The following is a 288,358-nucleotide window of genomic DNA, read 5'->3' on the forward strand; positions in this document are numbered from 1 at the left end:
TGTGCAGAAGTGATGCATTTATTGCAAAACAGCTTCTGGAGTGGAGACTCAAGAGACACAATATTCAGTATGTGGGATCTGAGGTCTGTTTGTCAGACAGTTTCAGTTAAGACTCGCCAGTCTTAACATCCTCCCAAGCCCACACACCTGATTCACAGATGACATCAAGTAAAGGGGGCAAAGAAGTGATTGCACTTTTGTTTTGCTCTTTGGGACAACTACCCCTTTCCTAAGAATCAGATTTGCTTTCTCAGCCTTCCACCTAGAGGCCTAAGCAAGGCTTTACAGTTTAGACTAAATGTTCTGATTGATTGTCCCAGCTTTATGAAACAAGCATTTGGGATGAGAAGGATGATGCGATGCAGAGAGCAGGTGAATGAGAGGCCAAGGCTGGTTAATGCCGTTCCCAGTCCTGCTGATAAATGCATGTTCTTTGCTGGGCTTGTCTGTCTAATCTGATGTGCAGAAATGGAAACTTGTCCTTTGGTTTATAATCTTAAATTCTCTCTACAGTAACTACCAGCAAATTCCAATTGGTCAGAGCAGGAGGTGGATTTGATGTGCCTCACCCCTGTCCCTGTTGGTGATCCTGCCTCTCTGCAAACCTGGAAGAGCAGCACATCCTTCTTTTCCTCCCTGCTCCATGCAGTGTTTCTGTGAAGGTGGAAAGTTGCCCATTTACCAGCAATAATTGCATTTTGGTAGAAAACATGTTTTCATGAAAACAGGAGGCTGGCTTTTGGTTCCCATTTAGGTTTGCTTTAACAGACACTCATTAATGTGCTGATGAAATTAAGGGAAAAACCTGTGCATGCAACAGCTACTTAAGAACCATGAACAGCAGTGAGCCAGCAGCTTGTTCTGACTCCTCAGAAGTGTGCTGTGCCTTGCCAGCAGCCTCAGTTTCTGGGGTTTGCTGTTGTCACATGCTTTAGGTTGCTTCCGCACATCTGCAATCTCTGTGGTCCTGCAGGAGGGTCTGCAGAGCTGCAGAACTGCCCAGAGCTTCCTGGAGAGGAACGCTGTGGGGATTGGGGGTCTGAAATTTCCAAAGAAATGTCTTTGACTATTCCTGAAGGGAAAAGTTGAGCACCTCCCATTGCAGTGCTGCTGGGCTGGCTCAGTACTCTGAGCATCACCAGGTGACAGTGTGATGAAAGACTCCTGAGCAGTAAATACTGATCCATTTAACATGACTATAAAAAAATCCATGCCAATAACCTGTTGCAGCTTAAGGCATTTAAAAAATTCTCTATCTTTTTGTAATTCTCTGTAATAATAATTAAATGACCTTTAAAATGGCAGTGGGTGGAAAAATTGTGCAAAGCTGAATAGCAATTCAGCAACTGCTGAAGAACATTGAAAATCAAGTAGAAAAAACTCACTTTGATGTTAAGGAAGGTGAAGCAATCAAGTCTGAAGCTGGAAGTTTGTTCTTCATTTGTGCTGATTTACAGATCCCATTGGGCAGAATAAATATGGGATCACTGGGCACCCAAGGGATCAGTGAACACCTCCCCATGCACAGGAACTACCACTGGCCTCAGCTCCCTTTGTGCTCAGTGGTCACATCTGCTCCAGAGCAAGGGACAGCAGAGTGATGGCAACAAGTTTGCTTTGCCATGACCAGCAGCTCTTGGAGAGTGGTTGAAGCTACTTTGGTCCTTCTGAGGGTCCCTCCTGAAGAGCTGGATAAATCCCCTGTGTGCGCTCACACACCAGGTCTGAAAGACGGGGCTGGAGAGGAAGGAGCTGGTCCTCTTCCCCATACCCACCTGCCAGGCAGCAAACGGCCCCTCTGCCCTTGTTGTTTTGAGCACTGATGGTTTTGCCGTGCCAGCCATCAGCAGGTCTGGGTCACGCAGGGCTGGGGATGCACACAGCTGGAGGGCTCCTGCGCTTCACTGCAGATACCCAGAGGCAAGCAGTGGTGGGTGACAGAGGGGACAGAAGCACTGGCGGGTGACAGAGGCCAGGCCAGGCAGAGCCTGCAGCGTCCTGGGAGAGGAGCTATTGCTGCGCTGCGCCGGCACAGCCTCCTTGCTGGTATCGCCACTTCGCAGCCTTGTGCTGGATTTGATCCCTACAATACATGGGATTTATCTCTCTCACTTTCATGTGCCTTTAAGGAAACACCACTTTTTATCTCATTTCTGCTTTTTATCATCACAAAGAGTTTTTAATGAAATGAGAAAGTGTCTGTTTCTGCAGGCCGGCGTGGCGTGGGTAATTTCAATATAAAACAAACAAGGCAGCTTTCAAAATTAAAATTTTATGTGTGGCATTTTCTCATTTAACGGAATGCACAAAGACAGGCAAAACCAATTAACGGGAGGTTGAGACTCAGCAATTGGCAAAATTAAGCAACAGGACTCTGCAAATGGAATGATTTGTTCAAAGAAAGTTTGAGAAGGGGATGGAGAGGAGGGAGGAAGCAAGGCTGTGACCAAAAATCCACCATCTCTGAAAAATAAATGCAGACAACCTGCTTCTTAACTCATGTTCTTTAGACGGGCTCCAGAGCCCCACAGGCCAGGTGGAATGACATAGCCTGCAAACACCAGCTTTGGGGGAGAGCTGGGGATGTCCCAAGTCAGAGCCTGGATGCTGTGAGTGGCAGGAGAGGTTGGCTCCCAAAATGTACCTGGCCCAGAGCAGCAGCTTGTGTCAGGTGCAGGGCTCCTCTAATGACCCTTCAGGAGAGGGCTGCTTCCATTCCCAGATTTTCCTCTGCTTCCAAATGCCCTCCCCTCCCACCAAGGAAAAAATCATTTCCAGCAGGAGTTAAGCTGGAGACAAGAAGGAAACCAAGAAGGGGAGACTGGAGGTGGCTGAGCAGGAGCAGAGGCAGCCTCTGCCACCCGCACATGGCCCTGCTCCTGTGCAGGGCCATGATCAGAGGAACACTGTGGGGGCTCCAGATGAACCATCTTAAAAGAGAGGAAGAGTGGAATTAAGGCTAATCACTTGCTATCAACCATCAGCCGGGGCTGTGCCTGCAGAGTTCAGGATTTACAGTCCCTGGGAGCCAACCTGAGCTGGGCTCTGATTGCCACAATCACTGCAAAATGGGGCTGGGGCTTATTTGCTTGTTTAGCTCATGATTTGTGGTGTGAAGTGCTGAATTCTTTAAGGTCAGAAAGTGTCTGGACCTTATTTGACTGGGAATTTAGGCCTGCTGGACTAGAGCAAGGCTGAGTCCTGCCTCATCACACAAGTGAGTCAAGATTTCTTTTTGGTGTGCTGCCTTTTGCTGGAGCCACAGAGATCACAGTGGGAGAGTCCGTTTGCCTGGCAAATGAAATGTGGAGCAGCATTATTCCCTGTGCTTCCAGCTCTGGTTTCCACAGAGCGACTGATGGAGAAGGCAAAAGTCACTTGCCAATGAGGGGCAGTAGCCATCCAGCCCTTGCACGTGGCTCCTTGCATGTGGCTGCTCAGCTGCATGTCTTAAAAGAAGATGCAATTCTTGGGGGGGAAGAAGTTGGGAAGGGATGTGCTGAGCACCCGTAGCAGCCTGGGCAGAAAGATATTGTGCGCTTTGCACTCACTTGTGTAAGAGATAGAGCTAATGCGATACTATTTCAGCCCAACACTATTTGTGGCTGACAGTCTGGAGGTGCCAGATGAAAGGAGGGAGCCCTAGGCCTTGGTCTGGAGGGCGACACCAGCTTCCAACCAGCGGGAATCACCCAGTGCCTCTGGCAGCCACTGGTTCAACCTGGCCATGGGAGCACCTGGAGAGCGGCATAGGGCTCCCTGGGGCATGGCCATGGAGCAGGAAGCTTCTGGGTCTGGGAAATGAAACTTCACTGAAAGGAGAAAAGCATGGCTGTGGAAAGAGAGGAGCAAGCTGCCAAACCAGGTAATCCATCTCCGGAGCGTCTGCGTCAAGATGATTCATGTCTTCCAATTTACTCCCAGCTCAAATCTAAAGTAAATCAGCCCAGACGGTTCCCGCCCCGTGCCAGGACATGGTGTCAGTGTGGAGAACATCCTATCCCGCCCATCCATCTCACTGGGCTCACAGCTCCCAACTTTAAAGTGTGTCCTTCGCAATTAGAGCCAAACTGTTTGTTTGTTGATAGGTGATGGGAGGAGAGGAGGCACCCTGGGAAGCAAGATGGGATGTGAAAAGGGATGATGAGAATGGATTTTTTTTAATATGCTGCTCAGTTGCTTTCCTGCAGCAAATCCTTCCACAGGAGAATAGCTCAGGAAGATCGTTATATATATTAGTTCTCACCTGTAATAAGAAAGTTGCCTAAAGTCTTAATTACCTTTTAAAACTATTTACAATCCTCCTGCCTCCATCTGTGGCCTTTCTGCCAGTCCTGATACCACACTGCCTCTGCCAGCAGCCTGGAGCCAGCCCTGGTGCCACAGAGGGATGTGACCCGTGGGGAGAAGGGAACATGGGAGCAGGTCAGTGCACCCCTCTGCAAAGCCACTGGTGGGGAGTGGGATGGCCCCTGTGCCCCAGCACAGCCCCCCAGGACAGCCTAGGCTGCAGGAGGAGCTGCAGGGACACAGATTCTGGCTGTTCCCTTACACTGGCATCCCACACCATATTACAGCTCATTTCTGCCACAGGAGTGCTGAGGGAAGGCAAGCTGGGAGGTGCCTCAGTTCCGCCATCAGTGTCCCCCCAAGCTGCTCCTGCTACCCATGGATCCTCTGCTGGAGAGATTGGACAAAGCAGGTTGTGGCTCTGCTGCCTCCCTGCTGTGTCCTGCAGCCTGCGGGGCTCGGCCATGGGGTCTGGGGGGATGTGGGTAATGAACAGCTCTGGCTGCAGACCTGGGAGCAGTGACACAGCTCTGAGTCTGCTAATGAGCCAGACATTTTAGGCACTAATTCACTTTATGATGAGAGCACTGCTCCTACTCAGATTAAGTATTTATCTACTTGTTTAATGCGAATCAATAACTGAATAGCTATTTGATGGGGTGGTGGCATTTGTGGAACTCCACAGTCATTTGTAAGTCATGTTTTAACGCCTTTCTAATGAGCAATACTAGCTCCTCACCACTCAGGCCATGCACTGAGAGCAATGAACCCAAACACACCATCCTCAGGAGCTTTCCTTGGTGTTCAATCCACTCCTGCCTTCCAGTCCGCTCCTTTCCCTGTGTCGGAGCAGTTGAGGGGCTGCAAAGAGCTGGCAGCAAAGCCAAGCCCTAGTGGGGTCTCAGCCCAGTACTGACATGGGCTGGGAACTGCTTTGACTTGTCCTCTACCAGGTCTGCTCTTTGCAGGAGCTGCAAAAGTTATCCCTTAGAATCTAATTTTCATTTTGCTTCAATTATTTTGTGCCAATGAGTTTGGAAATTCTTGGACAATGGGGCTTGCCTGTCTGGGTAAGCTCTGCAGAGTTCAATTGTGTGTTGTAGGCAAGGCCAGCATCTGGGTAGGAAAAGAGTCTGGGAGTTTCAAATCCAGGCAAGGGAAGGACTTCAGGGTGCCATCTCACCCCTCTCCCTGCTCCAGGCCCTGCCCAGTCGGCTCTGATGGACATTTTTTGGGTAGTTCCCAAAAGGATTGGTGAAGGAGACGTTTTAGCAGCTCTCAGGCAGTGCATCCTGCAGGCATGGTTCTGGAGTTGTGCCTCCAAAGTGCCCTAGAAAGGGTCCCCAGAAGAACTAATTTCCAGCTGGGTAGGACTTTATGTACTCCAGCCATGTTTAATTTGCTGAATATTTCATGTTGTTGTTTTTGGTAGCTCTTCAAACTCCTCAAAAGTGAGAAGACAAACTTTTCCATCTATTATCTTGGGCCATTTTGCATCTGTTACCCCATGGCTGCAGTCCCAGTGCTGGAGGCACCATATGGCTTGCATTGTGATTAGACATAACGCACACAAGGAGCAGCAAGACTGAAAAAATGGTCTGGAATTAAAATTCACCTTGTTGCTAACTGCAGAGTAAATTACTAAGCCAGAGGGACCAGGTATCACTGCAGTGGGCAGAGGGTGTTTGTTTCTCTGCTGAAGGAGCCCTGAAGTATTTTGATATTGTGTCTGATTTAAAAACACAGGAGTTGCTCCACTTGTGCTGCAGCACAGCGCTGCCTCATACAGCTAATGAGAGTGGCACAAATACCAGAGTGGTGAAGCAGGCCCTAAATACTACTTATATTTTCCATGATATGGGAAATAAGAGTGTTCCTGAAGGAACTCCTTCTGGGAAGTACTGACACAGTGAAAATAATCCGCTCATGCAGCAAACCTGCAATTAGAGAGGTACCTGGGTGAGTTGCCTGTCATCCCCAGCAGGACATGCCAGATTGAGCTGCTCCTCATCCTCAGCAGAACATGCCTCAGCCTGGGGTAATGGAACTGAAACAGGGGCCTCCCATGTTCCACCTCTGATTCCATTAGCAGCTGCTCTGCACTGGGGATGGATGGGTGTTTCTCCATCTCTGCAGTGAGGAGATGGGCAGTGGGCTGTGACACAGCTTGGCATGTGCTCAGGAACAACCTGCAGCCCAGACCTTTGTGGTCAGAGGTAACTGCATCAGCCCAGCTCAGCCCAGCCTGTCCATGCTCCCCTCTGTGCCCGGGACATGGTTCTCTGTGCTGTGCTTGAACCCTGAGCAGGCTGGGGTTTGACAACCATACGGCAGCAGTTGGAGGATGTGTCCCATTTGTGAGATCTCTGAGGGTTTCTGCCTTCACCCTTCTCTGCTCTCCTCCGTATTTGCAGTAGCAGCAGGGCTGGTACTGCCATCAGCATCTCCTGCTACCAGGCAGCTCCCAGCTGCTTGCAGGGGGAATGTGCTGTGGAACTTGCTCTGGAAGCTGAAATTCAGCATTAAAGGATCTGCCTCCCTCTTTGAAGTTGAAGCTAAGAGCAGGTTAAAAACATGGCAGTCTGGGTGGAAGCACAGGAGAACAAACTCCTGAGGTGTGCTGGCACTCTCTGCACTGGGCCAAATGGATCCCAGGATCATATGGATCCTTTCCTTCTTATGGTACCCAAGTCCCAGCAGTTCCCTGTGGCACTGAGGGACCTCCTCATGTCCTTCTCTGTCAGGTTCTGTCTGGACAGGACAGGGCTTGACTTGGATTTCAGCCGTGGTTTCCTGCACTCCATTTTATCCCTCTGCATGGAGGTTTTTTCGAAGACTTGAAGCCTTCTTTGATCTCAGAATATTGATGTAAATATTGCATGATCCTGCCTCAGCCTCCAGGAAACCCAGATGTTCAACTGATCAGATCTTAACATCGTGTTCAGGAACCCTGAAAAGCACATAAAATAATAAACTTGTTCCAGCATGACATTTCTCTGTTCAGGATCAAATTCAGGGTTTATTCATTATTCCTGACAGCTACTGCAGGAGGTAGAGCAGGTAAATAAAGTAGTTGTGGGCTGGGTCTGCATGAGCTGAATGCAACAGGTCACACACAATTAATATTCAAATCAGTCTGATACAGAGGCGTAAAACCTCCAGCCGGCCGGCTCACTGGGTGGAAAGCTGAGTAAGGCTGAGCCCAAGTTTTCCTAGAGTTCCTCATGCTGTTGTTTAGATAAGTTTAAATGAGCTGTGATTAAGCTAATTTCAAGCTAATTAACTCAGAAAGATATTCTCCACTTTTTAAAATTCTAAGTGGTTGTTCATTAGGAGCGAGCAAACGGGTGGAGGCTTCGTCACTGCAGCACAAGGAGCTAAATGCAGCAGAGCAGAGTCATTACTGAAATATGAATATTTGTCATCTAATTAAATGGCATAATTAACGGACCGTTATGGTACTGCTGCCATGGGGACATGTGCCCTTGTGCAGGCAGGTGTGGGGCATGGGGTATTCGTGTCCTGACCCCCTGCTGCCCTCCCGGCACAGGGTCGGTGCTGCCGGACACACCTGGACTCGGCCCCGCTGTGGTGGGTGCAAGCTCTGGGGACAAGGTGGCACTTGGGGACCAGCCCTTGGTCCCCCCTGCCCCCAGGACAGGGTCCAGGAGACTGTTGGGAAGCATCCCTGCTGGCTTGTTCCCAGGGCTCAGGGTCATGCACTCCCCACATCAGTCTGCTCCAAAACCAAGATGGAAAAGCCCACCCCAGCCCTGCTCCTGGGACACTGCGATGCAGCTGCAGCCCAGCACTGCCAGGGTGATGAAAAATGAATGAAAACAAGATTGGGAGGAGAAGTGATGGGTCGATCTGAGGAGACAGCTCTGTCTGTGGTTTTGAGCATGAGCCTGGTTGTGTTGTTGCTGGATCTAATGGCTTTTGCAGTTCAGTTTCTGGCTCACTGGAGCATCACCTGATTGAAGGCACAGAGGAAGGACTGGGCCATCCCCACGCTGCCACAGCCTTTGGTTCAGGCTGAGTGAGCACTCGGGAGTGAGCGGTGCTGTGGCTGCCTCCCTGTCTGCAGTGGCTGCCAGGCAGGCAGCTTGGAAAAGCCTTCCAGGGAATGTGGTCTGCAGGGACCAGGATCCCTCACCCAGCCCCCTGCACCCTCATGGTCCCCCTCTGCCATTGCCAAATCCCCTTTGGGTTGGCAAAGGTGCTCTGGCTGTGCCTGGCCAGCCCCGCTCCCCTCACATAGAGGCTGAGGCACAGCCATGTGCTGGCAGGAGCATTTTGTGAGTAGCAGAAGATGCTCAAGGAGGTGGTGACCCCTGCTTTAAACCCCCACAAAGCCATAACACAGAGCATCATGAGTGCAGCACAGACATAAGCTGCGTATCATCATAGCTCATGAGTTTTCCTTTCCTGCCCAGGTCATTCTGCATTGAATGAGAGCTCTTTATCCTTACGTCCTTCTCTCCGTAGCTCTTGTTCCGTCAAGTGAAAAACCTGAAAATCCTCGAGCAGGTTATGAAATACAGTTACAATGGAGTGAGAGGCATTAGATTGAAGGATTGATCCCAGCAGCAAAGCCATTTCCCTCTGTTGTGCACATATAAATGAACCTGGATTGTGTGTTGAGCGATGAGCTGCCTCCACAGATGGCTCTTGGCACAGGGAGGGGGCAGGTGCACCCTGTGGCATGTTCCCAGGATTCTGGAGCCAGACCTGTCCTCTGCATTCTCCTCTCTCACTCCTTGAGAAGGGCCAGTGGGACCATGCTGCTCCTGGCAGGACCAGGGTGGCTCAGCTCTCCCTCTTTCCTTACTCTCATGAGTGCAGCCCCCTTGCAGAGAATGTGGTGGCCCAGATTTGGGTTTCCCACTGCCCAAGTCCTTCCAGCACCCCTCAGTGATATTATTGAAATTTCACAGTCATCAGTTTCAGAAATTATTTCTGAAATTTCCACTGCTCTTGGAGCTGTAATAATTTATCCCTACATTTTCCCTCAGGAGCAGGGGAGCAGAGCCACCATCCCTGGCAGCAGGTCCCTCATCTCCTGTCTTCAGACTTCTTTTTTATTAATAGGTACAAATATCACTAACATCCCCCTAGAGCCTGCTGCCCCTTTTCTGTCCCTGCCAGGGAGAGGGGAACTCTAAGTGCAGGATTCCTCCTCCCTCACCTCTGGCTCACACTGCTGCAGGGGCACAGTTACTAGCCCAGGATGTTAGCTCAGCTTAAATGGAACAGCGTAGCAAAAGGTGTCTCCAAAGGGGACGATAAATCAATGCTAAAATCTATTTTGCCTAATAACGCAATGATCTTTTCTAGCAAGAGAGAAGACCCTGTTTGGAACATGCACCAACATGAACTGCTCCTCTCCAGCCTTGCTCTCAAGTCTGCTCTGCCTCACCCGACCAAAGCCGCTGGGTTTGTGCAGCGCAGCTCAGGACAGGGGCTGTGCCATGAGCTCTGCTTGCAGTGCTGTGTAGTTTGATGCTAATTTGAGGTAATGAATTAAACTTAAAAGTCATAATCTCCAGTGCTGCAATCTCTCATCTGTGGCTTCGAAGATTTACAGAAGGTTTAGTGCAAACCAATTCCTTGTGAGAGCTTGTTCTTGTGATTAGTAGTGATGAAGGGAAAGGATGCCACCTGATTATTTCATGACTCTCAGAAATGCAAAGAGATTTTTTTCCCCCATTTGTATCCCTGCCTGCTTTAAAGGGAAGCAGCAGCAAAATTGTGGGGGAAGAGCAGGAAAACCATCCCAGTTTTGGGTCTGGCATTGAGCCCCAGCATCCTCTGCCTAGGCAGACAGTGTTGCCCTACACCACTGCCTTGGGCTGAGGTAATGGCTCTGCTGGCATTACCCAGCCCCCCAGGCCAGGACCCTGGTGCCACTAGGGATGAATGTCTCTGCTGAGCCCTGCCATGGCCCTTGCAAGTCCAAAGCCTCAGTTCAAGGGGGAACAACTTAAAAGCCTAAAATGAAGCAAGTGCTTAGTTGGGCAGAGATGAGATTTATTTATTACTGGCATTGCATGAGGGCCTCTTTGGCATCCTGTGAAGTGCAAAGGTCTGGCACTACAGACCCAGGAGAAACTGCTCTCCATCTGACTGTAATTCATAATAATCATGGCAACATATGGCAAGTGACATTTCAAAGCATCTAAATCTCACCAAGGCACAGGTAGGCTTCCTAATGTAAAATATTCAGCCTGGTGCCAGAGAAAATGTGAGAACGACAGAAAACCCAGCACTGACAATGCTGGGAGTTAGAAGAGAGTCCCTGGAAAATGACTCAGTTGATGATATCAAAGTTCACAAATTTAAGTGTCTGAGAGTGCACTTTCCTGACAGCTGAACATTTCCTCCAAGTCTCATAATCTTGTAACAAATTAAAGGCAAACAGGAATTCATCAAAAGCAACAGTCTCAATTGTTATAGCAAATTGACTTTAGATTATTGCTGGAGATGGAGTGAGGACAGGGCAGCAGCTCCCTGAGCAGGTGTGAGCATGAGCAGGGAGACATTTACCCCGCAGTAGGGATGGCTTCAGATATCAATGGCCAAATCAGAGCCACTGCTGCGACATCTCTGTGTCACTTACCAGCTCCCCTCATCCCCCCTGGGAGAACTGTGGCCCTTCCCTGGTCCCTGAGAGTGGTGGCTCTGAGAGAGCTGTGCCTTGTCCCAGGACACCTGCCTGAGGCAGAGACCAGTGACAGACCCGTGTCAGCAGAGCCCGATTCCTCCTTCCGGGGCCTCCCCACCACGCTCCTCACTGCCGTGTCCCTCAGCACGTCACCTGTGTGGGCAGGATGTGGCCAACATCTCCCAGGGTGGCAGAGCTTCTGTGAGCTCGTGTCTCCTGCTCCAGGCACCCCCTGCAAAGTGTCTGTCTGTGTGTCTGTCTGTGTGCCCATGCAGCTCCAGGGAGTTCTCCTCATCTCCACTCCAGCTTCTGTTTGTTAATGTGGTTCAGCAAATAAATAGTGAGTTGTGGGTTTTTACCATTATAAACCAGCCAAGATATGAGTGGGTGAAAAATGACAGATGAGTGGAAACAAATCCTCCAGAATCATAAAAAGATACCAGAGGGGAAAAAAAGGCTTTTTACTGTGATTGTGCAGAAAATCAATAAAGCCCCACTACAAGGCAGTGCTGCAGATAACAAGCAGATTATATCAGTTTTCATGGAACATATTGTTTGGCAGGCGGAACGCTCTCAGAGGCTGTAATGGTGCCTCATAAAGTTTAAGTTAGTGTTGTTGGTGAGGAGATTTAAATAAAACCTAAATGCTGACATTTTGATGGTTATTATTTATTCAATAGCCTGAGATGTCAAACCTTGTTGTCTTCAGTTTTCCAAGGAAGAGAAGCTCCAGACAGAGCAGGCCTGGAGTGATGGATAGCCATTTCATCCCACACTTCAGCACAATCCCAGGTGGATATTCTCCCAGAAACAGGCTTGAGGGCAGCCACAGAGACACTCCGCCTTTGACAGAGAAAATTCCTATAGCAGAAATATCTACCTTTACCCTCAGACATGCAGCCTACCTGTCCATGTACTCCCCAGGAGCATCCCTAGGGCAGGCAGGGTTCCAGCAGCGGGTGCTCCATGCCTGCACCGAAGTAGCCACGCTCGCCAGCCCAGGCTCCCCTGCAAATCCATCCTGTACCCACCGTGGGAGGCCATGGGCTGAGTGCTGACAGGATGGGTTAATGACTGCAGGGCTCTGAGGGTCACCCTGCAAATCAAGTGATCGATGCCATGCCAGTGACAAGGGAGAAATAAGATGGCCCTGACAGGCCAAGCTTCGCCCCACACCTTGGTCATTGGGAGAATAGGAGAAATATTATTGGGGCTTAAAGTCAAATGGTTTTGCTCTACCCATGGAAACGCTGTTGTTTGGTCTCCGCAGGATGTCCCTGACAGCCTGGTGCCAAGTGCAGCTGGTTGCAGAGCGCTCACTCTTCTGCTAATTGCAAAGCTAATTGTTCTTACTGCAGAACCCATTATAGTGTATCATTATACTGCAGTTAACGAGATGTTTGGATTAAATGGCTCACTAAAAGTCAATAAAAAGAAATTTGCTTGACTATTCCTTTAATTTTTCAGATGCAGTGTTAATTCACTGTTAATTCTCCCCAAAGGCCTGGATTCATTAAACTGCTTAACACAGGACTAATAAATATATATATATATATATATATAGTGCAAAGGCATTAAGGCAGAAGCCCAAAGCAGTGAGCATGGGGAATTAGAACCCCAGAAGAGGGATCAGAACCCCAGAGCAGGGAGCACAGGGGATCAGAACCCTAGAGCAGGGAGCACAAGGCATCAGGGGGATGTTGCACAGTGCAGATGTCAAATGGACACAGAGCTGCCCCCCAGAATGATCCCAATGACAGCATTAGGCAACTCCTGTCCCCTGGCAGGGCAGGGCAGTGTCACACTCTGCACTACAGCTGGGGAAAAGGATGGGCTGCCTGAAAACATCCCTAAATGGTGGGGGAGAGATTGCAGGGAGAGAGGGTACACCAGCCTTGCCAGGACTCACTGTGAAGGGCACCTGGGGACAAGCAGGGCGTCACAGTGCAGTGAGGGCACGGTGCAGTGGGAATCTCCATCCCTGGGCTGATCTGGTTCTCAGCATGTGCCAGCACAGCTTGGAGCCACAGGTCAGACTAGTGACTGCTCACCTGGCCTGGGTCTGTGGTGGGCACTGCCTCACTGCAACCACCATTCATCTGGGTTCACTTGCATTCTTCTGCAATTTCTGCCAGCAGATTGTCAGCCTTTTGGGACACAACAAAGTGCATCAGGAGCAGTATGAATATATCTGTTCCAAAATTAGATGGAAGAGCTCACAGCACCTTTAGAAAGGATCCCAGGCATCTGAATTCTGAGCAGAAAAATATCATTTCAGCTGTAATGATCTATAAAGAAGGAATAAATGCCTTTTATACTGGCTTGTCTTGCAAAAACCATCCTCCTTTGTTTGTCTCATTGTTGTGTGCACTCCATGGGATGCTGCCCTCGGGTTTCCACCTGCTACTGGAACAGAGCTGGAGCCGTTCAGAGAACAGCTAGACATTGGTCCAACCTCGAGGAGGTTCAGGCCAGGTGGACAGGGTTGGGTTAGAGTTTTCTGCACATTTTCAAGGGCAAAGGCAAAACAATCTGATGAATACTGAGAAAATTTTACATTGAGTGAGTGTGTAAAGGAAATCCTTTAGTTTCACTTCCCACTTTGCCTGGCACAGGCTCCTGACATGCTGCCAAGCAAGATATGACAGAGAATTACGCCTTTAACTATGAACAGAGGAAGCAGAAGCTGAAAAGCAGAATAAAGGAGCAGCCACTCCTATTGCCTGACACTGGGTTGTTCCCAATGGCTCAATCAGCTACCCTGACCACAGAGAGAGATGGGAGGGCTTCTGGTGTCACTGATTCTGTTTCCAGAAAGGTGTCATTGCTGTTTTTAAGCCCACTTGCCAGGCACCAGCCTTCCCACAGCTCAGTCACCAGGGCTGCACCGAATGCCACAGGCTGCGAGTGTCCCCTGTGCTGGCACTGTCACAGTGGGGCTGCACCAGCTCTGAGGCTCTGCTGCTCCCCATCAGCTCCCACCACTGCCCTGGCACTCCTTGGGGTGTTTTGGGCTCCTCTGTTCTGGGACAGAGCTACGATCATTCTGCAAATGTGCTCCTAAGAAATAATGACACAATGGCTCAGTGCCAATGAGGGCCATGTGCAAAGCGGGGGCTACTTCAAAGTGAACAGCAGAATAAAGAAGATGACAGGAATCATGAAAGGGACAACATGAAATGGGATTTAACGGGAGTTCAGAGTCATTACCTAGATCACAGTTAGACAGGACACAGCATCTTCAGCAATCAGCTGTGTGCACAGAGGGTCACTCCTCCTTGCAGCGCTGGGTGCCAGGTGTGGGTGCCCTGCCAGGCACCAGCATCACTTCACTGGCCAGGAATTTCCTTATGGAGAGACGCTGACAGGTGAGGAAGCTCTAAAGCCCCAAAGCCTCCTGCCAGCAGGACTCTGCCATGCCATTCACATTCCCCACAGTCACATCATCCATCCTTATCACACTGCCAAGAAAAAAGTTCCTGTTCCCTAGGACTAATCCTCAGTCTCATTAAGAGCAGGGCTGGAATACTAAATTTTTAACCAGGGGAAGCTCCCTGGTCCATTACTGCCTTCCTCCCACGTTTATTAAAGCAATAACTTTGTTTTTAAAAGGCACATGTTTCCCGTGAGCTCTCTCACACTTTGGTGTCCTAATTAAAAAATATAAATTAGAGATTGAGCAGGTCTCCTGCTTCAAAGGAACGTAAATTGGGTGGCTTGAAGTCCTGGGGAAAGTCTGAACACAAAACACTCCGAGGTGGCTCTGCAGACAATGGCGCCTGAGATGAGAGGAGGAGGAAGATGGAGGTGGAGCAGCACACTGAGGCCCTCATTCACAGCTCTGTGCACTTTGGGGAAGTTCTCATTAAAATTTCATCACCTCTTTCTTCCGCAGAGCAGAGGGGCCCTGCAGGCTGCTCTGTCAGCTGGCACTGTCCCTGCCTTCATAGCCTTGGAGGAGCAGCTGCTCCTGTGTCCCTGGCCCCACATCTTTCCATGCTCTGCTCCGCAGAGTTTTTCTTCCCAAATCTGAGGGACAAGGAGGATTCTGGGGTGCAGATTCTGGGGACAGGGGTTAACAAGGTGACCCTTCTTTGTGCTGTGCTGGCTTTCCTGCTCTGGGTTTTGCCTGAATCAGTCTTACACCTTCCACAAGTCCAGAAAAATGGAATTTAGTGTTGTCTCGGTTTTGAAAGACAGGTGTCTGCTAAGGAAGGCAGAAGCCCCCCCTTGAAGTGGCAGATATAACCCCTTTTCCCTCTAAGTTATTATATTTTGAAATCAAGGGCCTTTAGGCGAAGATGTGGGAAATAGGAATAACAGTTCTTTACTATATATATATATAGATAGATGTATATAACCAGTCAAACAAAACAACAACAACTATGGCAGTAACAGCAATCACAAACCCAGTGCCAGCCTTCTCGGCTGTCGGGCCCTTTCCCCTCGGGTGCAGTTCCGCTCGCAGCCGGCAGGGGCGCTGGCGGCTCCCTGTGAGCAGGGCAGGTGCGATGGTTCCCCCGCGGCTGCAGGGGGCGCTCCGGAGCGAGCTCGGGAAACACGCGGCACTGGTGCCCTGGGATCCCGGGAAGGGATGGGACAAAGGCTTCACAAACCCCTGGGCAGCCGATCCCGGACTCTCAGGAACAGCAGGCTGGAACGGCAGGCTAGAACGGCAGGCTGGAGCGGCAGGGACGAACGCAAATCCCGGGTGGCAGGCGAGATGTATCCAGATGGGAAAACCCCACGGAGGCCCAGGCAGGCAGGGCGAGCAGGGCTACAGCGTAGCGAAAGCTCGAAGCAGCAGCGGGGCAGGACAGCCACAGCTCGGTCTCCAGCAGAGCAGGGAAAGCGGCCTTTTAGGGTCCCGGCGTTGTTTCCAGCAGGAAGAAAGAACGGCCAAAAAGAAAGAAGCAGCAGCTCCTTTCTCTGCAGCTTCTCTCTCCGGACGCTCAGAGCGAACTGACCCCACACCCAGATGTAGACAAAGGAGTAGCCAGGCCTGCCCCACTTCCCTTTTTGTCTTTCTTAAGTACAGCTATTTGTCCCCTAGCAACATGCATATGGGAGAAAATTCCTTTAACAGGAAAAAAACTAAGACTAAACTAAACCCCCAACAAGTGTTTGGCTACAAATGGAGAATTCTGGTGGTTTGATACAAAGCTGTATTTTTTCTTAGGTTCCCAGGTACATTTTTATTTATACACTCATACACATCCACACATACATGTGCACATGAACCCCTCCAGCTCCTGGCCCCTGGCAGTCCCACCCAGACCAGCAACTCATCCATAAGCATCACACACATCCACCTTCAGCTGAGAGATGTGGCTGAACTTTCCTCTGTTATCTTTCCGTTTCCATGGCAATAAAAGTAGCTTCTGATAATGGCTATTTCCTAAGTACTGTGAGGTTTGGTAATTTTAGCAGCATTATAGCACAGACTTCAAATGGTCAGAGTTGCTCAGGGTCACTCTGGCTTGGGCTTTGAATTGCGAGTGGATGTGAACCAGGGGAGGTTTTTCTGGTTATCCTTAGCTTATTCCTTGTACACCTGTTCCCAAGGGATCCACAAGACTCTGTTCAGTCCCAGGCGGGTTTTGGGACCGGCATTGTTCGTGGTGTTGGTGTGACTGCAGGAAGCTGCCAGCTCACCTGTCACCTGAACCCGCCTCACAAACAGCAGCTGACTTAATTATTAGCATAAAAAAGAAATAATGCCCCATATTCCCCAAAGCCTGTGATACAGCTGGGTACAAGTAATGCCCAGGTAATGTACCAGAGGATGAATTCCAGCTCTGCCTGGATCATCCAAATGACTATTGATTCCATGCCCACTCCCTGCTCCTCTGGAGCTGCACATTGTCTCCCCGTAAGCTGCTGACCAGGTGCCTGCTCAGACACCTGACCCATTGTTTTGGCTCTGCTGCTGCAGGAGCCCTTTGCCAGGCCTGGAATTCTCGGGGGGGAAACACGGGACCAGGATCCTCCTCCTTCCCTCAGCTGCGGCTCATCCACCTCCTCCTGAGGCTTCACTTGCATCGACCCCCAGTCCCTAAGGAAACATTGCTGGCAGGAAGAAACATTCCATTTTCCCCACATTTTCAGTGCCTAGCTGTAAGTTTCCATTCATTTCCACTTCCATTCCTGGAGCAGGTGGGTGCTCTGGCACAGCCTCGCTCTTCCCATGCTGTCCCTGGGGACAGCCCGGGGGCCTCACCCAGGGAGCACCTTCCTCTCTGACCCATGTGGCAGTAATTTAATCTCCAGATCTGCCGAGCATCATCCTGACCTGCAGAATCACATTCCTCCTGCTCTCAATAAGCCAACCTTTAATATGAAGTGTGAAACTTCTAATTTAGTGTCGTATCAAATAATAACTGTTGTGTTTAAACTGTTGCTTGTATTAGTCAAACAATCACAGATCAGAGCCAGAGGCTTCTCGTCTCTCTCATTACCACTGACTTGCAATTAATATTTATAAAGCAGGACAGATTTTTCTTTTAAAGGGAATTTTCAGCTGTCCTTCAGATTCTCAGACACAGGCTGCAAAATTTATAGGCTCTCCTTCACCTTCACTCTAAGAGAACAAAGCTTTTCATCTGACATATTTATAATTTTAGTCTGTAGGGACAGAAATGAAGCAAAGCATGGTGAGAGATGGCAGAGAGCTGGGAAGGGGAGGGGGGAAGCCAGTGGGCAGTGACAGGCACCAGCTGTGATAGGCATTGGCAGCAATGGGCAGCTGGTAAACACCAGCAATCATGGGCTCAATTTCACAAAGCACACTGGAAATGCCCCTGGATTTGAGGAGGGGAAGACTAACTTTTGGAGCATTTATTTAAAAAACAACCAAAAATTTCCCCCTTTGGTGAAAATTTTCATAATTTCCCATTGTAAAATCATTCAATTTATTCACAATATTCCTGAATATCTCATTGTGAAACTGAAATTAAAATATCCCAATAGACTCTGGCAGAAACCTTTGCATAAATGTGATAGGATTTTCTCACAGTAATAAATCCCCATGGCAAAATATATTAGAGAAGAAAATGTTTCAAAATAACTGTTCCCAATTAAAACTTCACTAGGGTTTACACTTCCCAAGTTTTCTTTTTCCCAGCATCATAAGCAAAAAAATGACACACGCCCAGTCCAACACCAATTGCTCCCACCATTGACAGAGCAGGAGCCACACATCACACACTGAGCTGAAATGGCCAAACTCCCTCCAGTCATTCCTCACTACATTATTCCCTTGCATTTTAAAATTAATATCAATAAAACATACATTAGAATTGCAGAAATCATGGAAATGTCAAACATCTCTCACTCGCTTTGGTGAGAACTTTGTTAAGTACCAAATGCAAATGTGCAGCTGGTGCCTCTGACATTTTGGTTCCTTTGCTGGCACAGGCTAATCAATTCAGTTTCTAATTTTAATTTTATCAGCAGCAAATCTGCTGGATTTTTCAGGCTCTGATGTAGACCAATTAATTTCTAATCAAATTACCTGGGTTCGGATAGGCTTTGTCCGCACTCTCGGCAGTGCCAGGAATCGCAGTCCCCTGACCTTGCCATGGCAGATGGAGTGCACCAGGTCCTGATTCTACTCCTGGTCCTGCTCCTCTTGGTGAGGATGCAGAAATTAACCCTTTAGGCGTGGAGAGGGGGCAGAGGAGCTCCCTCCTCCCCTCCTGCAAATGCCCAGCCCACAAAATGTGGAGCCCCAGCCTTTACTGTCAACCATGCTGTGACCTCAGTCCTTTCTGAGATATATTCCACTGTCCACCTTGGGGAGAGCCATCCATGCCCCACTGTGAAGGGAAGCACCCTGGGCATGTCCTTTCCCTGGTCCCATCCCCGGTCCCTTGCCAACCCATGACCCACAGCACTGAAAATGAAGCCCCGTTTTCTGCTGAAAAGGAGCCCCTGAGTCACTGAGGGTGTGAGCACAGGAGTGTCAGGCACTTGCTGCTGGGAAAGTTTCTTTATGACATAAAATTACTGAGTTTTCAGACCTGCTTAAATAGAGAACAGAATTGGAAACAAGGTTCCTTTTGGCGTCTTCTCATCTGTAATTCAGCTGCTGGTTTTAAAAACCATCCTGCAATGTCCAGATGGAGTTTGTATCTATTGCCATTTTAATTTGTTAAGATTTTTTTTTTTTGTCTGCCTTTCTCTGACATGGGGTGCAGCATTAGTGCAGCAATTAACCAACCTGGTGACCAAACATGTGTGATGAGAAGTTGCTACATCCCAGCACTGACTGATTTCCAGTTCCAACAGCCACAGCCTTGGCTGGGTGTGCAGAGATTTGTACATGCAGAGACCTCTGTGCCTGATTGGCAAGTGGGGATGAGTCGCAGATAAAGCTCCATTTTGCTTAAAGAGCCCTTTAAAAAGAAACACCCTTAAATATCAATATTAGCACTTAGAAGGAGTATTTCCTAGAAAAAAAATATTGCATTTTCAGAGCAGGGATGGCAGCCAGGACAGACAGAGAGGGTCAGGGCTCTGGCCCCTCTGCCAATATTGTTCCAGCCACAAGGGAAGCAGCCCAGAGCACATCCGTCCACTGCTCCAAGGCTGTAGCTGATCCATTATCTGCAGCCTGTAGTAATCTCCAATCTTTGTACTTTAATCTGTAAAACAGACAAAGAGCTTTTCCAGCCTTTCATATGCTGAATGACAGGCCCCACTCTCTCCCCAGCATTTCCTCTGACTCACTCATTACAAGCTATTTTAGAATGTGCTAATGACAAAAAATACGTTTTGATCTTTACTGTTACGAGTAAATAAAGAAACTCCCCTTCGGGGTTTTTGAAAAGGATTTTGTCTCTTCCCACCCCATGTCCAGGGGGCCCCTATGTTCTGCTCTGCAAAAGGGCTTTAAGTTTTTACACAGAAACAAGAGGGACTCACCCAAGCTGTTAGTGCAATAAAGTTTTCTCTCCAACTAGGGTCAGGGACACAAGCCAAGGAGGAGAACCAAATCACTGATTTAATCACTGTGCAAGGAATTTTTTGCCCCTTTTGTGAGCTGTCTTGTTCAGAGACTTTGCTCTCCTCCCTCCATCTGCAGCCACAGATGAGGTGGAATGAGAGGGAAACCTGTCTCCATTTTCCCAGCTCACAGGATAAGTGGAAGCATGGGAGATGAGATGCTGAAATCCTGCATCCTAATGTGATGTTGCTGCGCAACCAGAGCAGAGCAGGAGCTGCTGCGAGGGGTGGCCCCGGGGAGCAGAATCTGCACAGCACAAGTTTCTCTGTCCAGGCTGGTTCTTCCTCCCCACACTCTTCCCTCCAGGGCAGCAGCTGCTGCTAGAGCGAGCCCAGTGCTTGTTTTGCCTCATCCATCTATCCTGGTGGGCCTCCCATACATTCCTTATTATTCTGCCCAACATCTGTTCACAATTTGTTTCTAATTCCTCGGTCTGCTCCTCCTTGTCTGACTCTGGACGTAGGGTTAAAATCTTACGCAGACCTGGAGCACGATGAACTGGAGAACGCACCCACCCCATCATCCCCTGTGCCCAGTGTGGGTCAAGTGGATTCTTTTGGAAGGTGAGTCCTGCAGCATAGATTCCCTTTGGGAGACCAGGGCAGTTGGATAAGGCCCCTCACCAGCCCAACCCTCAATGCCTACCCCAGGCCACCATGGTGGCAGCTGCTCTGTGGCTGCCCAGGGTTGGCTCCTATCAGTCGGCATTAAATAACCTTAATATCAACTTCTCAAAGGACAAAGTCAGTGCTGAGTTGTTCTGCACAGACACAGGTGCAAGTGAGAGCCAAACACTGCCCCGAGTTTGCAGAATGTGTTGGATCCTCTGGAGCAAAAGGGAGATACAAACTCCTGGGTGGATGCCAGGTGGTAATGGTAAGCAGATGGCAGGAAGACTGCTGAGAGAGGACAGGTTTATTTACTTGCTTATTCATTTATAGACCATATTTTGGGAAAAGAAAATTAACGTGACTTTGTACATCTGCACTCAGAGAGAAGAGGGACAGGCATAGGCCATGGCTACCTGTGCCTCTCCTGCCTCCCTCCCTGCTCTCCTTGTTTATCTGCTGGTGGATGGGGATTGGGTCCTTCATCTCCAGCACAGTTCTGCAAAGCTGGGCTTGATCTGAGTGCAGAGCTGGGATGTGAAAACTAATAATGAGCACATCAAAACTGCAGCAATGCACACTGAGAGGGGCCACTTGCCTGTCTCGGGCAGGAGCAGCTCTATGTCACCAGTCTCAGAGATGTTCATTGCCCCTGTGAGGAATCAGGAATCCCACAGCCTCTCCAGCAGCCTGTTCTCCACTCACTGTCTCTGGCTGACAATCTCTTTCAATACAAGTGCTCAGAGTGAGGACTGGCTATGATCCTGCTCTCTCCCAGCTTTACATCCCTCTCTGCTTGTGCCCTCATGAGAGGCCCTTCTATCTCATTCCACAACAACTCCTCTCTGCCTCAAAAACACCCCCAGTGTCAGGAAATCCTGTCCCACCCCTAAGTGCTTTAAATCTCACCTCCAGTACTGGAGTATTCCTAAAACAGCAGGAAGCCCAGCCACAACAGCTCCTGTACCAAGCCCAGAGCAACCCAGGGGCTCCCAGGGCAGCTGGCCCTGACAGTGACCCCAAAGCAGCTCATGGTGGGCGTCAAAAGGACCTGCCATATGAGACCATAGGGGCCTTGTTGGGGTAAAACATCCACAGCACACAGAGCTGATGCTGGAGAAAACCTCTCCAAGCACGTGCCCTTGCTCCATCTCACTCCCCTAGAGCTGCTGGCTGAGGCGTGAACAATTTTGCCTTTCAACTTGAATTGAATTACAAAATAATTAACTCAACAAAAGCTCAGGAGTTACTTGGCACATGTGCCTGTCTCGTGCACTACTGCCGGTATCCTTTTGTCACTCCACTGGCTTTTGCTGGTCATGCTGAGACATCATGGAGCTCCACATCCGTTCCCCTCTCCTTCCACTGCATGACATTTCTCAGACCACTGGGTGAAACCACCTCAAGCCTGATCTCAGGCTCAGCCATCCTCAGCCTCGGTGACCCGATACCTTTAATCACTGGGTTAACAGAGGGAGATGGCAGAAGGGGTGGATCCAGCACTCCAGGCTTCCCCTGCCCTGTCCTGTCCTTCCCAGTGGAGTCTTCTCCGAGCACTGTGGGGGAAGGAGGTGGCGATGCCCTGCCCAGCCCTGGCACCTCGTATGTCCCCACTTCAGCCGGGAAGGTCTGGGAGTGCCATTGCTCAGCAGCACCAGTCCAGCTGCCTTTGCACCGTTGCCAATGGAGCTTTTCTTCCTCTCTCCTGTTTTTGCTGATAGGAATTAGCATTAATAATCTCTCTCCCCTCCAGGGGAACACAAAACAAAACCTCCCTCCAGCACATGCCACCTCCACCGCGCTCAGCCCCGCTCCGGTCCCACAGAGCCCCGGCAGCCTCCCCGTCCCCCATCCCTGCACTCCCTCCTCCAGCTGCTGTTGGGAACCCACCCCCTCCTGCCTCGCCTCCCTGCAGGTGGGCAGGAAAGCTGGGGCGGCAGAGCCTTTGGGAAGGAGCTCATCCAGAAACCACAGAAAATGATTTTGGGAGCCAGGAGAGGAGGAACTGGGATGGGGAAGAAACATGGAGCCTGGCAAACCCTCGTCACCCACGGCTGGGAATCCAACCCCCCACCACGCCGGGCCAGGTACTGCTGCGGTGGGTGAGCCACCCTCTCATCCCGGAGCCATACCTGGCTCCCACCCTGCTCTCACTATACGCTTTTCCCCTTCTTGATGAAAAGAAAATCTTTTCTGATTGAACTAATTACGCTGATTGAATTTCCTCCCTCTCTGTGTCTCTGAGTGTGAAAGGTTTCCTTAATTTGATGGGGGTAATTGTTATGCACACACTGTCAGATGTTAATGCAATTCTGTGATTGACAGGTAATCAGCACATCAGCTGTACAAAAAGAGTGAATAAGTCTGTAATTTTATTTCCCCTGATTCCACTGTGTGGGATGGCAGGAAAATCTAAATTAGCAATCAGGGAAGGCAACCCTGCTCCAGCGCGAGCTGCTCCAGCCCGGGGAATGGCTGTGGCTGGGATTGCAAGGGCTCCCTTGGCTCTGAGGGACTCAACTGCAAACACCTGGCTCACTGCTGAGCCTCCTGCGGCTGCTTCGCACGGGCTCGTTTTGTTCATTTGGGGTCCAGACCCAGCAGTGCCTGCGCCTACGTTCACAGGGCAGCATTTGCACACAGCGTGCACGGCTGCAGCAGGAGTAGGAACGCGCTTCCTACAGAGAGAGGCAGAATTTCCTCAGAAACCTCAATGTTTAGTACCCCGAAGTTCCTCCGAGAAATCCGCGAGCCGTGTAGAGTCCCTGGGCTTTGCTGGGGGCGAATCTGCACGAGGCTGTGGCTCTGGGACTATCCTGGGGCGAGAGCTCGTACTGCCAAAAGCTGCCCCTAGAAAGAGCGAGGCAAAGGAGGTAATTGGTGTCCAGGTGCTCCCCTGGGCTTCCCTACAGCGGCGGGGAGGGGAGGGAAGGCAAGGCAGCAGCTTGGAGATTTTCACTTCGCAGCTTCCATCGGGCTGGCAGAGCTGAGTGACAGAGGGAGAAGGAGCCCAGCACTCCTGCCAGCACCTGACAGCGGTGCCCGATCCATTTACTGCTCGTCAGCTGCTGACGAGCCCCAGACAGGCAAGAGGGAGGAATGCCACGAAAATCCTCCAGAATATTTTCAGAAGCTTCTTACATTCCTTGTTTTCTTTCTTTAGTAAGACCCTGATGTAATTCTATGCTTATTTCTGAACTTGGATCCCAGGATATCGCTGCACAACAGTTCTGAGCAGCCACGGGTCCACACGGCGATTTGCTCTCGCTGTCGGGGCTGAGGCGTGGGAGTGTCTGCACACACACTCCGGGCACAGCCTCCGGTGTGCCAACGCGGCACCGGGTGCGCGGCGAGCCCGGGCACCCACCACAGCTGGGTAGAGAAACGCAGAGCAAGGAAACCAGCGGCCGTTCCCAAAGGAACTGCTTCCTCCCTGCTCTCCCCTTGAGCTGGAATTGATCCACGGCGGGTCAAACAAAGCCTGTGCACCGGGAGCGGGTGCTGCTGGTGCCTCCTGCCCTGGGCTGGCCGTCACAGCCCCGTTCCCCCCGGAGTTCCCGGAGGCAAAGGCGAGGGGGCTGCCCCTCCCCAATATAAGGCAGTGCTGGGGACTTAAGCACCTCCAGCTCAGGGGCGGGGATGGCTGATGGCAGACAGCAGGAAAAGGGAGAGGCAGCGGGACCGTGAACAGCATCCACGGAGCGCCGGCATTAACATAAAAAAGGGTCAAATCCCTCGTATGAAGAGCTGGGAGTGAATAGCAACATTTACCATTAGTAAGATTTATCTGAAATACTTAAAATCCTTTTTGGAAGGATTTTAGTCTTTAGGAGGCTGGTTCTCTCCCCCAGAGCGTGCATAAACCAGGCTATTCAAGGAAAAAAATCCGTGCTGATTGAGATGCGGAGCGCTGCCCTGCACTTCAATGGGATTGGGCAGGCGATGAGCCAGCGAGGAGCTCTGCCCATCACAGAGATGATACGGGAGACTCAAGGAGCTTAGTGGTTCTTAGGGAAAGAAACAGGGTGTGAGAGGAGAAGATTAGAGCAGGACCTCTCTGTAGTCAATAAATCCCAAGAAAAAGCAGAGACCGCTATGCTGGCAGAGCTCCCCTTGTACTGTAGAACATATAAAGCACCATCTTCAGCTAAAAGGATGTTTGACATCGGAGAAAATTAGGCAGATATTTTTTATCCAGCGTAAGTCACATGCAAAATAAATTGCAAAGGGCGGCAGCAGGAGCAGCTGGTAAAGACAGATTAAAAATCAGATTCAGACAAGCATCGCAGGGCAGAAAAGATATTTAGGATTAGGCTGCTAATTTGTAATCACAGACGGGGATGGGGCTGCGCTGTCAGGCAGTGTACACAGGCTGGAGGAGGAGCACAGGCACTGCGTAGGGAGCCAGGAGCGCCAGGAGGAAAATGTCCGCATCCAGGAGGAAAATTCCCCTGTCCGGGAGACGGGGGTTCTTTTGGGAGGAGCCGAAATACTGCCCAAACTGCTGCCCTCGAGCAGGAGAGTGCGGCGCCCAGGCCGGCGGGCGAGCTGCCGGAGCTCCCTGTGCCAGCAGAACTGCGGGAGCGGGAACTGCAGGTGGCAATCGCATCTTGCGATGGGAGGGAGGCGAAAGCTCCGTCCGCAGGCTCTGCCCGAGGACGGCGAGCTGGGGAAGGGGCTGCGCAGCCGGGGAGCCCCTGGAGCCCCCCATTCACTTGCTCACACCCCGGGAGAGGCTCTCCTATCATTACACGCTCGCTGCGCTCAAACAAAGAGTCCATGTTACTTTCTCAGCAGGGGTAATTTCCAGACAGCGAAACCTTTCCCTCCGGCTGCTGAGCCCTTGCAGATTCCATTTTCCAGCGGCAGCGGCGTCCCGGGCAGGAGTCCCCCTCTGCGTGCCGTGCACACACAAGCCATCAACACTGGGGACATCGAAGAGGTGACAGACTGTTTAGCAGTTCTCTGTCACCAGGCGCTGCTGGAAGCATCTCTCACTGCCACCTGCCAGCAGGTGCCACCTCAGCGCCTGCCTGGACAGGGGCTGGGGACAGCCAGGACACCTCTGCGTGGCACGTGCAGGGCAGGACTGTGCGGGCAGTGCCTGAGCTAGGGCAGTGTCTGACACGGGGTCCAGCACAGCCTTGGTGCCACCAGCTCTGCCCCCGACCTGGTCACACGGGTCCGTGCCGGCCACGTGGCTGCTTCCAGCCTAAGTGCTCCTGCGGCCGTGTCCCACGGCTGGTACACGATGTCCCATCTCGACACGGCGCCCTTACCGTGACAGCTGTGGGAGTGCTGAGGGCTGCCGTGAGAGACGGCAGGCGGGTGACAGGCTTTTAGTGACACTTTTCTCCGACCCTGCATGCCCGGGGGCTGCGATGGCTCTGTGTGCCCCCAGCGCCTCCTCCCCAGGATGATCCCCCCACCGGCAGCCACGCACTCGGCTGGTACAGCAAGGCCAGGACAGCCACTGGTGATGATTTCTGTCTGCTCTCACACCACTGTGCTTTCTCTCCGGAGCTCATCTGGCATCTCTGCTGTTCTGCTCTGGCACAGACATGCGTGTGCTGCTCCTGACAGACACTGTGGGGCAACCTTCAGGGTTTGACACCTTTCCCTCCCCTTCAAGCTCCTGTTCCTACCCCTCATCTCACAGTTCATCAGCTACACCTTTAATTTAAAGAAGGAAACCCCAGATGTTTCTGAGCATGGCTTACACTGAGTCATCTCACCGCTGGAGCGGCACTCACTGCCCTGGGTAGTGATGAAAACCAGACCCAGGAGCTATAAATCACTCCTGTTTGTCAGGCTATCCAAGCATGAAATAGTCTCTCAGCTGCTCCAAGGGCTGCCAGACCCGGCGCTGTGGGATGTGGCTCAGCACCTCCCTCCCACAGCCAGACCTGGCTCTGCTATGGCCAGGCTGGGTTAGCCTCTAGGTAAGCAGCCAAGTGCTTTGGTTCTGATCACGTTCCCATGCCTAATGGGAGAAAGGATTTCCTCTAAAATTATTTGGCGTGAGTGGCTAAAGACCCTGAATTTTTCATCCCCCTTCCCTTTATCCTGAAGAACACCTGACATCAAACCCCAAGGGTAAAGCAAACACTCAAGCCTGTATCTCTGAGCTGAGGAAGCTGTGAAGGAAAATATTGGCTTGAAAAAGTTCCAAGGGAAAATGTTCCATGAGCAGCAGCAGCGCGGTGCTCAGGTGCTCAGGAGAGAAGAGACAGGAACGCTGGAAGGAGCAGAGTGGGAGTGACAGCAACTGCGGGAGCGCCCAGCCGGAGCGACCTCAAACTGCAGAGGCATTTGGGCACTAAAAATCTGTGTCCTGAGGCGGCTTCTTAATTCCCTGGTGAGGACCCGAGGTGCTGAGGCAGCCCCGGGGGTACCTGCAGCCGGTGACAGCTCTTGCCAGGGGCAGCAGCACCGTTCGGGCTGCGGGACACGCACACCCCTCCGTGGGGGCTGTGCCATCGCAGGGAGCTGGTCCGTGCTGGATATGGAGATCCCACCACACAGGCTGCCACAGCTCGACGAGCCCAGCGTAAAGCAGCCAAGGCAGGCGAGAGTGTCAAGTCCTTTCCTGGGATTTTAATAGCATCACAGCACTCCAGCACATGGATAAGAGCCTCGGGTGAGAGTCAAGTGTCATCCAGATGGTTTTCTCTGCCCTGCAGCACCTCGTGTCCTTTCCCTGCCTCGCCCCCAGCCCTCTCCGAGCTGACTGCCTCGGGCTAATGGTTTCACTGCAGGCAGCTGCTCTCTGCTTCCCATTTCCACAGCAGGAATTTCTTTGCATCCCCCAGACCTCTCCTCCCTGCCCAGGAGTGAGGGGCTGGCATGGCTGATGCTGGGTACAGCTCTGAGCATCCTTCCCAGGCAGGGCATTGTCATACCAATAAAAACCAGGAATAGAAGCAGGACTGCAGGCACTCTCCTTTCTCTAATTTCTCACCTGACCTGTCCCTTGCTAAGGAGGGTCCTGGGGCACCAAGGAGCCACCAAGCTCCACTGAAACCGTGAAGGATTTTCTCCCCCATAGCTTCTCTGGGTCCAGGTGTCAGTGCAGGTCGGGGGCACCAGTGCAGCTCCCAGTGGGAAATTCTGGGTCAGAACCCACAGAATATGGAGGTGCTGAAAACAGAAATTCCTGGAAGCTGCCCCTTTCTTCAAAATATTTAGAATTTTTTGTCAAAAAAAGGCTGACAACACCCAAACTGACTCTTTTGGACTGGGTTCTCGTGCTCTGCATTTTCAGCCAACATTTTTCAGTGGGTTTTGGCAGAAAATCTTTGGATTTTGACAGTTGTTCTTTTCTCAACGACAAGCTGACATCTTCCACTACATTTTTTTTGGAATATCTGAGTTTTGGTTGTTTGAATTTGACTCGAGAAGAAAAGAAACTGATTTTCACAAACTTTCCAGTAATAAAAGTGAAATTATCAGTGGTCAAGATGAGCCGATGTGTTGGGAGCTGCTGGGAGAGCTCGGGCAGGGGAAGGGGAATGCGGGACAGAGCATGACCTTCCCATTTCTCACAGCCAGGAGCACCAGATTTGCTCACGGCATTTCAAACACTTGTGTCACCATTGCCTTCTGCCTCCAAGGCTGCAAATTTGTTGACTCCTGCCAAGGCCTGGAAAGAAGGGAGCGGTTCTCTCAGAGTTCTCTGTTTCTGCCCCAGCTTTGGGGTCTCCTCTGGTCCAGACTAAGCATCACTGAGCTTCTCCTCACACTGACCTCCCTCCATAAATCGAGAAGGTATCAGACATCTCCACCTGATCAAAACAGACTTATTCCCCCACAGCACTCCTGGGAAAATGCCCCTTCTCCAGCTCAGCTGGACATGACCGAAGTATCCAGTTTGTCCCTGTCACCTCTCAGGACTCCACATTCCCTGAGCTCCAGCACCTGCCTGACCACCCATCCTCGCCAGTGGGAAGCAGATGAGCCCAGCTCGGAGGGACTTGACTGTCACCCATGCGAATCATCAGCGTTAATGTTGTCCTGACATGGTTCTGTACAATTTACTGCATGTGATGGACTCGGGGAATGTAGCTGTTTTAATTACAGTGAGACGCCAGGCAAGATTGGTTATGCAAGTCAATAAATCACTTGGCTGCACTGATTAAACAGGAGTAATATTTTGAATAAGTGACTGTCTCAGGAACGATCATTACTGTATTACATTATCATTCTCCTCTGCATGTATATTGCAAACAAAATTAAATGGAGATATCAAGTTGCACAGAGACTAGACACTAATTAAGGCAAAAGCTGTGAGGCCTTTTTCCCCTTTCTCCAAAGGTGAGACTCTGGAGCAATGACCACTACGAGCACTGGCCAGTCTGTGGCTTTTCCCACCTGTTCTCTGGATTTAACACTCACCTGTTGATGAGGCCAGCGGCTCCTGGGCAGCACCTGTAAAACAAGTGGACAGATGGAAGGAGGATTAGAGGAAATGTTCATATCAGGCAGAAAAGAGATAGATGTCCTTACACCAGATGAATGTTCTGCCAGGGAACGGGTGTGCTCTCCTTGGCTGGGAGAGGAGCCCAACCCAACCCAACCCAACCCCAGCTGGCTTTAGTCAACCAGAGAATCCTTGCAGACACACTGTGTGTGATGGCCTACATTATAAACAAGGTGAGACACATGATCCAGTGATCCTCCCCAGCCTTAAGCTCTGACATGATGAATTATATCAGACATTCCAGGCGAACATTATTTATTTGATCTGATTTTTACAGATAATTAATTTTTCTGAAAGTACCTACTGGTACCTTTAGGAAGCATTGGCATGTTCATTAGATTTATAGCTCCTTCCTGGGTAATGACTAATACATGAAGAGTCTGAGCCCGCTCCCTGCGAGGAAGGCAGCATCTCGTGGGAGGGATACACCAAGTGAGAGAAAAGCCTGTGTTAAACTGAATTCTCAAAATAACCATAGTGGTGTGTCTTAGCTGGTTGCCAGAACAGAGACAAGAGAATATCATCAAGGTGAAATACTTTCTGATGAGCATCTTTCATGCTGCAGCGCCTCAGCCAGGTGCAGAAAAGCTTCCAGCTGACCTGAGGTGAAATCTCACATCAAACCGTGAGTTTTGTTCCAGAGCTCATCAGCCTGCTCTTGCTCCTCCAAAGTATCTGGAACAAGCTGTGGGGCTGGCCTGACTCCAGCAGCTTGGCAGCTCTGACCTGCCCCCTCGGCAGCCCTGCTGTGCCCCCAGAGCTGAAAGTGCCGCGGCCTCCCGGACCGTGGTGTCCCGGCAGGGCTGAGCCACGAGCGGCGGCCAGAGCTGGCTCCTCCAGCCCCCGCCAGCTGCAGATGCACATCCTGTCAGCACCTGCACGAAATTGATTTTTTAGCACCAGGCAGATGGGTGTTAAAAGTCAGGAGTGCAATTTGGGGGGTTTGCAGCAGCCTGGAACGGTTCCTTTATCTATTTTTTATTACTCCAGCTTTTCGAGTCCCAGCTGACACATACGGTAGTCAGGGCTGTTATCGGTTACTGCTGCCTGTTCCTGGCTGCTGATGTTTCCCGCACTCCAAGCCTTTATGTGGGATTTAGGAGCACATGAGTGGGTCTGCTCTGCCTTGGCTCACCTCCACTATCATCTTCAGTGGCATCAACATCCACATCCACAAATCTCCCGACATCTCCCTCAGCAACACAGGAATCTTGCTCCTGTCCCTATCCTGGCTCCCTCTCATCTCTTCTGCCAGAGCCAGACCCTAGACACTGCACATTCCTCATGCCCATGCTGCAAGAATGGGGTTTGTTTTACATTGAGGGATCCCTGGCCGAGCTGGAGCGGACCACTTCTGCTTAGCATCAAATGGCATTATCAATGAAAAGAGAATTATGACTAATAATTTGTCCAGAAATTGTTCGCTGGAATGACTGATGCCCTATGGACTACCAGCAAGAGATGAGTTGCTCCTGCAGAGCAGGGCAGCAGTGCCAAACTGCAGGTGAAAAACACTTCACTTGCATCACAGTCATTAAAATATGGTGAATTTTTAAGGTAATTCCAGTGTCATTCATGCTGACTTCAGACCATGTCTCATTTTCCTTGCAGCAGTGTTCAGACAGATCGTCCAATGTGCTACATGCTGAGATTTTAACATTCATTTCCATCCATTTCTCTTTCTTTTCTTTTGCCTTGTGGGGCTTAGAAAGAGCCAGGAATGTCTACTCTGTGTCACAGGCTGCACTGCACATCACCACAGCTGCTCCACCAGTTCAAACACTTGGATTCCAGCCCTGGGAAACATGTACATGGGTCAGGCTGGTGCTGCTGCAGCACCGGCGGAGGCAACATCATGACTCTTGCACCATGATCTGTCCCCAGATTTAGTCCCTGCCTGCATGGTACTGCCACAGGGTCACCCCAGTGAGGGACATTCTTAGTGAGGAGCCTGACATGCTCTGCTGACATGGGGGTACATAGGTACAGGCAGGTTAAACATTTGGTGTTGGTCAGATCCATTGGGTGCAGGAGAACACAGGACAACACCACAGGATGGCAGAAGGGAGGGTTAAACCAATCTGACGGTCAGCCCTGGCTCTGCAGAGGCATTTATTCATGGGAGAGGCTCAATTAAGTTTAGCTCGTGTGGGATGCAGCAGCTTTAACAACCTAAGTGGGATATTAAACAATACACGGAGCACCCAGCAGTGCAGTGAGACCCCTCGGAAGGACGACAGGAAATGTGGCCATTCATAAAAGCCCTTACAGCCCTTCACCTGCCAGGCAGGGATCCAGGCAGCAGCCACAGCCAAGGGAATACATGGAGACGTGTCCCCCCATCTCTCGAGCCGGACACGGCTCTGAAGCTGCTGGAGGTCTGCCCTGCCCGGGGCCCTAGGGGCAGAGACCACCCTGCCAGCCCATCCCACCCAGGAAATGCTCTCTCCTTGCCTTTGGTCCTGCCCCTGTCTGACAGGTCTTGGCTTACAGACCCTTGTTCTCACCTTAATTGGCTTTCAGGGCTTGCTCCCGATTATGTTAATCTCCTCAGGAAAAGCTGTTTTCTAGCTTGTTTGTGCGTTTACACCTAAGCAGCATTTGGCAAAGCAAGAGCTGCCGAGTGTCAACGCTGGCGGGGGAGTGTGGTGTGTCCTGGCATATGGCCCCGAGGAGTTTTCTGGCTGAAAAAGGGAAGAGAGAACCTGCAGAGCCAGGCCCTGAGTGGGGAGAGCTGCTGGAGCCCACCGGCACCGCGACAGGGAGCTGGGCTTCAGCCTCTGAAGGGAGGTGGTGGTTCCAGCACTGAGGGCTGGAACAGGCTTTGTGCAGCCTTGGTGCCTGCAGTGAAGCAGGGGGGTCCCAGAGGTGGTGTGACCCCACCCAGGGCCTCAGCTCCCATGGCCACAGAGGAGTGTGATGGCCGGGACTGGGAGTCCCGTGGGTGGTGGGGCAGGGCCGCAGCCTGTGAGGTACAGGATGCCCAGGGACCTCCCCTGCCGGTCCAGGGATGGGGGATAGCTGCATTGAAGCAAAGTCCTTGTGGGGCCAGGAGAAGGGACGAGCTCGTGGCTGTGTCGCAGGTCACCACTGGCACAGGACAAGGTGCACAGCCCCAGTGAGCCAGGTGTGTCTCAAAACATGATGGCATGTTCACTGTGCTGGGAGGGAGCTCAGACCTGTGTACCCCCTTCCTCCTTCCCCTCTTTTCCCTCCGCCTCCAGCCTCAGCTCTGCAAGGGTTAAAATGCAGATATTGCCTTTCTGCTCAGTGAACCAAGTGATAGGATTGCAGTTAATGGTAATTTGAACATGTTTGGTCAACTAGAAATACATAACTAGATTGAAACATGAAAATGCCCTACGAATTTATACAACTGATGCATTTGAATGCACTCAGCTGTTAACTTCATTGCAAGAAGGATGGGAGAAATAATTTGCAACAACCCACACATTTTTTATTGAACCTTTGCAAATAGGAATAATATATCAAACATATCTCTGTGTCTGCCTCACACCTACAGATAGCAGCACTGCTCATGTATGAGTCAGCTGCAGCATTTGGGATCTGATAGCAGAGGTTTTCAGATACAAAAGGTCTCTCATCTGACCTTGTTCCTTTGATAGCCAGAGCTCTCCCCGCAGTTGTGGGCACACAGACACCGTCTGCTTCCCCTCCCTTCTGCCTAAGTCGGGGACCTCACTCTCAAGTTTAACTTTGAGCTGCACAATGACCACCAGGCCACCCTGCTCAGCCATTCTGTTGCTTAGAGAAGACTCTGCTGGTGTCACGACCACCTGAAGAACAAAAGATCTCAAACCTCCTCCCCACTTGTAGTGGCCAGCAATCCCAGCTGGATACAGTCCCTTTTTTCCAAGAAATGCATCAAAGAAATGTAAGCCATGGCTGCCTATTCCCCAGCCTCCAAGGAAGGAGGTGGGAGCAGCTCTAACTGGGATCCCACATGGAAATTCATTCCTGTGCAGAGCTAGAGGCACTGGCTGGGATGCTTCTGCCAGGAACTGTTCCTGGTATGGTTTTTCAGACCTCCTATCCCATCCCATCCCATCCTATCCCATCCCATCCCATCCCATCCCATCCCATCCCATCCCATCCCATCCCATCCCATCCCATCCCATCCCATCCCAATCTCTTGTTCCCTGCTGGGTCTTTTCCCTGCCACTTGTCACATGCCCTGGAAGGGAGATGGAGCTCTTGGATGGTCCATCAGAACAGCCCTCACCAGTGGGTCCAAGAAGGAAAGAGAGAGGATGGAATTGAGGCACGCAGTGAGGCTGGGGCTCAGCATCCCCCTTGCTCATCAGCTTGAGAGGCTGCAACTCAATGAGTTGCCAATAAATGCTCCACCTTTCCTTATTTAGACTTCACCATTTTCTCCTCTCATCTTGTTAGAGGGTGTAATTTATGTTGTGTGTGTCCATTTACCAGCCATTATATCCTAAATGAAAGAAGAGACGAAACATATTCTCTATTTAAAGCTTCCAAAATAGGCCTGATTAATATGTCCAATTGATTGTTCAGCTGTTCTACTTGCTAATCTGCAAAAACTAATTAGACAAGTGGGAAACCAAAATACTGGGTCATTTCCATCGTGTGCTAATGAATGCTCTTCGGTTTAGCAAATGTTTTGTTTCTACCATAGAAAAAGAATAACACTGGAGATGGATCTGGCTGCCACAGTGAGAAAGCTGCACTACCAATCAGATCCATAATTGATAAGTCTGAGTAGACTGGCCTACAAAAAAATAAGTATTGCCTCTCTAAGAACCTTGTGTTAGGGGCCAGACTGCAAACGAGCTTTCTGTGTTAAATCTATTAAAAAAGTGGCACTTCAATCAGATTGCCAAGCTCATAGCCCTTCTTGCCCTCTCACACCCTCATCACAGCTAATAAACCCTTTTTGCCCCAAAGACCCTTTTCTGAAAGAGTCCTAGAGGGACTTCAGATACTCTGGAAAGATCCTCTCCCTTCCTCTAGAATTCGAAATCTGCTGCTGAATAAGTGAATTTGCTCTTGGTGTTGCAATTTGGAGTGTCTGCATATTGCATCCTTAATTGTTCCAATTACTAACGAGGCTGCTGGGAGCCATGCAAGCTCAGGCCCTTGCTACTTTAAAATGGGCACCTAAAAACAGGGACACTGAAAATGGAGAACTCAGGTCAGAATGAGAAGCAGAGAAAGCTGTGCAGGATGTGGGGAGGAATTAGTCTGCAACCCAGCAGCCAGGAGAAGCCAAGAGCTCATCTCCAAGTTTCAGTAAGCCACGGAGAAGTAGTTGAGATGCAAATATATGCACTTTGTAAATAACCCTTTTACTGCAGGTTAAAAGCCAGTTTCTGGAATTACATACAGAGGAGACAATTAGAGCAACTCCCAGTCTGTGACTCGCCTCAGATCAGCACGTGTAGCTCAGCTCGGCAGAGTAAAGAGCCCTGATCAGCTTGATCCTCTCATGTTTGATCTGGAGCTTACACAATGAATGTCTAATGCCTGCGTGCTCAGTACCCAGGACTCCTTAAACTGAATAACTGATTCCATTAAAAGGGCATTAGCTCTATACGCTCATAATTAATCTCCTCGAGAGAACTAATAGTTCAAAAGACTCGCATGGAGCAAGGACATTTTACATCACACAGCTCGTTTTTCCTAATTGATTAATTTAAAGCGATCTCTAGAGCCATGTTCTGTGGCACAGAATCTCTTCACCCCACACACGGAGAAAAATAAATAGCCAGTAGCTATACCACATTCCTCGGGTCCTGGCAAAGCGAATCAGGAGCACAACTGTGTGGAGTCAAGAAAAGACGTTCAGGAGCCTGAGCCTGAAGCACTCAGGGACAGCTCGGAGCAGCAGCCCCCTCCTTTCATCCTGCAGCTTTGCTCCATCCCCTGGCGCTCTCCTGCAGTATTTCAAAGCCTAGAGAGCACTTTAAATACCCTCGCTGCCGACCTCTGCCCTTCCCCAGGCATGTTCTGGAGAGGAAGGAATCTTAGCTTCAGACACTGCATGGCCGAGGCTGTGGCAAGGAGAAGGCAAAGGTGACAGCTCTCGCCTGCGTCAACTCTGCAGCACCTGCCTGCAATGTTTGTTCCTTCATATCCATGACGTTTTCAATGAACATCTTGTTCTTTCCCCACTTGCAAGCCATGGAAGGCCCTGGCACACCTGGCAGCCTACAGCGTCCCTGGGACCCTGTTGGGGTTTTAGGAGCTCTTCTGTTTTGGTTTTTTTTTTTCTGTTAAAGGAAAATGTGTTGCTAGGGGGACAAAGGGCTGGGTACTTAAGAAAACAAAAGGGGTGGCTATGGGGGTGGGGTGCATCTGGCTACTGTTTAGTTTCACCTGGGTGTGCGGGCAGTCAGTCCCCGGTGTTTGGACAGAGAGGAGGCTGCTTTCTTTGGGTGCTTTTCCTTCTGCCAGAGAACCCCCGGGATCCCAAGCCTGCCTTTCCCTGCCCCGCTGGGAGCCGGGCCGTGGCCGCCCTGCCCCGCCGTTGCTTCGAGCCTTCGCTGCGTTGTAGCCGTGCTCGCCCTGCCTGCCCAGACCTCTGGGGGGTTCCCCGTTTGGATACCCCTCATCTGCCACCCGGGATTTGTACTCGTCCCTGCCGTTCCAGCCTGCTGTTCCTGAGAGTCCGGGATCGGCTGCCCAGGGGTTTGTGAAGCCTTTGTTCCATCCTTCCCGGGATCCCGGGGCACCGGTGCCGCGTGCTCCCCGAGCTCGCTCCGGAGCGCCCCCTGCAGCCGCGGGGGAACCATCGCACCTGCCCTGCTCACCGGGAGCCGCCAGCGCCCCTGCCGGCTGCGAGCGGAACTGCACCCGAGGGGAAAGGGCCCGACAGCGGAGAAGGCTGGCACTGGGTTTGTGTTTGCTGTTACTGCCATAGTTATTGCTGTTTTGTTTGACTGGTTATATACATATAGATATATAATAGTAAAGACCTGTTATTCCTATTTTCCACATCTTTGCCTAAAAGCCCCTTGATTTCAAAATTATAATAACTCAGAGGGAAGGGGGGTCGCATCTGCCATTCCAAGGGAGGCTCCTGCCTTCCTTAGCAGACACCTGCCTTTCAAACCAAGACAGAGCCCATCTCCCTGGGGCTGGGTATTGCCAGGACCCTGGACACTGCAGGGATGCTGGATGCTGCCGGGATGCTGCCAGGCTTCAGGCTGCCCAGGCAGTTGCTGCTCTCACTTTCTGCTTTGGTTTGTATCAGGGAACCCAGCACTGTGTCAATCTGGTCATTTGCCAACTGTGTGAGGAGTGAAGCACATCAGTCAGGTAGTTTTCCAGAGTATCCCAGCACTGGGGATGCCAGCAGAGGGATGAGCCACCCCAGGGCAGCAGGGCTGCTGTCCCATGCCTTCCCTGACCATTTGGCAGGACATCTCTTCCTGTGGCCACCCCACTCCTCCACACCCACGGCCTGTGCAGGGCTGACAGAGCTGCTGCCATGCCAAGGCACAGTGGATTTGTGCCCATGGCGCAGGGGCTGGGGGCAGGTGAGGGAAGCAGGTAGAAGGGGCTGCATGCCAATGCCTTAGGATGCTGCCCTGGTTCTGCCATGCCAAGGGCTGGAGCTCAGGGATGTCAGAAATCCAAAGGGCTTTCTTCTTCACAGGAGGGGATGATTTCTTTCATCACTCTAACAGGCTGGAGGGCACTGATGTTACCTGGAGACGCCAGAGGAAAAATCATCCACAGGAGAAGGCAATGGAGAGGGAATTCCTCCCAACACTCCCCTGCTTGGGGCTAAACTTCCGTTCACTGAATGCCATCTCGCTGCACTTCCTGCTCCTCGCTGGAGCGCACTTCTATCACAAACACAGAGCTCTGTGTAGCTGATTATATCAATTACTTCTCAGAACACGGTTTTGATCCTAATCTGCTTCACTGGATCAGTAAACAGAAAGCGCTCCCAGAGAAAAATGCCCTTTTCTTAGAACTGCTAACTGCTACCTGTGGCTGCTGCTGAGAGAAACTGCCCAGCACATGTAGTGCAGCAGACACAACACTTAACTAATCATGAGTATCGTCAGCTGAATTGAAAACCATAATGTTTGCTGCTGGAACCAAATATTCCTGTGGTGTTCAGCCACAGCTGACCCCAGCGGGGCTCACGGCACTGCGTGTTGCCGTCATGCCCAAGTTATTTGATTAACTTCTTATAATCTGAATTAAGCAAGGAGGTGTTTTCCTAAATAGTGAAACCACAGGAAAGATGAAAGCCCAGACCTTGAAACAAGTCTCTGCTGCTCAGGAGATGCTGACCAGGTGTTGTAGCAGGATCTGCTGGATCCTGAGGGGATCCCCTGGTGAGAGCTGGGGCTGGGGATGCTGCTTAACTAGGAAGGACTCAGCTACTGCAAAACAGCCCTAAAATAGGCTGGCTAAAAGCATCAGCTGTCCCGGCACTGGCTCTCGGATCAAGTGTGAATAGTGATGGAGCACCCTTCAGAAGACCCCGCGGACCTGCAGCGTGGCAAACCTTCTACTGCACCTGGCCAATCTTTCACTGCACCTGCCCAACCTCCTGCTGCACCTGCCCAACCTCCTGCTGCACCTGCCCAACCTCCCCTGCACCTGCCCAACCTCCTGCTGCACCTGCCCAACCTCCTACTGCACCTGCCCAGCCTCCTACTGCACCTGCCCAGCCTCCGGCTACACCTGCCCAGCCTCCTACTGCACCTGCCCAACCTCCTACTGCACCTGCCCAGCCTCCGGCTACACCTGCCCAACCTCCGGCTACACCTGCCCAACCTCCTACTGCACCTGCCCAACCTCCTACTGCACCTGCCCAGCCTCCTACTGCACCTGCCCAACCTCCCCTGCACCTGCCCAGCCTCCTACTGCACCTGCCCAGCCTCCGGCTACACCTGCCCAGCCTCCTACTGCACCTGCCCAGCCTCCTACTGCACCTGCCCAGCCTCCGGCTACACCTGCCCAGCCTCCCACTGCACCTGCCCAACCTCCCCTGCACCTGCCCAGCCTCCGGCTACACCTGCCCAACCTCCGGCTACACCTGCCCAGCCTCCTACTGCACCTGCCCAACCTCCTACTGCACCTGCCCAGCCTCCGGCTACACCTGCCCAGCCTCCTACTACACCTGCCCAACCTCCGGCTACACCTGCCCAACCTCCTACTGCACCTGCCCAACCTCCTACTGCACCTGCCCAGCCTCCTACTGCACCTGCCCAACCTCCAGCCACTTCTACCAGGGTTTTACATGTAGGTTTACCAAGGTTTTACACATAGGCCATTTGAAGAAAAGTTTGAGCACAGTGGAAAAGAGGGTTTTGCCATGAGAGCCACAGTGCTGCTTGGCTGTGGTACTGGTGCTATTTATGCCTTGTTGACTGTTGCATCTTTGGCAGAGCTCCATGTTCTGGTCTCAGAACTGGGGCTTAGTTCCAAGCTGAAGATGTTTTCATTGTGCACCCTGCTCTGCCCATGCAGTCTCTAATCGGGCTATTCCTACTCCGAGCGGGGATGAGCACTGGCATTGTTATTGCCCTCAGATTTGTCTGTGTGCCAAGCCCTGTAGGAAAATCCCCATCACACCTGAAATGGTCCCACAGGGACAAGTGCCCTCTGGCACCAACATCACAGAGAGGCAGAGGTACAGGAAACCACCTTTCTCATAAAAGAAAAGTGTTTCAGTTGAAACCAAATTATTCATTTTGCTCAGAACCAGCTAACCATGGTTACACACACCCAAAATTTCCAGTAGTACCTTAAGAAAGACAGTCTCCTATAGCTGCTGCAAATGCTACATAATGATTTCCCGTTATTTAATTCTCTGAGAGGTTTGATAGCTTTCCATAAGTCAAGGTTTATTTGCCTTCCCTTGAATGTCACACATAATTCTTGTGGAAATGTTTATTTGCCTAATGCAACTTTTAGTGTCCAGGTTATTTATTCCTTCCATTTGTCAGCTAAAAGAAAGCCCCCCTTAGCCTCCAGCCTGATTACTTACAGTAATGCGGTGGCTCAGGCTCTTTCATCTTCTCAGTGTGACTGAAATGCATTTACAGCTGAATGGATTATCACCAAAAAAATCTAATTCTAAAAAGTATACTACATTTTAATACACTTTGCATTGCACATAAGTAATTTGGGAGCTAAAACTTAATCAGAAACCTCTATTTTGTTAACTGTGAGGATTAACCAATAAAGGGAACGTATACAGGGAGTTTCAGAATGAGGAAACTACCGGGTTTTCATCTCTGTTATTTATGTGACAAGTCCCCACAAGGTCTTGCTCATCACACCTCACTGCAGACAAACAGGTACACAGACCACTGTGGCCCCAAGTTCATCTGGGAGCTGAAAGCTGCTCCACAGCCCAATATCTTTCCCAAAATCCCAACATCCCGGCCTGGCTGCCGTGCCGAGGGCTGTCCCTGCCACTTCCTCAGGCTTTCCTCCAAATCTGCAAAGGTTCTTTCCAGGTGGGAGCAGCTTGTCCCGCTCTCCTCCTCCTTCCCACAGCCCCTAGACTGGCAGGTCCATCACAGCCCATGTTCTGCAGCATTTTCCCACACACAGAATCCCAGAATCACTGAGGTTGGAAAAGATCTCCAAGACCATTGCGTCCAAACTTTGACCAAACCCCACTTTGCCACCCAGCCCAGAGCACTGAGTGCCACGTCCAGTCATTCCTTGGACACCTGCAGGGATGGGGACTTCACCACCTCCCTGAGAAACCCCTTACAATGCCTGACCACCGTTTCCATGAAGAAATTCCTCCCTATGTCCAACCTGAACCTCCCCTGGAGCAGCTTGAGGCCATTTCCTCACATCCTCTTGCTGTTTGCCTGGGAGGAGACTGACCTCCACCCAGCTACAACCCCTTTTCTAGAGCTGGAGGGTTAAAGCCCCTCTAGGTCCTGCTAAAGCCAAGGCTCACCAGAGGAGCCCGTGGGGGGGACAATGGGGCCCCGCAGGCACTCCTCGCTCCCACGGGCACACAAAGCCCACCCTGCCCAGGAGCCCACTCACTTGTCGGCCTCCAGAACATGGAACTGGTAAAAAAAAGTGAAAAATAATCCTGCTAGAAGAAATTACTGTCTGTCAAAAATAATACTTTGCCCCCGGACTTTCTGCTCCCACTGAAAATGAATCATCTTTCGGCATTAAGCAGCCACAGCTTTGTTATTAACAATCAATACCATTACAATACACCTAAAACTTGACTAAATGCAATTATGGCACATCAAAGAATATTACAGCTTAAGGGGCTTCAAAGACTTCTCAGCAAGGATTCTGAATCCCTGGCCTTGGCTCCCTGCACCCAGATGGAGGGAGAAGTCACCTTCATCAGTGGGACAGTAAGCCGGTGCTTGGTGATGGTCAGTGACAGCATCCAGGGGCACCAGGGGGATGGACGGAGTCACAGGAGCCAAAGAACCATCCCACTGGTGTCTCATGGCCTGGGGAGATTCATTTAGAGTCCAACACTGTGAAATTAACTCAGTGCAAAACAAAAATTAGCATAACAAGGCCTCCTGGGATTCAGTCAAAAGGAGCCTGGTACAAGAGGAAATTATTGAGTGAGGCCTCACAGTGCTGTGACCTCACTGCCTGTCCTGCTACTGGACACAGAGAGGGTGATTTGGGATTGGGAATGATCTGTCTGTGGGATTGTTTTGATGTGGTATTAGTGATGCATTAAAAACTGCAACTTAGTGCTCAGTGTGAGAATGAATTTGACTCCGCATGCAAGCTGTCACCTGTGCTGAGAGGTGTGAAAAAATTATGAGCTGCATTGTATGGAAACTACAAATAGGGCTTACTGCCAGGAATAAACACAGACATTTGATCTGGGAAGTTGAAATTAAGTTGTATACAAAACACAGATTTATTTGGTGGGTTTGCGAGGAATTGGCAGATTGTACAGTTTCACCCGTGGAAATCAAGGCTCCTGCCCATCATTCATAAAAATAATTACATCTATTACCTGCCTCACCTATGGCTCCAGGTATTTGTACATCCAACCCTGTCTGCCCCTTCCTGAGCTGCATTTAAAAGCCCAGAGGGCAGAGCCAGCACAGTGGCCACTGTGCCTTTCATTCATGAGACCTCGGGGCTACTGCCCCAAGATGATGCCCCTGAAACACTCAATGGGCTGGCAGGTGCATCCTGCTGAGCACCCTCAGCATCCTGCTCAGCACCTCAGCCCCTCCAGCCCAGCACAAGGAGCAGCCTAGGCTCCTTCCTCTCCTCCCTTTGCCTGCAGCCGCAAACAGAGCAGTTTATGGCTTGTTTGCTGTCTGTGCTCTTAATGCAACAGCACAGAGGGAGAGATGTTTCCTATTTTTAGCCTTACACTGTATGGAGTGTTTTCTTCTGGATGAACTGTCAGAACACCTACTACTCCCTGTGCCAGGCCTGCTCACACCAGGGACACCTGGACACGTGCAGAGCTCCTGTGGGGAGCCAAGGGGTTCAACTGGGACAACGAAGGGGCCAGCTCACACCAGCTGCAGCTTGTGTTTGTGATGCCATTCCTGCTGCTGGAAAGAGCTATTTCTGCAGGGAAAGAAAAGACAGAAGCAGTGTCTGAAACCTCTGAAGATTGACTGGTCTTTCTGCAAAAGTCCGCAGTTCTTCCTTCCAGCTGCCTGCTTTTCCCCAGAAGGAAGAGGACCATTTTTCCCCTGAACATCGTTTTCACCATGTCCAGGCTCAGCCTCAGGGTGCAGCCCTCTGAGAGTCTGTCACCCTCACCAGAGCTGTGCCTGCACCACCACAACACCTCGGTGCCTTCCCCTGGGTCCTCCTGCACTCATGACATCCTGGCGCTCTGCAGGGGGAGACCAGACTCTTTGATACCACATCCCAGCGTGTCACTGCTCCCTGTCACCCCGAGGCAGGTACAGAACAACCCACAGCAGCCTGAGGAAATGCCGAGGGGGGCATGAGCACCTCCCCTCTCCTCTGCAGCCCCGAGTCCCAGACGGCCTCCTCCAGGCTCTGTTCCAGCAGTGCCGCGTTACCCACTTGCAGAGAGGTGGTCAGCAGGATCCTTGGGTGATGGCCACTGCAGCTTCTGGGAGCCCCCAAGGTTACAGATCTGATCGCTTGGAACTTGACAAAAAATTCAGTTTTTTCCAGTCAGCTTCAGACCTGAGAGCAATTATCTGGTGTGACTCACCAGCACCGGAGGGGGATCTCCTCTCCCCGTTCCCAATGACTGTTGTTATGGCCAGCGAAATGGTCCTTCGGAAGGATCTGCCGCTTCTAACAGACAGTTAATTGCTCTTGCAGCGGGAGGAGGAAGGTCACAGCGCTGAGGGTTTCCAGGATCTGTTCCTTCTAATAATTTGTTACTGTAGGAGGGAGGAATCTCAGTGTGCTCCAGAAAATTCCACTCAGGTCCCTGCACCAGCCGTGGCCCCCAGAGCCGCCCACGCCGGAAGGGGATCTGCTGGTAACTCGCTTCACATCTGCATTCGCTGAAATTCTGGGAGTGAATCCAGCGAGGACGGGACCCTGGAGCTACCGGGGCAGAGCAGCATGAACAGTGGAACATCTCTGCTGTTTCTCACTGAAAGCACAGGGAAGAGAACCCACTTGTAGAAATCTCATTATTTTGATTTAAAATATTCCATTGCAGCTGGTCGGTCGTAAAGGAATGCTTAAGATCATTTTTAAAATCAGAGTTGCTTTTTTCATGCCACAAACATGCGGGGAATACGATGTGAACGTCCTGGGTTTGCTGTAATAGGGAAATTGCTGAAATCAATCAACCAGTGGGAAATACGAGATCCAGGAGGGAACTGAGGGTTGTCTAATGGAAAGCATCAGTATTTTCTAAATAACTGTTAAAAATGCACCGACTTAAGCATTAAAAAGCTTCTACTAGCACACATCGTGCTGGCATGTTTTACCATGGATTGTTTGCCTTGTGAAATCCTCTTGAGCCCGGAGCTCGCGCTGTCGGGGGGTTTGCTGTGCATCGGGATCAGGGAAGAGCCGGGGAGGGAAGTTATTGGGCATCCAGACGATGTGAAAATCACAGGATAGAGCAGAGCTCAGGGAGCCGGCTGCCCAAAGAAGAACCTGGCCAGAAACGTTGTCCCCTGCTGTCCCCAGGTCACCCGGGTGGGACAGCGGCGGTGGCTGGGGACGGACCCCGAGGACGTGCTGGCTGCCCGAGCCAGCTCACCCCCGCCTCAGCTATTTTAAAGCGCCGACCTGCAAACAAGGGGAAGGAGGATTTGCAGAGGGGCTACTGTGTAATTAAACTTTAAACATTCAAAACTAAAATTATATCTTCCTTATTGAAAACAGGCATTTAAGAACTCACAGTCCTGGAAGCATTGCAAGGGTAATGGCAGCCACTCATTAGAGCAGACAAAGGAAGCACGGGCTCTAATTTGTCTTTAGTCAACTGTCTTGGGCTTGAAGGCCGTGGGGCTGGGGAGGAATGCTTCTGAAGTAATGAAAAAATTAAGGGGCTTCTAAAATTAAGCAAAATGATTTTACCTCTGATGCAGGAGGTTGATCTAAATATAAACAGAAAGAAAACTCTGCTACTTTTATGAAGCATTAGAAAAAAATCTTAAGAACGGATCCTTACACCATTTTCAATTTTTATTAAATAAATCTATCAAAATGACCAATTTTATGAAAATTTTCTTTCTCTGCCTTGGTTTTTATTAATTTGCCATAAGCATTTTATTTCAGATCCATATTCTTGACCATTTACTTGTTACCTAAACAGCCCAGTTAAATGGTGTCACTTGAAGGGTGAAGTTTCTTTTAATAATTCAGTCTTCCTAAGAACATTCATGTTGCGGTTTTCGATTGATTCTAAAGGTAAAACAGAAGCTCCCACCCCACCCCACCCCATCCCATCCCACCTCACCCCATCCCATCCCATCCCATCCCATCCCATCCCATCCCATCCCATCCCATCCCATCCCGTCCCAGTTACCATCTCAAAGCATTCACCGTTTAAGACTTAATGTTGGGCCTCAAGAAAGGCATTGAGGTCTGAGGATCATTTCAAAGGATTTTGGATTACTAACACCTAACACGTCCAGAGTCTGCAAAATGCTTTGTGGGAGGAGACCCCATCAGATGCTCCAAGACCAGCTCTGGGGTCCTCTCACTGCCCAGAGGAAGAGCAGATCTTTTAAACAACTTCCGTGTCTGCTTCTGCCATTGCCAGCACTGACTGGCAGTGAGCCTCCTTCTCCCCGGGCCTTCTCCTTCGGCAGCATCCCCTCCCTGAGCATCCCCCTCCCCGCACATCTTCCTCCCGCTGCGGGACCCCCCGTCCGCCCCTCGATACAGGGCGCGCCGTGCCTGTCTGTCACCGGGACACCAGCATTTACTCTGCACCCCTCGGGGAATGAAGCGCTTGCAATCTACAGGGCTGGAATGGCCTTTATGGATTTTCCCTTTCCTTTGGCGGAGATTACCCACTCGGTGTTCAGGAGCTGCACACAAAAGCCTTAACTACGCCTATTGTTGGGGAGAAAAACATCCCCCATCCAGCTCCCATCGGCTTCATCCAAGCCCTTTGAAACTGTGATTGTGCTCCAGTACAATGAGAGAACATGATGATGTGACGACTTCAGGGAGGAATCGAGGTGAGCATTTCATTAGGATGGAAATAGAGGATTATTTGCCTGACAAAGCAGCAAGATGCTCTCGCTCTGCGGGCAGTTTCCAGGGTGCAAGTACCTAGGTCCAGAAGCAATTTCTCCTCCAGCCAGTTCCCTTTCACTAGAGTTAGGGGCTCAGCCAAGATAACCTATACAGGAATGTGTCTGAAATTACCAAACGTTGGTTTTTGGGGCTCTGGGAAACACCTTTGCACCGAACGTCTCTCAATTGCTCTGAAGGATTTCCCTGTTTCAAATGCAGCGATATCCAGCTGTTTCCTTTCACTACAGCCTCTACACCCATCTCTCATTCTTTATTTAGCGACTTACTTCTTACTTCTCTACCCGCAATAATAGCACACTGCATTCCCATTAATGCCGAGTTAATTCCTCGCTGTCGGTATCCAGAGATTTAATGATTGGTTACTGGCTTTAAAATAATTATTTTTATTGTCAATCATGCAAATGGATAACGAGAGACTCAATGACACTGTTTCTGTACCTCACAGGTTGGCTGTGAGATGATCGCCTCTCCAGCAGTTCCCTGTGAACTCAGCAGCTCCCTATGAATTCAGCTGTGCCGAGGCATTGGAGCTGGGCAGGTCCAAGGGGAAACCCGAGCAGTGCCACATCTTCCTCCTCTGCCTCTGTGGTTTCTTTTAAAAATATCCATGGTCTTGGTAAATGACCAGACAACATAAAGCGCCAGCAAAAGCAAACCAGTCTGCAGGTTCATGTGCTCCCAAATACGCACTCCAGTCCCTCGGGTTCCCGTGCTGGGCCCCCAAGGCCGAAGTTTTCTGCAGTCGGAGCACAGCAAGAACAAAGCAGCTGAAGCTGGAGCTTAATGAAGACCCGGGCGCTGCGTTAGGATCATTCACTCACTGTTCAGCTGAAGCTGTGCTCTGGGAAATTAGCCACAAAAGTCATTTTCTCAGGGAATGTCAGTTCAGATCTTGTGCCTGTTTCTGAGAAACAGTTTTATCTCCCACAATGCCACTTAGAAGAAGCAAGAGAACATTATTCCTTGAAAGCAGATGACAGGTCTCTGTGTGGCTCATGTTAACAGCACCCGCTGTAACCACGGCAGAGGCTGCAGTGAACTGCTCGGAGCATCCATCCCAGCCCTGTGGGAGCTGTTAGCAGCTGCTGCCGCGGCCCTGCATGCCCCATCCTGCTTCCCTCACACCTCTCAGCGTGCCCAGGCACCCCACCGGGCCCTTCACCCCTCCGTGCCCCGCAGCACCATCCCGCACATCCCCAGCTCCTCACCGCTAAACTGTTCCAACCTTTTCTAACCCCAACACCCTTCAACCCCCCTCTCTCGTTTAACGAGAGAGATTTCGCCGCAAGGAGCCTGACAGCCCCCTCATCCCAGCCCGAAGGGGTGAGGAATTGCTGACCCTGAGAGTAAAATGCTTAAAATCATTAGTGACTGCTCTGGCGGCAGCTGATTACGCGCAAATTTCTGCTCGGTGATTAATTTAATCACAGTAAATGGTTCTACTCTTTACTTTGGGGGAGCTGATGAAATAAGAAAATTCAGTTCTTTTCTGAGTTACATTCTTGAAAAGCAAATTTTTGGCTCAAAGTGCAAGTTTAATTTAATTACAAGATTAAACTCCCTGGTACTGGAAGACACAGGCCTTCCTTAAAAGTGTCAGGAGAGCAGCCATGGCAGAGAAACAACCTCGTGGCTCCCAGGCTGCCAGTCCCAGAACCCAGCCTGGAACGGCAAGAGCTGAATAAAATGAAAGCCCTGCAGTCTGCTCTGGCTCTTTACTCATCAGCTTAATGTGACTGAACAAAGGAGTAAATTACCCATTCCTTCATAGAAATCCCTGTGGAGGAAAACTTTAATTTTCTGGATAAACTACACCTTACAAATTGCTGATCTTTTAAATACTGGTTTGGATGCTCCTTCAGCATTTTCGAGGATGGAGAGCACACCTCAACACAGAGCCCTGGTAGAAACTGGGTGAGGACACCAGAATCAGCAGGTCATGGGGTCCAGCCTTTGCCTGTGGGTCCCATCACTCCTGTCCTCTGTGGCTGGTTAGAGATTTGATTTTCTTTAAGCCACCCAGGCTCCTCCTTTTCACATTAACCAGCCAGATAATGTGATGGATTTCACTGCTCCACAGGCCGAGAAAGCTGCACTCCTTCCAAAAATGCCTCAGAGCTACATAAAACCATCATCAGAAAAGGTAAAAAAAGTCACAAACAATTATTTATCGACTTGTAGTTTAAGAAAATGTTGTTTCCTCTCACTACCAGAATAAAACGAGATCCAGGCTCTAATGCTTTTGCTCCCACTCTTCAATCAATAACTTCCTCAATAACTCAGCCTCACTCACCCCAGCCCACATTTCCAGCCTCATTTCTCAGTGCTTTTGATGAGCCCTGGAGAAGAAAAGGATGCGGAATTACACTGACCACATTATACACAAGTGATGTGAAATGCCTCAGCCCCTGGCACCCAGCTGCTCGCTCAGTTGATAAATTCAGCAGTGGTTTCCGCTTCTTGCGAGGGCCATATCACACCTGGAAAGCACCACTTCCTTCCTCAGAGCAGGTGTCTGGTGGGAGGTGATGGCTGGAGCACAGGGTGCTGGGCAGTGTCCCTGCCCCACGATGGCTTCAGCCACCCAGCTCCCAGCAGCACCCAGAGCTCCTGGGCTCGGCCTGGGCACAGTTCTGCCACACAGGATCCTCAGCCAGGTGAAACAGCAATTTCTGACTCACCTGGCTTCAAACCAGGGGTGTCAGGAGAGCCTGGCCCCCACGTGGCTGGGCTGGTCATGAGGGTCATCAAATGCCAACCATGCTCCTGATTTCCTTCTCAATTTTGTTTTCAAGCTCTTCACATTACAGCAGGTCCTTGACTCACAGTGACATTTACAGTTCTGCAGTGTCCCATCCCATCCCACCTTCATTTATTTTGGTAGTCTGAGGTGATCAGTGCTGGGATTCACCATTTTCTCTGAGAACCAAGAGGCTGACAGGGAGAAATTCCCCTCCTGCCCCACTGCTCATCTTTGGAGTTCTGTCAGGGAGTTCACCGGGGGAAATGTGGAAGCCAGTAATTAATAAGTCATTCCAATAATTTAGATTTTCTAAAACACTTCAATCTGATTATGGAAGGTCTCAACCGTCTCCCAGGCTGTGTCAGAGTCAGACCTCATTGTAGCCCCTGATCAAAGTCTGTCATCACCTGACCATCACTGCCCTGGATCTGGCTTACCAAAAGCTACATTCTCTCCTCTATTAATGTCATTAATAATTATGGAAGAAAATGCACCTCGGCTTGGGATAAAATAAATATGTGAATAAAAGACAGATCTAATAAACCTGGACAGAATTTATGATTTTCTCAGCCATCGCTTTGCCAGAGATAATGTTGCGCAGTAAAGCTGATTTGCTGGATGAGAACCATATAATTTATCCTGTCAGGGAACATAAGAAATCTTGTCTATGCAGGGGATGACTGATGGGCTCATGGAAACTGGCAGGGAAGCAAATAAAATAATTTTGTCTGTTAAAAATATCTAATTATCATGTCCTTGTTTATGACAACGCACGCAGGTGAGGACTATGTCAATACCTACAACAGAGATCTCTGCTTTATGCTGAAACTTTCTTTTCATTTCAAAGTTTGAGAATTTTTAAAGCTAATAATTACAGCTGTTAGCTCTCTGCTGTGATGTAAGAGCTTTTCCCCAAGAAAAAGCTCTGGTACCTGAGCTGACACTACTTGCCTCTGCCAGGTCTGCTGGGAACTTACTGTGTGAAAAGCACAAGTTCAGGTCAGCTCAAAACCATCAACCTCCCTTGAAACAGCCTGTGGCTATGCAGGGTGCCCGTACAAGTACTGGCATAGACAGACATGGGTGCTTGGCCATTCCCATTCACAGATCTCCACGGCTCCCAAAGCGCTTTGCCATTCTGGCTGCCTTTTTTGGCATATCTGTCTGTCTGTTTGTCCTGCTCCCCTGGCAGGAGCCATGACACTGCCAAGAATCAAAGCTCACTTGGGCAGGTGAGGATGTGACCTCTCCCAAGGACACACTGTCCCTGAGCTTCAGGGTGTCCATTCTCCCTGTCCCTCTACCCACTGCTCTCTCTCCAGCTCACATGGTCCCCAGGCTGGTGCCAGAAGAGCTGTGAACAAGAGGGAGAGGAGAAGCAAACAGAAACAGGGAAGTGGAAAAATGATGACCTGATGAGAAAGCTGTAAAAATCAGTTTTCTGGAATTCTGGGAAGAAAAATAAAAAATACATCTTAAAAGCCTCTGCAGCTGAGAGCTGGAAAGGTCACAGGTTTGCATTTCCTTGTGCTGGAAGCTCTGCTAATCGCTGTTTAACAGGGTTCACTGGTGAGGAATGGTTTCAGTGGCAAGGCTCGTTCCTCACTGCGAAGTGCAGACCTGGGTTAATAACACCTTATTCTGCACAAAATTCCACTTCACTGGAGCATGTGTGAAAGGGACTTTGATTTGAATGAGGATTGATACCAATCCTGCAAAGCAGGGCACCTAACCAGCCACAAACCGAGGCGTTTGTACCCAAACTGTCTCCAGCTGTGTGCTAAACGGCAGCGTCTCACCAGGCTGATTATTCTGCAGTAATCTGAGGGAAAGGGCTGAGCTCCTCTGCCTGGCAGAGATTCACTGCCAGATCATAAAACCTGCCTGAAGCTGGAGCCCCATGTGAGGGCTAATCGGCATAATAATGTCTGATAAACTGCCGACAGCCACTGCTGCTCGGCACGGAGCCGCCTCTGTGGTCCAGGAGGAGAATCCTGAACATTATCCTCCTGGGAGAAGGGGTGGCTGGATGAGTCCCCTGATCTCTCTGAAGCCAGAACTCCCGGCTGGCTCAGCCTGGGGCTGTGGTGGGACACCCTGGACAGCCTCTGGCAAGAGCCACGCACCCCCCAGCCAAGCTCTTTACCTCCACCATTGCACGGTGCGCTGGTGCTGGACTGGAGTGGGACAACCCTGGGGGAAGCGAGGTCTGTCCCAGGCAGGGCTGGGGGGGAGATGCTGCTGGCACAGCCCTGGCCTGGGACCACGGGCACACACAGGTGGCAAGAGGGAGCCCACGCTGGCGCCAACCCAGTGTAAGTGCTCTGCTCTGTGTGGGGCAGAAACACCGGGCAGGGCAGGGCAGGGCAGGGCTGGCAGCTGCCCCCAGAGTCCTCATTGCCAGCGCTGAGAGGAGCTGTGGCACTATTTTTAGAATGTACAGTTATTCTGGCATCTGTTTTCTCTGTATTCCCTCTCGTACTTTCACATCAAAGCAGAGAATGACACGGAGGTGCTGTGCTGTCCTCACCCAGAGGTCCTGATGCAGGATAAAACACTGCAGGTGCTGTGAGGTAAAATGCCAGAAGAGAACCTGAAATTAATAAACAGGTACAACAGTGCAATAAATAAAGGGGATTAAATCCAAGGAAAATCAGGTGGCATTTATGTAGAGCATCTTCTTTGCTCATGTAGAGTACTCATGTAGAAAACGTGTCCACATCAGCACAGATCTCAGTTTAGCTCCAAGATTAGATAATACCCAAGTAAACGACTCTCGTAATTCTGTGTTATGTGCTTCAGAGTGAATCCTGTTGGCTTCCAGAGACACTTCTGCACATAACTGCATGCAAGGACACAGAAATAACTGTGTCCCTGAAGGTGGCCCAGCGGGAGTCTGGGGTGGGCAGGAGCGGAGCAGGCACAGCACAGGTGTGGGCATGGCCCAGAGTCACCTCCCCAGCCCCAGAAGAGCAGGTGACCTCACGCCAGGTTATTTTATTCTGGCAAACACTCATTAGGGTTCAGCTCACGCTAATTACTGAAGCATCATTTTCTAGTTCGGTAATGTCACCTCCCATGGCATCAGCACCCATGCCATCAGTGCTGTCCACTCACATCCTGGGCTCGGAGCCAACCTCCTCAGCTCAAGGTCAGGGCATGAACATTCCCAGGAGACCAGCCTTTCATTACATGGTTGCAGAGTTTAATGAGGCCGAAGCCTCACTGATGTCTTCAAACACCACCATGATGCTGAAAATCTGGACACTCTATGAGCAGTAACATCACCATCATCGCTGCCGGGCTCGCAGCGAAACATTCCAGGATATTGTTCTTGGGAATCTCTTTGGAAAGTGCGCTTTGTGGTGATAAGGGCAATAACTGCTTTATTTCCCCCCTCTCCTTGCTGTTTTTGGCTCACGCCCTGTGTGGTTCTTTGTGTCATTTTTATAGTGACTTCTAACAGCCTTAGTGGAGGGAGTGTGATTTACTGCGAGAGACAGGCTGGCTTTTGTCAGAGCTGAAGTGGAAATGTTCCCATTGTTGAGACTTGATGGCACTTAGCTAAATAAATTCATGTGGAAAATGAGGAAAACACAGATACTCCCTTTGTATTAAATAATTATTTCTTTTTTAGAACACTGTTGCTACTCAGCATTACTCCTGTGGTGGCTGTTGTGTGAGGACCTCGAACGTGGCTGCGTGTTCAGAGCCTCTGCTGAGGACACACTACCCTTGCTAAATGACAGACACGCTCTGGCTGGACATCCCTGTGTGTTTCCACACAAACACTGGTGACCAGCAGCTGCTCCAGCCCTCACCTGCTGCAGGGGTCCCACCCTGCCTGCGGTCCCCTGGAACTCAGCACTGCAGCAGGACCATGGCCAAGCTCCAACCTGCCCTTTGCCTCCGCAGGAGGAGCTGTGTGGGTGCTCGTGTCCCCCTTTTTGCACAGCCTGGGATGCCCCAGCTGGGCCAGACACTCACCCGGGACCCACCAACCCATTCCCTCCGGAACACAGCACTAACATGGCTCAAGTTGGGTACCCAGTGATGCCTTAGGATTTGGCTTTTGTGTTTTCAGGCCCTGTACTGGTTTAGTGTGTAGCTCTAAAACTTCACATAGCCTGTTAGCTACTGTTAGACATAACAAACCCTCTCTGGGCCTGGACTCAAGGACACCTTGTTGTCCCAGGTCCCGAAATACGTAAACTAAGCCTCTGGGGAGGGGGAACAAACTTGGGGTAATTACAACATTACCTGAAATTGCAATTGGAGAATTAACCCTGATATTCAAAAGGACCAAACTTATAAAAGTGTGAAAAACCCGCGACCCAGTGTCCATCTTGGGTGTAGCCCCTCAGAAGCTTTTTGGGTCCCCAGGTGTTGCTATTGAAGGCCCTCCATAAATACCTACTTTTATTCTCTTAATCTTGTCTAGCCTCTGTTTTCAGGTAGCCACTTCAAGGCATCACCAGTGATGCCTTAGGTTTTAACTTTCCTGTTTTCCAAATCCTGCACTGCCCAGTGAGTAACTCTGAAGTTTCTTGGAGCCTGTTCATTTCTGCTCTCTTTGCTGGGCAGACATAACAAAGCCTCTCTGGGCCTGCTCTCCAGGGACACCCAGACCGTCCTAGGCCCAAAATGTGTAAACAAAAAGCTTCTAAAGGGGGGCAAGCTGAGGGGAATTACCTCATTAACTGAAGCTTTAATTGGAGAATTCACCCTGCTGTGCAAATGAACCAAACCTATAAAAGTGTGAAGAACTCGTGCCCTGCCGTCCACCTTGGGGTCCATCTTGGCAGTGGCCTCTGGCTCCCCAGGGGTACCTTTGAAGGCTTTTCAAATAAATACCTGCCTTATTCCCTTACTCCTGTCTAGTCTCTGTTTCTAGGAGGCCTCTTAAGGCATCACCAGGACAAGAAGAAAGAAAATCCAATTAAAAGACCCACTTGCAGATGGACATTGAATCAGAGTTTCATAAATAAAAGCTCAACTTCCTCCTCCTGACCTGGCCACGGGCCTCAGCTTAGCCATGACCCCTGAGGCAGAGGCAAAGGTTCATCTTCCTTTTACCTGTTCTGGGCTGTCAGTCTCCTCCTCATTAAAGCTGGAGCTGTATGTCAAAGGTGGCAGCTCCCTGCTACTAAATTCCACCCCTCGGAGCACATGTTCCCCACTCTGGCACTTCATGTTCGTTAAGGCTCATTTTCAAAGTTGCTGCAGCCCGTGCTCTCAGAGAGAGCAAATGCCAAGCTTTGCGAGAGACGAGGGGAAGGTGGGGAAGATACCACCGTCGTACCCTCTTTAAAAATTGATAAAAATAAGATTAACAGATGCCTCTGGCTGTGAGACTCCATCGCTGGAGCATCGTGCTCGCGCTCAGCACATCTCCATGGCAACTCGTGTATGTGGCCTGAATAGATGTGTCAGGAAATTCGGGGTTCTCCTGGACTTCTAGGGTGTTTTGGTTTACTCAGACCTTGCCCCCACAGCTGTGGCAGTAGGGAGGTGGGCAGGGGAGCTGGCAACATGGCCTCGGGGAGCAGTGGTGGGGCCTGTGGATTTCGAACACCACTATTTCTGCTGGAATTACCCAAGTAAATCAGAGTCATGGGCTTGGAAGCAGGGAGGTGTGTCAGGAAGAAGACTGGCTTCATGGGTGGGATGAAGCAGGGATGAGTGGCATCGTGTCAAATCCCAGACAGAGACTCCAATTCAGGGCTGGATAAATGGGAAGATGGTCCGAAGGAGCCAGGGAGTCCAGTCCCTCCAGGCTCCACTGTAGTGCCAGGAGCTTGCAGGGGTGCGGGTGCACCAAGAGCCCTCCTCCCTCCCACCTTCATCCTCCAACACACCCCACCAGAGCCTGGCTGACTGCTACTCTCCACTGGCACATAGCACAGCATGGATCCACCTGCGTGGAAGTATTCCATTTGATGCTCCACATCCCCTTTTCAATGTTTCATCTCCCTCCCTCCTGCTGCTCTCTGCAACTGGAGCCGTACTCCAGCTCCCCACCTCTACCACCCCTCAACCAGTCCCTTCCCTTGGCCTCGGCCCTGCACAGCCCTTGCTTTGAGCTGCCTTTAACCCGCAGCAGAAACCCACGGCAGCACCACACGTGCAGTGTGCTCCCTGCCGTGAGCCCTCTGTCCCTGCCTCTGTCCACAGCACTGATTTCTTCCCACCTCCTTTTTCTGATGACGTTGTAACTCTGCACCTCCTGCACAAGTGCAACAGCTCCTCTTTGGAGAGATATTTAGGATCCAGCTATTGAAGCAGGAATACTGGAAATCAGAGGAGCCATTTAATCCTCATGAAATTTTAAGTGCAAGACCAAAAAAACTCCAAGCAACAGAGCAAAGCCATGGGAAAGCTTCCAAAATTACCCTCCCAGTTCAAACCAAGATTATTTACTTCATCCCAGCCTTGGCCAGCAGTGTTTCCTTTGTTTAACATTCATGTCCATCCAAACTGCCCTTTCCTCTGGAGGCTTTACCTTCCTTCTGATGATGACTCACGTTCAGTTCAGCATGTGCTAACAAGCTCAGATCCCTCCTTTCCTTCATGAGAGCTCAGACATTGACAGTGACCAAAGACCAGAGCCAGAGCTGAGCAAGTCAAGTTCATTCTGTTACAGAGAACAACATTGATTTGTTGTCGCAAAACATTTGTTACCTGAACAGCGTTTCCAGCTGAAAGGGAAGGATGGAAAAACCCTGCTGAAGTTTAAAGTTCTTGCAAATTAGCCAAACTTCGGTTTACAACTGAGAACATGTTCTCCAGCAGGGAGAGACGAATCTGCTGATGTCAGCGCATATTCCCCCTATAATGATGTGTCTTTTGGTGAGGATGAGCACAGCAAACCCAGCATTCTCACACCTGGTGGTGTTTTCTCTTCCCTCTTTGCAAAGGCCATCACGAGTGGCTGCCTGTCCACCCAGGCTCTGCCCTGATGCCACTGTGATGGCACTGGCCATCCCAGCAGCACTGACCATGCACTGGGAAGGACTCCCTGAATGCCTTTCCCCTTCCCAACAGCGTACATAGGGACTGACAGCAGACCAAACTGCTTCTTTCCAGCTAAGGACTAAGGAGATTGCCCCAGGGCTTGGGGAGGGGTGCAGAGCCCACTACAGGGCATGGACTGTGAGGGCCTCCTCAGGAGAGGGGGAAGTGCTTTCCCCCTCCTGGCCCTGTGGTCCCTTGTGTTCTGCAGAGAAGTTACTTTTGCTTTTAAGTTACACTTATTTGAATGCAAAATCCTCAGCTTAAATTGCAGCAGGTTTTGTGATATTTAATATCCAAAGCTAGGAAAGGTCATGTCTGTCTGAAAATAAAATGAGGTTTAATCTGGAGATTGTGTGTGGCAGGTTTTTTATGAAAATTTGGTTTAGAAATAGATCTTAAATCCATAAGGTCACTGAGAGGAAGGTTTTTCTTTCTCAAACACTTATCATTCCCATATCTCAGAGGAGCAAAGGATAATTCAAAGAGGAAAACAAAATCCTGTGACTTCCCTTCTCTTTATTTCTGCACCTGCACCCAGAACGCTTCCTTCTACATCCATTCGTCATACTCCTCCTCTTCAGTTTATTTGAATATCTGTACTTAGGGTGTACCAAATGTGATACTTTTGTTGCATTCCTCCAGGATTTTAATACTATTTGTCAGTACCTTCACGTTGAGTTCGTGACAGCACATACTACAAAGCAACCTCAAGAGGACCCAAAGAGATTTTTTCTAAAACCCCAAATGCTAAACTTCATTTTTTGTCCTCAGTAGCACCCTCAATCCTCCTACCTCCTGTCCCTCTCCAGAGGATGCATGTCCAGCCATCCCATACTCTGGACATGGCTATGGCGTGGACATACTTCCACAGCTATGCTGCCAGGTCCAGGCTCCTCTGCCTGCACATGAGTTCAATTCTCCTCAAACTCTTCCTGCCTCACAGACTAATAGATGGGTCCTGTATGTAATCACTGATGTTCTCAACAGTAGAACCAGAGGATCACACAGAACACGAGGCTCCATCACAGGGCAGCATGAGGCTCCCTGCATGTGGCCCTTGAGTCACTGTGCGGTGTGGAATCAGAAACCATCCCTGGCCACGTTGGGTGAATTGTTGTCTTGGGGTGACTTTATGATGTGTATCCCATATCGCTGCCCTATGCCCAGAAATTAATTTTTTGTGCCTTTCTATGCCTTTAAACTGAGCCTGAGATGGGGAAGGAAAAACTGAGCAAAACTTCTTCAAAGCAGTTTGCAGCTTGTTCAAGGTCACACACAGATAGCAACTTTTTTTTTCCCAGCTGCGGCAGAGGAGGGAGGAAGCACCCGGCTTGCTGCTCCCAGGACAGTTTTTTGGTCAGTTGTTCAGCTTCTTTTTCTCCGGAGAGAGACTGAGAGTTGAATTTTTCCTTTCCTTGGAATTTCGGATTTTCTCCCTTTTCCACTGGACTGGTTCAATATCAGAACACATCGGGAGGACTTTCCACCGAGCACAGAGGGCCTGGCCCTGGGCCAAGCCCCAGCTCTGAGGAGACCAAAGGAAGGACTCTAACACTTTCCCAGGTTTTTTCCTCCACAGCGAGAGATTTTATTATTTAGCATTATTTTCCTTTCCCGTGTGTTTGCTAAATAAATAGTTTTTATCTCTTTCACTTTCCTTTGAGGAAAATTTATTTTCCCCGAATCTGGTGTGGGGGGGGTCGTGACCTGCCTTCTCTCAGAGGATATATTTCTAAATTTGGCCAAACCGGCACAGTTGTGCTGTGCTCTAACACCATCACTCCGTTATCCCTATGGTTCTGCTGAGCACACTCAAAGTTGTCACGTCCTGACCCACACACAGGCACGCTGAGAGAGGACACGACCGAGGAGAGGCACAGAGAGGAGCATGCGGCTCTTGCTCCTTCAGACTCATCCCACCAGCCCGAGGGGCTGCCCTCTGCCTCCAGGTACCCAGAGCACTGGACAGAGCATGGCTGGATGGTGAGATCACAGCTGGTGCCAGCATCCATCACAGCTCACCAGTCCCAGCCCGGGGGCCCCAAAAGGCAGGCTGTCTCCAGGCCACCCCTGGAGATCACCTCCCTGGGCTCTGCTGAGCCATCGGTTGTACCAGCTCTTCTGTGCACATGTAGTCTCTGACCCATCAAAAGCACTTGGGAAAGAAACCCTGCTCTGACCAAGTTCATGTCTGAGCAGCAGTTCCTGGGGCTGCAGCCTCTCCTTTCCAACAGAGCATCCCCCGAGGTCCCCGAGCCCTTCAGCTGCGAGAGGCAGGTACACGTCTGCTCCCATGGCTGAGCAGTTTACCAAACCCTTTACTGGTATTTCTGTCATTCTGTTTGATCTTGTTAAGAATCAAAGAAAGCAATTACATCCTTAATCTTGTTTTGTAAAACTGTAGCTACAGATAAAAACCACCACAAGTAACACAAACCAGAGCACGAACACAAACAAGAGAGTAAAAATGGCAACTGATCTTTGATGCTTGACTCAAGACACCTAGAAAGGAGCTTCAGAACCCCCAGATCCCTCTAAGACAGCTTGAGTGCAAGCTGCAAACTCACAGGCTTTTTTCTGGCACTTGTGTACCAAGAACAGAAAGTATCAGCAAGGCCTGAAGGTAAGGTTTTCTTCTAATTCTGGATACACTTACTGATACCAGTAGAGATCTGTGAGATTTCAGGGTCCAAAGGGAAAGGAAAACAGAAGAAATGCAAAAACTAGGAAAGGAATTCCAGCTTCATAAGTACAGGGAAGAGATGAAGCTCAAGGAATTATGTGCACAGCTTTTGGTTTGCTGAAAAAGTATTGTTCTCACCTTGGGAGAAATCCAGCACACTGGAAGCACTGTCTGGGATTTAAAAATCTCACTTTAGCATTACAAGGCCTATTCCAATCCCATAGAGGAACTTGTTTGGCATCTATGTTGTTTTTTGGGGCTCGTGTGAAGTCGCTGCTGACACAGCCCCAGTGGGAAGCCAGGTGAGCAGCACCAGTGATATTTACTTTTCACTAAGCACCTGAATCCTTGCAAAAATATCTGCTCTAAAACAAGAATTACTGCAAAATAGGAATTCATTGTTCCAGGTGATTCGGGACACCCAGTGTCCTGGAGCTCTGATGGGAAGGGCAGCACTGCACGGGGAGACACCAAGCCGGCCCCAAGCAGCCCTCTGAGTGGCCTCAGCTGCCATGTCCCTGTCCCTGCTGGGTTGACAGAGTGGGCAGAAAGCCACAGTTTGACTATTACAGTGGAGGGAAGGTGGGGACAGGTGTCCCGTAAAAAACAACAAATGCAGATAGCTTAAACCGATTCCTGTTCCCAAAGAAATCATGCATAATTCAGTGATAACGGAGGCTACACGGTGACATTAAAACCAAATGTGCTCAGCCCTCAAACCTCAGAAATCACCAAGGGGCTGCTCCCTTCCAAGAGCCAGCAGCTGGAAAGCCTTTGCCATGGGGAGCTGAGGCCATTGGCTCTTGAACCAGGTCCAGGAAAACCCTTGGAAACCGGAGAGAATTCAGAACATCCCCTGTCAGCTCCCTGGGACTACGGGGACTCGGGTCTGCCAGCATCATATCCATCCCCGTCTCTGGAGCACCTGTCCAAGCACCCTCTTTCCCACTGTGACCCATGCAGCCCACTGTCACCCCCCAAATCCCCTCTTCTCCCGGCCACTGCTGGATCAGCGGGGCAGAAGAAGGACAGCAGGAGGACCCTGTCACACGGCTGAGCCCAGCAGGCCAGGAGAGCATTAAAATCGGCATTTGGAGAGGAAATGTGACACCTGGTTATTACACGACGTAATGGAATCAGCCAAGTGGTAAATGTAGCTTTTAAATAGGTTTTGTGTTCCCCATTAGCTCATCTGATGCTGATTAGTTCTGACAGGGAAAGGGCTGGTCTGCAGCTTTCCCTGTGAGGCTGGTCCTGTGCCTGGTGCTGGGGAAGCCGTGGGACCACCGAGGAGGTGAGCAGGACTCACCTGCAGCATCCTGCACCCATCTGTAGAGCCCTGGCAGCTTCAGCACCCGCCTGCCCCAGCTGCTGACCATGGGGGGCTGGCTCCAGCACCCCACATTTAGCCAGAGGTTATGGTGCCCTCAGGACAGCAGGCACTAAAAGGGAGCAGCAGCAAACAGCAGACACAATTCAGGGGAAACTTCTGGGATTGTGTCATTTCAGTGAAGGGAAGGCACATGCCAATGCCAGGGAACAGCAAACACTGAGCACCAGCTCTGGAGGCTCCAGCCACCCACTACAAGTGATTAGTCTCAAATCAGGAGTCTGTTTCATTTAAACAACTAAATATTATTTCTTAGTATTTACAAAACATGAACAGGTGGGAAGGAACGCATGGCAGCAAGCGCTGGGCAGCCTCACAGAGCCTGTCAATTCCCACAGCCCTCCTGGGCAGTCCTGCTCCTCACTCCCATCCTGGGAGGACTCAGGCGTGGTGCCTGTCCGGAGCTATGGCTCATGGCAGGAGCTGCTGGGCAAAGCAGCCAGTGCCAGGGCCTGGCGAGGGGCACCAACAGGGGCTCACTCCTCACCATGGCTCCTGGGCTCCAGCCCAGCCATCCCCACAGATGCACAGCCAGGTGAGAAGGGGATGGGTGGGCTCAGTGTCCCCGCCAGCCGCCTCTGCTCTGCTCCCAGTGACTCCCTGCCACACTCCCAGCAGCCCCCGGAACACAGACTGGAGACAAACCCGTCTGCTGGGCACGCCGGGCCCATCTGTTTTCCTTAAAGGCAAACAGAAATGTAAATGATACATTCTGGAAGCGTCATCTGTATCACTGCTTTCTCCTTAAAGATCTGGGTTTGGGAAGGATTTCTCCTCTGTGTGTTTCACACTGATCTGGGGCATTCTCGCCTCCTCCTTGGGGAGGGATCAGCCAGTCCCAAACTCAGAGCTCTGTGATTTAGGGAGATAAAAAGGACACTGAGGTCTTCTGCTGTCGATTCCGCCTTTGGCACACGTGTGAGCCCTGTCACAGGTTTATCTACTGCTGTTACTCTGCTTTTTTTTTTCCCCCCAGCCAAACAGGGTTTGTGAAAGGTTTTATCTTCATTCACAGTTTCTAATAAAACCAGAGCTCAGACTTCCTCATTGCTTCACTTCACCCTCCAAGCTTGCCAGCACTCCTCAGATTTTCAGAGTGACCCAGCAACTGCTTTTATTCTTTTCACTTGCAGTCAGCGCTCTCATGTTTTCCCAGGATAAATCTTATTAAAAATGCATAAAGAATAGAGGCTTATGGAGAAAAAATGCAAAGAAAAATATTCTAGTTAACTGGAATTTGTAAAGTGTTGTACTATCACAGGTTTAAAATCCAAACCAGATTTCCAAACCCAAGCTGGTTCCATTTGCTTTGGCCCAAACCCTGTTTTTAAGAGAAGTGTTTAATGAAAGTGTTACAGGAAACATCAAGTCGGAGTTTCTTAAAATTCTGCAGTAAAGATGTTCAAAATGAAAAAGCCATTTTGATTCAACTTGTCTGACTTCCAGGCTCAATGGTCTCAGGATAAATCTTTACTTTCCATTTCCAGTGCAAGGGCAAGCTTGTTCCTTCCCTGGAAAGGAGAATTCTCAAATGACAGCAACAAGCTTGTTATTTCCTTTACTCCATAAACTGTCCATCATTTCCCAGTAAGACTACACAAAAGCCAGTATTTTAATTGTGCTATAAGATAATTCAAAAGTAATCATAAAAATTCATGGATTTATTTCCTTTTAAAATGAGAACATTTATTCAGAGTAAATAAAAGCCCCCTTTGCCTAGCAGGGGGCTGAGCAGAGAAATTGCTTTTTTAGGAGAGTAACTCCTACTCTTTATGCAAACGCTGATGTATGGCTGAGGCACTGGGTATTTCCACTGTCTGTTTATGAACTTACAAGCCTAAAATCTTCCCGTTCAATCCAGTACAAGGAATTGCCCTACAGGTGGGAACTGGATTCTTAACTGGTTACTAAACCAGCAGCTCAGAGAAGCAATTCCAGCTGTCACTGGGCAGCCAGTGGTACTGCACAGCTCAACCAGCATCAGGCTGTGCCCAGAGAGAGCCCAGCCCTCAGTGCCACATGTGCACACACCCCTCGGTGCCAGCTGAGCACACACCAGGCACCCCAACCAGCAGCCCCAGTTCCCTGGGAAACCTCTGGCCAGAGTGATTTGCCAGTGCGTACACTCGAGAGACTTGAAAAGAATAGAAGAAAATATCAAATTGTCCATTGGTTTTAGTTTCATTGACTCTATAAACCATCTCTAGCAAAGCTCTGCAAGCACTAAAGCCCAAATTTCATAGATGCGTTGCACTTTTTAACCCTTGCTTACACAGAACAGAAAGTAACACATGCTATTTATTACTTCCAAATTTATTCCTGAGCATCAAGACTCACTCTGTGCTGACACAGAACCCTCTTCACATCTACTTTAAATGTCACTTATCTTCTGTGTTGGAGTTTCAAGTGTTCCCTCTAATTCATCGTATTTGTGCACAATAATCGCTATTCCTACCTCACTTAGCAACATCCTTTGAGAATGAAGAAGCACAAGCCAACACGTACTCACCAGAATAAGTTTTCACACAGGCATATTTGAGGTCTCCTGAAGTGCCAGTTGCTAAAACCCAGCCTAAATGTGCCAACACAGCAAACCCTGAGCGGTGCCTATAGAAGCCGGAAATGCAACATTGCTGCAAGGAGCACTGGGTTTAGCTGAACGGCTCCATTCCTTCTAGCTGCTTCTAGAAACACGAATTTTAAAGTGATTATTCCAGCAGCTTGTAGCACTGCACAAAAGAAATCAGAGAGACTATTCCAGGCAGCATGGCAGCCAGGAAACAATGGCATCCCAGGGAACAAACCCAAATCCTCCTTCACAGGCGCGAGCAGAATTGCCTGAAGGGTTCTACAACAATCAATAAAATTTCACTGCAGATAGATCCAAGCTGGAGCCTCCTTTCCTTCACTCTGAGTTCAGGTGATATTTCCTGGCAAGGCTCTCACCAGGGCCTCGTTGCTGGGGATTCCAGCTGCTGCCCAGCCTCCCCTGGTCCAATCATCCTGCCCCTGCTCTGCCTCGGTGCGGTTTTTAAACCGGCTCTTTAAAGTGTCCCTTAAAAATCAAACACTGCCAGGGCAGTGACACTGGAGGCAGAGGTGTATTTGTGATGGTTCTGGGCCATGTCCCGAGGGCATCAGGAAGGACTGTGGAAATCTGTCAACGCTGCTGGCACTGCCCAGCTCAGCACCAGCACCTGCAGCCCAGTGTGATCCTGGCTGTGCAGCAGTGCCGAGCCCCAGCAATCATCACACACGTGGAAAACCACCAGGTGCCAAGCCTGAATTATTAAGCAGGGAGCCCCTTTTATCCTGGTTACATTCTTCCAGTCAAATAACAAATAAAATCCTTCCCGGTGCCACGTGCACTTCAGAAGCCCAGAACCACTGCTCTGCCCTGGGGCCCCAAGTCTGAGCTGCACGGGCAGGTCTCTGTGAACACCCCAGAGGGGTCCATGGGGCTGGGCTGTGGGATGATTCTGCCCCTCTGGAGCGTTCTGCTCCTCCACCGTGTTGCCCCTGGCTCCTCTCCCTCCTTCCAGGACGGAAATAGCAATTTGGGGTCAAACAGCTCTGCCTTTGAACAAAGCCTGTGGCTCCATCAAGCTGCCAAACCCCAGGCTTTCTCCAAGATAAAAAACACCAGCCAAGTCTCTAGTCTGACAAAATCCTCCTTTCCCAACGTGTTTGTGTTAACCACAAATTGCCCAATTTCCTTTAATGTGGCAGCAGTCACACTGACATGGCACATTTGGCTGAGACTTCATGCTCTTAAAATCTGGAATCAAAAAGTTCTGGTTCCCACAGCAACCACAGGTAGCAATTATCCTGGTTCTGGAAATTTCTAGAATAGAAGGAATATTTGCTTTCTGCAGCCCTCTGCTAAGTGCACAGCAAAGGATATATCTCTGTGCATCAAAATGAATTTATTTTTCTTTTGCTGTGTTTGTAGCTCTGTTTACACCTTAGAAATCTTTTCTATATCAACATTTTTGGACAGTTTTTTGTACCTGCTACAGAACACAGAACCTCCTAAAACACATCACGCTTAATTTATTTCCACTTAGCTCTAGTCATTGCAACAAATGCAATTCACTGCACTTTCTGTATCACGTTTTCCCTCTGTACATCACATATAATGAATATCACCACAGTAAAATTCATCGTTTGTGACACTCCTGATTAATACCAGCTTTTCGTGGAGAAGAAAGATTACTGCAGCCATTATGAATTTATACAGATCTTGCCTTTTCTATTAGAAGACACGCAGTAATGCAGGCTGCTTCCTAAAAGGGAAAACCCTTTCCTGCCTGCTGATGGAACAAAGACAGAAACCCAGAGCACAAGGCCACATTTTCCCGTTCCCATGCAGCTGGACAAGTGGCCATTGGTATTTTTAGCAGATGAACACATTTTAAATGCCATGATCTCAACAAAGAAGGAAAGGAAGAGCAGTGTAGTGTTTCTGTTGGGATTTTTAAGGACTTGCACACTTCCCTGAATTCCCCCCAGAATATTACTATGATTAGCGGGCCACTGGCTTGCTAGGGGTTTAGTGGTTTATTTTTTCTTTAATTAGGCAACCCCTCCTAATTAGTCAGTCATTCTTTATCTCCAACACCTGATGTCCTGAATACAGAGCAGGAAGTGCTGAGCAGACACCATGCTGCTCCCTGGCTCCATTTGGGAGATGCTCTTGCACTTGGAGAATTTCAGTGATGCTGAAACTGCCCAGAAAAATCCCTGTCGCCTCCACTTCTCACAGTTACACACTCTGGGCTGCAAATTGCTTTTGGTTCCTCCCTCCCTGGCCTGCAGCACTGTTCAAATTACAAAGAAAATGACAAAGATTGAAGCCTGATTTCTAATCTACTTTTGCTTTATGTTTGCTGCCAGGACTCTGTCACCAGCCCCTGCTACAGCTGCTGTGTCCATCGGGGTCTGGACACGGCACCTGATCCCAAACGGCCCTGGTTCTGCCTTCCCAGCCAGAGAGCTCTGCACAGCTGCTCCTCCCTGAAGCCTGGTGGGAGAGAAGGGATAATTTCTGCCTCCCACACAGCAGGCAGCCTACATCTAGTAATGAGTATCAGTGTTGCAAACTGTCCCGATCGCTTTAGTACGTTCACGATGTACTCGGCCCTGTCAGAGCCAAGATGCAGCACTTGATTTAAATTTTTGCTGTCAGATCTGATTAAAAATTAAGTTGAACACAGTTGTAGGAAAACTAAATTAACATTCTTTTTGAGTAGCACCATGTAATTTAATGCAACAACTCATACAATTGAGTCATGCAACTACTAATATATGTCTAGAGGATCCGAAGGCTGGGAGCAGGCAGGGACACGGGGCTGGTTTTGCTCTCTGAAGGAGCTCAGGCAGAGGTACAGGCACAACCAAAGGAGCATTTCATTACTCCAAACAGAGGAAAATAAACAGAATATTGAAGTTCCACAGGGTGGAGTTTCAAGAAGGCAGTTCTAACTGGGCACTCCCTCCTTGCAAGATGGATGGTAATTTCCATCCTTACTTTCAATTTAGGATTTTTGGAGAACACTGCTGGAATCTACACTGGAATGAGCACTGGACTTCACTGTTTGTGTTTAGCACAGCTCAGACCTGTGGTGCCAGCCAGCCTCCAAGCCCGTGACCCCTGCCAGAGTCAGGAGAACATGCTTCACACACCTCATTTAACAACTCATTTTCTAGGTGGTGCTTGCACCTCAGTTCCCATGTCTAAGAAACAGCCAAGAGGATCCATGATTCAAGTGAAGAGAGGGGAGAAACAGCCCATTTTCTGCCCAGGGCCATCCAGCTGCAGGGGCTGCACTTACCCACCCACGGGCAGGTCCCCACTCTGCACCCAGGACCCCGCCAGGGTCACAGGTGTTACAGGTTACACAGACAGCGCCCAAAGCCACACAGGGTGGTGATGGAGCCAGAGGACAAGCTCAATACCCTTTGTCCCAACATCATAAACATAAAATAATCACAGTTTCACAGAAAGATATAGTTACAGACATCCATTGAGAAACACATCCCCTCTCCAGAGGCTGAGCAGTTCGGGACAGTTTCCATTTCTTTGCAGCTTTCACACTGAATGGAGACAGCTCTGACACTGGGATTTCAATTCAAGGGCCATTTAGGATTGAAAAATAGAGACAGGTTTATATACAAAATGGGAGCATTTCACAAAAACTCTGTCTCCTGCTCACTCTCTGAGAATTATTGTCCCTTATTATCCGGCAACAAAGGGAGGACTCGCTGCCTCGCCAAGGTGAGCACAATCAGTCCTCCTGTCATTCTGCAAAATGGAAAAGGAAAATAACATTGACCTGAAACCTGAACCACAGGGCTGAGGATGCCATGAAACTCCGAAACCCTTTTGTGTGCTGATCCCTGTCCCTCCTTCAGCAGACTTATGCAGGGAGCAGGGAATGCACAGCGCAGTGCCAGGGCCCAGCACCGAACTCAGGGTGTGAGGCTCATGCAGGCAGGACAGGATGAGTCACTCTGTGACAGGGACTCTGCCCAACGTGGCAGCAATTTTTTGCCATTAGCAGCGTTCTGCAAATGTCATTCAAACTGCCCATCACTTCTGCAGGTATTTTTGGCTCTGAGAGTGCTGAGGTTCATTGTATAACCCACTCATCCCCTCAGCTCCACAGCTATTTATACCCACGTCCTCGCAGGCAGGGAGAGGGCTGGCTCTGCAGCCAGCTGAGGGCTCAGCAGCTGCTGGTCAGCAGGATGCCCCTTCTTGCTGCCTTCTACTTCCTTTCACAGACTTGCTATAAAGCAGCTTAACATCTGAAATCCAGAGCCATGGTCTGGGCCAGGCAGCATTGCTTTGATCCAGCTGGATGAGACAGAGATTCAGGAAAGGATTTGGGAGTGATTGATCTTGCTGTCCTGTTCCCCCCCTGCAGTGCAGCTCCAGGGGCAGCCACGCAGGAGCTGTCAGTCCAGCCAGCCTGTCTCCTTTCTCCTGCCAGATGGAGAAGGGAAGGAGATGCTTCCTTTTGGGTAGTTTCAGGTCATGCCCTGCTGCTCCATCCATTTGTGTCCCCCAAGAAGGAGTCAGGTCCTGCCCCAGCAGCCGCAGCCTCGTGGGGCTGTGATAGTGTGTCCGAAACGCTCCTGGGCACGGACACACCTCAGAGCAGGTGAATACAAGAGTTACACCTGCACAGCTGGAGACTCTGCTTCGAGCACTGGGGAGTGTCACCAGCTTCTCTACAGCCATGGAGCTGAAAGAGGATCACTCTGATGGGACTGAGGGTTGTGCACGGCCCCTCTCCCTCCACGTGCACCCTGAGCAGCCGGTGGACAGTGCACAGAGCTCCGGGGAGGAAACCACACCACAAACACCGGGAGCAGCTGTTTGGCCCTCAAGCACCTGTCTCGCACATTGGAGTTGGTGATTTCTGTACGGCTGAGTTATTTCAGGTGTCAGCAATGTCTTCCTGCCTCTCTTGTGAGATCCTATGGCACTAATGCACCAGAGACAAAGCAGAAGCAAACCAGATTTGGAATCATGACCCAAAGCCTCAGCACAACATTCAGCACCGTCTCAGGACCACTTGACAGGAGAACAGGCACAGAGATACTAAAACTGCAGGGCTTTTAGGTCTATTTTCCATCTGACTGGTGGCACCTATATTAACAAATACACCTGGAGCTCGCTAGCAAACACTGCTGTGGGCCACCCCTGCACCACCTGCTCCCAGAGCAGCTCCAGAAGTGCCATGGCCAGAGGGGCAGCTCAGACTCGCAACTGCCCCCAGCTGCTGGGAGCCCTTGGAGGAGCAGACACTCGATGTCCTTCGGTATCACCCCTCAGCGTGCAGGCAGCCAGCGGAGCTGCAAGACTCTCTAAGTGCCTTATTAGGTTTTATTAATTCTTCTCTAGAAAGTGCTGCCAAGATAGGTGTTGGGCAATTATCTGCAGACAGAGCTGCCACCAGGAATCAGCATCTGCAGAGAGCTCTATCGAAGGAGCCCTCTTCCCTCTGGAAACATTCAGTCAGGAGAATTTACAGTGAATGAAGGAAAACTGGTGAGGATTGCAGCACAAAGCAGCCAGGGCTCTGTGCTCACAGCAAGCCGATGTGTTTGAAGCAGGGGGGGATTACATGACCCCCACTCCACCAACACCCCCCAGCCCCAGTGACTGCACCCCTGTGCACTGGAGCAGAGCACAAGGTGGGAATTACAATGCTTCACCCCTAAGCCTGTTAAAGCAAAGAAATTCTGTCTCTTCATACTCTACAACTGGGGTTTCAATAGGCATTTCTGCAAAATGAGGCTGAGGTGGGACACGGACCTGCTGGCTGGTCACCTGCTAAAGAAAACACCTCACTCTGAATGCTTTCTACCTGTCAGGTCCAATTCTGACCCAGCTTCTCCCCTAATCCACAGGCTGCAAGGTTTTAGGATGAGGGGTGGCAGATTCTGTCTCCAGCAGCCTGGAGGATAATTTGGCTGGACTGGCCCCTCAAGACCTGTCTCTGTCTGGTCCCAAAAAGCAGCACCTAAACAGAGCTCCCGCCCTTCGATGCTGCAGTCACAGCCAGAAGTTCTCTCCCAGCATTTCCAATACTGGAAATTGCCTCTGATGGCTCACACACTGCGAGAAGCTGGAATGCTCAGGGGTCGTGAGCTGAGGAACCTTGTGCCAGGGGCTGCAGCCCAGCCCAGCCTCAGCAGCAGCCTCACCTTATCCAGAGAATTCCCTTTGTGCGAACTCAAGGAGCAGAACAGCTCATCCCACTGTAACAGGCATTATTCATTCATTGCTTAGCAGAGATACTCAAATTCTTCATCCCTAAAATTAAAGCCGGGCTCTTTGAATCCTGCTCAAGGTGTCTTACCCTGTCTCCCTTTGCTCCCTGTGGTTCTCAGCTCCAGAATTCACACAAGCTGCACAGTTTTGCCTTAGGTCTTTAATAAGAGGAGTTTTGCCACTGCTTATTATCGCTAAAATTAAATGTCACCTTGGGTGTTCCTCGCTCACTTTAGCGCATTCTGCTGCTGTCTCCTCCATCTATAAAAGGAAACTTTATGGCTCTTTGCTCTCCGCTTCTTAAAAACTGCATGCAAAAAGGAAAATCTCTCTCTTTTTTTTTTTGTTAATATGCAGAAATAGTTTGTGTTGCACATTCACTGCACAGTGACCTTCTGGCAGAACTGCACAACTGTTCATGGCTGATGCGAGCAAGGTTTTACAGTGGCAAGATAAATATTGGGGAAAATGAAGATTCTGCATTGACTTCTCACTCCTCTGCCTTTTTGCTCCACTGCCTCATAAACAAAGGTTGTGTTAACCTATAACACTCTCCATCCTTATCTGCTTTTAATGCTTCAACCCCAAAATTAAAGACACGTTTGTCTGCAGTTGGTGTGGGAGAAGGATCCCAGAGGTATCTGCTGAGCTCTATAAGGATACAGGAATGTTGCCAGAGGAGGAAATTTAAGCCCAAATTCCTTAACAGTTTTTCAGTGAAGAGTCTCATCCCACAAGACTGTTGAATTAATCTGTCTGACATTCCTCTTCTCTATTGGGGCAAGAAAAGCCACTAAGTAACAGCCCTACTCTTCCTTAAATCCAAGGGACACTCCAGGAAGAAAACCAAGCATAAATCCCAAAACAAGGAAGGAATGCAGAGAATCCCAGTCTCCATAACCCAATACAAAATTAATTCTTTTATTCTACTTGTTGTCTACTCTGTCAAACCCCAAGTGACACAGCTTTGAATGATGTAACATGGACTCTCCACAGACTCCCCCAGAATTTCCTTGTCTCTCATCATGAGTGCCATTTTCACAACTTTAACAAAAAAAATAAAAATTGAGGTAATCTGAGTCCTGGCACTCCTGCTAGCAACAACAGCAGAAGTGGATGTATGGAGAGAGACTAAAAGGTGTCATGTGCAGAGTGACATTTCCCACTCTCTGTACTTCCAGCTCTGGTAAAGCGTCAGGAATTTCCTGGTCGGCTGGGTTATCTCCCACTCAAGGACATCCCCCATTCCTTCCCTTCCCATTCATGGTCCTCTACAGCACCCAGTACCAAAGACTTCCATGCTCTGAAAACAAGCACTTCTTTCCCTTTGTTCTACACCAGCTGCCCAGAGATGTCCGTGGGTCCCTCCATGTGAGAGAACACCAAATCCAAGTCTTCTGTACAGAATATTGCTGCTCCCAGTCTCCTTCCCAGAGGCAACTTTCAGGTCTGTGTGACCTCAGGGGCTAGCCCCAGCACTTAAAGGCTCTCCAAAATCTACCCTCAGATTCTCGGGCTGGTTCCAGGCAGGAACCCCAGGCAGCCTTCCCTGCACCTGGGACCAGGCCTGCCTTTAAACTATTCTCCAGTGGATCCTTTCATCCTGAGAGAACACAGTTCCCTTTCCCCGGAGTAACTGGGGTACTTTTGAAGTTGTTTTGCCAGCAACCAGATCAAGCTGGGCTCGGTTTTAATGACATCGTCATGCTCCTCTTACACAGCTACAAAGATTGTTTTGATATTTCAAGAATATTTGACTCACTAGTCAAAATAAAGTACTAGAAATTGAATAAAAACTATCCTTGAATACAGAAATCGCTTATTAACATGAACTTGTTCTGTAGGATACGATCTGGCCTGACTTCCCAATTAGCTCCGACACTGGAGTCTGCTGTTGGAGCCAACTGTGCGAGACACGGGGCTATTAATTAACTGCTGCAGTTTTCTTCAGCTTTTGTCAGCTCCTAAATTGATTTTTCCCTAAGTGACAGGGTGCGTGTCTAGAACAAGGGCACAAGGAGCACTTTCTCACTCCAGAGGCGAACACATCCCCACGGACCAGTGTTATCACAGAACAGGGCTGGGAACCCCCTGCCCAAGGACCTTCCTGTAGCTCTGGGCTCTTGGGAGTTATCTGAATACGAAACCCAAGGAGCTGGGATCAGGCTGACAAATTTTCCAAATAAAAAGAGGCACAGAAGTGCAGCATGCAGAACCTCGATCCTACAGACTTGTGGCTGTTTCCAGCCTGGTGCAGCCACCAACAGGCACCTAAGAGGTGGAGAATAGAGAATACCCCATCCCTACTGCAGCTCCGCACTGCCAAGCCAGCCTGTCTCATGCTATTTTTTATTATTACTATTATTGCTGAGATGCAGATGAATTAGTTCTCTTGGGGCTTTGCACAATTTTTTATTTTGCTAAGCTGCATTTTCTTTTCCAGAAACCTTATTTTGATGTAAATCTTGTAAACAGGGGACTGGTTCGTTCAAATGCTGAGCACAAAAGCTCTTCCAAAGAAGTAGATCAAAAGTCTGCAGTTGGCTTAATGAAAGACAGACTGACAATTAGGCTGTGCAGAACTGCGTGGATGGGGGGGAAAGACAGATTTAAGGAGGGTTTAGTAATTGCCTGGGAACACATGGAAGGAGAGATGCAAAACAGTGAGAAAGGGTGTGAGGGAAGATGAACCTTTCTTCATTTTTGCTGCTCTAAATGCCCTCAGTGTAAAATCTCCATTGTTAAGGCTCATACAAAACGGCTGTGCAGATGCTAAGTGCTGAGGCAGATAGAAAATTGAACAAAATTGAAAATATTGAACCATTTAGAAAAAATGGTTCAATATTTAAAGTGTTTTCTTTCAATCAGGTGTACCCATTTTGCTTTCTTTTCAAGTTATTGCCGTTCCCAAAATGACTACCAGGGGATAATTGCAGTACTTTTCACAAATGAAGTAGAGACAACACAAGAAAAGCAGCCAAGCTGTCAATATCATGGCCAGAACTCACAGACATTGTCATGCCCTGACACCAAAGGCATCGATCCTCCCTCTGCTACCATTAACAACAGGAAAGAGGAGTGGGAGGATGAGGAGGGGCTCTCTCTGGGAGAGGCTGGGCTGCCTGCACAGCTGAGGTACAAGAGAATGCTCCTGGCTGGGGTTTGATTGTTCCTGAAAGTTCTTTTTGCTTTGTTTTGAAGAATTGTACCATACAAATGGGATAAAACAAAATTGGTGGATAAAACCAGAGTGCAAGTAGAGCCCAGTTCAACATCACTGGAGCCCACTCTGGAGAAACTTGGAAATTAATTAGTGCTGTCCAAATGTTCCATCAGGACCTGCACAGTTACTGTGGCCTGGAGGAGGTTCCTGGTGTGGGAACAGACTCACCAGCACCACGAGTGTGTTCCAGGAGCTCATGAAATAAGAAAGATTGCCATGATATTAGAACCAAAAGTAGATAAAGTGTAGGAAAAGAGATGCCAGATCACGTTAGTTTTACAGAAGCATTTACTCCCTTTTGAGCCTGAGTAATTTGCAAAGAATTAAAAGCCTGATGAAACAAAATGGACTTTTAAAGATGCCTGGCACACTGCAAATGAGCTTTGCTGATGTTTGCGTGGAAGGCTCATTTGCACCCAGTGTGAGTAAACAAAAAGTTTCAGATGGAAGCAAGCAGGGAGGATGAAGCTGGATGGCCCTTGGCCAGCAGCCTTGGAATGGGCTGACCCAGGCAGCAGGAATGTGACCACACACACCACTTGCTACAGACATGGTTGGGGCCTGGGACTGGATGATCCTTAAGGTCCCTTCCAACCCAAACCATTCTGTGACTCTGCTGAGGAACCCTCCCAGCCCCCAGCGCTCACACAGGGACAACCATGAGCAGCACAGGCAGGAAAAAACCAAACAACAAAACCCCCCAAAAGTTTTACCTGGAAGCAAGGCCTGGAGCCCAGAGCATCCTGCATGTTAAGCCCTGCAACCTCATCTCTGGATAAAGGTAAGTCAAATAGTTAATGTTGGAAGGGAAAAAAGATCCTGCATTGGCTTTTAGCTGATCTTAGCTGGACACAGCAGATTATGCAGAACACTATGGAAAGCAGCATAAGCATTTCCTTTGGTACTTGAAATTATCCACATTATCTTAAAAATAAATCATGCCTATTGCCCCTTTGAAGTTCTGTCACTATTTTTAATCATGGAGTTGGGGCTTGGCTTTTGAGGTGAATTTGTCAGTAATTTATGCTAATAGATTTCTGCGCTGATGCCGTGTGCATCTCCAGATCTGTGGAGATGCCAGAGCCACGATAACCACAGGAACATCAGCACATCTGCACCAGCCTGAGACGGTGAGCAGAGCATTGCTGCTGCCATGGCCCGAGTCCTGCCTCCCACACAAGCTGCTCCAGTTCACACACGCCCTTCCTAGAGCCAAAAACATTGCACAAATGCATAAAAACCAGAGATTTGTAGTTTCTTCCTGACATGTCTTCTCTTCCTGGGCTCCTGATAAGAGTCTTACATCTTTAATTTTTTATTTGTTAACATCTATAAATGCAGCAGCTCCAGGTATTTTTCAGCTGTCATTGTCACTTGAATGTCACTGGCAGCAAACACGGATTTTCCCCCTCTCATAATGCCCTGGCACAAAGCCGTGGCACATTCAGGGATTGTTTCATCAGAGGCATAACACACTAATCTGCTCAGCTCCAATTATTTAGCCATATGATCTGTGTAAATCTGACCAGCTTGCAGCAGCTTCAGGCCTTGACATGTTTGTGAGTAATTTTGATCCTGCAATTATTTTGGCAGTTTTAAATCTTTACCATTAACAGGAGGATGTGAATAACCAGCCCCTACAAACCAGTGCTCTTGGGGAAGCTGATGCTCCAAGGGCTGAGCTGAAGCACATCTAGTATTCCAGGAAATCAGAAACACACAGATGTTATTCTAGATCTGGAATCTGATACCCACAGCCAGACCCCCCAAGGACATGGCACCAGGTAATGACCATCCTGGCCCAAAGTCTCTGATAACCAGCGCAATGGCAGATGCAAGTGGCTCGCCTCAAGTAGGGCCAGCATCACCCTCCAGGTGACGCCAGGAGAAGAAAACAAATAACATCTGCTTTCACATCACATTGCCATTGGCAGCAGGGAAGTATTTTACAAGGAAAAACATAAACACTTTCAAAGTGACTCTAAGATAACCGGTTGCTTTGGTTTAGTTTACCTCAAACACCAGTGCTGTGCATGGCTCTCCAGCCTCACTGAGCCTTTGCAGGAAGCCAAAAAAGGAGCAGTGCTCACCCACAGGTACCTGGCTCAGCCCACCTGGCCAGACCCCACCTGGCCTCCCCCTCCTCACAGCCAGCACAAAAAATCGACACCAAATCCGCTTAATGTAGAATAATGTGGAATGAATCCCCTCAGAATACCTCACCTGTGAAGGGTGATTACATCTCATTTTCATGTACGAAGGACCTTAAATAACATTAGGTCATACAGGCTTCGGCTGTGGCTCAGAGGGGGAAGGATGGATGTGTAACCTTCATGGACGAGGGGCTGTGTATTTATTATCTTGCAGTGGGGGAAAGGAAGAGCAAATAGATCAGTTTGGAAGAAAGCAGGGGAGCTGAATCCCACACGTGGATGCAGTGATGTATTTTTTTGGCACTGGGGAGGGAATGGCTCTGTCTGCCTCAGGAAGGAGCCCTGGTCTGCTGAGGACTCGCAAACTCCCATGAAACCAACACCTAAGAAACAAAGGTCCTGTCACAGAAAGGGCATTTTCACTTTAAAGCCTAATGATCATTTAGCAACTAGACATCTGAACTCTCTGTTTGCAAATACAGGCCTAATATTTCATAAATAAATGCTTTAATGACAGTATCTTTACAGCAGAGGAAGGACAGGGAGGAGGAACTGGTGATAATCCCAATACATAGAAACACAAGTTAATTTCAGAGCTGGCAGCAGCACACCCTGCCTACCTGCCAGAAACCAGTAGTCTTTGGCCTGTAAGCTTTATGTTGGACTCTGGATTTAATATTTTACCCATCTCCACAGGATTAGTGAAATATTCAGTTTCAATGGACTTTGTGTCCTTTTCCCCAAGTTCTAGTTCAGCTCCCATTCCTCCCAATTTCTCCTACAGCAACAGAGAAGTGAATGAGAAAGGAAAAGCATGAATAAATCCTACATTAGTAACCAATATCAAATTCTACTAGAATTTGCTCAAAAGGAAAGAGAATCAATTGCAGCCTGTTCTCAGTTCTTTAAGGCAGCCTTATATTGTTTCTAACGAAATAAAAATCAATATGAAATTCTTCTTATGCTTCATTTTTTTAAAGCTCAATACCAGCTGGGCAATTTGGCTGACAATTATGAATAATCTGTTGTGTCACCAGTCCGGGCTCTGCAGCCCAGCCTGCAATCATGTGTTATTGCTCGCAGGTACATCTCTCGCTATCGGTTTGCTTTCCACTTTTCTACAATGATCATTCAGAAATAAAGGGAATTTGCTAATCAATCCCATTGACTTGAAAGCAACAGTTATTAATGCCTTCAGTTTGTTGCTGGCTTCTAAACTTTTCGAATCCATTAGTTACGAGCCCCCATTGATTACAAAGACACCCCCCCCCAGCATTGGCTTTCCAAGAAAAAAGCAGAGCTTTTTGAGTTCCTTTCCACAGGAGGCACAGCATGGTGGGAAACCAGCACGAGGTGATCAGGTAATTTCACCACAATAACTTCCTTTGTGAGTAAAAGTGACAAAGCTATTTTTGAAATGCCTCGTTAAAGATGACTTCATTTCATTTCCAAATAGTGCATTGTTCTCTTTCACCTCCTGCCTGCGCCTCCCCAGATCCACGCGCTCGGATCATTACACGGCTCCACAGCTCCTTTCTCTGCAAGGTTTCCAGAACTGCCAGAGGTTCTCCTGCCCCTGTGTCCTGGCAGACCCAGTGAGGTTCCAGTGCTGGCCAAGCCCTGAGCAAGCCAGGCTTGATCAGGCTCTGCCTTGGGCCCCATCCTAGCAGCCTTTGGCTGCACTCCAGCTGCCCCTGACACTGGGAATTAGGGGCTGCACGAGGCAGCACCCATAGGGCTCAGAGCACCCACCACCCTGATGGCAGCCCAGGGAGACTGGGCTCAGAAAAATCCCTTTTCCCCTTACTGGGGAGCCCAGTGTCCCCAGAGCCATCCCAGCCACAGTGGGAGCTCTCCCATGCTGGCATTGCTGCATCCTCTACTGAGACTTGTTCCGAAAATGCAGTGTCACCATTTTCACTTTCAGATACAGACACAGCTTTGCTTAAAAAAAAAAAAAAATTAGAGTTGTTTCCCCCAGTATGAACATCCTCCAAACCCCAACCCCCAATCACCCCAGACAGCCCTGCCAGATCAATTGGGAATTTGGAATACATTAATTTTGGAACAACACGCAATCAAATGATACATGTCACCACTGACATCCTTGGTAAGCGCAGTCCTGATTCAGTCCCTGGTCCAGCAGATCCATTAAAGATCCCTGGTTCATTAAAGATGAGGAGAAAGGGAGAGGAGACATCCTCCTTCTTCAGGGTGGAGCAGGAGTTCGATGCCTGCCACTGTTAAAGATGCTTTTCCTGTGAATTTGCCCCATTTACACAACCCTGATTATTTTTTTTCCCCAACAGGAAAATTACATTCAAGTGGCTGGGTCTGCATTTAGAGAGACACTGTCAGTCAGCACAGAGCTATTGGATAGACTCACCAGTCCCTGATCTGAAGTAGGTCACAGCAACTGTCACAGAATCCCTTCAAACCCGTTTAAAATCCAATAAGTCTAAGGAAAAAGACCCATGGAAATGTATCTAATTTGAAAACCACACTGGCTGGGTTCAAGTCCACAAATCATTTAAACATGTTCTTAACTTGACAGTAATGAATCAGCTCACAGAAGTCAAAGATACTTGACGATCAGATCTGAAGTGCTCAGCATCTTGCACCACGAGAGGCCACGTTCATGGCAGCAGCTCCAACAGACACTGATGGCAGTTACACCAGTTACACCAATTACACCAGCACAGTTACACTGTGCAGGGGTGCCCCACACTCCCCCAGATGTTTCAACCTCAAGCCATCTCAAGGTTTACCAGGGGTTAATTCAAAAATAAAAATATAAGTCTCCAAATGGGAAACTTTGCCATTTTTCAAGTGCAATTTACAAGATGCTGAAAGGGATCGTGTTTCATTTTGTGAGGAACTAAAAAAAATCACTTTATAATTCTCTGGCATTCAGATGCCCTAAATATACCCAACTCTGCCAGGGAAATCTCATGCTTAGAGCAAGTGTAATATTAGCTGCTTCTCCTTCCAACTGAAAAGATTCCTAAAAACATCTGATCGATCCCAAGAGAAGAGGATCATTCATTCTGCCCCAAAGGCTGTGCTGAAGCTCCCTTAAGAGGGGATGGAACGGGATCAGCACCAAGGGAAGGTGAACGTGCATCCGGATCCCAGAGCCCAATCCCCACAGCACCATGTCCAAAGCCAGGAGAATGCATCCCTTCTACTCCCTCTGCAGCACAGCACCCCGAGGGATGTGCCTCCCATGGGCTGGGTTTCCTCAGGGCATAAAATAGAGATGAGGATTTGGAGAACAAGAGGTGGTGGCTTGGACTGCTGCTCGATAGAGGGGAAATGCTGGTGGGACTTTCCTGAAGTGCTTTGTAATTTCCAGTAATTGCCAAAAAGCGTGGGGTGGGGCCTCGCCCTCTGTGCTTTGCCAGGTGGAAAAAATAAATTCTTGATGTGAATAAGGGAGGATGAGCAGAGCCCTCGAGGCTGCCTGCAGGCACCTGTGCACTGAGAGGAACCTCAGCGAGGAGCAGCACAAACAAGGAGATTACTGCAAGTTACAGGAAGCATGAAAGATTCCTCACCAAGGCAGGACACAGAAAACCACGGCCCTAAGGAGAGGAAGAGCAGGGATGCTGTGGGACAAAGCTCCTGCACTGGAACCCAACCAATCCACTTTTCGGGTGTGAGCGACCCTGGCACACTCTGAAGAGCCCGGCTGTCCACTGCCCGTGAGTCTGCAACCAGTCCTGCCCTGTGCCTGCTCGAACAGCAGAGATGATGAACAGTTTAGGAAAGTAAGCCAGCCCTTCTTGGGAGAGGGGAAACGAGAGCATCAGTGCTTTTCCTTATTAATGGCTTGTGATCTGGAGCATGTGATATGTGCATGCAATGGTGAACTGGAGGAGGAATGAGAGAGAGAAATTCCCTGAAGCCATTTCTGCTTATCCTCCTTCCTGCTTTTGGAGCATCCTCAGGGATTGCCCTTCTCACAGAGGAGTAGCTTTGGAGGAGAAAGAGGGTGACACATTCTCAAGGAGCTTATTTACAAGTGCTCTTTTCTAAAGATCAATGTGTTGAGCCTGGTGAAGAATGATTTCAATTTTGCCTTGAAAACTTGGATCAAACACTGCTGACGATGCAAACTTCCCTGCCATCCAGAGATTAAACTTGTTCTGCTGTTTTTAATAGGGGCCTGAGTACTTTGCTTGCCAGCGGCTCTCAGCACCGCGCTCCCTCTTGGAGCAGATTCCGAGAGCACCCTGCAGAAATAATCCAGTTGCAGCTGCATGTTGCTCAGGAGGTGCCTGATGCATCAGCACCGAGCTGGACCCAGGAGCTCCCCACAGGACACAACTGAAAAGCATTCAGAAAACTGGGAGAACTGTGTGCAAAGACAAGACAAAAATACAGCAGTCAAACAAATTTGATTTAATTCTAGATCGCTACGGGCTCTTCTTATGACCTTGAACAACAGACAGTGATTGAGGGTGCGGTGGCAGAGCGAGGACACAAGTGTCCTGTGCAGTGTCTGAGTTCACAAGAGGTCTATATTCAAACATCCAAAGCAATTTATAGACAGGGGTACCCTTGGCACACAGCATCTCCTGGGAACTGACTGTCTGGCTGAGGCTGATCACCCTTGACTTCACCTAGAGCTGCTCTCTCTCTGAGCCAGCAATCAATCCCACAAGCTCCCGGCCCCTTAGGCTTGGCTGTTAGAAGTGTACACCCAGTAAAAGGTTGCTGCTGGAGTAAATGACCTGTCTTACCTCGTGGCACTGCACCTGCCCTGCAAGGTCCATTTCCCACCAGGGTAACGGGTGCTTCCCAAGCCTGTCCCCAGTGCAGACCAGCCTGTTGGGCATTGCACCAGGCTTTCACCTGGGGAGAGGAATGTCCCTTCACCCCTGCTTGAAAGCCCAGCACTAAAAGGCTGCCACACCTTAGACAAGTCCTCAGTCTGCAATAACAAATGTAAGCATTGCCAGTAAAATGCATCTCACTGTCTCACTCCCTCGCGGTGGCTCTGAGCCCTCGGCAGCGCAGGGGCTGCAGGAGCGCTGGCCTGTGACAGTGCCAGGGAGTTACTGCTCGTTACCGCAACACAAATAACGAGTGACCACGAGCCAGCAAAGCTCCAAGCTTTTCCCCTTAATCCCAGATGCCTACTGCATTCCTCTCCTTCACGCACAGGCCCAGCCCAAGCTCGGTGCCCACATGACAGGGTGCTCCTCTCGCTGCTCTCCTTCCAGCTGGAAGGAGCGACGTGGAGGGGGAGCGGGCTCACATTGCCCACCCCCAGCCAAGGCTCCTGTCCCTTCCCGAGTTCCTCTCCATTGCCTTCAGCCAACGGGTGTGCTGCTCCCTCTTTGCTCGCTCTTCATTTAGCCTCTGAAGTGTAAAGCATTATTAAACTTGTCCTCAGTCACTTCAGAGTGGCAGACGACGCTGCCACGCTCCGCCAGCTGCTGATTTATTAGTCAGTTCTGCAAAACTTTAATCTACTTGGAGGGTTTTTTCTTCTCTTTTCCCAATTCATAAATGGGTATCTTTATATTTAATCTCTAGTCAAACTACTCCACACTTGATCTTTAAACTGCTACACGATGGTATGTAATTGCCTCTCTCCAGGCCACATCCGCCTGCTCCTGAGCCCCAGGAGGGCAGAGCTGGGATGTTTTGCTCACCCCCACTTTCAGGCTGTATCTCACTGAAATTCTATGTGAGAACTGTGATGGCTTTCCTGGGAAGAGATATATTCACTTCCAGTCAATGCAGAAAGGCACCTGACTCCCCTGGTGCCTTAGCTGGGATGTAGAATGGATCAATTACATGTGATTTTGCCCTCCTTTTATTAAAATCAGCCACCCAGCCCAGCCCAGCATCAGCCTCCCCCTGTCCTGGACAGAGCAGGCATCACACCCCCAGCCGAGTCTCGGATATAATGAAATGCCTTGGGGATAAAAAATAAAACTAAAATTGTGCAGAACACATGTAATTTTGGCAAGACCTTACTCTCCCTTCCCCCAGGGAATGCTTATAAAACAAAAATAGTTATGCAAAATTATGCATTTTTTTGATTTTATACTGTAAAAAGCCAACACAAAGTGCTTCTCTGTGTACAAACACTTTAAATATCGGATGCTTGCTGGACACAGTTCTGGCTTTTCCTTTACATTTGAAAAAAGCAAATGCCTCCCATGGAAAAATTATGGAAATAAACTAGGAAGAGAGGCTCATTATTTTTCCTAGGGATTTTCACACCAAGTTTCGATATGCAAGTCATGCTCACACCATGGAGGGCTGTGCACAGATACAATCCAGTGAAGATTTTGCGTACACTGTGTAAAATAAAGCCACATCAGCTTCGTTTTGTTTGTGCTAAGAGCTGCTTAAATGTACTATTCTTCTGCCTTATCACCAAACAGAAACAATACAAAGAAAGAGCAGCAAAATTAAATTAAGGTATTTACCTTCCAATTTAGAGCCATGAGAAGAAAATGCACTGTGTGAGGCACCTCCAGAGCCTCTGCTGGGGGATCTTTGAGCCCTGCATCTGCTGCATAGCCATAAGGAACTGTCTGGAAATGGTTTCCAAAAAAAGCCACCCTCAGCTTGGCCTGAGGCACATCATCTTCCAGCCTCTCCTCCACGGGTATGTCAGCAGCTGCCCAAGGTTCCCAGTGGCACCGGCCAGCGCTGGAGGGAAAAATGTCTCCCATCAGCAGCAGCCATCCCTGGCAGCATGTCAATCCCCACCATCACTGGTGTGACTTGGGAGAGCCAGGAAAACCAGAGTGCAGCACATTCTTAAAACCCGGGTTGTTTTCCATCTCTGGAAACGAATTTTCTCTGTTTTCCTACCACTGTTAAAATGCCAAATAAATATCAGATTTAAAAATAAAACACAGCATTTATTTCTTCCTGTCAATAGTAACACACACAGGAAGCTTCCCACACTCCCCCTTCAACCCACAAATCCCCACATGCTGCACAATCTCCTTCCCATGGGAAAAAGCATGAACCTGTTCCTTGCTTGCTAAGCTGAAAAGTGCCAAAATTAACCTGGTGCCCAGACACTGGCAACTGGGAGTAACAGGGATTCAGTGGTCTCGTTCAGGAGGAGTCTCACAGCAGCTTGAAACAAGGCCACTGGAAATCCATGCTCCAGAGGCTCCTCACATCCCGTGATCTGAGCTGGGAGGGAAGAGCTGGTAGCAGTGGCTGATGGAGAGGTTCTCCCTCCATGCAGGGACCCTGCCAGACCAGCCCCATGGTTTCACAGGACACAGTTTGGTCACAAACAAGCCTTGAAAAACCAAACAGGGATATATTTGTGGGTGGTTTTCTGCCCCTACTGCCCATGAGACCTGCGGGCACTGGGCTTGCCACAGCCTGTGGCAGCAGGAAGCAGAGACACAGCCAGGACCAGGCACAGTCTTGTGAATTGCTATTTCATTATCCAGGCAGGACAGAGGGAAAAGTGGGCTTTGCAAATCTTACAGAGACTGGGGTTTTAAGCTGAAATTGTAGGAGATGCTTGGGGGTGATTCCAGGTAACAACACAGAGTTTGGCTGTGCGGGTGCCAGATAAATACAAGGATCATCCCAGCCCCCTGAGTCACCTCAGGGCAGGACACGGCACCCCCTCCTGCTGCCCCCTCCCGCTTTCTCACACCCCTGCCCAAAGGTGGGAGCCCTCCATAGCTCAGGGTCAGGTCATTTTCCTCTGCCAGGCACAGAATTTTTGCCTCCACACACTTAACCCTCCTCAGGCTTCCACAGCATCTGCCTGGCCCAACACCCACTGCCATGGGTGAACTGTCCTCTGGAGACCCCCACTCCCTTCCCAAGGCAGGGATCTCCTTGTCCCTGTACATCAGGTGCCCCCTTGTCCCTGCACATCAGGCCAGATTTTGTTCCCAGTAAGTACAGGCAGATCCACCCACAGCTTCTCACACAACATTTAAACTTCCTCTGAACATGCTGGAACAACCAAGAAATTTGCTGTGAATTGGAAACAGGCCGGAATTTGCAGGGATTGGGCAAAACAACTGGCTGCAGCTGGCCAAATTAATTCCCAGCATAATTCCACTGAAGTGGAATTTAACAGGCATTTGAAATAACGTGATCTTTTCTTGCCCTTTGCATGTGTAGAAGGAAAAAAAAAAAAACTTATTAACAACTCATTCCCAATCTTGCATGGGTAATTAGCCATGTGGGGAGCAAAGAGCCCTGTGCACTCCCGGGCTGGCAGGTGCCCAACCTTCTGCTCCGCCAGGTGGTACCTTTGTGCAGGAGAAAAAGGAGCTGCCCTGGCTGGGTCTGTACAATGGACCACGCGCTGAGGCTGACAGGTCACAAACAAGTCACGTGAGAGTTGAGCAGAACACCACGGAGCATACCAAGTTTCTTTGTAAACTGGTTCCATGCAAAGATAATAGTGAGCAGAGGCTAATTCTGCAGTCTCTAATTTTCTTGTCTGACTAAGCAGGCATAATTTACACCCATCAGTTGCAAATGGCTTCTCCCACCAATCCTAAAGATAGAGGACTTTTTTTTTAAAGAGGAAAAAAAAGAAAAAAATATTATTTCCTACCTCTGCAGAAAGAGGATGAAAAATACATGCAAAGGCTGTCTGGCACAAATATGTATTTTCACTCAGCTAGTTCAAAGAGCTTGTCTTGCAGCTCAGAAACAGGAGACCTTGATGGAACCAACTGGCCAAAACAGTTTCTCCTGTCAGAGATGAGCACAGGGGGTGATAAAGATAATAATTTTAACTGGTCTTACATAGTCATTTGCTCCCTGTTGCCCTTTTCAGCCCAATGACACGCTGCAATTGTACAAATTTGGCTGCTGCTGCATGAGGCTGACAATCTGCCGGGACGCACGTGGCTCCATTCCACAAGCCCTGGGGGACCTGTCACCTATCAGGTGCCAGGACATCCCTGCTCACAGCCACCACATCACATCCAAGAAGGCTGGGCAGGTCTCTGCATCCTCCCCTGTTCCTGTTGCCTGGGGTGACTCTGTCCGTGGGGATGTTGGGAAGCATCTGGTCCAGACTCCGAGAGCACCAGCCCCTCTCCGGGTTCAAACCAAGATCCCTTCAAAGGAAGGGGCTGATCAAAGGGGCACTGCTGGAGGTGCCCAGTGAGGGTCTGGCTGCACGGTGTCCATTCAAGAGCTGGCACAGATGGAGCTGCCCCAGCGCCAGAGCCAGGGTGGCTGAACCACCTCCACAAACTCCCACCTTCCAATGCCACCCAAGGGTCCCACGTTCCCACTGTGCCCTGCCAGGTGGGAGCAGCCAGACCTCCAAGGTCTGACATCCCTGGTGGCAGGGCCTGGGTGCTGCTGCTGGTGCAGAGACCCAGCTGGGTCTGTGCCAGGTGTGTGACACTCTGTGACATCTCTGTGAGCCCGCAGGGCATCCTTGGACAGGGCAAACTGCAGCATAACTGATTAAAAATAATAACAAGATTCCACCTTTTGTCATTGCCTCATTCAAAGAGTCTCCATTAGCCTCAGTTAGGCCAGCTCCGGGCAGGAAAGTCTGGTAAACCTCCCTGGCCATTGTTTGAAGGGTCGTGCACTGGCTCTCCCAGCACAGCCCTTGTCTCGGCCCCACATCTGCCTCTGCTGGAAAGGGGGCAGTGGAAGAAACTGGCGCTGCAAACACCACCGGGGGAAGGAAGAGCCGATTCCCACCTCCTGCCAGCCTGAGGACGTTCGGGACAAAACCTCATACCTGCTTCTACCATCTCTGTTGGCAGCAACCAGCTGACGGTGGGACCCGCCAGGTCCCAGCTCCCACTGCTGCGGGATGGGGTTTGCACGGTGCGGGTGATGCCAACTGCTTCAGAGAGCAGCGCCAGCGCCTTTTGATCTGCTCAGACACACGGGCCCCACGCAGGGCTCTGATCTGAGCTCCCTTTAGCCCCGGGTCCCCGCAGCCAGCCCAGCCAAGGAGGGGAGTGCAGCACTTGCTCCCGACCCCCTTCCCACTCTCCCAGTTTGGGTGGGGCGTCGCCGCTCTCCGTTTGACAGGAGCTCGCGTTCTCCCAGTGCGTTCTCCTGACTTTCACAATAACATATTCAGCAGAACTGGATACGTTTCAAACCAGCTATTACACCACAGTATGTTCCAACACAAATATATGCGGTGAAGTGCAGCAACAATCCTTCTGCGAGCATCACACAGATTGCAGAAACCCCACATTTCCCTGCCCGCCCCACCTGCCCCAGACAGAGCAGCCACACCACGACAGCGGGAATTACTTAGAGAATAAACCTCATAAAAATCTAAGTGGGAAACCTCCCCACTTTCAAATCACCTGCCTAGCGCCACAACACACGAGCAGTTCCCAGCAGTTCCCTCTGCCCTGGCCCCACGGCAGGGACGGCCGAACTGCCGGTGCCTCCATCCCAACCACAGACACCCTGCTCGTGATGCAGGCACAGCATGGGGAAACACAATGCCTCTCCCTTCCAGATGGAATGCCGAGAAGGAAGTGGAATTTTTTCCTCTTCCCTCCACCCCACAACAAGCAAAATGTAACACAAATTGCAGTGAGCTTGCGGGGGCAAATGTGGATACTTGGTGTTTGCTTTTGCAAGAGCGGCTGGAGCGTGGGTGGCAGCGTCGCCTCACCCCGGCTGCTGGCACGGAGTTGATGCCTCTCCCAGGAAGAGGCACCGAGCAGACCCAAACTCCTCGGGCAAAGCCGGCTTCTTCCCTGCGGCACTGCCGTGCCCAACCCAGCGCAGCCCTGAGCGCTCCTCAACGCCATCCCAGTTCCCAGATTATTACAGCGAAATGAATCCTCCTTACAGTATCTAAATTTGCCATTTAAACCAGGAAATCTGCTGTGGCAGAGCTGCAGGAGTCAGAATTAACCAGAGTGTTAGAGAAGAAGCGAGTGCAGGATGAGACCGGGAAGGAAGGAAAGGAGGGATCCTTCCTAATGGATCTGTGAATCGCAGGCTTCAATTCAATTTAGCGACCCATCAATCAAGCTGTGGGTGTCACAGCGAAGGGCCGGAGCCGGGACGGTTTCAGTAGAGGGCACTCAAGTCCCAGAAATCTGCATTTACCAGGTATATTCGCTCTGATGTTTTAGGAGCCGGCTTCAGCACATGAATCTCGGTAATGCGAGCACTGAGCCTCATAACTCAGATTGATTGTGGTTCTATTAGACCTGATGCATATAAATCTAAACAAAACACATGTGGATGGAGCTAATTCAAAAGCACCAGTTTAGATATCATTACAAAAATAAAGAGAAGTCTCTTTTTCTTCATTAGTATTGAAAAATGCCATAGCTACAGAAATGCTTATGTCTCTTTCTGCCAGGTTCATACTTCTGCTGCTGCTTTAAAGCATTATTCTGATTTGAAAATGTCCTTCGTTAATCAGCATTTTCCTCTAGATATTAATAACCTCAACATTATTTTCCATTTTTGCAAGTGGTTGTCTTTCATACTCAAAAATAAGAAGTCTTACATCAGTGACTTAAGAGCACCCATAAACCTATAGCTTTATTTGTAGGTGAGAGGACTGAAATTTTTATGTATATAAAAACCCCATAAGATGTACACAGTTACAAATCTGACCTGTATAATACCCAGAGCTCTAAATACCACACATATTCACTGTAAAAACAGCAGCACGAAAAAATGGCATCCAAGTATCTTCACAACAAACTTAAAATAACTAATCTACTTCTCCTCACTGGTACACCATGTTCACAAGTTATAAATACAGCAGATTTTGCATTAATTGATACACTCTTAAATGATGAATTACTACATTAAAGCTATTTTCACAGCACTTATGAACTGGGCAAATATCTTGTATTTTTAGCATCACTGTAACAAGTTGTCCAATGCCAATGCCCTTCTGCTACCTTTGATCATCCTTCAAGGCACAGCCAAAGATTCCTGAAGAAAGTCCTGACTCAGCTTGGTATAAATCCTGCTCCCAAGGCCCATGCAGCTCAGCCCAGCACCCCACTGGGCAGCACTCACCTGTGCAGCAGCACCGAGCCAGAGCTTTGGTCCCATGAGGAGCTCTGTCAACCTTCCAGCTACTTCCTTCTTTTGTCCAGCCATCCTTTATGTGCTGTAATTATCCATAATGGCCTGGCTCCGGCTCCGGCTGGGAGTCTGGCCTGGAAGCTGAAGGTCACTGCTCACGGGTCTGGGCCCATGCAGCACCTCCATGGGCATCAGGTGAAATCAAATAGTCTTTGTGTGGGGGCAAAAACCCCCTAAGCAGCTGTGGTGCAACATCTAAGAGAAATTTCAAAAATGCCCTCTTTGTAATCCTGCCCCAGAGCAGCCCTGGGATCCCCAGGGTGCTGCCCAGAATGAGGAGCATTGCCAAGTTACACGTGAGGGACAGGCTGGGGGACAGTGTGGGAATCTGGGAATACGAAGGAAGGGAGACACAGCCACAGTGGGCTGTTCTGCTGGATGCCGCCGGGTTGCTTTGGGAAGGAGAAGCCATGCAAAGCCCAGTAAGGAGACGAGCAGCTGTGGAGCACTCCTCTGCCTGTTCCCAGGCTCAACTGCTGTGGCAATTTCTAGTACAGGACTGCTCCTGTCCTACCCTCTCTGATCTACGTGCATGAGACAAGGACTATCCATGACCTCCATACACCCATCCGTCACTAATCAAATAATTTAATACAAAATAAACTAATTGTGCTGGCCCTGCAGTAGGATCCAGTGGCTGAAGCTGAGGCTGGAGCCTTATCAGTGCCTGGTACCATCAGAAAGGCAAGAAGCAGCATCCTGAACTAACAGAATATTTCATCTCAGCTACAGTTGAACTTAAACACTCCACAAAATCCAACCTCTTCTCCATGTGCTGGAGTCTGCAAAGAGCAAAGAACAACCACAGCTGAAACAGCCCTTTTTACCTGCTCCCTCCCAATAGCTTTGTGGGGCTTTTTTATCTCCAGGTGCAAAGAGTCACCAGGTTGTGACATTTAATTTTATAACAAGTTCACAGAAACAGCTGTCCTTCGCTTAAGCAGTATGTAAAGAAATTTTCTTCCATGCCCTTTCGTTAAATCTTATCCGTTTTGGTGTCAGGAGGGATAAAAATATCCTTAACACGAGCCACTCTTTTCTGTAACCATCTTTGGCATAGGCAGAAAGGTTCGGGTTGGGAGCTGGAGCCTTGGCCCTGTCCACAATCAACACCAACGACTACCTCCTCCGAGACTGAGCTCGTGCCCAGTGCTTGGAGGAGGCAGAGCAGTACCTCTGCCCCTCTGACTCGATGCTTAGGTAGGAGTAAGACATCCCCTCCACCATGACACAGTGCTGAGACCCCAAGCCACGCTCAGGGGCACCTTCTCATCACCCCGGCGAGGCACCTGTTACATCACTGGTGCCCAGGGAGGCCCCGCAACATCTCTGGGAGGGGCTGGTCCTGCCCCGGGCATGCAGATCTGCCAGAGACTCTTCCAGCTTTTCCTTACGATTCCGTGTTGATGACGGCTGTCACATTCCCTGGCCAATCCCCCACTGCTCCTGCTGTACAAACAGCCAGAGCCCAGACACCAACTGCAGTGGGCACACAGGGAATCCCCCGCGTGTCCACCTCCCTGCAGCAGTCCCCGTACTCGCTGCCTGCTGGCAGAGGCAACACCCAGGAACTTCTCTTTGAGCTGTAGACCAGTAATGACTTGCAGTGTTCCTTCCCCAATCCGCACACCGGGGCTCCCGGAGGTTGCTCCAGGATGGGTCTCTGGAGCAGAGTGCAGGAAGGCAATCAGCATTTCTCCCAGCACGGAGCACGCCGAGCTTGCTGCTGGGGAAAGCGACGGGCAAAGAAAATTTAAAAGATGAGCCGATACAGAGTAATAGTATGTTTGTAAGAAAATTAAAGATTTGCTCTTCAGCTGTTCCACGCTGGAGTTAGGAGACAGCTGGCAAATGGGAACGATTGGAAATGATGGAATAGATCAAATTATTTAAATGAGAAAAGAAAGAAATTCGCCCTAGCCTGGCCCAGCACGTTGACAAAGCAGCTCCCGGTCCGCGGCACGGGCAGCCCTTTGTCTCTGTCACCGAGGTCATTAAACTCCCGGCTGCGGAGCGCGGGCCGGGCACCCGCCGCGGTACCGCTGCTGCAGCGGCCCCAGCCCCGGCCCCGGCCCCAAAACCCCCACCCTGCCTTGCCCGGCGTCCGCCGGCGGGGACACCGGGAACCCTGGGGTCGTAAAGGACCCCCGAGAGCTTGAGGGACACCGGGCACCCCGCGATCTGCGGGACAGGGGCCCGTCGGGGGCAGAGGGAACAGGAGCACCCGGCGCTGCCGGGACCCCCGGAACCCCCGCGCCACCGCCCCGCGCCCCGCGGTGCCCGCCGAGGGTCCCCTTCGCCTCCCGCCCCGCGCCCGCCGCCGGCGCTGCCCTCGCCCCGGGGGAGCGGGCGGGTGCCGGTGCGTGCCGGGCTGTGTGTCGGGGTGTCAGCGGTGTGTCAGTGTGTCGGGGTGTGTGTCGGGGGTGTGTGTCAGGGGGGTGTGAGTGTGTCGGTGTGTGCACGCTCCACTCCGGGGCTTTGCGCGAGCCGCGCATCAGCGGTAGGAGGGGACAGAGCCGCTTCTGGGGCGCACCGGCAGCCCCGGCTCCGCAGGTGCCGCCCGACCGGCACCGGCACCGCACGGCTCGGCCCGGCTCGGCTCGGCCCGGCGCGGAATAAACGGCCGGAGCTGTGGGCTCGGCGCGGCTGCCGCGGGACGGGCCGGCGCGGCCGCTCTAAGATGTGCCATGAGCCGCCCGGCCCCGGCGCCGAGCGGCCGCTCCGCCTGAGCCCCGGGCAGCAGCCGCCCGCGTCCCCGCTGCCCCTGGGGCCGTAGGGCCGCGCCGGCCCGCGCCCTCCCCAACGATGCCCCATCTCTGGCCGGCGCTTTGCCGCGTCCTCTGGGAATACTGGGCAGCGCTCCTGGTCGGCGGCTTCTGGGGACAGAGCTCGCACGGGATGCCGCATGTCATCCGGATCGGTAAGGGCCGGCGGCGGCGGGAGAACTTCGGGGCCGGGGCGGAGAACGCGCTGCCCCGAGGCCGCGGCGGGGGATGCGGTACCGGGGCTGCGGGATGCGCTGTCCGATGCCGGGGCGGAGGTTCCCCCGGCGAAGGATGCCCTGGCCGGGGCTGGGGACGCTTCGCCTGGTGCCGGGGCGGAAGGTGCCGGCGGCGCGGCGAGGCGGGGGCTGTGTCCCAGAACGGATCGGGCAGCGCTCTCGGTGAGAGCAGCCGCCCCGGGCACGGTGCGATGGGGGTGCTGCGCACCTTGCGACGAGGAGAGGAGAATGCTGTACCTCCGGAGAGTGGGGTGCTGATTCCCCGGAGAAGGGGAATGCTTTGCTCCCGGAGAGGACGAATGCTTTGCCTCTGGAGAGGGAGGATGCTGAACCCCCAAAGACGAGGGATGCCGAGCACCCAGAGAGGGGGGATGTTGATTCCCTGGACAAGGATGATTTTTGGTCACAGAGATGGGGGATGCCGAGCCCCCGGAGCGGGGGGATGCTGAGCTTGTGACGAGGAGGGCTGCGGTACCCGGTGTGAGGAGGGGTGTTGAGCCTGCTGCAATAGGGTGCTGTGCAGAGATGCTTTGACCCAGGGCTGAATGTGCCCGGCACAAGGGACAGACAGCCCGGGGGGGCCCACGGCACGGAGTCCCGCTGCCTGGAGGATGCCAGTGGACTGGCTCCACTGCAGCTGTTGCTTAGAACCAGGCGTGTTTCATTAAATTGCTGAGGTTCTGGGGAAAATTAATTTTTAATAATGTTACATAAAGTAATTGCACAGATAACATCCTGGGAATGAGTCTGCGATCTTTCTTTTTCTAATTAAACGAGATACTTGTTTTAATCATGTCATGTAAAGAACAGCGCTGATTTCTGTTACATCCCATGAACTTTGCCATTGGTACACATTCCTAGGGATTTGCTGTCTGCCCACTAAAAATTATAAGGACGGGTTTACCTGCCTTTTCAGGGATCAAATTTTAACTCAGAGAAACCAGTGAAAACTGAATGGATTTGTGAATATTTTAAACTGGAAAAAATGGGTCTTACTTATCCCAGTGCAACTGCACAGCAGCAATATGAAAGCCAGAAAGAGAAAAATCCTGGTCCTGAGGGACAGGTGCTTTTTGAAGTGAAACACTGTCACCTCCAACACAGCTTGGAGTGGCTGCATGGCCCAGAGTGTCTCATGGACAAGGGCCTGATTCCTGCAGTGTGAGCATCTGGTCTCCCCCAGACTTCTGTGAATGGGGCGCTCCAGGCAGATGCTGTCCCGTGCACATGGTAGTGCCAGAAATATTGGCGGAAAAGGTTAATGGATCTGCCTCCGGGGCCTTGGGCCCTGGCGGCTGATGAACTTTCACTAGAGCCAAGCTTCTTAGTATGCTCAGCCTCCGCCTGGAACAGCTGGAAATGTTTTGTGCCATAGAAACCCACTCCCAGGAAGGCTCCGTTGCTGCTGACAGGGCGTGCTGGGCTTCGCCAGTCCCGCTGCAGGAGCGGAGAGGAGGCGTCCTACTGTGTGAGCCCCCCCTCGTCTGTCACCAGCCTGTTCCCACCAAGAGCACCGCAGTGCTGTGGCGGAGTTTCCCTTTCCGACAGGTCCCAGGGCTCAGATCCCCATCGTGACCGTGAGCGGGGGGGCTGTTGCAGCTGGGCTGCTGGGCTGGCAGCTCCTCCTGCTTTCGGCTTGGCAGCAGCGGGCCTGATTCTTGGTGGGCAGACTCGGCTGCTGGCAGGCTGGCCCTCCGAGGAGGCGGGCGAGGGGCAGCTGCAGCTGTGGCAGATGCTCGCGGGGGAACGGGCTGAGGCCGCTGGGGCTGGCGGGTGCTCAGACTCCCGGGAATACTCGCGTGGCTCATGGGGCGGATATTCAGGCTCAGAAGTGTCCCTGGGGCTCTGTGGAGATGTTTAGTCTCTCAGTGCCTCAGTTGTCCTGAAAATGGATTTTCTAGGCAAGGCTCAAAGCAATTGCACGAAAGGACGTAGTCCTCAAGGCAGAGACTGCTGCCAGCCCTCCACGGGAGCACTTGGGTCTGCTGCAGCTCTGCTCCCCTTCACCGGGCAGGCGGGTGGGCAGGCAGGAAGGCAGGGATGGAGGCAGGCAGGGGGGGTGGAGGCAGGCGGGCAGGAAGGGAGGAAGGGCTGCCCGCTGCAGGAGCACACTGCCAGCACTGCCGTGCCTTCCACAGGAACGGTCTCGCTTTACCTGCTGAGAAATCCCACAACGGTCAGCCCCTCATCGAGCTACCTTCTTGATCATTAAAATAAGAAAAGTAAAATATAAGAAAAGGGCTTTAATCGGGGCTGCAGGGAGATCTATGTTTACCTTCTCTCTCAGCTAAAGCTGGCATCATTTTGTGACCTCTTTTTCAGCCCACTGAAAAACTGCAGCTTCTTGCCCTGCATTAATTTGTGCAAAGCTGCCCTGGCTTTCAAGTAATTATTTTAATTATTAGGTTATGCCAAGAAGTGGAGAAAACTTAAGTAACTATTGGTTTAGCACTGAAAATCAAACCAGAGAGAAAGCAGGTAACTTCTCAAAGCTCTCTTTTTTTCCCCTGTGAAGCTGAGTACTAAAATAAATACAGGGAGAGATAGCTAAGAAAGGGAAGGAAAAGCCAAAAGCGCTTTCTCTCACCAGTAAAATATAAATATTTAATCTACACATCTAAACATAATCTATACATGCACTCGTACAAATAAAATCTGTGCCTTGTTACTGGATGGGTTTTTAAAGCAGGAGTTTGTAGCTGAAGCTTATTCAACAGCTGCTCGGTTATTAAGCAATCTGTTAAATATTTGAAAATGCCGTATCAGAAACACCATCCAGAGCTGCTCCAAGTGCTCAATTCAGCTCCGAGTTACTCCGGAATAGAGACAGATAAGGGCAGTGGTGTGAGGAGTTGCCCCGTGTTTACACCCGGTGACGGAGCCTGCGCTGCCGCCAGTCCTCACTGCGGCTGAGCTCCGGGAGATTACACCTGGCATGACGAGCTGCACGGAGCAGCTGAGTACTTGCAATATCGTGCCCCTCGTATCTAGAAGCAGTGAGAGCGAGGTGATTACGGTACCGTAGAGAGCCCATTTGCCTAACCTTTCACTTGGATTAAAAAGCGGTAGTAGCACCCTTCAACGCGACAGACGAGAGCTTGATGCCATTTTGCAGAGCTGATGGCACCGTCCCTAACAAAGCAGGGCGGGATGACTGGAATCGGTGGCGCAGGTGGAGCAGGACTGGCGGCTCCAGCAGACCCATTCCAGGCACCTCTGCTTTGCTGAAGCATCCTCAGAAATTACTCCGAGTGACTATTTTGATGGATGATGTGTTAGCGAGACACACGTGCGGATCAGATGCCAATGGGCTGAGATCAGTAAATTGTAAAGGACAGACCCCCGACACCAGCCAGGCAGCGGAAGCTGGATGTGGGGATTCCCGGGTGGGTTTGCACTCAGGTGCTGCTGAGAAGGTGACACCGCTGCCATCACTGCCCTTGGCCACCTACTGCTGCCAGGAGTGCAGCTGATGTGGTGCCTGCCCCCGCCGTGGGCAGGAGGACAGGAGGGTCCCAGCCCACCCTGCCCTTGGGTCATCCCAACCCCAGCTGTGTGCTCCCCTTGCCCCTCTGCAGGAGGAGTGTGCTGGGCCAGGGAATGAGTTCATTTTCCTTGCTATATTTTAAAAGGCATCTCCTCCACTTTTGTGCCAGGTTTTTTGCTAAGGTTCTATTCCTGCTGATATTTGTGGCAATAATCCCGCCTCAAGCATGTCTGACAGTCCCACTGCTGTATCTCTGTAGTCGTTGTGAGCAGGATCAGTCTTCAGCAAAGCTTTTAAACAAACAACCCCGCATGAGGAATTTATCGGATTTTATTTCTTGTAGTGTCTTTCTAAGCTGTATTTGTGTAGAGAAGGGGTCAGAGCATTGATTGTTTGTATGATTTGCAAGTAACACAGAAAATACAATCAAATTGGAGTCTGTGAGAGAAAAATATCATTGATTATTTTATATAAATACATAGAAAACAAATTCTGTGGATAATTATCCTGCTCTATGTGATTGACTTTTCTGAAGCTTATTATGCCTGTCAGGAATTTTATTTTGAAACCACCTTCCCACACTCTGCAAATGAAGTTGTATTTTTAAAAATAAAGGCAGAAACAGGCTTTTCCAGGCTGAAAAGGCAGCACCCAGGGGCTGGGAGCTGCACAGCCATGGGGACATGAATGCTGGAGTGGGAATCCTCAGAAAGGCAGCTCAAGGGTTTTTCTGCTCAGCTTGTGCCTGGTGACCAGAGTAGCTAGTGTTCTTTGGGGAGGCTGGCAGGATGGCACAGCGTTGGATGACACCAGGGTGTTTTTAAATCACTCTATTGCCCTTGTAGCTTCTCCTGCATTCCCTTGGGCATTTCTGTGACCATGCACCCACTGCTCAAGCATTTAATGGTTGATAAAGTTATTTCAGGTCATGAGACGTTTTGTGTGTCAGATAACACATTCTGGTAATTTCAGCAGGATAGGAGGGCGGCAGTGTAAATTGTTTGGTGGTAAATTAATTCTGAATACATTTGAATAACAATGTTAACTCTTTATCGCAGAATAGTCCAATTATTTGATCTTGGCATTCTCTTGAGAACTTCATACAGGAAATGAAGATCAAACCACAAACCAGGAGAGAATAGACTCTCATTTATCACAAGGCAGGAGAGACACCAAACCAGACAGCTCAGTGCTGGGCTGCTGCCTCGGGGCACATGGACAGCCCTCGGGCTGGAGGCAGCAGGGTATGTGCACAGCTTGAGGGGTGAAGGAGCCTTGGGTGGGCTTGTTGTGCGCGGAGAGAGGTGGATGCACATACTTGACACCGCGACACACTGACACACCCTGGGCACACTGACACACACCGGGACACACTGACACACCCTGGGACACACTGACACACCCTGGGGCACACACAGACACACACCAGGACACACAGACACACACCGGGGCACACTGACACACCCTGGGCACACTGACACACACCGGGACACACAGACACACACCGGGACACACAGACACACCCTGGGGCACACTGACACACCCTGAGGCACACACAGACACACACCAGGACACACAGACACACACCGGGGCACACTGACACACCCTGGGCACACTGACACACCCTGGGACACACAGACACACACCAGGACACACTGACACACCAGGACACACAGACACACACCGGGACACACAGACACACACCGGGGCACACTGACACACCCTGGGACACACAGACACACACCGGGACACACTGACACACCCTGGGGCACACTGACACACCCTGGGACACACAGACACACACCAGGACACACTGACACACCAGGACACACAGACACACACCGGGACACACAGACACACACCGGGGCACACTGACACACCCTGGGACACACAGACACACACCGGGACACACAGACACACACCGGGCACACTGACACACCCTGGGACACACAGACACACACCGGGACACACTGACACACCAGGACACACAGACACACACCGGGACACACTGACACACCCTGGGGCACACTGACACACACCGGGACACACTGACACACACCAGGACACACAGACACACACCGGGACACACTGACACACCCTGGGGCACACTGACACACACCGGGACACACAGACACACACCGGGACACACAGACACACACTGGGCACACTGACACACACCAGGACACACAGACACACACCGGGGCATACTGACACACCCTGGGCACACTGACACACCCTGGGGCACACTGACACACCAGGACACACAGACACACACCGGGACACACAGACACACACTGGGCACACTGACACACACCGGGACACACAGACACACACCGGGACACACAGACACACACCGGGGCACACTGACACACCCTGGGCACACTGACACACACTGGGGCACACTGACACACCCTGGGGCACACACAGACACACACCAGGACACACAGACACACACCAGGACACACAGACACACACCGGGGCACACTGACACACCCTGGGGCACACACAGACACACACCAGGACACACAGACACACACCAGGACACACAGACACACACCGGGGCACACTGACACACCCTGGGCACACTGACACACCCTGGGACACACAGACACACACCAGGACACACTGACACACCCTGGGGCACACTGACACACCCTGGGCACACTGACACACCAGGACACACAGACACACACCGGGACACACAGACACACACCAGGACACACTGACACACCCTGGGACACACAGACACACACCGGGACACACAGACACACACCGGGACACACTGACACACCCTGGGCACACTGACACACACCAGGACACACTGACACACCCTGGGGCACACTGACACACACTGGGGCACACACAGACACACACCAGGACACACTGACACACCCTGGGGCACACTGACACACCCTGGGCACACTGACACACACCGGGACACACAGACACACACCGGGACACACTGACACACCCTGGGGCACACTGACACACACCGGGACACACAGACACACCCCAGGACACACTGACACACCGGGACACACAGACACACACCGGGGCACACTGACACACACTGGGACACACAGACACACACCAGGACACACTGACACACCCTGGGGCACACTGACACACACCGGGACACACTGACACACCCTGGGGCACACTGACACACCCTGGGGCACACAGACACACACCGGGACACACTGGCACACACTGGGACACACTGACACACCCTGGGGCACACTGACACACCCTGGGGCACACAGACACACACCGGGACACACTGGCACACACTGGGACACACTGACACACCCTGGGCACACTGACACACCCTGGGACACACAGACACACACTGGGACACACTGACACACCCTGGGCACACTGACACACCCTGGGGCACACAGACACACACTGGGACACACTGGCACACACTGGGACACACTGACACACCCTGGGCACACTGACACACCCTGGGACACACAGACACACACTGGGACACACTGACACACCCTGGGCACACTGACACACCCTGGGGCACACAGACACACACCGGGGCACACAGACACACCCCAGGACACACTGACACACCAGGACACACAGACACACACCGGGACACACAGACACACACCGGGGCACACTGACACACACTGGGACACACAGACACACACCAGGACACACTGACACACCCTGGGCACACTGACACACCCTGGGGCACACAGACACACACCGGGACACACTGGCACACACTGGGACACACAGACACACTGGGACACACAGACACACACTGGGACACACAGACACACACCGGGACACACTGGCACACACTGGGACACACTGACACACCCTGGGCACACTGACACACCCTGGGGCACACTGACACACCCCAGGACACACTGACACACACCGGGACACACAGACACACTGGGACACACAGACACACACTGGGACACACAGACACACACCGGGACACACTGGCACACACTGGGACACACTGACACACCCTGGGCACACTGACACACCCTGAGGCACACAGACACACCCCAGGACACACTGACACACACCGGGACACACAGACACACTGGGACACACAGACACATGCGTCTGCGGCATGGGAGCTGCCTCTTGTGCTGCAGTGTCATGTCTGGTTTTATCACCAGCAGGTGCAAATCCACCTCTATGAACTTAATCTCTCCATCTCTGATGTTTTTATTAATGAAACTAAGCAGCGGTTGGTGTAAGGAAAAGGTTCCTGTAAAGCCTGCACGGCGCAGCCACGCACGGAGCGACGCTAAAGCCATTCTGTCTCCAGCAAAGCTGGGTCCGTTTTTTCCCGGAAAACGAAGTGCTCCTTGGGTACAGAGGAGCAATTTCACTGAACTAGCACTCCTAAAGGAAGTTCAGCTTTGCCGCCTGTCGCGATATGCCATTGGCGCCCAGCCGGGCCCCGCATCGGCAGAGGGCACTGCCCCGCCGCGCTCCCGCCGCCCTCCTCCCGGCCCAGCCTCCAGCACGGATCTCCCGGCACTTGCACGGCGCCGCTGTGCCAGAAGAGCTGCGATGCTGGAGTCTCTCGTGGAGACACGGTATCAAACACGCCCGGCGCGCTGTTTGTAGCCGGCATTAAGCCTCCTAATCCAGTGTAATGTGCGTCTCCACCAGTTTCGTCGTCTCCTTCCCCTCCTTTTGGCTGCAGCTTTAACGCGATGCTTTTCCCTTTGCACACCAGAAGACGGGCGTAAAAGTCTCTGGGAAAGGCAGATAGCGAGTTGAAAGCACCAGAACCATGGGCGAGGTGGGATAGAGGCAAATACTGAGAAGAACTGAGGGCTGAAAGAGAGGATAAGAACTGCTCTACGGCGGTGCTGCTGGAGGGAATAGATGTGGAACAGGAGAGCTGTGCCTCTTGGATATTCCAGCTCCGTTTGCCAGGCAGGGATTGCTGCAGTTTGGGCTGATGCAGAGGGGATTCAGATGGGATGGGGGTTCATGCATTGATACATTGATTTGTGTTATTAACAGCGAAAACAGGGATAATGTGCTGCCATTTACCACTTGTAATAAAGACTAAAATAGATGCAGGTCCTTAGCACAATCGAGAGCTCTTAAAGCAGGTGGAGAGCTCAGCTCATTGCTTTGTCTTTGCTCCTCCACCAGCTTTTCTTTGTGGTTGCCTTTGTTAACCCCTTCTGCCTCCTCTCACCCCCTCGCTGTGCTGCCCCCAGGGAACCCACAGCTTCACTGCTCAGGTTTGCACTATGAGACTCTCACCATGTCAGCGTTACCTGGGTCCTTGTGCTTTTAATCTGCAGTGAGACACTGAGCATGAATACACAAATAGGGATGTGACTGCTCTGTTATTTCTGGCAGGGAGGATCATCAGGGAAACGTCGTTCAGCTGCAAACGGCTGAGGAGAGCGTGGGGTACCCCTGCGTCAGAGGCAACCCCAGCGCTGCTCTGAGCTTCCCCCACACTGCTCAGCTCTGCAGCACCGGCAGGAAGAGAGGGAAGCAGACACCAGCCGTTGGTGAGAACGGCCACCACACTGTATCTGTATTATTTAATATTTCAGTCCAGGGACCTCGTTAGACTTTGGCTTTTTTGTTGTGCCCCAGCCAACAAGCAGCACCCCGCTGTGCTCTCAGATTCATAGAATAAAAATCAGAACTGGGAAGTAGTAAGGGAGCAACTGGCACATTCTGTATCAGCTTGTTGTGCCTGGGACATTCAGCACAGCAGCGTGACCTGGAAAGCAGCAGGAAGGACTGGGCTTCCAAAGGCATGGACCATGTGAGTATGTTCAGAGAAGTTTTTAAGCAGACAGATAAACCAGCTAATACCAAAGGCACAAAACAAAGACTTAAAATTACATAAGTGTTCAGATAAGTGCTTGAATTTGGGCCTTGCACTTTGCTCATCATTCTGGAAACGGCACTGGGGATCCCCTCTGAGGGGTACCCAGCTCCCCTGGGACTGGAGCACTCACTGTTAAACAGGCTTTTGAGACAGACTTCAATTTCTTCCTTGGCTCTTGCAAGCAGCAGCTTTAGGAGTAGCAGTGGTGTCCCTGTAGCAGATCGGTGGAAATGGTGGTTCCTACCTCCAGTAAGGACTGGGATGAGGCCGTTGACTGCTCTGACAGAGGCCACTGGGCACTCATCAGCTGGTAATGACACCTGATGGCTACAGCATGTCTTTTGTTCAGACTGGGGACTTGGAGGTGAACAGACCAGATCTCTGAACTCACCAGCTCCCAGGTGAGTAGGAACGTACGTCATTCCCAAAATAACAGAGCTGGTACTGCAGAATCCAAACTCGATTAGAGACGTGGAAGTGTACGGTGAGAGAACCAGCATCGCCGTGGGCGACTTCCCCCCACTCTAATGAATAGACGGCTGTCAGCCCGTACTTTTCTCCCAGGAGGAAGCAGTAAATAAAATCTGGTATAACCCACAAATTTAGCTGAGTTATGGCTGTCTATTGGGACTGAAGTGTTAGACTTGTTGGTTCGTTTTGCAGTGAATTCAAAGCACTCTGAGCGAAGTCACAGCAGTGATTTTAAATTCCACCCCCTGTGAGACACCATGCCTGCCTGGGCACATGGGCTGAGGGGGCTTTTTCCTGGCTGCAGCAGAAGTTTTGTCTTGGGAGCAGGGTGGATTTTGTTCTGAATGGAGCAAACAGCCACAGCACCTGCTCAGTAGAGGATACAAGGCTGGATGTCATAGAATCCCAGAATGGTTTGGGTTGGAAGGGACATCAAAACTCATCTCATTCCACCCCCCTGCCATGGGCAGGGACATTTTCCACTAGACCAGGTTGATCTAAGCTCTGTCCAGCCTGGCCTTGGACACTTCCAGGGATGGGGCTGATGTATCCCTGGGGGTCTGTCAGATCACCCTGCCCACTGCTGGCACGCTGCACTCCACAGAAACAGCCCCTTGGCCACACGAGGGAGAGCCTTGGGAAAGACACCAGTCCTTTAGCACTGCAGAACTCTAGGATGATGTTCTTTGATTGGATGTGCAGCAAGAGGTACATCATGATTAACCTTAAAAGCTTAAGCTTTTTCTTTGCCTGTGTGAGACAGATTTATAATATTTTCTCTTTCTTTTTTAATGCTGGATTCTTAGTGCAGACAGCGATTTATTGAATAATCAATCTCCTTATCTATGTAATATATTCAGGTGATCCATCAGTGCCAGATAATCAATCCAGCTCAGGATTTTAAGTGTATATATGTATACTTGTATATATATGTTCCTCCTGCACTGTTGTCAGGCCAAGTAATGTCTCCCTTTCTGTGCTCCTTTTCCAGTGACTTTTGTTTATGGTGTGTAAAAGAAACCCCCGACGTTATATTACACCTTGTAAGTTTTACGGTACTTGAGAGGTTTATGCGCTATGAATGTAAAGGGCAATGCAATAACGCAAAGGGCAGTGAGACATTTTTAAGCGCAGAAGGATATACACGGAGCTGAGGAGATAAATCTGGGCGGATAATCGTCCCACTGTGTCTCTCCTATTTATGAGAGGAAAAGACATTCACTGCAAATCATGCTTCAGGTCACTTGTGCCCTGGTCTCTGCTCTGCGCTGCATTATTGGCTGCTTTAACTGCTCTTAATGTGCTTTGGGATCTCTGCCCTGGTTCAGAGCTCTGTCCAGGCCCAGTGGAGGGGGCTCAGCCCAGGTGTGATGTGATTCCCCATCACCTGGGTGGTACATTGGTCTTGTGCAGCTCAAGGACTGGGGTGCATGGAAGATGATGCGTCTGTCCTCCGTGAGTTGGGAAAGGGCTGAGCTAGAGAAAGAACCGTAGGAGGAAGGAAGAGGAGTCACAGTTGCCAAGTCTGAAGCTTATGGGTGGTTAACTGGGGAAGAGGAGCCTGGGTGCAGCCTCCCACAGTCTGGGTGTTTGCTGCTGGAGTTTGAGCTGCGCAGGAAACTGTTCCGAGAATAGGTCTGGGAACTTCAGCAAACACTGTTCATATGAGGAGAGGAACTTCTCGGGGCAGTTTGCTCTTGTTAGATGTCTGAAACAATCAAGCCATGAATCCCTCTCAAATGTGAATATTCAGAATTCAGCATTTGCAATTAGCAGTAGAATTGGAGACAAAATGCCATTACTTTCAGAGGTCAAGATAAGTTGTATACAAAGGTCATTGTTCCACGTGCTTCATTCAAAATCCAATTTGTTTTGTGGGCTCACGATGGCAGAAACACTGATGATTTTGCTATTGCCACATGTTCGGTACTTTCTGTGCAGGAAAAGATTTTGCCTTAATTACTTTCAGTTTTAACTGTCTGGCACAGAGACAGGATTTTCCTGATTTGAACCATCTCATCAGAAGTTGGGAACCTAACTGAGATGGAAAACCTCGTGATGTGGCAGAGCCCCTTGGAGTTCCCAGGAGCAGGAGCTTATGGCCGGTGTCCTGCAGCTCTCCAGAATGTCCCTGGGATGGGAGGAGGGGAGAGGAAGCTGCAGGAGAATCCTCTGAACCCATGTCCCTCCCATCCAAACGGTTCTGCACATCCCAGCACCTCCTGCAGCTCCAGGTGCCATCACTGGTGCCATTTGTTTCAGCAGTAATGCCCATTACCAATTTAAGCTGAACCAGGGACCTGTAAAAAGGAGGTTCTTGGTTTAAATCTCTGGTCTATAAAATCTTAAAGACCTGCTCTTCCTTTATAGGGAAAGAAAACCATTTTCTTCCTCATTTTATGCACTTTTCTTCTTGCGAATTTTTATTTCTGCAAAAGCAATTTTTGTCATCTTTGCTTAGACGAAATTCAAAGCAAGACCCTGGATGTTTTGCTTCAGGGTGGCGTCTCATCTTGGCTCACAATATTTGAATGGAAACAGGATCTGTAGTTTTCTTTCCTATTCATCTACATCACAGCGAAAGGGTTGTCCGGAATGGGTGTTGCAAGATCTTAGATAAAGCCAATAATATTTTTTGAAATGTAGGGCTTGCCCCTGCACAGTTTACCAAATTCCCTTTAGGTTAAAATTTCAAATGAAGTGTTGAATACAGGGAATGTTCAATTCTTTGAGCAGCTACCTTCTACCCTGTGGTGTATTCCAATAGCCAGAACTGACTTTGGATGTGTGCCCATCTATCTACAAAGGATCAGTTAAAAAAATAGTTAGAGCCATCTTCACTTAATTTTCTTAGATATTAATGCAGTGATTTCTATTTGAGGAACGTTTTCCCTTCTGCAGTGTAACTTCATCTATGAAATGTGGCAATTTCAATTGCTGGATCCATTTCCTCCAGCTGGAGGAAGGGCAATGGCACACAGCACCCGGAATCCAGCCTGAGCTGCAGATCCCCCCTCTTTACACCATGGATTTGCATTTACTTTTAGAATATTTCGGAGGCAATTCGCACCTAGTTGACTGTCACTCACTTTCCTTCTCTCTCTTACTCCAAGGATCACACACACAGGCTTGGTGTGAAGAAACAACTCATCCTTATGGATGAGCCACAACCGAACCCCATGATCCTTCCTCAGGGCTGAACCTGGCAGGTGTGACCTGCCCTGGAGTGCTCCCTAAACATCAGCCCCGGGCCCCTGGCACAGCCACTCCCTCTATGACTTTCATCTCAGATGCTGAACTCCCCTCCTCATCCCCAGGCCTCAAAAGAGGGAAGAGATGATCACAGTTGAAATCCTGAACAAGCTGTACTTCCTGGTATTTTAAGAAAATTCTGAATTTTAAGAAAATTCAGAGTTTCCTCAGCAGCTGGATGGGATTTTTGCTTATCACCAGTGCTTGGGAACAGAATCCTCAGAATGTTCCTGGCTTCCTAAAGATGCTGTGAGATGCCACCAGGCTGGGTGACAGCAGTGGTGACACTGATCACCCACACTGACCTCACCACCACAGGCAAAGGAGTTTACACGGAAGGTTCCCTCCAGCCTGGTGACCATCGATATTTAGTGCTGGCCCAGGCACCTGGTCTCTATATTCTGACTGTGTTATTAAGGTCATTCCATGTGCTTACACGACTCTTTGTGCTTTGTGAGTGTTTGTGGGGAAACCAATTTCCATATGAATTATGGAAGTTGATACCAACAGGACTGTAATTCGTAAATTGTTCTGACAGCAACATTTTGTAACAGAACACAGGGAAACCAGGGTAATAAAACTTGCCATTAAGGGAGTGGACTTGTGAGTCCTAGAAAGAATTCTTGTCCAAGGATTATTTATGATCATTGCACACCAAAATGTGTTTTTGCATTTTTATTGCTGGCAAATTACTTGTAAACCCACCAGGGAGCTAATGATTTTTCCTCCGAGGCCATGCAGCTTCGTTTTGGTTTATATATATCCATTTCTGTGGCCAGTTAAGCCGTCACTTTTGATTTATAATAACAATAATTATTTCAAAATAGCCCGGGTGTTAAAGGGTTAACTGTCCTTTGACTCCAGCTGTCAAAATCTACAGGACAGTGATTCCAGAGGAGAATGGCTGGTGGTGTCTGGGCAGGTTTTCCCCGGATCGCTGTAATGGTGCTAACTACCTCTAATGGAGAGCACGGATTATTTATGTTCTTCTGCAGCTTCTCATTAATTTTTCAGAGCACCTGCTTGAAGAGTTCCGACTTCTTGGCTTCTTCACTAGTGTTACCTGTTCAACAGTGTGGAGCAGTGGAGGTGACACTTCAGAAAGGAGCATTTCGGTTCAGGCTGCTCTACAGGGGGAGAACAGGAGCAGGAAGCTCCAGGCAAGAATGTGGGAGCAGGGGCAAGATTTTGGCGAGGTTTTAGTCTCCCCAGAAGGGCTGGCTGGTGCAGGGGCTCAGTGCCCCGAGCCTGCCAGGAGTCCCATCGCCCAGGGCTGGTTGCCAGCGCTGAGCTGTCCTGGACACCCTCCGGGGTAGTCCAGCTGTCCCAGCCCCTGACACACAGAGGCTTTTCCAGCCCCGCATCACTGAGGGGTTCCTGTGCCCAGAGCCTCCGGTGCAGCCATCACTGCTCCTGCTCCCACCCTGTCAGCCTGAGCTCAGCTGTGCCACCCGTTATGTCCTGTCCCCCAAATGCCATGGGTGCCTCCGTGCCACTTTACAGGACAACCGCTTTTACCCACTCCCTCCTCGGGATGCTCTGGTCATTCACAGCAGGAACACCGCAGCTGCAGGGAGCAGCAGGGAGCTCAAAATCAGCCTTACAAAGTTTAACGGAGCCCTAAATTATTCCTTGCCGTGGCTTCCAGGGTGATGACACCTCTTTTTTGTGATGTGCAACCTTGGACAGACTTTCCTGGTGCAACAGAGGCAAAAGATGCCTCCAAGGATCACTCAGTGGTGCTCATCCACCGTTGTCATTCCAGCTGGCATTCCCTGGGAACAAGTAGCAAATGGATGGAGATGTTTGTTAGGTTTTGGGGGTCATGGAATGTTTGTACTTTCATTACCAAAGTCAGTAATGACTAATTGCATTTTTGATCGTAACAGAGGAGTTTGTTAGAGCCACATTTCCTTTATGGATTTTCAAAGCCTTATTTTTAGAGAAATATTTTTTGATCTATTGTTGGCTCCTGTTCTGCTCTATTACAGACTCCCTGCATGACTTTGAACAAATGACTTTGCTCTTCTGTGCCTTAATTCCGTACTTGTAAAATAGGGCTGAGCATACTCCCAGCTTCTCTGGGCTGTGGGAATGGGAACGGTTTAAAGCCTGCAGATGTCAGTAGCCGAGCTTGCCACACCCAGCAGGATCTTTGAGGCAGAACAAACAGATATGAGCAGGCACAACCCTATTACCAGTGAAATACTGAGATTATAACCCGGGCCTCTCTGACTGGAGCAATTCTGGGAAAAATGAGAATATCCTAAATACACTTAACTGCTTATTTAATGTAGATTTTAGAAGTTATTTATCGAAATTTAGCAACTGTTTACTCAATCTGGGACTGGAAAGCCTTTAAAACATACTCTTAATAATCCCTTCGTATTTAACTAATGTACAATAGCGTGTGCTATTACATCGCAATTACATCCTATTTGAGACACTTAATTAAAAGGGAGGCTGTAATAAGCTCCCGATGGTTTGGCTCCTCAGCCAGACCCACACGATGGAGGATTTTGCCTGTCAGCGGGTGCCAAACGCATCCAGGAATGACACGGTGGCAGCGTGGAGCCGGTCCCTGGGTGTGTGTGGGGCTGGGTCTGTGTGGGGCAGGGTCTGTGTGGGGCTGGGTGTGTGTGGGGCTGGGTCTGCGTGGGGCTGGGTGTGTGTGGGGCTGGGTGTGTGTGGGGCAGGGTGTGTGTGGGGCTGGGTGTGTGTGGGGCTGGGTCTGTGTGGGGCAGGGTCTGTGTGGGGCTGGGTGTGTGTGGGGCTGGGTGTGTGTGGGGCTGGGTCTGCGTGGGGCTGGGTGTGTGTGGGGCAGGGTGTGTGTGGGGCTGGGTGTGTGTGGGGCTGGGTGTGTGTGGGGCAGGGTCTGTGTGGGGCAGGGTCTGTGTGGGGCTGGGTGTGTGTGGGGCTGGGTCTGTGTGGGGCTGGGTGTGTGTGGGGCTGGGTGTGTGTGGGGCAGGGTGTGTGTGGGGCTGGGTGTGTGTGGGGCTGGGTCTGTGTGGGGCTGGGTCTGTGTGGGGCTGGGTGTGTGTGGGGCTGGGTGTGTGTGGGGCAGGGTCTGTGTGGGGCTGGGTGTGTGTGGGGCTGGGTCTGCGTGAGGCTGGGTCTGCGTGGGGCAGGGTGTGCGTGGGGCAGGGTCTGCGTGGGGCTGGGTGTGTGTGGGGCAGGGTCTGTGTGGGGCTGGGTGTGTGTGGGGCTGGGTGTGTGTGGGGCAGGGTCTGCGTGGGGCTGGGTGTGTGTGGGGCAGGGTCTGTGTGGGGCAGGGTCTGTGTGGGGCTGGGTGTGTGTGGGGCTGGGTGTGTGTGGGGCAGGGTCTGCGTGGGGCTGGGTGTGTGTGGGGCAGGGTCTGTGTGGGGCTGGGTGTGTGTGGGGCTGGGTGTGTGTGGGGCTGGGTCTGTGTGGGGCTGGGTCTGTGTGGGGCAGGGTCTGTGTGGGGCTGGGTGTGTGTGGGGCTGGTCCATTCGGGGCTGGGTCTATGTGAGGCTGAGTCTGTGTGAGGCCGGTCCCTGTGGGGCTGGGTCTGTGTGGGGCTGGGTCTGTGTGGGGCTGGGTGTGTGTGGGGCTGGGTCTGTGTGGGGCAGGGTCTGCGTGGGGCTGGGTGTGTGGGGGGCTGGGTGTGTGTGGGGCTGGGTCTGTGTGGGGCTGGGTCTGTGTGGGGCTGGGTGTGTGTGGGGCAGGGTCTGTGTGGGGCAGGGTCTGTGTGGGGCAGGGTCTGCGTGGGGCTGGGTGTGTGGGGGGCTGGGTCTGTGTGGGGCTGGGTCTGTGTGGGGCTGGGTCTGTGTGGGGCTGGGTGTGTGTGGGGCAGGGTCTGTGTGGGGCAGGGTCTGTGTGGGGCAGGGTCTGCGTGGGGCTGGGTGTGTGTGGGGCTGGGTGTGTGTGAGGCCGGTCCCTGTGGGGCTGGGTGTGTGTGGGGCTGGGTCTGCGTGGGGCTGAGTCTGTGTGAGGCCGGTCCCTGTGAGGCCGGTCCCTGTGGGGCTGGGTGTGTATGTGGGGCTGGTCCATTTGGAGCTGGGTCTGTGTGGGGCTGGATCAGCAGGGTGGTGACCCAAGAGGGCTCTCAGGCCTTGGGGATCGCTCCTACTCCATATGGGATGGCTTCAGTCCCGGGATGCTCTGGGAGAGAGGTTGGGCCATGTTTAGTTTCCGCTTCTGGATTCCAGAGCTCCCCAGGACTGGAATGTCACTGCAAGGTCTAGGGTGCTCTTCAGAAGCAGCTGCCCATCACAGCAGCTCTGGCTTCATCGCTGCCATGGGAATCAGCACCCGGCCCTTCCCTGCAGGGGCCCCCTCCAGCTTTGACCAGAAGTTCTGATGTGGAGGAGCAGCCTTGGAAAGTGCACCAAGGCCGAAATACTGCGTGATGTTTGTGGGAACCCTGGAAATCCTGCACTGCTGCCTCCCTGCTGGGTGTCTGAGCAGCACATGGTCTGCCCTGCTCTGCCCTGGTCTCTCCCACAGCTGGGAATCATAAATCTGGCACACAGTACCATGCTGGTATGATAATCCTGCTCCGTGCCAGGCTGTCACAGGCAGGCTCCATGGAAGAGCTCTCGGACATCTGTCTGCAGCCAGCTGCTTGCCATCCCACCAAGTGACTGCTCTGCCTTTCTCAAATAAAAAATAATAATCCAAGCCCCCTTTAATTCTGTTTGAAATCAGAATTGACAACAGCTTTGTGCTCACTCAATGGCAGGATATGAAATTAATTTGTGTAAGTTATTTTTTTGCTTTTAATTTATCAGCCTGAGATTCAAAACCAAGGAACACAGGGAGGAATGAGGAATGCCTGAATCTTTCAGGGGTGGAGCTTGTTTATCCAACTGCTTAAATATAGCTCTTAATTGTGTGGCTGATCCTACAGTACAGGGAAAGGAAGGCAGGATAAGAGATCCTTCTGCTCCCTGGGTCACTGTCCAGGCCCTCACTGTGGTGCCTGTGCAGCCCCTCAGGGGTAGCGAACCCCAGAGCGAACCAAACACTTCTCCTACAGAGAACTGATAAAACAAGTACAGAGGGATCTGTGTGTGGCAGCTCTTCGGCTTTTGCAGGGGATTTCAAGGCCAGCCCCGGTTTATGAGCTGCCCATGAACCCAGTGCACAGTGTCTCATAAAAATCCCATTTTCCCCTCTCAGCTCTGCAGTCGTATTTAGTTTGCAGTCTAAGTCTAATAAGAGGATCAACGGAGGTTTTGGCAGGGAACGGTGCCAGTCCGGAGAGCAGTGACCGACGCAGCCACATATTGGCTGCAGAAGGGAAACCCGGGGTGGCAGCCCTTCCCTCCCAGCCATGGGCCAGAGGAAGCTGTTCCCTGGGATTTTGGCTAGGAAAGGAAGGATGCTTCAAAGTGAAAGGGAAACAGAAAGCTCGGTGTGGTTTTTGTTGTTCCAACTGCTTTAAAATGATGTTTAGATTTCATGTATTGGTAATTACAAACACTTGGGTGGTATTTAATGCCAGCCACTGATGGATGCACTATAATCCTATAGAGAGAGAACACGTTTGTTTTCTGAGGCTAACTCCATACAATCTGTTATTGTGTGATGTTGAATACTTTGAGGGTTGGTGCCTTTCAGTGTTGAGCATAAAAGCCAGGCCTCCCCGACAATAACCTCCATTAATCAGGCTTCCCCAGTCCTCAAGCCTCGGAGACTGCGATGTCTTCTTTGTACACCAAAGCTTGCCGGGATTCCACAGTGAAAAACCTCCCACCGATCTCCTGCTCTTTCATTTTTCCTTTATTTGGTTTAAATGGGAAAATATCCTCCCAGTACAGCTCCCACTGCTTTAGCTGCATCGCCACACATTTCTTTTAAACTAACCGACAGCTTATGGTGAGAAGGAGAAGCAGCTGCAACTTGCTGGGAGCACGGAAACTTCACTTCCAGAGGATTCAGCTCCTTTTGTTTTCCACAAGAGCTGTTGAGTGCTCAGAGCTTTAAAAAATACGGCCACTCATTCAGGGTCCTGAAACATGGATTCAGGGGAGAGGTGTTCTGCAGGCTTTCCAGAGAGCTGGAAGCAGGAATGAAGATCCTCCAGAGCCCCACTGTCTGCTGTACTTGGCTACATTTCCACAAACTCCCATGGGAACTGAAATTTTGGTGCTTCAGCTCAAGTTTTCATCTCTGTTGGAGTCCTCAGCTGTGCTGTTCGATACGTCCCAAACTCCCCAACTCCTCTGAGCGAATGGGAATGACAAAATGCAGGATCACTCCAAAGTGAGCCTGCTTTTATTTACGTGCTGAAGTATGCTGGGGCTTTCAGAGCCACGTCCCGAGTGGAATCACTGCAGTGGCAGGGCCGGGCTGAGCTGGGACAGCAGCCGTGCACTGAAGAGAATGGGAATTCTGGGTGAGAGGGAGCAGGACCACAGGGCTGGGGAAGGAGGTGTTGGTCACCTGGCTGAGAAAGGGGGTTTGAGGAGAGCAGACGGTGCCCCAGGGCGGCGCATCCTTTTTCTCTTGGGCAGCTCCAGTGGGGGTGCGCAGCGTCCCAGCTTGGCCAGCAGAGCACAGCCAAGCCCCTGCGGTCAGCCAGCTGGCCAGATTCCTTCAGAGCAGGAGAGGAGATGGGTTTGTGGCGCTCCTTGGGGAGAAGTGCCCTCCACAGTGATTTAAAGCACTTTGGAAAAAGCCAAAACAAGCAAGAAAAGCCAACCAAACTTGGACTGCAGCTGGACACTTTGGTCTTGAGCAGTGTGTAACCTTGACCTCATCCAAGCTGTATTTTCCTCCTGAAGTCAGTCCCTGCCTGTCCTTGAGGGGCAGTTTCTCAATGGAGAAAAGACTCCTCTGAGCTGCCAGCCAAAATAAACCTAATTGTTGCATTGTGTCTGAGCAACTCTGAAAGTTGCCAGTAACAGCTATCTCAGACCATCAAAATCAACATAATTTTAGTCTTAATTGCTAAGTATTGCTGTAGAAAGACTGGTTGTCTTTCTGCTCCAAGTCTTCACAGTTGCTCTTCCAGGTTTCAAGATGCAGCGAAAGTTTTTGGGTTGGTTTTTTTTTTCACACTACGTTTCAAATGCTTCATTGTCAAACTGGTTAAAAGCCCTTATTTATAAAATGTGTGTGTCTCTTTCAGCTTAACTGAAAAGGCATTAAAATAACTGCAGCTGTGGAAAGAATAATTACAGCGAGATTTTGTCAAGGACTCTCTTGTCTGATGTTGCCATCTGTGACATGGTGAATGCAAAGATCATTTGAAACATAGGCGGTTAATGTAGAGAATAATTTCAGAGCTTTCGATATTTATGGTAAATTATTTAACTTTATTGTTTGGTTTTATGGCCTCATTATTCCGTGTCGTAAGGATCTCTGCTTTTTGTGTTGTTCTGCACTTCAATTTCCACTTTGTGAAGAAAAGTACCCTGCAGTAAAAGTAACATTTCACACATTTCAGAAATGTTTCAAGGAGACATCATACTAATCAGGTTATTTTCATGCACCTAAATATCATCCTTGATGCCTTTTAAAAAAAATCTGCAGAGAAAGATCTTATTGACCAGGTGTTAATAGTCAGTCCTTCAGGCATGGGCAGTGACAGGGGCTGGTAAACACCACATTGTTGCATTAATTTTCTTCTGTCTCTTAGAATATCGTTTCTGAGACTCCCTCTGAGAGGACATTGCTGCATTATTTCCTTCAACAACCCCCGATCGGCCGAATTAGGAACAGACTGTCGCACTGGAAATGAGTAGTTGGCTGCCAGAGACACAGAGAAGGGGACTTGGCTTCCCTGAGACTGGCTGCTCTGTACACAGGGCTCACGCTGGAGCCAAGTTCATGTGCTCATTAGTCAAATGAGGGCAGGCTGTGGGGTGGCTCCTGCGTGGGCACTGCTTGGCTCCCCGTGCTCCTCCAGCTCCGGCTGTGTGTGCTCCCATGTCCCCTGCACGTCCTGCCCCTTATCAAGGTGGGGAAAACACCCGTGTGAGTGTTTCCCTCATATGCCCAGGGTGCAACTCCCCCACTCAGCTCTGAGCACGGTGCGAGCAATTGTTTCCAAGGAAGGTGATTCCAGGAGACTGTGATGGGGTGAGGGTCACCCTGGGTACAGCACCCACTGTGCCTGTTCCTCGCTGGGGCTCCTTACTGCAAACCACCCCCTCAAGCCTTACTGGGTAGTCCAGGGAATGGTGCTGCTCACAGAGGATGAGGTTTGCTCCTTCTGGGGAACTTAACGTGGCTCCATCTGAAAAGCATCCACCAGAATTCCCTTGGAGGTGCTGCAAGCACACCTTTAACATCACTGTGGAGCACAGCAAGTGCCTCCATCAGCCTTCCCTGCTCTTGAAGTGCTTCCACAAGCCCAAGGATACCTGAGACAGCCCAGCAGAAGTATTTTGTCTGATGTGAACTTTTCAGTGGGGTTGTCTTTCTGACAGCTGAGGGCAGCAGCTCCATTGTGTGGTGGCTGTCCTGGGCAGCCACTTTGTAGAATGAGGAACAGAGTTTGGGAGGGATTAGGAGTCACCTGTCTGTCCCTGCAGAAGAGTCTCTTCCCACCAGCCTGCCTTCTGCACCAACTGTGTGTGCCCTCTGCAGCTGTGCAACATCTGGATCTCTGTCTGGCTCTGTCCATGCTAAGGAGGCAGGGGCACCACAGCCAGAACACCAGAACAGCTCCACCTTCTCCATGGACCACTGGGGAGGGGCACGGCTGCACTGGGAAGAAGCACAGCTGCTCCAGCCAGGAGCTCTGCCCTGCAGATACATGTTTGTCTCCAGGAGATTATTGTGGGCAGATCTGGAAACCATCTGAGGGGGCTGAAATGCTGCAGGAGATGGGAGGGGAAGGTCGGGAGCCCGGGGTGCATAGATGTGCAGCAGCAAGTGTGCAGAAACTCGAGCTTAGTGCAGCCAACAGGGCAGAGGAGGCAAATCCAGTTGCTGTGGGCCTACTACAAAGGGATCTAAATTGGGAACAAATGTGTAGGTCAGGGACTAGTAGATAAGAAATCAGGTAACGTTTATTTTCCTATCCATAATACAGACCTGAGGCAATTCCCTGTTTGCCCTCAGCCATCCAGGGGCACAAGAACCCCTCAGGAGGTTCTCCTGAGCGTCACTTCCCACCTCAGGCTGTACTGGAGGCTTTGCCACATTTAGCTCAATCTTTCACATTTCTGTACCTAAAATTAGATGCCGTGCTCCATCCCTGCACTCCTGGAGTTCCCAGCTCTAGGGAGGTCGATGCGCAAACGTCTGCATGCACATGAAGAAATATTTAAAGAACAACATTTGCAGACCCCTGGAAGCCAGACACTGCCAGGTGTTCCTTTATTTAGAGGAAAAGTGAGTTTGTGTACGCAGGTGGTTTATGCTTTTTAGTAAATTTTGGTAATTTGTCTATCCCTGGTAACTTGCTTTGCAAAACAATGCAGCTGATTTCAGAAACAAATGAAGCAAATGGATTCAGAACTGTGCAGCTGATAAAACACAGGCAGTAGTCAGGACAAAACGGTTCCCCACTAGCTACTTTTCCTTCCCTCTGAGCAGCGATGGTTTCTAAGCAGTAGCATCTCAGAGAGTGAGAGTTCCCTGTCCAACTCAGTCCCAAGTGGAACAGGAACCTGGTCCTGCAGGGCTCAAGTCTCACCAGGATGGGGGTTAGGAGCCAAAAAACACCAGTGGGAACAGGAAAACTCTGGAGCTCCAAGACAGCCTCAGGTATTGACAGCAGGAGCATCATCTTTGGGATTCCTGGTTCCTGAAAGACTGACTGTTTTAGTGACGGGAATGTAAAGGCCCCAGAAATCTCTCCATGCAGTGACGTCATCCAATGGGATTTCTCTTGCTCTGCATTGTTCAGGGCATGCGAGGCAAAAGCCTTCCCCCTTTGCCAGCAGTTCTTTGGACAGATGGACACAGAAGCCAGGAGCCAGCCATGGTTCCTCACCCTGAAAGGCTCTTTCCTGCAGCCTCATGGTTTGCGTATATAAGAAAAGCCTGTGCAGGGTTTGCTTTGGCCCTGAGGAGGTGGAGCAGGAGGGACAATGGTGAATGCAGGCACCAGGTGAAGCACATGGTGACAAGGGCCAAGTTGGCTCTGTCCAACTGCTGCACGTAGGAGACAAGGTCAGAAACTTTCCCTCACCCTCATTTTGCATCCTGAACAGAGGTTTGTTCCCAGCCACTGTCTCAGCCCACGAGGTACCACTGGCTGGTTTTGACACGAGCCCGTTTAAAGCTCTGAGAGGCAAAGCCTTTCTCCAGGGATCCCAGAGCTGCGGGTCTCTGCCAGCAGCATCGACTCCCTTTGTCCATACGTTTCTTTTCCCCGTGCATAAAGGCACAGATGGCCAAGCCCTGGAGACAGGCACCCGAGGTTTGCAAGGGCACGTGCGCGCTGGGTGTGCGTGTGAATGCACGCTTGTCTGAGCAGAGCCCGGAGCCTGCGCTTGCTGCTGCCACTGCAAAAGGAACTACCCAAAGCTCCAGAGCTGGTGCTGCACTGGTGCCGGCCCACAGGGAGTCCTCCAGCTCAGTACAGCTGCAGTGAACGGTGTGTGCAGAAATCCCAGTGTGTGGTAGCCAATACTCATCGCATGCACTGAGGTCCTTGGACCTGAAAAACAGATACTAGGAAAAAGCTTCTGCTCTGCCGTTCCTGGATGTGGCTGCAGCAGGCCTGCTGTCATCAACACTGAAGGAGGTTAAAAATTTCAGGTACTTCTGTTCTCTCTGTGACTTTGTAGCTTGACACAATGGGAGCTGGTAGGGCAATGGAATCAGACAGCTCTGAAACAGCCCTTGAAATACCAACCGGCCAAAGTGAAGCTCTACACCACATCCATCTGCAACGGGGCAGTGGAACAGAGAGGTGCAGGAGGACATTCATGCCACCTGTGGGCTCACGTTCTGCCTGTGGACATTTACAGCAGGAGCGCAGGGGATGAGCAGGACAGTGCTGCCAAAACAACACATGGACACAGGACTGTCCGAAGCCTGTGCCACCTCTGCCTCCCTGCCCCAGCTGCTGCACAGCCCTCACACATGGACAGAATTCCCAATGCTACACCACAGTCAGGGAATCCATGCCAGCAGAAACTGGGGCTGCTGGCCCAGTTACCACCAAAAACAGGCAGGAAAAAACTCTGCACTCACTCGTAAGCAAAGAGTCTTCATGCTCTTTGGTTTCTTTTCCTCTGGCTCTCATACTTGTTAACTCAAATTAACATTCATAATGCAGAAGCCATTGGAACATGCCTTCCAGACTCACAGCCATTCCTGTTATGGTCAGGATTAATCACATGGGATAATTAGAGTATTAAATGAAATAATTATAACATTATGACTCTAATAACCAAATTCATGGATATTAGCTTCTGAGAAAAGACAAATAGAGGAACCAGAGAAGTTTCGATGGATGCCTCTAGCTGCATTTTTTTACTTTGCATTTTTGACTTAAAATTCCCAAACATCTCCCACACTGAGACAACTCCCTGTAATCTGAAAGGGCAAGGTAGGGTTGGAGCTATGGGGCTGGTGGCAAGAGGGGCTCCTGCAGAATGTCCACAATGTTTGCTGCTGCAGAAAGCTGAGCATCCCAGGACCAGGGAGTGGTGAGGACCCTGACTGCCCCTGCACCAAAAAGCCCCAGGGCTGGGCATCCTGGAGGGGAGACAGAGTTGCTGGAATGGTGGAGCTGGTACCTACAGAAAGATTTGCTTGTGTGGCAGTGCCAGTGCTCCTGCCCTGCTCTCCAGCTCCACCACCTCCTGCCAGCTAGGAAACGCTTGGCAGGTCCGGCTGGAGGCCAGGTCCAAGCTCAGCCAGCTCAGCTCCATGGGACACCAGGCTCTGGCAGCATCTCCTGGCCCCAGGCATTACCTCCTCTGAGAAAATGGAGATTTCCTCTGCCTCAAGGATGTGATTATCGTATCTGACAGAGCCCTGAGTGCAGCCAGGCTTAGCTTGTCCTACAGGACAGCTGCTGTCCTCCAGGGATCCAAACCCTGATGGTCAGGGCTCCTCGGAGCCCAGGAGGTTTCTGTGGCTCTAATGTATGCTCAGTCTCTCTCCTATATTCTGTGTCGTGCTACAGAGGAATAAATGAATTCATTAAAGAATTACGCAATTGCAAATGTTTAAAAATACCAAGTACGTACATTTCTGAGAGCCTACACAGCACAGCCCTGTGAGGGGCTGGATGGGGATTGGCACATGTTCTCAGGGAAGGGAACGGAAAGTGCTGCTGGGAATGCAAACTCGGGTGCTCAGTGCTCTGCAAACAGCACAGGCAGGGCACTAAAAATGCAGAGAAATCTAAAATACACAGACTAAGCAATGTCATCTTTTCAACAAGCGATATTAATTCTAGATAATAAATTGGGATTTTTATCATATGATTCCTGGATGATTTAGAGTACAGCCAGATTTATATTAATATTGAATATTTCTTCTCTCAGGAGACAAAAGAGACAGCTCCTTTTGGTACCTGGAAGCAGTTCTCATGATCTGGGGAAGGAATCATCTCAGTGTGAACTACTACTAAGCCATACTCCATATATAACCTGGTATCTCCATTTGCAGTCTACATATGCCAGTCGAAGTTTCAGTATCACTCAGTTCCAAAAAGAGACAAGACTTGGGGAGCAGTTACACATCAGAGCATGCTGCACATGTCCAAGCTCCCATGGGCCCTGGCACTCTGTGCCACACACCCCATGTCCCTGCACACACTGGCTCAGTGCACACCCCTGCAACAGCCTCGGCTTTGTAGTGATGTGCCATTCTTGAGTCCCCTGCCTGAAGAATACATTACACCACTTTAATTCCAGATTTTCTTCATAATATTAAAGGATTAGAATTTTTTGCAGAGTTCTGACAAAGCAGTCAAAATCCAGTTGCAAATGCTCTGCTGTTTATTGATAGCTCCATAATACAGGCGAGGTAGGATGCCAGACAGCTGCATTTCCTGGCATTTAAAAAGAATTCACTGTAATGTATTGTAATGCATTAGCATAATAATTGGTAAGCATTCGCAGATGAATAGTTTACTGACTGATAGATTTTGTACAGAAACTGTGAAGGTTACATGGAGGGTGAAAACATTTCACTGTGTCAATGAACATACTTAATTTTTCTGGAAGTGCTATTTAAATTGTGCGGCGCTGGGACATTAGCATAACAAAGACACAACGCACGAGTTTGTGCCGTAATAGGGAACACTGCCCTGCCGGGCTGCGGCAGGTGACCCGTGAAAGATGGGGCTGGGGGTCTTCCCAAACCCGGCCGCCGGCACGGTCAGAGGCGCGGCTGCAGCTGCGGCTCCTCCTGTCCTTCCACTTCTCCCTCCTGTCCCAGCGCTTCTCCCTCCTGTCCTTCCACTTCTCCCTCCTGTCCCTGCGCTTCTCCCTCCTGTCCTTCCACTTCTCCCTCCTGTCCCAGCCCTTCTCCCTCCTGTCCCAGCCCTTCTCCCTCCTGTCCTTCCACTTCTCCCTCCTGTCCCTGCGCTTCTCCCTCCTGTCCCAGCCCTTCTCCCTCCTGTCCCGGCCCTTCTCCCTCCTGTCCTTCCACTTCTCCCTCCTATCCCAGCGCTTCTCCCTCCTGTCCTTCCACTTCTCCCTCCTGTCCCTGCGCTTCTCCCTCCTGTCCCAGCCCTTCTCCCTCCTGTCCCAGCCCTTCTCCCTCCTATCCCAGCGCTTCTCCCTCCTGTCCCAGCCCTTCTCCCTCCTGTCCCAGCGCTTCTCCCTCCTGTCCCAGCGCTTCTCCCTCCTGTCCCTGCGCTTCTCCCTCCTGTCCCAGCCCTTCTCCCTCCTGTCCCTGCGCTTCTCCCTCCTGTCCCTGCGCTTCTCCCTCCTGTCCCAGCCCTTCTCCCTCCTGTCCCAGCCCTTCTCCCTCCTGTCCCTGCGCGGCTCCTCTCCTCATCAGCACGGGTCAGCTCCCCCCTGCTTTGCTCTACCGGGTGACAGCGTTTGGGTCCTCATTCGCTCCAAGTCTGACGAGCAGCGGCTGACGGAGCTGGGGGGGGGGCTCAGCCTGGAGAAAAAGAGGCTTGAGGGGACCTTCTCACTCTCTAAAACTCCCTGGCAGGGGGGTGGGGCCAGGCGGGGATCAGCCTCTGCTCCCAGGGAACAGGGACAGGACGAGTGGAAATGGCCTCAAGTTGTGCCAGAGGAGGCTCAGGTTGGACATCAGCAGGAATTTCTCCATGGAAAGGGTGGTCTGGCCTTGGAAGGGGCTGCCCAGGGAGGTCTGGAGTCCCCATCCTGGAGGTGTCCAAGGAAGGCCTGGACGTGGCACTCAATGCTCTGGGTTGGTGACAAGGTGGGGATCGGACACAGGTTGGACTCGATGCTCTTGGAGGGCTTTTCCAACCTCAGCCATTCTGGGATTCTGTACTGGTACGTGGCAGTGGGCTGGGCAGCGCTCCGTGCTCGGAGGCGGCCCGTGGTCCTGACCCCTCTCCCTGTGGGTCACCACAGCTCCTCTCCCATGTCCCCAGAGCCACCAAAACTTCATTCTCCAGAGCTGAGCTGTGGAGCCCTAGAGTGGGGCAGGTGCAGGACCAAGCAGAGCAGGGGAAGGTGAGCAGCACCAGGAGGGTTGGGCTCAAGGGAAGAGGAAAGATGCAGAGAAGCAGCTTTTAAATATACATGAAGTGCCGTGTGTGTGTGTGTGTGTGTGTGTCTGGGCTGTTCCTGTCCAGGTACAGCGACCTGCTAATGGACAAAATGTCATCCCAGATTGGGAGATCTTGAAAGGCTTGCACTGACTCCCAAGTTTTTCTGGGTCTTCTGAGGTCTCGGGCATGAACAGACATCACCTGGGTCCCCTGGAGAAATGCACGTCTCTGAATAATTCACAGCAGCCTTTGGCTGCTGCCTCAGTCTCCTCCCTGTTGTACCACAGACTATCACAGTGACAACTCTGCGATTAACTCTGAGAAAACCAAAAAGCCGATTGGAAGGGACAGAGCTGAACTTTTTGGACAGAAAGTTTACAGAAAGCATTTTAAATCAGATTTTCATTTGCCATTATATATGTTAATCCCACTGTCATTTAGAATAAATTGGGGAAAACAGATGCGAGGAGGAATGAGATATTCCAGCATGGGAGAAGACAAAGATTTCATCTCCACTGGCACCAGGTGGTGGGAGATCCAAAAAATCTTCTTCATCACAACCGTCTGATCTGTAGTTTCTACCAGAAGCAAACAGATTTTAAGTGTTTTAAGATTTCATCTGAAAGCCTCGTGGACAGGTAGAGTTGTACAAGTACCTCATGAACTGTGGTACAGTTCAGTGCATTTCAGTGCAGGAAGTTCCTATGGCATATGGGGGGGAAGATGCAAACAGGATTTGTACTTGATTTCAACATTTTTCATCAACAAGATGCCTTTCTGTAAATTTTTAAAGCCTCCCTAAAACATGAAACACATGGGATATAAATAACGGATTAAGAAAATCTTCCTAGAGGTAAGAAGATGTATTTGCTGGAAAAGGTTCCTTATTTGAGAATAGGAATATTTAGGATTCTGGGGAAAGCAAGCCACTGATGAGGAGTCCACAGACAGACAGACAGACACTTCCATCCCAACCAGACCCTTTTGTGCCTTCCCTCGAAAAATGCAGAACAAACAATTAAACAGCTCTTCCTCTTGGTATTTTAACTGTGAATCTTCTTCCTGATGAGCCGTACACAAACATGACCCATTTGACTCCCTGAGTCTAACTGGAAATAAGGAAATGGAAACGCAGTTTATAGTAACAGATTTCTTCTGACTTTACAGCTGCAATGTGTTTCATTAACACTTCTGCAGCAATTTGCACTATTAGGGACACATTTGCTTCCAGTAAGAAGAGAGAAAATGTACCACTGTGGAGTGCAAGGATGGTGTCACCAGCGGGCCAGGGAAGCTGTGGGATGGAGGTCTCTTGGGACACACGTCATCACTGTAGTCCCTCAGCATCACCAAACAGGGCAAGAACCCCACAGAACAGGCTTGACACACCCAGGCCTGGTGTGGGATGGAGGTGACAGTGGGTCCCACAGGCACACACGTCAGCACAGAGTTATTTTCGGGCAACATTTTCAGAGGCGTGTCAATAATTACACTGAGGGGAAATAGAATTTTTCTCATTCTTTCTTCCACATTTTCTGTTCTGTAGTACACCACTGTCACTGCTTCACATTTCTTAATAATTTCACTACATTTTTAATGTGAGGGAAGAAGAGAAAACACCTTCCCCAGAACACTCCAGAGGAGCATTGCTCCGAATCCCATCTCTCACTGCCCGGCCACAAGACCTGACGCTGTTGTGCTCTACCAAGGCAGCACCAGAGGAACCTCAGGCTCCTTGTGCTCAGTAAAGATTTCCAAGGAGTTCAGACACCAGTAGGAACGGGGCAGGATCTTTTGGGCTGTTTGGCGCTGCTGCCTCGGCCCTGGCCCTGCCTGTGGCATTAAGTGATGCAATATAAATAATTATACTTAATGCTGCACATCACATTTTAAAAGAAAGGGTGTGATATCGTGAGATGGTTTGTAACAGAAACACTCCCTTGTTCCTGGATAGAACTTGCAGCGAAAGCATGAAATCCGTTCACCAGGAAGGGAAATGATGGGGGCAACTGAGGGCTCTGGGGGGAACTGGGGCCTTCCCAAGGGGCATGAGGTCTTGCAGTTTGCTTGAGAATAGCTATAAAATGGTATTTTTTAGCTGAGGACTGGCTTTTCCATTTGGCTTGACGGCAAATGGAAAAGAAGCAAAAGCACATGGCCAAAGGGAGTCTCGGTGTGCTGGGCGGGAGCTCAGGGTGGCTCAGGATGCGTTAAGGGGCTGCAACTTCAGAGGGAAAAACACATCCTGACACCAAACGCTCATTAAATTTTACTTCTGGTTCTTTAAAGGAAATCTATTATTTATTTCTGTTCAGATATATTTAATAATTAGCATGAAGAGAAAGCTAGCAGCAGATGGGGACATTCCTGGGGACAATTTCAGTGCTGAATGTTTCATGATGTACAAATGTAACTCGCAGCCCTTTGCTTCAGACAGAAGGGGGTTTGTAGAAAATGTGGGAGGTGGCAATATTTTTTTTAAATGCTGTTTGTTTAGCAAATAAATTGTACTTTATTAAAACCACAAATTTTTAAGTCGTCCTGAGGATTATGTTACAATCCGTGTTAACATCTTCATGTTTTACACCAGATAAAAGCAGATCATTCCTGCAAATGAAAATGATGCTAATCCCTGGATAATGCAGACAAAATCCTGAGTTCAGCTGCGAGTGGGTTTGCCTGTGACAGCAGTACTTCCTCCTCTCAGGAAATCCCTGTGATTTCAGGAGAGTTGGCACTTCTGCTAATTTTAAACATGAAGCTCATAGTATTTTGCATTCAGATGAAGACCCCTGGTGGGGTGGTCTCTGCTTCAGGCTGGGCTCACCATTCCGGCACACAAAATATGATTCCAACAATTTTTATTAGAAGAGGGTGGACCTTGCAGAATCAAGCCCCAGTAAAGATGTGTGAATGGTCCCCAAACCTAGAAAAAACCACTATTATCAGTCCATTGCTTCAGAGTTACTGGGGAATGATACGGAAAGGGAGCTCAGCCTCCTCTTTGTGTTTGGGTCTGGAATGATGAGGAAATTCCCGGTGATAATTGTGACATTACAAAGAGGAAAGGGAGCATTCTGCAATGCTCATCCTTTCGAGGCCAGTGGGGCACAGGGAACCACGGACTCTGCTCTTAATGAGCTGCTGTCCAGGGGCCGAAAGCTGAAAAGTCTCGTTCTTGCCTTTGTTGCTTTGGGTGCCTTGCTCAAAGTATCAATGGCCATGGAGGATGACAACGTGCCCGTCTGGCCACAGGGAGCTCTGCAGGGCCAGGAGAGGGATGAACCGGCCGATCTGGCTCCTGTGTGGACATGGGTTCCCCTGTCTCTGGTGGTGGCTGCACCAGGCAGATATCAGCTGCTGACTCCCCCAGCCCAGAGCACATTAGCACCCTGAAGATGGGTCTGAAACCCCACTGAGCAATTACCCCAAGGCTGATCAGATCTCCAGCACACTTTTTCAGGAATATACATGCTGCCTCCTTCAAAATTTAACAGACTTTCCTCCCTCCCCTGTAGTATTAAAAATCGTCTCCAATTTGAATTTTTGAAGTTTGAATTCTGTCAGTGTTGTAAATATACTTTGCCAAACCCATTGATGGTCTGTAACTGCAAAGGATACAAATGCTCCAGGAGCTCTGACCCCTTCCAGAAGTGCTACAGCTGGGACAGGAGAACAGGTCTGGGGATCCTGGGTGTTCCTGCAGGATCTGTCTGGTGCTGGGAGCAGGGTCTCTGGTCCCTGGCTGCAGACAGACTCCCTGGGTGGCACCCAAGAGGTGGCAGCACTGGCAGGCCTGCCCAGGGCACATCACTGCCATGTGCCATGCTGGCTGGGGGTGAGTTAGTGCCCTCAGCACTGAGAACATCCTAGAAAGGCAAGAGTGTGGACGCTGGGAAGTTGTATCGATGTTGGATGCTCCACACAACACACTTGGCTGCCCCCATATATATTGGGTAATAAATGCCCCCTTGGTAGGAGGAGACGGTATTTCATTGCAAAAGTAAAAAATAATAACGAGGGAAAGTGCTATCTCAGCTTGCTGCATAAACAGCTCAAATAAGCAATATGCAGGCATATCATTTGGAACCTAGATTAATAATTTCTGTTCTGAGTGGTGGTAGCTGGCCTGATTTATTGTGGTGATGGTGTTACGGCCTCAGACTTTATTGTCCTTTAAATTATACTGCAGTCTATACAGGAGGCAGACAGGGATCTAAATCAAGTGTTATTGCCTGTAAATTTGGAAACAAATAGTAGTTTTCCCCCCTTTAAATCACTGAGTTTGTGTGTTTTATAAGGTGAACGTTACGACTTTTTATGGGACCGAAGTTTTTGTTTCCCTGCCTCTCTCTCCCAGCACATGGAGCCCATCCCCGGCCCTGGGGGATTCACAGCCACTGCAGCTCTGCCTTTCCCTTCATGGCAGGAGGGGCTGAGTCCCACACCTTTGGGATTTCTGCTCAAGGAGGTGCTTTTTATCCAACTCAAAGCCACATGCCTACCTTGGGGTGGCCAGTTGGGTGCTCCTTCTCATGGGTGGCAGGGACCCAACCTCAGCACCCATGTACATTAATATTAATACTGATTTTGCATAAAGCAGATCCACTGTGGGTGCCCGCTGGCAGGATGGAAATCCTGAGCTCCAGCTGCTTGGGGATGGAGCAGCCCAGTGAGGAGGTAACTGGGAAGCCAGTGGGTGAAGCTGTGCCCTCCACAAGCCGTCGGTCCTGCGGGCAGCTGCTGAGCCACAATTCACTCACAGGCACTGGTGGCTGCTTGTGGTTTTGCCATCTCACACCTGGATGTTGGCTCAGGCTCTCTTTCTGCCCAGCCCTCGGTCCTGCTCAGTGCATTCAGAGTGTCCCTGTTTTTTCTCCCTGGGGGCACGGAGCAGAGGCAGGGTGGCTCTGGAGCACCGAGGGCAAAGACTGAGACCACCCACGGCAGAGCCACCAGAGGGATGGTCCCTACTCCCGGCACAGGGACAGGGACAGCGACAGCGAGAGGCTCTGACAGCAAAAGGACCCTGTCACAGAGGGACCCTACAAACCCAGGCAAAAGGCAGCCGTGGCTGTGAAGAGCTTTTGGGGTTGTAAATAGCTGAGAGAGAGGAAGGAGGGAGAGGGAAAGAGAGAGAGGGTGGGAGCCTTGTGATGCAGATGGAGGGAAGAGTGGCTGGAGTGCGGTTACCAAGGGACAGCATATGGCACATTACGAATCCCTCCTTCTTCAGGCTTCCCAAAGCACAGCATTCCAGCTCTCAGTTCAGCACAGAGGGACCCGGGCACATCTCTCCTTACCCACCCAGGGACTGAGGGCCCTTTGCTCTGTCCTGTGTGGCAGAAGCCTTGGACAGTTACAGGGAACAGGCAGGGCAGGGACACTCGGAGTCCCCAGCCTGTGGTAGGAGCCACAGGCAGAGGATTCAGAGCATTTTCACACATCACTTATGGCTGTGATGCTGCTTGCAGACCTGGTGATGATATATTAGCCTGGCCTCCTCTCAGGCAAGAAGAAAAATGGGGTAGGCAAAATGTTTCTGTATCTGTAGGCTTGGAACAAATCACTTTTATGTTACCAGAGCAGCTGGAACCATTAGGGAATCCTGATGGCCTGAAAGAGCTGCTAAAGGAAACCTTCCCGAGCTCCTGTGACACTTCGGAGGAGATGCTGGGTGTGACCATGGGCCAGCCAGGGCACTGGGGATCCTGTGGCCATCCCTTGAGGTCACTGCCTGGCACCAGCACTGCTGGGGCAGGAGATGAGGGGAGATCCCCCCGCTGAACAAGGCAGGGCAGCACCATGGTTTGTTTGCTCACCCACCTGCCATAGCCCCATCTGACATCTGCTCTCCCAGCCCACCTCCACTGCCAAACAGCTCCTGGCAGAGCTGCCAGACACAGCCCTGGCACCCCCTCCCTGGCACATGGGAGGACATCCCTGTGCGGGGAAGGGAGGCAGGAGGGATGGGATTCCTGTGCCTGATGCCTCCAGATGATCTTCAGCTCCCAGCCCCTGCAGCAAAGCCATCCCGGGTCAGGGGCTGCCAGAGGAGCCACGGAGGGAGGAGAATCCGTCCCTGTGAGCTGCACCCTCCCCTTCCCAGTCCACTGGTTTCATTAACCAACAGATTTGTAGTAATGCCTCTCCTATTCAGCACAGCACCAGCCAAAGCCTTGCATGTAAATAAACATGAGGAAAGACTTCTACCACATCTGCATATTTCAGTTGAGCAAAGCTCTGAGTTACACACGGAATGAAGTGGCCTTAAATTGCAACAAGCAGGCTAAAATCCTGCTCAGTGACCCTTCCTGATCTCTTCAGTGCTCAGTGCCCTCATGGCAGAGAAACAACTGTACCTGAACATGTAAATTTCCTGAGACTTCTCCTGGTACTCATTGCTCCTGCCATACTTCCAGGCAATTCAGCAGCTTCTCACCCATGCTGTGCTTTAGCTGAGAAGCAGATCCAGAGCGCTGAGCAGCCCCCGTGAGCTGAGCCACATGCAGAGGCAGTACAGGCAGTTGGCCTGCTCTTCTGTGTTCTGAAGTAGAGATCTGTACTCAAGAGCTGCAAAAAAGGTGTAAGATGCCACCTTTCCAAGGTGTCAGTGTCCTACGCTGTTCTTACACAGGTAAAAACAATGCTAAGAGGCCCCAGGCCTTGGATGCGGCTGCCAGTGCCTTACCTCCCCTCATCTGCCTCTTTGTTCAGGCCCTCAGAACGATGACACAGACACTATCAAGGCTGAACTTGAGATAATAGCCAAGTTTTGAGCCCCTGCTTTTTGAGTGGGTTCATAAATTCAGCATCACATGATTTATTTTTTCCTTTTGAGATCTATAAAAAGCAGAGTGCACCGTGCCCCAGCAGGGCATGGGCACCAGAATGGTGCCATTGTGAGAGCAATCTCCCCTGGCTCCTACTTTTAAACAACCTCCTGGAGTCCCTTCTGCCCACGTTCTGGTGAAAGCACTCCACAGCTTAACAGGTTTGACATTTTCATTTCTGTTTTCCTTGAAATCCTTAACATCATCTGATTGAGCATTACAGCGTGTTTGCATCCTGTTGCCTGCGAATATCTATCACAAGCCCTCACACTGGAAGCACGAGGTGTGAGGCTGTGACAGAGATGTCCTGATGAAGTGAATGATGGCAGATGAGCTGCTGAACCCCCCTCTCCGAGCTGTTCTCTTCTCACAGACCATTCTGTAGATCATTTGCTCTCTGGCTAATGGCTCCTGGCAGGTAGCACAAGAGCCTGTTTTTATTTCATGAGTGCTCCGAGGCTGCTGCCCGGGCTCCTGGGCTCTGTTCTGCCAGGAACACAACTTTTCACTTTTCCTCCATCAGCTGCTGCTGCAAGTGCATTACAGACCCTGTGCTGCTTTGCGTTACCCCTCAGCATCTCACCCGTGGGTACAAGCAGTCGTGGGGTGAAACGCAGCCTCCACCGAGTCATCCCTACAGTGTCAGGAGATGGAGCCCATCCCAGCCAGCCTCACTGCTGGGAGCTCCCGACGAAAGAGCTGCTGTTCTGTTATTAATACCCCATACATCTACATATTCAGAGATTAGCAACCTGCTCCTCACAGCTCCTCTCAGCTCTTGTCCCACAACTCTGAAACATCCTGTTCCACCAACCCAAGTCTGCAGCTGTAACAGACCCAGCTGTGGGGTGAGGGGAGCTCGGCTGCCTCCTGCCACTGGAGACCCATGTGGCAGCCACAGCACTGCTCCTGCGCCTCCCCAGCCCAACACCCGCCCAAAGGGACTGCCAGGTCGGGGGCCGAAACAGCGCCCAGGTGCCTTCAGAGCTGCACCTTGTACCCCAGCCCTCATCTCCCCCATAGAGCCTGTTCTGCTCCCCCTCTGCCCTCAGCTTCAGCAAATCTATCCCAAACAAAGCCAGGGCTACAGAGTCCCCAGCAAGCAAGAAGCTTTTCCAAGCCCCATTATGTGTTCAAAGGTGCTGGACATCAGAAGGACTGAGTGTCCCTTTCATTGCATAGCAACTAATCCTGCCAAAATTATGATGATCATTGCCACAATTTCAGAGCTGTGGGAGTCTCCCCTGGAACAGCAGCACAGGAGAGGAGCAAACAGACCATCCTGTGTCGCCAGGGACAGGTCAGTGCTCCCTTCACGGGATGTCTGGTCTGTGTGCCAACACATCCAAGGGATCCATTCACCTTTGATCTGCATTTCCTTTAACTTCTCATCTCGTGAGCAGAGATTCAGATCTGGGTGTTCTGCCAGCCTTTGCCTCGGTGACCTGCCATGCCCTCAGTGTAGGGGTTTATACATGGCCAGCCCCAGCAGGGATGGCACCTCAATGGCTGCACCCCCTTTTTCTTCCATTTACTTGGGGGCCCAAAGCGTGGCAGGGCTCAAAGGACCCCCAGTGTCACGGCAGCACGCTATCATCTCTGGGAGCGTGATTATAGCCAGTACTGAAAATTGCACAAAATACCTCCCCAATGATGAAGATTGCAGGGAGGCTGGAAAATTACCTTTTTCATTATGTCTTAAAAACACTGCAATCTCAGCCTGTGTCTGAGATTCCAGGAACTGGTGTGTTGTTCAGAACAGAGCTGCTGGAGTGGGCTTGCAGAGAGCAAAGCAAATGGAGCCTTCTCTCAGCCAGGTACATCAGGACCCCTGTGACTGCTGGTTTTAAATCCCAGTACTCTGAATTTTCCATGGTTGTTGAAAGCTTTCTGCAGCTCCCACTAAACGGCAGGAAATGCTGGAGGAGGTTTAAAAGAGGAGAAATTGGATCCCCACAGATCCTTTTGCGGGCTCTCAGAGGTGCTCCACTGCCCTCCACTAACCCAAGGCTGGGGCTGGAAAGGACCCAGGGGACAGGACTCCGTTGGAGAAAGCACAGGGAGGAGTCTCACAGCTGGTGGCTCCTTGCTGGGTCCGTGTCCCCTCCAGGGTGCAGAGCACTGGGAATCATGCAGAGTGGTGGGATCATGCAGCAGTTCCTCCAGCAGTGCAGATGAAAGGACCCATAATTCCCATTAGCAAAAACCCTCTTGTGCCAAGTGGCAGGAGGACACACACTGAGGTGGGAGCATTGCGCTGCCAGCCCGTGGGTGCTCCATGCACTGTCCCTGTTCCCCTGAGCCAGGATCTGGCAGCAGCTCTGCCAGCTGCCTCCTCCCCATCCACAGGGCTGCCTGCTCCGTGGGCATGGGGCAAATGTGCTCTGTGGACTCCATCCAGGCACGGGCAGAGCACAGATGTGGGTTGATCAGACACCCATGAGCGTGGACACAGCTCAATCCCTGTCTGGCTAAAGGAAGAACCTGCTCAAAACTGTCTGGATAATGTGCTTCAGAGCCACAGAGACAGCTACTTCTTTGTGCCAGCCAAGGAGCTCTACTGCCCTGAGCTGTGTTTGGGCTCTGGAGCGAAGGATAGGCACACAAGGAGAAGACCTTGCCCACAGGGAGTTCCCTGCAGTGCAGCACCCAGGTTCTGTTGTTTAAACATCGCTCTGTCACTGCAGAGGCTCCGGGGGCTGAGATGCAGCTCATCAAGCTGGTGAATCTTTCTCAGTAACTTTCTGGTCCTGCACAGCTGCTCACACAGCACTGGCACCACAGCCCCAGCCAGCAGCTCCCAGGACACTGCAGCCCCCCAGCCTCGGGGAATGTACCAGAATATGGAGATAAATTTTCTTCAGCAAATCAGAGAGGAAGGGAGCTTTGGCTGGGAGCCCTCCCTGGCTCATGGTTGAATGGGAGCCAGCAATGAAATTAAAAGGCAGAAACAAACCACAAAAAGCATTGTTGAGGAAAAGGAAAAGTAGCAAATTGGTAACAATAAAGATAAATGAAAAGTAAAAAATTGATAAAATCTAAAGGCATCATGATAGAATATCCATGGTCAGCTATGCAGAGGAGAACAGGTGAAACCCTATGAAACATTACTGAACTGACAGAACATTATTAGAGGAATATGATGTAATTGTTGTTACCAGTGCAGAGGGACCCAGAAGAATATTCAAACAGATTTCCTGATCTTTACATGGAAAGAAAAGTGGCATGTAGTGGCACTGAGGGAAGCTGAAGTGCATTCCTCCCTTTCTCCCTGTGGGTATTGGAGAGAGAGCCCAGACTGCAGTTTTAAGGAGAGGCTAAAAACCCAACAGGTGCCCTGAGGCCTGGGTGATGGCCAGGAGCAGCTCTGGGTGCAAGCACTGATTCCAACAAAATGTGTAAGATCTGGGGAGCTCAAGGAGCTGGGAGAGAGCGGTGTGAAGGAGAGGAGAGCAGGATGAACCCGTTAACGTAGGCTTGGTAGAGCTGATGGGAAAGTCAATGACTGGAGCGTTTAGCAGTAGTGTAATGCTGCTCCACACATTTCCATGGAAAACAGTTGTCAAATAAATCTGACTTTGCTCTCTGATGAGGTTTGGGATTTAGGTGATACAGCCTCTCTTAACCAGTGTTGGAGTTTAGTATTAGAATGAGCCTGGCGCAGGCGAGTGGCATAAATCAGTGTGAGAAGCCATTTGGGAGGATGATGAAAGACACAGAAACTGGTGAGGTGCACCTGGTGGGGCCTGTAAGGCCAGGCCAGGGGTCTGAAGGGGCAGTTTGGCATTTCTTGCTTTCCTGTCTAATTTTAGGGGGGAAAAAAAATCACTGTATGACTAACTCTGAAGCCTCCCTAGAAATGACATCGCCTTGGAGGGGTCCATGGTACGGGTGGAGAGTTCACACAATTCTGGGAGCAAGGGATGACGTCTCTGGTTTTTAGAGTGGGAAGAAGTTTTTAGAGTGTGCCAGCACCAACCATGGCTTTGGACACCAGAACGAGAAATTGTATTCTGGAAGAAAAGGAACTCAAGGGCTATTTCTTCTCCACTTTATGTGGTTTAATCATTCTTCCTCCTACCCCAACCGTTCCCATCGCTGGGAAGCAACACGTCCTACGTGTCCCTGCACCAAGAACTCCAAACAATGCGCCGTCTTTAGCGGACTGTGAACAAAACAGGAGCAGCACATTTGTGAAGCATTTACTGGTGCTGCTATAAAAAGCACTTCCCATGAAGTGTGCTAGTGTGGCACAGCTGCTCGGGTCACCACTGGTGCTCCAGACACACTTCCTCTGCCTGAATCAATTTTTTGTGTCATTTTTAGCATCCAGTGAATCTTATTTCTTGCAACAGTATAATAGTAGGGCACTAAATAATCGCATTAGGGGAGGTGAAAACAGATGCATCTTGTTTTTGAAAATACTATTTCCAATTGAATCAGCCTGGTGAATTCATGCTCAGATTTTCTGTGCTGTAGGGACACTTAATAATAAAAGTTCCTTTTACTTGCTTTTCCAAGGCACAAATCTAATACATGACTGTCAAACTCTGGTCACTATTGAATTTGCACTGGCTTTTTTCCTGGCTATCAAAAGCAACAAAAGTGGCCCAACTTGAGTGATTCGTGGCTGTTCGGAAGAGCTGGAGTTCCCCTCTCAGCCACACACAGGCGTGCACATCTGCACATAGTTTAGAAGGCTTCAATTTGGTTTATAGAAGTCAAACTCTTCCAGGACAAGGGCAAGAACCAGGAGAGAGTTGCTGCCAGACCTCCCAAGGGATGAGGGTCCTGGTTGGTGGTGGGAAGGATCAGACAGCGAGCGGTGGCTCTGGGCTGGGCAGCACCCAGCGGGACCTGGCACTGCTCACCAGGCCACCCACTGGGCTTCTGCTGGCTGGGACCAGCCTCAGTCCCTACAGGGCCAAGTGGCTTCTCCTTCTGCCAGAATGAAGTAAATACCGTCCCCCTGGCTGGAGGCACAAGTGGAAAGGCCCGTCTCAGACTAACATGCATAAAAAGCCTTTCTTAGCCGAGTTTCTGAAGACGCGGCATTTGAAGTCGGCGTCTCCGATTAGTCCCGTGGCAGCTGAGCACCTGTGATTACGTGCTTTCATTAGATTTTTGTGTTAATTGAAAATGCTTTTGAAAGCCATGGAGTGTTGTTGTGCCGCAGCCTCAGTGACCTCAGCAAGGTCTGAAAAAAGGAGCTTTTTCCTTTGAAGCACCCAGGGAAGAGAAGTCTGGCGCCAAGATGCTCAGAAAATTTGTTCTATTATTATTTTAGGAGCAGAACAAACAGATTTGGCATCAGCAGCAGAGAGCCTGGCCTCGGTCAGTGTTTCTTGCCTGGGCTTTTTCCATTCCCACAGGATCCTGCACAGGCGTCTCCCAGCACTGCCAAATGCTGAGGGGCTCCAGGTACCCAGAGAGGCACCACAGCTGCCTCAGTTCGGGACAAGTTCTGACTGGAGCTGAAAGGACTTTAGAAAGGAGATGTCCTCCCTCATTTTCCCTGACTGGAGAACTGCAGTGAGTCAAGCTTGCTGAGAGTGATTCAAGGCTGGGTTTTATCCTCTCGAACACCTGCATTTCCTTCTTATTTAGTGGGATCCATCCAAAAAGTACTCAACAAAGACACGGGGTTTCATGCAGAAATCAAGTAAAAGCTATCGTACAATTTTGCTCTGATGGGAGGCAAATACAGAGTAATTTGGGATGAATTTTCCTTTAAGTTTCTTCAGAATGAAACCTGAAATGGCAAGGAACATGAGGGAAATTGCTCCTCTGTATCCCTGGGAGCTGAAATTGCTGAGTACTGCAGAGTTTCGCCAAATCCCCTTATTCAGGACACACTCTTGCAGCATTGGTAGATGGGACAGGACTGAGATTTGAGAATGTCACAAGCAGCACGATGAGCAGGCAGGGGCTCTTTTCTATCCATCATGTGCACAACAACCCTGGTAGGCATGACATTTTCAAATATTTTCAATGTAAAACTCATTTTTTTAAATGAATCTGCTTGCCATGTACATGCCATGCAGATAGATAGGGGATAAAATGTTCAACAAAGGTAATTCTTCATCATGTGGGCTCCTATAGTCACAGAAAACCTGCAGCTGAGCAAATTAAATCTATGCAGGCCCCAGAAATACCTACTTGGTCATCCAGTAGCGCAGAGAACATGCACCGGGCAACTTTCGAGGAGTTCAGCCTTCTGTATGTCACGAGATGACACGATCAGGGGTCAGTGACCATTCCTTCAGCACATTTCCACACTGTCTGGCAGACAACTGTCTGAGTCAGCACAACAAAGTTTCTCCTTCCTTGAGAGGAGCACTTGAGCACCAGCGTGGGAAGGCTGTGGTAGACACTGTGACGTGCTTTCTCCAGGTCAAGGTTGTGGTGGGATTTACGTCCCCAATAGGGTTGGGAAGCAAAGCTCATCTGGCCTTCGGTAACTTCTGACTGCACTGTCCTGGGGCGGAAGGTCCCTCAAACACCCCCCACACAACATGCATCAGCAGGGCATTTTAAAGAATGCACTTTAAAAATTAAGACACAAAAGTGCCTGCAAATCTAAGATACCCTGTACCACGTACATGTCCGGGGAGTTTGAGAACAGGCTCGATAAATAATGGAGCATCTGTTTGCGAGCAGCAGACAAAGGGAATAATCAGGCCTGTACTTATTTTTATATCATAATTCACTGCCGGAGTGTGAGTGTCTGTGGCTGGACTCCTGATAAGCAGCAGCCAGGCAGGACGCGGTGACCAGCTGGTGCTGCTGGCACGGCTGCCTGCGCTGCAGCAGGGCCGGAGCCCGGCAGGACGGAGCGGAGCGGGGCAGGAGGGAAAACCGCAGCGATTCCGTGGGAGAGGAGGGAAGGGGGCAGGCACTGAGTCACAGCCCTGGAGCACAACGTGTTCGCCTCGACCACCGCGTCACTGTGACGATCCAGGGGTGGTGGTGGACCCCACACCGCTGTACCCCACACCGCTGTACCCCACAGTGCTGCACCCCACAGTGCTGCACCCCACACTGCTGTACCCCACACCGCTGTACCCCACACCGCTGTACCCCACAGTGCTGCACCCCACACTGCTGTACCCCACACCGCTGTACCCCACACCGCTGTACCCCACATGGCTGTACCCTGCACTGCTGTACCCCGCACTGCTGTACCCCACAGTGCTGCACCCCACACCGCTGTACCCCACACTGCTGTACCCCACAGTGCTGTACCCCACACCGCTGTACCCCACACTGCTGTACCCCACAGTGCTGCACCCCACACTGCTGTACCCCACACCGCTGTACCCCACACCGCTGTACCCTACACTGCTGTACCCTGCACTGCTGTACCCCACAGTGCTGTACCCTGCACTGCTGTACCCCACACCGCTGTACCCCACACTGATGTACCCCACAGTGCTGTACCCCACAGTGCTGTACCCTGCACTGCTGTACCCCACACCGCTGTACCCCACACTGATGTACCCCACATGGCTGTACCCTGCACTGCTGTACCCCGCACTGCTGTACCCCACACTGCTGTACCCCACAGTGCTGTACCCCACACCGCTGTACCCTACAGTGCTGTACCCACACCGCTGTACCCCACACCGCTGTACCCTGCACTGCTGTACCCTGCACTGCTGTACCCCACACCGCTGTACCCCACACCGCTGTACCCCACAGTGCTGTACCCCACAGTGCTGTACCCCACAGTGCTGTACCCACACCGCTGTACCCCGCACTGCTGTACCCCGCACTGCTGTACCCCACAGTGCTGTACCCTACAGTGCTGTACCCACACCGCTGTACCCCACACCGCTGTACCCCACACCGCTGTACCCCACACCACTGTACCCCACAGTGCTGTACCCCGCACTGCTGTACCCTGCACTGCTGTACCCCACAGTGCTGTACCCTACACTGCTGTACCCCACACCGCTGTACCCCACACTGCTGTACCCCACAGTGCTGTACCCCACAGTGCTGTACCCCACACTGCTGTACCCCACACCGCTGTACCCCGCAGTGCTGTACCCCACACTGCTGTACCCCACACCGCTGTACCCACACTGCTGTACCCTATTACCGCTGGCCTGGTTCCTACGGTATATCACCGTGTCCCGCAGCTATAGGGAGGAGGAGGAGAAGAAGATCCAGCAGGCAGGAATTGTGCAGCAAGATTGATTTATTTAATTATTTTACAAACTCTTTTATAGACTTTTTTCTTCATAGTCTAATGGGACAAGGGACCAGCCACCCCTTGGGGGTGATTGGCTAAAATCCTAAAACATCCATTATCAAAATATTTTCTACTATACCATAAACAAGACTTTCCAAGGTTGCAGGTGGCTTGGTTGTTTACATTCCCTGCTACCTCTTCTGTGAGAGAGAAAAGTCTCTCACGGACTTAGAAAAATAACAAGAAGATCCTCACTAACAGCATTTTTGTACCTACAGTACCCCACAGTGCTGCACCCACACTTGGCCCCGAGCCGTGCCACTGCTCACAGCCCCTCCACACTGAGGGCTGGCAGGAAGGCACACAGGAAACCAAAGAACCAGGAAAGCGAAGTTCTGCCAGAGAGAAGAAAAACGACCCAAATATATGTGACAAGTAGTGTTTGAATAGGAAACAGTGTCTCGCTGAACTCTGCACATAAAATGAGTGGAGAGAGTGGAAAACGTCTGAAGCAATTTGCAGGAGTTTATTGAATCCCCACAGGGAGCTCCAGATGGTTTGTGTGGCCAGTGTGGCATTTGTTGCTCATGCAAAAGCTGCCCTGAGTTTTCAGGAGCGTTGGTGATGGCAAGAGTGTTTGCTTTCCTCTCTCCCTCCCCCCACAGACCCGGGGATTCTCTCCCCACAGAAGCCCTACAGCCCCTCTGTCCTCCCCTCTGTCACCACCAGCACTGGACAAGAGGGATGTGTTGTCTCTGTGCAGCACATGGGTGTTTCTCCCCCGTTTCCATGTTCTTTGGGAGTCAGAGGCTCATCCTCAGACCTGCCCTTCTGTTTTTTACAATGCTTAAAGATGTTTTTGTGGGGTCTATAATGAGACAATCTGTTGTCATCAGGCTGTTTCAATGGGTTTGTAGGCACATTAATGCTCTGGCACAGCATTTCCTCAGGGGATGAGATCCGTAGGGCTGCTCCTGACTCCTGTCACAGCTTCCTGTGACAACACCACTACAGGTACAAGCCTCCATCCTGTCCCCACAGTTCTAATACTGCATCACCCACGAGTTTAAAAGCATCAGGTTTAAACCTACAAGATTCCCACACAGTCCTGTCATCCCCTGCAAACCCTTCCCTGGGCTCCATTTCCATGGTCTCTCAACCTCAGGTTGGAGTACCAGAGCCAGACATTCAGCTGGTGGAGAGCAAATGACTTCCAGGACCAGGGGAAGCAGCAGCTCTGGGGCAGCCTGTGACTTTGCAAACCACCTCGGAGGCAGGGAGAAGTCCTGAATAAATTATACATCCAAGCTATTCTTTCCTTCCAGTTTCTGATCAGCCCCCGCCCCCGCCATATGCTCTGCTCTCACTGCACTCTACCTAAAGTAGGAGAAAAAGTATTTGAGGTTTGGTTTTTTTCAGTTGTGAATTTTTAATTGGACTATAAATTCCACTTTGTTGTGTTCTAGAATGTTATTTTTATTTTCCAATAGAATTGTCTCTTCTTTGATGAGGGCAGAGATTTATTACCCAATTTCCATCTTTATGTCTCCCTTTCGGTCTGTTGTTTTAGCTGTTTCCTACTTATACGGACAATCCCTTTTCCCCATCTTTTTATAGCTGAATTTCCTCAAGTCCTTGTTTCTGTACTACTCATTAATACTCACTTCTTTTACCCAGTCTCCTCAGGATTCACCCTGGATCCATCCACAGGTCTACATTTCCATTTTATATCTTCTTGAGGATGTCTCTGAGCTTTCCATAATTAGAGTAGGTATTGTCATTGAGCAGTGTGATGTTACAGTGATTTTATGGCCGTGTTTATGCTCTGTCCCCCTGCCCAAAGCCTGTACAGAATTACTGAAAAGCCATTGCATGTGTTTTTTACACACTCACGGAGAATGCCACATCACAACCTTCAGGCCAGCCTCTGGTTCTTGGCAGGTGAAGCCACAGCCTCTTGCCCAGGACCCTGTCAGGAGGCTGCACCAGTAGCTAGTGTTTTAACTGAGCTTGTGCAATAGAATGAAAATAGAACTGCAGTTAATTTAAGCACAAATACCTTGTAACCTGCTAATTAAACCAACTCCCCAGTGCTTTGCCCTAAAATGCCTCCTCATTACTAGGCACAGATAGCACGGCAGTAGGGACACAAGTAGGACACAGCTGTGCCCTGGCAGAGGGCTCTCCTGGCTTGGGCACTCCCACCCCAGCGTGGGGTGGGCGTGGAGACCTCGAGTACCTGCTCTGCACACCTGGAGAGCTGAACTGCCCGAGTGCCACAGGCACGGCTCTGCCTGCTCCCAAAGAGCACAGCAAAACCCAACCAGGGACAAAGCCCAGCACATATTGGATGCTGGCCATGCTGTAGCCAAAATCCAGGCCAGGGTGGGCCTGGTGTGGTGAGGTGACTCTGAGAGGGCAATTCAGGTTTTAATTCCAACCCCTGCGCTGGCTACGGGGCTCAGTTTCTGACCTTTCTGCACGCGATTGCCATGTTTATCTAAGCAAAGCCTTTTTTGCTTCTAAACTAAAGAACCAACCCACATCCTTCACTATTATTTTAGTCTATTTATACAAAGTGTAGCTCTGTGCAGACTTGAAAGGTCACAGGAAAACCCAGGGAGTGGATTGGCCGCATCGGTTCTAATACTGCTGTGACACTGGGAGGATTCCTTGTATTAAGCCAGGAAAAGGCACAGTTATTAGTATCTGATTCCACTTTAAAAATGAAAATTTGCAGAAAGATTCAGAAGAGAGAAAAGTCTCCCCCCTTCCTCTGGAAAAGTGTTTCCAGTGGGGGTGGGTGAGCAGCAAGAGGTGGAGACAAGTTCAGAAAGGCATTTGTGTTTATCCCTTTAACTCCACAGACAACTCCCATGTTCTTCTGTGACCTTTCACTTACACTCCTCCCACAGAGCCAGACCTTTGTGTGTATTTGTTTCAGCATTTCAAAGCAGGGATTATTCAAAGAACACCCAAGGAAAAATTAAGTTTCTTACATTCATGCAATATACCCTGTAAGAATGTGTTTCAAATTTGCCAGCAAAATATACTTGAGCAAGATCAACAATCCCTGCTTTGAGTTCTGGGAGGGAAAGATAAAAACAACATTATTAACAATAAAATCTGTGAAGGACAAAGCAACACCTCAGCACACACGTGGCTGCACTGATGACTGTGGCCCTTTCTCAGCTCACGCCCCATAGCTGTGACTGCCCACCCCTCTGAGCCGAGCCACCAGCCCATGGGGACATGTCTGGTGTCCCCAGCAGAGCCATGAGTGGGGCAGGGGAGCCGCAACATCCTCAGCAGCCAAAGCCACACGTGTGACACAGGAGCTGTGGCATCCTTGGTGGCCAAAGCCACCTGCCTCCGAACCACCTGCCTGTACCATCAAGGTGAGCCTTGAACTGCGAGTGCTGCCAGCCATCCCTTCACTAAGGGATAAAGGAATGAGGGTGGGGTTATCTCTGACCAACTCCAATATTCACCCTTCCAGTGGATTCTATTGACCGGCTGCAATTGCCAAAGAGATCAGCCTGGCTGCTCCTGGGCTTTGTGTCTGGACTGCTCTACTGGAGGAAATAAAGAGTTGTGGGTTTCCTTAGGTGAGGGGAGAAGAGAAAGATGAAACTCAGTCTGAAACCCATCCAGTTGTTTTAGCAGCATGTTAATGAATGAAGTTCAGAGCAGCTCTTGCGAGCAAAGGAAGCCCAGTTGGAATAAACAGTTCCGCATGCTAATCCAGTCAGGGTTTCTGTCTTCATCTCCAAGGGGACTGCGGGATCATTACTGCATTAAAGCTCAGCTAAACAAAGCAGGAGGAACAGAGGTTGAAGCTGTGGGATTTTTGGTTTCATCAAGCCTGACATCTCTTAGATAACACATCATTTTCATCTCCATTTGAAAGCGTTAATAAAAATTTGTTAGTTCAGCATGAACGCTTTTGGAAGAACCTCCCAAATCCACAAAACTGAACAGAGAGCTCAAATGCACTGAAATTAACTCCTGTTTATTGGGGTAGAAGCATTTTATTATTGCAGGATGGGAAAGGATCACGCCTGGAGCTCCAGACAGTACTTTCTCCTTCATACTTACCAGGAGGGAGAGGATCCCCACTGAGCCAGGGTACCCAAACTCACTGCTGATCTTGAGCAAAGAATCATCTTCCTGGGCCTTAATCCTACTGCTGCAAGCTCTAAAAGTCACGTCCCTTTTCCCCTTGCCTTTTAGCTGGTGTCTGGTTTTTCTCTTTGCACTATAAAGCTGGAGAATTCTCTTTCTACTACAAAGCCGAGCGAAGCACTAAGCGGGTTAGGTTATCCCAACTCATTGTCTGGTGAGATGTGACTTAGGTCAGGCCTTGAAGTATTTCCATAAACAGTATTTAAGAAGTAAAATAATTCACACTGCATTTCTTACAAGTATTTGCCTGAGAGGGACCTGAGCAAAGCCTGGAGATCCACAGTGCTCCCTGCGCCAGGGAAGGCAAGGTCACCTCCATGGCTGGGGCATCCCCATAACTGCCACTCTCCTGCTCCAAAGACAAGGGCAGCAGTGAGGGGTGCAAGGACAGACCCCCATCTCACTTTATGGTTTAGTTTCAGATCTTTTCTGCATTGTTTCTATATTTCAGCAACAAGGCCCATCGTAGGAGCAGGAACACCACCCAGTGTGCCTCATATATCCTCATTATTACAGCCCCAAGATGTTGATTTTAGCTAAGGAAATCCCACAAAGCCAGGGAACTGCACACACTCACCCTGGCAGAGTAGCCCAGGTCAATAGCAGCTGTAGGAGAGCAAAGCTCAGGTCAAGAGGATGCAACTTGAAACCCCTGTGCCCCCTGTCCAGCCCCCTTGCTGGGGTCTTACTGAGACTCTTGTGTTTGCAGCAGTTTAATTCTGGATTTTGCAGAGGACAAGTGGCAGTGACCCAGCACTTCATCTAATCAGATTCACGTGCTGTTGCCCAGCACAGTCCCACTTACTGCTGGGCCAGAAGGTGCTAGAAGCATCTTTTCCAAATAGCCTTTAAATATATTACACGCCTCAAGAAGAAAGTGCTGCATAAACCAGCGGCTCGGCACTGCAGCAGGGGGTGTCTGCAGCATCCTCTCCACATTTGCTTTCACATGGACTGTTCTACTTATTAATCTTGCGTTTCGTCACTTAACTCTGAAACTGAAGATATTATTCAAGTTCTGCAGCAGTTACCTGTAAATGAGAGGTAAAGTCAGGGACACTCCCTGATTCCAATCCATGTCCAGGCACGGAGCAGTGACCCCCATGGGGCTGTTCCCTGGCTGCTCATCCCACACACGGGAGGAAGAGGAGGAGGATTGTTTTGCCCAACTTCATGTGGTTTCCCCCCAGACAATCTGCTTACTGTACAGCTCTTGTGAGAGGAGGATGCCAGCTCGTATTCACTGATTTATAAATAGGGTGGGAAATAGGAACCCTTCACTCCTCAGTTTTCCTGTCAGAAATCTCTTCCTTCAATATGCTTTTTAATTAAAGTCAAATTCAGCTCAACTGCATGCTCAGCTCCTTTTGCATCTCTCATTCACCAGTATCCCTTTTTCCCAAACTTCTTCAAACCATTCTTCCACTGAATTCATGCTACTCCCAGTTTACAGCTCCCAGTTTACACCATTACAAAGGAGATACTGACACACCTAAAATATAAGAAATGGCAGAAAAAAACCCCTATTCCATAACAAAAAGAAGTTTCACTTCAGTCAGTAGATCCATTAACCCTTCCAGAGGCCTGCCTGCTCCCTGGAGCAGTTTGCTCATTGGTGCTAACGAGGCATGAGTTATTGCTCATGTTTATGATAGGGCGATGTATCCCATTAATTAGCTCTGCATGAATCAATGGAAGCCACTGAACACATAATCCTTGGTAATTCATAACACCGGAGCAGAGGCAACACTGTCCTTAGCGTTGAATCTCCGAATTCCACAAAACAGCAAGGCTCCGGGGTTGGTGTGAGCAGTTACAGGGTCAGGTCAGTGCTGAGCTGCCAGTGGCACAGTGACATCCACTGTCACGAGTGACAAACGGGTGTGTGAAGCACTGCACAATGACTAACACCCAGTTTTAACTGGGTTTGGATCTCTTAATAAAGTTTTCCTCTTCCACCTCCTGTAGAATTGGAATGTTTTTCTAATTCCCCCTTTTCTGATGTACCAATTAATAATTTACCCATTTTAATTTGTGATTCACTGTGTTTAGTCATAATAATGAATATTCAGCCTCATTAGCAGATACTTGGTTCAGTTTCTACTGAGACACTCAGCTCTGTAAGTGTGGCAATGGGATCACTGGCAGTGGATCCCTCTGGCAGTGGCATTATTGGCAATGGGATCACTCTGGCAGTGGGATCATTGGCAATGAGATCACTCTGGCAATGGGATCACTCTGGCAGTGGATCCCTCTGGCAGTGGCATTGTTGGCAATGGGATCACTCTGGCAGTGGGATCATTGGCAATGGGATCACTCTGGCAATGGGATCACTGGCAGTGGATCCCTCTGGCGGTGGCATTATTGGCAATGGGATCACTCTGGCAGTGGATCCCTTTGACAGTGGGCTCACTGGCAGTAGGTCCCTCTGATAGTGGGATCACCCTTTGGAGTAGTGGCCCCCAGTTCTGTGCAGGAACACGGTGCCCATGGCACTGACGCGGTGCTGATGGCACATGGTGCTCGTCACCTCTCTGGGGCAGGGTGCCCACAGTGGGGTCCTGCCCTCCCCAGAGCTCAGCATGGGGCAGCTGAAACCCCAGATGGTGTTTGGATCTGGTCCCCTCCCACAGCACAATCCAAAGCCCTTTTCCCGTGGGAGCAGAGCTCAGCACAGATGGGATCAGGACCCCGTTCTGCTGTGAATACCCAGCTCTGCAAGGGCACGTGCCAAGCCCTGACCCTGGGCAAAGAGGCAGGAGCAGGATAAACCCACACCCAGGGCAGGCTGGCAGCAGGGCTGGGAGCAGGCAGGGCACCCAGCACGGTGACCGGGAGCCCCGGCCACACTCCCTGAGGCCAGCACAGTGACGTGCTCAGCCCATGGCGCCAGCACAGCCCCACGCCAGCTGCTCCTCCGTGGGCAGCCTGTTCCTCTGTGAGACAGAATAGGCTTTTAATAGCTGGTTTTGATCATTTAGGGAATGTGGAATTCCTTTGGAGCCGTGCTGCTGGGCAGGTCCAGCACGTCCCTTCGCATCCCCTGTTCTGTGTGTGGCTGTTTGTAAACCAAGAGTACAGATGACAGGAAAATAATGAAAGCATTTTTCAGAGCAGATCCTTTTGTCGTTCCTTTTTTTCCTTTCATTCTCTGGAATAAAGTGCTGCTTTTAAGCCAGCAAATCTTTCAGCTGTAATTACCCTGGGCATTCAGAATTGAAAATTAAGAAATTGGGGGGAGGGTTAAAACAAAGGGAGGGAAAATAATAATTCATAAAATATATTGAAGATTGTAGGTTTACAAAATGCCCTCCCCAGACAGATCTTTCCCATTATAAAAGATATCAGTTAAGGTAGATTGGGAAGGAATTTGTAAAAAATTGTGAGCTTTTATTCTCAACAAGTCCCAGTGTAGGCCCTTGTGCTTCCCCCATCTCCTGTGCCCAGCAACCGCCACATCCTGGCAAAGTCTGGTTTTTCCCTCTGCTTAACAACATTAAAACATTAAAATAGGAAGAGGAAAAGGCAGAATCGGTCTCTGAATCTCCCAATTACACCTTTGGCTGCCCCAAGCACCAGCAGCAGGGGCAGGTCAATCCTGCAGAGCCCCACGCTCCCTCTGCATCCCGCACTTCCTGGAGACCTGTTGAAATCTATTACAGACCTTTGATCTCTTTCTACAAAAAGGATTTTCTGAGGAGAGGAGATGGGATTAAGCAGAAACAATTTTCCCAGGGCATGCTGTGGTTTTTTTTCTTCTCTGCTTTCATTTAAACAGAAGATGCCAACAGCAAAGATCCTGACAAGGCTTTGGGACTGTCAGCTCCTGAATGGAATCTATTCCATCAGTCAAATTTAGCATCTATCAGGAGCAAATACTCAGCATGTGGCACGAAAATCTTGTAAAATGGAACTGCTAAATATTTAGGGCAGATGACAAACAATATGTCATAATATTTGCAGAACTGCATTTGCCATTCAATGCATCGTCTTAGTCAAGACTCCAATTTTTGGAAGCATCAATGCAAGAGTGGAAAACAAGCAGTTGACTGTCGGTGTTTGGCTACACTGTGGATGGAAAACAGCATTTAATGTAGGTTTCTTAAGTCTAATATATGCTACATGCCAGGTAGGTATTAACATCTATTAGCTGGGTCTTAGCAATGAATATTGGAGAAGAATTTAATGAACATACAATACTTGGCATTTTCATTCAGTTTGGCAGGTCTGTGTGCGGCCAATGGGCTCTCCCAGTGCAGAGCTCAGAGATTTGCAAAATCCAGTTTACCTGAGAAGGCAATTTTTTTTCCCAAAAGAAGTGGTTTTGGTTTCCAGCGCCCTGTATTCAGTTTACAGTGAATTTTCACAAATGAACCAGTTGGATCCAGTTTGCACTGGGATAAATGGGAAAAATACTCACCTGCTCAGTGGGAGTGCTGCTGGGTGGGGAGCCCCAAACGGGGGAGTGTGTGCAGGGGGACACAGGCCAGCCCTCAGCTCTCCAGCACAGAGTAAAGAGAAATCCAGAGTATTCTATTAGCCTGCAGGCTTTGTTAGAAGCTGATCACTCCTGGCACGTGCTGGGATTTATGTTTCAGGGTGGCCTCACTCCCTGCTCCATACCTGGCCCAAGCTGTGCCCCGATGCACACCCCAGATCCCTCCACAGGGCCGTGAAACACCGCAGAAAATACAGTTCCAGCTGCGTCACCTCAACCCTGTGGCACAGATCTGCAATAATTTGAAGCTTTCAAATCCTTTTTTCCCCCATATATTACAGCGTAACACATGATCTCAGCCCAAAGCACTGCCATAGAAGTGACATTTGAGTGTGCCTGATTTATCCAGCCATCAGTGATTCCCAGCACACATCTGCTGAGTTTAGACTGTTCCAGTGAGGTTTTGGGGAGGAGGGGCCCATTGCTCAGAGCAGGAGGGCAGGGGTAGGCATGGGGGAGCCTGGGGCTGATGGCACAGTCCAGTCCAGCTGCCCCTCCCTGGCAGTGAGGTGGAGGCTGACACTGACACCACGGTTTAATTCTGTGCCTGTGGCAGCTCACACACAAATGTGAACTGGTAAATAATCCCAGGGAGCCCAGATACCTGGTGAGGTGTCCCATAGTGATAACAGGACAAGCACAAGTAGCCCAAAGCTGCCAGATCTCCCTTTTGCAGAGAAATAAACCACTCAGAGCCTGTGGGAGCCTTTCCCAGCCAGTGCTGAGGGCAACGGTGGGATTGGGGGTCACTGGGACATCTGCCCCTAAGGGAGGTCTCAGGCTGCAACTTCACAGTCACTTTGGGAGATTTGCATTTCCTGAGCTGAATATTCAGTAAATTAAAAGTTTTGTGGCATTTTCCTTGCCTTTATCTTGATGGGAATCTGTTCCTCTGAGAGTATGATGCTGCTTTCTTTTTTTAAATTAATTGAGCCTGCTTAAAAAAAAAGAAAAAAAAGCCCATTTCATTTTAATCATGTATTATGCAAATTAGAAATTTAAATATCATTAAGAAATCTGTTGCTAACAATTTATTTCTGCTGTAGCACCACTGAAGGCTTTTGATCTCAGATTAGCGCTTTGATCCACTCCTTTGGTCGGGGTTACGCTCTGCCACTGCGGTAAACGCTCTTCCTCAGATGTCAAATGTGCAACACCAGAACAGCTTGTTCAAAGCATGGCAGAGGAAACGCTGCCAATTAGGCCAAACGAGGAGGGCTTGCAATGAGGAGAAGTTTGCTTCTAGGAGTCACAGCCTGTTCTGCCATGCCCTGGCCATGCCCTGGCCCATGGGGACGAGCAGTGCCAACGTCCAGCCGAGGATGCAACAGGTCATCCCTAGGAGCAGTGACAAACCTTTCCAGACCTTCCCTATCTACTGCTCATTAAAAACACAACCCGCCATGTTCCATTAATTCCTCGTTTAGTGCCAGTAAAGTGCTGATACATACATTTTAGCTCCAGTGGTTTTAATCAGTTAATTTTACCAGAAGCATTAATAATGTATTGCTTTGCCACTTGACTGCTCATCTGTTAAGCAGCTTATACATAGAAGAATGTCACCCCCTGTGACATGAAGTGCCTAATTCAGAGCAAATGAAATAGGATTTTGCATATTCAATACCAGAATGAGAAAAGAAGGAGACACCGTCTCCTGGGAATGGATCAACCTGCTGTGATGGGATTTCTGTCCTGGCAGGCGGGAAATCCCTCCTCGTGGGACACACTCACACTTTGCGGATCTGATTTTCTGGTTGAATTCATTTTCTTGGCATTACTCAGCAAGTACCTGGCTCTTCCTCCTGCTGCACCATGTGGTGGAATCAGAGGCACTGGGAATGTATCTCTGTCCATCAGCTCCTCTACGAGCCACCGTGGGGTCTGAGGGACACCCCCAGAGTGACCAGTGTGGGGGCTGTGGCAGGGTGGTGACAGTGGGACTGTTCCCACTCAGGTTTGGCCCCACAATGCAGAGTCACAGCAGCTGAAATAGAAATGTTCCTGGTCACGTTTGAGGGTGTTTGGGGACAGTAAGCTCCTGGACACTGTGGGGATCGGCCACCCCACTGTGCCTGTCCCTCCTCTGAGCTCACGGGGGATTCAAGCTCCACGTTCTGCCTCTTGGAAGGATGCTGGGGAGCAAATCCAGTCAGGTGTGCTGGAGAGTTCAGGAACGCCCAAACCCAAGCCCACAGGGGCTGTGCACAGCCCCTACTTGGCTCCATCTCTCTGTAGGGTATCGTGGACCCAGGGAAAGTTCATGGATGGGCAGGTATGTCATGGGCTTCATCAGCCCATGGAGGCAGCATGAAACTGGGGTCCTCAGAAAAAACAGGTGGAAAGGCCTTGGACCTGAGAGCCAAGGAAGCTGCCAGGGTGGGAGCAGCTCAGGGACAGGCTGGTGCCTTTGTAAGAGACACACAGTGAACGCAGGCAGAGTGTGAGCGTAAGTGATCCAGACACAGCGGCTCTGAGGTTAATCCTCTCCCTGTGTTGCAGGCAGATCCTGCTCCTGGGTTTTTAGCAATCAGCATCCAGAGCGAGGAGCTCCCATGGGCAGGGCCAGCTCAGCCCCCGGGCCGCCGAGCCCTGCACAGGGGCTCTCTTGCGTGATGCGTGTTGATGAAGCCTGAAATTGCTTTGGATCCGTGGCTGTGCTGCATCACATTAAGCAGTGCCATGCTGAAGTGACAGGGCCAGTGCATGATCAGCAGCAGTTGAAGGGGACAAGGACTCAGATCCTGCCTCTCTGTCAAAACCAAGAACCCACTGACAGACCGCGGGAATTATTTTCAGCTCCTTCCCAGAAGGTTTGTTTCAATCAGTTTTCAAGTTGTGCTTACTGCCTTGGCATGGAGCGGCTCCGTGGTCCTGCTGCAGGGCACATCCCAGGATGCTGCCATCTGGCACATAGGGCTGGATGGGAGCCTGTGGAGGGCTGGGGCAGGGGGATCCACTGCACCTCTCTGTCGGCAAGGGCTTCCCAGGAGTAACAAGGGCTCTGGTAGGGTGGGAGCCCCCAGAGCTCCTGGCGCTGCTTTCCTCACTCATCAGTTTATAGGGTGGGTTTGTTTCTGGGACCAGCTGGCATCGACACCAGACCTGGGGGCTCTGCTCCATGCTGGGCTGAGCACAGGACCAGCTCCTTGGAGCATGCTTGCAGAGCATTTCACAGTAGCAGCTCCTTGGGGGAAGGTGCAAGGAGAGACTTCTGAATAAATCTGTCACTGCTTTCCCTTTTTGTTTTGCTGATATTTATTACCTTCTGGATTTTGCTGCTCTCACTGCATCCTTGTTATTGCACCTGAGACTGTCACAGTCCCTCAGGATGGGCAAGCTCTGGGAGTTGAAGCCCCATTCCCAGTCACAACCTCATGTTCCAGGGAACTTTCTTTCACTTCCCAGCAGTGTTGTCTCATTTCTCTACATAATGCTGCTGCATAAACAGCAGCTCTCAGGGGTCTTGGGCCATGACATTGAGATTCTCCCCACTGGACTTGTCAGCCAAGCAGCAGTGTCGTTTTCCAAGCCTTCCCAGGGAGGCAGCTCTGTGAGGAACACTCTCCACAGATTCTCCATTCTCTACCTCAGGGACCTGTGGAGCAGCATCCTGCAGGAACAGGCACTCAATTCTGTGTACCTATCCTGATCAGCCCATTTGCTAATACTGTCCCCAAAACAGCATGATTTGTCCTCAGAAGAGGGCAAATTCCATGCCTCAGAAGGCAAGAGGAAAAACATTTTATAACCTCAGAGAAAAAAACCACAAAAAATACAGTTCTGGGCATGGAAGGGCTGTGAGAGGCAACGGGAGCTCCCGTGTCCCTGCGGAGCTCCGCTGGCTCCATCCTCGGTAAGAGCTGTCTCAAACCAGGTATTTCTTCCCGGATGTCACACGGAAAGAGGCTGTCAGAGCTGTCTAAATGTGTGAACAACACTGTCAGCGGGGGAGAGAAAAGTGTTATCAGAAATAGTTGTTCTTCAAAGCTAAATAACTCCATGATTTATAAGGAGTAGAAGATAAGAGATCACACCACATGCTGAGGGCTGCTGGAATTTTCTTTCTGAAAATGAAGCTGTTTGTTTTGGTAAAAAGCAAAAGAGGGGAGAAATGAAAACCTAAAATACATTCTCCTTCTTGACTTAGCTCTTGACAAAGCTAAAAATAACTGCACTGGCACTGAGCCCATGCAGCCACGTTCTGGGATCACTGGAGTAGTGGAGGATGGTTCCCAGCTCATTGTCCAGGTGTCTTTCCAGCTCCATTCTGGGGCCATTCCCAAGGTCTTCCAGCACCACCCCTGGGGACAGAGGAATGCAGTGCAGCTTTGCTGGACGCAAACAGACCTGGGCCTGTTCTGATTGTCATCAAAGGGATTTTAGGTGTTCTGTGGGATCCAGGTCTTACCCTGAAGAGAGGCTCAAGTTCTGCTACTCCGAGTGAGACCCTCTGTGGTTTTCAGCCAAATTTCCCCTTGTGCCAGGCCAGGCTCCTTCTGCCAGCCTGGCCCCACTATTGCTCCTCTGGTCTAGATCCAAAGGGAGTTTCAGGCATTTGCTCTGGAATCTCATTTCAGATTTTGGAAACTCCTCACCTTAGCAGCAATGTCAAGGTCATCAAATAAAATAACATAAACCAGTCAGACATGAAGTTGATTGTAATTAGTGTGTTTTCCCATATGCTGGTTAACACTCTCCAGAGAGCAATTAGTCTGCTTTAAGCGTAAAATACAACTGAATAATTATTTAACCTGCCTGGGATTGATTTTAAAACCCAAGAAGTCAGATATAATAATGGATGGCTTCATAAAAAACTATGGAAAAGTAAGCGATAAGAGTTGAAAGCCTTCATCAACAGCTTGTGTGAGGCATCTCCTACAAGGCTGACTCCAGTCCCAGATCCCACTGCACCAAAGGCACTACAAACATGCATAAAAAGAGGGTTTCCAGGGAAAAATATCTATGCAAACAAAGTCAACCTGAATTGATAAACTTCAGCATGGGTTGAACAGCACATGGCACTGCAGTGGGGAGTCCACGGGCTCTATTGACTGGTCAAGGAACAGCACAGATAAATCAGGCAGCTAATCCTCTCACGAACCTCAGGAGGATGTCACAAAGCATGACAGACCTTGTCACGGCCATCTTTTATCTCTCTGCCAAGCAATGGGAGGGAAAGAAAGAAGGAATGAGAAGCTGAGACCTGCGCAGACAGGAAATAGGGGGAAAGGCCATGAGCACCACAGAGCATCCAGTGATCTCCAAGGCACTGGAACTAGCTTCCAAAATAGGGCAGAGGTTTAGGGAGGGACAGCAACACTAAAGGAGCTTTAGTTTTCCTCTCTCAGGTGGGATTTGTTGACAGGTGGTGTATAAAAGTGGAGACTGTTTTGTTGTGGACTTTCACACCCAATGATTCTCGTTTGTGAGTGAAGCCAGATGAGGTTTCTGCCCAAGGCCCATGTGGGATCACTTGCAGTGGAGCTACCCACCACTGCCCAGCCCTCAGCAGCAGATTGCCCAGCCCTGCTCCTTCATCTCTCCTGCTGAGGGTTGCAGGGGACCCCTGGGGTCCCCCAGCCAGGCCATCAGCCAGCTGATGTCACATCTCTCGCACTCTCAATACCACGAGCTGAGCGTCTCCATTTTGCTCAAATGGAAGAACTGCAACAATTATTTTCGTAATTAGCTGGCTTTGCAAATTAATGCCAGTTATGCTGTGTAATCATGATGAAGATTATGCATTAATCAGCTGTTTCAAGCTAGTTATTAGGCTCTTTAAATAATGATGGGAATGAACGTCTCTGAAGGAGCGGCACAGCAGCCAAGAGGGACGGCAGTGTGGGATGTGAGGATCCGACGGGATGCGCTGTGCCAGCAGTGCAGATCTCACATCAGCTGCTCCCAGTCTCCCCAGTTTTGGAGCAAAGACCAGGCTGGGGCATGTGGTGGTTGCCCTCAGCACCTCGGCAGCTGTGGGAGATTCCCAATGTCTCAGTGTATTCCCGGTGTGCTCCCAGCAATGGGAAATGCACAGAAATGCATCCCTTCTGCCTGTCAGCTCTCTCATCGCCTGGCCCTGAACTCAAGGTACTGGGTGGCTGCACAGAAAATTCTTTCCTGTCAAAAAGCCTATTATATCCAACTGTATATAGTTGGATGTCTGGAATGGGAATTTATTTAGGCTCAAACACCGATAATCCACATACCCAGCCCCTCTATACTCTCTCATAATAAGACATGCTCCAGCGCAACTCTGAAAGTGCTGGGCTGGGAGAAAGCCTAATGCTAGCTAGTGGATAATCAATGTAACATGAATCAGTTATCACTTCAGGATGATGCTGTAAAACAAAAAATCCCTTTCTAAACAGTCTGGACAGTGAAGCTTTGAACAGAAAGACAGGAGTGAATCTCAGACTCACATTAGTTTTGTTTATTGTGTCTGATGTATATGAACCTTCTTCTGCCCTAAGAAACTTAAATTGAGCTGCTAGCATGTGCAAACTTTGATGTGGATGAATAATTTTTCTTTGCACCAGTCAAAACCCAAATGTTTTGGCATAATCCAGTGAGAATGAGGCACGTGGACAATTCTGCTACACTCCTGCCTACGCTGTTCAGCATTCTGGATTGAAAACCTGCCCATGAGTGACTGGCTGAAAATCACGTGAGACTGAAATGACGCTCCAGAATGAGCATTCAGCCTCTTTTTCTTTATTCTTCTGCCTATTACCAAAATTAGCACCGAGTTCAGTGGTTTTTTCTAGCAGAGACATGCAGGGAACAGCTCAAACATTTTTATGTCTATGAATGTAAATTAATTCCCACACTCAATTCACGACTGGGGACACAGATGCACGAAGACTGCAGAGGAAGAGGAGGAAAGGGACTTGTCACGATCAAGGGGAACAGAAAGTCAGAGGCCTTTTGCAAGTCCTTCTGCTTCCTTGCTGAGAACATCTCCAACCGTCACTCCTGTGCTTCATCCACTCCATGGCTCTGGTCACATTCCTGGGAGGACAGCCAGAGCACGGCCGTCAGCGAAGCTGTCAGCGTGTCTCTGGCCAAACTGGCACTCCTGGCTAACACCAAACTCCCACAAAACTATAGAAAATGTGCTCCAGCTGCTGGAGAAGGATTCATGGCGTTGCCTGAAAGCCAGGAGGGCTGAGCAGACATCTGTTGTCTACAACAAAACATTTGAAGACTATCTTAAATTGAAGAGGAAGATTTTCCTTCTGCTAATGAACCCTGAGACCATCTGTTACCAATTGTACTTGCTTATCTCACTCATCCATTAATTATTTTGGTTTACTTTTGAATAAGATAGAGCAAGGTTTGTGTCTTTCTGTGGTTCTGCAAGGGGCGCGGGATGGCTCCTGCATCTCAGAGACAAGGACACATCGTTACATAACCCATGCCTGCACCAAGTCACTCCAGTTAGCGTGGCTGTCAGTGGGAACTGAGGACAAGACTCACAGACACGGAGCCAAAAAACCCAGCGATGCTGCGACATGAGCTTGTTGCCCTTGGGGAGGTGTAATGGCATTAACAACTTTTGGACACAGGAAAGCTGCATCCGAGATACGCATTACTGAGCAGAGGAGCTGTAGGGTAGGCAGATCCAGAGGTCTCTGCTGGCTTGAATTAAGAACATGGAGAACTAAACATGAGGAACAATAAAACAGGAGAAGGGGACTGAAAATGGCGCTAAAAATAGCCATCAGCAGCACTGCCCTGCCTGTCTCCTGTGCGAGGACCAGAGGTGGGTGATGAGGCAGGAGGATTTCAAGAGGAGGGCAGTGCCAGTTTTGTACCCAGTAACTCCTCAGAGCACAGACCTGGAGCCTCCCTGCAGCTGGGCAATAAGCCTGTCTACTTCCCAAGGTCTGGTCCTATAGTTTTATGGGAAGCCACTTATCTGGCTCATAAAAATATTCCAAGACTTTAAACTGCCTCTTGTTGCCCCACAAAGCTGCCATCCTGAACATTCTCAGGTGCATCAGGATGTAAGAAAATCCCAAGTCTTCTTGTCTTCATTTCAGTACAGGACAGGTCCTCAAGCAAGCCCTGCTCCATCTGCAAACGTTCCAAGAGTTTTCTCATCCTTGCTGCATAAGTTTATGAAACAAACTGCAGCTCAAAGGTGGATTTTTTTATCTTGCAGGAGGAATCTTTGAGTACGCAGATGGCCCCAACCCGCAGGTGATGAGTGCTGAGGAACATGCCTTCCGATTCTCCGCCAACATCATTAACAGGAACAGAACTTTGCTGCCCAACACAACCCTAACCTATGATATCCAGAGGATACACTTCCACGACAGCTTTGAAGCAACTAAGAAAGGTAAGAGCAGAGCAAACTTCTGAGCAGCTTTGTGGCCATTTGTTCAGCATACGAAAGGTCTGGTTTCCAGACCAGCAGCTTGTTCTGTCCTGCTCTCACCAGTGATCTGGATGAGAACTCCTGCCGGAGCTGACCTTCCAGAGGCATTTTAATACAAGGGGAACAACTACCTTTTTTCCCTCTGAAAACCTCACAAAACTCCTTTCAGCATTTGCTCTAATCCTGAGCGAAGGTCTGGAGGCCATGCCTGTGTTTGTGTCACTGTATCACTGGCAGTGTTCACATCCATCGCATGGATGTTCTGTTCTCTTAATAACAGTCACTTTTGATTACTGGATAACAGCAGCACACTTGAATTGCCGAAGGGGAGGGACTGCACAGCAAAGGCTGCGAGCTGGTGACCTGCAGGCTCGTGGAGTTTGATTCTGGTTGGGGAGAAAGGAAACCTGCTGCCTGAGCTGGCTGCTGCTGGAGGGACATCACCAGGAGGGAGCTACCTGCTCCCAGCCAGCCCAGTGACCCCCTGTCCCTTTTCAAATGGTTTTGTGCTGGCGGCTCCCTCAGAGGAGCCTGGGACTCCTCTGTGCCTCTACCCACTGGTCCAGACCCACCTGGCATAACTCCTCCTCTCTCTCTCTGTGCCTCCTCCCTGCTGTAATTACCCAATATCAGTGCTGGGTCAGTGCCCAGAAGTGTCTGTCTACCCACTGCCCCAGCCCAGGGCAAGCAGCAGGGCTGTGCCCAGGGCTGCCTCCCACTCAGCCCCCCAAGGCTTTGCTGACAACTTCCCTCCCTTCCCCCTCCAGCCTGTGACCAGCTCGCTCTGGGGGTCGTTGCAATATTTGGACCTTCCCAAGGCTCCTGCACCAATGCAGTCCAGTCTATCTGCAATGCCCTGGAAGTCCCCCACATACAGCTCCGATGGAAGCACCACCCTTTGGATAACAAGGACACTTTCTATGTCAACCTGTATCCTGATTATGCTTCCCTGAGCCACGCCATCCTGGACCTTGTGCAGTATCTGAAATGGAGGTCAGCCACGGTGGTGTACGACGACAGCACAGGTGGGTAAAGGAGGGGTTAAAGAAGGAATCCTGGAGATTTTCTGGTTTGGGTCTCTTTGGGAACTTTCCCAATGAACCCTCTCAGGAGCCAAATGATGCCCCGTGCAGTGACGGGTTCCCAGGAGTTCTGAATGGTGCTGTGGGAGGCCCTGGGATCTTTCTCAGCATTTCATTCACAAAGCTCTCAGAAAGTGGGGAACTCCTGGCTCCATGAGCTGGCAAAGGGTCATGGGGGCGTTCATTGACATGGGGTGACCATCTCATCCTGGCTCTTTTGGGACTGTGGTGCCCCTCTGCACCAGAAAAGCCCCTGTCTGCAGTGGCCATGGAGGGAGCAGTTCCCAGCTAAAACCAAAAGCAGTTCTGGAAAGTTTGTTGTTTTCTGGATAATTCTGTAACACAGAGCTGGCAAAGCTCTTCATGTAAGGAAATCTGTTGATGGTTAAACAAAGCAAAGCACTGCACAGCACTAGATATAGACCCCCCAAAAAACAAAAGCCACATTGGATAGCCTGTCCAACCTAATTTCACTAAACCAAATGGTTTCTTTAGGGGAGGGCTGATGAGAACACAGTTTGACATTCCTGTTTTGCAAATGTGGGTCACAGTATGTTCCCTTCGTGGCATATTCTAATGTGTTTCTTCTACTATGCAGAGGGACACGCTTCTCCCTTTTGCAATAGGCATCTGCTGAAATTCTCCTTGCAACACCAGATTCCAATAATTCCTGCTCAGCTGCATCCACCATGGCTCTTTGCCTTGCACAGGAAACAGGAATGAATTCTGAGGGTAGTAGGAAGTTACGAGTTGTGATTAAGTGACCGTTACAATCTACGCGACTCATAAATCCAAGCGCATAGTCACTTTTTCCTTTTGCTGCTGTGCGTGGTAAATATGCAGATTTTAATTTGTTGTGTAGCTGATTATCATATCCTGTCCTTTCTCAAGGGCACATCTGCTTAAGAAAATTTTTTTGTGATCCCAGAAGTGTCAGAGGTTAGAACCAACCTGCTGTTCTCCCCTTCCTACCTAGTGCAGGGATCCCATCCATCTCTACTGGCTGCAGCAGTGGCAGGGAAGCACCAGGAAAAGCCATTCTGTCCTAGAAGAGCTGTTCTGGGGTTAATGGTTGACGTGTGACACCTTGGCTTTGATACCCTTTAGCAATGGCCATTTGAGGGTGGGATGGATGGAGGGAGGGAGGGAAGGAGGTCCTGGTCTCATTCCATGGGGAACAGGGGAAGCACTGAGCTGCTGTGGCCCAGCCCGTGGGGAAAGCAGACCTCTAACACTGTGGGTTTGTCTCTATGTGACACCTGAAGGCCTCATACGGCTGCAGGAGCTCATCATGGCCCCGTCCCGCTACAACATCCGCCTGAAGATCCGCCAGCTCCCGCTGGACACTGACGATGCCCGGCCGCTGCTCAAGGAGATGAAGCGGGGCAGGGAATTTCGCATCATCTTCGACTGCAGCCACCTGATGGCAGCTCAGATCCTCAAGCAGGTGAGCAGGGACGAGGGGGAAAGCAAAGTGGCTGCCGTGGAGCCCATGGGTGTGGGGTGGCCCCACACTGGGGTGCAGCTTTCCCTTGGGCCACAATCCACAGCCACACTAAAAGCTACGGCATGCCCATCCTTCAAGGACACTGTTGGATTTCTACAGAAAATGGAGTTTTCACAGAAAAACTGGAAGTACCAAACAGTGGCTGTGGGTAAGAATGAACAAATGGTACAGGAGGAGAAGGGGCGGTGCCGAATGCAGCGCTAGGCCCAGGCTGGTGCTTGACAATTCTGTGCCTTTCCCTGCAGCTGCACCGCCCCAGCCTTCTTCCTTCTTCCCGCTTCCTTCTTCTCTCTTCCCTCTTCCCCCTCCATCCAGATTGGTACCTGTGGCTCTCCCAGCCAGGCCCAGCCAGGAGGGACAGCATCCTCTGTCCTTTCCCCAGCACCGTCTGCAATTCTTGGACTTTAAGCCAGATGTCAGTGATTTTCCATTCATTTAGGCTCTGTCCTTTCTTCCTCCACAAGTTCCTCCACTGGCATTCTTGCTGCTCGCCCCAGCTCCTCCTCATTCCCAAGTGCCTTTGGGTTTCAGGGTCAATATGAGGCAGAGGAAAAGGCTCTCACAGAGCTGCTAAAAACCAGCCAGTGGAAGTGTTGCTCCTATCAGCTCAGCACAACACCACCACACAGATTAAATAAATCCCTGAAGGGATGAGAAACTGAGCACAAGGCAAGAGCCTTCTCCTGCAGCCTGCTTGATGCAAAATGAAGGGAAATGCTCTTGGAAAGCCTGGGAGGGATTATTACGGGAAGCAATAGAAGGAGCTCATTGTCTCCTGCCAGTTATTTTCCCGTGCTGGTTGTGTTTGGTGCTGCTCACTTATTACGCAGTTTATTATAGTTTATTGTGCCATCTGCTCAGCTCATCACCACCAGTGCAGAGTGAGGAAGATGGAGGAGAGGGGGGACTAGGGGAGACAAGTCTCTCTAAGTCTTTCTGGCTGGGTTTGTCTGTGTGTCGGGGTTTTGTCAGGACCTGAAGCCATGGATTTCAGCTTAGCAATATAACACAGTGTATTTTTACTCAGGGAAATACCGTGAAGTATTTTCAGAGTCTGGGAAGTTGCACAAACTCAAACCACTGCCTGACTGGTCTGCATGCCTGGCCACTCTGGTGTGTAACATCGGGCAGGCTCAGAGCAGTGCACCACGACCTGCAGGTCACCTGCATGTGCTGAAGATTAAGAAGCTTAGAAACCTTATCTTTCCCTCACTTTTCTACCTGTAGCAAGAAATGCATGTCTAGAGGTGCCACCTTCATTTGTGAAACAGCTCTTTTCCACTGAAAGTACGAGCTAGGCAAAGCCATCTCCTGGAGGTTGGGAGTCTGCTTCCCTGAGCAGTGGTAGAAGAACAGTGCACAGAACAAATAATGGACTGCAAAAAAAAAAAAAAACAACAGGGAGAAAGGCCCAGACTTCTTTTTATGCCAGAATTAGTAATATTCATATTTTATTGCTGTTATGTGCCTTTTGTAACATTTTGGTCACTACACCAGCCAGCTCTGCAGACATTTGGCTGGACAGAGTCGAGTCTCTTGGCTCTGCTGCCACCTCCATGCAGCCTCGTGGATGGCAACAAGGTTCTCACAAGACTTGTGCTAAAATTTCCACTCCTTCACACTGATTTTCATTGCACATCTTCAGATAACACAGAAGATTTGAGCACCTACAGCGTGTGCTGGCTGAGGCACTTCTGACTGAGCAGTGCACACACCATCATGCCAATCAGGATCTTGCTCCCCAGGGATTCAAGGTTCCATGCTCCCACAGCACAGCTCTGATCATTTGGGCAGGTTTTTTTAACTGGAGTAGTAAATTAGTAATCCATGAGTAACACCACATGAGCTGGCACAACTGTACAGATGACGCTGTCAAGTACTGCTCTAGCCTGGGTCCCTTGGAGTGACCAGACATCAAACCATTCATTATTTTGCCCTCTTGGAAAGCAAATCATATAGAAACCTATCAGAGAGTGAGTCCTGCTTGTAAGGCTTTCCCATTCTACCCCAGATTCTTCAGCCTTGCTCAGTTTTGGTGCCTTGTTATCACTCCAGGTCTGTTCCCAGGCTTCCCCGCACTGTCCCAAGCAGCCGCTGTGCTCCGCAGGGCACAGCTATGCCTGTCAGCTCCTGCTCTCATCCTGGCCACTGCCTGTAGCTTATCCACCTGGAGGATCATTTATTCATTTCCCCACAAACCCACATGCATCCTGCCCCAGGCTGCCAGTGCTGGGAAGCTGGAGCTTCCTTCTGGCAGTGTGTCTGGGCTCCTCAGCTATGGCCAGAATGATCCAGCTGTAGAATCTGAAGTGGGGTCTCATTATTTGCTCCAGATTGGCTTCCCATCACTAACTGATGCTTCGCATACTGAGGTACCACTCCCTGCTTCCGCTCTTTGAACCAGGGTGTGCAGGAGGGAGGGAGCTACACTGCAGCCCCCTGGATCCACTGACCAGGCAGGGATTGGGGAACAGGATGGTGAATGGCCACAGGGACAGCCCCAGTCTTTCTAAAAGCTACTTCCAGAGCAGGAAACCTGGGGTGAAATCACACTCCAGAGTCAAAATATCTAGGCTTGCAATCCAGACCCTTTCCTTTTTGCTGTTTTTTTCACATCTCACTTCTTTTCAGACTGTCACTTCCTTCCTCGGAGGTAAATTCCGCCCTAGTAATTTTAGCAAAAAAACCAAGGGAAGCAAACATTTCCTGGGGGGACTTGAAGTTGCTTTCCCATCAGTGGGGATTCTAAAGTGCTCTTGCATGTGTTTTCTCCAGAAAACATGCTCACACAGTCAGCATCCCAGCCAAACCCACGGGAGTCTTCCTCTCACCAGCCACCAGCTTCAAGGTGACCTTTCTCATAGACTGAAATGTTCTCCCCCATGTTGTGTGGGGCCTGGACATGGTCATCCAGCCAAGACCCCTTCAGCCCATGGTTGCTCTCTGAAAGAGCTTCCAGGACAGTCTGCTCTCTCCAGTGCTCACTTATGCAAATCCCAGCAATCTGCAGAAGGCCTCCTCCGTGCAGGGGCTGGCAGAGAATCTCAAGCTGTGCTGTCCAAGGGCCCTCTGGACCATGATCTCCAAAAGCTGAGGGACGGGGTATTCCCACTCCCCATCCTTGTGCCTACACCTTCACTGACCCACTTCTAAACCAGGCCCTAAGTTAGGATCTGAGTGTTGTGCCCAGGAAGGAGGGACAGAGGCAGGAGCTCCATGTACTCACTGCACAAATGGGATTGAAGGTGGGGATGCAGAGGCTCAGAATTACACGTGTCAGGAATCAAAACCCTTTCAGCTGGCTTCCTGGCCACTACACGGATGTGTAACTATAAGAATAGGCTATTTGTGGTCAATCTGCACAGGTTTATGTGAGGCTGCTCATTTAGTACTGGAGAAGGAAAGGTGACCCCCTTTCTCACAGCTGTGCCAACAGAGCCTGTGGCCCTGGAGGATCCTGCGGCCCGGGAGGATCCTGCATTGTCACATGCATCCATGAGCATGGAGAAGTGCCACCGTCCTGGCACACCCAGGGACAACCCGTGTCACCCAGAGATGCCACCAGCCCTCATGGCAGCTGGATACTGAGGCTTTGCCACTGTTTCAGAACAGCTTGAGGACCACAGCGCAGCTCAGCTCAGCACTTGAGCACGTGCCTCTTGCTGACAAAGCATGGCTTAACTGTTCCATGAGATCAATCCTCAATCCAGTCCCAGTGCTTCCAGGTCTCTCCTGCCACATTCACCTGTGAGCTCTGAGTTTTATGTTGCATGGCTGTTGCTATATTCTTGTATCCACTTTACTGACCTCTTTTCCCTACTCTCCTTAAGGCTATGGCAATGGGGATGATGACAGAATATTACCACTTCATCTTCACCACTCTGGTAAGTATCTGTCTGTGGACACACCTTGTACACTCCTGATGGGGGGTGGAATGTGAGGGGCAGCTGGAGCGGGAGGGTGGGACTGGTCTGATCCTGGAGTGCACGGCACCGTGATGGGGTGGGAAACGCAAGGAAATGGGAGATCTGGGACCCTACCAGAAGGAGAGAACAGGGCTGGACTTCGCTGCAGGTCGGGGTCAGAGCCCAGTGACCTTGGACAGGTCACTCCTTTGGAATGCACAGATGTGGGTTCTGGTTTTACTTTCCCTTCCAGTCATTTTGATTTCAGTGCAGCTCCCCACGCACTGACAATGAGCACAGGGAGAGTGCAAGGCTGCAGCCTCCACCCAGGATTTGGTGGGACCCCAATTCAGCAGGAGCTGGGGATGAGCCCCCAGAAACCCCTCTGCAGCCAGGAGCAGCCCTGCTGTGATCCAAGCTTCAGTCCTGAAGGTTTATTTTGCAGGAAGGGAACTCAGCCTGACATTAACCCCCCTCTGTTAAGCATGGGCCAGTTCCTCTCTGACTCTGAGAGGCATTTGGCTTTCCTGGCAGGGTCACTTTTGTCTCCATTTAAGATGCTATTGTCTACTCTACTGTTGAATTTTGTGTGATTTTGAAAATCCAATTTATCTTTTTGCCTTTAGGAAAGAAACAGACTAAACTAGCCCTTAAAAACTACAGAATTTATTTTTCAAATGCAAAAGACATTTTAATTACCCCTGCTGCCATTATCTATTCCAGGCAGCTTTAAGCATTTCCCAGATAACCTCCTATTAATCAGCCCCAGCTGAGCCTGGAGTACATTTCATGTGTAGGTACAGCCTGGAGGTGGGAAAAGAGGAATTATAATAAATTAATAGATAAGCAATCACAATTAATGCCACTTTCCTGAAATAACAGTTATATCATGGGAAAGATATTTTAATCTGTCATTCCTTAAGGCAATGTTTTCCTAGCTTGCAATGCCTGTGCTTCAGCTTCCCCAGTACGAGACCCATGGGGTGCTAATGAATTAGTCTATTATGTTACACTGAATGTTTCTAAAAGGTCCCCAGTCAATACTGAGCACAGTGTATCAACACTTGGCATGAAATGCTTCAACATTTTGCTAGGCAGCACGACTACAGTTCACTGACTCCAGCATGAAGAGCCCCATCAGCCTTTTCCACCACAGGAGGAGGACGGGGAGGAGCAGGAGGAGGATCTCTGATGAGCCCTGGTCTCTGTCACGTGCAGATTTTACACCCAAAGCCCCTGCAGGGAGAAGCCCAGAACTCCACTTTTCTGGGGCTGTCTCAGCAGTCTGTAAAATGGAGCTTTGCAGACACAGCCAATGCCCCCCTGCCAGATCCCGGGGCAGAGCTGTGAGGACACCTCACCCGCAGGCAGCAACAGGGATGCCCTTCCTGGACACCCACCTTCCCAGCTTCCCACTGAGGACGTGGGATGCACTGAGGATCAGTCCTCAGCATTGCTGCCACCACCGAGGAGCCCGAGCTGGGCGAACTGGGGATGGGGGAGAGCGTCACAGAAACACCGAGAGTAAAATAAAGGGTGGAGGGGAGAATTAATCTGCAGTACAGAAAATAATGAGTGAAAGGGAATGTAGATGAGGTGGAAAATAGAACCAGATGTTTCAATTTGTGGCTGTGCAGGAGCAGAAAATCCAGAAGAAACTGATCTGATGATTCTCATCCACACCTCCCCACATCCTGACACTCAGCTGGTATTCTGAATTATCCTCTGATTCCAGGAGGTGATAAATCAGGCTGCAGCTGAGATTTAAACTGGAACCAAGGGGGGGACCTGATGGGAGGTTGGTTTCTATAGGAACTTGGTGAAAGGAAGGGTCAGTGGGGAGCAGCAGGGCAGGGACAGCACCCAAAATACTGGTGGGATCTGAGAGGTGGCCAGGGCTGGTGGTTTGACAGATGGGCAACAGAGACCATGGGGTCTGGAGCTTGGGGGATGTGATTTGTCATATATGGTCACATTCTGAGGGGGAAATCATCAGCTTTTGCAACAAAAAATTATTTCCTCACAACAGTTTCTGGGATACAAACTGAAATGTCTGATTAAAAATGAATCTTGAAAAAACAGATCCATTCCAGCAGGTCAGGCACAGAACTGCTGTCCCCCCTCACAGCCAGAGACATGAGCACCTGTCTGAGGTCAAACCACTGTTATTTGCCCTTAACTCCCTTAAGTCACTCAAAAGTCAACATTGTGGACTGGTTTTCCCAATGCCCTTTAACAGAACATGCAGGTTTGCACTTGCAATTTTTCAGGGGAAAAAAAACCAACCCAAAACCCCAAGCCCCGACCTCCATTGTAGGGTGATTAATGATTTGGTCCCTGCTGCACCTGCAGATTTGAGCACTGCATCCATCAGCAGTGAGCTCTGGGGCTGCAGAGGCTGGGGCCAGGCTTATGGAAAAGATCAAACCCCCAAAGCTTATTAAACCAAAACAGCCGTAAGAACCCTCACTCCCTCATGGAGAATGATGTCTCAGTTGCTGGCAAGTGCTGCTGTTGTTCTGCTTTGCTTAGGGCAGCCTGTGTGGACTTCGCCAGCCCTCCGTGGGCAGATGGGTGCTGTAGCTGGGTGGCCCCACAGTGTAGCTGTGTCCCAGCAGCACAGCCCTATCACACAGCACAGACCAGCCCCAGCACAGCCACAGCCACAGCATCTCATACCATATTGAACCTCTTTTTGATAAGCCCTTGTGATAAGCAATGAATGCCACATATGCACCCCACGCTCTGCTGCAGAAGACTTGTGGTGTTGCCTTTCCGCCTCCCCACATTTATACTGCCATGAAACACTTGCAGAAGTTGTTCAGGATAAACTGATTAAATATGTCCCATCCAACAAATGGTTCCCATTAACCAAGGCACCCCTGGCTGCCATCTTACTGCACTCCCTCACTCACCCCCTTGGGTGAGCTGCCTGGCTTTGGGGAGCAGATCAGCTGCCACATGCTCCTGACATGCTGTCTAACCCCAAACTACTCAGACTCATTCCTGAGCACTGAAGCTGATATTCAGACATGTGGAAAGCCAAGAGCTGCACCACAGCAGTGCTGCCCCAGTGCCCCCCAGTACCCCCAGTGCCCCTCGCTGTCTGCTAAGTGATGCTCGCAGGCTGGCAGCCAGCAGGGCTGAGCACTGCCTGGCTCTGGCTTTTACATCATATAAAGGGCACCCTCATTCATCTGCAGACTGTGTAGGCTGGTCGGAATGTCAAGAAATGCGTCTTAGTTCCTCTTTGATAGTCTGCAAATTGGTGTTTTGCATTCAGAGTGACTCTGTCATCCGCAGCACCCTGTGGGCCTCAGCACTCCCAGCAAATCCTCCATGGAAAGGCCCATGGGAGCTTCAGACACAGAAACTCTGCCTTGTCCCCCCTCCCTGGGTTGCAAGTCTCTTTTTTCAGGGTCAGAGGCAGTGATTCTGGTTTTCTCCCCACAATCCACTCGCCTCTTTCATGCAGAGACCAAGTTCTTTGGCTCTTTGGTAGGAGTTCCCTTCTGCTGCGTGTGGGGGAACCTGCACATACGGCACCCAAATTCCACCAACACCTACAGGCCTCTGCAAGCAGCGACTGACGGCAACAGACAGCACAATCCTCTGAATTCCTGAGGGATATGTCCTCCCTCCCACCTCCTGCAGGCTCTGCTGTCTCACTCCAAACACAGACATGAAGCGATGCAGAAAACTCAAACAAAACAAAGCTAAACAAAATGTTTAAACCGGTTTCTCTCTTTTAAGGATCTTTATGCATTAGACCTAGAACCATATCGCTACTCTGGGGTGAACCTGACCGGCTTCCGGATCCTCAACGTGGAGAACCCGTACGTGTCCTCCATCATTGAGAAGTGGTCCATGGAGCGGCTGCAGTCGGCGCCCAAGGCAGAGCTGGGGCTTCTCGATGGTGTGATGATGGTACGGGCAATTCAAACAGGGCACAGGGGTCTGGGAAGCAGAGCAGGGTGGTAAGGAGGGCAGGAACAGTCATTAAGGCCTAAATGTTACTTTTATTGGTTCTTGTACCAGTAACACCTCATCCCAGGTATCTGCCCTGAGGTATTTTCTTGCATTCTTTAATAACTGTCCTTCAAAGTCTGGGGTGAAGCCCACGCCCCACTGCTGTGGTAATGCTCCTGCTCAGGCCCAGCTGCCAACAGATTTGCCACCAGACAAGGCAGGTAGCCAGGACCTGTCCCAAAGGGCTCCAGCTGCCCCCGAGAGCAGTGCGGCACCAGCTCCCTGGGCTGGGAGCACAGCACATGGCCAGGCTGGGCCAGGCACTTTGCCAAGATTGATGCAGGGAGAAAGCGCCAAAGCAATGCCCAAAGATGAGCTGTGCTGCAGCTCTGATGACTCCTTTTAGGGTCTGATGGCAGCTCTGCTCTGCTGAGTTACTGCTCAGAAGGTACAGCACCTGCTCGCCCATCTGTCTTCCCTGCGAGGCTGTCTCCGACCCCCGGAATTGCTGACTGGCTCCCTACTTCCCTCTCCTTTGGATCTGCCAGAACCAGCCCTGCAAAGTGGCAAAGCCTCCCAGACTTTCACCTTGAAATGGCTCCTCAGATTCCTCCTGTTGTTTTAGTTGTTAGAGGAGAGACCCCCATTCTCCTGCAGGCTCCTGCCTCTCCCCAGGCTGCCCACGGCTGAGCCCTCCTGTGCCTGCAGCAGCACTGCCTCTGCTCCCGGCCCCTCTTTGCTTTCTCAGAGGCATCCTGCCTTGGATTTCTGTTTGCCAGGTGTCTGTCCAGTGGGGCCCTGGACTCAGCTGGGCATTACAGTCTGTAATTCACCATGAAATTGCTTGGACATATCCTTGCCTCCCCTTTCCCCCAGCCCCACACTCACAAACCTGTCCCTGCTGAGGTCCATACCCACCCACGGATGCAGGTGGGGCTCCTGCTCTTCATGCTTGGTCGATGAGGGAAGGGAAGGTCACAGGGATGGCTGCCAATGCTGGAGGATTTTCTCCATGGCTACGTCCTGTTAGATGTTTGCTCAGTTATTTGCTGTATTATTTTGTTTTATTGTGGTTTATTACGCTGCTGCTACACTCGCATCTGTTTTGTGGCTCTGTGAAGCCAGCAAATAATGTATTTTCACTAGGAGGTCTTACCACATCAGAGTGAAAAATAAATCACATTCTCTTGATCCGTGTTTGGAGGTGAGATGGGGCATCTCAAATTGAATCTAAAATCATCACATTATATGGAGAAAAAAAAGTTCTCCCTAGGTCAGATCACTGAAATGCTGGAATATGTCACAAAGCCATGAGGTCCTGATTTTGGTGACAGTTTGGGTCATTTTTGGAAAATTGTGTGCCCACAAACATCTCTGTTTCTTATTTTCCCATGTAAAAAATAGTGTGGAAAATATGTTCTCATATAGTTGTTTTTTTTACACTCAGACAAAACAGACTCAACAAGAAAACTCTGTTACTACCTTCTACATTTAGAAGTCGCTGCCTCCCTCTTTGACACCACAGCAGGAAATGTGCAAGAAACAACCCAAAGAGTTGCTCAGAGACAAATGACACTTCCAGAATCGCTGATTTTAGACAGAACCCCGAGCTTTTGGTCTAAAGAGCCAAGGGATGATCAGCAGGGAACACGGACAGAGAAACCCTGGGGCTGGCAGGGGGTGACACAGAGGGGGTTCCACCTTTTCCTACGACACCCCACGGCCACCAACGCTGTTCCCCTTCCCTTTAGACAGACGCTGCCCTGTTGTACGACGCGGTGCACGTGGTGTCCGTCTGCTACCAGCGCGCGCCGCAGATGACCGTGAACTCCCTGCAGTGCCACCGGCACAAGGCCTGGAGGTTCGGCGCCCGCTTCATGAACTTCATAAAAGAGGTAAAAGCGTGATTTTTTGACCATAAATGCTCCCCAGGAGGAGCAGCACAGCTGGGGGGTGCCAGAGGCAAGTGGTGGAGGCTTGGCAGGTCCAGGGTTAGAAAACATACCCTTGCACGGGTGGGTACAACTGGATGGAAGCACAGACATGCACCAGGCTGCCGAGTGCACCCAGAAAGGAAAAATCACGCCTTTGTCCTCAAAATAACACCTGTGCAGCCATGCCAAAACATCCCTGAGGAGCTGAAACCTCCCATGTGTCTCTGAGACTGGCTCTGGCCTCTCCAAGCAGCTGGACCACTCCGTCCAAGGCTGTTCCATACCTGAGCAACAGCCATTTGTCTTCTATTGAAGCAGTTTTTGGGGTCCACAAAGGGCATTCAGTGCCTCTGAACCCCACGGCTGAGCTGGGGCTGTCCCTGCCCGAGTGCCAGGGAATGGCATTGGCCGAGGGAGGGGTTCAGCAGGTGGGGGCCAGGGAGTGAAGGGCCAGCTTCTCTCCCTCTATGATTCCAGGCATTACCATTTCTCTGTTCAGCCCATGGAATTGTTTATTGGCTTAATGCCCCGAGTTGGCTCAGAGCAGGGTATCAGCAGCAGTGGGCACTCCAAGGGAGCACAGCACAAGGACCAGCCCTCCCAATGAGCCCCCAGCATACACCCCTGCACCCACACCTCGGGTTTTGCTCTGTCTGCAAAAAGGAGTCCTTGCCCATGGAAAAATGAAAGCAGAGCTGCAGGGAGACACTGCAAACCCTGCCACAGCCGTATTTGTGACAAACCTCTTATCTGCAAGTCATGGAATTGGCTGCCGTGCTGGTCACTTGACTGGGCCATGTTCAAAGGTTGGGTATGGAATCCCCAAAGTTTTCAAACTGAAGAGTGGAGCACGTTGCTAATTGATACTGTGGTCTGTGCTGCTGTGTCACCTGCTGACCCCAGCAGATCCATCCATGACGTGAGATTGTGCCCACCTGGCACTGCCCGAGCTGCATGGAGCACACGGATCCACGGGAGGAGAACGGGACCGTGGTTTCCATTGCAGACAGAGAATGAACTTTTCTCTCAGTATGCACTGAGGACCGAATCTCTCCCCTCTCTGCCTCTCTCTCCTTTCCCATGCTTTGTTCCCTTCTGCAGAGCACCAGCTGGTTGCCAAAACAGAGTGTACACAATTTGTTTGGTTGGCACCTTTTGCAAATCACCCTGCGCCTCACACCCCAGCCCTGCCTGTTGTTTTCCTCTCTGGCACCGTGTCAGCCCGTTGCAGGGATCGGCTTCCTCCGTGCTGCCACCGGAACGGAGGAATTGCTCTCTCCAAGCTCCGGTAAACTCAGAGCAGCGCGGGGGACGCGCTGTGCCCCGGCCGAGCTCCCGCAGTGCGCGGTGCTCGCAGCGCAGCTGAGCTCGCTCCGGCTGCGCACCTCAAACACGCCGTGTGTTCCCTGGCTCCCGGGGGCTCCGCGGGCTGCGCGTCCCACAGGCAAACCACCTGCACGCCCAAATGAGCAAACACGAGCCTTCCCAGGACTCCAGGGCGGCGAGGCTGGGAGCAGGCTGTCGCTGCTCCTCGGGAATTAATGAGGGAGAGCCAGAGGAGCGTATTTACCGGGAGAAATGCCAGTTATTCCCCCTGAGAATACATTATGCCACCTTGATCACACTGGAGTATTTCAAGCTCTCCCACCCATAAAGGAAACACGTTTCCCCGTGAGCAGCCTGCACGGAGCTGCTCAGGGGAGAGACCCCGAGGCCCAGCTCCCCACTGCTGGGATGTGATTGCTGAGCAGCAAACTGTGGCAGCAGCCTGGCGTTCCTACGGGAGCATCCTCCTCAGGAGGATGCTACAGCACATCCAGCACCGCCCCCAGGCATCGGACACCTCGCTGTCCCCCAGCTCCTGCTCTGCTGACACAGAGCACCTGGCACTGGGGGTTCTATCACCTCCTAAATCAGAGACATTCATTCTAGGCGTGCTGCAAAGTGAACAATGGGAAAGAAACAGAATCACAGAGTAATTTTTGTGGAATTGAATTTAGGCATCTTTACCCCAAGCTCCTGCTCCTGGTCCCAGTCAGACCGGGCTGTTAAGGACCTCAGTCAGCCAAGCACTGAAAATCTCTGGGAACAGGATGTTCCCAGTCGCAGTGGGCACCTGCCCCATCCTTATGCTGCCAAAAACTGAAGTGAGGCACCAGCAGCATGTGCCCCCAGACTCCTGTGCCTGTTTCCAGACCTCAGACCTTGCTTGCAGAGACACGTTCTTGGCCTCTTCTGCTCCACTTTGCATCTGGAAGGACAGAAGGAAGCACTCCCAGCGTTTAAGCTTCCACACACCTTGGAAGCACAGCAAGTTCATGCACTAAGGGATTACTTCTGACCAGAGTGTCCCAGTCCCGGCTCCCTGCAGCTGGCGTTTATCAGCACTACAAGGATAAATGCAGCACACAAGGATGCCATGATAAATGCAAGTCGTTTTCTACTGAGTCATCATGTCCTGCAACAGCTGGTGAACACAAAGGTGTGAACAGAAATTGTAGCAAGGACTGCAAGGGAGTTAAGGAAATCTCCAGCTCTGTCTGTGGTCTGAGCAGTGACGGAGGAATTATTAATTAATCAGGCTCTTTAGGGAGAAAGAACCAGCATAAGGACTAATTAAAAGAACATACAGTGGAGGGCAAAAGATTATTTATGATACTAAGTAACAGCCCTGCTACTTTTTCTCCTTTCCACAGGCCCAATGGGAGGGATTAACGGGACGAATCGTCTTTAATAAAACCAGTGGTTTACGGACAGATTTTGATTTGGATATCATCAGTCTCAAAGAAGACGGCCTTGAAAAGGTAAGTAGGGTTTGTCTTATCTGCATGTGGCTAGGATAATGCTGGTGCTCAGCAACAGAGAAATGGCTGGTGTTGTATTGATTCCAGGTTTCTGGGGTTTATATAAAAGGATATTCACTTTGTGGGATTTCGCAGATCCTTTTCCATGCTCAACCATGACTCACTCGCCCTGAAGCCAGTGCGTGGGATTACAGATTGCAGAAGTGCTTGTGGCACTTTCCTGGGATAGTGGAGGCAAAAGAAACTTTCTGAACATCCATTAACCCCTCCCTGCCCTAAACAGGCAGGAATTACGCCTGTCCCGCTCTCTCTCGCTGGCCTGGCTCACAAACCCTCAGTTCTTCCCCAAGGAGACCATAGTTCTAGAGATCATCATCTGGTGTCATTTCCCATTATGAAATTGCCCAAGGCTTGGGAATGGCCCCAGTTTATTACAGCCTGGATTTCGCAGGAGGATGCACTGGGTATTTTTTTTATTATCTAAGGGACAATAAGGAAAAAAGAAAAGTGTAGTCTTGCCTGGCTGGCTGAGGGTGTCATGAGGGTGAAGGGCAGGAAGGCTGCAGCCTTGGGTCCTCAAAATTGGTGCAGAACTCCTCTGGGCACAGTAATACCATGCTAATGTGCAAATCTGATCCCAGGTGTGCCTGGGGACTTAATTTCCTTCTCTTCAATTACTTAAAAAAAACAAATATAAAATAAAAAGGCAACATGCACAGCTTCAAAGCCCTTAGAACACAGGTTTCAAGGTGAGATCGGTTGGTGACAGAGCAGCGAGTGGCCGGAACACAGGGAGTTGTGATTTCCAAGAAGTTCTGTGATTCCGACTACTCTGTGAGCAGCTCTGTGTCCCTGTTCTGCTACAGGTGTCTATCACCTGTACAGGAGGAATTTGGCAGGGCAGCAAGGCCCTTTCTAGAGCAGAGTCTGCTTTCCGACAGGTACAAGGTGCCTGTGGCAGCCGGGCACGGTGCTGGGTCTGTGCCTCTGGGCGGGGGGACAGGTTCTGAGCCCGCAGGACACCCGGCTGGCAGCAGGGAGGGATTTCAATTACCTGTGCATGGCCCGAGAGCACAGGCGACTTGTCCAGGGAATTAATCACTCGGCACAGGGAGGCAGCCCCAGGGCTGGAGGCAGCCATGGATCAATCCTCCATTTGGAGGGGACGGATCCTGCACCATGAGGCTCCCGGGACCCACCAGCCTGTGCCCCATCCCCCTTCCTCACCGTTTGTTTTTCCTGGGCTTTGAAATGAATGGCTGCCACACTTCCCCACCGCAGCAGCAGCTTGGTGCCTCAGGTAACACAGCTCAAGGTCACCACAGCCCTCTCCTGCTGAGGAGGTTTTGGTGTCACATACGGAAAAAAGAAACCATTTCAAATCAACCCAGTGACCTTCAGTCTCGCTGCGATTGAGAAAGGAGGCAGGACGGGGCTGGGGAAGATGCTGCTGCCTCACAAGAACTGAGCAGGAGCTGGCCTTTGTAGCCTTATTTTTTTACAAAATATTTTGTTTACAGAGTCTAACCCAAAAATAACAACACGTCTTTTTGAAGTCCAACAGCACCGACACACTGCTGGAGAGCTGTGTTGGTCAGGTAATAGAAAACGTGCCAGCCTTTGATACCATGTGAATCCAAATGTTTAAGCAGAGCTGCAGTATCCCCTGTCAAACCAACACCCCTCAGGTGTGCTGAGCAGAGCTGGCACCAGCTGGAGTTATTGCAGTCCTCTGTCACATCAAGCCCACTGGAAGCTGCCAAACCTCGACACAAACCCCATCAACTTTTGTCTCCAATAATTCAGAGATTTCACAGTTCTCACTATTATTTTTCTGAAAGCTTCGTGTCAGCTCCAGAGGGGTTTTAAAGTATCGATGTCAAATCTCTGTTGAAGCTGGAATTCTGTCAATAGTTAATCTGAACTAACAAAACGCCCAACTACAAACAAATCCCAGCCGGATTGTGCATTATGTATCACAGCTTATGTTTGTTGAGCTTTAGGATTGAACCCCTGATCCTCATACCTCCTGGATGTTCCAGGGATTACAGGAGTATTACCAAATCCTAATTACATATAGTTTGACTATCTGACTCACACAGTTCTCTTAATGCACTTTTTCCTTTTTCTTCCTTTTTTAATATTTTAAACTGATTAATTCAGTCTTAAGTGCCATGCATTTAATTTTCTTAAAGAAAACGTAGCAAGACAGAAGTGATTGGGGCTGCACTGCAGCAAGTTGGGGCCTCTTGGACTTGGTTTTTTCCCATCCACAGTAATAATAATTTTTGACATTGCAGCTGTTGTGTGATCCAAGGCAGAGTTGGGGGATTGCTTCGGTTTTACCTGAAATATTTAAAACCTTTCACAAAGTTCATGGAAACTCTTCTAGAATTTATGACAATTTTTTTGCCAGGCAGCATTGCTCATTACAAAGTCTCTTTTTGGGGATGCAGTAAAACCAAGTTCTCCCCTTGGACTGCTGAAGAGGCTGAAGAATCTTAAAAACAGCAATAAATAAAAGATGGGAAGCTGCTGGCTCCCCAGTGGATTGAGCTGGCTGCCTTTGGCTTCTCTCCATGTCCCACCTTGCAGTTTGACCCTACAGATGGATTGTTCTGTTCCCATTTCCAGGTGGGGTTTGTTTTTTTCTTGCTGTCAGGCTGGCTCCATGGCCACCCTGCTCCATTTGCTGGCAGCACTCCCATATTCCTCCAGCTTTCCTGACATTTTATCTCACTGTCACAGTCCTTTAGCCACTCCTGCCTTCAAAGTTTGTCCCAAAGCCTCCCCTGCACCGTGGAGATCAGGTTAACAGGCTTAGCCTCGCCCAGATGACTTCCTTAAATAGAGACATGTTTTACCATTTCTGGATCAATAGACTTCTTTAAAGTCTAATAATTTATAAAATTTAACAGCTTGAGAAAACAGAGCGCCTGAAATGGAGCTGATGTGCCTGTGCCATGCCTAGAAAGGGCTGCTGCCACCAACTCCTCCAGGTTTGCAGCTACGATTGAGACCCCCATTGCAGGGATTTCCCAAAGCGGGGCCCAGGGCCCTGCCAAGAGATGTGTTAGAAACCTTCAGCTGATTTGCCACAGCACAGGGAGCAGGAATGGTCCCTACCAGGGATCTGCAGGGCTGTTAGAGTCATTTTTAGTCCTCCCCACTAAAGCAAATTGGCAGGGAAATAGAAAAGAAAGAAATGGACTCAGATTTGTGATTATTTTTCTTTTGTTGTGCTTTATCCTTGCCCAGATTTGACTCTTTAGTGTGGTTTGAGTGTTGCTCTATACAGTGCCTTTGCAAACTGTTCATGCATTCAGCCCCTAAATTCCAGTCCCTGCAGTTTCATCCATTGCAGCAGCACAGGGACTGTGGAACATGTGCCACGGGAGTGACCTGCAGCTGAAGGGTTAATGCAGATTACATGGTAATTCCAGTTTTGCTGCTGTTTACTGCAAACAAAAGAAGGAAGTTCCCTTTTCCAGGCCCGTAGGATGCTGGGAGCAAGTGAGGAATGCAAGGTAGGGATTAAGGAATGCAGGTAGGGATTGAGGAGTTCGAGATGGGGGTTCACTGTGTTGGTTTGCTTCATTTCAGGTTGGAGCATGGAGCCCTTCCGATGGTTTGAACATCACGGAAATCTCCAAAGGACGAGGGCCAAACGTCACGGACTCACTGAGCAACAGATCTCTAATTGTCACCACAGTGCTGGTAGGAGACTGCCAGCCTGTCACCGTCCTTCCCCCTCGAACCCCAGGAATATCCAATATCTCTGAAAGCTCACAGCACCCCAGTGCAGATCTGCTGGGAGAGGCCCTGCACGCGGGCAGGGCTCATGGCGCACCCAATCGCCACGTCCCTGCACATAGGTGACCTGCAACATCCCTGATGCCACCGCCCCTCAGCAGGCTGCCAGCCCCCACGTGGTGGCCAGCAAGGCTGGCACAGGCCAGTGGGAACCACGGGTGCTGTCCTGGCCAAGCTCCTCCACTTCAGCTGCCCCTGTCCCACTCGGGCGGCTGCCCTGCCCAGGAAGCTGCTGCTCATCCTGGCTGAGCTCTTCTGCTTCCTCTGGCCAGCCAGGTCCCTGTCCCTTGTCCATCCCTGCATGCTGGAGAGTCCTCCTCCGCCCATCCCTACATGCCCGAGGGCCCATCCCCTGCTGATCCCTGCATGCTGGGGGTCTGTCCCTTGTCGATCGATCCCTGCATGCCAGAGGGCACAGGGGGCTTGCACGTGCTGATCTCCAGGACAGCCCCATGTCACCGTGCCCCCAGTGCCCGGGCAGGCAGGGCCACAGCAGTGGGCACTCAGCTGGCCAGCACTGCCCACCTCAGGTAAGAGTGTTCTTGGTACCAAAGAGAATACCAAGAGCAACCAGAGCCCCTGGCTCAGCTGTGACACTGTCTGTCTGTCCCCCTCCTGGGCATGTATTTCTGAAGTCCCCAGTCATCATCCCCTGATGCCGTCATCCAGCTCCGCTCCCAAGTGCCACGCTGTATTTTGTTCTCCTGCTCACTCCTGGATCTGACAGCGGGTGTTGGATCTCAGTGAGTTTTTATTGACTAGTTCATGACTGGTGGCATTGATTCCTGCATGGCTGTTACACAGCACGGGCGTGGCACCGGGAAGCAACAAAACACATCAGCTCTTGGCCAACCTGCCCAAATCTGGACCTGAGTTATGGGCTTGCCTAGGGATATTTTCCGGCCCTTTTGTGTTCCATGTTTTCAGGGAATGTAAAAGGGCCAGCTGGGGATGCATTCCCCAGTCTGGAGCAGTGTGAAGCCTTGTGATGTCCTTCCCTTCCCAAAAGGATGTAACTTGATGTAGTGAGGATTTGTATCATAAAAGGAATGTGACCAAGGTGCCCAGAGGGGAACAGAGGAAGGGAACTCTTGGTCTAGGGCAGGAGAAGGGCTGGAACCAAAGGTCTTGTATCCCTCAGCAAGGGGTTAGCAGGGTGGAAGCAGAAAATAAGCCAAAGACAGATGATGCTGCAGCTTTCCATGCAAATCAGCCACTCCTCCTACTGAACTTCCCATCCACCACATGGCATTTTTTCCCATGAAACATTTCCATGGCTGTGGAATTGTCTGGGTCCAGGCCATGGTACCTACCATACCTCAAAGGCCAGGGCATAATGCAAAACGATGGAGCCAGGAGGGCACTGTCAGCCATCTGCCTTTGACAGGCTTTTTTCGAGCAGCATTTCCATCTCATGCTCTGCAAGCACGTACAAATTACATAAGGCACAGGGTGATATCAGTTCCCATTAATTGTGCCACTCCATGGGCCTGCACACGTGCCACAGGGCTTCCACCTTGGAACCACAGCTGTCCTGAATCCCCGTGCCCGTGGAAGGAGGGAATGTGCTCAGACCTGAGTTCTGCAGTAATTGCACTGCATATGCTGGAGTCTAAAACATAAAATACAACCTTAGATGTTATTTGCATTTGCAACACCCCTTTGTAGTTCTGCACTGCTGTAAATGACGAGAGAAGAGCCATAGGAGGAGCCTTTAAAAGAAAAAGCATGAAAGGTTATTTTTTCCCCTTTTGCTCATATTGCAGTGACTTGTTGGAAGAGAAATATTACCCCAGCAGCCAGCGCCGCTCTCCCCAAGCAATATGGGAACTGTGAAGTTATGAAATTGAGGGCACCTTCACTGAGAAATCGATTAGCAAACTGAGAGAGCTTGTGAATTGGATGTCTGGCCATTTTCAGTAATAAATTGTGAAATAGTCCGTGAATAAGTGGTTCACAGAGTTCAGAATTACCCCCTAGGAAATGTTTGAGACCTGGAGATACATTACTGAAGCGAGTGGCGTCCTAATGTTCAGTGCTTCGGCTGTTAAATATGTATGTAATCCCTACAGCGCTTCCCAAAATTAATAGTGCTTTATGGCTGCTCTGGAGCCGGCGTATTTATATCAAGATCCATAGATTCAGCTGATTCACAAACAAAGCACTAATTCCAGAGCAGAAAGCCGAGGAGGCGGCGGGGGAGCGCAGGATTGAGCCGAGCTGCACGTGCCAAGTTAAACTCCATGGGCGTGATGTGATCAGTTGGGCTTTAGAGCTCTGCAAATGGGGCTTCATGTGCTGCCACGTCCCCTCCTGACCCTGCTGCTGGGCCAAAGGAGCAGCTCCTGCCTCTCTGTGGGAGCACAGAACCCCAGGGCAGAGCTGGGAGCTGGCAAGCAGGCAGAAACAAGCACCACCAGCCTCCAGGCTGGCACAGCCCCACGCTGGCCCCCAAGCCACCCCCTCAGAGCACCCCCGGGCAGGGCACCCATGCCCCACCAAACCAGGCAATGTGACAGGGCTCTAATGAGGGCTCCAGACCTGCCCTCCCACCTCTTCAAGCCCCCTGTGCCTGAGCGAAATCACAGAGGGTGTTTGCCAGCACGAAGCGTAGCCCTCCCTCACCCTCCCTCGCTGGCCACCCCATGGCAAGGACAGGCACCCTGCAGACACCCCCAGTTTGAGCCAGGGACTCGCTGTAGGTACCTCACCCTCCTCTTGCCTTCCAGCTCTTGCCTGCTGCCCACCATCTTTCCCATTTCCATCTGTCCTCCACACGTTTTTCCCTCGGGCTTCCCAGTGTTCCTTGTCCTCGGTGGCTGCCCAAGCCTGAGAGGCACCAAAGGACTCTGGCTTCGCTGTGTGAGCTCACCTGCCAGCCCCTGCTCGAGGGGAGGGATCCACAGGTCACTGCATTAGTTCTCTCCCCTGTGCTGGTGCTCAGCTCTGCTCTGGTTCAGACACCCCCAGCTCTCCCAGGGAGCCAGAAGTGCAGCAGGCAGCACAAAGTTTCCCTGGGCAGTAGCAGGGCCCCGTGTCCGTCAGGTAGTGCCGGCACAGAGGAGTGCCAGTGACCTGAGTGGAGAGGTTTTGGGGTGGCCCCAGCCATGCATGGCTCCCTGACCCTGAATTTCACCCACCAGCCTCCTTCTCACTGTGGTGAATGGCAGCTACCGGGTGCAGGGCTCGGGGGTGAGTTTATCCTCCCCCTCTTTTACTGTTTCTAACACTTCATTTTCAGAGCATGAAATGGTTATTTTTCTCCCTGAAATCCTACCAAATGGAAAACAGTTGGCTGCTCAGAAGAGACAAAATTAAATTTTGTGGGGTAAACAAGGTTGCTAATTAGCTGATGTGCTGTGCAAAGTTAATTTATTCCCAACATGTCACAGTGCCAGCCCTGCCTGGAGAGCCGGTGCCGGGTGGCTCGGGCTCATCTGCAGAGGTGGCCCTGCCTCCAGCTGACCCTGAATGGGGACTTTTTGCTTTCCCTGTGCAGGAGGAGCCCTTTGTTATGTTCCGTAAGTCTGACACAGCCCTGTTTGGGAATGACCGCTTCGAGGGCTACTGCATCGACCTCCTGAAGGAGCTGGCCGTCATCCTGGGTTTCTCCTACGAGATCCGGCTGGTGGAGGACGGGAAATATGGGGCACAGGATGAGAAGGGGCAGTGGAATGGCATGATCAAGGAGCTCATCGACCACGTGAGTGAGCCCGTGGGTGGCTGCTGAGGGTTATCTGTGCCAGGTTGTGCCCAGGCTGTCCCTGGAGCTGTCCCTGGGCTGGCTCTCTGGGGTGGGACAGGCACCATTTCTCACTGGCTTGGAATACCCACAGCGAGCTCCTGACCCCGCCTGGCTCCTTGTCACACGGGCTGTCAGAAGAATATCCCTGCGTCTGGCCCTTCCAAATATTCATTTGAAATTCCTGGAAACAGCCATTCTCACAGCATAGAAGTGGGCTCTGTGGCTCGAGGCACAGCCTCTCCCTGCCGGATGCTGCCCACAGAGGGACACAGGCTGGCCATGTGGAGAGGGAAGAGGCTTCCCCTGGGCCCGGGGCACACTGGCTGTCCTAGGCTGGCAGCGTGAGCTGCTCTCACCCCCGAGGACAAACATGGGCAAGGGCACAGCACCAATGCAGCCTGGGGACCCCAGCCATGTCCCAGACACAGCCCAGTCCAGAGGAGGTATCCAGACTGCAGGAGCAGGTGTGCACTGGACAGTTTAATTTTTTATTTTCTAGAAAAGCAACTTATTTTCTAAAATCTCCTGGGACATGGAGCTCCCTCTGCCACACAGCAGCTGTGCTTCTCCTTCCACGGCCACTTCCAAAAGCCCATTAAACACCAGGGAACCTGTTGCAGCAGCTTTGCTCCTGCAGCTGCCAAAGCGTCACCGAGTCTGACACTGCCACTCGTGGCCAGAGGTTGCTCAATTTCCTAATTATATATCTTGCCTCCAGCACATCCTGTGATCCCAGGGGCCCAAATACGGAGGTGAGGAAAGCTGGTGTTTTTCTGAATATCTGATTCCCAGAGAAGGCCTCTGGAAGAAAAGCTAAGGACAAAAAGAATCCCTGCTCTCTGCAGCCCAGGCAACAGCACAGGCAGTGCACAGTGCTCTCCTCCTGAGTATCCTGCTCAAGGGGGGCAGCCCTTGACCACCTCCAGGTCCTGGCTACATTCTGAATCCACAGCCTAAGCAGCAAAGACACAAAAATAATCCCCTGTAGAGTTGTGATGCTCTTATCATCCATGGGAGAGGAATGTGTTTGCTGGGTGAGTGAGTCACTGTGGTGTGTGGAGAGTCAAGCAAGGGGCTGCTGAGTGGCTCGGGAGCTGGGCTGGGCTTACAGATCTGCCTTCTCTGCCCTAAATGACATTGGACAAGTTGCTTCTGTGCACTGCTTCCTCCATCTGTAAAGTGCAGATGATAATGATTATGTCCCTTATAGGGACAAAGTGACGCTTAATCAGTTTGCGACAAGCGCTGCAGCCCTCGGCTGGTTCAGCCCAGGGAGCAGGAGAGCAGCAGGGGCAGGCAAGGACAGCCCTGGGGAGCAGGACACCGCCTCATGGGGAAACATACCACCGGCTCTGCAAACCTGCCTTGGTGCTTTTCCTTCTGGAAAACTCCATGCAGCCCAAAATACAGACTTTAGAGCCTCTTACACAACAGCCTTGCAGAGCCAGACAAGTGGCGGTGTCCCAGTGCAAGGCGCTGGTGCTCTGCCGCTCCGAGTGATGTGTGTGACACAGATCGGAACCGACGCGGAGCGGCGGCTGCGCCCCTTGGCAGAGCCCCCCGGGACACGGCTCCTCCACCCGGCACCCGCTGCTGGGAGCAGCCACCGGAGCTCTCACTGCAGTGCAGGGCTTGCAAGGAGCAAATCCCTCCGAAGGGAGTAGAAGCCAGACGGCCATTTAGCCCAAACCATGTCACTTCCAGTGTCCTGCAAGACATCACAGGGCTCTCAGGAGGCTTCAGCCATTCCTGAAGCTGTGGTCAGTTAACTGAGATAGACTAGAAGGAGGTTTGGGAAGCAACCTCATTAAATAACACAAAATTCGTGGTCAAATCTGCATTGTAGTATTTCTTGGATAACTATTTAAAACGCAAATCAACACACAGCAGCAGGAAAGGGCCAAACCCCCTTCTTGCAAGTTGTGCTCTAACACTGAGATGCTGCTCTTCACTCTGTCCTGCATGGCTGGGCATGTGCCTGCAGGGACTGATGACACTGCCCAGGCCCCGCATGAAGCCATTAGTTCCTTTATCTGCATGCCATTGCTTTTTATAGCTGTGTTTATGTAAAGCCTTAAAAAGTGAAATTACAACCAGATGGGTCCTTCCTCAGCAGCATCTTCACATGGTGTGGGGAAAGGCACAAGCCATGGACACTCTGCAACAGGCAAGATAAAGCTTATTTCAGGCACAGGAGGAAAAGTGTTAGAGACAGCATTCAAATCGAGTTGTAGTGATGAAAACACGGGGTGCCCATTTCCAGAGTTTGGTATCTGAGCTGGCTTTCCTCTGTGTTCGGTGTCTCCTTCTCATAAACAGATTGGAATTATTCAGGTGGGAGCACAGAGCAGGCAGGATTTTGTGAGGTCCAAATACCCAGGTCAGGATTAATTCACTGCAGAAGGTCAGTGCACTGCTGAAGACCCACTTAGCTCAGGAGGTGGAGCCCCCCGTACTGCTGTGACACAGGTGGGCAGAGCTGCTATGGGCTCCCTGAATGCAGAGCAGGGGGTGCTCCTAGGGTGAAGTGATAGGCTAAAATGCTGATTATTTTTGCTTAGAGGGCCTGGGAACTGTGGAAGTGGCAGATTATGCATACGGGGAATCAGCCAACTCAGCCTGAGCTGAGGCTGAAATTTGGAGAGGAGGAGATGGGCAAAGCAAGGGACACCTGTCCCTCACGATGGCCTTCACTGGGATGGAGATGCACCTCAGAGGAGATGAGCAAAGCAAGGGGCACCTGCCCCTCACGATGGCCTTCACTGGGATGGAGATACACCTCAGAGGAGCTGGGATAGGGTGGCCCAGGTGGGCACATGACAGCAGTGTCTGGGGGACAAAGGTGCTGTCACCAATGGGTAGATCATGGCACCCCAAAGGTAAATCATGTGCCAGGAGAGGTGTTTACAGAGTGAGCTCTCTGGACTTGATGCAGTCACGCATCCTCCCCCTCCCCTCTCTCTGATCCAGACATGCCTGGCCACAGGCAGGGATGCCTCAGGCTATGATCCTTTGTAAAATCCCTGTGTTTCTAGTCTGGCCTTAAGCATAAACAGGAAAAGCAACAGCAATCAGAGCAGCCACAGCATGACCCTGTCCGGCAGGTCCCCAGTAGCAGATCCAGAGACAACAGCCTCATGCAGCTGAATGCAACAGCCCTGCCCCGCTGCCTTTCATCTGCTGCTCATCCTCAGCACAAAAAGTCCCTGTTTTGAGGAGTTCAGTCCATTCCCTGGAGAAGTAGCCTCTCCTCACTACAGTCTACTGCTTATTGTCACCTCTCTGGCCATTCCTGCAGAGGAGCCTTGATTAGAAGGGCCATGAGAGCTGAACTCAGGTATTGAGGGAGGTCTGGGGCACCCAGGTGATGCAGAGAAGCTCCTGAGCCCTTTATTCATAACAAACAGGGAACCTGACAACTGCCAAACTTCCTCCTTTCAGCAACAGTGAACTGCTATTGATGTTTATTCATAGAAATTATTACTGATACAAGCAAAGCTCCACTGCACACCGTGGCCCATCCGTTCTGATTTATAAATTCCAGTTGTCTGGCAAAGCAACGCCTGCAAATCTTCCCTATTGTTTGTGGGCAGAATCCCATAAAACCAGCAGAATGAGTTGTTCTGGACATTTTGCACAAACTTGTTCACAAATAAAACTCGTCTTTTGCTGCGACAGTGCACATCAAATTGCCACAATCTGAAACTTCAGGTAGGAATAAAACAGATATGGCAAACACTGGGGTTTCTAATGGAAATCCCTGCCAATGGTAACTGCAGAGGCGTTGTAATATCCATCCTTAGGGACGATTCCTGACAGTTGATTTAACTCTTTCGGAATAAGTGGACATTTATTGACAGTAAATTCTGGCAGAAATACATATTGCACCACATTGCCAGCTCCCCATTAATGCTCCTGCACTGGCGGATGTTTTATCTCAAGTGTCATGAACTGGGGCTTCATTTGGATGTCGCTGGGCCAGGAATAGGGAAGAAAATAATTTCATTGGATGAAGTGTCCTCCACCTTTTATTTAGACACTGCAGGACCTCACTGTTAGGGACCGGATGGAAATAAGGCAGAACAGGTTTTCCTTTTGTGCTCAGATCTTTAATTGGGTGGATTCATAACTGGGTCATACTCGGGGATCCAGGTGAAGGATCTGTATGTTGAGAGCCCCGAGTTCTCTGTGTGCCTCAGCAGGTGTCCCTGCCCCCTGCTGGCTGGTTCACCTCCCAGGAATCCATAGGATAGGGCTTGTCTCTCACAGCAGTTCCATTCTCACCGGGCTCCTCCAGCCTTCACATCCCTCAGGTACAGTTAATGGCAGTTCCAGCTCTGAAGAACTTCCTTAAAGTGAAGATTATAAAAGCCCCAACAGGACCTCATGGCCCTCATTCCTCCTCTTCAGCTCACAGCTAGGTTCTTCCTGCTGACATCTTAATTCACCTCTTATATTGAATAAATCCATTGACAAAAATTATGTCTAAGACTGAGACTGCCAGAGCAGCCGTTAAGAGCTGGAATCAGACAGTTAACACTGACCCTGCTCTCCTTGAGCATCTCTGCTCCCAGTAAGTGCTTCCCTGTCCCTGGGCAGGCACAGGGTTCTCACAGAGCACTCCCACACCTGCCCCAGGAGCAGCCCCTCGTCTCTGAGCCATGAGCTGCAGGAGAGCCCAGGCCCCTTCATCCCCCACCCCCCAGGACACCCAGGGCTGCTCTGCTGCAGGGAAAGGTGCAGGGAGATGCAGGCATGAGCCCAGCAGACCATGGGGCCAGGGAGCAGGAGCAGGGCACAGCAGCCAAGCAACTAAAGTAGGAAGTAGAGATAGGACCCAAGGCAGAAGCCCCAGCGCTGGCAGTGGCAAGAGAGACCGAGCGGTGACAGCGTCGATGCCGCCAGGCCTGGGTAACAATTAAATCAGTAAAACACACACACACTATTTCTATCTTGCAGGCAACACACACATGATTAGTTTATGTAAATACCTAACGCAGATTGGCAAAATAAGCACAGAGGCAGCTTATTTTCTTGAATAAATATTTACCTTGGTGCTTATGCTGTTGGTGGGCTCTGCCATGACTGGCCACTGCCCGTGGGTTGGCTCTGGCCGAGGTCAGGCGCCGCAGGATTCCCACAGTGACCGTGGCTGCACAAGAGCTGTCCTGACCCCCAGGCCACATTTCCCTGATAACTGAGAACTTGGAGGTAAGACTTGGCATTTTCTGATGAAAGCCAAATATCTCTGCAGCGAATATGATCATCCCTGTGCTGAACGCCCAGTGAACTCACAGCCGTTCCAGCCAAGTGAAGCGCTGTAACTGGGTGAATGAGGAGATCTGTGGAGATACTTACAGAGATCCAAAGCCTTGGAGGTGCGTTGGAGAAGTGTCTGCATTTGATGTGTAGCTGCCTTGGCAGAATTCATCTTTTTGGCCTCAATTCAGCAGAACACTTAAGAACAGGCACAAGACTTGGAAGACGTGTGAGCTCCAGTAAAACAGAGGTGTAGGCTTAAGTGGTTTTGCTGGACAAGGGTCTTTAAGCCACTGGCACTTGCTCTAATTCCTCATCTCTAATAAAAACCACCTGACTGTGCAACAGCACAAGAGTCAGGGCTGAGTGAAGGAAGCAGCCAGAGTCTGGTAATTGACTGCCCAGTTTGGAATGTCAGAGCACGACAAATCAAAGCTTCACCCTTGGTGGGTTTGATTTAGATCCTCTCTGTCAGCAAACCCTTAATTAGAGGCCACCTTCAGAAAAATCTGCATTGATAAAAAGGATATGGAAGTGCAGCCTTGTGCTGCCTCTAATTGCTCAGGACACACCCCAGCCCAGGCTCCTGAATCCGTGCTCTGTCCTGCCTGCGTGTGACATTCCCTGCAAGGACACAGGGCTGGGAGCACATCACAGGAGCTGCTGGAGTGACACAGTAAAATTTTATTTCTGCGCTAAAGCAGTTGGATCCCTGGGCATCCATGCAGATTTCTGTCTCTTCATTTTCTGTGGCAAAGCACAAACTCCAGGCCGTTCTTTAGCTCACTGTATCATTCTGTCAGATTTGGCCGAGGATCCTCCAGCCCAGCCATCGCCAGCGAGCTCTGACCACAGAACATTTGCTCCCTCCTTCAGAAAACCCCGTAGCCAAATCCTTCAACATCTTCTTCGCTTTTCCCTGGTGAGTCAGGACACCCACACAGAAGTGATGGAGGAGGGAAAATGCTGCATTTCTTTTGCCATTTCTGCCTTGTGACTGTGGGGAGCACTAAGCCAGAATTTCCAGGTGTGCTGTAAGGTGGTGGGAGCAGCCAAGCTCCAAACCTGCCAGGATGGCCTCAAGGATGCAGAACATCCCCACCTCAGGCTAGACAGCCACCAATGCCCATCCACTTCCAAGCCCCTTCAGCTTCTATCCATGTCACCACAACCACAGCTGGCACAATGGGCTCACTGGGAAAATATTGTTCCTATTTTCCACAAGTTTTGACAAATGCCAGTTACTGAAATGGGCTCTTCCTGTACCAGGCTGATGTAAGAATGTATTTCCATTTGGAAAGTGAGAAGGAAAGGAAACCAACCAGGATGCAGCCGGAGAACCACGTTAGAACAAAAATACATCATTTTTACCCTTGTTATATAATTCCTGAAGGCCTCTGTTCAGGAGCTCTAAGTCTGCACTTGTTGGAGAGGGGGTCCCTTACGCACACGCACACACACACGTGTAAATGGACAAAAGCTCATGCAGAGATTCTTCTTAGAGTAAAAGGCCCAGATTCCTCTATTTATAAATATTGCACTGGCTTTCATCACAGATTGGCAGCGTCAAATGAAACCATTAGTACAACCTTTATCCCCAGCACAGGCCAGGGATCTGCTCTGGTTCCTACAGTGAACCCCCAGTTCTTGCTGGAGCAAAGCATGTTCCAGCCAGTATTGATTTAAAGTTCATGAATAATGACAAATCCACCATATCTCTAGGTAATTATCACTCATGGGTAATTTAGAATTTTAATTTTCAGAACCAGATGTTAAATAAATCTTGCCCAGGCTCCTGGCATGGGGGGAGGCTCTGCTCAACTTCAGAGCTGTAATTTATGTGTCTGCGTTTCCTCGGAAGTTCACAATCCCAAAGAATGATTTGCAAAGCTCAGGCAAGGCAGGTGATATTGAGGAAACCTTGGATGTATTTACTTGTGGCTTTTAAGAACCTGGATGAATGTTTAGTGAGATGAATGAACGCAGCTCTTAACCGACAGAAAGAGGGTGTATGTGGTCACTCGCTGAATTAGCACAGAAATTATTAAATTACAGAAATAGAAACAAACACAATTCATACAAGCTGTCAGAATGAAGAATATGCTCAGCTGAAATTCTTCATGGAGCTCAGACCATTCCAGCAGGGTGGGCTGGGCAGTCCATCATTAAATAGTGCTTCTTCAGAGGGTCTCACCTCCACACCTCCCTCCCTCCCTCCCTCCCACCCAGCAGGCACCGAGCATTCCTGCCTGAGACTGAGCCTCTCAAGATCTATCATGAAATGACTGAGGGAAAAGAAATTGAACATTTTTATCTCATGCTGCCACAGTATGGCTCCCTGCAGCTCCATCCAGAGTAGCCTTCCTCCACACTCTCCTCTCCTCTTGCATCAGCGTGAAAGGCAGGACAACAACAACAACAACAAACCACTGCTGCCAACAGCAGGGTTTACACACAGCCTACTCACTGTTGTAGAGTCTTGTGGTGAGGAGCAAGCACAGCAAGGGTCACTGGCACTTTAGAACACAGTAAAATCTGATTTTTCTGACCGTTTCAGAAGAGCTCGTCACATTGGGGCAGAAGCTGCAGAGGCTGTAATGCCTCCATTTGGTTGTGCTGTTTTTACGGTGCACATGGTACCCCCAACATCTGTGTATCACAGCAAATGTGTACCACATGTGCAACAGGAGGGGGCAACCCCAGGGCTGCGCTTTGGGGCATTTTGGCCTGTTTCAGCTGTGTGAGAGCTGTGGTGTCTCCAAGGGGATGGAAACACCTCGGTTTGTAACTCCTCCTTTCTCCCTGCCTGTGTCCCCTCCCTTTGTGCTGTTTGCAGAAAGCTGACCTGGCCGTGGCTCCTCTCACCATCACTCATGTCCGGGAGAAAGCCATCGATTTCTCCAAGCCCTTCATGACCCTGGGGGTCAGCATCCTGTACCGGAAGCCCAACGGGACCAACCCCAGCGTGTTCTCCTTCCTCAACCCTCTCTCTCCCGACATCTGGATGTACATCCTCCTCGCCTACCTGGGGGTCAGCTGCGTGCTCTTTGTCATAGCCAGGTAAGGGGACGCTGGTCCCTGGTGGGAGCTGCAGCATCAAACCCGTGTCACTGCTGAGATCCCCTCTGGTCCATCACCATGGGCTGGCTGCTCACTTTCACACACTTCCAGTATGAAAGAATTTTAAAATGGACTTTCTTTCATGATTTTAGAAATTTTGCAGCCTTTCCATCTTATCAGCACCTCCTGGCATATGAAGGGTAGTTCTCCTGCTCTGTATCATTGTCCATTCATGCTCCTGTTCGGTCACTGCTCACACCCTTCCCAGTCTCTCCTGGGTCCTGGGCACAGAGCTCCTGTCTCCCACACCATTTTCCACTTCTGTCTCTGATCCCTCCACCAGTAAAGCTCACACAAGCCCTTCCCTATATCAAAAGAATGGAGAAGCCGTTGCTATGGATCAGACAATGTGTCTGTTTACAAAATTAATATGCATCTAATTAGCATGTTTAAATCCTCTATGTTTAAAGGAAGAATTTGCATATATTTGCATGTCTTGTTAATTCCACTGAACCTTTGATGAGACACAGTCCAGGATTGCTCTCAATCCATGATCCCACCTTTTCAAATCAAAACAAAGCACTTGCCCCCTCGTGCAGTCAGCTGCCCTCCATGACCACGCACAGCCCTCGATGGAATATTTTGCATAAACTCCATGTCCAAGAAAGATTCCTCAGCCCACGCTTCAGTTTGATTCATTTCTCATTATTTCCAGTTGAATTTAAACCAGTGGGGATATCAGAACTGCCCCTGCTGCCTTGGTCTGGGGGTCCATGCAGACCCTCTCCCCCAAGGTCTGCTGTGCTCCACGTTCCTGGGAGCATTCAGCCTCCTCCCTCATCCACTGACATTAGAGAGTCAGAGGAAAGATCAGATACAGAACTGGAGCAAGCAGACTCCATTAACCCTGATGGTATGACAAATCTACAATTTTCAGCAGCCCTCAGGTCCAGGGTGGCATTTAGAGCAGATTTCCTGCATTCACTCTGTCATATTCTAATTACACAGAACAGCAGAGTGAGCTGGGCGTGAGTGCTGTGAGCACCTGGAATGCTCACATTAGGGGCTTATTTTTTCCACCTCATAATGGCCAGATCCAGCCCAAATTGTCCAGATCCCACTTTCAAAGCATGTAAATGTGCAAATGGTATCTGCACATGAAACACTGCAGAAAGGCTGAAGGAAATGCTGGGACAGGCCCTGAGGTGAAGTCCCTCAGACACCACTTTGCACAAACAGGGATGTCCAGATGCTCTGTCCGAGCACGGCAGTGTTGCCTGGCCTTGGCTTTTGGCTGGTGTTGAGGGATGAAAACCTGAAGAGCTGGGGCTTTGTCTCAGGTTTTATTCTGAAATGAGCCTCAGCATCTCCCTGCATCACATCTGTTATGATGCAATAGAACAATTTTTCCCTATCAGGCTATTTTTTGGATTAAATTTAACACATAAAATATTGTAATTACAGTTTCTTTTTCATGTTTTGCTCTTGATGTTTCTGCTGTCATCCTATTCTTTAAAGAACACCAAGTATTCGGGGTCATTAAAGTTCTTCAGGAATGGTCTTTTAACACATAGAGATGGAAAGCAAGAGATTTCACAGGGAAAATATTTATTGCATTCAGAAGTAATGGAAACAATATCTGCTTTTGACCCCAGCAAGGCCTCTGAAATCCAATTCTCAGAAGAAAACCGCAATCAAAATAGAAAAGCCTTAATTCAGAGACATGAGTCTTCTGAACTAGGCCCCAGAGTCCTCTGCCCATGCCATAACCATAGGTCAATGCCACTTAAAACAGACTCAGGAACTATTTAGAGGCAGGCAAAGGATGGGTTTGGTCCATCTGTCTTTTTAATCAGTCTTTCTTCACTACTGATGGAGCCCCTGCTCCTAACCCCCAGCCCCCGGAGAGCCACCCACACCGGCTGTTCCCAGGTCTCTGGGGGGCTGATGTGTCTGGAGGCTGTGGCACCCGGCTGGCCTGAACTGCCTCCCGTCCTCGGGCTCACACGGCCTCCAAATTACACCAAGCCCCTTCGGCTGCGTGGCAGGGAGGGTGGGTTTAATATTCATCCTAATTGCAGCGAGGACTGGGTCATCCATTGGAAATTTCTCTGGAGATGCAATTTAGACTCAAAAGTATTTTGTGTTATATCTCTTAAACTTCTTCAAAATGCTTCAATTTCCCTGCCAAAAGGCCGAAAGAGACAGGAGAATGATCCTAGTTTTTGATGAAATATTTCTCAGAGCCCACTGTGACGTGAGGATGAGGGAAGTCAGCCACGGAGAATCCTGAGTTCCCCCATTGATTTGAGCTCTACGGGGTCAACGAGCTCCTCTCCCTCCTTCCTTCGTTACCTCTTGCTTCCACTAATGGTTTCTCTGCTCAAACACTGGAGGCTGTTGCTGCTTTGCAGGTTTCTGAATATTTCTCTGTCATTTGAGCTGCACCAGTAGGTTTTCACTCAGACCTTGAAGTTCTCCAGTGTGTCATCTCACCAGGCTCATTGATCTTACCCATTCCCTTTCTTTTTCATAGTCTTTCATTGGCAGCCCAAGAAAGTTTTAATCTAATTCCTGAACTCTGGCTTTATCCGACAGAAAGGACTGAGACACCATCCTTTATCCACCTCTGGTGTGGATTTATAGCAAGTTACAAGGAATAAGCAGCATATAAAGAAAGCCAGGTCTGAGTTCAGCCTGGTTCTTGTTTCCTTGCTGATTTGCTCTGATTTAGAGAGCAGAGGAGGGTGAGCAACAAGGACAGCCCAACCATCACCTGCATGAACAAGCAGGAATGTCAGGGTGCAGCTTGAGCAAGACCTGTGGTTCCACACCCCAACCTCAGCCCAGGGAACAGTCCCTGCCTCAGGAAGGTGAGATAACCAGGGAGGAAAGGAGAGCTCATCAGAGTGTACCTTGAAGGTGGAAAACAGAAGCAAAAAGTGGGACAGCTGTGCCCAGGGTAATCTTTTCTAAAGCCACAAGAGCCGTGGGCTGTGCCTTGTCCATCTTCTGTGATGGTTTTCCCCACGGACCCCTCCCATGCTTGGCACTGCTCTGGTCACATGCCGGGGCCACGGCTCCACATTGGCATATGCCCAGGGCAGGTTTCAGTGCCAGGAGGGACCTGGCAGAGAGCTGGGGCCCTTCTCCAAACACATCCAACTGTCTGAGTGAGGGCACCCCTGGAATTGTGCCACAAACCATCTCCTTGGGTGGTAGCGCATCTGGCAGAGAATTACAGAGGGAAACATCTCCTGATACAGGCTGTGGGCTGGGCTTTGAGAAGGGGCTGTTGTGAATCTCCAGGGATTCCAGAAGGAAGCGGAGATGATAATTAATGCCTGGTTCAAAAGCAATTATACCAATTATGTTTTTAATTTAATCTCTGCAAAATTTGGGACTCTCAGAAAATGTAAATAAACAGCTCTAAAAATATTAACATCTCTCCTGTTGAGCATCCTCCCCAGATCCTGGCTAAACGAGCTCATTCCCGGCAGTGCTTGCCTGCCAATCTTGGGCAGAATTTGCAGAGATATGCCTAGAAAATTCCATCAGTCTTGCTCAAGAACTACAGGGCTATCCATGGAAATACATCCCCACAGGGAATAAGTTTCTCCCACTACCCACCACAGGGCCAAGTGACACAGCAATTCACAGCGAACTGTCACCACATTCCAGTGTTCTGCCAGTGCCCTGACTGGGCCAAATTCCTGCTTGTCAGGATAGTGGAAAGTTCTACTTTTCAGTGACCTAAATCCCACCCTGATTCCCGTGCACATTGGTGGGGGAATCTCCTGAAATACCACAGTTTGTCCCTGCTGTTGCTGCAGAATGACTGAGGCGTCTCCCATTTTTCCCCATTTTTTCAAACTGCTACATACGAGAGGTAACGTGTCTGCACCCCACCCCATCCCACCCCATCCCACCCCATCCCATCCCATCCCATCCCATCCCATCCCATCCCATCCCACCCCATCCCATCCCATCCCATCCCATCCCATCCCACCCCACCCCACCCCATCCCACCCCATCCCACCCCATCCCACCCCATCCCACCCCATCCCATCCCATCCCACCCCACCCCACCCCATCCCACCCCATCCCACCCCATCCCACCCCATCCCATCCCATCCCACCCCATCCCACCCCATCCCATCCCATCCCGTCCCACCCCACCCCATCCCACCCCATCCCACCCCATCCCATCCCATCCCACTCTCACGAGCTCCGGGTGCTGTTGTAGGATGCAGTATTGAAGAGATGATCCAAAGTGACCAAAGGCTCTGGAGAACCTGAGACACCTCAGGAGAACTTGGCTTCCCAGGTCTCTCTGCTCTCCGGAATGCAGGACATGGACTTATGGCCATGTGGGTGACTTGGGCTGAATTTGCCTTTTTCTGTATAAAGCTGCTCACCAGAGGGTGGGCAGCCCCTGCACAGCAGCACCAGAGGCATTGAGACTCCTTTTTTCCAGTTCCTTTAGGGTCTTGTCCTGCCACATCCCAACTAACAAACTCTGCTTTCCGTGCGTGCTGCAGGTTCAGCCCGTACGAGTGGTACGACGCCCATCCCTGCAACCCGGGCTCGGACATCGTGGAGAACAACTTCACCCTCTTGAACAGCTTCTGGTTCGGGATGGGAGCGCTGATGCAGCAAGGTAGGGCAGCACCCACCTGCTGTTAGGGTTTTTTAAATTTAAAATTTGTTTTGGCTGCAACCTCCTGGTACCTCCTGGCCCCTGCAGTGCTGAGCACACACCCAGCCTGCTCCAAGGAGGTATGCTGCCTTCATCTCCCTCAGCTGCTTCATTCCCCACATCCCAGAGACTCTGTAGATTCCTATTTCTGTTTATTCAAATCATTTGTTCAGTTTCAGGATCTCTGACGTGGCTCTCTCTGTTCTAAATCAACTTTTCCAGCAGACAGAGTGTTTTGCCCTCTGCTCCATCCCCATTTTTCCCCTCCCCTGGTCATTCTGAGCAGTGTGAGACGCCCTGAAGCTCCCCCAGCCCAGGGCAGAGGTGAGGAGCTGCCCTGGGAGCCTCTGCCCAGCAGCCCTTCAGGAGTGCTGTCAGTGGCACTGGTGAGCCACCATGACAGGGACCTCAAAAACGGGATATGGATGGGATTACATTCCTGTGTGTGAATGGAATAGAGCAATGGAATGAGTAGAATAAATCTGTTCAGAAGGCAGCAGGGGGGGAGCTGGGGAGCAGCTCTGAATAAGGAACAAAATTCAGCTGTGATCTAATTGCAGAAAATCCAGGAATAGAAATAAGTGGAAAATATCAAACATTTGTCACACTTTAATTTACCGTGTATCACTGGTTATATCCAGAGAGCAAAAGAAGCACAGCCTTGGCTCAGTGGCAGGCACAGAGCTCCTGTTCTGAGCTCCACTGCCACCGCTGCCGCCTGTAATAGAGATTCCTCCTGGATCTCGGCTGCCCTCATGGACAGTGACAGTTCCCAGCAAGATGGTTTAGCAGGATGAATCATCCCTCTTATCAGATGCTGATAAATGAAAAGAGCTATATTCTTTTTAACTCAATTCTGCATCTAAGAAGAAAAATATTTCAAAGCCAGACTGATGTCACAGCATCCGATGCATCAAAGGGCCGGAGATGGAAGAGGGAAGAAACAGGATCTTGAGGAGAACCAAAGCACCCTCAATATCCAGGACTTCTCCTCTTCCTGGTGTCTCCTTGCTGCACTCTGAAGGGAGCAAAACTACGCCCCATGCTCCGCTTTGATGCCATGCTGCCTAAAATTGCTTTGCAAAGCCCAGTCTTTGTTGCACATTCCAGGCTGATAAATCCTCTGAGCACAGCTGTTTCAAACCCAAAGCTCTTGCCTGGCTTTAAAAGGTGTTTTGGGTGATTACAAAAATAGCACAGCCCATTCAGCCCTTCATGTCTGCTCAATAAAAGTCATTCCAGACCCACTACACCTTTTATGCTGTAACATCTCCTGCTTCTCCACTTCTAACTGGCATTCAAAGCCCTGCACCCTGATAGTTCCTTTCTCTCGCTGTTTGATTTTTTTAAAACCTTGTGTATTTGAACACACTCCCCAGAGTGAGTCTTTTGAAAATAATCTGTTTAAAAGCAAAGCCCTTTTTAAATGGCAGAACAAAACACTTATAAAAGTTCATAAATAGCTTGCTATTTAAATCTCATAAAAGCAGCCCAGTTAATTACTTCAGTTTGGATGTTTCCTGTAAATTGGGCACTGTACCCAAGGTCAGTAATCAAGGGAGAGGGTTTTTCTGCAAATGCTACAAAAACCCCACTGATGTCATCGCATGTAAGATGTCTGGATAATTTGCCTCAAAACCAGTTGGCTTTAATTACATAGCTGGAACAGTTTTGATAGCGAAATCTGATCTCATATATATATATATATATATATATATATGTATATGAAATGTACATATGGATATATGAAATGGGTCCTTTCCCTCTATTTCCTCTCCCCTCCTTCCCCTCTCCCACCCCAGGCTCGGAGCTGATGCCCAAAGCCCTGTCTACACGGATCATTGGTGGCATATGGTGGTTCTTCACCCTAATTATTATCTCGTCCTACACGGCCAACCTTGCGGCTTTCCTGACGGTGGAGAGGATGGAATCCCCCATCGACTCGGCAGATGACTTGGCAAAGCAGACAAAAATAGAGTATGGAGCAGTGAAGGATGGAGCTACCATGACCTTCTTCAAGGTGAGACCGGGCAGAGGCTTTCTACCTTCTGGGCAGAGATGCAACATGCTGAGGCCATCGGGAGCCAGAACAAAGATCCAAAGACAGACAGCTTCCCAAGCCGCCCCTGCTGCTCCTTCCACACAGCTTCTTTCAGTCTCACATCTTGCCCACTGAGAGTGTCACTTACCTGAGTCCCACCAAGGCTAAATTCCCCTTTTCTATTGTTAACTGAACTCACAGTTACAAAATTAAACTGATTTTACAGTTTTGGAGGCTCTACCCAATATTGGCTCAGTCACCCTAAAACGTAGGACATACCAAAGTGTAGCTTGCATTAAAGTCTTACAGAATAATCTTACATTCCCTAAAGCATCTTCCCAATTTCCACATTTGACCCACCCAGCTCCTTCCTTGCCTCTGCCAGCACAGCCCCATGGAGCCCCCAGAGTGATCCAGCCAGCCTTCAGGGACAGAGGAGAGCCCAAAGGAAACCCACAGCTGGACAGATGGTGCAAAGTGCCCTTCCTGACCAGTATCTTGTATAGCTGAAATATCTTTTTTGTCCTTCAGGTATTCATATCAATGTAATCCAGTTTTATTAACCTTTGAGATCCAGGGCAAGGTAACACTACCCGTGCATCACAATCCAATTGCATTAATTTCTTCTATTTAAAGCATAATTAAATTCAGAAGTCAGTCAGATTCCACCATTGCCTCAAAAATAGAAAGAAACTAAGAGATGTAAAATGACCTATAAAACCACTACTGGCCTGTAAAAACCCAGCTTAAAAAGAGAGAGAATAAAGGGATAGAAATGAGGAGTGATTAAGGAATTATCACCCTGGCAAGGAAAGAGGCCCCAGGAAGATCCCAGGCTTTGGCTCAGGAATGGGGGCTGGCTCCCCTGCACTTCTGGCTCCTTCCCCCTCCGCCACCCTAATGCAGAAGGACACACATGGGACAAACACAGTTCAGGCTTTACCAAGCAGGTTGTGCCTGCTGCTGCAATATTTGAGTGGGCACGGGGTGATGGCAGCTTGACGAGGCCTTAGCAGTTTAATTGCCAAGACTCATTAAAGGAAATCAATATGCTGGATTTTAATAATAGAGAGAGCATTGTTCCTGTGCAACTTCTCTTGGCTCTGCTCTAGCTGAGAAGCCACTGTCCTCCCTGAATCCTTGTCCTGACTCTGACAGGCAGCAGCAGAGGTTGATAAAGAACCACGGAGGGGTTAGTTTGATCTTTAATGATTCTGGGAATGCCCAGTTGCTGCTGCGGGCCCATTTGCCTCCTGCAGTGGAGCTGGTCCATGCAGTTCTGTCCATGGCACAGCCAGATGCGTGGTGGTATCTTCCAAAGCCATATAAACCTGGAACAGCCAGCAGGGAAAGGCAGGCTATAACTGTGTGCTTTAACTGCGCTTTCCAATATGAATTTTATATGGGAATAAAAGGAAACTATCTCTTTTAACAGTCACCAGGACACAGTATATTTATTGCTTCATATCATTATCCATCAGAATCATACTTCAGGCTTCTAACAGCGTTGGCATGGTTTATTGATGCAGCATATTTTCCTTTTCCTTTTTATTATCATTGTTGTATGGAGATGAATTCTCAGGAATGTCCCTTCTGACAAGTGTTTCCATTACTGGAGCAGTGGGAGCGCCCATGTGGGATGCTCTGTGCACTTGTCCTTCGAGTACAGAGGGACGTGGGAGAGACAGGATTTCTGCCAGCCCCCAGCAAGGTCTTTGTCCTCAACTGGGTAATTCCTGAAGTAGTTTTGGTTCAGCTGCTCTGTCAGTGCCACCTCCATGGGGACACCTGTCACAGCACAGAGCTCCGGGCACCGGGTGTCAGCTGAGGATCCACACTCCCTCAGATGAGTGGCACTGGAGGAACAGCACATGGCTTCCCTCCCCTTCCTCTGCTCTGCTCCAGGGATCACCAGCAGAGACAGCCCACGCCAGCCACGGGTCCTAGAGCACTCCTGGACATCCAGAGCCTGAGCACTCCAGCAGCTCTGAACACGCTGTCACTGCTGGGACAAAAGGCTGATGGCAGCACACAAATGAGGATCTCACCTGCTCCGTGGATTACCTGCTGTACTTGGCCCAAATTACTGCCTGGCTCCTTGTATGGCTGTTCCCCAAAGTCATTCCCCTCATAGCAGGAACCCGCTCCTTCATCTCTCTGTGTTAAATCAGCTGCAAACCGCACACACCAACCCTGAGCACACCCGGGCCCTGCAGCCTCTGTCAGTGCCCATCACAGTCCATGCTGGATCCCCCCCAGGAATGCAGGAGGAGAGCACCATCCTGGGAGCTGATCTTAGGGAGCAATGGGCAATGGGAGGAAGATGAAGGCAGATGCCTTTCCATGCTGTTCCATGAGACGGTTCCCAAAGCATTGACCAGTTCGACCTCTGTTCAGGCTGCCCGAGAGCTCGTGCAGAGCTCACCAGGGACACTGCAGAAGGTCCCAATGGAACCAAGACACCTCTGGGACAGCTGCACAGCGAGGGATGCTTTTCCCACAAAATTTGGCCCCATGCAGCTGAGCAAACCAGCCATGGCAAATGGGAAGAAGAGAGAGTTTTACGAACCATACTGGCAGATTTGGACTTCATGAAAAGAACTTTTGAGAAGGTGTTTACTCCCTGGCAATGCAGATTGAGTTACAGGAATAAACACAGATCACTCAATTTAGGAACAGCATCTAGAGTTCATTATAACTCGTGCCAGAAATCCTTCCCATCCCACAGAGGATGCTGCCTCTCTGAATGGAAGGCCAGGTCTCACGTGCAGTTTGGAGTCTGGGTGTGAGTGTGCGTATGTGTGTACAGATACTCACTCATACAGAAATGTTAAATCCTCAAGGCTAAGTATCTTCAGTTGGTGGAAATCAATTTATTTTTTCATACAGGATGGAATTGAAAATCTTAAGCCTGAAAGTTCCTTTCGTGCCAATTTGGCTGTTAAAAAAGCGTATATGTCTTGGCAAGGTGCCTCATAGGGGCTCCTCTAAACGATTCCATTAATTGATTTGGGTGACTGGCCCTGCAGAACTGCTTATTAAAGGTGGCTTCTGAGCTGTGACTCTGAAGAATGAACTCGGAGGCGTTCTCAGTGTCACTCTGATCGCTGCGTTCGGAGGGGCTGGCACTCGGCTTTCACACACACATCTCATTTAGCACTAACACGAGGTGATTAAGATGCAGAGCACAGCAGACCAGATTCTGGTGTTATTTATCCTGAACAAATCAAGGAGAAGCTCCACTCACATGTGTCGGAGGGAGAGATGTGAGCAGGAATGGGACTCGACCCCCCCGTGTGAGCCATGGCTGCAGCACCAGCCCTTGATAATTAGTAATATCTCCATCAGTCCTAACGTCCCGGAGCTCCTGACACAAGATCTTCTGTGCCAGGAAGAAGCCAGTGTCAGACCATTTATCTTAATGCTTCAGAGCACCCAAGCAGTCCCTCCTCATCTACCTTTGGCAGCAAAGTTGTCACTGAAGGGGACCTGGAGACCCTCTAGAAAATGTGGGGGCACAGGAGGGTCTCTTTATCCACAACAAACTGAGATATGCTTCTTTTAAGAAGCCCATAAAAGTAAATGGGGAATGTCTCAAGAAGAAATTAGCACCCAGCTACAGCACAGCAAATACCAGATCAGACCAGTAACTAACCCCAGCAAGGATCTTTTAAGGTAAACAGTGGTAAAAGCAGGAGTCCAGCAAAATCAAATGCACATACAAATAAAGAACACAGAAAAAAACATCAGCAAAATAAACACAATTTAAGGCATTCTTTATTACTAAATTACGACTAAGATTGTTTTGCTTTTTTCCATGGTGCAGTCCTGGCTGACGACATCCAAATTCCCATCGATAAGCAACGCCTTTGCAGTGTGACCCAAGTATTTGAGAGGAGGACAGGGAGAAATGAACTTTTCCCTCAACTATAAAACATGTTCTTTGGCTTAACTGAGTGTGAGCTGGAGCAGGGACGCTCCTGCCCTTGCTGTTCCTGCGATTTGGGATAGATGACTGACATCACTCTCACAATGACTGACAGCTGCTTCCAGGTTTTTAGCAAACTATCAGCCTGTGAGGGCTGTGCTGGAAATTCCAGCTGGGGAATTTTCCCTTGGAAAAGCAGTGTTCTTATTAGGTTTTAGAGCCTGAGATTGCCCTGACCAGGGCTGTGTGTGAGCTGCACCAATGGCCTGACCTCCCTCCTGGAGGGACCCCCCACCTCATCTTCCCTGCCGGGGTCTTGGCCCTGTGCCCGGATCTCTGTTCCAGCTGTTCATTAGGCACAAATGAGCAGTGACCAGCAGCTCCATTCTCGTGGCCAGCCCTTACCCAGGTGTGCCCCAGCTGGAGGAGTGCTCGACCCCTGGCACGGCCAGAGCTGGGCTCAAAGGAGCACAGCCAGCACTGAGAAATCTGGACTCTTCCTGGCATCCCAAACACAATTAAATCCTTTCAAGCTGGTCAGGAGCAGTGATTTAAGAGAAGAAGAGAAAAGTGGTTTTTCTCTTCCAGGGAACCCTGTCTCATGTAATTTCAGTCGCCTGAAGAGGTCCAGTGCCTCATGCAAGTCCCATTTGCTTCACTAAATGCAGCCTATTGATTTTTTGCCAGTTTATTTTGCTCTCTGCTCTAAACTGGGAGAACACTGATGTTAAAAGCTCTGTGTCAACACCCAGGGAGCATTAAATGCAGAACGAGAAGAAGAGAGAGGGACAGCCAAGGAACCAAGAGGCCTCTGATGTGAACTATATAAATGTTAAACAAGTCCTTATCAGCCAGCCGAGCACACGATTCATTTCAATTACCCATTGTAATGTACAGATATTTAATAATCCTTTTGGAGGCTACATTTCTTGCTGCTCTTTGAGGTTTGATAGATGCCACAAATCTACCTTACAGGCACTGGTCCAGATTTTCAAGCGAGGGAGATTATCCTGCCTCTTGAATGAAGTTTGCTCCGGCACATCCACTGTTGTGCATTCATCAAGTGGATTATAACAAGCATGAGCTTTAATGGAGAAGAAATGAATCCCTGGGTATTTCAGTCAGGAGAAGGGGCCCACAGGGTTAAAGGCAGAGGAACAGCCTTTGTTTGAACAGCACTGCACTACCCAGCTCTGGGGTGATGAGCTTTTGTTTAACTTTTGCTAAACACGCTGGAATAAAGGAGGTGGATGGGCAAAGCATTTGGAGTACGAAGCATTACAAGGGACTTTTAGCTACCTCACCTTTATTTATTATGGTTTTATCAGAAGAACCTATGCTGGCACATTTTGGGTGATACTGAAGAAACGGAGGGGAGCTGTGGCAGCAGCAGTTGGGCTGGGCTGGGGCTCCATCTCCTGCTTTCTCATGGAAGGACAGAGACCAGTAGAGAGATAAACGACGGCTGAAGTCACAGCTCTGCAGCAGCGATTCCCCGTGCAGCAGCTGCTGAGCGGCCGCCCTTATTCCAGGCAAAGCACAGGGACTTATCAGCTCTCTGACTTATCAGCCAGCTCCAGGCTCGCTGAGGAGCACAGTGGAGGAGGAGGTTTGGCTGACTAAGCTGCCTCTTATGAAATAAGGCAAAAAGAGATCTAGGAAAAACAAGAAATTGGGCAGAAAAGAAGAACGGTGCATAAAGGAGCCAGCAGCGGTGGAAACACAAGCCTCAATATCCAAGTGCTGTTCCAGAGCCCACTGGAGGAACAGGGCTGGTCTGAGGCAGAAGCACTGACCCACAGGAGCACTGGGACCAGTGAAGGGGCAAGAGGACACTGCTCTGCCTGTCTGGGGAATCCTCCTAAACTAAAGCCAGTTCTGACCAGTAGTCTGGGATAGTGGAAGGTGTCCCTGCCCATGGCAGGAGGTGGAACTGGATGAGCTTTAAGGTCTGTCCCAACCCAAACCATTCTGGGACTCTGTGATTCTGTGACTTTTGTGATAACTGACAGAGACAACTCAGAAGGTGCTCGTAGATAAATGGTACATTTCAAATGTTATGGCAAGACGTAAAATAACCATATTTCTTCTCACTCAACACATTTTTCTAGAAGAAAAAAAACATTCACACGAATAGCAAGCTAGGAAACATACTCCTTCCTTTGCAACAGAATGTCTGCTGATAGTGAAAGAATATCCATGTTTATTTTTAGCCATAAGACAATCTTCTTGAATATCTCTGTGCTTCTGTTTACATGGATGCGTTAAATCTGTTTGGCAGTTGCACATATCTCAGAGGAGACATGTTTCCTTGCCATGCTTGAGGAAAGACAAAAATATCATAGAGTGTAGAGAAAACCACGTCCTCCAAAACCCTCCCTGTTCTCGCTGCATGCAGAAACATTACAGGGTAAACAAATCCTGGTTAGGAAATGAACACATTTAAGCAGATCTAACAATGGCCTGTGAGACAAGGGGGCCTCCAGGGCATTGGGCAGGGTCTCAGTTCCACCTCAGGACCAGAAGCACATGCACAGTGGGATGTTTGCTGCAACCTATGTCTCACTTTATGGCAACATAAATCCAAACAATGTTGGACAGTGAAGGAAAAGAGGTATTTAAGACAAAGTCAAATTTATGGTTGCTCCATTGTGTGATCGTTCTCAACTATTATTATTATTTACTGAAAAGATACCAGCTTTCAGCAAATAGATATTCATTCTTATTTTGGGGCTGGGGCATATCATTTTTCCAGAAATCCAAAATTTCCACCTTTGAAAAAATGTGGGCTTTCATGAGCAGCAAACCCACGGCACTGGTTAAAAACAACGAGGAGGGGATCCAGCGAACCCTGACGGCCGATTACGCGCTGCTGATGGAGTCCACCACCATCGAGTACATCACCCAGAGGAACTGCAACCTCACCCAGATCGGGGGGCTCATTGACACCAAAGGCTATGGGATTGGGACACCCATGGGTAAGTGACAGCTCTGCAGGTACCCCGAGGGGGGCCGGTTACCGCAAACACAACAGGGGTGATTAAGACAATCCACTCCCAGTGGCAAAATTCCAAATACCAGACTTTACACTGTCTGCCTGCTGAAGAGAGGTCTGAACTGCTCTGCTTAACACAGACACCTTCCCTACTTGGTGGGATTTTAGTCCCACTTTCCCTCTGTGTATAATGGTGTTCCCATCCCCAGGGTCACCGTACAGGGACAAGATCACCATTGCCATCCTGCAGCTCCAGGAGGAGGACAAGCTCCACGTCATGAAGGAGAAGTGGTGGCGGGGGAACGGCTGCCCTGAGGATGAGAACAAGGAGGCCAGTGCTCTGGGCATCCAGAACATCGGAGGGATCTTCATCGTCCTGGCAGCCGGCCTGGTGCTGTCTGTTTTCGTGGCCATGGTGGAGTTCATCTACAAGCTGCGCAAAACGGCCGAGCGTGAGCAGGTACTGATTCCCTCTGATTCCCTCAGCCCCCTTAGCCCAGCATGCTGACCCCAGAGACAGGCAGGGAGGGGGCAGAGGGATCCAGCCTGGCACCCCTAAAACACCATCCCCAGGGGCTCACTGGTCTGTCCCTCTGACAGCCTCCACTCGGGGGAAAGTCATGTCTGCTCTGATCAGGGTCATCTGCTGCTGCAGCAGCCAGACCAGGACACGTTTGTAGGGTAGTTTAGAGCAAGCTGACAAATAAATCATTAAAATATAGGCAGAAGTCCCTAGGAGGGGCCTTTCTCAGCTGTTACATCCACTTGAAATCACCTTGCACCTTCCAGGTGTGACTATACATGCCTTCTCCCCACTCCCATTCAAAGAGCAACGAGTCAGGGCCCACCAGGAAGCCTCACACTGTCTTACCAACTCTTTGCCACACTCTCAGATGCAGCCCATCAGTGGCTGATCTGTTCAGGAAACAACAGAACTGCTTTTATGCTCTTCCTCTTCCGTGGGTGTCCCGATGCAGTAAGTGGAACGTGCATTTGTGTGCATGACCAGAAATCAAAGCGATCTGCCCTCACGGTGGACTAGATAGAGAAATGAGAGCTGCCCAGTAGCAGGAGGGTCAGACCCGGCCCCGCCTCCCCCCAGGGATCACATAGAGCCAGAGCTCCAGCAGCCGCCTGCAGCTCTGCCCTTGTGCAGGATTTAGCCTGTCAAAGGTACAGCCCTTGCCAAGGTGCCCACGCAGCCCCGCGGTCCCGCAGAGCTCAGCCGATGCCTGAAACAGCCCCAAACCTCCTGCTCACCCTCTGCTGAGCCCTTCCAGCCCCCCTGCTCGCAGAGGGGGAGCAGAACATTGCAGCAGTAACGGAGCGCTTTGTCCCCGCTGTCCCCAGCGCTCCTTCTGCAGCGCCGTGGCCGACGAGATCCGGCTGTCGCTCACCTGCCAGCGCCGGGTCAAGCACAAGCCCCAGCCCCCCGTGATGGTGAAGACGGATGCGGTGATCAACATGCACACCTTCAACGACCGACGGCTGCCCGGCAAGGACAACATGACCTGCAACACCGGATTGGCACCTGTGTTTCCCTAGGGAATGGGAGTGGGGGGGTGGGAGGGAAGGAATTGTGGCAGACAAGGCTGGATGCACCCTTAACTAGGGAAGAATGGATTAAAAAACAAGAAAAAAAAAGAAAAGAAAAGAAAAGAAAAAAAAGCCTGGTTTGTTCATTTCAAGAACAAGGCCTTTGCAACCCAGCTGCATCCATCACCGCAGAGGAGCCAGAACTTCCAAGCACGGACAGTAACGTGGGTCTTGGGGCTTTTTGCGCTGGTTTTGTTACTTTTCATTCCTTTTTTTTAATGCTTCGATCCTCCAGGCCTCATGGAGTCCAACCACCACCCAGGAGTCTGATGTTTACACACTGAAAACACGCGGAGGTGAAGCAGAATTGAGCCAACCCTGAGTGGGTGAGGAGGAGCCCCGAGCGTGGCTCCATCAGCACGGCAATAAACAGGAACACTCGGTCAGGTGTCAGCACCTGATCCACACCGACACACACAGCACATTTTGGATACACTGTCCGGGAAAGGAAGAGGCATCTGGGAAGCACTGGGATGGTCGAGGCTGTGCCTGCCCTCAAAGCAGCTCGCGGTGGCCCCTCACCTCGCGGCTGTGCTGGCCGCAGCCATCCGGAGTGGGATGTCCACCTGGGAACATGGTGGCAGAAGGTGACACACGTTCCTCAGCAGATCCAGGGCAGCCGACTGGGAAGGGGGGAGTGAGCCTGAATGGACCCAAGTTCCGGGCCAGGGAGGGCACAGCGTGGCATGCCTAGGACCTTCTGCACCTCCGAGTGACACCACTCACACTCCCCGTGCCAAGCTCCAGCCCAAGCCCAGGGTGACACCGTGATCTCCAGGACCTCAGCTCCGTCTCTGCTCTTTCTGCAAAGCTCAGTCTATCCTGCAGAGAAGCATGGGAAGCACCCAGGTCCACGGGCTCCAGCAGCAGCAGGAGCAGAGCTGCTTCCAAGAGCCAAAGCTACCGATTTCCATGAAATTCAGCACCACTGAAATGCAACTCAAGACTGGGAGGGGACTGTGGGCCTGGTTTAGGACTGAGTGCTGTCCATTGCATCAAGGACCTGAAAGATGGATCTCAGCCTGCGGGGCCAGGGCTGGCCTGGGAGGAGCAGAGCTGCCAGAGCCAAGCCTGGGGTCCCTCCTGCTCTGACCACAAACTGCCATCCCTCAGGCAGCCTGTCCATGGGATTTCAGCAAACACACACTAAAATGTTTTTAGGAAATCCTCCATGAATTGTGTTCTTATTTTCAGGTTGCTTAACCCAGAAGGTTGGTCCTGCAGATGAATTTAGGCAGAATTACCAAAGACCCCTCTGCTGACCTAAGGTAACACTCGAGTAGCGTCCCTCAGCTCCATCCCTGCCAGGGGACCCGCAGGCAGCCAGTGGGACACTGTGGATTCATTCACAAAATTAAACAAATGGAAATTCCTCTGCCCACTGTAACCCAGAGTGTCACACGTGATGCAAAGGTGCTTAAAAGCTCTGATTTAAACACTGGTGGTGTAGAAAACAGCAGCGCCCTTCCTCTGCAGGGGTAAGAGAGACAGTGACCTGCTGCAGGACCCCAGCTGTGCCCACCTGTGTGGAAGGCAGGCGGGGCAGGGATGGAGCAGCCAGTGCCCAAGCTCTGCACCCAGAGCCTTGCTCTGTGCCATGGCTGCAGCGGGTGCTGTGGCCACTGCAGGAACCGGCCGCTGAACTGACCCCATTTGCCCTCCCAAGCAGCACGGCCATTCTGGAAAGTTTCTCCTCGCCCCAAGGAACAAACCCATCTGTAGCTGATTTTGGATTTTTCCCCACCTGTTCCTCTCCATGCTCAGTCAGGAAGGTTGTCTCGAGCTGAGCAGAATTAGTAAATTAGCTCGAGGGGGAAGAGCTGCTCCCCCACCCCATCATGGAACACAGTTTGTCCCTATTTTGCTTTTCCATGATGTAAAGAAACAACAGAGTGACTCCAAACAAAACCAGGTGATTTGTCATACTTTGACTAAAGTAAAGATATGCAAAGAATTTACATTCATTTCCACCTTTTCACAAAAACCATGAAAAATTAGGGGTGAAAGCTGCCAATGCAATGGGTATCAGATTCTTAATAGTTTGCTGCCCAAGTACCTTGAGCAGAGGACAGACTGAAGTGTGGGGCAGCTTCCAAAAGCTAATGACATGCTTTCTGTACTCCTCTGCAAATTGTTAGGCTTGTCAGAGTAGTAGATTTTACATTTTCCTTGTGAATTTCTAAGCTCTAAAAAAAAGCAGAGATGAAAACAAAACCTGAAACTGGCTTTAAATGTCCAGAGAGTAAAATACCACAGAAATCAGCATTCGTTTTGCTTCTTCGCAGATTTTTAAAAAATAAATAAATACTGTTAATACCACAAACCCCATTTATTTATTGACACCAGCCTGATTTGATTTTACTCACAAATGTGACAGGTGAGCATCTGGAATTACTGGTGTACTGCCAGCCAGATCAAACCCTGCAGATGAACCCTTTCCTTCCGTCCCTACGCCCCTAAATCAGCCACGAACTGCAGCCAAATTCCTGCATCTACATTATGGCTTTGTGTTGAAGTTTTGATCCTTGAAACACTTGACATTCGATAAGGGAACGTTCTGCAGCGCCCAAAACAATGCAGAGGAGCTGCTGGGACCCCAGCCCGGCACAGACCCTTCCCCCTGGCCCCCGCTCACTGTGACCTGAGGGAACGTGGACGATCTCAGCCCTCAGCCTTCCTGCGGGACCCGGGGGCAGCTCACCCAGGAGAGCTCCCGGAGCCTCTCCCGTGCCTCCGTGTGTGCTCCTGGTCCTGGAGCCCAAAGCCATGTGTGTTCATCCCAGAGGAGGAGCAGCGAGCCCCACGCCTCACAACTATGTGCTGGGAGAATTGGGAAGGGACAGACCCCATGACAAAGCCTCGAAGCCTTCTGTGAGCGTCCGTGACCTGGTTGGGACTAGCGACAACTCACGTCTGAAATCATCCGACTTCCAACGCTGTTTAACTTGGTTCCTTTCTTCACTTAGGCAGAGGGACTGGAAAACTGAGGAGGAAATACAGAAAAAGCAGGTTTGGGTTATTAAATTGTATCTAAACTGTTGTCACCTTGGCTCACCGTCCCCTTATCACTTGCTTTTTCCCTTCAACTCTCCTGTGAGACAGAGCAGGGACATCCAGCAGCTTCCCTGGGGTGGATTTTCTGTTTGGAGTCAACCAACAGCATGTGTCAGGTCTGATGTCGAGGGGACAAACCCACAGAGAGACAGAATATGCAAAGAGGAACCAGCTCCAGCTCTGGGCACCCACTGCTCCACCTCGGTGGCGGCTGCTGGGAGCAGGATTCAGCCGGGTGCTGGCACAGAGGCTCTCTGGGGGGGTCACAGCAAAGGGACATCGTGGATCCTGGTGGCTTCACCCAGTGTTTACCCCAGCACCCAGTGACCGTGGGGCATGACAGTCCACAGAGTGCTCGGGGCTGGCAGGGCAGGAGAATTCCCAGGCATTGGCATCACGAGCCCTCTGCTCTGTACCTTACTTTGACATGTTTCTCAAAAAAAGAAAAAGACAAAAAAAAAAAAAAGAACAAACAACAAAACAGAAAAGAGTGGGAAAAAGGAAAAAATAGTCTCCGTGACATTCAGGGGATTTTCCTTTGTGGACATGCAGAATTTCTATGAATATAGTTTTTTGTAAACATTTTGTAACAATTTTGGTTTCATAGTAACTGTGTTACTTGCTGATCATTCTAGGCTGATGTAAATACAATTTCCAAAAAATAAAAAAAAAAAAAAAAGAAAAAGTTCTGATTATTTTCCTTTTTAAGACACTGTGATATATCAAAGTGCACAGTTTGCTGTATGAAGTAATATGGTTTTAAATTTTAAATAAATAATTTCTAGAAAATAATGACGTTTATGCCTGTTTATACTCAACATCTTCCCTTTTGCTTAGATTCTATCCTAAACTCTCATTGTTTAACGACATCCCAGCTTTTTCAGTCACAAAGCTGGTGATGATAAAACCAGTTCCCAACTGAACCCAAACACCTGGGAATTGCTGCTGGTGCTGCTCACCAAGGGGGTTGTGGCACGTTTGGGGTAGTGGTCATGGTCTCAAGCACAACACATAGAGGGGAAGGGGAGGTAGAATTTTGGCCAGAGAGATGGAAGAGACAATGAGGCTCAGACAGTGCAGCTCTCCTTGCCCTCACACACCTCCCACAGTTTGATATCAGACAGGTAATTAAGCCTGGATATTCCATGAAGAGCTATCCACAGGAGCTCTCTCCCACCGTGGTTTGCCTGGAGGCTTCCTGAGCTTTTCATCACAGAGAGGTGCCGGAGCCTGAGAGCCCCGACAAGGCCATCGGGTTCATAAAAGCTCTGTTTGCCTCTTCCCTTCCATGTAAGTCAAGAATCTTATTAGCCCGATAAAAGCTGAGAGCACCCTAAAGGCCAGCGTTTATTAGTCTGAAATCTTTATGACTCTGCTTTATTATATCAAGGCAGGGAGTTCTGCAGTTTCTGGGATGGGAGCAGTGAGTGTGGTCGGAGCTGTGCCCTTCCAGCAGCGATAAAACAAACCCCAAAAGTGGAGGCAGAGCCCCAGGGGTGGCTCTGGGCTTCAGTGGCACAGCCCACCCTGCACACTGGGAAATAAAGAAAATTCCTTCCCATTTTAATTATTTTTAAGGGTCACCCTCAAAAGTCTTTCACATCTCTATTCACTTGAGCCCCCAGAAAACCAAAGCTTTGACGCTGGCGCCAAGGGGGGATCGGCAGAGCTGAGCCCAGCCTCACTTTTATGCTCTGAACCCTGATCAATATGCAGAGAACATGGCAAAAAGAAGAAGGAAAAAAGGCAAAAGCAACGGATGCCTTTGCAAAGCTGCTTCTGCATCACTTAGCATGAGAGACCTTCTCTGGGAACAAAATCCCTTCCCACGTGCCTGGGAACGGCCGCTCCCAGCTGCTGAGGACAGCAGGGGCAGGATGGGGCAGCGCCGGCTGACCCTGCGTGACAAACCTCCGGCTGCGCCAGGAATACCAGGAATTGTCAACATAAATCGTTATCAGCAATAACGCGAGGCAGCAATTAACCTTGTCAGTCAGCAGCTCACCCTTTACTGACTGTGACCCACCGCCTCTAAGCTGCCAATCACCTCCGAATGAATAATGAATGAGACAACAGATTTCACTCATAAAACAGCAGTTTGGTTCCCTTTGAGCACCAATTAATCCCTCTGGGCAAAATATGGAGAAAATCAGGAAACGGTGAGAGGCATCTTCCCACCCTCCCACCTCCCAATCCCAGCCAGGCACCTTCAGACATTTTAGATTTTCAGCTCAGCAGAGAACAATTTTTAACCCAGATTTCATCCAGCAAAATCGCATTTCAAAGCGGTAATTGTACATCTGCGAGTAGGTGCTCTCCTGACCCTGGATGCCAGTGCTCTGATGCATCCCTGTGCCCCCTCGCAGGGACAGGCAGCTGACACTGGCCACCATGTCCACGAAGTCTTGCTCTCTACGAACACCAACTCTTTCCTTCTCCCCAAAACAAACCAGACAAAGTCTCTGCCACTCAGGGAGGACTCAGGCAAGTTTGGACCTGAATGTTTTCACAGGTAAAATACACCTGATTTCCTTAATGGAAATTTGGGGATGGAACAGAGGGAATGATGGCAGCAGGAAATCCTTTATCTCCTCTGGTGCCTGCCAGAGTGGGTTGGGCAGGACAGTCCCTGCACGGTACAAGAACTGTGTTTGCAACACTAAGACAGGGTCCAAACAACCATGGAAACAGGGAGCAGCACCTGCATGTAATAACTTTCCATTTAATAACACTGGTGTCTGTCCGGCATCAGGAGCCTTTCAGGATCTTCCTGAGATTTCCACAAGTGGCATTATCTCATCCCAACCCAGCTTACTGAGCATGACAGGTTGATCCCAGTTCATGCCACCTGCATCTCCAGCTCCACGGATGAGAAATTGAAGTGACTTGCAGCACAACCAGGAGCTGGGGAGCCTCCTCCAGAGACCCCTCCATTATTCCCCTTTCCAGGGGGAACAGAATGGGAACAGGGTCAGCTGAGGCCTGCAGAACCAGAGGGTGATGCCAGTGAGAAGTGGAGCCCAGCAAAAAGGTGAATAGCACAAAAAGAAACCTGCCCTGAGCCTCCAGACACACAGCCTGGATCGAAACTGGATTGTGACATTTGGAAGAATTTGGTGACATTTCCCTTCAAGAATTTCTGTGCAACTTCTGCATCTGATGTTTTCCACCAGAAACTGAAATATCCCACCAACCATAGGACTGGAGTTGTGCACTAACATTATGCTTATAACTAGAAAAAACAGAGCCTCTGGCTTAGAGAGCTGTGCTCAGGTGAACAGGGAAAGAAAGAAAGCAGAAAACACCAAAAAAAAATGAAAGACATTGTCCTACACAGAAGGGCAAGGAAAGGGAGGAGAGCAGGAGTCTGGCCCATCAGCAGAAGGGCCACATCAGCTCAGGACTGCACTGGGAAGACCCTAGGGAGGCAGCTGCGCTGGGTGACAGGGAGAGGCTCTGTGCGGGCTCTGCACGCCCCAGGAGCTGCTCCTCTGCCAGAGCTGGGCAGCACCGGCAGCTGCAGACACGTGCCCTGGCTTTCCTTGGTAACTGCAGACAATAAGAGCATTAAAAACCTAAAAGTGTGTCATCCTGCCCCAAACCAAGAACTGCCTTCTTGTCACAGCCGCCGTGGTGCCCAAGAACTGCTCGTGGGGAGATGGGGCACAGGAGAGCAGCAGGGATGGGTCTGGACCAGAGCAGGATCAGGCCCCGGTGCTGGAGGGAGTGGCAGGAGCAGCTCCGCTGGAGGTGTTGGTGCTCAGGGACATTTCAGAGCTGAGAGCGCTGAGCAATCTCCAGGGGCAGACAAGGTGCTGACACCTTTTATTTTAAGTAGTATCGATGGTGCTATTTAGCACACTCTGAGCACGCTGAAAGCATCAGCTTAGTAAACAAGAACTCTTTTGGCAGCGGTGAGGTAACATATGGGCTCTGGATATAATGTGCCTTGAAATGACTGTCGTAAATTAGCGAAGTGACTGTGACACAGGTAACACCTCGGAGCCCAGAGACTGCACGGGTTGAGAGGAGGAGCAGGTCTGGAGAGGTGTTTTTTCACGGGCTTGAAAGGGAGGCAGGAGGAACCAGAGCACAGTCCCCAGCAGAAGGGAAAAGGGCACCATTAGAGGAGGGAAGGGGGCACACAGCAGAGCACAGGGTTGGAGAATCACTGCGGAAAATACAAAAACATGCTGCAGAAAGATTTCAGGCACAGACCGTTCCAGTCTCTCAGGCTTTTTACCCTTCAGCACTAGGTGTCTTATTTTCATCCTCCCCTGCTGCCCAGAATCTCTCTGCCTGTTCTCCATGCATGCTGTGTGCTCACATAATGGCTTTTTTTCCCATTAATGTGTTTATCTTGCTCCCTGTGCTTTGTTGGATGCACCATTCGCTGCTTCTTTATAGCAAAGTACCCGGTACCTCGGGAGCCAGTTTTGCTCGGGGAACTTGAGGCTGGTACAGACACTGTGTCACTGCAGAGTCTTGATGAACCATGGAGATTGGCACCATTTTTACAATTCCCATAGGACAGCACAAGGAATGGACAGCCCACACCACCCCACCTCTGGAAGGTTGACCTGCCTGGGAGCGCTCACCTGTCCCCTCTCAGGACCTGAAACAGGCATGCCCTGAGCCAGGAAAAAGCCAAATGCTTTCATTTGAACAAAGGGAAAAGTTTTCAGTTGGAGATGTTGTGGAAAGGGAATGAGGTTTATTCCGAGTACTTCAAGAATACTGCTCTCCCTTTCGGTGGCCTTGCTAAAACAGCTCAGAGAGACATAATTGAAGTGTTTAAGAAGCATCTGTCATTATTAAAACAAAGTTGCTTTGCAATTTTACTATTTCACTGCAGTTTCATTATCTCATGCAAATGAGCTGCTCTTCCCCTCTGTGGCGGGGCTGGAGGGAGAGGAGCCCCAGTGAGGGAATTTATTACCAGTTCTCACTCTTGAGATTATCAATTGCAAATGAAGGAGCATAAATACGTCTTCTTTAGCTGCTTATGCCACATTAAGGAATGTGCTCCAAGCTAATGGCTTTGCCACTCTTGTTTCAGACAGGAGCAGAGCATGGGAACACACGACTCCTTTGCTTCACAGCAGCATTAGAGAGGCTGGAGGAGCCAGGGCTTGCTCAGCAGGTTGTTACTACAACACTAATCCCAATCCATCCTGCAGATCATGCAGCTACCATAGGTAATACAACTGGGATAGTTTGTCTTCTAGCAAGAATTCCGGTCCCTGATGATCAGCAACGTAACTACCCCTCCACCCTTGCTCACACTTCAGGCTTCACAGTCTGTCCATACAGACGTCTAATTTCCAGTTTCCCTTGCTGTCCCGCTACTTTCATGGCTCAGAACTCACCTTGTCTCTACCCCAAACCTCCCTGAAGCTGCCCCTGGCTGCTCCTGCATGGGGAGAGACTCCCAAGCCCACAGAGTGAGCCCGTGGGGAGCTCCTGTGGCTGGAGCAGAGAGAGGCCCTGCTCCCCTCCTGGCTGGAAATCCAGTGGGAACATGAGCAGGGTCCCTGTGTCTGTGGGGCTGGCAGAGTCCAGCAGCTCTGGCCAGGGCTCCTCAGATACCCAAGCCCCAGGAACCATCACCCAGCCTGCTGCTGGGCTGAGCAACCCTGGGGAAGCTGGAACCAAGAGGTGTGGCTGCTGCAGTCTTTCCCCCACACAGAGCTGGGGAGCACCAATTACCCACATTTTGGATCCCTCTCCAGCACCAGGACTGGGCTCGGGTACAACATGGCTTAACCACCACCTACACTCACACCTACAAACCACAGCCACCACTTGTCATCCACCTCCCCAGCCTCACCCTGGAGATCCAGGTGGGGAACAGCCTCTGAGGTGCTTCACAAACCATTACAGGTGCTCCTGCTCCTGTCACCACAGCTCTGGCAGTGCCTGACTCCAGCAATGCCCATGGAACACCAGCAAAGAGGCAATTACTGAGTGGCCTGGCACAGACGTGCAGCAGAACACTGTCACCAATGGGTGCTTGGCCAGGCTGCCACTGCCCGGGACCCCCAGACACTAAGGGGGTGCCAGGCTGTCCTTGTCCCCAGCATTGCTGTGGGGTCCCTCCACGTGCACAGGTCTACACCAATTCTGGAATTACATTTTCTTCAGAGCATTTCTACCAGAGAGAAATAGTAGCTGATCCTGTGCAGTCCAAAGCTGGCAGGCTGCACGCAGCCATCCATCAGGAGTGGGTAATTGATGCTATCAAGGGCCAGTTTATTCCAATCCATGCAGCACTAGGCACATCGGCATTCACCGCAGCCCGCTCCCCTGCCAGAGGGTGAGAAAACGTTATTATCTAGACAAACCCCTAATTCCAACAAATTCGATTACCCAGGCAAATGAAAATAACACAAACAAAACCGTCTGAGGTTCTGAGGGCTGAGTCACTTGTTTGTGGGCTCAGTTTTTCATTTCCAAGAGGATTTACAGCATACCGTGGTCTGCAGTAGGGGCAGTTTGGACAGAGCAGCCTCTGGCACCGGCTCACCCAAACACAAGCCCTAATTATCCCAAAGCCTGTGCTCCAAATGCTCCTCGGAGGACCTGGCCCTTCCAGACCGGCTGCACAAGGCTTTTCCTCTCACTCTCATCTCCTCCAGCTCAGCTGCAATTCAGGGCTGTTCTGCATGTCCAAGTGCTCCAGCTGGGACCTAAGGAACTATTAAAATGATAGTGAATGTTAAATACAAGATTTGGAAACCTTTTGAGTTTATTCTTACTCCTTTGAGGCTTTTTTCCCAGGAGATGCTGATCACTAGAAAGGCCCTGTAAACAAGTGCAATCCTGAATGTTTTCCATCACAGTGTGATTGAGGTGAATGCTGCAGAACAGTCTCAGAAAATAAAGGTGAAATTTTTATTCCCCTGCAAATTGAGGTCTGATGAGACAGTCTGGACTAGCTCACCGATGGGCACAGGCTAGGCGACTTCTGTAGGCAAGGACAAGAACTGAAATTTCAATTTTCACACCCAAGCAAGCAGTCAGGGCACTCCTATGAATTGAGCTCCTGAGCAAGGATGATGGATGAAGTAAACAACAGAGCTGCGTGGAAAGGGCAATGTTCTTGCTTGGGGGGAATAATTTTCATTACAAACCCTCCAAAGAAAATTTCAAAACAATCTCAAATTGTTTAGATTTTCTCCAAATGTAGTAGTGAGAGAAGTGCCACTTTCACTGGCAGGGCTGCGGGGACCCACACACCCACAGCTCAGCCTCCCAACACAATCTCCTATCCCAAAAAGACACAGATCCCACAGGAAATCGTGGAACAGCATTCCTGCCAGCCAGCCAGGGCCCGGCACACTGCCCTTGCCCTCTGGCTTTCCCTGCACTCGCCAGTTCCATCTCCCCAGGCCTCCTGTCTGAGCTCCTGCAATCGCAGCTATCAATCCCAGCCACCGGGGCTCCCAGCCTTTAAGCAGGATCATCTGGAAACGCCCAGTTTATGTTCCACACTGGGATATGTACAAAGTCCCTCCTGGGCCAGTGGCAGTGCTCTAATGAGCCCACCAATAAACCAGAGCAGCTGCTCTGAAAGGATTCAGCTGTTCCAAGATGGAAAAGTCCATTAAGTTTATTGCATGAAATGCTGGACAGGGTTTAGATGGAGAATCGCTGCCAGATTATATAAACTCCCAAAGACCTGCCAAATGCAGGAAGTGGAGGCAGGAGGGAGTTTCAAACCATCATTACCCCCGGAGGGAAGGGAACATCCTTTTATCTCCAGTTGCTACCAAGAAGCAACAAGTTTGATGAGATTTGTGGAGCCAGTGCTGCTATTCTTTGGCTGGGTTAGAAGAATGGAGCTTTGAGGGGAGAAGAGCTGGAGTAAAGACTTCTTAAAAGGTCACCCATGTGGGCAAAGGGACCTCAGAGAGCAGCCTCACAGGGACCATGGCTCAGAGGCAAATACGGAAATTGGAGTTAATTTGCCATATGACATGAAAATACATGAAGTAAAGCAGGACTAGAAAACCAACATGCAGTTACCTTGTCCCACTGGGATATCAATAAATTACTGTCTCCTTTGGTAACTGGGAAGTTTGAAATATAACTGGGAAGTTAGATATAACAAGCCACACAAAAGGCTTAAATGTTCTCAAGGCGTTGATGAAGGAAAGTTCTACTTCATCTGTTCATAAACATGAGAAACCATATAGAGGATTAATTAGCAGCAATTAGCAATTAATGAGTTCCTTTGTTAATGCTTCAGGAAAGGAACATGTGTGTTTAAAGGATCTCAGCCCATGGCTGGGTTGGAGTGGAACAGCCCAAACCACTATCCCAGGAATAATTCCCACGATCTGCATCAATGCCTCAATCCTTCAGGAGACCAGTGAGCAGGAGACACGCTGAGAGATGCTTGGTTAACTCAAAAACAAGTGGAAAACTCAGTGGGAAAGCTGATGCACATTCCAAGCTCAGAGACAGCGCCCAGCACAGAGCTGACCCAGCAGTGGGGAGCACCCAAACATCCCCAAAATGATCTGGCCAGGACCAGGAGCCCAGCCTGCACTGGACCATGTCTGCTCACACCTCCAGCCTCCCCAGCCTCACCGAGGCACAGGTGGCAAATCCTAGAGACCACCTGCTCCCTGAAATCTGGCATCCCAGGGAACAGGGAGCAGTGAGTCAAGGGAGCACTTGGGGCAAGGAGCCTTGGGAGGAAGAGGAGGAGGAGGAGGAAGAGGGTAAAAAGGAGGAGAGTGAGGAGGAGGTTGTTCCAGCCGCTGAGGCACATCATCCATCTGCAGGAACAGATGAGCAGCTCTGCAGGACTGCCAGGATGCCGAGAGGAGCAGGAGGTGCTGCAGGCATCCGAAGGCGCGGCACCGGCAACGGAACAGCAGCTGCAGGGGGGTACCCGAGCACAAGACTCGGCTGCCCCAGCAGCTGCTCGATGATGGCAGAAAGGCAGGAATAAAGGAAAAAAACTTAAAACGCCTCAAAGAAGTCCTATTTTTAGGAAAAGCTGAGCACTCGCCCTTGGAGCCGCCTTTGGAGCTGCCTGCCTGGCGATGCTGGTGGCTGGGCACTCAGACCACCGGGTGTTTCAGCTCCAGAACAGCCCGTCCTGTGCTGGGAAACCCGCCCTGCACCGGCAGCTCCAGCTCCAGCACCACTGCAGGAAGGAGCCGGGTGTTTTCAGCAACTACTTTTTATAACTAGCAAGATTCATCCATGGGGTAAAGATTCCCATCAAAACTAATAAATAAAAATCAAGCCTACATCTTATAAAAAAATCCTTTTCTTTCCACTCTGGGCCTGTAAATTCCCACAAAGCTGAGAAAAGAGACAGCAATTTTTAAACGCTGCTCTGGCAATAAAATCCTGATCTCTCGCAAATGGAATTCGGAACACACAACATGGGGCTATACATTATCCTGCCCAAAAACTCCCTCAGGGGAAATGAGGTTATCAAAATTTGGAGAACCTAATGCAAACGCTGATCCTTCTCCAGTGCAAATGAACACCATGGCAGGTATTGGAATGGTATTTTCCTCTGCTGCAAGGAGGTTGGTTGGAATTTGAACTTGGTGAAATAGCCCCATCGCCTCTGATTTTTCATTCCTGCTGCAGGTGCTCCCCAGCACTCAGCATTTATTTATGGAAAGGTTCTTTCCGTGCCGTGCTGCCCTCCCCATTACAATACAAATTACTGCAGAGTTCATGGGCAAGGTTCACAGAAACACTCGACTTAAATTTGAAAATAATTCATAATACTGCAGGGGATTGGGAAGGATAATCCAAAACCTGAAAACTTGCAAATGAAATTCCCTCTCAAGGGGGGCTGTGTTTTCAGGAACACGGCAGGGAGGGCATGTGGCAGCGTGGGGATGTCCTGGATCCGTATCCAATGGAGGATGAGCTGGCATCGCATGGGCAGGATGCTCTCAAGAGCCACAGCCAGTCCAGGCAACACTGCAAAGCAACAACTTCATATATTTTAGAATTTAGAATTTAGAATTATGCTTCTTCTGCAAGTTCTTATTGGGTTTCCCACTGGAGGCTGACCTTGGTCTGACCAGAGTCTCTCCAGAGGACACCCGAGCCCTGTCACGTACCATCACTCCTGCCTCTGCCCATGCAGCCGCTGACCCCCCACATTTCCATGTCTCCAGTGGCTGCTGGGACCACATCAGGACCGTCCTCATCCAGCTGTATTTTCAATCAGGGTCTGTTTTGCTTCTCCCTGCTCAGATGTCTGCTGCAAATGCCAGTCTCTCTCCAGGGTGCCACAGCAGACTGACACAATGCTGGAGTATTTCTTTTCATCAGCCGAGACAGGATTTTACCACATTCAGCAAGAGGAAACTTGGAGAAACAAAACTAAATGAGCAGAAGCCGAGCTGTAATTCGAGAAGGAGGTTTCACCTCACTACGCAGCCAGGTGCACCCAGGGTTTCACTGACAGGGGCTGCTGGATTTGCACTAAATCACTGAGCTCTGCTTTCTGCAAAGGGAAAGACCCAGCAATCAGAGGTGCTTATTCTCAGATAATTGTCGTGGAAATCATCAGTTATAAGACACTCAAATGATTTTTCTTTTTCCACTAAAAAATGCTGAGGAGAAAATTTGAGAACGCTGGAAACACTAGAAAAATGAAAAAGAATGAAAAATACTTACCAAAGGAAATTGTTAAATCCTTGTGTTCTGCAGCAAAAGGAGATGCAAGAATTGTCTGATATGACATTTCTAGACTGAAACATTATCAGGATGTTTCCCAGGCTCAAAGACTGATTTCAGCATTAAGCTGGTCTGGATTTAATCAGAGAAAGCTGAGAAACCTCCGTAAATGGGTTCCATGTAACCAAAAGGGTTCAGTAACTCCTCCACCCCCAGGAACGACTTATTTTGTAGATTGACTTGTCAACAGTTTGTAACCCAACCAAAAACCTGGAGAGTATTTACACAGCTTCCCTTCCCCAGAATCTCGTGAAAGAGATTTTATAGACATACTAAATATCCACTTTAAATTATTATGAAGTGCAGTAAAGCACCCAAAACTATCAGTCACCAGTGGGAAATGAACTAAATTAAAGCTGGTTATGATTTACAGTCCAAGTTCCTGTCCAGCTGTTTAGGGTTTGTTGTATACCAAAATTAACTGTGGAGGAAAGCCAAATTTCAGGTGTAAGAGAAGGAATACCAGTGGCACCGATTCCTTGAGCAACGGAAACAGCACAGGGGAGTCCCCATGGTAGTGCCAGGAGAAAAAAATGCAGATGAGAGAGTGTTTTAAGGATCCTGGTTAAAAGCCAGTCCATTCCTAAACTTTTCTTGAATTTATTTTAGCCAGGAAACATACACAGATTTTTTTTAGGAGCCCCATGGAAACACTCATGAAAATCTGTGTTCCAGAAGAAATTAATAGCAAATTACATTTGTCAGGTTTTACTTCTTCTTGTTCACAATTAACGAGGCCTCATGTTAGCCCTAAAATGTGGAATGATTTCTTCTGAGATCTCATGAGACACATGAGACTTTCGGAATATCAATCCAATTCATGCCTTCCTGAGACTTTAAATTAATCACACTGATTACAGCTTTATTTACTCACCGAGGCCTGCTTAGTCTCTCCTTTGTTGCTGTAAAAAGCTTGTTACTCTCTTTAATTGAGCTGCTTTAGTAAACCACGAGCATTCACACTAATTATTTTCCTTGATGAGAGTGGAGTTCCTAATTACTAAAGCTCCCCGAAATCTGTCATCTGGCAAGGAACATTACAGTGGAACGTGGGACAGTTCTGGGGTAGGAGACACGGAGCAGATGGTGGAGATGGGAATGAGGAGCCGGCCCAGAGCCGCAAGAAACCAAGAACAAGAACTCCACCAAACCTGTTCTGCATTTCCAGAATACACAAATGTGAATGTTACTATATTTATAGTCTTCAAATGAAAGATTAATTTGATAAAGTGTTTCATGTGCATCAAAATTATTTAATCGCTCACGTTGCTTTGTTGAAGACATTTGCCTTTTAAATTTTAGAGTAAAAACTTTTTCAATTAACATTTTTTATTTCAGTGAGATACTTTTGAGCTTATATCTCGCAATCCAATTCTAATGCAGCATTAAAAGAAAAGTCAGAAACATTTGTTTTAACTAACAGAAACTAAAGTGCCATTTGGTCAAAAAGTCTGGGTTGTCATTTGGGCTAGAAATAAGTGGTTTAAGTGGAGCATTCCAAGTGGATATACATAGTTTTTAAGTTCAACCAGTAAAATATAAACACTTATTTGCATGAAAATAATTGTATTAAAAACAGAATAAACAGGAATCTGTTTCTTGCTGAACATCCCACAGCCCAAGAAGGAGGTAGTGGACAGACAGAAGGACATCACGAAGAAGCCTGGGTGTGGAACTCTCATCAATCCGGAGGCACAAAAAAACTCCCCGGTTGTTTGCAATTCAAACCGGTAACAATTAAATCCAGGGGGCAGAGGGAAGGTGCACTGGGGCCTGAAATGACAGCGATACAGGCAGGGCGAGAGTTAGGAGCACGGGGAGCTATTGGATTTCTCATCCAGGTACAGACTCAGCCCAGTCTTGTTTAACTCAGGAGAACAGGCAAGTTCCCAGTTTGCAGCGACTCCGACGCACTGTCAGGAGCTGTAAATACGTTGTACTTGCTTGTTCCCATTATTTGTGTGTTTATTCTTCTTCCTGGCAGTTCCACGGGGTTGGGGTCAGTCAGAGTGCTGTAAGTGCTTGGAGAATGGGATAAAACAGCTTCTGTCGCTAGTCACATGCATAAAATACCAATATCTCATCTTTAGCTGAACACATTACCCAGGTCTCTTGCGGAATGGATCTGCTAACCAGATTAGATGCCATTTGAAATCTCCGGAGAGCACTCCTAAATACATTACAGGATTTGCATAACAACAGCCAGTTTAAGTAGCACATAGAAGGAACAGATGATGATCCACAAAACAAATATGCATGTCTGAAATCTCCCTGCTCGCTGGTATTCATCCTGCACAGCATCACCCTCAGTGCGTATTCATCCTGCACAACACCATCCCACATCCCAGCAAGCCAACAGCATCCTCTGACTTCATCTCAGTGGTGCAACAATAACCTTAAATAATGTCTCTTCCAGATTAATCAGCAGGGATGGGAGCCCACACCTCCTCTCCACAGCCCAGGCTGACACCACAAGCGTGTGCAGTGTTTGGTGATGGACAAGGAGGTGGGACCCATCAGCATGACACACTGCCCTGTGCTGATGGAGAGGGCAGGGGTGCAGACAGCAGCAGAACAGCACAGCTGGTGGGTGACTCTGAAGAGCTGATGCCTTTGGATGATCCTAGGACAGTTGACATGATCAGGCTGTAACAGCCTGGAGATTCAGGAGGAACTCACTATGCCCTGTGCAAGAAACGCAGAAAAGTGTCAGGGTTTCCATCAGCTCTGGTCCATTCTGCATCTTCTCTGTGTTGAATGTTTTTAAAAGACTTACAGAAGGTTCATTTTGTTGGTTCAGAGAAAGCCGTGATCCTCTGACAGTCACTTAAATAAACCTTATGTTGGTTCTGGAGGCACACACTGAGCTGCCACGAGCGTTGTGCCATGGACAAGTGCCAGGGTGCAGAAGGTCCCGAGCCAGCAGCAGGTCCCAGCACAGAGCAGCGGGTGAGCAGCAGATCTGGGCATAGGCACAGCTGGAAAATGCCTGGGGAAACAAGGGTCAGGCATGAGACAGGGGCCCCAGGGCAGCTGCACGGGTGTGCCAGGCTGAGAATGAGCAGAATTTGAACAGAGCTGGGGAAAGTGCCCCAGATTTTATCTGGCTGTCGCTCAGTTCCACAAACACTGCAATTATCTCCTCATCCAAAGGTACAGTCTTCTTTTCAAGGATAATGTACTGGAAAAGACAGTTTCACTGTGACAAATGACCATTTGCATGCAATTACACATCTGCCCCTTTCCAGATGTGGCTGGAAAATTATACACTCAGCTCGGGGACACAGCTGGGTGCCGTCTCCAGCCCCACGTCCTCCAGGACTAACGAGAGCTGTGAAGAGTGAGGCTTTGATAGCTCAGCACATCCCACAAAGAAGCTCAGGTCATGCCTACAGCCGAGAACATGTAAATGAGACGACTCCCGTTTCAGTACACGGCTGCCTAAGTGGAGAGTTGCTATTTTGGGTAGACCCAGAGGAGCCCCTGGTGTATTGAGAGCTTTAAGAGGACTGTCGTGACGGGCAGTTCTAACGAAGCCTCATCTGCAGAGCTCTTTACACAGATGTTTCACCAGCACAGAGAGCTGCAGGCTCCACATCAGGACCTTCTGATGGATCCAGGCCCAATTATCTGCCAAATGTTCTTCAGCTTTCCTCTGACTAGCACTAATGGACCCACTTACAGCTACGCATAAAAATTGGTCAGTGTTAAATTGGAAAAAATACTTCTCGGTGCATTCATGGGTGGGGGAGAGGCTGGGCTGGAATAGCAGAGGAACAAAAGGAGCAGCAGGACTCGGCTGGATTGGCAGAGCATAAAGGAATGAAATGTGAGAACCCTGCAAAAGCCCCACTTGAAGTGACTATCAAATTGTGTTTACCAGGAAAACTGTGCAAGGGCTCTGGAACGCCCTTCTTCAACAAGCACCCACGCAGCGCTGCAGGCGAACAAAGCAGAGACAGAAAACAGATGGAGAAATCAGCAATGAAAGGGAACATTTCCATCTCCCCTCCCAGTCTGAATAAGCACGTACAGGGACACGGTTCTTTGTGCCAAGCAGCCCAAACCGAAGCTAACGCCTGCTAGTGCTCTCTGTGGTTATTCTAACACTGCCTCGGGCTAGAACAGCGAGCAGAGTTGTTGGATGACGTGGGATGCATTCACAGCCCTCTGCGGGAAGTTTCCTGCTGGCAGCTTGGATCTCACTGCTCACAGGTATTTGGACTCACTTCGAGGGCCAGCGTGGAAAACACCACATCCGCCCACACATCACAGTCCTGAGTGCAGGCCCCTGACTGAATCTTTATTTTCCTTCCTCTGAATTTTGTTTGGGATCTTCTTTGTGAACATTTTGCTCAGTTCTGATTTTACATAAACTGGTTCATTGTTTTCTGTTCCACCTCTGTGTCTCCCCTCACCTGGGCACGGGGGCTCTGCCATTCCCTTTCTGCTGCTGCACTTCTTTGCATCCAACTCTTTGCTCTTGCACAATGTTCTGGAGTTTCAGATTTCCCTGTTTGCCTCCTCACTCACATGACTGGAACACTTCCAGGACAGTATGTCAAACTCTACAAAATCATCAGGATTTTGTGCACGTTGTTCCTCTAGTGCCAGGCCCAAAGGGGCCGAGTCTGTACCAGCCCCTGCAGGAGCTGTAATGGTGAGGAAAGAGGCTGCTAAAGACAAAGTGCTTGTTCTGACAGTGCTTTAGACAACTGCCTCCTGCCAAATAATCCCACGTTGTTTTCCTGAAGTGCTTTTAAAACTGAAATAGCATTGAGTTAGAAAGCTCACAAATGGTATTTGAGACGTAAGGGGATGGAAATTAGCAGCTGATACAAATTTCCTGTGAGCAGTTCACAGAATCGGGTTTGACAGAACTTCTAATCCGTAAGATAAGTGTGTTCATGAACATTTCAGCTGCCAGGTCATGTCACAGCAGAGAAATAGGAGTGCAGCAGGGTTTGAAACAAGCCAACTTTTGTTCAGGAGTCAGGGCAAGTGCAATAAGCAGCCAGAGCTGAGTGAATAATGAATCATTTACTCAGGAACTGTCAGTTCGCTTTCTTCTCCAAATTGTCCTGGCTTCCTCCAGTCTATTCCTTACCAGAATAATGTGTGTGATGAAGTATCAGCTGTAATTCACTGGAGAGCCATCCCCTGACATCACAAACAGCTGCAGTTGGGTCCAAAGGCCACGAGATCCGTCATGTCTCTGGGTGAACGAACACAACCTCATGACCCTTGGTTTCAAGGCCAGGACTCGTCCTCTGCTCTGTGTGGGAGGAGGATCTCACTCACTGGACCCCTCATCACATCTCTGGAGCCCAAATCCCCAGGGGGCAGGGGGAACAGAGGAACCCAGTGAGCCACCCCCTCAAAAAGCCAATTCACCACCACTCTCCCTTGCATGGGAATCACAGAATCCCAGAATCACTGAGGCTGGAAAAGACCTCCAGGATCACTGAGTCCAACCTGTGCCCGATGCCCACCTTGTCACCCAGCCCAGAGCATTGAGTGCCATGTCCAGTCATTCCTCGGACACCTCCAGGGACGGGGACTCCAAACCTCCCTGGGCAATCCATTCCAATGCCTGACGACCTTTTCTGTGAAGAAATGCTGGTGGGAGCCTCTCAGTGGAAGTGACCTACCAGTAACAGCCTTGGTCCAGCACTCAGCCACAGCTTGGAGCCCAGAGGAACTGACCCATGGCAGCTGACCTGCCATTAACAGCGAATGCTTCCTCCCACCACTGCTGCTGTACCTGAGGTGCTCACTGATCTGATCACTTTATTATCTCCGGGTGCCCTACGAGTTCAATGTAGAATTCCACCCCACGTATTTATAGCTGGCTAATCACAGCTTAATTACCAAGGCTCAGCAGGCTCTTGTATGAACACCAAGGCTGAGGTGGTTCCACCAGGAAACTTTTTATGAGATAAGCAGAAGCATCAAATTATTCAAAATGTGTGAGAAAAACCTATTTAGTGCTAATTGGGACAATTACCTTTTTCCTAATTTGCATGTGTCATGAATATTAAAATCATAATAAAAAGAAACCCCTGTCTCTGGCTAACTGCTGCCCAAAGAGATGGGCTGTGGGGAGGAGGGGACAGTGCCAGGCTGAGCGGAGGACAGAGGGGCAGTGATGGCCTTACTGCAGCTGCCAGCAGCCTCCAGCAGCCTCAGGGCATCACTGCTGGGCAGGGAAAGGGGAAACTTCATGAGAACAAAAAAACCAGGGAAAAACAGCAGCACCCACAAGGTGTTGGAGATGTTGATGGGACCAGAGGGTCTCTACTGGAGCAACTGGTCTAATAGAAGGTGTCCCTGCCAACGGCAGGGGGTTAGAACAAGATGGGCTTTAAGGTCCGTTCCAGCCCAAAAGCCATTCTATGATTCTATGCTGTGCAGCTTCCATGCCAGAGGGAGCTCCATGAGCCCCAGCGGCTCACACAGAAAGGGACAGATGCCTTGAGAGCCTGCTGCTCCTCGAGCTGCAGCCCTGCCTGGTGACTGGCCCGTGCACCAGTGAAAGGCTCATCCCCTGAAATTCAGCTCCCTCTTCCCTGCACAGCCCCAGCAACCCATTCTGGGTTAGCAGTCCTGGCTGTTGGGGTGGAGAGGAGGAGGAGCCTCCCACAGCCCTCAGCTGCGAGCAGAGCTGGGGTGCTCCCCCAGCACTCTGCTCCTCAGCCAGGAACCCCTTCCCCACAGAACCAGGCAGCTCCTGCACTTGCAGGAACTTGGCTGACATTCGGCAGATATTAAGTTCTGTTAAGCCAAACATCAAGCTGTATTGACCCAGAGTTAAATATTGACAGAGGCGATGCCGGCACGATCCCACAGGCTGCAGCAGGACTTCAGGGAAAACTCTTTATCAGCTTCTGTGAGCCCTCAGATGCTGGAGTTTGCACATGTGATTGGATTGAGCAATGCCTGCCTGACCTTCAAGGAGAGATGCAGAGCAGGATTTTCTAATTCCTTCTGACTTTCAAGCAAAGAATCTTGCAATATTATTTTCTTCTTACTGATAGTGATTACTGTTTCTGCTGGAAACACAGCTGGGTTACTCCAATAACCCCAACCCAGACCTCAGGCCTTTCCAGAAAGAGGGGAAAAGGCCAGTGCTTTCCAAAATACCTGAATACATTCTAGAAAGAACTTCTCCTGCAGATAATTGCACTCAATGACATGGAAACAAATCATAAAAATGATAGGTATTTAAACAGTTTTAAAAGCCTCATTTATAAGCCTCAGTGATGTTTCTAAACACGTCTTACAAAAGGAGAAGGGGAGAAGAAACACGTGAGGCACTGGCACAGGTTGTCCAGAAAAGTTATGGATGCCCCACCCCAGGGGCATCCCTGTTCCCTATCCCTGTTCCAGGCCAGGTTGGACAGGGCTTGGAACAACCTGGTCTAGTGGAAAGTGTCCCTGCATATGGCATCTGTGATTCTACTAAATTCATTCCCATGACCCCATGAACTAAGGTATCACAGAATCGTAGAAAGGTTTGGCTTGGAAGACACCTTAGAGCCCATCTCATTCTAGCCCCTACCATGGGCAGGGACACCTTCCACTACCCCAGGTTGCTCCAAACCCCATCCAACCTGGCCTTGGGCATCCAGGGGCAGCCACAGCTTCTCTGGGCACCCTGTGCCAGGGCATCACCACCCTCACAGGGAAGAATTTGTTCCCAATATCCCCTCTAACCGTGCCCTCTGGCAGTGGGAAGCCATTCCCCCTGTTCTGTCACACACTCCTGTCAGCTCCCCCAGGACCAGGTGGGCTGGCTGGGCTCGTGGGGCTCTGGGCTGCAAACCAGCCCACCCCACTGTCCCCCCACCCTGTGTCATAATTCACTGCTCCTAAAGAAGCATAACAGAGCTATTTACAGCAGCCATTAAATAAGACAATATTTCAGCATTGATTTTGTGTCCTTCCCACTAGTGCGCACAGCTCTTGATAACTCAAACCTTATGGATTTTTCTATAAACAAAAAATTATCCCCTGCAGCAGGCACAAACGTTGGCTGGTTACAGCAGGGACAGGCCCTGCCCGTGGGGCTCAGTGGGGCAGGACAGACACAACTCCTGCACTTGTGGCTTCTCTGTCCGGGGATCAACAAGAAGCCAGAAGAAGATGCTTGAGAATCAGCAATGATACGCTGTGATGTCTGCCGACCTTTCAACTGCCCAAGAAACACTCTTTGTTTACTTTATTTATTTCTATTAATTTTTTTTACAAGAGAATGTAGTGACAGGACAAGGGGAAATGGCTTCACACTGAGAGAGCAGGTTTAGATGGGATATTAGAAAGAAATTCTTCCCTCTGAGGGTGGAGAGGCCCTGGCACAGGGTGCCCAGAGAAGCTGTGGCTGCCCCTGGATCCCTGGAAGTGTCCAAGGCCAGGTTGGATGGGGCTTGGAGCAGCCTGGGGCAGTGAATGGTATCCCTGCCGTGAACAAAATGAGCTTTAAGGTCCTTCCAACCCAAACCATTCCATGATTCTGTGATTCTGTGAAATTCTAACTCTACACAGGAGATAGCAGCTCAGTGTCCAAGGGCCCAGGCACTCCGAGCCGAGGGGCTCTGCTTGGGCAGGAGGCTGTGGATAAAGAGGGAAGCAAAGATCCTCCTTTAATGGGAAATGTCCTGCCTCCCTCCATCCCTCCCCTGCTGTAAGCCACAATGTGTCAGCACCTATTTCCACAGTGTGCAAGGGTTGCAGGAGCCTTGTTCTGACTTCCTACACAAAACACTCCGGGGTTCCCCACAAATACACAACCGGAGCATGAAAAAAGGGGTTGCAAATCGAAAAACTCAAGTACAGCCAAGGGAGGGAGGCTGTGGTTTGTAGGGGGGTTCTCTGGGGCTCAGCTTTGCCGTGACTCCATGTGGTGACAGACCAAACCAGTGGTGGCATCTGACGGCACCCTCCATCCCTCTGCATCAACCCACAGTCCCTCAGCTTTTTGCTGCATTACACCAAGAACACACATGAGAAAATGCCCTTTTCTGTGCCTAGCTGGAGTCTGCCCATTTTAATCACCTGAGCTCCTGAACAGCATCATTCGCTTCAGGGGGGGCAGAAACCAGCTCCCAGTCCATGGGCACTGGTGCAGGAAATTAAGACGAATTCAGTGGCTGCGCACAGGGAGTGGGAAGAAAATTATACATCTTGGCCTCATCTCATGTGTCTGTGGAATATTAAATAAATAAATAAATCTGAACACACACACCCTCCAGCCAGAAATATTAGAGAAACCCTTGATGCACAGAGCAAGGGGAGGATTGGTGGGAGGGGCAGCGATTTTGTTATGCTGGCAGTGGGCTCCTTTCCTCTCTTCCCCAAGGCAGCATCCCCTAACCAACCCCTCAGGGCACCCTTTATGTCTCATTCACAGTAAATCAGAGGCTCTGAGGGGTGATTCAGCCGTGTCCAGCCCTGCAGGACCCTCAGCATCCAAGGATGTCTCCCCACCACAGGGCTGGCAGGAGAGCCGAGACACCAACACTTCATGTACAGCATTGAACCCTGGCCTATTAATGTTCTTGTTTGGGTGTTTGCAAACTGGTTTGGGTTTTTGGCTGGCTGGCTTGGATCACAAATCCCTGACTGTGACAGGAATGATTGCTGAAAGAATAGTGAGATAAAATTAATAAAACAATAGTAAATTATAAAGCAGCCTTGCTGGGTGATTTTATAAAAACAAAGAGGTCAGGGAAGTGATTGTGCTGGTCACAATAAATATTTTCCTGGGTGATGACATTTGTGTACTGAATTTATTCCAAAACAAAAATTACTTTTTTTTTTTTTTTTTTTTTAGCAAAGAAGCCAGCTCATAGATCAGTCATTGAACGAACAAACCTTTAAGGCCACTCAGACTTCCCGTTCCTTAACAAGGCCAAGTAGAGGCAATACAGGCTTCTACAGCCCCCCAAATTCAGTGTCAGTTTGTCTGATTCTTTGTCATTTTATTCTAGTCCAAGTCCATTAGAAGGAGTTCCAGGAGAAACAATGGGCAATATCCAGCCAAAATCTAATGGGGAAAGCAGGCTCCTTCCAAAGGCCAGGTGTGAGACAGGCAGTAATGGATTTCACACCTGACTCATGTGCAGTTTGTGTCAGGCTGAGGATAATTCAGTGATAACAGTTTATCAACGTGAAAGGTAACGGCAACCACCAGAGCCAGGCTGTGTCTCTGCATCTTGCTCCAGGGCACGGCACCTCCCGATTCCAGCCCATTCCAGCCCATTCCAGGCCAGCCTCTCCCTGCCTTGATCCCCATCTGCACAATCTGCTGCAGGCACGAGTCACGGTCCTGCACTAGCACAACACGTTTTACTGCTCCACACACATGAGCCTTCTGCAATCCCCATCCCAGGAAACTGCAGGACTCAGCAGCAATGGCCCCCTGTTTCAGGCAGCTTGGAAGGAAGGTTTCATACCAGCTCACTCCCAGGAAACCCCTCCAGAGAAGCAAAAGTCACCCCCAATTTCAACTGCACTCTTGATATAAATAATATAAATTTCCTTTTACACATGGAAAGGAATCTGGGAAACTGCTCAGAGATCTGCAAGACCTGTGCAGCAGCTGGATTAGCAGTTCATGCCTTTGTGAAAGGATTAGCAGGATTGCACTGAGCTGAGGGTTAATTTGAAAATAAATTTGCATCTCTGAGATGCATAATGCAAAGTCCACTATGCACATCCCGCAGCTTCCCGACTCCCTCTGTCAGACGTGTGCTTCAAGCACTGCAAAACATCAGGGATTACCTCCACCAGGGCCTTGTTCCAACAATACAGAGCTCTCAAAATTACGGATTTCAATCTTCACAGCACTGTGGGCTTCAGGAAACAAAGGGATCCAGCCCAGACAGCATCAGCTGGAAAAGCTCTTCTCTGATGTCTCTCTGTGGAACCCAGTCCTTGCCTGCTGTGACCATACACAGTGAAAACCAGCCAAAACTCACCCTGACCAAAGCCCTTTGCAGCAGCAGTGACACATGTGACACGATGCTGTTCCTCCTGCTCACACCCATATGCAAACCCAGCGAAGTGTATAAATAAATAGCTGGTGTCACACGATTTATCTCCATTTGTCAGGAGTGACAGGATAACTCACTCGTGACTCCCCTGTTCCATCTTCTCCTCATTCATGAAGATTGATGCTCCTACAGATATTCCCCATCATGGATTTTTATAGCCTGCAGGATGCAGGAGTTCCGTGTTTGCTGGGGCTGTGGCAGCTGCTGGGGACCCAGGGCAGCCACGGGAGCAGCACCCACAGGGTCCCAGCTCGTGGCTCCAGGGCACTCGCCCCACCTGCACCTCCCAGGGCTTGGTTTATTTTCCCTCTGCATTACAGTGATTTCCAGAGCTTTGCTGCAGCAACTTGTCCTACATATCAGCACGTGTTCTCCATCCCACTGTCCAGCCCTGCCTCAGCCCGGCCCCTGATCAGGGCTGGGATAGAACTGCCCGAGGTGCCGCGGGCAGGACAGAACTCCCAGGGATGCTGGAAGCAGGGCAGAACTGCCAGGGATTGCTCAGGGCAGGACAGGGCAGGCAGATTTCACCCGGAGCTCCCTGCCTCCTGTCCCAGCCCTCCAGTTAGCACAAGACTTCACTGGATCAAGGCCAAAAGAACCAGCATTCCCAATGAGTTCCTCGAGCTGTCTTGGCTCTGCAGGCTCCAAGGTCTGCTTGGTCCAGTGGGTTTGGAAATTACTACAAAATCTCCTTATTTCAAACACAGCCAGTGGTAAGGAAGCACATTTCAAGACTTCCTTATGGTCTGACCATATCCCCGGGGCTTTCCATGCCCGGTGTTATGATTGTCAGGGACACAATGGAATTAACAAGCAGCCTGATCTAACACGCACCTGTGGAACAACAGCAGCAGGTGCTAGGTGGCACGAGGGGCACAGCACCTTCTGCAGCCTCACAGGGGCTCCATGGGCTCCGAATGACACCAGGGCCCCCTGATCTCCCCCAGGGCTCTGTGCCAGCCAGAACGCAGAGTTCCAGTGCTGCTACCTGGCAAGAAACATTTGAAACTCCCTGGAGAACAGAATGATCTTAAGGCTGGCATAAAGGATAATGACAAGATTACAACTCACATAGTGAAAATAATAATGAATTAAGGTGATGGTATTTCCCGATCTTATTTCCAGCCTGAATGAATTGAATTGGTGCCAATTTCTTTCCCTGCTGCTGGGCTGGTAGATGGGATTCTGCTAGGGATGGAGAGTGCTGCCTGCAGCTCTGAAATGGGACAAGGTGGCAATATTTATATTACTAAGCTGGATACAGGATCCTTGGAATTATAAATAAACCAAAAGTTGAAGTGTCAGTGTTGTAAATATCACCAGGAAACTCACCTAAATATTGATTTATTCATTACATTAAAAATCTAACAAACAGAACTTTCTTCCTCTCCCTTGAAAACTTTCTGCATGCCTCAAAACATGCCATCATCACTTACTGTGTTATTTTTTTAAGCAGATAGATATTTTTAATGCCACATAAACAGGGATTGGCACAGTCATCTGGCTCTTCCCAGGCCTGGTTCATGAGCTGCTCCCACTGCTCAGTCTGGAATTTTACCCATTCTCTGCTTCACCCTTACCCTCCTCCTCAATATTTTAGATTCAGATTTTCTCTATTGCTAGATCTGTACATACAGCATGCTCGCTCTTTTCTGGAGATGATGGACTGGGACGACAGTGATGGATACAAAGTCAGGACAACCCCCTCCAAGGGAAAACCAGGATTGGGAAAATACACATTTCCAATAAGATTGCTGCACCCGACCTAGGTAATAAACATCCCAACGGTAAATGTTGGGTGTTAATTTGGCGGTGAGGATTGATGGTCATTAACAGCGCCTGAAAAAGTGCTGTGAGCAGCTGGAGCTGCCACCCCGAGCTGGCTCACCCAGGCCTGGCTTCACACTCCTGCTGATAGCAAAATGTCTTACAGTTAGTTTTATTTAACGACCACTGTGGACCAATTCAGAATCAGTCGTAAACCCATGTAACAAAACGGATGATAACTATTGTTTTATCTTTGCTGCAAACTTGGAGACACCCATTTCAATCCCAAAAAATAACACCCCAGGACACGGGATCACGAGTGGGTAAAGTTCAGCGTGAACACTCAGTAACTGTGGGCATGATGAGCTACCAGATCTCTCCTCAGGGCCACAGACAACTGTTTCAAACTATGGGAGTATTTTCCACACCTCCTGGGCCAGGGATTCAATCCGAGCTTCCACGCCCGTGATGTCAAAGAGGACACCCTGCTCTCCCGAGCCCCCACGCAGCCTCCCCTCACACGGTCTGCGGTGGCTTCACACTGTGATTCTTTTGCAAATGACATAATTCTCTGAACAACGGTATAATAACGTTGTTCTTTATTGCCAACAGCCACCCACAAATGGAAAAGACCTTGAGCTGCGAGAGGTGGGAGGCAGCGAGAGCTCCCTCCTAAAGAAAATAAGGCATTTACCTTATAAATATAAAATGATCAAATAAAGCAATTAGTGCAGAATTGCACATATAGAGAGTGATTCACCTCTAATTGGGTTGTTCTCAAAGCAAATTAACTTTGAAATGAGGAATGTTAAAAAGATTTTTAAAAAATATGGAATCCTAATTACTGCAGGGGAAGGAGCTGGGGGAAGTTTAGCCCAACAGCAGCACAAAAGTTCAGGGAAACAGCGACACAGTGCCCATACCTTCACTCCTTTATTGTTAAAAACAAGATGATCAGAGGGCTGGAGCACCTCTGCCATGAGGAAAGGCTGAGAGAGTTGGGATTGTTCAGCCTGGAGAAGAGAAGCTTTGCACTGACCTAATTGTGGCCTTCCAGTGGCTGAAGGGAGCTGTAGGAAAGATGGAGAGACGCTGTTTACGAGAGCCTGGAGTGACAGGACAAGGGACAGTGGCTTCCCACTGCCAGAGGGCAGGGTTAGATGAGATACTGGGGTGAAATTCTTGGCTGTGAGGCTGGTGAAGCCCTGGAACAGGTTGCCCAGAGAAGCTGTGGCTGTCCTATCCCTTGCAGTGTCCAAGGCAAGGTTGGAACCTGGGATAGTGGAAGGTGTCCCTGCCCATGGCAGGGGCTGGAACTGGATGATCTTTCAGGTGCCTTCCAACCCAAACCATTCCATGATTCTATAGTTCTATGAATGACTTAAAACCTACTTCATCCTCCATGAAAATGTGCCTCACTCCCAGCTCACTGGTCTAAAGCAGTTTCTGGCACACAGTTTTAAGTTTTAAGCTGGACACCTCTTGTGCCCCGCGGGGTCCCTGTGATGTGCCAACCCCAGCTGTGCCCCCATGTTGGGGTTTTAGGAGTTCTCCTAGTTTTTTTCTGTTAAAGGAATTTTCCCCATATATGTTGCTAGGGGGACAAATTGCTGGGTACTTAAGAAAAACAAAGAGCTACCCATTGAGGGTGGGGTGCATCTGGCTACTCTTTTGTTTCACCTGGGTGTGTGGGCAGTCCGTCCCGAACGCAGGAGAGGGAGGCTGTTTTTCGTTGGCTGCTTTTCCTTCTGCGGAGAAAGACCCCAGGATCCCTGGCCCACCTTCCCTGCCCCGCTGGAGGCCGGGCTGTGGCCGCCCTGCCCCGCCGTTGCTTCGAGCCTTCGCTGCGTTGTAGCCCTGCTCGCCCTGCTGGCCCAGACCTCTGGGGGATTCCCCATTTGGATACCCCTCATCTGCCACCCGGGATTGGTGCTCGTCCCTCCCGCTCCAGCCTGCTGTTCCCGAGGATCCAGCCGGACACCGGGATCGGCTGCCCAGGGGTTTGTGAAGCCTTTGTCCCATCCCTTCCCGGGATCCCAGGGCACCGGTGCCGCGTGCTCCCCGAGCTCGCTCCGGAGCGCCCCCTGCAGCCGCGGGGGAACCATCGCACCTGCCCTGCTCACCGGGAGCCGCCAGCGCCCCTGCCGGCTGCGAGCGGAACTGCACCCGAGGGGAAAGGGCCCGACAGCCGAGAAGGCTGGCACTGGGTTTGTGATTGTTTGCTGTTACTGCCATAGTGATTGCCGTTTGTTTGACTGGTTATACACATATAGATATATAATAGTATGAAGTGTTATTCCTATTTTCCACATCTTTGCCTAAAAGCCCCTTGATTTCAAAATTATAATAACTCGGAGGGAAGGGGGGTCGCATCTGCCATTCCAAGGGAGGCTCCTGCCTTCCTTAGCAGACACCTGTCTTTCAAACCAAGACACCCCACAGCAGTCCTGGCCCGGGTGACCCAGGACAGCCCCTCAGTGGGCACCAGGAGGGGGACACAGCTGAGATTCCGTGTGCTTGGAACAGGGCCGGAGGTCCCAAACCTCACCTCACCCCCAGCCCCACATCCATTCACATTCCCCAGCACCAGTGCCAGGTATTGGATTTGATCCAATCCATACCTGCAGCAATTCTGCTCCTTGACTGTTCCGAGTGCAGTTTATACATCTGCTCGCTGCTGAAATTACATTGCCTACGGCTCTTTATTGATGGACTGGCGAGGTAATTAAAAAGGAGGCTTTTCAGAAAAATCCTGTCTAAACATTGGGAGAAAAATCCATATGAATACTCTTTCAGCTCGGAGAAGGACAGAGGAGAACATCCTCACAGTTACAATGATGTTCTCAAAAAAAGTCCATTAAACTGGGTAGTGCCACATATCTGATATATCATGAATGTATTAATATGGAATCGGTTTTTTATAAATATTAATAAGAGCTAACATCTAAAGAAGGCGCCTGGGACTTACATTCTTAATTAATCCAAAATTCATATCACCTCTAAAAATACATATGCATTTCATTATTTTAGACCAATGCCTAAGAGCAGATAGTTGTAAAAACACCCATCAGAAATGAAGGTACAGAGACTCCCCACTAATTCCTTCAGTCCCTGTCTTAGCTTTTGCCGTGGTCCAAGGAGCATCATTGCTCCAAGGAGAGACACAAGCAGGTTTGGCTCTTGGGGAAAATGATTCTCAGGTGAGGAGAGGACAATTACTCTGCTTTTGTTTAAATCATTGTCCCGATTCCTGTTTCATTCCTTCCACTGAAGTTTTCTTCAGGTAGCTCACCCCCTAACAAAGCTTGGGGAAGGTTCAAACCTCTCTTTTCAAATATTTTCCAGACATAAAACATTTTCCTGCCAGTTGATGCTGGCCATTGTCTAGAATTTGCGCTCATTTCTCAAGGATGCTTTTAAAAACCTTGTGAGAATGAGTTGCTCTGGATAATGCAGAAGCCCAAGCACAATGGCAAAAATTCCACCTTTAGTCACCGTCTGCAATTTAGAATTCTCCAGCTCAGAAGAGCTATTCCCATTAAACTGGGGCACGACTTCATGTGAATGCTTTATACTCTCTTTAAAACAGGACGATGTGGGCTTAACTCAGCTCAGTTGGGACCAAAAAATAAAAAGGCACTTCGTGTGTGACCAAAAGTGGAGCATCCTGCCTTCAGTGCACACTGTTTGGGAACAGCTCATCCTGGCAAAGGGCTCCGGGCACTCTCCAGACTCCTGTGGGCAGGGCTTTCCCTTCCCCAGCCTGAGAGTCTGGTTCAGACCCTCTGCTAATATTCAGCAAAGACAGCAATTAAAAATAATACTATAGAAAAAATTTTGCTCTGTGGAAAGTTGGTGGGCATGAAACAGGGTGATGTTTTTCCACTAACACAAAAGTGTAGCAGATGAAAGAAGACAGTGGGGCTAAGTATTATAAATTAGTGGTTTATGAGTATTTATTAAACCCTCTGAGCCTTGGCTGCACACAGCTCAGCTGCTCAGGTCTGGGACTCCAGAACTGCAGCCTGTGACCAGACTGATACACAAGGAATTTCCCTCTCATTAACGTAAATCCAGTGGGGACACCTGAGAAGAAATAATAACTTCTTTGTGTCATTATTAAAAGGATTACAAAGACACTATTATGGCACAGTGTTTTACCGCTAAATGATTTTAAGACTGGCCTTATAGATCTTTCTCCATTAATCAATAAGATAAAATACTAATTACAACCACAGGAAGGGGTTCGAGTGAATGTGGAGCTGCTCTTGGAGGAACAGCAACATGTTAAATTATGGGCTGTTCATGGAGAGCAAATATGCTGGGAAAGCCTTGATCTGAATTATGTCTCTTTGCTCACATTTTATACAGCCCTGGAGTTACATAAAGGATACACCAATAGCAGCTGCTTTCTCAAAGGTTTGGCATCTCATGCTTTTCGTACCCACACATATATTTTTATGTTATTTCTGTGAACAGACAGGACACAAAGAACTTGAATCTATCAACTTCCCATAGCATAAGTGCAGGTAATGCACAGCTTTATTCATGCACCACCCCAACAACCACCATCATTCAACAGCTCCTGGTTCATGGGAGTCCCAAGCTGCAGGAGCAGCAGCAACACTGAGGAGTCACATCTAATCAACACTTAAATGTTAAAAGTTATTAAATCATTATATAAGAAAATTTAATAAAAACTGAACACAGCAGAATGAAGCATAAATACTTTTTTCTTATTTGGCCAGCTGCTAAATTTCTATATAGGTTTTATTTCAAGTAAATGCAGGATTCGGTGTTTAAATATTAAATTCTCCCTCTGCATGAGTCAGTGCCTCGTTAACGGGTGACCTACTTCGCCGGCAGCCCCGCATTGTTTCGCTCTCCGGTCCCCATTGATCACATTTTTGCTGCAAACACAATCTTCAAGACCTTCCTCCTGGGTTCACATTTAACTCATCTCCTGCATTTTTCACGGGTTATTCTAAAAGGCACTTTCACACTCTCACCCCACACAGAAACTGATGCCTTTTAGATGCCGATTGAAACGTTCTCCCCGTGCTGTCCCTGTCCCTGTCCTATTATGCCTAATCCTTGTTAGAAGTGCATTCAAAGCCATTTATGAGGCAGGAATACATAAAGATCAGTTCATCAAACCGGATGCTTGGACTTTACAGGCACTTAAACATTGTACTTTCTATCAAAACCCGCCACATAATTAAACATGCACATCAGAGGTGGAACGAGCTCCATGGCAGCACTGTAATTCATTATCTCCGTAGATCCTGGCATTTCCTGAACACTTGAACGTGCATTTGCCTTCATACCAGATTGCCCACATCAAACAAGGTAGCAAGGAGAGCAGGAGGAACTGGGGAAAAATGCTCTTAACAAGCTTTCCTCCCAGCTGGTCAGAACATCAGCAGCAGGGAATAATCCTTTGTGGGGTCTATTTCCCCCTGGATAGAGAGCCTGGACTTGGTGAGGGGTGGGGTGTGTTCATGATAAAACATTAATTAAAAACAACAACAACAACAAAACCAGACAAAAAAACAACTAAATTCCTTTTAATACCTGTTTGGCTTCTTTACAAAAAGATCAACAGTGAGATTATTCTGAAAGCAAGTAAACAAAGCCCAGGAACCAGCAAATCTCCATTCTTGCAGGAACTGCCCCATCCCTAGGAGCTCTCGGCAAGGCCAGGCTGGACAGGGGTCTCAGCAACCTGTTCTGGTGGAAGGTGTCCCTGTCCACATCAGAGGGGTGGAATTACATGATCCTTAATTTTCCTTCCAACCAGGCCATTCTACAACTCAATGATTCCACTGCAGGCAATGCCCAGCTTTTCACTCTTTCAAGAGGTGAGGAACAGGGTGGGACTCCACGATCCCACTGAGACTGCCCAAAATTGAGCTGGGAGATACAACCTGTCCGTGTTTGCAATTTGTAACTTCAAGGAGGTCACTAACTCCAGTGATCCTGCAGTGAAGAGGGATGTGTTGCTTTCTGTTTCACTCCATCAACAGCACCTTAGTGAAGTCTATTTACAAATGAGACTTGGAACATTTCTCTGAGATTCCTCTGAAAACCATTCCTGGTGATCTTTCTGAGCCACAATTAGTGTGAAGGCCAGCACTGCAGCCATCACGGGGCTGTTACATCTGTTAAATGCCACTTTCTTAAATTTTTCTAAGGACCTTTTTATGTCCTTCTACCTTTCTCTCCTTGGTATTTCAACAAGATGCCCAGAGTCTCTTAGGAGAAAAGAGAACTGAATACTTATTCTGTAGCACTTCAGAGAAGTGGTCTCCAGAACCCCTCACCTCTACACCTCTGGAGACAGAACTAAATGTCACCAAGGAATCTCACCTCTCTTGAGGCAAATTAAACAGAGGTTGGTCTCAGTTGCACATTTGACAGCTGCCATTCAAACTTCCAAGGGGTCTTTTCTCCCCAGCTTCATGTGACACTTCATACTCTGCTGAGTTCCCCACAGGTCGATGCCACCCACTGCTGTGACACCAACAGGGTTGGAGAGGAAATGTCCCAAATCCTGAAGGAATGTCACAGTCATGCTGGGACCAGACTCTGCATGGGCAAGACTGAGGGAAGGATGCCCTGGACCTGCTGCTGCCCAGTTCATCAGGTCACAGGTGCTGATTCTTGTACAAAATTCCATTTCCATTACCACACAGTAAGTTTTCCTTCTCTTAAAATGTTCATTTCCAAAAAAATCACTTTCCAGAGCCACTGTAAAACCCATCCTTTTTAAGTTACAATTGCTATTTACAATTTCCTAACTTTGCAGGTGTTAAGACCATTGTTTTACTGAGCTTTTTTTCCTTCTTTTTTGCACGGAATGATTGCAAGGCAGAACAAGATACACCCTCTCACCACTGAATGTGTCCTGTTTACTCTGTACTGTGCCTGTTCTTACCAAAGGAAATTACTTCACACTTAAAGCCCTTGAAATTCAGGAAGCTCAGCCCTGAGGGGTGACACAGTGGGCTTTTTCCTGCTTGACTTTTGCACAAGACAGCACCAAGAACACGCAGCTCCTCCAACAGTTCCTCCAGCAAAACGAAGGAGGCAGCTTCATCTGGTGCCCACATTTACTCTGGAACAGAAGCTACACTTAGCACCTGATTGGCACTAATTGATAGGGCCTTGCTCTCCTGCCTACTGTCATTAGGAATTATCTGTGTCCTGAATAAAATGATTGAATTTGCCATGCTCTGTCCCACTTCTGCAATGTATCTTCATCTTTTTTGCATTCATTTCCAAAAATTAATTTAAAGAAAAATTACAAAACACAGCTCACACCACATTCTTCGTGTCCTTCCTGTATGTCCTTACAGATCTGTTGAAATAATATCAGCAGAAGTTTTTAACCGGCTGGTTGGTAGCACCTCTGAAAAGTTAATGCCCACTGAAGAAGTTGTGATGTGACTGGGGCTGGAAGCTGCAGGAGCATTTCCTCTGGGCTCTGTGCTTGTCCTTGAAAACAATTTCTGTTAGGGACATTCTGTGCCTGTTAGTTTACAAACCAAATTCATATATTTGCAAATGATGCAAAGGTTTCGTCTGGTGATTACTCCATCCTAGTAGTGTCCTTGGCAATCTCCCCTTGCAGGATATATAGCTCAGCCTGCAAGTGCCAGGGTGACAAAGCTGGAGCTCACACTAATGTGGCAGATCAATCACTTGACTGAAAGATACACAGACACAGAAAAGGTGGTTTATATCTGTCATATTCAAGGGTAAACTTGCAGCACTTGAGAAGGCTGCTCAGATAACTCTGCACAGCCGACAGTGTTGCTGGCCTCGGTGTCTAATCAAAAGAAAAATATGTTGTCTATTTAACAATACCAACAGTTTTGAGACTCCTCAGAGCAGTTAACCCGTGGGCAGCGATCAAAGGCATTTGAAGTTTGGCTAAGAACTAACTCAGATGATTGAAACCCCACGATGTAAATTTTAGTCATTGAAAAGTCAAGCTGAGCCATCAAACAAAAAATAGTGTCTCTATCCTGACATATCAGGGAATAGACATTGTACTTTCCAGGTGATAAACTACTGGGGAGCACAAGCTTCTGAGCAGGAGAAACCTTCAGGCTTTATCCTGCAGCCTGCATACATCAAAGGGAAAGTTCAGACAAACTTTATTTTAGGGTGTTTGGAGTTGAAGGTCATGCTGCATTTCACCAGGATGAAAAATTCTTATTTCTCCTGGAAAGTTCCCAAATAACATCTTGTGAGTGATGCTGCAATTGTCTACCCTGAAATAAAGACACAACACAGAGCTGATCTGAGCACCTACTTCTACCAGCAAGGACTAAGAACCTGTTGAACAGAAACCAATGGAAACGGCTCCATCAGCATCTTTCTTTCAAACAAAAGATGTTTTAAATTGTAGCATTAACAGAAGATCTCTTTGTAGGAATTTTTCTATTTTTTTTCCAAAATTCAGGCCATTTCAGTGTTAGCAGCAGAGACATGAGAACCAGGGCTGGGTGGCTCCTTGCACCGGTACCCGAGGGCATGTAGGGTCCTCTGTACTACTTTTTTCCACTAAGGGAAAAGGGGAACAAGGTAACACTGCTTCATGGGAGTCTGTTTTCATTCCCTCTTCCTGCAGTAACCCCTTCATTCCCTGTCCTGTTTCTGCCACATCTGGCAGAGTGCAGATGTCAAACTCTTGTTGCAACTGACTCTTCGAGAAGAGTCAGGAGAGAGAGGAGAGAGAACAGCAGTACTACAGGGTGGAAGCCTTTAGCTTGTGCTCTGAGCTTTCAGCAAACACCAGAGAACCTCCAGGGGACCGGGACTGAGTAAGGAGGGATGCAGGATGGAGTAAGGAGGGATGCAGGATGGAGTAAGGAGGGATGTGGGACAGAGTAAGGAGGGATGCTCCAAGAGCAGGCTGAAGTCCAAGCCCACACCTCATTGCCCAGCAGAAAATCCAAACACAAGATGTACCTCCCTGACAGGGATCGATGGGCAGCCCCAGTTAATTCAGCTGAACATGGCACAACGTCTTTCCCTTACAGCTGGGAAAGCAGCTTTTCTTCCATTATCCGAGGGCACACAGGGAGCTTCTGAAATATAGTTATGCCAGTGCCAAAGTCGAGGCTCCAGGAAGGTTGTCAAGGTGTGAAGGTCTGAGTTTGTTTCTCAGGACAGTGTTGACACCTGGCTGACACACCCTGGGTGGCTCCTACTCCTCTGTTGCTGAAGTTATTTTTGACCACTCTACAGTTTAAAGAAGCATTAAAGAAACTGAATACTGAGAGAATTGGGTCCTTTCCTGGTTTGGTGCTTTGTGGTGGTGCAAGTGGGTGCAACCACCCTGACCACTGAGGGCACCGCCAGCAGCATAACATGGTGGTCAGGCACTGAGGTTTAACAACTCACTCTGCGGTCAGGGTGAGAAACCATAATCCCCCAGTTCTGTGATCTACAGGTTCTTATGTGGTTGGTTCATATTTTCCCCTCCCTATTTTACATATAAAGTTGTAAATAGTCATTTGCTTTAGTCAATATGTATAAGTTCTAGAAGCTTCTATGATACTCGACACCCCATTGGTTCCTTCCCCAAGTCCTTCCTACGTGTTAATCCCATTGGTTTTCTCAACCTCAACCCCGCCTCCTTCCCTTAATCTCATTGCCTGTATCCCTTATCCCCGCCTTTCCATCCCCACTATAAAATCCCTGGACACCCTGAGATTTTTTGCTCCTTGTTCCTGGTCCCTTCATGGGTGTTTGTTCCTGGTATCTTCCCAATAAACCTTCTCTGTGGAATCCATACGAGGAGTTCCCTCCCTCCTTCTTTGCCTCCGCCTGAGCTCAGAGACAGCCCCCTCGGGTGAGGCGCTCACCTGCTCCGTGTATTTTTGTGAGTCAGCCACCTTGAACCAGAGGGGTGCAGCTAGATCTCCAGGCTCCTCCGTGCCTAGGGCACAACCCTCAGTGCTTATCACAAGAAAAAAGACAATTAGCAGCTGTTAAATTCTACTGCAGTTTGTCAGCTTTATTATTCATTATTTAATAAATCTTTTTGCGTTATTAAGAAGGAGCAGCTGATACCTCAGTGTTGAAGCATGACCTACTGGACATGTGATTAGGTGCTGCCTGAGTTAATTTGCCTTAAAACTATTCCCATTTAAAGCTATGTCTCTTAAGAGCCCCATCCTGCAGTTCTGGCACCAGTATACAAAACATTAAATTGCATCAAACTTTTCTCACACCTCAGGGAAAGCCCAGAGTCCCTGGGAGCTCCACACAGATTATCGGGAGGTGGAGTGCCAGGTTAGATCTTCCATTTCTGGCCAGTGGTAAAGTCTTCAAACTGGGAAGGCACAGTGGGTGATGATTTCTGCAGGTAACGGGAAGGACAGACAGAAGAATCAAAATCCTGCAGGATCAAGAACTTTCTACACAGAAATTAATTAAAACGCCTGCATGAATTGATCAAATTTCACACACGCACATGCTGTAACACAGAAAATAACTTCGAGAGCAAATAGTCAAATAAAAACCTTTAAAACCTCTTCCAGTATCTGTATTTTTCTTTGTTATAGTGACCTCCAGAGGTACCAGGTAACAACTGAACTTCCCAAGTCGGAAGCAGGAGTTCACTCCCCCAGGATCATCCCTGCAGCTCTGGGCTGTTCGAGATAACGGGGTTTATATGGGAAGGGCAAGATGGAAATTCCACTGGGGAGCACGGAGAGAACCAGCTGCCTGCAATTTGTGTCGGCTTTAATCAATACCTGAAGGTTCCTCCCTGAGGGCCCGCGGAGCATCGCTCGTCCCACCCACGGCCGGCAGCGCTGCCCTGTGCCGGTGACCCCCGCTCCCCATGGCAGCAGCCCCTGGATCGATGCCTTGTGAGCCGTTTTCTCAGTTCCTCAGATAAATCCGGGCTGTGTCATCACATTTCCCTCCAGCCTGAATCCTCACCAGCTTCACAGCCAGGTACTAAGCAGGCTGCCAGCAGCCCATGATGAACACACAGCCTCTGAGCGTGGTGGACAGATTTGTATGAGACAACAACAGACAGAGATAGAACAGGGTTCTGTCTCTGCATCACCCTCGCAGCTGAGACCCTTTCCTGACAATTCTGCACAAAACGTTGCGGTGGTTTAGGACAAACTTTCCAGACCCACAAGGGATGAAGTTATCTGCAAGGCTTTCCCCTGTCACGGAGCAGGCCTGATCCCACGGTGTGTCGGAGCTGGTGTGCCTTCGCCACCATCACCGCCGGCCACAGGAGCGGTGCTGCAGCGCACAGAGGGGATAACGAGCGCGAGGGATTCTCACTCCAGCTCCTGCCACAGCCACACAATTCCATCCACGTTAACTGAATGGCATTAACAGCCTCCGTGGGCAGGAGGATATGGCAGGCTGGATTTGGGTGCGCTTACTAACCCAGTTTTATTTCCTAATCTAATTCCCCATCCAGGATGGTGTTTACACAACAACTCATTAAATCCTCCATAACTGCATTACTTTACTCCAGTTTAAATTGCAGACATAGCCTGGTTTTATGCAAACAAATACTTTTTGAGTAACTTCGACCTCCCAAGTACACTAATTAAATCTGTCACATGCCCAGTGGAACTTTAAATTATATTTGCTCGATCCTTTAGCAGTAAATGGTGCTCTGAACTGAGTATGCAATGAATGAAATCACATTCCTTGGCCTGTTCAGGGGAAAGGAAGTGGGAATTCTGAATCATCTTCAATTCAATTCTTCGCTGTTTTCTGTTGAATCAAAGTCAGCATGCTGGACAAGCACCACCCAGGCTCAGTGTTTGCAGAGGATATTCTACTTCATGTGAGCATTCCTGAACATGTTGGGAACAGGTAGAGGCTGGAAAGGACAGCAATTGTGCAGGACATGTTCTGTCTTCTGCACGAGGTGGGCAGAGAGCTCAGCAGGTATTCCTGAAGCAATCCCACCATTTCTATTTCCAAGATGCCACTTCTCCAAAGTCCATGCAGATCTATTCCACACACTGCAGCTGACTGAAATGCCACGTTGTGGTGGATTTGGTCTCAGAGGCTACAAAATCAGAGAATCACAGAACCATTTAGGTTGGAAAAGACCTCCAAGATCACCAAGTCCAAATTTTGCTGGACTTTGTTTGAAATGGACAAAAACAAGAGAAGTGAAACAGAGGCAGAGAGGAGTGATGCAGCCCCTGAGCTCACCCCACCAGGCTGTGGCACCTGCCCCTGCAGCACCAGCACATAGGACACGCACACATCCTCTTCTGGGATTGATCCCCACTCCTTGCCAGCCTGGCTGAGCATGGGGGACTCAGGGGACTGGGAGTTCCTTGGTTGTAGAGTTAATCCGCTCTGTGAGTGAACCCTCAGGGGAGGAGCTCACCAGGGAACCCACCAGGTGCCTGTACTGGCTCCAAATCCTGCAGCCACAGGAATAACCGTCTCACAGTCAGATCCAGCAGCCTTTCCTCTGCATGCAGAAGCTCTTGCTCACTCTAAACATTTTATTAGTGTTTGGGGAATAGCAAAGCATTGGAGTTAAAATGGTGGCTGAGTGGGAAAACACAGCGCATTTCTTAGCTTTAATAGTAAGAGTGGCTGGGAATGGTGTTTAGCTCTATTACAGCAATGTGCATTGTGTTTACCATGGACACAGGGTATTCCTGATTACCCCGCGTTTCTGGGAGGCCAGCTTGCATAATTCATGGGGGAGACTGACTTAGGAGAGAAATATCCCTTCAGTTTATCACTGAGCTACAAAAGACTTTTCCCTCCTGGTGCTTGCGCTACTCTTTAAACCCCTCACATGCTTTACTGTGTTCTCTGCAAAGCACTTGGCACAGTTTGATCAAAATAAATAATAAATACCTGTACTCATGTTGGACAGGACATCCCTCACTCCTCGTTCCCCTTCCGCACCGTGTGTTGTCTCCTCCTGGCAGGGAGCAGCCGAGGCCATGCTCACACTTTCTCCCCTCCTCCTGCTCCTTCCCAGCCTGAGCACAAGGGCCATCCTCAGGCTGGAGATAGGGGAGCAGGACAGATATGAAACAGCAACACTGAGTTTGCTTCCCAGGTCCTCGAAGAGGGTGCCACAGGCACAACCAGGCCTTAACCTGTAATTTTTTGGTATTTCCTCTCTCAGACTCCCATTCCTGCACTCAGTGGAACCCCAGCAAGGCAGAACTGGGTCAGGTGTGAACTGCTTGGCTTTCCCTACACCAGCAGGGTCCCGGGACACCCACAGCTCCTGATTCTTCCCCAGGGCCAGGGCGGGGGGCAATCTATTTCCTTGCTGAGGAGCTGATCAGTCTCTGCCGGGACTGGTTTCCTTTAATGAATTATCAAAGGAGCTAAAGGATCACAGAATCCCAGAATGGTCTGGGTTGGAAGGACCTATTAAAGCCCATCCCATTCCACCCCTGCCATGGGCAGGGACACCTTCCACTCTCCTAGGTCACTCCAAGCCCTGGCCAACATGGCCTGGAACACTTCCAGGGATGGGACAGCCACAGCTTCTCTGGGCAACCTGTGCCAGGGCCTCCCCACCCTCACAGGGAAGGATTTCTCCCACAGCCCAGCTTTCCACACACCCCTGGGCTCTCCCAGACCCCATTCCTGCTGGAGAGGGCGCAGCCAGAGCTGCTTCGTCAGACAGCAATCCCACGGAACTGGTGATGCTCAAACACAGCTTTCCCCTCTAGGCCTTAGAACTCCGCAATCCCGTATCCAAATAATCCTTTCAGCTCATAACATATTTTTAGACAACCCATTAATATTTAACAAGACAGCCCACAGCAAGTTAGATCGCACAGCAATTAATTTTTAAATGCTGACATTTATTACAGCATGTAAGAGCTACCTAACTTGCTGTGGGCTATCTGGATAAATGTCAGTTAAATATCTAATAATTCCTTACAATTTAATATGAACATTAAAAAAAAAAAAAGCCCTGTAATTATCCATTATTTTTAAAGTTTGATCGAGATTTTAATTTTGGCATTTAGGTTTCTCTCTCACCCATCCCTTCTTCAGCCTCTGAGGCGAAGTCATTTGTGGTAATTAATTTATACATTGATTAATTTAATTTCATCTAATGTTTAAATCCATGCTTGGAAGGCCCAAGATACAGCAGAAAAAAAACTTGATTAATGTTGCAACAGGCTGGCAGGACACCCAGCAGCCCAAAAGACGGACCTGGCATTCCCAAAGGGAAGAGACAGGGAGGATCAACTCGCAATGTGCAGGAATGAGCTGTGGGAACCACCCGAGCATGGACAGGCTGACCCTACCCAACATCCCACCAGCTGCCAGCCCAGGTAAATTCCTCACACCTTGATCACATCAGAGGCATTGAGAATTCATTAACAGCTTTGGCAATCAAAGGAATTCTGAACAAAAGATTTTTGCTTTGACAGAATATTTTAAGGTTATTTTAAATAGAAGGAAGAAAAACTTCAAAATTGTAACTCTGAAAACCTCCCTTCACAGTAGTTCGGGCAGCCTCTTCCCAACCCTGTAAGAAGGGGTTTCCCTGTCACAATATGGGAGTAGAAAAGATCATTTCTGCACAGCAACTGCAGCTCAGAAGCAGCATCTTTTCCTCCCTGCGTGGTTCTCCTATTCCATGAGCAGCAGATGCAGCCACTTGCCCCATCCCACTGCTCCCCAAGCCTGATCCTGTGCAGCACCTTGTCCCCAACACAGCCCAGGGTGTAAGGAGCCACTGAGGCTTCGTGGGAAACACACTGCTCTGGAAACAGTTCTGCTTGTACCTCATACATTTTCCTGTCATTTTTATTCCCTGGGTATTTTATTACTGAGGGATATTTGCATGAAAATAGAATCTTTGTTTCATAAGAATTCATCTGCTCCCGTAACGCGGTCCTGGAGGAACTGACAGTGAATGAACACGCTGCATTTCTCATGTTCTCACATACACACAAAAAATTGCCAATTATTTAAATTATTGTATCTTTTGGAGGCTTAATTTTCCTCTATGAATTTCCTGTTCAATCAATGCCACAGTAATCTTGAGCCCTGAATGGGAGGAAGGTGCCAAGCAGTGGCTGCATGAACCTGACAGGAGATTTTCCAAAGGGCTCAGGTGTTGGGAATTGCTGTGTTTACATTCTGCACAGCAGTAATGACAGGACAGGGGTGACAGGATCAGCTGGAGCTTCAAGATAGGACATAAAGAAGAGAAATTTGGGGGTTGAGTTTCCTGTCTGTATCAAAACCTCTGGAAACATCCTTCCCCCCTCCCAAGAGAGGTCTGTACCCTCGGGGCAACGGGTGTAAATGAGCACATTCAAGTTTTTCATAAAGATAGATTACTTTGGGGAGGTTGCCTGTAACAACACACTTCTCACATGCTTCAGTTTGCAGGGTTTTAATCAAAATTTTCTTTGAGATGCTTCCCAAAACCTTCACAGAAATATTGTGTTTTCCAAAGGCTGCAGGAAGAACACTTGTAATTGGAAAAAAAGCGATACCAGCTTTGGAAATGAACCTGGTAAAGTTCCCAATTAAAATTCATTTTACAAACCAAATAGAACTTTACAGAGAAGAAACTAAGCCTCATAGCAAGGGGGAAGGTTCAGATTCACTAAAAACAACTTATCAGAAGGGTTTTCCATGTCACTTTGGTTTGCCATCTCTTCCCTTCTCGAGGACATGTGAGGGAGGCTTTAACCAGCACCATGGGGCTTTCCAGCTACACGACCTTTCCCATTAATTTTTCTTGCAGGAATCAGGGTAAATAAGATGAAAACCTCCATCTGTGATGCTTCTGAACAGGCATTCTGTTACCTTACCCTTATTTAATTGGAACAAATGTACCCATTTAGATCTACATATCTTCCAAATTTCCAATGTCTCCTGCAATTCACACCAATCTTTTATCACTTGATAAACAATCGGGTTCTTTACTTGCCTAATTCTGCCTCACTTGCTCCCAGGCCTTCCAGCTCCTGAGCCATCCAGCCTGTGCACATGTTCATTAGCTCCATCTATTTCAGCTGTACTACCTAATGGAGCTGAAAAAGCTGCAGGAATGTTCCCTCCCGGTGCAGGCTGTGGAGGAGGAACCTGCACAATTCCCTGCTGCAGACACAGTTCACCGGGGACGGGGTGGTGACAGAGCCCAGCTCATCTCCCTGGATGAGGCTGCAGATTCTGCACTTTTCCTGTTCACGTTTCCCCTTTTCCTTGTGTGGGCTGCTGTGAGGCTTCAGTTCTCCTGATTTGAAAGAAAACTGAGTACATGGAAACAGGAACAAACAGAATTAATCCAAAAACACAGACTAAAACCAGTTTCACAATTGTGGTGTAATGGAGGCGCTTGGGGGCAGCAATAATGAAGATATTAAGTTTACAATGCTGGAGTATAAACTTTCAATAGCTAAATATCAGCTCCAGTTCTCATTCCTTCCAGCTGCCCAGAATATGGCTGTGCCCTGTTTCACTCCCAAATGCAGAATTATGCATATCCAGGAAGAATTTCTCCATGGAGAGGATGGTCAGGCATTGGCAGGGGCTGCCCAGGGTGGAGTCCCCACCCCGGAGGTGTCCAAGGAAGGACTGAATGTGGCACTCAGTGCTCTGGGCTGGGTGGCAAGGTGGGCATCAGTCACAGGTTGGACTCGATGACCTTGGAGGTCTTTTCCAACTTCAACAATTCCGTGATTTTCTGCTTTAAAAAGAACCACGAAACCAAGCACAGCCACTGGTATGGAAAGAGCATTTGGCTGGTTGGTTACCAGCAGGGCAGAGCCAAAACCAGCACCACCCCACTGGTGCTGGGGGGCTGGAGAAGCTCCTACCGCAATGACATTGCATCCCCTCACCGAGACACTGCCGAGGAGCTGAAATGCAGCAGTGGCAGTGGCAGGGTTCATCTGATCCCGCTCATCCGAATTCCACACATGCATCCCCCTGACCGGCCAGCCCCGCTCGCTCCCGTCAGCGGAGCTCGGCTGCCTCCCTCTGATTTCCCACCGGCCTCTTCCCTGCTCACAGGGCCGCGTGATAAACCGGCAGCAGGCTTAACCTTTTCCAAAGGGCATCCCCCTCATCATGCACCATTTCCACCACTTCACAGAGCACGTCCCAGAGGGTTGGGAGACGAGGCTGTGCGAGCAATAACCTTTGAAAGCCTCTGAGTCTGCCAGGCCCACAAATTACTAAATTAATGGTTGGCCTTACCTTTGGAAAAGGCAAATAGAGGAAGCAAGGAACCTGAGCAGTCAGTTTAAAGGGAATGAGAGCCATTTCCTGCATCTCTCCTGTCACTGGACTGTTTAATTTAAGCAAAGGATTCCCTGAACTCTGATGAAGAGCAGCAGCTGCCTTGGGATTTGTAAAATGGATCTAACAGGAAAACATGTTTCCTGCCATAATCCAGATTAATCACCCTGTCCATGTCTGAGGTCTCCTTTGCGACTTGCTGACAAAGACTCCACAGCCCTGCAGCTGCGGCTGCCTGCTCCTAGGAGAGCCTCCCTCTTACTCCAGAGAGGACCAGCAACAATGGGTAGATGTTGGTATGCACTGAAAGCCTTAATAATGAAACTCCAGCCTAAGAGAAACTACTGCATGTGCTGCCACACCCTGCATGTGCTCACCCACTGCCTTTGGGAAACGTGGAGCACGTGGAATAGGAAGAGGAAACAATCTGGAGTGTCTGTATCTTACACAGCAGAGCACGACCAGGAAAAACCTGCTTCCAGCCACCCAGAGATGAAAACCTCTGGTTAGATATCAAGGAATCCCAGGGGACAGTCACCCCCAGCCAGCAATGCTTCAGCAGAGCATGGGCTGCAGGTACGAGAGGAAATGGCCCCAAGTTGTGCCAGGAGAGGTTTAGATTAGATATTAGAAAACATTTTTTCACAGAAAGGGTTGTAAAGCATTGGCACAGGCTGCCCCAGGGCAGTGGTGGAGTCTCCATCCCTGGAAGTGTTCAAAAAGTACATGGACATGGCACTTGAGGATTTGGTTTAGTGGTGAACATGGGTTGATGGTTGGACTTGATGTTGATGCCATGATGATTTTTTGCCTTTTCTTTTATACTCCTTTTATATACCTTTTTATAGCTTTTGTATTCTTAGTGGGTTTTGCCTCCATTCTTGGACTTGTTTGTCAAGCTGAGAGACTCAACATTTTAGAAGCTTCGTAGCCAGGGATCAGTGTGTCCCAGAGCCCAAGGTCCTCTCCAGAACACATTCTGTAAACCAAGATAGAACCATCCAGGGGAAGGCTCCTTGGGGAGGGGGGCTCACTCGAGCCTCTCCTTGGGGAATCTTTGATAGATCTGCTAATTAGTAACACACATAATGATATACTTGATCTATTGTGTGGGTGAACTGCAGGGTGCATTATGGTGTATTCCACCTGGATGCGTGCACCTAAGGATCCTTAAAATAAATACCAAGGTAAAGTCCTTTTTCCCCTTCTAACCGTGTTTGACTCTTGATTTTAAGACCAGGAAAAGGCATCAATGTGTTAAAGGTATTTTCCAACATTAATGATGCTATGATTCCACCCCAGATGTTCACTGCCAGGCCCCTCTGCTGCCAGCCCAGCTTTGGGAATGTGTAAAAAAGCTTCATGGTGGCACAGGGTAAGAGAATAAGCACAGTTCAAGGTATTTCCCATTGTTTTCAAGTTGTTCTGTTATTTTCAGTGATTCTGAAGGCTGCCCACCTCACCTGGCTCAAAGGAAACCTGTCCCTCTCCATGGCCTGAGATGGTAACTCATCAGTACGTTTCTCCAAAGGAAACGCAGCACCATGGGAATGGATAAATACGTGAACATCTGAAAAATGTATGTTGTAATTCACCAACAGATTCAAATCATTGTCGAGAGCCCCTTAATTCCGACAGTGGTTCCCTAAGGCTGTTCAATTATACACCACGAGCTACAACCACTAAAATCCTGAGCCTGAGTGTCTGTGTGACACAGAAACGGACCCAGAGCTGCAGTTTAAAAACTGCACATGCACACTGTGGCTACAGGATGAATTCCGAAGGTGAGGACAGGACAGAAGCTGTGGCACTGATGGCAGAGCTACGTGGGAGGACTGTCACATCACCTGGCACCGCAGTGACGGGTACAACCGGCTTCTTCAGGGCTCTTCAGAGCAACTGCTGGGAACTGAGCCACATAAAATATTCACTAGCATGTTAGAGTCTTTTAGTCAAAGAGCAGGCAGTGGAAATCCAATATAAACAGCAAAAAGAGGAAAAGTATCTTTAAAGAATATATTTTTAGGCAGTATTTTGGGACTTGTGGAACTTTCTGAGTTTTTCCCATGGGTGCGCAAACACAGGTACTTGCGAGTAGCTCACGTGAGTCACTTGGCCATCCCAGATTCCCTGAGTGGTGCACCTGGTTCCATATTTGGGGTACTTTCTCCCGGATGCCCTTTAATCTACCTTTGTCCCCAGCACTGGTCCCCCCAAGCAGGGGCACAATCGAGTGCCAAGGGTCTTCTCTCACAAGACACAGAAAACTCCTTGGTTTCAAACAAAACTTTCTCTGCCCAAATCCAGTGCCAGTCCTTCCCTGCACTTGATTAATTGTGCTGATCACTTCACCTGGTGCTAATCAGAGCAGTGAAATGTTCCTCATTGTTAAACGGAGTGATTAATTACCAGGATTGCCAGGGAAGTCTGCCACCAGCAGCATAAATTCACAGAGCATGTTTGGAAGCATTTGCCAGTGGCAGAGCCTGAAGAGTAAAATATTGCCTCATTATTTATCTTCCCCCATCACATGGCAAGAGCAGCAACCACTGGAGAGGGAGCTCAGGCCTTTGTTGATTTAAATTATTGTGAAACCAGCAGTCTAACACAAGGATTTATTTTTATAGATTTGATTCAATGAGAACATGCCAAAAGCTCTCCCTGAGGCCACTGTGACCTGTGGTGACTCCTCAGGCCCAGCACTGTGTGATGGGCCCTTCCAGCACACTCAGGCTCCAGCTCTCCCACCCTGAGCAGCCAAGTGTGCAGAAGATTTGAAATGCAAGTGAGGTTCAAAGTCCAACTCAGAGGGCAGCTACAACACAGTCACCAGTGAGGAAAACCACTGTAAAGCTGTGGTTTGAGGCCATTTTTGTGCCCTGGTTTGGGAATCAAGCAAAGAAATTATGGAGAAAATTATTTTTCCAAATCTCTACCTAACAGAAACATTCCCTTAAATTTGAATTTTTTTATTTCATTTGAAGTGGCAGATTTGCCTTTGCTCATCCTTGGTTATTTTTTACATCTATATGCACACAACAGGATAAAATCCTTGTTTCATGAGCAGGCACCCTAAGAGGAGGAGGAGGAGGAGGTGTCTGCTGGCAGCTGTTGGAGCATCTGGCCCTTTTTAACCAAAGGGTTCCTTCTCATTCTGTGAGATGGTGGAGGCAACAACACGTGTTTCTGGCTGCTGCCTCTGAACTTCTGCATGAAACCATCAAAGCAATTTTCTTACCTACACCTGGAAGAGATATGTGAGATCTTCCAGCCATGCTCCCATCCTGACTTGACCCAAAGCATTCCCAGAGGTGCCTTTGTCCTTTGCAATCACTCAGGCCTGAGCACAGACTGACAGATAGAGAATCCCAGAATGGTTTGTGGTGGAAGGGACATTAAAGCTCATCCTGTTCCACCCCCTCCCATGGGGAGGGACACCTTCCACTATCCCAGGTTGCTCTAAGCCCTGTCCAACCTGATCTTGAATGCTTCCAGGGATGGGGCAGCCACAGCTTCTCTGGGCACCCTGTGCCAGGGCTCACAGGGAAGAATTTCTTCCTAATATTCAATCTAAACCTGCTCTCTGTCTGTTTGAAATGCCTGCTTTTCCATGGAGCCCAAAAACCTGTCACCAGCAGTGCCCACCATGCCAGTCCTTGGGGACAGCAGTGAAACTGAGCCCTGCCAGTGACAGTCTCAGAAGTACCAGGGAATCACTGGATGGTATTTCCGGAAGGCCACTAAAAACCAGTGTCAGGAAAGACTAACCCTGCCTGCAAGAGCAGGCTCACAGTTCCCTAAGAAAAGCTCAATTCCAGCATTCTCCCTGGGGGAACAGTGTCCAGCAAACACGTTGTTTCTAAGCCTGAGTGTGTTCTGAGCAAACAGGCTCTGCCTCGTGCCCAGCTGTCTCTGCCTGCCGAGATGATGCACTGCTGCTTGCACACTTGAGGGAACACTGCTCATCCATCACCTGCCTGTCCCCACCAGAGCTGTGTCTGGCTAAAAAAAGCCAGCAGGCTCTGAGAGCCTTCTTGGGGGAATGACAGGTCCCACAGCCTGGGAGAAACCAGCCAAGGTTGTTTTGCTGCCTGTGTCAGGAAAATTATTGAAAGCACTGCAGTCAGAGCAGCTGGAGCCCAGCAGAGCTGCCAAGCATCCAGCTAGGTAGCAGTAACGGGTTTATTAAAACCCAGGCAGAAAAGCTGAAGTCCAGAGGCCGAGTAAGATCTTCAGAAACTTCCTGGGACACGGCCAGAAAGGCATCTTCAGGACCAGCTGGAAACAGAAGATGACATCTGGTGTGAGATCAGCCCTTTGAGAACCCCTGCATGCCCAAGGATGCAGTGCCTGCTGTGGAGAGCTGGTGTGGCTGCTGGACCACTGCCCCAAGCCCCCGGAGCCCTCTGAGCCAGATCAGCCTGGAGCAGCCCAGAATCCAGCTCTGCATCTTGGACAGGAAGGCAGCGGGCTGGAATTCTCTGTGAAGCTTTAGGAAGGAGCTGTCCTGCACACAACTCGTTTGAGGATTTCAAGAATTCACAGATTAAATGGTTGTGACTAAGAATAAACACAAAATACTGCTTTGGTTCTGTAGTTAGATGGGAAATTGCTTGTACACCAGTGCCAGGAAACCGTGGTAATTAAGTGGTTGTTCAGGCTGGAGCTCACCCAAGCCATGAGCAGGGTTTTTGGAGAGAACATGCCCGTTTTCCCAAAGCACCATCAGGATGTGAATATGCCTTGATTACAACCCAAGCCAGACAGGGAACCCCAGATTCTCCACAGGCTCCGGAGCCGCTCCACTGGGATGGGTCCAAGAGGGAGCAGGAAAGATGACACTGATGGCCTTGGTCACATCCCCACATCACAGAAGGATCTGAATTATTCAAATGCAGGGTGGCACTCCTACCTGTGACAGAGTGAGGAGCCATTTAAATGTCTCCATGCTTCAACTGTACAATGCAAAGTTCAAGCCATCTAAGTATTTTACAGAACATTCATTTTCATCTCCTCTCAGAAAGCTGAGGAGCTGGGACATGCTTACAGGGCAGGCACAGCAGGAGGGACATCCCCAACCAGACTTTTAATGGGAAAGCACATCCCTTCCTGCCAGCTCCTCCTGACTGTTCTTCAGAGGCTGAGCTCACAATTTGCACAACACAATTCGTGGTAAGACTCGATGATCCTTGAGGTCTTTGGTTCTGTGAGGACTTCAGGCTGGGCACTTACAGTGGGGCTATGCCCTGAGCAAGTGTCACAAGTAAAAAGGACAATGGTTTCATAGATCACCAGGTAAGAGTTAATTCAGATTTGCCCAAATCGTGAACCCAGTGTCAAATCTTCTGTTAAACTACATCTGGGGTCAGAAAAATGTGTTTTCTACATCTCTCATCACCAGGGATGCTGCTCTAGTTGAGTCAAATCTGTTTCAGCAGACTGGGATACCCCTCGTTCATGCCAGGATCCACCAAGTCCAGCGTAAGAAGGATCAAAGCTTTCAGAGCGATGGTGGTCAGTCCCACCTGTGGGACATGGCCAGATCTGACACAGATGGAGCGAGTTTTAGATGGCATTTGCATCTTTCTTTCTTTTGCTTGTGACAGCAAAAGGACTTCCTGCTGTCAAAAAGAATTTCAACTCATTTAAATCCACAGAAGAATTGAGGATTAAAAGATAGAAGTTGTCTGCCTGGTGTTTTAAGCTCATCCTGCCTATCCCCTCCTGAGCCTCCCATACAGTGCCTGAAATGCCTCCAGTGATTATGTTTGTAAGCACGGAAGACACAGCAAAAAAAAATTGATTACATAGTGATAATAGGAATATGCTAGATGTTTAGGTGTCAAATGAAACATAATTCTGAAGAATATTTTTGCCTTTAGAATAATACATCATCTTCCCAAACCACCACAAGCTCCCCTGTTATTAATACTCTTCTGAACGACTACAATTGAAATGATAATGCGTTTCTAAATTAATATTGCATCTTCCCATTTCAGTATCTGATGAGCTGTATCAAAACTTCATTAAATCACTCCCTGTTTTGCCAGCTCCAGCATACTCGGGCCTGTGAAACACATCTGCCTCCACACCAGCGCCTGCTCCAAGCCATGCGCTGCGAATGCCAACGTGTGATCAACTGTGCTAATGGGACGAATAACAGAGCTAATGAGGTGGCTTCCCAGACGTGACAAACCCATTTTAGGCTGCTAAATAAATATCAGACACAAAATTAGGAGGTTTATCAACACATGACTTCATGATTAGCTAAGAGTTCTCTTTGGGAAGCTCCATGGTGTTCCCCCAGCAATTTCACGTTAGTAGTAGGAAAATGAAATTGTTCTTGTAGCTTTGTCGTTAGGGGTATAATCTTCCCTTTCTTTTAGGGATACAGGACACTTAAAAACATTTCCAATATTCCAGTGCACTTATTTTTACACTGACTCCCAGTATTCCAGTCACCCCACTCTGCCCCTTCACAGACAGAGCCATTCCCAGCTCCCATCCAGCCATCCTGCTCAAGGCTGCTGCCATCCCAGGCCTCCTGCCACTTTTCCCCGGGGAAAAAGCCAACTCTTACACCCCAAAACCAGCACCAGGACTGCCTCCCCTACAGTAGCGAGTTCTGCAGCCTCTCAGAATCAGCCAGGTTGGAAAAGACCTCCAAGATCATTGAATCCAATCTGTGACCAAACCCCACCCTGTCAACCAGACCAGAGCACTAAGTGCAGTGCCTCAGCTCTGCCCCAATGGCTCAAATTTGAGTTGCAAATGACAACTCAGCTGATGGATCAAGAGAACATCCTTCAACAGGCAAACCATTAGATCAGGGTTAATTAATTAGGGAGCAATTTCAATACTTGTAAAAAACTTCAAACCCCAGCACTGCCTCAGCCAGGCTCTGCTCTCCCCTTGTTTTTGTTTGTTGTTAGAAGTGACTGCAATTAAGCTCTGTGTACCAAGCCAGGACTATACCTGGATCTTAAATTAAATCAGCTCCTGCCAAGAGATGCAGCTAATTCATTTAAATTCTCGTTTCAAGGAAGACATTTCATTTCAAGTTTGAAATATAATTACTTGGTCGGAGCCCAGGAGACCACACCATCTTCAAGTGAAGTGATTGTGATTTCCAACCTCCAGTTCAGTGTTCTTGTCCCCAAGATAACCACGAGGCATGAGGGATGTAACCAAAAAAGTCACTAAAGTGAACATTTTCACTCTAACACTTCAAGGAAAGGATTGCAGAGTACTCCAACATGGCCACTACAAATCCTTACCTTCTTTTTGCACATCTGGATCTTTGGAAAAATTTCTTCATCCAAAGGGTTGTCCAGCCCTGGCACAGCTGCCCAGGGCAGTGGTGGAGTCCCTGTCCCTGGGGGGAGCTAAAAGCCCTGTGGATGTGGCGCTTGAGAACATGGGTCAGTTGTGGCCTTGGCAGTGGTGGAGGAACAGCTGGACTCTGTGGCCCTAGAGGGCCTTTCCAACCCTGTGATTCTGTAAGAATTTATACCCTCTTTCAGAAAGAAATCTCAAGACTAATCTTTCTTTTAGAGACACTTCCCCCATGTCAGTGTTCCCCCTCTGCCCCACGGTGGCCATGGCATGCAGGGGAGCATGCAGCCTGGCTGATCAGGGCTTGAGGCCCCAGCAGCTCCAAGCAGAAAAAGCCATAAATCAATGTGTAGTAAGGACTAAAAATTGATTTTTCCTAAGTTGCTGTATAGTGTAAGTTCAAGCGATGGGACTGAGACTCTGCAAAAATAGATCATCTGGTAATTTGCATTAATGAGACTTAACAGTGTTTGTCAGAGAGTGATTAAGAAACTGTGCACCAGTCCCCCAGTCCCCGCCTCCAGCAGCAGCACAGACATGTTATTGGGGTGCCCAAAGGCAGCAGAGCACCCACACAGCACCCACTGCAGCCTTCTGGGGAGCAGCACACAGGAATTCCAGGCTGCTGTAATTGTGCCTTTCAAAATCCCACCCAAAGAGCCACGACCATCAGTTTTCCATTCAAAATCCCTCCTCAGGAGACATGGCCTTCAATTTCCCATTCAAAATCTCTCCCAAAGAGCCATGGCCACCACTTTCCCTTGCGACAGTCCAAAGCTAAACCCATTCCTTTCAACAAATAGGCTGTGGCAACTTTTATAGGCTTGCTGGAGAATGCTGTGCTGATTGTTTTCCTTTTGACAATTTTCTTATTGCTCAGGTTCTCAGGGCTGGCAACAAACACTGCTTTTTATTTTCTGGGGTGGAATAGTGCTGCTAAAACATGAAACACCAGAACGTGTCTTCAAAAGAAATGAGACATTTCACTTGCCCTTTATTAAGCTGTTTAGGTTGTTGAACTCTGATTTTCCCTTTTTTAAATTGAAAGGAGAAAAAGAAGAATTATTAAAATATGTGAAACAATCGAGCAAAATGCACAATGAGGAAATCTTCAGCAATGTGTGGCTGCAGCAATGTTACATAAAGAGGTTTAATGGGCTCTGTGGGAACAACATCAGAACATCAGCAATTCCACTGTAGTGCATTTCAACTCAGTTGCTCATTAAATGGGTTACTCTGGGACTTTAACTTATTTTGGAAGTTATTATGAATTGTAGCTCTACATTCTCTGGGTTTTTTCTCTCCATTTCATACACAGTCCATGACTCCAGGGTCAGGGATTGTGGTGGGTGATGAGACCTGTCAAGTGCAGATGTCAGACAATGTCAGAACATCGTCCCAAGAAGTTCCAGGATGGTTGGTCTTTAAGCATTTTTAAGTGTTGTTCACGTTTTGGCTCAAGCACCCCAGAGAACTCCAACATTTCTCACACTGAGCAATCTAATGTTCAGCAATTGATACCAGTTCAGTGACCACTGGATGCTCTGGAGAGTGGAGCTAAACAACTTGGAAAACAACTTGGAGATCAACTGGAAAGATATTAAGCAGAACCGTATTTTTTTTAAACATTAGTTTTTAAATGCCACTGTATTTAAAAGGAAAAATGCACTACTATCAAAATATACACATTTCTGAAATGACAAATCTTGGTTTTAAAATGCCAAAATTACTCATTAAAAATAATTTTTCAAACAAAACAAAACAGCTTGACCTTTAAGGCATTCCACACTGTTGAGGTCAACTTTTAGCCAAATTCAACTTGGAATTGTTTTTGCCTGGAAAGTTAGCCTGATATTAACTGAAGATAAAGTGTATTGCTCAGCTCTGAACAGAGATTAGAAGATCCATTTTCCTCTGCACTCCTATGAATAACAGCGATTTTACTGCTTTGGAGCACATAACATCTGCTGAGATGACAAAGTTTTCACTTGGATAAAAATCTAAATTTAATCCTTGCCCCGAGCATTTCCCTTCAGCTCCGTGGGTCACGTGTGGGGGAAGTAGAACCAGCAGCACCCCCACGCACAGCTCCGGGCACCATCAATGACCATCCTGTCCTGGAGCACAGGTCAGACCTGCTGCAGGTGAGCAAAGGAATTCTGATCACAAATATGAACCTTTGCAGGGCTGTCGGGAGCAGAGCCAAGGACAGGGGACAGAGGAACACGGGGCCAGGCTGTGCCTACCCTCCCTGAGGTTCAGCTGTCAGCTGCCCCACCGAGGCTGTGATTTGAGGACAAAGGGGGTGGCAATTTTCCCCCAGGTATCCAGATTATCGTTTTTACACATCCAGAATAATCTTCCCCAGCTGCATGGAGCCTGGTCAGGGGGCTGCTAGGGAAACCCAGCACAGTTCAGCTCTGCTCCTGCTTGTCCCAGGGCTGCTCCTCAGGCGCTCCCTCACCTGCCTGCCGGTGTTTTAGAGCCAGGGGAGGAGCAGGGGACCCTGCAGCAGGGGCTGCCTGCCCTCCTTATCCATCTTGTTGCACCTCTGAGCCCCAGGAAAGATTCGTGGTGAGGTTCCATGCAGGGCCATGCCTGTGACACCAGAGCTGGGGTGTGGGCAGGAATTCCAAGTTGAGTTCATGAGCAGTAGAGCTATAGGAATTTTAAAAGATCGCAAGCATGACAATACAGTCCTGCCAACATAGAGTACAACATTCTGAAAACGTGGGCAGAGCTGGAGGGGCTCAGACTGGAGAAAAGGAGGCTCAGGGGGGAGCTCCTCGCTCTCCGCAACTCCCTGACAGGAAGGTGCAGCCAGGGGGAAGCTGGGCTCTGCTCCCAGGAGACAAGGGACAGGACATGAGCAAATGGCCGCAAGCTGCACCATCAGAAGTTCAGGTTGGATATTGGAGACAATTTCTTCACCAAAAGCATTATCCAGCCCTGGCACAGGCTGCCCAAGGCAGTAGTGGAGTCCCGATCCCTTGAGGGATTTATGACGTGTAGATGTGGTACTTGGGGACGTGTGTTTGTGGTGGCCTTGGCAGTGCAGGGGGGAATGGTTGGACTCAATCTTGGGTGGTTTTTCCAACCAACCAACCTTCTAACTCTGACCTGCAGCCCTACATTGGGGAGAGGAGCAGCCTGAGCCAGAGCTGCTCCACTGAGCTTTCCTGGGCAGCCAGGTGGAAGGTGCTGCTCTAGCAGCCACAAGCAATGGCCCAGAAGAGAGTTCCCTGGAATCACAGCTCCAGCAAAGTCACACACTGAGCTGCAGAGCTCCCACCCGGGAGCACTGGCCAGGATTGCTGCACCAGGCAGCCGAGGCCTATGGAGCTGCACAGCCAGGCTTTGTTCAGTGATTCATTATTCTGAAGTGCTGAATAATTCAGCACACAGAATTAACGGCATATGCCACTGAAACATTCCATATGGAACATGGCTCCCTCAGGAGCTGCTCTCTCCAAAGGCAACAGCACATCTCCCCACGCACTCAGCCTGAGCTGTGGGCAGGGGCTCCTTGGCAGCATCACAGCCCAGATGCCACGGGCTCGCTGGGGTCCTTTGCCATCCCAGGGTGGAGCAACAGGGCAGGGTCTAGAAACATGGGAATGCAGAGGGATGGAGAGAAAGAAGTCTCCTCTCCCACTCCTCCTGCCCAAAACACCACCCTGAAACTCTGGCCAGGGCAGCACACACAGCCTCACACGAGACACACTCAGACAAATTAGTCTCCTCATGACTTAAGTTTTCCACAGCCTTTTCGAGGAGGCGACTTTATTCTCTTCACTCCCTTCTACAGACAGATTCCCGCCCACAAGCCAGAAAACTTGTATGAGCAGAGACAGCTCTGTCCACACTGTTCTCACAGCTGTCCAAAGGCAGCCGCACATCAGTAACACACTCACGAACCACAGCCCAAAAATGTCTACGTGGGCAGCTCCTGTGAGAATCTGAACATTGCATCAGCCCTTCCTTGTCCTGGAGGAATTTTTGCCATCAGTGAAGAGAAAAAGGCTGTCTCCTGGAAGACAGAGACTGAGAAAAACACACAGCCCATGCTCCTAGGCACACTGAGCAGCCAGGGCTGCAGTGACCTATCAACTCAGACAGAACCAGTCCTGGCATCCTCCCATATTTCAATCAATAACTGAACAGAAGGTGATACCCAATCCAGAAGATAAAAATCTCACCAAATTAAATTAACTTGTACAGTGTAATCAACATTCATTAAGCCAATTTAGTCAAGCAGTGACCTCAGCAGCTTTCACTTAATCATATCCTTAAATATCAAATCCACATGCAGATCTTTTATAAGCCCTTTCCAATTACATCTTACTAAAAACTTTGAATAAATAAATGTAACTGGAGTCGTCTGTGTGCAGTGAGCATAAACACAGTTATACCCATTAGCTGTGAGGGTCAGTGCCACACCCCCACCTGCACAGAGTAGCTACAGGTACCCATGTGCCCAGCTCACAGACACACAACAAGGCTCATTTCTCCCTCTGGAATCACACAGAAGTGGTTGCAAGCATTCTCCACGACCTGCTGCTTAGTTGCCTTCATAACTTTTCCATTGTCACACGCCTGCCAGCTCTCTCCAGTGACACTTGTCACTGTGGTCGATCTTGCACCGTCCTATTTCCTTCTGCATTTGCTGCCACACCACCTGTGAATCTCACCCACAGAGCTGTGAAAATTCCTCATAAAAATAGAATTTCTAAGTATGTTATTTTCTGTGTAGGAAACATGGTTTTCAGCTTCTTGAAGCCCAGTGCAGCTGGGGATCCTCGCCAGGTTCCCTCTGCACAGAGCAATTCCACACTAAAGCTCTGCTGTGCCCACGCTCCAGCCAGTGCCACAGGACAGCCACCCTCCTCTGAGGCACATGTCAGCACAGAGAGCACAAAACAGCCACTTTATTTTTCCTGACCCTTTATTTCGGGTGATTGCAGGGCCGAGCAGTCTGACAGGTAAGCACTGGCGCTGTCTTGATGGTATCACACCAGACATCAGCGGCACCGCAGCTGAGACAGGCTTGGCCTGACCCCGGCTGTTGGACACTGAACCCCTGTGACCCCCATCTGTGCCACACCAGGAGAAACCTGGCAGAGGGCACAAGGGCCCCAGAAGGCAAAAAGAGAGAGAAAAATTGTAATAAAGAAGAAAATTTGTAATAACAGCAAGGGAAAGAAGAAAGCCAAAACGGTGGAATCCAGAAAGCCCGGTGATTTTCCTGACTTTCAGGAAGATGAGTAGAAATTCACTGATGTCACTTGCCCTTTGCACTCTCTGCCGGGTCTGTGGCTGCCCCATTGTGCCAGTCCTGGTGCCACGTGTACCTGGCTGTCCCCACAGGAGCAGCAGGACAGGGCTGGCAATGGGGACACACCTGCACGTGGGCCAGCACTGTGCCAGGACACCCATGGCAGCACCAGGGCAAGGTCACACCTGCTCCTTGCACCACAGCTCACAGCTCTGGCACACTCGGCACCTTTCCTGCCTCCGCACAGGCTGCCTCCTGGGAAGCAGGGGCAGGGCTGTGGAAGCGCTGGCGATCCAGAATGAATTGCATTACTAGTGCCAAGCAGCCTCAGCAGATGTTCCTGGTGTCAGCAGGACGCTCCAGACCCCCATTTCTATTCCTGGAAGAAACACTGGGAACAAATCCTTGCAGTTTCACCTTCTTACAACCTCTCACATCTTCAAGAATGAATCCCCGGCCTTGCCGCTGCAGAAAAGTATCGGTAATGTTATGGCTAATTTTATTTGTGGAGCACTCCCTCAAACACAGCAAGCAGATGAGAAAGCTGAACGAGGGTAGTGGGTCAGCAGGCGAGCTGTGCTCTGTACCAGAAATCTCTGTGCTTAATTTATCAGATTTCTCATAAAAATCTCCCTCGTGTGGGGAGTAAATCTGCTTTAATGTATCACACCTATTGCTAACTCACAGAACTGAAAATCTCATTTCATGGGCCCCAGGTTTACCCGATTACAGTTCCACTGTGGAGAGTTTCTTAAAGCAATACAAGCTGATAATGAAATACTTGCTGATGAAGCAGCATTCCTGTACCTGCCCCTGGCCATGGCAAGGGGACAACTCCCATGGGCCTGCCTGGCTGGCACTGCAGAGCCCACTGAAGGGGCACATGGGCAGACACAGCCACCTTCCTGCAGCTCAGGCAGGGGAGATTTCCACTGGCATGCTTATCTAAAGGGAAAAGCATTTCCTTCAACAATAGCTCTGAATTTATGATCAAGTCGAGATGTCAAGATTGCTGAGACACCCTTTTAAGGCAGCTGTAAATTGTTTAGACAATAGGAAATGACAGCTTCTGCTCAAGCTTACAGGGGGGAATCCAGGCTGGAGTGCAGATTTATGACTTCGAAGGTAGGAGACTGCTGAATGCATATTCTTCACGGGGAAGTGAGCATCTCCAAAGCTATACATTTGGTTATTCTTTGTATTCATACTTTGATTTACTTAAAAGCAGGAATTTAGTTCTCTTCTCTATTGCTCTTGCTTCAGTGCTGCTCAGAGGGACTGATGGCCAAGTAACTGTTGGAGAGGGGCCTGGCACATCCATGGAATTCACAGCTCCTCTCTCATAGTCCCCTCTCTGCCTGCACCCACTTGTTCCCAATGCTCTCCTTTACTGCACGAGGCCTGTGCAGTGAGGCCCTGCACTCTGGGCACTGGCACAAAGGGAGAAGTTGTCCTGCCCAGGAGCTCCCCGGGGCCATGGATGAGAGCCCTGAATCCTCCCTGTGGGAGAACTGGGGCTCAGGTGTATTTTATAGTGTGTGGGCGTTGTCTAGAGCAGGGAAGCTTTACCCACTTGGAAATATAGGAGCCGACCTTCCAAAGGTAAATGCACCCAAACTGAGCTGAAAGAAGTGGAGCAAATACAGTCACAGAATAGAGGGTTGGAGGGGACCCCTGGAGATCATCCAATCCAATCCCCTGCCAGGACACAACCACAGGAACCCGGAGCAGGTGACAGGAATGTGTCCAGATGGGGTTGGAATGTCTCTGGAAAGGCAGACTCCACACCCTCCCTGGGCACCTGTTCCAGTGCTCAGCCACCCTCCATGGAAAGAAGTTCTTCCTCATCTTGAGATGAAACGTTGTGTTTTACTCTATGGCCATTGCTCCTCATCCTGTCACTGGCACCACTGAAAAGAGTCTGGCACCATCCTCTTGGCACCCCTTGGAGATATTTGTATGGATTGATGAGATTCCCTCTATCCAGCATCAGCTCAGCATTTCTGAAAACACAACCCTGAGTGCACTTTCTGAAATCCAACTGGGTTGTCTGAAAAGCTCCCCATGGAATGTTGCTCACAGCCCAATTTTTCAATTTCTACTCACACACAAAACCTGAAGCCTCTGGCTTGCCTGTACCCAAACTCACTTTATTTAGAGCCAGGCAACCAAAACAGAATCAAATTTATCAACCAGATCTCATCATATGGAAAGCAGAGTGATGAAGCCTCAGTTGCAATCGACTGAATTTTGAATTAAGCAATCAACTGATTAATTACTTGACTTTTGTCTAATAAAGCAAAATGTAAATGACACTGGCACAAGAGTTACGTTCCATCACTGTAGCTCCTTCTTTCCTTTGCTGTATGATATGGGAATTCACTGGAATTACAGATGACTAAAGAGATGTGTGAGTCTGTCAGAAAATGCCCAGTTATCCAAGACTGCCATTAGTTTTTCTTGCCATCCAGTGTGTTGTAAAAGAGGAAAGAGCTGTTTATGTATACAGGCAAGTATTCTGCATCCCTACGCAATAAATAGCAAGTGCCAGGTTATTCTGTCAGTTCTGGCATCCTCTATCAACAGTTAAGTAGATACAATCCATTGTACCTTTCAGATTGATTTCACACTGATGAATGTGAGATTGTCAGGTTGATCAGTCCTCCCAAATACATTAATCCACCCTGAGGTCATCCTGAGCTCATTTAAAATATTCTTTTTCTGTCCTGTGATACTTCTGATAAATGGCCAGTGGAAGACAGAGTCTCCTCTGCAGGATGTCAGGGCCAAACATGAAGGCTGTCAAAAAATCAGCATTAAAACCTGCTCAATGTGCTGTTTCCCAAAAATCCTTTAAATGGCACAGTGTGTTTGCTGACATTAATCACGGGTGACATTCTAGGGAAGGCTGAGTGTGCATGTCAAGAGAAACTTCTCCAGATCCCAAAGACATGAATCACCTGGAAAGCAACTGTGTTTTTATCTCTAGCTGCTAAAACCCATCACTTCTGTGCCTTTTACTGCCTCACAGCCCTTCAATCCTTCACTTCCCCACAGTGAGCTGGGAGAGTGAGCACCAGCAGCACATTTCCAAGGATCCAGTAAGGCCCACTTCCAGGAAATGCCCCAAGAGCAGCCCCTGCCATGGCCAGCAGCTACAGCCAGAGGGGAAATACATCACGACATTCCCATAAGAAAAAGAAGTTCTAATTTTAGAAATCAGAAAAATAAATGGCTGCAGGCCTCTGTAATCTCCACATCAGCACAACAAGATGCTTAGTCAATAAAATAGTTCAGCTAAGTGATCTCAGCATGTAATTCCATACGGATTTTTTTTCAGGGGGAAATGCTATCATTTTCCATTTCAGTTTAATGAATCATGTGAATTATAGTAACATTACAAATGGTTCTCTCTGCAGCCTATTAGTTTGTTTCTGTATGGTTCTAATGGAAGACATGCTTCATTTCCATCCTAGCTTGCCCTCAAGCCATTACGAATAAATTGTATTATCATAAGCAGTTACCTTTTAAAATGATCTTATCAAAAGAAAGTCTTTTGCATTGTTAAGGAGTGTTTATCACCATTTTAGGCAAAGTGCTGCAGGCACTTCACTCTTTTTATAAATAGAAATAATTGTAGCAAAGAGACCAAGGGGCTGGAACTGCCTGGGCACCCTCCAGGCACAGGCATGAACATCTCCAGAGCACTGGTGCTGCCATCAGGAGCAAATTGAATCCTTCACATGTTCATGGAGTGTAAGGCCATGGGGACAGTTCAATTACTTACTCTTAACTCCTGCACACCACAGGCTGCTGCAGTTCACCCAGCTGCCCCTCCACTGAAACCGGTCACCAGTGCCTTTGGCTCCGACACAGCCAGGGTGCAGCCCGAGCGGAGCTCGCTGAGGATCGTCCTGCCTGGACTCAGACACATCAGGAGAAGTGGGACTGACCCCTTCCAGATGGTGCTCACCCAAGCGAGGGATCACCCTCCTTGTTTTCCAGACTTTTTTCCTTGACACAGCCCTGAAGCATCACAAGTTTTTCTATTTTTACTGACTCCTGTCACAATTTCACAGGAGGACAGACATTTTGACTATAAATAACTACCCAGCTATACATATCCATGTTGGAAAGAATAACTACCCTCACTGGGAAGAATTTCAAGCAAAGAGCCCCCAGTGTCAGGCACCCTGTGCTCCCCAGGCATGACAACCCCATGCTTCACTTGGCTCATCAGTGGAAAGCTTTTGCAGAAGATTAATTAAACCTCCATTCTTTGCTATTTAACACCATTCCTTCTAGCCCAGTCTAGAACACACAAGAGAATTTCCTCCTCTATAGTTTGAGGAGTTTTTTGAGTTTGCTTGGGGTTTTTTTTGCACATTTGAAGAACAACATTCCAGGCAATCTTTTCTAGACTGAGCAATAGCAATATCCTTGACCTTTATATATAAATCAGCATTATGTCCCTCGGTAGGAAGGGGGTCAGAAGGCATCAGATACCTTAGTAACTTTTCATGTAAGCTAAATCTAAAAAGGAAAAATAAAATCCATGAGTTTTCTGAAGCCCACCAGGACACTTGGCTGGAGAATGCCAGAAAAACACCAGAATCTTGGTGGTTTTCAGTGCAGCACCTTTGATTTTAATAACCCATATCAGCACAAGTCTGTAGCTCAAATCCAGCCTAAACACTGCTCTGAATCAGAAAATAATGGTCTGGGCAAGAATGTCAACAGCAGAAGAATCACTTCTGGGTGACAATGAGTGCCTTGATGGAGTGTTCCACTTCAAGACACTTCATTTTGCCCTCTACTCTCCAGGTCACTAACTGCAGGAAGCCTCTATCTACTCAGCATCCTGTACCAAAAGTTTGTCATATGAATAAATGATGCATATTCATAGTCCAGCTGCTACTTGGATGGTCAGAGCCTGACTAGATGAGCAGCACTGACAAAACCACCAGGTAGCTCAGTCACCATGCTTCTCAGTAATAAAAATGCAAATAAAATAGGAAATAAGAATTCTTGCTACTACCATGAAAAATTAAAGTGCTGTCAATTTAATGCAGTTTTGCTTTTTCAGTAAAATAGCATCTGTTCTCCCACACTGAACAGTAATAACACCCTGCAAGGCACAAGGTCTAAAGCTTCTAATGACGTGTTATAAGCCCACTTTGGCTGTGCCCACCTTGGGAATGACATTGTTTTTTAAAAAGCAAAAGAAAAGAAATACATCTGGGAAAGAAATACATTAATTACAGAGCTCTCTCTTATAGCTCTGACACTGGATAGGGGTGACAGAATTTACAGTGTTATTTCCCTCCAAGGTGCAGAAAATCACAGAATCATTAAGGTTGGAAAAGCCCTCCAATAGCATCAAGTCCAACCTGTGCCTGATCCCCAGCCCAGGGCACTGAGTGCCACCTCCAGCCCTTCCTTGGGCACCTCCAACACCTCCCTGGGCAGCCCCTGCCAATCCCTGAGCACCCTTTCCATGGGGAAATTTCTGCTGATGTCCACCCTGAGCCTGCCCTGGCCCAGCCTGAGGCCGTTCCCTCTCCTCCTGTCCCTGTTCCCTGGCAGCAGAGCCCGACCCCCCCGGCTGCCCCCTCCTGTCAGGGACTTGTGCAGAGCCGCAAGGTCCCCCCGGAGCCTCCTTTGCTCCAGCCTGAGCCCCTTTCCCAGCTCCCTCAGCCTCTCCCCATGGGACAGACTTTTTATATTGATGATGTATAAATGTGTCCCTGATCAGATACAACATAGGACACTAACTGTAGTTTTTTGCAACTTAAAAGGTTTAACAATTGTGTCAACTTGAAGTTGTCAGAGGGTGGGAGCAGACACTGGGGCGCTGCAAATTAAACCATGCTGGCAACCACTTAAAAGTGCTACTAAAAGGTTTGGCTGTAGGAGCTTATTAACTGACAGGAGAAGTCCTGCCATGGGGAAAGGAGCTTCCTTTTATGAGCTACAGAAAATAAATTAGATTTTTTTTCCCTCTACTCTATGTAGGTAGAAAAAGCTCTTTGATATCCAGAAACATGAAACAATAAATTGTTATAAAACCCAGACAATAATTTAATTTCAAAAATGGAATCTGTTCTGTTATTTCAAGTTTCTGGCTCTCATCAGCAAGGTGAGGTCAAATATACATATATATATATATATATACACACATCAATAGCATATATATATATATATATATATATATATGCTGAGATATGTATAGACATATAGTGCCAGGACACAGGGAATGGCTTCCCGCTGCCAGAGGGCATGGTTAGAGGGGATATGAGGAACAAGTTGTTCCCTGGGAGGCTGAGGAGGCCCTGGCACAGGGTGCCCAGAGAAGCTGTGGCTGCCTCTGGATCCCTGGCAGTGCCCAAGGCCAGGCTGGATGGGGCTGGGAGCAGCCTGGCACAGTGGGAGGTGTCCCTGCCCATGGCAGCGGGTGGCACTGGATGAGCTTTAATGTCCCTTCCCACCCAAACCATACCATTCTGGAATTCAATATACAGTAGTATTTTGGGGGTTTGGGGGTTTTTTTCTGATGTTGCTGTTTGAGCTTTGCTTCTTTTAAACAATAGTTAGAGACGAGAATTCCAAGCACACCATTCAGGCACTCACAGCCTGACTCTCCCACCCTTCCCTGCAAGGCTCTGGGGCAGCCAAGGGACCAGAGGTCAGCCTTTGGGCTGAGGCACTGCTGGGCCTGTGCACATCTGGGATTGCACCTGCAGCTCAGGTGAGCAGCTCACCCTCCTTGGGCTCTTAAGGGAAAGAGGTTTCAGATTTGGGCTGTAATTTCTCTGCAGATTAAAGCCAAAAATAACCATCAGCCTTGTCCTCTGCAGAACACACTTGGTCAGAGAGGCAGCTCTGCCAAGGACTGACCTGTCCCAATCCTCACTCCCCTGGCCAAAAGCCACTCCAGGAAGCGCAAAACAGACAACAAGATAAATTAAGTGATACTAAATAAACAAACAGCAACTCCAAGTTTGCATTCAGACCACAATCAAGAAAAAAAATATTCTTGTGCTTATCTCTGCACACAGCTCCCATCCACTAATGCCGGAGGCACAAGTCTTTCCAGGACCAGACCACGATCAGTTCATAATTGCAAAAATCTCCCAAGCACCAGGCTTTTAATTGTTTCTCTAAGATTTGCCTAAGAGCTATTTTAATTCCAAGCAGCTGTCTTAAAGAACAACAAGAAAACAACTTAATATGTAGGGCTTGACTGGGATAGCTCATTATTGATTGAGAAGAGAAGAAATAATTAAGTTCCTGAAAAATACATTTTGTGACTACTTTGAGGAAAGTTTCAGAGACCAAATGAAGGACTCTGGGAGGGGGCTTGAGCATATTTTGACATAGCAAGAGAACTGCACAACCCCTGCTGAGCTGTGGGGACCTGAGGTTGGTTCTGTGGAGGTCTGTGGCACTGCGTGGTGTCTGTGCAGACCATGGGACAGACTTGTTGCTGTTGTTTGTTATTTACCCTTTGCAGCTGTGTCCAGCCCTCCATCACCCTGGAGAGGAACCTTCCACAAGGGCACAGCCTGGGACAAACCAGCTTCGGTGTCCACCTGGCCTGTGGGGCTGGGCAGGTGTGGTCAGTGCCTCCCTGGACCAGCTCTGACTATCAGGGCTACACAGATATCTGCTGTCCTTAAAAAACATTTTTCCCCCTCCCTGTGAGATATGTAGAACCTCTCCTACTTAGAGGCACTTTTCATCAATTATCTCAACCCATCTGGCTTTGTCTCCAAGTCGCATTGATTATGAGCATCCTGTGCCCTAGAGATAAACACACCAGCCCCATTTCCCCCCTGTGCCTTCTCCATATTGGCTCCTAACGTGATGAGACTGGTGATGATCAGCCTGCTGGGAAATCAATAAGAGCACAGACATGTCACAGCCCCAAGATTAATGGAACTGACTTGGCACAGAAAACTTCCCTGCGTTTGCACAGCCAGCCCACAGTGCTTGTCAGTTCAAGTTTCCTTAACCACAGGCATGGATCCAACTTCGTGGCCATCCTCAGAATTGGAGCTCACCCACTTCCACAGCTCTGGCTGCGGAGCCACCAGCGAAACAGCCCACGCCAAGCTCCATCAGAAGAGAATGTAAAGACTGAAAAAAGTACCTTTATCCCAAGTAGCCATGAGCAGAATAAAAACCAGCCTAAAAAAAAGCCCCAAACCCTGTCTTCACAGATTGGTTCTGGCAGGTTAGCAGCTGCATTTTGTTAATGATAATCATTCTGGGGAAGGCCAATTAACTTTTCTATTAATCCATCAAATCAGCCCCTCATCTTGCTTTTGTTTTACATTTAATATCGCTCAGAATCACTCCTCTCCAGTGTGACTGCTGCAAATCCCATGCAGGAGTGACTGCTGGATCACCTTTTCCACACCCCTCAGTTTGCACAACGCTGGCACACGGGTCTTCCACTGCAGAAATCCCTCTGCAATCTGTACTGGCAGTGTGGGAATGGACTTCCCCATGGTACTGGTGGGTGAACCCATGAGCAAGTGTTGTAGAGATCAAGAAAAGAAGCAGGAAGGCAGAGACAAGAGGGTACTACAAATCTTACAATTTATAGAATCTATAATATGCGCCCAAGAGGTAGATAATTTAAAGTGCTTTGATGAGCTATTAGTAGTAAGTAATAGCTGCCATTAACTCCAGCACAGCAAGGTCATGCAAGCTCCCGGAATCTGTTCTGCTCAGGATTTTCAGCTCAGCATTTTCTCTCCAGATGCCATGAAGCAGTGCAGGCTGAGATTTCATTCCAATTTCCGTTTACTTACAGCCAAGTCAAAGCCACTACACATCGATTTCCCAGAGCTGGATCCCTCACCCACAGCTCAGGAAAGGACCTCTGGAGACATTTCAGGGCAAACAGCCCATGGCAGGCAGAGCTTCACCCTTAATGTTACCAATTACAAAGCACTAGAATTAAGTAATTTAATTTTCAACCTGGATCTATGGGGCTGAGAACCAAAGGATACAAAGCTGTCCCATTGTTTGCAAACTAACAGCAGCTCTAAGAGCCAGCCTGGATCCTGGAACAGAGGGAGAGGGAGGGAAATGAAAGAGCATGTGTGTAAAATATAGATAAGAAAGCAAATCCCAGCTGTCGTCCCTATCAGCCCTTCCTATTTCTCTGGCAAGAACATGTAATTTTGTGCTGTAATAGCAAAGGTTGGAGTGACTGCTGTCACATTTGAATGATACTGCTATAGCTTCCCGCTTTATATGTATCTGAAATGGGAATCTTGGAATCTGCTCGCTGGGTACTGGTGGTTTTTTCCAGCACTTGTCTCAGTCCCTCCTCTTCTGTATAAAATGCCCCGTTCTGAAGCATGGATCAGAGATAAATGACAATATGTGCCATGCATGTTCAGAGACTTTCTGAAATATCCTGCCATTTCTCCTTTCATGGAGCTGTAATTTGTGCTCCCACAAACCTACAAAGAATCAGATTTACCCATGCCCAAAGCAAATCCCTTTTGAAACAAAGTTCCCTCTGCCCAGAACTGAAATGAATATTTAATTCCTGCCTTGAGGACAGGACCAAAGAATAAACTCCCTTAGAACAAAGGGAACAGCCCAATTTTAGTGCATCAATGGAAGAAGCACAAATGACTTCAAGAAGCAGCTCCAGGTGTAAATGGGTGGGTGAGTGGGAGTAGGAACATTCAGGAAGGCATCGGATCCGGGGACGCTGCTTCAAACACGAGCTGGGAGCCAGCACCTCACGTACACAGGCTGTCACAGCTCCAGCCCACAAGTTTCCTCTCAAAGTTTGAGAAGAATCTGTTCAACACTTCCATGTTGCAGCCTCAAAACACACACTTCATTCCCATTCAGCTCGAGAATTTTACTTCTCTAATCATAAATGTTAACACTATACATAGAAAGTGTTACACATGATCAAATTCACATGAACAAGAAATATGAATTTCTAGATTATCAACAGTTTCGCAATGCAACTCTAAGCAAGAGTTGGATTAATCTTATATTTCAAACCTTAAATCTTTACTTAATGTGTACCTAAGGACAGAGCTTAAATTCTGCATATGCACACTTGTCAGGTTTTCTGCTAAATTAATGTGGTAAATAGCTGTAGAAAAAACGATTAGGTGAAATAAATTCAGAGAGTTGTGAAATTAGAGGTGCTTGGTTTTTTCTTCCCCAGAATTATGGGATGAAACAATAGCTTCCCATTCCAAGCCCCTGGAATAGACTTTAGAATTCAGATCCTCTTCCCTTGTTCTGCAGGGAGAAACATTACAGTGATTTTTTTTTTTTAATGCACTGATATTTCATTAAAGTGGACCCAAGCCACGGGCCCCTCTCACCTGCCCTGGCAGCGCTGCCTCCTCTCTGCACGCTCCATTTCCCACCTGAAAAACACCTCCCAGCCCCCCTTCTCAAGCACTGCCACTTCTGACTGATAGCACAAAATTGAACTGCACTAAGCACACATCCGAAAATCTGATAAATATTGTTTGGAAATATAATTGAGGTTTAACTGGAGCATGAATTTTTCACTTTGAAGCAAAGATTTCTGCACTTATTTATGAGAAAGATTTAGTGTTGCAAATAGCGATGACAGCTGAGATAAATGTTAACCCAAGTTATGCTTTTCCTCACAACCTGCAGAGCCTCTCTTGGCAGTGCTGCGTGTCACCAGGACACACATCACCGGGCAGAGCTGCACAAACCCCCAGATACTCCCAGCCCTGCTCTTCCCAGGCTCAGGACCGGCTGCAGAAGAGATCAGAAGTATCCAACACATTTGGGGTGCAAAATCCTGCGGAAGGTTTGAGCTACACATCGAGACTGAGCCTTGGCTTACCCTTGGATCAGGTTTTGTGTCAACATGGCTCTTGACACACCAGTTGATGGCTTGGTCATGAATATTTAAGAGCAAAGTGCTCCCCGAAGTTGTTTTACAACACCAGAACTCATCTCCCACAGCAGTTATTCTGCTTTCAATCCCTACAGAGGAATCTGTACCAATTTGTACCCAATAGCTCGGCCATTACCGAGGCACTTGGAGATAACAGGAAGGGGCTATCAGGTTTTAATCTAAAGCTCTGTATTTTAATATCCTAGGAAATCTCTTAGGCCGGTGCTGAGAGCTGCAGGAGCTGTTGTTTGTCGGAGCACTCAGCCACATCCTGCACGTTGTGCCCAGCACTGTGCAAACACCCGAGACAAACCTTACACCCCCAAAGCCTTACAACGCTGGTACGTTAAACAGAACATCTTCTGATAGACGGTGCAAAAGCTAATTCCATTTTAATATTATCAGAGTAGTTGATATTAAACTATATTCCTCCACTTTCATTTGTGTTTTCATAGGTTTATCTCTGAATTTGAATGCAGCAAGCACTCAAACTGCTGAAACTTGCTGCTCTAATCAGAGCTTCACTAACAAGGAGCCGCTGGTATCAAACAATGTTATATTAAATCAAGGAGGAGCATTTAAAATTCGTGCATAGCACCAGGTCAGAGCCGGCGCTGGACTCGAATGCTAAAGCCGAGCCCTCCCGCTCCATCCTCCCATTAACACTCGTTTTCAACTGTGCAAACAAGATAGTAACAACACTCCAAAAGCAGCAAACGCTAAATTCAGATCCCGGCTCCGTGCCTCATAAATTTTCATCCTGGCATCACTTCTTGTTCTTTTTACAGCATTTTAAAAATGTAGGTTAGCCTTTGCATTTTAAGCAGCTGCGATTGTATCAAATGCCTGGATTTTACAGCAGCCAAGATGTTCCCAAGTTTGATGAACTGATCTCAAGTGAGATAAATTATGTCAGTTGTCGGCTTTGTCAGTAAATCACGAGTTGACATTTCCCTGATTTGTAAAGGTATAATGTAGCAGTGGAGAGAAGTGAGCTCTTGAAAACCTGCATGGAAGGTGAGATTAATAAGCAGTTCAAAGAAAATGTCCCAATGTAATGGGCTTGGAATATCCACACTCAATTCCAGTTCATTTGCTATTTCTCAGGTTTTCTTTTTTAGGAATTCAAAAAATGCTGTATAAAACATTTTATGGAATATTCCATCTATGTGCTTCTTTGCTTTACAATAATTGACAACATTTACATATATTTCCATGTTATATTATGCCATAAATTTGCATAGATCCAGGTAAAATTGTTCTGCTTTAGACCTGCTGCCTCAATGAATTTCAGGAGCTGAATCACAGCTCCAATCTGAATTGCATTGCTCCCAGAATTCCCTCTCCTGTGCAGCACTGCAGAATATATCCCTGGTTAATAACCCTGACGGTGTCTGTGCCTGGAGCTGCACTGGTGTCTGTCTGTCCTACACCAGGCAGCTCCTGGGAGAGACACTGCTGAGATGAAACCACCCGGTGTGGCTCAGTCCCCCGAGGGGTCCCACCTGCCTTTCTCCTCCCTCCATGCTCACCTGAAGGGATCAGGGTTTGGATGACCCAGCACTGCACAAGGTGGCAACACATTCCTCTTTCAGGCAGCACTGAAGAAAGGAATTCTACTAGTTTCGTATGGAAGCTAATTTAACCCGATTTAGCCCACTTTGTATGTTCACACTGCTTTCTGGAGTTATTTTTATTGCGCTGGAGCCGTGCTTGCAGGCACAGATGGTTCCCGAAATGAACAAAACCAAACCCCACTCAAGCCGGCCTGGGAACAGTTATATTAAAGTGTCACAATTTGGTTAAGAAGTAATTTGGGGCTGTGTTTTGATTTACACTAAGTAAAATGTACTGGTTCGCCACAGAGATGCCATGAATTTATATGTGGCATTTGGCACACGTACCGACCATCTGGCCCCTGTAAAGAGCACACGGGGCATCACAGCCTCGGGGGCAATGTCTGAACTATGCTTTGATCACCATCAGGAATTTTTTTATAGGACCAGTCCATCAGCAAATCTCATTGAGCAGAGGCTTTTGCATTGGTGGATAAAGCATAAAGTAAAAAACGCGGGTAGTAAAGCAATGGGAGGTTATACATGCTATTGCTAATATCCTCTTGAACACAGCCAAGAGGCTGATGAACCATAACTTGCATGTTTTAGACAAGATATTTTTTCTATATATGCACTTTTTGACCTCATCTAGTCGCTGCTTTTAAGGTAGAATTCTTCTGAAAGCAAAACTTCACAGTGGGGAGAAGGAGGATGGAAATAATTACATGAATACAAGAAATCAAACATTAAAAGCAAGAATTTAAGGATGCTAAAGGCCAACCCCTCACAGTAATACTTTCAGTAATGCATAAAAAAAGAAATTGAGAAATAGTGACAGGGTATCACAGCCTTGCAGGATTATCTGGTGGAAACAAAATGCATCCGAGCTTGCCAGCTGGTGCCAACAGCTCTTTACCTTCCCGTTCCCTTGTGTTATTGGTATTTGCATCACAATAGCCCTGAGACCGCACAGAAGCCAGCACGGCTCAGCATCCGCCAGCAGCAGAGGCAGAATTCCTGCCCTGAAAGCCTGGGAGTTCACACGCAAAAAAAGAAGGAAGATAATTAACTGTTAACTAGAGAAACACTTGGGTGTGTTTGGAGAGTGACCTCAAGCCCACCAGCACCCAGCTCAGTGCTGGCACCAGGTTTCCTCTCCAGGCCGCGTGTTCTCCTCAGGCTCTTGCAGCTGGGAGTAAAGGTTTGGCTCTCTGCATCCCTGCGGAAGGCAGAGGTGGCTCCGAACCAGGCTCACAGTCAGCGGTGTTGCTGCAAACTTTCATTTGAAGAACCCAAACTCCGTTTCATCCCGCGGGCCAAGGCCAAACAGCAGCAGGACATTGTCCCCCTCCAGCCCAGGGGCTGTCCCAAACCTCACCTTGCTGCCAGGGAGCAGCCAGCACTCACCTGACTGCACTTCTCCTCTCCCCTCCCAGAACTGAGACCTTGTCCTCAGCAGCAAAGCTGCCACCAAACCCCTCCTTGCTCGGGGATGTCGCCAAGAGGAGCCTTCGGCACAGAGCAGAGCAGTAAGAGGCTGGAGGGGTGGATGGCACCAAAGACCCAACAGTCCCAACATGTCAGCACCCACGACAGCAGGACAGGCAGCTTCATTTAACAGCTCTTGGATTTCTGTGCATCCCATTTCCTGGCCAGGAGGGAGGGGAACAGAGACATCCCACCCAGGTGGCCAACACATGGCAGTTCCATGCCCAGAGCTGCCCAGGGAAGGAGTGAGTGGGGATCCCTTTTGGATCAGCTGCTTCCAAAGTAACAGGAAATGTCACTGCTCATCTTTTGGACTGGATTTGAGACCAAGCTGAACTCTGCTGGCTTAATTAGCTAACCATAAATAAACATCATTTACAAGACCTAAACATTTTAAAACACCCTGTTAAGCATCTGAAACATAAATGCTTTAATTATAGACTAGCTCAAGACTGAAGTAACACTGAGATAAATGCTATAGAGCAGCTGTCTGTGAATATTTTACAATGAGATTGCTCTATGTTCTGCAGGTCCACAGGGACTAACGGGTTGGAAAGAACACATTCATTCTCTAAAATGCCTGTTCTTCTTTCCCTGGGGGTGCCGCTGCCCCCCAGTAACCCCCAGCTCTGCCAGTTTGCCAAAAGCTTTGCCCTCAGTTAAGTGCTCACAATGAACCCAGACATTTGGGGGTTCTCTGCTGCTGTGCCAAGTTCTGTTCCTCTGTGGCTCTACTCACTGCCCAGCTCAGTTACTTGAAGGATTCCCTTGACTGCAGCATGCTCTGGACCAGACCCCAAAATCCACGTGAGCATCTTTAAAATCTACAGAGAAAGCCTGGTTTTCATTTTCTCTTTAAAACCCAATTTCATTAACAGTTGTATAAAGGAATCAACACCCTTGGAAATAAGGCCACAAATGCCCAAGGGAGACAAATTACAAAAAACAACCCACAAGTCGCTGGTATAGATAATTTATGCATGTGCCCCAGCTCCAGCCCAGTATCACTCTGGTCGCTAAATTTGACTCCAACTGGGACCATCTCTGCTGAGTAATTGCAGCCCCAAGGTTGGGGAACGATCAGCAATTTCCTGGCTTTGTCCAGCTGATTCCAAGATTTGAATCTCAGGGCAGCCTGGATTCTTATGAGCTGTGTACTCCTGTAAGAGCAGCTCAGGGAAGCCCAGCCAGGAGCACTCCTGCAGCTCATGCTGTACCAAAGCAATATAAAAAAACATGTCCTACTGCAAAGAGATGCAACAGAACAGCCATTGGTGCTTTGTCTACGATCAAGTCCATCTCCTGAGCTCCAACCTGTTGCTGGATGTCAGGCTTTGATATCGAGAAAATGGCAAAAGGGACTTGCATATTCCTTCTGCTTGACATTCCTATTTCATCAGGAACACTCAAAATGTCTCTAATTCGAGTCAGTATAATTTACTCTAAAGATAAAAGCACTCAAAGGCTTTTGTTCTATGTATTAATATGATGGTCACAGGTCTCTAATTTACTGTAAAATATGAGCAAACAGACAAACTGAATCAGCCTCCAGAGAGCAGAAGGCAGGCAGCCAATTCGACATTCAGACAAGGAGCGCTCCATCCCCGGGATCTGTTGAACACCTGCAATACATTGATTGCACTTAAGCAGCCACCATTAGAATGTTAATGCCGTCCCTGCCTCCAAAACACAGGATTTTTCACACACAAAGCACGAGCTCTTCAGCATTTGGGGGTTTTTTGCTATATGAAGTAAATGGAGCAAGTGATTTTTTTTCTTTAACTACAGGCTGGAAACTCCGTTCCTGTTACACTGACAGCAATCTATTAGCTAAGGAAATCAAGTTTTTACTCACTACAGGAGGGGAAGAGATACTTAAGCTTTTATGTCAGTTCATTCTCCATTAATGATAAACATTGGGAGCATGGCAAGAATAGATCATCTTGCACTTATTGCTGCGAGTATATTAAGAATTAACAGCAGCAGAGCAGTAATTAAACACCAAATGCCTGTGCCCACTCTGCTGCCAGAGCACTTCACTCCACACCTGGGCTGGGCAGGAGCAGGAACCAGAGAGGGGGAACCCAGTGCCCCACAAGATGCCAACAGACAGTCTGGGAACCCTTCAGCCTCATCCCTGATCCTGATGGGAAAATCACCAACGTCCAAGGGGATCAGCCTCCATGAAAAACAATCGCTATTGTATCACTGCTTCTAGTGCTGGAATTCAATTTTAACTTTTCCATTCTGCCATTATCACAGGTTTTTTCTTACCGGTTTCTTTCCCTAGTTATTGCCTCCAATTCAGGCTCCGACATTCCAAACATTTTTTTATGCTGCCACAAAAAACGTTAAGTGTATTCTGTTTCCATCATGTTTTCCCTTTCCTCCCTTATTCAATGCTCCCAGATTTATTAAATACAAGTGCCCTAAAGCATACCAGGTTTGTTATCCCTTTGGGAGACCTCAGGACATATTTGGTTTATTAACCATCTTAGATCAAAGCACTTAATTTATATTAGTGTAAATAAAATACACAATTACCTTAATGAGAATCTAAAACTTAATTTGGTTTTGTGTAATACATCATCTGAAAACACAGAAGTTTTCAGCCCATATTTTCTACTCAGGTTCAACCATGCCCATGAATTCCCTTATCATCAAAAATACTTAGAAGACCACAAAGAATTTTTTAAAATAAAATACATATTTCTATTCTGTCTTTTAAGATTACTCTTCCTCCCAAAAGAGCTTTTCTAAGCAACTTTCCACAGCTCAAAGTTCTGTTCAGTTTAAGTAAGCGTCCACACATTCTGATGATTATCTGATGTTCCTCCAAACTGCTTTGGGGAAAAAAAATAAATCAGATTGAGCCTCAGTGTGCATCGTGTCTCTTAAAAGATCCAGCTCCCAGGCCCTGGGAGAAAAGCTTAAAAAGAGATTTTCAAAATTCCAATTCTTTTGCCACAGTGCAGCCAAGACACTGGGCTTTGATCCCTGTTAGTGCCCACCACCCACCTCTGGAGCTCCAGCCTGACTGTTCACAGCACGCCAAAACCTCCAGAGTCCCAGCCAAAAATTCTACTTAGCCTGATGCCAAAGCCACTTTAGAATTTTATTGTGTCACACATTCAGTAAGGAGAACTTCAATGCCTTTTTTGCTTTGCTTACAGAAATCAGCTGCTTCCAGAAGGTTTTTGTTTAGGAGCCTCTCTCGGAGAGGTGACAGCAGCCCCTGGGGGAAGGTGCCACGTGCTGACACACACAGCCCCCCGGGACCACCTGATAAAAAAGGCTTGGAAACCTCTGTAACAAAAGCCAAGGCTGCTCCAGCAGCCAGGCAGCCCAGCCCCAGCCCTGCGTGCCAGGTTTGCCCCGAGAGCAGCGCTGGATGTACCACAAACCCATCCCTGCTGCCGCCCTCGCGGGTAACGCTGCCAGCTCAGCGGCTGCAGGGCTTCTCCCCACTGCTGCTCACACTGACAGGGAGCAGACTGATGCTCGGAACAAAGCGCTGAGGGGAGGCGATGCGGATTGTCTGTAAGTGAACAGGACTCCTCTGCGCCAAGAATTCCAGCTCTCCTGGGTGCACTCTGCAGGAGACGCCCCAGCCCTTGGAGGAACAGCATCTGCCAAATTATGGTCATTTCAAAAACCGAGCTGTCCTAAGAAAAGATAATCATGTTACTGATGCTCTTGCAGGAGTCCAGCCTGCAGCAGTTTTACCTGTCTTTTATGAGATCTGGACTCAGAGCACGTCTGGGGGTGAAAAGAAGCAGAGGAATGTTCGTCTGGTTCCCACTCTCAGAAAGGTATTCTTGAAAACTCCAGCCTAATCTTCACATTATTTGCTTTATGAAACACTCTGAAAGAAATCAACTTTGGAAGGACTTCTAGCAAATGTACATATTAGCAGTTTTCACTGTGACCTATTTCTCAGGCATTCTCATGTCAGAGTATTTATAGCAGTTCTGCAGAAAGGACTGAAATTAGAAAAACTCCCTGAATAGAGCAGCAGGCACATTGTGGTCCTTTTTATTATTTAAATGTGTTCCTTTCACTCCAAACAGCAAAATTAAATAAGGAAGGAAAAGAAATATTCTAGCAGTCAGAACATTTCGAGTGACTTGCATTCCTATCGATGTCCACATCTCTATATTCATGCACAGAGGCGATGGCAATGCAGCAATTCTATCTGGCAAACCGAGTTAACTCTCATCCATAAAATGTGCCATTTAAATTCCTGAAGGGCTAATGAACAGCACAGGAAAGGAGACCACAAGAAAAAAAACACAATAAGCAATTCGAAACAGCTTTCAGTGACTACAATGTACTTCTCTTCCCAAACCTGCTCTGTGGGATTTCATTTGCTGAAGGTGTGGACACCTGCCAGTTTGCTGGAGCAGGTAAGTCAGTGGAACCCATCAGCCATCTGTTCTCATCCCACACACAGCCCAAAAAGCATTATAAATATGCAAAGAACCACAGACCCCCCCGAGAGAGCGGCTGGATAACAATAGCTTTAATTTTTCATTTGTTTATTTGATTTGCTGTAATGAAGGAGCTGCTGGAGCAACATCTGAAACAAGTGAAATGCAACTTTAGGGCAAAATGCATCTCTTAGAAGCAAATCTGCACTGTCTGATTTGGTACTGGTTTGGGTTGTTTGAGTTCACACTCTTTGCTCAGTCATCAGCACCACTGTGTCATGGGCAGGGCTCTGGCTTTGGTTAAGTATGAACTCCTCGCTTTGAGGGACTCAGTTAATCCCTAATGAGATATTTCCATGGCTCTGTCACTCACCATCAAAACATCTGATTTAATGCTCGGAGCAAGCCGGAGGAGCCGCTGCCCCAGCCCCACTGAATGATGTATCGCATTTTGCTATCAAAGATGTTGTGAAAGCATTTCCCCCAGATCTTTGCAATTCAATGGCATCAAAAAGCATAATTACAACTGGAGGGCAGGGATGGATGGATTGATGCAAAATCACTTGAAAAAACCATCATAATTATAAACGACAGGAAGCCCAGGGTAGCTAGCACTGCCACAGAGAAGAGAACCAACGACGGAAAAAGGCCTTCAGAACAACTTCAAAAACTCCATTTTGTCATGGAAACAAGGGACAGAAAAGAGCCCCCAGACTCCTCCCCCACCCCCAGGAGCTCCTCACAGTTACAACCAACCAACAAACATTTACTACAGGTGTTTGCCCAGAAATGACCCTCAAGGTGATGTTCTTGGATAATTGCTGCAGGACACTGAAGCTGATGGCACTTGTATTTCAATGTTGCCTGTATTTTGGTTTGGGGAAGCTGCCTTTGAGGAACAGAGCAGTGACAGGATCCCCCTGCTGGGAGGGGACTTGGAGCAGTAAGACAAAACTTCCTCTGAGCTCCACCTACTCCCAACACTCCCAATGATTCCAACGGAGCTTTAATGCATCTTACTTCAAGCAGCAATTCTGAAGAGGAAACAGCAATCTTCATTAAGGATTAGGCAAACAATTAACTTATTATGTTCAATCTTTTTAATGTGTGTCTGGGTACACAGGAACAAAAACAAACACAGCTTAAGCACACTACAAGGGGAAAACCTATGTTGGTTTCCTCGTTCCAAATGAGCTCTTAGTTTTGCCTTTGTCTCCAACTTAAAGCTCTGAAATCAACTCAGCTGAAGCAGGCTGGTTAATTGGGAAATTACAGAAGACACAAATCTTTCCAGTAAGTTTAAGGGGGCCAGGATTTAGTCCTGCATCACTATCCTTTGGTCTACACATGCTCAGAGTAGTCACCCCCCTCACCCTGAGGCCAGATGGGCCTGACCAGGCTGTATCAGCTGTTTTAATTGTGCTTAGGTTATTAACATGTTTATCTATTCATGTATCTGGTTTCCAAGGAGCAGGTACCACACTGCAATGCTGGTTATGAGGCATAAAACACAGGAGCCACCCTCAAGCAGCCCCCTCCTCCTCGTTCCTTGCTTCTCTGTGTAAAAAATGGCACTAAAGCAGCAGCAGCAGCAAATGCCTGATGTTTTCAGCAAAACTTTGTCACATTCTAAGAGTCTGCTCTAAGCTTTTTTGTCTGTTTTATTTTATGGCACTTTTAATGAGAGGTTTCAACAACCCCATCATTAAATGAAAAGGAAAGAAATAGGAAAAAGAAAAAGAATAATTAAATTTTTTAAGATTCTTTCTGAAGGAAAATGGTACTATATCATTTTAAATGTTTAAAATCCAGCTGACTCCAGCATTTCTGCTGATGACTTCAGCAACTCACAGAGCAATTTAAAGAAATTAAGGCAGCTGGGAAATACAGTCTATAGTAAAACTACATAGATTATCCTATTTCAGGGGAGAAACAGCACAACAGATGTTCTTAACTTCTGAGGATCTTCCATAAGTCACACATTTGTATGGAGTTTGACACTAATCCCCACCATTGTGGGTCCCACAGGACAGAGACACCAACACCTGGGACTTGTTCACCTGTGGAAACCAGGCACAAAGAGGGGGAAGGAGTCTCACTGCAGCAAATGCATCCAAGGAAGGGGCAGCTCATACTGAAAAGTGCAGCTGCTGTAAACACCAGAGCCCCAAAGTGTTTCATTCTTACCCTACTGCCGGACTCACAGAACCGCTCCCCTCTCCGAGTGCTGTTCCCTCAGCCTGGGCACCCGTGAGCCAGGACAGAGAGGGATGTCCTCAGTCACTGGAAATACACTTCTGAGGCCTGGGGGTCTGCTGTCTGCCTGTCCATCTCTGAGAGCATGGGAAGCACCAAACCCACGTGAACTCAAGCCAGGAATCCCTGCCTCTTATTCCTGCTGCACCAGGGACCCCAGAATGACCAGTTCACAGCTCCAAAGCTTATCCCGTTAAAGTGTTCTCTGGGCATTGCTGGTGCTGTGCCAGTTCTTTGTGGCTTCTTAAAATTCCCAGTCTGAAGCTGCCAAAGGCTGGAGAGGAGCCCCAGGACCAAGAAAATTATGCACCTGTTTTAGCAACTAACAATAGTGGGTGTGGCTGCCAAACAAAACTGGCACTGTAAACTGTGAACTCCTGAAAAGCGCTGAAGTACATCACTGCCCAAGGAATGCTCCCTGACCTGAATTTACCCCTCCAATCTTGAAGGATTTTCTGCAGAAAGATGTCTCCAAAGTTGTCCAAGTTAAGAGTAAACTATGAATGTGCTCCCTTACCAAGGAGGGTGATAAAAACTTACGGTTTTATCCCAGAGGAGATTCTGAGCAGAGACCCCAGGGCTGAAGGGATCCAAGCACTCTCTCGTGCTCCAGAGTGAGCATTTAGTGTATTTATCTCCCACTGAATATCCCAGTATTGCTGCTTTCCAAGAAGGACTAGGCCTAGTAGGAACTTGCAGGGTACTGGGGCAGGTGCACGGCTGTGGACAGGGTGAACTCACCCGAGCTGCTGCTGCTCCCTGAGCACTTTATCTAATTCTCCCCATTACAGCTGAGATTTGTTACTTGTGAGTATTGCTAATGCAGCTTTTGGACTCACTGTGGAAGGTGTAAGGAAGCTCACAGGACCCAAACCACATGGAAGCTACAGGTAGGATCAAGTGAGGATGGTGGGATTGTATCTGTTTGGGTTTCTCCCACCTGGTTTGGTTAGAGGGTGCCCTGATGCCGGCTGGAGTCCTGCTCTGCTGCTGCTGGGACTCTGCTGACATTTATTCCCATTGACCCTGCAGAAATGTTGTGGAAAGTTCTGGCAAACTTTAACACAAAGCACTTTTCCCTTTTTTTCCTTCTGAGCTTTTTAGGCACTCATCCACACTTTATTTATGGTTCTGAGTCTAATAAAGTAGAAATATTGCCAATTGCTGGTGATGGAAATGGAGATCCTCACACAACCACAAGACTCCCAGGTATTTTGAGCAAACATGAAACCCAAGTTAAGGGTCAGATGACAAAGCTGAGTGTTGGCACCTGGGCCGCCCTGGTTTCACCTGCCAAGACAGAAGGGAGGGGGAAGAGGGGCAGCTTGCTTAGCAGAGGAGATTAAGCAATTAAGTTCTGCTAGGCTGAAGCTATGGGAGCTGAAACAAGGTGCTCAGCCTTGATGCTTTTTGGGCTCTGATGCTTTTCAGTCAAGAAAGAAGCCTGGGCTGGGAGAGAGAGGAGCAGAGAGAAGGGAAAATAAAAGAAGTGTGGAAGCTAATCCCAAGCACTGTGAAAAGGTCATGTGCTTCGATATGAGTAATTAATTTTCTTAGAGCAATGTTGAAAAGGTTAACCTGATTTATGGAATGCAATTTAATTTAAAATGTGTTGTGTACCTTGTTAAAAGGGTCCAATTATGGCTGCTAATTCTGTGGACTGACACAAGCGACGTGGTCTGATAATACCCCGGTGCGAGGGGGAACACGTGTCAGTCAATAATTAGACATGGCCTATCGAAATTTGAGGGGGAAGGAAAATTGGTAGAAATGCTGAGAGAACTGCTGTTCTCTATGCCCAGGGCCCACAGTGTCCCCTTGCAATTACCTGCTCCGTGGAGCGCTCAGTGATTCATTTTGAGGCAGGTTGGTGTTCAGAGTGGTTTATCATGGTGCTTTGAGACAGGAGTAAAAATGCCAGATTTATACAGGTCAGCCCACGCTGCTCCTTGACCTTCATTCTGTTAGTTCTTCTTGCAAAAACCAAACTAAACACCGCCCTCCTTCCTTGATGACCTGGTGAAGCAAGAGGCTGACAGAACTGTCCCAGTGGTGCTTCTATACAGAACTAGTAATAATCTAAATATCACAGGCCGTGGGGATCCTTGGTGAGAAGGGCTTGTGGTTGAAATTTCCAGTCTGAAAACTTTTGTCCTAATCCACTCCTTGCTCAGCTGCTCATCCTGCCTGGGCTCTATGGTGTCTCTGTCCCTGCCAGTCCTGGGGACTGTGTGCCCAGCATCCCCCACAGACCCCCTGAAGCAGCCGTGCTGCTCCAGTCCTCCACAGCAGGAAAGCATCCCATGGGGATGCACCTCTGGAGCCACTGTCTGCCCAGGCTGCAGGGAAATATTTCATTTCCTCTGGTACGTTTTCACTTTCTGTCAATCTCCAACGCCAGCAGCCAGAGTTACTCCCTGCATGTTTTGTAGCCGCTCCTCTAGTGAGGAATTAATGGTGTGAGTGCAGTGACTAACAGCTGTGGGGGTATTGCTCAATGCCATATCCCCCAAAACATGTGTGCAATGCTCCCCCAGTGCTCCTTCCCACAATGAGCCCCTGCTCGGTTTGGTACACTGCAGATTAACAGAGGAACTATTGCAACCCAAAAACTGCTTGACAGAACAAATATTCCTACAAGGAGCAGAATAAATCAACTAACGCAGCTCCAAGGTACCTCTCGTTCCTAGACTGGGTTGGCAAATGGCTGCCAAAATTGTGTGGCTGCAAAGGGTAGCTTTGACAGTGGTAGCTCCAGCTGCATGGGACCAGGACCTGTGTTGTTGGGAGGCTGCACCTAGCCCCAGGTGAGCAGGAGGCAGGAGATCTGCTGCTGAAATGGGGTTGTGGTTGTTCACCAAGAAGTCAGAAACACACCCTATGTTCAGTATGGAGTTTGCCATCAGCACCGTGCCATCAGACAGTGCTTGCCATCAGTGTTTCCACTGTCAAACACAGCGAGGTGTGTGCAGGCGGGTTTCCAAGTTATTGTCAGGCACTGTGTCTGCATCCTTCCAGGACCTCTTGTGCATCATTTGTCTACAGAGTTGGAGGAAAATCAGCTGAGCTGTACCTCAGAGGAGTTATTTGATGATGACCACGGCATTCAGCCCCTGGTCTAGTGGAAGGTGTCCCTGCCCATGGAAGGGGCATTGGAATGAGATGAGCTTTAAGGTCCTTTCCAACCCAAACCACCCCGTGATTCTTATTCTTTTGGTGTTACTTCTGCTGAGAAAAAGAACACGTGTGTATTGGGCTTTCCTGCAAAACCTTGTGGAAGTGCACCTGGAGAAATGGAACAAGCTTCTGTTTAACACTTTGAATGGACAGAGGCAAGAGCAGCTTGTAGATATATTGATCTTTCAGATTCCTATTGCTGTGACATTGAGTACTAAAACTTTTCTGACATTTTATAAAAAAGTCTTGTCTGAAAGGGCGAGGAGGATGGAAACTCCTACCTGTCCTCTACAACTCCAACTATTCTCGTGTTCGCTTCTGCAAACAAAGCTCTTCCCAACCTTTACCCAGAGCTGGTTGATATTGCCATCACCAAATTAGCTCAGGAAGCTGCATCTTGTGATAACTTCATTATGTTCTATTGACTTCTCAGGGAGCTGAAAGGAATATAATGGCAATTTCCCATAATGGATAACTGGCTGGGGAAACCAGGCCAGGGAAATGGCCCTTCCCTCCTCTACCCTTATGCAGTCAAATCACTGTCAGACATTTCATTTTCTGATGTGCATGTTGGCCTCTTATCAAGCTTTTTTCACCCAAAGAGGATTCCTCCTCAGAAGACCATGAGGATTAGCATCAGATGGAGAAAATGCAGTTAGTATTATCAGAATATTAAAGGGGCAATTGTAAATTCTGAGCTGCAAGGGACACTTAAAGCAAATTACCTAAATTAAGAGAATAAGAATCAGGGAGCTGCTTTAAATTGAAAAAACATTCAGATAGGATGTGAGTGTCTGTTTGTCATCGGGGGCTTAATATTTACTTCTGCTGATGAGACTTCGTCATGCTCTATTACAATTCATAGACTCGTGTTCCCAAATTTTATGCACAAAAATGCTTTGATTTATAGCGTATAAGTCCCTTTTCTCTGTGAATTCCTTTAATATTGTCATAAATGTGGTCAGTGATGCTTATCTCATGGTATTAATGTGCCTCATTTAATTATATTGTCTTGCTCAAAAAGTGCACTTAGTTTGAAGGAAACTACAAATTGTTAACTTTTGGTAAATGTACATTTCTCACTAGAGAATTCTGCTGGTGCCTTCTGCAGCCAGCAGTGGGATGGGTGTTTGGGAAGGGCCATGGGTTGGGTCAGTGGATAGAAGTGCACATAAGACTCGTATCAGCAATAATTCAGGTGCTTACAGCCTCTGCTTCATGTGGGAGACCCAGTTTCTGATCTGGCCATCAGCTCTGTGCTTTGTCCCACATTCCCTGCTCTAAGGCTCCTCCTCGGTTCTCACTCCCCTGTTTTAGGTTCAGGAAGGTGTGATTCTCTATTGATTACTTGATCTGTGTAATTACAATCAAAACTGCAGGGATTTCAAGCCTGATTGACTGCAAAATAGAAATCTATTGACTTGGCTGGACTTCTAACGGCCAGGATTAGGAGAGAACATGGTTTGGGGCTGCTCTTTCTCTGCAGGATTGGTTTTGGGTAACTGGAGATTGATGAGGTTTGTGAAGGAAGGCACTGATCCCATCAGAGCAGGCTGGGGGGGCTTACCTCCTTCATCCCTGCCTGTGGCTGTGCTTGTGGCATCCTGATTTTGTGACCCTTCTGCAGTAGCCTGCTGTCTACAGGAGCCAGGAACAGAGCCTGGGAGTAACTGCAGGGCAAGCAAAGGAGCTGCAGCAAGGAGAAATCTGGCTGAAAGCTCCTCTCCCAGATGCTCTTGGCATCCTTCTCCCACTGGATGTCCCCTTGGCCAGCATGTGAGCTCCCAAAATAAGTCTAGGGCCTGGAGTTTTGTGTGTCCCCACCCTCAGAAGCTGAACAAAGGAGCACCAGCAGGCAGGGAAGGGACCTTTTTCTTTTTTTAAATAGGTTTTCATTTAAAAGATACCAGAGCCAGCAGATTAGTGTCTTGACTATATAGGTTTCCTACAGATAAGGCAGAGAAATTGATTTCAATTACCAAAGTGGATAGACAGGCTGCTGTGCTCTCCCGAGGATTGTTAACCCTCAAGAGGCAAGAAGTGAAAACCAGGAGGGGTTTGGAACCTCAAGCCATTTCCTCAGGAGCAGCTGTGCCTCTCGGAGCACAAATCCTCACAAAGGGAGAGAGCTAAAGAAAGGAGGTTTATTTAAGGATGTACAATGATCCTTGCGATACTCTGGGATTTCAGCAAGCTTTCAGATCCTTCAGCGAGGCTCTGGAGGCCAAGGGTTAAAGTGGCTGCAGGGATTAAAGGATTCGGTGCCTTTCAAGCACCAGGTTCACCTTTTCCAAGAGCAGTCTGGCTGCTGGCAAGTTTTCCTGGGAGGTTCTAGGGCTGGAGTAGGGCAAGGCTGTGCAGTGCTGGATCCCAGCTGGACTGGGAGCAGAATCCCAGGGTGTTGGTGGGCTCATGCCCTGCTGCTGGGCACCTCCAACGCTTGGGGCTCAGCCCCAGGTGACCTTTACCAGCAGTAGGGAACGGAGGGGATGGGGCTGCCAGGGTGTGGACAGAGGCAAAGGCAGGAGCTGGTGGGACTGGGCAGTGTGGAGGGACAGGAGCAGGTAGCTGGGCATTTCCTTGGCACATGTGGGGAGATGGCTTCCGGTGCATGCTCAGACCTCTCCAACTGCTGCTCCTGCATTTACACACCCTGCAATTCCTGAGCTGGCTCTGTAATTGTGTCCGCAGGGTGCCTGCTTCCCTTCCCTCCTCAGATCCAATTTGCTACTTTTTGCAGCTTCGCTGCTGCCTGATAATGGGCACCTTGCGATAGATTTTTCCGCAATTCACTTGCTGGGTCTCTTTTGTCCTACCACAGGGAAGTTTGCCCCTGTGGGTCTCACAGTTGGCTTCTCAGCTGGGCTTCACATAGGCTTTTATTGCCAGCAGCATCTGCTCTCCCCTCCAATTACTCCAGCACATTTCTTTGATTCTTTGCTTTACTGGGTTCACCAGCAGCTTTTGCCCTGGCTGAACTCCCTGGCAGACTCTCCCTGCTGCCTCCAGGTATTTGGGGGGTCTGGGTGTGGTCAGAAATCAGATGTTGCACATCGTCATGCCAGAACAGAAAGAATTCAGTGGTGTTGCATGGCAAGAAGACTGTAGATACAAAAATGCTGCTAGCGAGGATTTTCTTGCTATTTTCTAAGTTCGTGAGAGACTTTTCTCTCTCCCAGAAGAGGTAGCAGAGTATGTAAACTTTTCTCTCTCCCAGAAGAGGTAGCAGAGTATGTAAACAACCAAGCCACCTGCAACCTTGAAAAATCTTGTTTATGGTATAGTAGAAAAATATTTTGATAATGGATGTTTTAGGATTTTAGCCAATCACCCCCAAGGGGTGGCTGATCCTTTGTCCAATTAGATTATGAAGAAAAAAGTCCATAAAAGAGTTTGTAAAATAATTAAATAAATCAATCTTGCTGCACAATTCCTGCCTGCTGGATCTTCTCTCCTCCTCCTCCCTATGGCCGCAGGACCCGGTGATATACCCTAGGGCCCAGGCCTGCAGTAATAGAAGACCAGTGTGATAAGCATATTTAAGCAATCACAGGAAAACACAGCATATAAATAAGATTTTGTTTCAGGCCATGGAATACATTTATTGCTGGAAGCAGCTCAGCAACTACAGCTTTTGTGTCCTTTCAAATACAATTACATATTTCAGAGAAATTTCATATTTTTGTGGTTTGTACTTTGCATTAATGTGGACAGGACTGTCCTCTGTGTACACAGCACCCTCTTTCCTTCCCTTTTGCTTTTCCCAGAGTTAGGCGTGCTCCCAGGATGGGGGATGCTCCTGCCTTGCTGGCTGAAAGCTCCTCTCCCAGATGCTCTTGGCATCCTTCTCCCACTGGATGTCCCCTTGGCCAGCATGTGAGCTCCCAAAATAAGTCTAGGGCCTGGAGTTTTGTGTGTCCCCACCCTCAGAAGCTGAACAAAGGAGCACCAGCAGGCAGGGAAGGGACCTTTTTCTTTTTTCTAAATAGGTTTTCATTTAAAAGATACCAGAGCCACATCCAGGTGTGGCCTCAGGCAGGTTCCCAGGGAGGCTGCAGCACAGCAAACGTTTCTGGAGATGCCTGGGTAGCTTCTTTCCCCCTAATGAAAAATGATTTCTGACACACTGGAAATGTGAATATACATCTAGATAGAGAAATGTTTCGTTTTTATCGTGTCTTAAGCACAAAATGAATGTTTTCCTTTCCCAGCAGTGTTTTCTGCAAGGAAAACCTAATCATTCCCTTCATGGCAGTTCAGTTATTTTCCATCTCACCCTGTGGACAGCTCCTGGATTTCAGATAAGGATCTCCTGCTCGAATGCTGAGGGAGGATGTGGCAAAGAATATGTCAGTGGCAAATACCCTCATACCTGCCCAGCTTCCTCCTCTGCTCTTTGGTGGAGAACATGATGGGACCTCAGTAATATTGGAATGAACTTTCTGGAAGAGCCAGAAGTAAATTATACTGAGGTTGAGATGCTTTGAGAGGGCTGATTGGGTAAAACTGGGTTTCATTCACAACCCAGGATTTCCAATGCACTTGCAGATTTTTTCCCCCTTTCCTCTTGGCCGCTGGCATCATTAATGCTGGGATTTAAGATGACAGAACTTTAATTGTACAGGACAAAGGCGTCTGGTTCCCTGCTTCACTGATCAATTCCAGTTCATAAATTGTAGCAGGAACAAAACTCTTTAGCAATGCTGACAATTAAGTAACATCCTGATAAACATCCCCTTTTGTTTTATTTAAATGAAAATGCCTTTATTTCCACAGAGTGGTATCTTGTAACAATAAGATTCACTGTCCCTGAAGCTTGGTTAATTAAACACAGTATTTGCAACCTACCAAAACAAGCTGTTTTATGCAAGCTGATAACAGGGTTTCCGTTTCATAATGTGAACAATTGGGTTATGCAAATGCCAGGATTTTAAGCCCCTGTGATCTGTTTTTGTTGCCTTATTATCTGTTTCTGTCTACAAACGCCAAATATAGACATCCCAATTAAAGCAGCTAAATGCCATTAAATCCAACTAAAGACGTTTTTATCAGTTAAAAACTTCCCCAATTTAATTAAAAATAAGGTTTGAAATTGGCCTTTCTTAACCCAAACTCCACTCCCGCTCTTCTGTTTGACTGATTCTCCCACTAATTCCAGCGTGAGCTTTATTTCTTGGAGCCCTTCAGAGACGTGGTGTGAGACAGTTACTGAGCCAAGGTGGTGCTCACCTATTGGCAGGTGCATTTACTCCTCCAGCAGCTCTGGTGGGCCTTGCTGGGTGGTTGGGTGAAGGACCAGGACCTGGATGTGAAGATTAAACCTGCCCAGGCGATGTCACTCGTGGAAACTGCAGAGCTCGTGGATCCTGCAGAGCTGCTCTGATGCATGTCATGTACCTGCTGTGTGGAGCCCATCCCACAGCACAGGTAAGATGCAGGAAGATAATATCACCATGGAATAGAAGGGAATAAACAGAGCAGAGGCATCCTGGTACAGATTTTGGCTTCTGGTGAGGCCTCAGATTTTGTGCTCAGCAAGAGCCCCCCAGCCTGGCTCGCTCTGAGTTTGCACATCCTCCGGCTCGCTGGGTAAGTTCACATCCCTGTGAGCTCAGCTGTGCTGTGGACACCAGGGCCAGACATGGGAGCCTGTTTGCTCCTCCATGGACCAACTGTTGCTAACAGAGCTCTTCCCCTGCCCTTTGGCCGTTTCTGCAGCGCAGCCCCCACAGCAGGGCTGGAGGAGCCCCTTGTTCCCTGCCCTGTGACTCAGGGCTGCTCAGCCCAGGAGATGAGATAAAATGTCCCTCACTTGGAGACAGGTGCGTGCAAGGCTTTTTGTGATGACATTGGGGGAAGCCTCTCAACTCTCAGCTTTCCCCGGGAGGAGGTAACAGATCCCCCGGCGACGTTCGAAGCTTTGCGCTGCTTCCAAAGTGCAGTCATTTAACTTTATATCAGCCATGTTTGCAGCAGCTGTCAGTCACCATGACAACAATATTAACACTCCTGATGGCTTTGTTGTGAGCACCAGAGAATGTAATATTCTGGAGGGAAGAAGCAGCAATTGCTTGAGCAGTTGCTCACAGCCCAAGCGACTCTATTGAACTGGGAGAGGTTCAAACTGTATTTTAAACATACAAGAAAAGACTTGCTTTTGGAGTATAAAATGACTTGAATTAACTTCAGTCTGACAAGAGGAAGCAAAGGGAATCACTGGAATAAATATGTGTGAGACTGGAAGATTAGAAAGACACATTCCAAAATCTCACAGAAATGCAAACTCCCTCTTTTTGAAGGCACTGCCTCTGGAATGGCAATTTACATTTCTTTAAACCTGGGGAGGGGGAAGGAGGGTGATCTAAAGGGGGCTTGCCAGCCTTGTGGTTCTTGTCTTAAACATAAAATAGTTACTCATGAGTACTAAGGGTAGCTCCTAGTCTGTATTTTCTCTAAGAATTAAAAGGGGGGAAAGGTGTCCTGGATTTCAAACACTGGAGTTTGTCTCTTAATCCATTTCCTTTTTTGGGGAAAACCAAATCATTCTCTCTCTCAATATTTAGTATCTTCACTGTTTCTAACCTCCCTCCTTCCCCTCCAGAGATACCCAGCATTAAGATAAGGCATTGATTGTCTACACTGGGAAATGCATTCTAGTTAATTAGTCCATTATTCCTTTTTTAACGTAAGATTGATGACTTATTAAGCTGTGGTTAATTACAGAGTTTATTACTTTGAAAATAGGGAAAACTCGACAGCTTCAGCTGATTCTGCTCTTGGCTAATCTGGATTTCTGGGACTGCTGTATCCTGGAGATCTGTGGCTTCCCTTTTGCACCCTGTTCATTGAAACACATTTTTGGGGTGTGCAGCTTCACACCTCTGGTTGAGAAGATGTGCCAGTGACCTTGCAGCTGCTGGGTATTCCTGCAGGTCCAGAGCTGGGGTGTCTCAAAACCTTATCAGTGTGTTTTAGAAGCCTCTGTGGCTCCAGGGCCCCAGTGAGGGCCAGAGCTGGGGTGTCACCACAAGCCAGCAGCACCGGGGAGGCTCCACGAGGAGCCCCAACCTGATCCACTGGACAAAGGAGAGAGCACCAAGCACCACCTACGCGAGGGAAGGAGTCTTGTATGTCCTCAGAACACACCCTACGTCTGGCTCCCTGCTCCCAGAAACGTCCCCTGCCAGCAGTGTCTGGAGCACCTGGTGCTCTCTGACAGCCACGGCAGAGATGAGCAATGGAGACTCGGGGAGCGCCCGCAGGCTCATCCAGCGTGCAAAACCTGATATTGCCAGTGGCAGAAACACCCTAAATTTTGTCTCATTATCCAGCCAGACTAGCAGGGAGCGCAGAGCCGTGGTGCCCACGGCTTCAGCAGTACCTGCTACGATTTTGGGAGGAGCTATGGGACAAACCTGGCAGTACAGCAGCAATGCATTCAGGGATGCTGCTGCCTCCTGCCGAGGGAGGACACAGCAACAGTTGTTAACCATGTTATCTGCTGCGTTTTCAGCTCCAAAATAGAAAGTTTTGAATCTAAAATTTATACCAAGCAGACTGAAATGCAGAGAAGTGCTATGTGGATCCCATCACTCCGGGTTGTGGGGGTATGGACAGCGTTACTGCCGTCGGGCTTTCTGCTCGCACCACTCCTGCCGTTGCTGTTATGTGGTGTCTGTGTGAGAGCAGCACCAGATTAACATAAGATTAAAAAAATAATCAAACACCTGTAACACAAAGTGTTGCATGGGAGAGTCTGCGGAGCAGCGGGGCTGTCATCGGAGGAGAGAGGCAGAGGCACAAGTCGAGAGCTGAGGGCGGATTTCTCTCCTGGCACCATTTCTGGAGCAGTGGTGCTCCCTCCAGGCTGTGTGTTGGCTGAGACAAGGGACAGGCTGCAAAGCCATCACTTCCTGAGCAATGTGTGAAAGAAGCCAAGAGGACAAAGCTGTAGTGAACCCATATTTTCTCGTTGTCAGTACTTCAGGTGGTGGAGGAGCTATGAAGGAGATGCTGCAGCCTCCAAATCTTTCCTTTGGATCCTCTGCTGTTTCTCTATCAGGACCACAATTAGCCACGAACCCCACTCCTGCCTTGTGAAAATGTCAGCTTCCCGACATCCCTGAGAGAACACGTTTTCAAGAAAAACACAGATGTTAAATCAATTCCTCCATCTTTCCACCCTCCCATTTTTTCAGGCTGCTAACATTGTCCTTTTGGGAATGTACTCATGAACCATAAACATCTGTCGGCTTGCTGCAAACAATTCCCAGCCTTTAGCTGAACAGGCCTCTCTCTCTCTTTACTCCCTCCCAGCAGCCAGACTGGTCACACTGGGATCGTGTGAGATGAGGGGCAGGCAGAGGCTGACTGACATTTTGCCTTCAGACGTGAAACGGGTGCTCATGGCTCGTTTTCCTCCTCCAGAGGCAGCAATTTAGAAAAAAAGAAATTAAAGGCGCTGAGATAGGAGCAGAAATAGCTCCAATGGCAGCTCATGAGAGTGGATTACAGGATGCAAAAGTTACCAAAATGTCAGGAAGTGAGCAATGGGGTAAAAGTTTTAGAGTGTCCCCTGCCTGTGTCCTGCTCAGCACAGAGGGGTTGTGGGCATTGCCACCACGTGTCCCATGCCACTGCACAAGAAGATTCTGCCCCTGGCCTGTGCCAGCCACCAGCACAGATGCAGAGACAGTGACACCACTAAAACAGGCACAGGTTTTGTGGTGCCAGCCCAGCTGAGTGGGCACCATGGTCCGATAACCTCCTGGACACTTTGGAATGTCCCAGTGACCTTCAATCTTCATGCTTAAATAAACAGAAATTGAAATTTCCATCCCCAGGCCCTAAAACCAATTTAAATTTTCATCTTTTGGGGCCAGGAACCACCGTTTCTACACCACAGATCTTGGTGCATCCTTCAGACAGGCAGCAGGAGAGCAGGGAGCGAGCTTCCACCAGCCCCTCTGGCTTGGGAATTCAAAGGAGTGTGTTCAAGCAGGGGTATCAGGTCTTGGTTTCCAGCTGTAAAACCAGAAGCCTCTGGGGGTTTCTGGATGTTTTCCAGCTGCCACCTGCTTTCTTGCATTGTGTATCCTTTGTCCCTGCTGAAAAATAACTCAGCTGTATGACTTTTCCTAGTTTTATGAAGAGCGTTGTCGTTGGTTTATTTTCTTATTTTCCAGAAACATTCACATTCAAGGATAAAGTGCCATTCACGTAGGAAGATTTAGTCCCTCTTCATAAAGTTATATATTACAAGTGAAAGGGAAACAAGCATGGGCTGGCAGCAGAAAATTGAATTAGCTCAGCAGTACACTACACAAAATAAGACAAATTTTGTACAGAAATATAATTGAAGTTGCATTATTTATCCTCACTTTTTAGGTTATTTGTCAAAGTGAACTGCAAGTTGCAAATTAAAAGAGCTATTGATTCTAAAGTTGTTTTAAAAGCATTTTCTTCATTCAGATCCTGGGAAACAATTATCTCAAAGTGGTGCCAAACAGCCAAATCCTTGTTGGTGTTGGGTTCAGAGAGATAACATTCCATGGTATGTGGACATTCAAATGACTCTTTTTGATAGAATCATAGAAAAATAAATCATTAGGGTTAGAAAAGACTTCCAAGACCATCAAGTCCAACCTGTGCCTGATCCCCGCCTTGTCACCCAGCCCAGAGCCCTGAGTGCCACCTCCAGTCATTCCTTGGACACCTCCAGGACGGGGACTCCAACACCTCCCTGGGCAGCCCCTGCCAATCCCTGAGCACCCTTTCCATGGGGAAATTCCTGCTGCTGCCCACCCTGAGCCTGCCCTGGCCCAGCCTGAGGCCGTTCCCTCTCCTCCTGTCCCTGTTCCCTGGGAGCAGAGCCCGACCCCCCCCGGCTGCCCCCTCCTGTCAGGGACTTGTGCAGAGCCACAAGGTCCCCCCTGAGCCTCCTTTGCTCCAGGCTAAAGGATAGAGATTTCTTTCTCTGGGAAGAAATGGGTGGAAGATGGGATCAGAAGGGTTTCTGTAGTTGTGTTGTTGAGCACAGCAGCAGCATCTGCAGGAAGAGCTCTGGCTGTCTGGGAATGTCACCTGGAGAGAGCATCTGCTCCTGCCATGGCACCAGCCAGCACAGCCCTGGCAGAGCTCGTCCCAGGGTCACGTTTTTATCACAGTGAAATTACACTTTCATATTCCTGTTAAACTTTCCTGCTGCATTGAGGGGGCAAATATACCATCAAATAACGTCAGTCATTCTTTTCACAAATCCCTGATGACGACAAGGACCAGGAAAAGTCGCCCAGCTGTTTCCCCATCCATGTCTGGATGGATGACAAGCTGCTGGCACACAGTTCCTGCCTTGCCTGTGCTTGTGGCACAGGAGACTGGGGGACAGTTTGGGGAGGGGTATTGCTTTTGTTTTGCAAAATAAACAGAAAACAGCCCTTGTGACTGGAAAGAAAAAAACAAAATGCGTAAAAAAATCCATCCACAGCAGCATTTGAGCCATTCTCCATAGGCCCTAGGAGCCTCTTACTGTTTGAGTTAAGGCTCCTTATATAAAGTTTATGGGTCCCACCGGGGTGTTTTGAGTAGATTACATTCACACCAGCTCATGCAACGCGGGCGTGAGCAGTCAGTAAATCAGCCAGCTTAGCTTGTAAGCTCCTACTCGCGCTGGCGATGGGTCTCAGGGCTGGGATAACGCCTCCCGTTATTAGCTGACAGCTGGTAAACAAAGATCCTGCTCTGATACACATTGTCAGGGCTTTTACAGCCTCAGCACATGCACAGAGCTGGGGAAAACTGCTGCTTCCATGACGACGTGTCCCTGAAATGGTCAAAGTGTGCCTGATGGTGGGAAAGCCGGGCTGCTTTCAGCAGCCACCCGGACAACAGGATCCTTCTGCCCTCTGAGGTTCAGAGAGGTCAAACTGGCAGGGATATGGACAGGATAGCTCAGACCTACTGCAGCTCTCCCAACCACATGGCAGCAGTCCTGGTTAGTGACACTTGTGCTTCCAGATTCAACTTTTTAGTGCTGTGGATTGCACCAATCTGGAGCCCGTGGTTCATAGGGAGGACAGGCTGGTGTAGAATCCATAAACTCCAGACTGGCACAGCTGATGTGTGCCACAGGCCCCTGAGGAGGATCTGGTCCTGCTGGCCAGAAATCAGGCAGAGGCTTCACTTTCTGGGGTTTATTCTGGAGACCTCTCCCTCTGACAGTCACTTAAACACCAATATTTTGCTTTCAAACCGATGCCCCTGCTCTGAATTTATGGCATTTATGGCTCTCAGATTTGGACACCAGGGCTCTGAGCACCTCATGTCTTACACCTCCCTCCAGCAATGCTCCTGTCCTGTCCAGGAGCAGGAAAGGATGGGAACCTGCCAGCTGGATGAAATGCCTTTAACAGGAAGAAACAAAAACAGTTTCTTTGATAGGTGGCAACAGCAGGGATGTTATTTGCCAGGGAAGTCATCAGCAAATAATTCTTCCAATGGCAGATTGTTTAAGTCAACTGCACACTGATTTATTTGCTGTGCTCTAATTACTGAGGGAAAATGAGGGGAAGTCTGGTATTAGCAAAATCCCTCAGCTTATAAATACCCCATCATGGGGTTCAGGTTTCACCACAACACAATCCCACCACTTCACACGAGCACTTCAGCATTTAATTAAGGGCAGATAAAACTGGTGTCGTTGCCATTTTCCATTCCAGCTCTCGCACAAAGCCAGCTTAGGAGAGGCAGGAGAGGCTGAACGCTGAGTGTCTCCTCTGAAAAGCCAAGGAGACCTAACACAAAGCAGTTCTCTATCTATTTCACCCCCTTTGTATGGCTAGAACTGTATTTGCTTGGTAAATCTGGCGTGTCAGATGAAGACAGCAGCACGTCAGGGCTGGCAGCAGCTCTCAGAGGCAGCAGCATTGGGAGCACGCAGGTGCCAGCGGCAGGAACATCCCTGGGGCGGGGGTACCCACGGGGCTCCTGCCCTGCAGCACCCTGAGGAAAACAAAATATTCTTTGTTGCTCTGGAGCTTGAAACATCTTTCCTTTTTTAAGAAGTCAGGAGTTTGAAAGATGCAGCCGAGGCCTCCGGAACAGAAAAACCCTGAATATTTCTACATTTAAAAATTGTTTTGAAGTTCTGAATTTTTAGAAGCAAAGCCCTGAAATGCTCAGCAAAAAGCCTTTTCTGTGGGGAAAATCCGCCGGAACAGGCAGTTCTGAGCAACCCTGTAATTGCCGTGAAATAAATAAACAGGGCTTGCTTATCAGTATCTGCAATAAATTTTGAGAAAAATAACATTTTAAGAAACAGAAGCATATCTCTGTTTTGATAAACACCTCTACAAGTGGCACACTCCTCCTCCCTCAGGGTCTGTCCTTCCCCACTCGTTGTGTTCCACATTCATCACCAGAGAGTGAATCTCCTCATAATTTAGATTCCGCAGCCTATGGTTTATGTGCAGCAGCGTCGCAAATGGAAGCTCCGCTTTGATTTCCATTATGCATTACCTTGTCTGACTCCCTTTTATTGTGCAGTGGAGTAAATGACCTCCCAGATATTCAGGTTCAGATGTGGATGTGATGGTAAATTTAAGTCCTGAAATTTCCATCCAGTGATAAAATTGTATAAAAAAAATCACTTTCTCCTGCTAATATCTGCTTTTGGCTGTCACATCAGCATTATGGCTAGATTGCATTTTGTAATATATCAGCATGGATTCCAATTGTTGTGTGCTGGTTTCTCTTTCGAAAATAATACAGCATAGGCTGAAAAATCAGTATATGAGTCGTTCTGCTTTTATTACTATCAGTTTTACATGAACTTGACAGATGATTGTTGGTATCAAATTTGTCAAGTATAACATTTAATTAAATATCTTTCCTGTTAGGACTGAACACCGCCTTGAATAAAATTACCCACCTCAGATTCAGGCTTGGGAAGGTGTTTTGGGAAAGGAACAGGTCCTTGGCTGTGTAGTTACACAGCCAGGTGTGGTGGAGTCCTCATCCCTGGAGGTGTCCAAGGAACAGCTGGATGTGCCACTCTGAGCTCTGGTCTGGTTGACAAGGTGGGGACTGGCTGCAGGTTGGACTCGATGAACTTCAAGGTCTTTTCCATGATTCTGGGGTTCTGATTCAGTCCCATTGGTGTGAGGGCTGCTCCTGCTCCCACTCCAAATCCGAGGAGTGCCCTGAGCCCACGGTCAGTGTTATCGCTCTGCAGTGCAGAACATCATCAGAGTGTTTATTAGAACACACACAAATGCATGCAGCATTTCTCAGTGGCTTTTGAGGGTTAATTAATTAATGGCCCTGATGCCTGAGCTTTGTATTCATGTATAAACAGCATAGGAGCTGCTCAGTGGGGACTGCCTGGGAGCCCTTGATGCCGCATTAGAGAGCCCAGTGCTTTGTTATTACACGGATAAATGTTATCGTGTTCATCTCGTGTAGAAATTTATCCGGTTTACGCTGCAACCGAGAAACATTAGTCCTATAAACTCAAGTAATCTTTCTTCAGAGAACAACTACCCAATTACTAACATTACTTATTGAATTGGTTGCTTTCTCTATTAAACGGGACACGGTGCCAATCAAATCAGATAATTCAGCCACAAAATCAATGGCACCACATTTACTCAATCAAATACATTGCTCAGTACCTTATATCCATATGAAATTAAAGAGATGGATGTGCCAGCTGCACACAAGAATTGGGCTTCAGAACTTTGGCACATGCAGGTTAAAAATAAGGAAATCGATGAGCAAGAGAGAATGTATTTGACATCAGTCACTGCTTTTAATACATTAATTTCTTCACTAGATTAATCAACTATTGATCATCCTTCAGCTTTCCGAGAAGCCAAGCATATGATCTCTGCTGAGCAATCCCTGTCTAAAACCTCTGGACACAGGGATGGAGCATCCTGCCCAGCCTCTCCAGAGGGTCGCAGGGCCCTGTGGATTAGAGATGTGGCTCTGGAGCAGCATAGTCAGATCCCAGGTGTCCCATGTCCTGAGCTGGGCCTGGGCTGAGCCTGGTTTATTTGACCAGGAATTTTCTTGGGCCCTTCAGTGGCCCTGGCAGCCTGTGCAGAGCTGTCTGAAGCGTTGAGTGTGGGTTTCCCTGTCCTACTGGGT

General features: G+C 49.3%; 1 protein-coding gene across 1 annotated transcript; it reads left to right on the top strand.

Moving 5' to 3' along the window:
- The first annotated feature begins 87,400 nt into the window (after positions 1-87,400).
- GRIK3 (glutamate ionotropic receptor kainate type subunit 3) lies at positions 87,401-197,744 on the top strand. The gene is made up of 16 exons (XM_048327059.1): positions 87,401-87,742; positions 147,349-147,525; positions 148,332-148,589; positions 149,912-150,093; positions 153,984-154,037; positions 157,812-157,985; positions 159,779-159,922; positions 162,658-162,765; positions 166,369-166,482; positions 170,078-170,281; positions 178,419-178,642; positions 183,184-183,302; positions 185,144-185,361; positions 192,066-192,288; positions 192,515-192,765; positions 193,656-197,744. Exons 1-16 carry the CDS (start codon positions 87,628-87,630, stop codon positions 193,848-193,850), a joined length of 2,760 nt encoding a protein of 919 aa, XP_048183016.1. The 5' UTR covers positions 87,401-87,627; the 3' UTR covers positions 193,851-197,744.
- The last annotated feature ends 90,614 nt before the right edge of the window (positions 197,745-288,358 follow it).

This window comes from Corvus hawaiiensis, chromosome 23 (assembly GCF_020740725.1).
Source record: "Corvus hawaiiensis isolate bCorHaw1 chromosome 23, bCorHaw1.pri.cur, whole genome shotgun sequence".
NCBI classification, from domain to species: domain Eukaryota; kingdom Metazoa; phylum Chordata; class Aves; order Passeriformes; family Corvidae; genus Corvus; species Corvus hawaiiensis.

Bases quoted from the DNA above. Each gene is read 5' to 3' on its own strand.
- GRIK3 (XM_048327059.1), top strand. From the start codon at position 87,628: ATGCCCCATCTCTGGCCGGCGCTTTGCCGCGTCCTCTGGGAATACTGG. The intron at 87,743-147,348 runs GTAAGGGCCGGC...TTTATCTTGCAG, and splicing joins GCCGCATGTCATCCGGATCG to GAGGAATCTTTGAGTACGCA. The intron at 166,483-170,077 runs GTAGGAGACTGC...TTCCCTGTGCAG, and splicing joins TAATTGTCACCACAGTGCTG to GAGGAGCCCTTTGTTATGTT.